The sequence below is a fragment of the Papio anubis genome, chromosome 6, assembly GCF_008728515.1.
Source record: "Papio anubis isolate 15944 chromosome 6, Panubis1.0, whole genome shotgun sequence".
In the NCBI taxonomy this organism is placed as follows: Eukaryota; Metazoa; Chordata; class Mammalia; order Primates; family Cercopithecidae; genus Papio; species Papio anubis.
Window position 1 is genome coordinate 58750771 of NC_044981.1, and position 244667 is coordinate 58995437.

General features: G+C 40.3%; 1 protein-coding gene, 1 long non-coding RNA gene and 4 pseudogenes across 6 annotated transcripts; 2 read left to right on the forward strand and 4 right to left on the reverse strand.

The window, feature by feature from the left end:
- Window positions 1–13108: 13108 nt before the first annotated feature.
- Window positions 13109–15001, reverse strand: LOC108585474 (annotated as a pseudogene).
- A 45361-nt stretch (window positions 15002–60362) lies between these two features.
- Window positions 60363–64123, forward strand: LOC101027013 (annotated as a pseudogene).
- A 6837-nt stretch (window positions 64124–70960) lies between these two features.
- LOC116275299 lies at window positions 70961–153569 on the reverse strand. Its single transcript, XR_004184311.1, has 3 exons — window positions 153490–153569; window positions 142939–142992; window positions 70961–71150 (listed from the first exon to the last, which is right to left on the reverse strand). It is a non-coding gene; the product is annotated as an uncharacterized LOC116275299 (long non-coding RNA).
- On the reverse strand, window positions 106417–108000 carry LOC100997665 (annotated as a pseudogene). The gene has a single exon (XR_004184310.1). The product of XR_004184310.1 is annotated as a ubiquitin-conjugating enzyme E2 E3 pseudogene (transcript).
- A 124-nt stretch (window positions 153570–153693) lies between the features above and the next one.
- On the forward strand, window positions 153694–204006 carry PTP4A1 (protein tyrosine phosphatase 4A1). Of its 4 annotated transcripts, XM_009205431.4 has the most exons (7): window positions 153694–153783; window positions 171090–171390; window positions 197025–197576; window positions 199087–199179; window positions 199561–199691; window positions 199926–200000; window positions 200698–204006. In XM_009205431.4, exons 3-7 carry the CDS (start codon window positions 197472–197474, stop codon window positions 200813–200815), a joined length of 522 nt encoding a protein of 173 aa, XP_009203695.1. In that variant the 5' UTR covers window positions 153694–153783; window positions 171090–171390; window positions 197025–197471; the 3' UTR covers window positions 200816–204006. The 4 variants fall into 4 exon arrangements, with proteins under 4 accessions (XP_009203695.1, XP_009203697.1, XP_003897829.1 ...); XM_009205433.4 differs by lacking the exons at window positions 153694–153783; window positions 171090–171390 and adding an exon at window positions 192098–192136; XM_003897780.4 differs by lacking the exons at window positions 153694–153783; window positions 171090–171390 and adding an exon at window positions 192306–193013.
- LOC100998017 lies at window positions 169513–170434 on the reverse strand (annotated as a pseudogene).
- Window positions 204007–244667: the final 40661 nt, after the last annotated feature.

Sequence of the window (244667 nt, forward strand, 5' to 3'; positions counted from 1 at the left end):
CATTCACTTTCTGAACACATTTTTTTTTCAGCCTTCATAGAGAAGTTATGGAAGGAGCATTTTTATTGCCATGTTGCAGGTTAGCCAACAGGATAAAATTGTGTTCATTGTGGCATCAAAATAAAAAAAATAGCTCTTTTCTTTCTTTCCTAAATTTTTGTGCTCTTTATCCTCACTCTAGATGCCATGAGTTGTATTTGCCTTTTATATGCATGTTTTTGCTTTGTATTTAATACAGGTTTGAATATTTCAGAAACTTTACGGAAATATGGAAACCCTACTTGGAATTCGATTTTAATTTGCAGAAGGAAAGTTCAGGAAAAAAAATTTTTTTTCAGTTAAGAGACAAGCAAATACCTATTAAAAGTGATGGGCCAGGCATGGTAGCTCATGGCTGTAATCCCAGCACTTTGAGATGCCAAGGCAGGTAGATCGCTTGAGCCCAGGAGTTTGAGATCAGCCTGGGCAACATGGCAAAACCCTATCTCTAAAAAACAAAATACAAAAAAATTAGCCAGGCGTAGTGGTGCACACCTGTAGTCTCAGCTACCCAGGAGACTGAGGTGGGAGGATCACCTGAGCCCAGGAGGTCGAGGCTGCAGTGAGTCATAATTGTGCCACTGCACTCCAGCCTGGGCGACAGAGTGAGATCCTGTCTCAAAGAAAGAAGAAAAAAATTCGAGAGAGAACAGCTTATGATGCAAAATAAAACATATGGATGTCAATTAATTTCAACTTTTCTGTAATCTGTATGCCAGTTTCATAAGGAAATAGTTCAAATCAGGGCACCCGAAGGAAGAAAGTAGTTGGTTGATGAAATTTCTTCCTCTGCTCAAAATTTAACCACCGCCCTTAAATTTCATCATGAAATACTTGACCTTGGTACTGAAAGAAAAGGGTAGTACTAAGAAAAACTTTTTCTTCTTCTGTATATCTTACCCTTCTTGAAAATAACTTCTTATGAAAAGTAACATCAAATAGGCTAGCATTTCCATCATAAAAATTATCTAGTAGAAAGCCTTCTCAGTACAACTGGTTAATACCATTTAAAGTTATTGTTTCTGAAAGACCATGAATATCACAACTTACCGCATCACCACAAGTTTGCAAATTAACCCATTCATCTGGAAAAACTAAGTTAGATCAAAATGGCCATGATAACTATAATTACAATAAGAAATTATAATAAAATGCAGGTGGCTGCTTGATACTGCCATTTCATCTTGTCCAACTCCAGACCCAGCAGGCAATGGACCTCAGAAATTGCCCTGAGTATGGCATTATTCCTAAAAGCATAGTACCCTCTAAGGAAACAGAAATGTTTCTCTGTCATTAGTTGAATGTCAGCAAACAGTCACTAAGGGATACTATTGTTTCTTTAATTCCAAAGAAAATGTTCCTTCCTGACAACATGACAACTCTTAGTTAAACACTGTATCGCATTTGCACACTCATGCTGAACCTACTAGCACACGTATTAAATTTCCTGATAACTTAAAAATAAAAGCAATCCCCCAAGTGCTATTCTTCTTCAATCATTAAGGCTTCTCATTTTTAAGAGAAAACAGAAAGCTTAAAATAGGACCCTTGAATATTGTATTTCCTCTGCAAAATATATTATACTTCATAAGCAAACATTTTAAAATAGAGAGAATGCCATCCAACTGAAGAGAACTTATGTTTTTATATAGACTTAAATATCTCTTTACCATAAATACTTAGTAGTAATAATATTTGTTTTAACAATAAAACCCTAGTTAACCAAAATTATTGGTGTATGTCTATAGTACATTGGATATGTCTTTATGCATCCTTTTAGACCTTCACCTCACCTGTCTTGCATTCTGGCTGCAGGTGAAGCAACCAGTCTGTGCACCTCCAACCACTTTAGTATAGGTTCCCCTTTACAGCACCTTGCCTCAGATCAGTCCCCAAGAGCCTCTCTTCTTCTGCCCAGGTGTTCTCTGTTGACCCCACTATGTGAGATGACACAGAAGCATGTTTTGCACCCATGCATGTGTTACCCAGGAAGGTAAAGCCAATCATTTGACCATTGAGAGGTAAAGGTTTCTCACTGTCTCAGAAAGACAGTCCTAAGACACATTTTATATGCCTGGGTGATTGAGAAGCTAGTTACCTGTAGAGATATACACTTAATAATACATTGTCATTTTGCATCTCTCTTCTGTTTGGCTCACCTTTGATCCCTGGACTCATACTTCACAATAAAGTGTTTTAAAACAAGACTTTGTCTCAAGCTGTGATTCCTGGCAAACCCAAGCTAAGATATAACTGTACAACATATACAAATATAATAAGAATTACGGTTGTCACATACTGTTAAGTTACAACAGTTCAAGAATGGGTAAAAGTCAATACTACTACCATTATTAGCCATGAAAAACACAAAAGAGATTATCTGGCTCAATGATCTTTCTAAGTTTATGTAAGACCCACATTCTAATTAATTAAATAGCTACAGGCATATGTATCTCAAATTCAAGAGACTGCTTAACCTTTCCTGCTTTTGTTCATATGAAGAAGGAAAACCTTAAGCACCTTTAAAAAGAGCAGATTTATTTATTTGTTTGTTTTTATAGAGACAGGGTATAGCTATGTTGCTCAGGCTGGTCTCAAACTCCTGAGCTCAAGCAATTCTCCTTCCTCAGCCTCCCAAACTACTGGAATTACAGGTTGTGAGCCACTATATCCAACCAAGAGTGGATTTTTTTTAAACTTTCCCAGTGACAGAAGGGAAGTCAACCAACTCATAGGTTCATACCCACACAAAATAGCACATAAACCTTGGTTAACCATTACACATACACATACACACACACTTGCATGAACATACACAGACCCAGGGGATCAATAGCATATTCACACAGGGATAAGAATATACCAGAACAGAATAGACTAAAACTTACAGATAAACCTTTTGAACAGGGCGTTTTTTAAATCCAGGTAATTACCTGATGATCATAGTGCAAATTACACCCTCATAAATAAAAATAAGACACAAAACAGATTATAGAAATTTTAAATCTTTACTGAACTAACTTTCTCAAATTGTGCTGGACACAGACAAGTCATATACTAGATTCAATACTGTTAATTATATATTATAATAGTTTCTAACATCCATGTATTACTTTATATTTTAATAACTTTTTCACTGAGTTGTCTTATTTAATCCTCCAAATCTGTGAAATAATTGACTTTATCATTCTCATTTTACAAATAAAGATCAGAGAGGGTAAATAACTCATAGAGGATACAGTATATTGCCTGCACTGCAAAGTCAGAATTTATAGAACTATTTATTGAGCCGCTCTTTCAAACTCATTTTATCTCTCGTTATCCATTAGTATTGTCTCCCATATAACAGCTTCTCTGCTAACCACTTCTCTAACTTGACATTCTAAAAGGATCTTAAATGTCTGGTTTCATTTCCCTAGATTTCACCACTACTTAGTGTATTTAAGATGGTCTCCTCTGCTTCTAAACATTTAGACCAACCCAAATCACCCATAAATCACAAACCTATGATGATTGTGCACACCAGTTGGCTGACTTCCTAGCAGTCCTCCCCAGTTTCTTCCATGCCTGAAGGGCCCTGATTTCATTTGATGCCTACCTCTCTTCCTGCTACAGAACCAAGGAGGGGTTACCCCATTTTCAGTTCCAAGAGTAAATCTTGATAGACCTATGCCAATAATTATGACCCCAGTTCTTTTTCTAAGGATTGGTGTAAGCATGATCACATGACCTAATTCTGCACAATGAGACACGAGGGGAGATGATATGGGAGAAACTTATGGAAAGGTTTTCCACTACCATTATGAGCAGAATTATGTTGAATTCATATGTTGAAGTTCTAACTCCCAGGACCTTAGAATATGAATGCCTTTGGAAATAATGCCTTTTTAATTAATTAATTTATTTATTTATTTAATTTATTTGTTTGTTTGTTTGTTTGTTTTATTTTCGAGATGTAGTTTCGCTCTTGTTGCCCAGGTTGGAGTGCAATGGCGCAATCTCGGCTCACTACAACCTCCGCCTCCCAGGTTCAAGTGATTCTCCTGCCTCAGCCTTCCAGGTAGCTGGGACTACAGGTATGCGCTACTACACTCAGCTAATTTTGTATTTTTAGTAGAGACAGGGTTTCACCATGTTGGTCAGGCTAGCTCGTCTCAAACTCTTTACCTCAGGTGATCCTGCCTCAGCCTCCCAAAGTGCTGGGATTACAGGCATGAGCCACTGAACCCAGCCAAGATAATGTCTATAAAGAGGTAACTAAAATTAAATGAGGTTATATGGGAAGTCCGTAATCTAATTTGACTGATGTCCTTTTCAGAGGAACTGTGGACACCTGAAAAGACACCAGGGATAAGTCAACAGAAGAAAGACCATGTGGGGACACAGAGAATGTGGCCATCTGCAAGTCAAGGAGGATGACCTTAGAAAAAAACAAACCTGTGATATCTTGGTGTTGAACTTTGAGCCTGCAGACTATGAGAAAATAAATTTCTGTTTTTTTGGAAACCCAGTCTGTGGCATTTTGTTATGGCAGCCCTAGAAATTTAATACAGTCATTTAAAAATGACATATAAATGAATTTTAAAATAATGACACAAGGAAGGAAGCACCCTTTCTGTTACTAGACATTTTGATTTCTGATTATGAAGATGGAACTGCTTTAGCCATCTTACACCTGTACAGAGAATCCATCTGAGAACTGGTTTCCATGTTGAGTATGGCAGATCTACAAAAATATATATAAAACAAAAATCTGTTTCTTAATGATGCTGCTGAACCACCGAATTAACTAAACTTGGATCACTCTGTCTTCAAGTGTCCTCTCATATGAAAATATGTTTCCCTGATTTCTTTAAGCCGTGGTTTTCTATAAATTATAGCCAAAATCATCCTATTGATACAATCAATTGGATAAAGTTTAGCTATTGACAAGCTAAGGCTGTTTCAGCAGTTACTCTAGACTTTACTCCTTTATTCCTCATCAGTTCTTAGTCTTCTTCCATTTCCAACTCTATACTCTTGACTCTTTGCCTCCAACCTGTCTCAGAGCTTTTAACTTATCTCTAACTTATCCATAGTTTTCTAAGCATTAGACTCTCAATTGTCCGCTATAAACTTGCTTAGTTTCTCTTAGGTAGGAATTACAATCTTGGATCTATCCACTTAAAATGAAGTCCAAGGTCAGTTCCAAAATGTAGGCAAATTCAGAAAGATAAGCTAATAACCTATCTTTTAGTTGACATGGTCAACCCAATACATAGATCTGTGTTATGCTGTTTATAAGTAATGGCAAATTCCTGAAGGACCGACACCCAATATTACATAGGCAAAAAGTCTGAGACCTCAAACCCAATTTCCTAACACCAAATACTTTACTAATTCCATTATTCATTATTCTAACCAATTAATAAATTTGATGTTAATATGTTGGGACCAGATAGTATTCACTTAACAGTTTTAAAAGATTATAAGGTGATAACCACTACACTACAGAAACCACATACAAAACTCACCATCTGTGCAAAGCAAATGCAGTTTGGGAGTCAGGAGTTCATGCTCTAATATTGCTTTATTGGTTTATTTCAAAGATAATGGCACCTTAATTATTATCAATGACCTGCATGCCGTTGCTTACTATTCCTTCTTAGATATGTTTTTCTGAGTTATTCAAATCGTATTGGTGTTTACCAATTTGACTCTTCTAGGAACTAATACCTACATTTCTATAAGACAGAAGAATTCTTCTACAAGACAGAATAATTATCAGATTGATTTTCAGAAAATAAATTTCTAGTAAGTTTTTGATAGCTTGAACTAAAAATAATAGATTCTAAAGAATTTTCTAAGTTAAAAAAGAAAACAGACAAGAAAATGTCTGGCAATGCTAATTTGGATTAAATTTGTTTAGAAAAAACACATTATACAATCTTTGAAATACAATCTATTATGGTTAAAGAAAAGCACTTGGATTATCTGGTTCTTAATTTGTATTTTAAACAAAAGTAAAAGCACACTTATTTTGCATACTTATTTAATTATGTCTATTCATTTTTCATCTTAGTCATGTGATTTTCAGAAGTGATTTCCACAGACATAAGTAGCTTTAATCTCCATACATTGAAATATCAGTGAGAAATAAACACTTCCCGTTTAATGGCTTTAACTAGAGAAACGCTTATGTTGATTAATGTCTATCAGGTTTTCCTTGATTTACTTGGAATGTGTTTTTTCTACAAATGAATAAAGCATTAATGACTCACAAAAAAAAGATTATAAGGTGAAAATGTAGAAATACATACAATTTCTCATTAACTTTATAAATTGCCAGATATTTAAGGATTTATAAAATATTAAAAGGATTTTGGAATTGTAGACTCTTACCTCCCTACTTGGAAGTTTGATAGAATCTTTATAAGCAAGAGACTCTGTGATAGACCCCTTTGTGGATACAGGTGGAATGAATACATAGAGCTTAACCTATAATCCAAAATTCAGCAGGAGAAGACAGGCCATCAGGTAAACATTTTACTTTCTGTAGCTTAGCTACAAATACATTGACCTTAATCCAGCCATTGAGAATATCGTTGACTTCCAGAGTTTGGGTTTTTTTTAATTTTATTATTATTATTATTGCTTATTTGTTTGTGTGTTTCTGGCTAATTCTCCTTATCTGATTCTCTGACCCTATTTTGGTAACCTGTCTTTCATATTTCCAATCTCATTTCCTGCTTTTTGCATCACTTTTCATCGGGTATTGATTTCTGTATTCCTAGCCATAACCAGCTAACCTAAATGTCATTCTTGACAATGCTTTGTATCTAATAATTCATTTTAATGGTCTTGGAACTGTACAATACTTTGATTATACACACAACATTGAAGTTCAACAAAAGAACCCATGTTCCTTTCCCTGACTCAATAAATATTTAGATAGGGTAATCTACTGGGAAAAGAGTAATGTGGTTTCTGTAAGGGGATATTATAGCCGTCTAGTAGCATTCTTTGAAGAGGTAAATTAATAGATAAATAAGGGGCAGGCGTGGTGGCTCACGCCTGTAATTCCAACACTTTGGGAAGCTGAGGCCAGTATGGATCACCTGAGGACAGAAGGTCAAGACCAGCCTGACCAATATGGTGAAACCCCATCTCTATTAAAAATACAAAAATTAGCCAGGCATGGTGGCATGCACCTGCAATCCCAGCTACTCGGGAAGCTGAGGCAGGAGAATTGTTTGAGCCCAGGAGGTGGAGGCTGCAGTGACCTGAGATCACACCACCGCACTCCAGCCCGGGCAACAGAACAAGACTCGGTCTCAAAAAAAATAAAAGAAAAAATAGATAAATAAGGACAACAAGCAAAGGTAAAGTGCCTAGACTTTAAATTCAGACCTTCAAACCAAAGATTATCTTAAAGGTGAATCACTCACTATCGGATTATACAATTAGCAGCCTTCTGTATCCATGGGTTCCTCTTCCATGGATTCAACCAATCATAGATCAAAAATATTCATGAAAAAAATGTATCGGTACTGAACACGTATCGATGCATTTTTTCTTGTAATATTCCTAAAACAACACAGTATAACAACTATTTACATAATTTACATATTACATATCTTTGCTGTATTAGATTATAATGATTTAAGAGATGATATAAAGTATACAGAAGGATGTGCATAGCTTACATGCAAATATTTTATCAGAGACTTGAGCCACTGTAGATTTTGGTATGCTCCAGAGGTCCTGAAACTAACACCCCCACAGATACTGAAGGACAACTATATTCACAGAAAATATTTTATCATGGATTAAAAATATATATTAGTGCCAAAAATTAGAGCCTGAATTTTAGAGGAATCTATGCAATGGGAGAGATGTCACAGAGATCAGTACTGAGATTAACTTTGATCAATAATTTTTTTTTGAGCCAGGGTCCCACTGCGTGGCATGATCATAGCTCATGATCATTGCAGCCTCAATCTCCCAGGCTCAAGCCATCCTCCCACCTCAGCCTCCTGGGTAGCTGGATCTACAGGCATACCACCACACCTCGCCTGGCTAATTTTTTATTATTTATTTATTTATTTATTCTGAGTCAGAGTCTTGCTCTGTCGCCCAGGGGAGTGCAGTGGCATGATCTTGGCTCACTGCAACCTCTGCCTTCCAGGTTCAAGTGATTCTCCTGCCTCAGACTCCCGAGTAGCTGGGAATACAGGTGCTCATCATCATGCCCAGCTAATTTTTTTGTGTTTTTTTTTTTGTAGAGACGGGTTCCACCATGTTGGGCAGGCTAGTCTGGAACTCCTGACCTCAAGTGATCTACCCACTTTGGCCTCCCAAAGTGCTAGGATTCACGCCTGTAGCCACCATGCCCAGCAATAATTTTTGAAACAGAAGATGACTATAGAGTATCATTTCATAATTTTAAAATAACAACAGTGGTGAATTATGAAGATAAGGAAAAAGTTTAGGAAATTTCACAAGGTAGGCAGTTGGATAGAGATGTAAGATACCAGCTTCTTGATGAGAAAAGTAAGGTCCTATTATGAGCTAAATTGTGTTTCCTGAAGATTCATATGCTAAAGTCCTAACCCCCAGTTCCTCAGAGTGTGACCATATTTAGAGACAGCATCTTTAAGGAGGTAATTAAGTTAAAATGAGGCCAGTTAGGGTGAGCCATTGTTCACAGTAGAAGCCATGCTTTCCTTAAGGTTAAACACAGTTCCTTCAAATTTGTCTCTTTAACTCTTGGTTGCCACTCTGTGCTGCGAAACTGCTACATGGTTGCATTTCTTTTCTTTTTTTTTTTTTTTTTCGAGACGGAGTCTCGCTCTGTCGCCCAGGCTGGAGTGCAGTGGCCGGATCTCAGCTCACTGCAAGCTCCGCCTCCCGGGTTCACGCCATTCTCCTGCCTCAGCCTCCCGAGCAGCTGGGACTACAGGCGCCCGCCACCTCGCCCGGCTAGTTTTTTTGTATTTTTTAGTAGAGACGGGGTTTCACCGGGTTAGCAAGGATGGTCTCGATCTCCTGACCTCGTGATCCGCCCGTCTCGGCCTCCCAAAGTGCTGGGATTACAGGCTTGAGCCACCGCGCCCGGCCGCATTTCAATATTAAGTATGTAAGCCAGTGAGTAAACCAAACCATGGTATTTTGTGAATCTACTAATGGAGAAGATCATATCAGTACTATTATTTCAGTACAGAAATTCAAAGGTAATGCATACAGAAATAGAGATCATAAAATACAGTCATTTTAAATTACTTTTACACTAAAAACTAATTTAGTCATTGTGCTCCAGACATTAAGTGCATTAATAAGTACATGCTTCAAAGTTTTTCTCCTTTTTCTATTCCTTCCCCATCCCCCACAAAAAAAAAGTGAGAGAAAATTTTCTAGATCTAATCTGGAAAAGACAAGACACCTTTTGTGAATGCTAGGTAGGGAGACTTAGAAAATGAAGAAAGAAAAGACCCTAATGGTCTCGGAAACTGTATAAAAAATAATTCTACAGCTGAAGTATTTGGGCACTTCCTTTTTTTTTTTTTTTTCTTTTTTTTTTTTTGAGACAGAGTCTCAGTCTGTCACCCAGGCTGCAGTGCAGTGGCGCAATCTTGGCTCAATGCAACCTCCGTCTCCCAGAGTCAAGCCATTCTTGTGGCTCAGCCTCCCAAGTAGCTGGGATTAAAGACATTCACCACCACTACTGGCTAATTTTTGTACTAGATGAGTTTTCACCATGTTGGTCAGGCTGGTCTTGAATTCCTAACCTCAGGTGATCTACCCACCTCGGCCTCCCAAAGTGCTGGAATTACAGGCGTGAGTCATTCTGCCGGCCGATTCCATAAATTTTGATCAACTATTATTTTCTTAGAATGCATGACCTATTGCCAAATTCACCACTTCATTGTCACATTTTTCTTTTTAATCAATAGGGAGAAGATTGTTACACAGGAATTGAATTTGTTTTACTGAAAATTGGAATTGAATTAGTTCAGATAATATCCTTAACTTTCTTATCTCTCTCCATTCACTTTCAATTATTCGAATTATAACAAGTTCCATTGGAAAAGATGCATACTTTTACCTTCTCTTTGAATTAAAGGTAATCTGAAATAAATTGATTGCTTCTGCTAAATAGACAAATATAATTACTAAGTATTATCAGGTTTCAAATAACACTAATAGAATATGTACACAGGTAATATTTAAAATCTCATTTTTAAAAAATATGATAATGGAGACAAATTTGCTATTAAATAATTTATTTGTAATGCATAAATGCCCTTAGCGGTCAATCCTATTTGGGTTTGAGAAAAACATGACATTTTCAAGTTATCTTAGTTGGTGTAGGTCTAAAGATACGGAAGGGAAGTAAGAACCAAGAGGTTGTGTCTTAGCAACTACTCAGCGGGCAGCTGAAACTGTAGCTCATTGAGAACACACAATGCAGAGGACTGATAGCAGCTCTTCCACTCAACAGCAACATGTGCAAAGATCCATTCAGCAGTAAACTTCTGCTGCTTTCTATGACAAGGATTCCCAACTTGTAAGTGGGTTGATTTCAGTCTCTGCTTGTAACTCTGTATCCTCCAAAACTATTCTCTCCACTTGTCTTCTCTCCAACTCAAGGTCTGTGTTAGCTTTTACTGTCTTGTGACTTCTGAAACCTCAATGTGTCTCTAGTTTCTGCTCACTTAAGTTTCCCTCCAAACTCTCAAGGGAGATCTGCTTTATGGTTAGTCAACATCCAATATTGACCATTCTTGCTGGGCAGAGTTTAGTAACACTTCATGGGCTGATAGCTAGGGTTTTAGCTATCTTTGTCTCAAAGGTTAATCCTTGAACTGAGTCAGCTGACCCAGGAAAGCAGGAGTCACATGATGTAAAGCATAATGGCCCTAGGAGCAGAGAAACACTCAGCTGTCGTTCATAGATGAGGTCTTTGGACAGGGAAGGACAATGGGCACGGGTGGACGCACAGAGCGACATGGTCTCCTCTCCAATGTAAGTCTTCTTTAGAGGAATCAATGATACGAAAGTTTATTTTTAAAAATTATAAAACAATAATGTTGGTTTCATCCTCCATCCCAAAATTCCAAGTAATTATATTCAAGTACTGTATAACAACATTTTGGTCAACAATGGACCACATATAAAACCGTGGTCCCATAAGATTTATAATAGAGGAGGGGCATGGACCAGAAATCTGAGAGAGGTCAAAGATACCCAGGCCAGGTGCCCCGCCACAGGTACTCCGGTCCTGATATGCAGTAGGAGGGGCACAGTGTTAGAAGCCCCTTCCTCAGTGCTGCCAACCAGACACCCAGCCCATGGCGAACGCTGGCCTTGGGGCTGCTCCTGGCCCTGGGCCTGCCTCTGCTGCGGGCCTGCTGAGGCCCAGCCTTGAGACAAACCTCCACAGCAGAGGCCCCTTCTGTAAATGAGAGCAGCACTATTATGCCCACCAGTTCTAGCTCCAGTGGGGCCCTGTCTCGGGGGCATTACTGCTATCATGTGGACTTCTCCATCCTGACCACCCTGCTCCTGGCTGTGGGGCTGGAACTACCAGTGCAGAAGCTTCGGAAGAAGCACAGATGGAGGCGGAAACCTACCTGCCCAGCAGCAAGGAACAGGTGGGTGCCCATGCACCACAGACCCTCAACTTCAAGTTGCTTCTGGAGGAGTAGCAGCTCATCTGAACACTGGTGTCAGAGGCCTTTGAACCAAAGTGACTCCATCTTGAATAGGGGCTGGGTAAAATTGATAAACGAGTTAAGAAGAAATTACTTAGGCAGATAATGAGGGTACGGAAGTCTTCGGGAAGGTTGTCCTTTTAATGAAAAGCAGCCCCAAATTACTTTTTCTTTCTAACGAAGAGCAGCCTGTAAAATCGAGCTGCAGACACAGATTGGCAGTTGTGCCAATCATGTTCAATATGGTGGCTCCATCTTCCCTTTTTTTTTTTTTTTTTTTTTTGAGATGGAGTCTCACTCTGTCATCCAGGCTGGAGTGCAGTGGCGCCATCTTGGCACACCACAACCTCTACCTCCTGGGTTCAAGCTATTTTGTCTGAGCCTCTCCTCCCCCACCTGTAGCTGAGATTACAGGTGTGCGCCACAAAGCCCGGCTGATTTTTTTTTTTGTATTTTTAGTAGAGACGGGGTTTCACTATGTTGGTCAGGCTGGTCTCGAACTCTTGGCCTCAAGTGATCTACCTGCCTCAGCCTCCCAAAGTGCTGAGATTACAGGCTTGAGCCACTGCACCTGGCCCATCTTCCCTTCTTCTGTACAGTAAGGAGCAGACAAGATGGCGCTGGTTAACTGGAAAGCCCATTTGCATAATAAGATTAGGATGGGGGCAACCAGCCTTACCACAAGCACTATGAAAACATCATACCTGATCGAACCAATCTGTGACCCTTATGTAAATCAAACACTGCCTCCTCAAACCTGACTATAAAGTCTGGCCTATCCATTGCTGGCAGGTCTTTCTTCTCAGAAGTTCCCTCTCTCTCAACAGACAGAGCTGTTTTATTTTCTTTTCTTCTGCCTATTAAACCTTTGCTCCTAAACTCCTCATGTGTGTCTGTGTCCTAAATTTTCCTGGCACCAGATAACAAACCCCGGGTATATACCGCAGACAATGTAGCCACTTCAAAATGAAGCTGAGATCTACTGGGCTGCATTCCCATGAGGTTAGGTATTCTAAGTCACAGGATGAGATAGGAGGTCCACAAAAGATGCAGGTCACAAAGACCTTGCAAAATAAAACAGGTTGCAACTGGGCACAGCGGCTCACACCTGTAATCCCAGCACTTTGGGAGGCTGAGGTGGGCAGATCACCTGAGGTCAGGAGTTTGAGAACAGCCTGGCCAATATGGTGAAACCCGTCTCTAGTGAAAATATAATAATTAGCTGAGCATGGTGGGTGCCTGTAATCCCAGCTACTCGGGAGGGTGAGGCAAGAGAATCACTTGAAACCAGGAGGCGGAGGTTGCAGTGAACCGAGATCACACCACTGCACTCCAGCCTGGGCAATGGAGCGAGACTCTGTCTCAACAATAATAATAATAATAATTAATAATAAAACAGGTTGCAGTAAAGAAGCTGGCCAAAACCCACCAAACCAAGATGGAGATGAAAGTGACCTCTGGTGGTCCTCACTGCTCATGATATGCTAGTTATAATGCATTTATAATGCATTGGCATGCTAAAAGACACTCCCACTAGCATCACTATGGCTTACAAATGCCATGGTAATGTCAGGAAGTTACTCTGTATGGTTTAAAAGGGGGAGAAACCCTCAGTTCCAGGGGAATTGCCCACCCCTTTCCTGGAAAACTCATGAATAATCCACCCCTCATTTAGCATATAATCAAGAAATAACCGTAAAGATAACCACCAGCCCTAGGGGCTGCCCTGCCTATGGCATAGCCATTCTTTATTCCTTTACTTTCTTAATGAACTTGCTTTCACTTTATTCAATGGATTCGCCTTGAATTCTTTTTTGCACGAGATCCAAGAACTCTCTCTTGGGGTCCGGATCAGGACTCCTTTCTGGTAACACTAGGGCCCACTGCAGCCACTGCCACTGCCCAGGACTGCCGGGTGCTGGCTTCCTGTATACAGCAGCTGCCACCACCTCTGACAGCTCAGAAGGACTTGCAGGAGGGGCTGGGGGCACCCGCCTGGCAGGCACTCGGCTGTGCCTGCAGCTGAGGGTGTCAGGGCTAGGGATCCACCTCCTCGCTTGTAGAACCATCTTCCTTCTGTGTGCACTGCAGGCCTGACAACTCCCTCTCCTTTCTTTCAGTTCTCCCATGCAGTTGAGGCCTAGGTCCCTCAGGACTCCAAGAAGAAAAGTGTGGGGCTGTGGGGCTGCCTGCCCATCTAGTTCCCCTCTCCTCCATTTGTCCCACTTCATGGCTGTGTGACCTTGGGGAAAGGTAGAGCCCTCTCTGGGCAATCAGATCCACCCAGTTCTTAAGAACAGCAGGGAAGAAGGTGTTTCAAAGACTGCTCCTGAGGGCAACGGAGGGTAGGGCTGCTAACTTTTTATACACTTATATAAAATGAATAGTGAAGTATAATAAAGTTTGTTTGTTTTTGAGCTGGTGGAGGCATTAGCCTAGATGGAAGACACAAATGCAGAGGAATTGTAAGGCTGTAAGGATCCTAGAGTATTGGGGGGCTTCCTGGAACTCCCTTCTAGGAGCCAGTTAAAGAGGCTGCCTTGTAGGGTGAAAGGTGGGTAGGTTGTGTTCCCCTTTAGAGAAAGGGCCTTAGAGAAATTCACCAGGAAAAACCAGCTTCTGACTCTTGTGGCTTTATTGAAGGACAGGAGTCTCCTCCCAACCCTTGATCCTTAACTGTCAAAGCACTTCAGATCAGCCACTCTAGGCTGGCTCCTGGCCTGGGGCTCTTGCTGGTTGCTTGTGGGTGACAGAATTCAGGCCTCCCAGTTCTTCCAGTGACTGGAGGTGAGTGTGCTCTACTAGCAGGACCTTGGGAGGCTGGGCTCTGGGGCTCTCTGGAGAACTAGAATCTGGGGAAGGATCAAGAGGCTGGGCTGTCTGGGCAATATCAAAGTTGGACTTTGTGGGGGCTGGAATTTGGGGGCTTTCTGGAGGGCTGGGCTGGGTGGGCACAGTGGAGAGCCTGGAACTGGGGCTCACCTGGGCTCTAGAATCTTTGGCTGCCTTGTAGGGAGGGGAGGGATAAAGGATTAAGGACTCTGTGAGAGGAGAGTGTTCGGGGTCCCCTCCACTACTTGGGTCTGCAGGAGCTATTGAGGACTGAGATGGAGAAATGACTTCTTGGTCAGCCTCTAGGACAGCTAGGACTTGAGATTCCTTGAGGAGGAGCTTGTAGCATCCACAGATGAGGTATTTTGCAGAGACGGCAGGTCTGCAGGCAGGGACAGGGGCTGAAGCTCCTCTGGCAGTTTCTCGTTGTCTAGTTACTATCTTGCTCTTCCTGGTATGTTGGGCTGGGCAGGGTGGAGAGATAGGCAAGTTGTTGACCTTTAGATGGCAGAGGGGTTGGCAAGTTGGATAGACCATTCGGGTAAGCCTTGGGGAGGAGGCAGGGCATCCACCAGGATGAATCAACTGTCTAGGTCCCCTCTGTGACAGCAGTTTAAACTCTGGCCTGGTCTCAGGCTGCCTGCACTCTTGGCTCCAACACTCCAACTGTCCAGAATCTCACTCAACAAATCCAGTTGTTCTCTAGACCTCAAGATGCTGCTGCCTATAGCTTCTTTTGCCCATAGATCCCCCTCATCCTCAGGACTCAGGAGGTGTTCTGGGTGATGATGGGCAGTCTTAGGTACTTGCCTGAGAGCCCCAGCCCTGGCCAGGCTGCTCTGGAGTTTGGGGACCCTTATCCCCATCAGTTGTGGCTCCTGCTTTCAATATTGGTGCTCCCCTTTAGATTTGCCCCTCCCTTGGCGGCTCAGAAGGTTCCTCTTCCAGCTGGAGTCTCCTGCTGGGGTGGAGGGGCTGGTTCTGCAAAGTGGGGGGAATGACAGGACCTCAGGAGCTGCAGAATCAGGGGGCTGAGGCTTGTTGGAAGAGGGCGAGTGTGAAGTGGGTGCCAAATATTAGGGTAAGTGATGAGGGAGGCAAGATGTCTGGATGGGGACTGTGGTGGGTGGAGGATTCAGTGATAATACCAAGTGTGTCTATGGCAGAAGGGGTGTTCTCACCTGTTAAAAGTGCTGAGTGACAGGCAGGTGCTGCGGCAGGTGATCTGAGTGGCTGGTGAGGGCTGGGCCCTCACCAAGCACCTCCTCTGGAGGCCAGAATCCCCATCTGAGGAAGGGAATGCCTGATCTGGGAGCCCCTCCCACACCCCCCAGACATTAGCCTTTGGCTGGTCTTACCTTATACATTAGCAGGCTCTGCATCCCCCTCAAGCTACTCTTGGCCTATGGAAGCACGAAGGGAGAATTACACCTGAGGCTGATTGGACCCTGGGCAATTCAGAGCTCAATCCTCTTATCTCAAAAGATAACTTCATCTTGCCATCTGTCCATCTCTGTGTCTCAAATATGTCCACAACCCTCCATGCACCATCTAAGAAATCAACACAAACTTTCACTCCTTTGGCTAATACAAAAGGAGTATTCCAGGAGGAAATAATCCCCACATAAAATGGAAAGTGGCAAAACAACATTGTACAAGTGTTCATGGCTCAAAGCCATAAAGTATAAAATCATGTGAACAATTTTGAGCTGCAAAAGTTGGCTCCAGGAAACTTGTGGGCTTGGGAGGAAAAAAAAACCCCACATAAGAGCAAAAGCTGGGATTATATGGTCCAAGGACAAAGGATGTTTGCCAGTGAATCTTGGTTGTCAATTTTAAAGAAGCAGGCTATGATTCTGACAAAAATGAGCATGATAAATGGAAAACAAAAGTGGGAAGACTTGTTAATAGAAAAAAAAAAGATTATGGGCTGGGTGTGGTGGCTCACACCTGTAATCCCAGCACTTTGGGAGGCCGAGGAGGCTGGATCACTTGAAGTCAGAAGTTTTTGAGACCAACCTGGCCAACATGGTGAAACCCCATCTCTACTAAAAATACACAAATTAGCTGGACATGGTGGCACACCTGTAATTATGCCTGTAATTACACCTGTAATCCCAGCTACTCGGAAGGCTGAGGCATGAGAATCACTTTAACCTGGGAGGTAGAGGTTGCAATGAGCCAAGATGGAGCCACTGCACTCCAGTCTGGGCAACAGAGTAAAACTGTGTCTCACAAAAAAAAAAAAAAAAGACGATGAAAAGAAAGCAAGAAAGAAAAGATTATAATGAAGCTGAAAACAGTTTATTGCCTAGTGATATCATAGCTGTCATAATGTTGCAAGGCAACACGTTACTCGCATGTTTGTAGGGACACTGGTGTGAACAAACCTACTGCATTGCCGGTCATCTAAAAGTATAGTATGTACAATTATGCACAGTACATAAAACTTGATGATAATAAATGTTACTTATTTATATATTTACTATACTATATTTTTAATTGTTATTTTAGAGTATACTATTTATTAAAGAAAAAAGTTAACTGTAAAACCGATTCAGGCAGGTCCTTCAGGATGTATAAGGCATTGTCATCACAGGAGATGACAGACAGCTCTATGTGTGTTATTGCCCTTGAAAATCTTGAAATGGGAAAAAATGTGGAGGAGGAAGCCAATGATATCAATGACCCTGACCCTGTATAGGTTTAGGGTAATGTGTGTACTTATGTCTTAGTTTTTAACAAAAATGCTTTAAAAGTAAAAAATACATGTAAAAATAGAAAAAAAAGCTTTTAGAATAAGGATATAAAGAAAGAAAATATTTTTGTTTGACTGTACAATGTGTTTTAAGCTAAGTGTTATTACAAAAGAGTAAAAAATTTGAAAAAATTATAAAGTTGATAAAGTAAAAAAGTTATAGTAAGCTCAGGTTAATTTATTATTGAAGGAAGAATAATTTTGAAAAATAAATTTAGTATAGCCTAAATGTGCAATGTGTATAAAATCTACAGTAGTGTACAGTAATATCTTAGACTTTCACATTCACTCACCACTCACTCACTGACTTACCCAGAAAAACTTGCCGTTTTGCAAGCTCCATTCATGGTACCATTTTTTTTAACATATATTTTTTTCTTTTAAGATAGGGTTTTGCTCCTGTTACCCAAGCTAAAGTGCAGTGGCAAGATCACTACTCATTGCAGCCTGAACCTCCTGGGCTCAAGCAATCCTCAGACTTCAGCCTCCCAAGTAGATGACATCACAAGTACATGCCATGACACATGGCTAGTTTTCAAAAACTTTTGTAGAGACAGGGTCTCCCTATCTTGTCAAGGCTGGTCTCAAGCTCCTAGGCTCCAGCGGTCCTTCTGCCTCAGACTCCCAAAGTGATGGGATTACAACCATGAGTCATCGCACATGGCCTCATTTTTAAAAAATATTTTACACCATATTTTTACTGTACCTCTTCTATGCTTGGATACACAGATACTTATCATTGTGTTACCACTGCCTACAGTATTCAGTACAGTAATGTGCTATACAGGTTTGTAACCTCGGAGCAATATGTTATACCTTATAGCCTAGGTGTGTAGTAAGCTATAGCATCTAGGTTTGTGTAAATACACTCTATGATTTTCATACAATGAAATCACCTAATGACACATTTCTCAGAATATAGCTGCATCATTTAGCAACACATGACAATATCAAATTTTTTTTTTTTTTTTTTTGAGATGGAGTTTCGCTCTTGTCGCCCAGGCTGGAGTACAGTGGCACGATCTTGGCTCACTGCAACCTCCACCTCCCAGGTTCAAGCTATTCTCCTGCCTCAGCCTCCCAAGTAGCTCGGATTACAGGTGCCTGCCACCACGCCCAGCTACTTGTTGTATTTTCAGTAGAGACGGGGTTTCACCATGTTGGGCAGGCTGATCTCGAACTCCTGACCTCAGGTGATCCACCCGCCTCAGCCTCCCAAAGTGCTGGAATTACAGGCATGAGCCACTGCGCCCGGCCATTATTTTCTATTTTTTAGTGATGGAATCTCTCTCTGTCACCCAGGCTGGAGTACAGTGGCACAATCATAGCTCACTGCAGCCTTAAATTCCTGAGCTCAAGGAATCCTCTCACCTCAGTCTCCTGTGTAGCAGGGACTACAGGTGCATGCCATCACACCCAGCTTTATTTATTTATTTATTTATTTATTTATTTATTTATTTATTTATTTTGTAGAGATACAGTCTGGCTATGTTGCCCAGACTGATTGGTCTTTAGCTCCTGGCCTCAAGTGATCTTCCCATTTCAGCCTCCCAATACACTAAATCATTTTTAGGGTTTTCTTGTTCTTAACATAGACTTAATTCTCTGTTAATGTGTTTCTACATAATTTTGATATAGACTTCAAATTTATTGCAAAAATAGTCCTCATTTTGTTTATCTTTTAATATTCAGTATCATGAAGATGGCCTGGCATATAAAGGGTAATAAATACATGTTAGTTGAATCAAGTCCATGAAACAAGTAAATAATGACAGAGACATTTGTATTGATGTCACTAAAGACAGCCTCAACTTCAAGCCTGGTAAATGAGAAAACTTGGTTGGCAGGGGCAGGACCCCTGGGCATCTGGTCTACTGGGCAGGTGCACTGTTAACAGAAGGGCAAGAACATTTTCTTATAAGCTGTAAACTTCTTCAGGAGTCTAGGAAAGTGGGAGGGACACAGGTAGGAATATAGCAGAGGTCCTACCAAAAGATGGATAAAGTGCACCTCCAGGACATTTAATGAGCAGGCCAGCTCGCTAGATAACCGTAGACATCCTCCTGGCTTAATGTAAGATGAAATACAGTCAAGGACTCCACATGAACATAGGCATGCTCTGTCTTCTAAATGTGGTTTCTGTAAATGTTGCAATGTAAATACATGCATATCTCTACTAATCTTTAAGGTAATGATACTGTGTTTGGGGGCATTTCATATGGAGATTGCATCAAACTGGCATCATTGTTACCCAATCATCCAAAAAATAAATATTATGTACAATAAAACATAAATTCCAGCCGGGAGTGGTGGCTCATGCCTGTAATCCCAGCACTTTGGGAGGCTGAGGCAGGTGGATCACCTGAGGTCAGGAGTTCGAGACCAGCCTGGACAACATGGTGAAATCTTGTTTCTACTAAAAATACAAAATTAGCTGGGCATGGTGATGGGCGCCTGTAATCCCAGCTACTTGAGAGGCTGATGCAGGAGAATCACTTGAATCCAAGAGGTGGAGGTTGCAACGAGCTGAAATGGTGCCATTGCACTCTAGCCTGGGCGACAAGAGCAAGACTGTGTTTAAAAAAAATAATAATTCAATATTAATAAATATTTGATAAGCCCATTATTATAATGTAATCGGACTTTTATACCAACCTGTCATAAGCAAATTCAATAAATTTTTCTATACCTATGTCCTTCTTATGCACAAGGATAAACTCAGAGTTCTCCAATTATTAAGACTTAGTTATAAAACCAGTTTAAGCACAGGATTTCAAACCAGCCTGGGTAACATAGAGAGACCTCATCTTTGCCAAAAATTAAAAAAAAAAAAATTGCTGGGCATGGTGGCACATGCCTGTGGTCCCAGCTACTTGGGAGGTTAAGGTAGGAGGATTACTTGAATCCAGGAAGTCAAGGCTGCAATGAGCCATGATCTTGCCACTGCACTCCAGCCCGGGCAACAGAACAAAAATGTGTCTCAAAAAAAAAAAAAAAAAAAAGCAATTAGTTACAAAACTAAGGTACAGGTTAATTCAAAAGTGAATAATTAATAAATACAAAAATAACAAGTTTATAACTATCACAACATGTCCATTAATCAAACTAAGAATGACAAGGGCAGAAAATTTTGAGGTTATGTAAAAAGCAAACTACTTTGGAAGAATGCAACTTGCAAAAGGCAAAATTTAAACCAATCTATTCATGAATTGCCTAGCTGTAAGCGGGAAGGATCAGTAGGAATACATGCCATGATCTATAATATCAGCCATGGGCATGTAGGTGAAAATTGTGCCACGTCTTTCACCTTTGGCCTAATATCTGGTTTAGCTCTAGAGAAGTCTGTGTTAAAATGTATGCAACTGGAGCATACAGTGATGATGACAGGGCAAAAGGCTGATTTAAGATTTTCTATTGGTCAGGGTTACATAAGTAAATAGATGGCACACCCAAAGGTTTAATCAAAGAAAGCTTAATGAAGGTAGTACTTACCAACATGTGAAAAGGGATTAAGGCAACTGACAAGGAGGAGTAAAACTCCCAGTGACGAGCAACTGTAAGCAGCCATTACTACTGCTAAGCATGAAGGCGTGAGCAGCAACTAGAACTCTTGCTGCTAGCTGTAGAGGAGCTCTTGTTTTCTTGAAGACGTAGGAGGTGAAAAAATACTATGAGAGTGACAAGGTGAAGGTGGATGTGGAAGTTTGATGAGAGTGTATTTTTTTTAGTCAATTTAAAGTGAGAAATTTAGCTAATGAACGAAATACATAGCTGTCAGGCAACTGAAAACCATTGAGCCTGTTGAACATAAATTCTTAGTGAATTCTGCACTCTTGTGTCTTTTCTCCAGTAGTTTTCAGATAGCCAGAAGCAAGCTTGGAGAAAATATGTGGATTCACCCCATGTTGCTTTCACCAAGAAGATATGATGGAAAGATAGAAAAATAATGTTTAATATTTTTACAAGAGAGTAATTTAAGAACTTGACCATGACATCCAAGATAGATAAGGAAGAGCCCTGACTGATAGAGGAAAGAGTAAGAATCAAGGGCCTGAAGATTCTTATCTCTTCTAAAAACTTTTACTATAAAAGTACTTGAACACATAAGCTGAAATAATAAGGGACTTTGGTCAGGAAGTGGACTATTTGAATTAGTGACTTTGGAGTAGATCCTGCCTGGTGATTTTCAGGCTCTGAATGTAATTTTGGAATAGATATATAATTGGAGCAGGCAGGTCATTGGAAATGAGAAGTTAATAATTGAGCAATCTGGAAATTAGCTGGGTGATGTGACGATAAATCTCATGTGTCAACTTGACTAGGCCATAGTACCTAGATATTTGGGCAAACGCCAACCTAAATGTAGCTATGAAGGGTTTTTTGTTTTTTTTAAAGATGAGATTAACATTTAAATAAGTAGACTTTTGATAAAGCAGATTACCCTCCATAATGTGGGTGGGGCTCATCCAGTCAACTGAAGGTCTTAGGAAAAAACTGAGGTACCCCAAAAAATAAGAAATTTTATTTCCAAACTGCCTTCAGAATCAAGCTGCAATATCAACTATTTCCTGGCTCCCCAGCCTGCCAACCTATCCTGTAGATTTTATGCTTGCCAGGCCCCACAGTGGTGAAGGCAATGAGATATACGTGTTTACATGTATCAGGTTACATGAGAGACTTGCTAGTCTCTCTCTTTCTCTCTCTCTCTCTCTCTCTCCATTGCTGGCTTTTAAGAAGCAAGCTGCCATGAGTCCTACAACCACAAGGAAATGAATTTTGCCAACAACCCATTAGAGCTTGGAGGAATATATTTCCCTAATAAGAATCCAGTCCTAGATGACACTTTAATTGCAGCCTGTGAGACCCTAAGCGAAGGACCTAGCTAAGCCATGCCCAGACTCCTAGGAGATGCTCAGAAACAGAGATAATAAATGTGTGCTTTAAGCCACTAAGTTTGTGGTAATTTATTACATAGCAATAGATAAATTATGTACAACTTAAAATGCAATCACGGACACTTTGATACAAATGTGTTAACTTAAATTTCCTCAAAAAATACGAATTACCAAAGTTTACTCAAAAAGAAATAGATAATATTAATATATGGAATCTACCAAAAAAAATCTAGAACTAATATGTGAGCTTAGTAAGATTTCTATTTGTGATAGAAATCTTAGTCTGTTCAGGTTTCTATTAAAAAATACTATCAAGTAGGTTATACACAACAGTTTATTACTCACAGTTCTGGAGGTTGATAAATTCAAGATCAGGATACCAGCAGATTCAGTGTCTGGTGAGGGACCACTTCCTTATAGATGGACATCTTCTCCCTGGAATTCCATATAACAAAAGGATCAAGCAAGCTCTCTGGGGTCCCTTTTATAAGTACACTAATACCATTCATGAGGGGATCACCAAAGGCCCCATCTCCTAATGTCATAACCTTAGGAGTTAGAATTTCAACTAACTTTTATGGGGGAGACATAAACATCCAGTCAATTGCAATGATCAATATACAAAAAAAATTTTTTTTAAAGTATTTCTATATACTAGCAGCAAATAATCAGGATTAAGTATTTTTAAATATATTTGTTTTTCTTTGAGATGGAGTCTCACTCTATTGCCCAGGCTAGAGTGCAATAGTGCAATCATGGCTCATTGCAGTCTCGAACTCCTGGGCTCAAGTGATCCTCCCGCCTCAGCCTCCCAAGTAACTAGGACTATAGGTGCATGCCCAGCTAATTTTTAAAATATTTTGTAGAGACAGGATCATGCTATGTTACCCAGGCTAATCTCAAATTTCTGCCCTCAAGTGGTATTCCTGCCTCAGTCTCCCAAAGCACTGAGATTATAGGTGTGAGCCACTGCGCCCAACCAAAAATATTTTTCGTAATATCATAAATATATGAAATATTTGGGGATATATCTCACCAAAGATGTTAAATATTTCTTTAGATTAATGTAATCTTTCTTTAGATACATTAATAACCACCAAATGTAATCTATTCAGTCTATTCAGGCTTTTTAAGATAGTTTTACATGTATCTAAACTTCTTGATCAAGTATTCACTTTACACAATTGTCAGAAACAACCAATTTATATTTTGCTAAGTTTTAATGATTTCTAACCATTATGGCAGTTCTTAAATACCAGATTTGGGGTCAGATGATCTTATTTTAAATTCCAGCTCTGATCGTTTATAGCTTTATAATCTAAGACAAAAATTCTGATCCCAGTTCCCACATTTATAAAATTGGGATAATAATACTTAATAGCTCAGATGGCCTTGTGTTTTTATACAAACTCTGAGACTTTCTTGCTACATGATTTGGGTCATGTTAAATATTTACGGTCTTTAGGTATTACCTCAGCCAGGTGTGGTGGCTCACACCTGTAAACCCAGCACTTTGGGAGGTTGAGGTGGGCAGATCACTTGAGGTCAGGAGTTCAAGATCAGCCTGGCCAAAATGGCGAAACCCCACCTCTACTAAAAATACAAAAATTAGCTGGGCGTGGTGGTGAGTGCCTGTAATCCTAGCTATTCAGGAGGCTGAGGCAGGGAGAACTGCTTGAACCCAGGAAGCGGAGGTTGCAGTGAGCCAAGATAGCGCTATGCACTCCAGCCTGGGCAACAGAACAAGACTCCATCTCAAAAAAAAAAAAAAAAAGTAAAATAAAATAATAAGGTATTACCTCATCTATAAAATAGTACCTGTCTCTTAATATGGCTATGAAGATACAATGACATAAAATATTTTAAGATGATTCAGAATAGTACCTGACAGTCAATACGTGTTAACTTTTATAATGTTCACAAAAACGGGTACAGGTTTGACACATATAAAGTATCATAATGTTGATGGCTAAGTCTTTTTTCCTATTATCTATAATTGGCCCATTCTAAACTCAGTAAAGTATACATATTTGTCAAAATGTTTTGACTTTTTGTAGACATTCATTTAATCAAAAGTGGGATTCTTTTTTTTTTTTTTTTTGAGACGGTGTCTCGCTCTGTCACCCAGGCTGGAGTGCAGTGGCCGGATCTCAGCTCACTGCAAGCTCCGCCTCCCGGGTTTACGCCATTCTCTGGCCTCAGCCTCCCGAGTAGCTGGGACTACAGGCGCCCGCCACCTCGCCCGGCTAGTTTTTTGTATTTCTTAATAGAGATGGGGTTTCACCGTGTTAGCCACCGTGTTAGTCTCGATCTCCTGACCTCGTGATCCGCCCGTCTCGGCCTCCCAAAGTGCTGGGATTACAGGCTTGAGCCACCGCGCCCGGCCGAATCAAAAGTGGGATTCTATAATATTATAAATATTATAAATATTATAAAATTGAGGAAAGTCTTTATGGAACGTTTATATTAACTTTTAATAAGACTCTGAAATGAGATACCTGAGATCATTAGTTTTTCAAACTTTGTTTAGCAGCAGAACCTTTTTTCAACTAAAATCTTATTCAGAAGATCAATATATAAATATAAATCAACTGTATAAAGCCAATAAAAGTTTTTCAGTTGAACCGTAAACCCACAAGGCTAATACAATTTGGGCATTTATTATGTGCTAGGTGCAATTCTAAAATTATACCAACCCCAGTATTGGCTCTGGGGCTTCTTTCTTGGAATCATAAAGTGCAATGAACACAGTTTAAAACCTGCTCCTTTGAAATTGTTAAGCTAGTCAAGGACAAGAACCTATGACATGTGTTTTAACCAAGTATTTAGTATGGTATTGGGCACTTAATAGGTGTTGAAAAAAAATTGCTGGACTTGGGTAGCACAGAAAAAACTAATGAAATCTTAATGACCCCACATGCTGTTAAATGGTTACTGCCTCATGCTCCAAACATACCACTTCCTCAGAGTAAAACCAGTTTTTCTCCAATTCCTAAGCAATGAGGTTTGGCATAAAGCTAGGCCAGAAATGTCAGTCCAGACTATTTCCTGGGGATTTTTAGAGACGCCTATTGAGTTAGTAGGAAATGTAAATTGTGCCTACAGTTATCTGGATTATTTTTCAGACACACAACTACAGTACATCTCATCTCTGAAGTAGCCTCGGGACTCCAGAATTACTCCAAGGGCCTCTTCTTAAAATTGACTAGAAATTTTGCCAGCTCTCTAAAGAATAATATTGACTGTCCCAAAGATCTCTTGGTCAAAGTCTATATTCATGACTTGGAATTTTCCCAAGCACCAGGAATTACACTGTGAGCTAACATTTATGCAGACATTCTCCCAGTTACTTTCAGTTTTCGGTTCTGTTAGTTATCAAGTAAAGGGGATAGCGGATAAGGAGAAAGTAGGCAAAGGCATCAGAGATAAGTTACACTAGGACGCAGCCTTGGCTTGTGTGTCTTCTTCTTTCTAAATGCCATTTCTCCTCCATTACTGAATTTTAAGATCTGTCCTTGAAGAGAGAGACTTTGATCTATAGTTATATTGCACTGTTCACACTAGTAATGGTAATAAAAATAAAATGAATTTGTATTGAGGCCTTATGAAGTGCTTAATATTGTGCTAAGGCCAGGCATAGTGACTTACACCTGTAATCCCAGTACTTTGGGAGGCCGAGGAGGGAGGATCCTTTGAGCCCAGGAGTTTGAGCTAACCAAGGCAACATGGTCAGACTCTGGGTCTACAAAAATGGTACCCCTGCACTCCAGTCTGGGTGACAGAGTGAGACTCTGTCTCAAAAAAGAAAAAAAAAAATTGTGCCAAAATACTTAAGCGCCATCAAATGTGCAAGTGTTCAATGAACATTTGGCAATTAAAAACTCTAAAATAAAATATCTTACGTAGAAATATTTCTGGGTAAGCAAACAAAACAAGTAGAAATAAAATGAGTTTTTATTTCTTCTTATACTAAAGGTAAAGAGAAAAACTTAAAATAATGAATTTTCAGGATTGTTTTTAGAGACTTGAAATGATGGCAGGTCGGGCGAAGTGGTTTACACCTGTAATCCCAGCACTTTGAGAGGCCGAGGTGGGCAGATCACTTGAGCTCAGGAGTTCAAGACCAGCCTGGTCAACATGGTGAAACCCTGCCTCTACTAAAAATACAAAAATTAGGCCGGGCGCGGTGGCTCAAGCCTGTAATCCCAGCACTTTGGGAGGCCGAGACGGGCGGATCACAAGGTCAGGAGATCGAGACCATCCTGGCTAACACGGTGAAACCCCGTCTCTACTACAAAATACAAAAAAACTAGCCGGGCGAAGTGGCTGGCGCCTGTAATCCCAGCTACTCGGGAGGCTGAGGCAGGAGAATGGCGTGAACCCGGGAGGTGGAGCTTGCAGTGAGCTGAGATCCGGCCACTGCACTCCAGCCTGGGCGGCAGAGCGAGACTCCGTCTCAAAAAAAAAAAAAATACAAAAATTAGCTGGGACATGGTGGCACAAGCCTGTAATCCCAGCTACTCAGGAGGTTGAGGCAGGAGGATCACTTGAACCCTATGCAAACCGAGATCGTGCCACTGCACTCCAGCCTGGGCAACAGAGCAAGACTCTGTCTCAAAAAAAAAAAAGAAGAAAGAAAGAAAAAAGGAAAAAAGAAAAGAAAAGGAATGAGGGCAAGTTAGAAAGGAGAAATTAATCATAAAATCATTTGCTAAAATAAGTCAATAAAATGAGAATAATATAGGGGGTATCATAATCCCTATAAGCCATTATACAAATCCTGAAAAAGTAAAAACAGTTTCTGAATTAAAATACCAGTGTTGAACACTCATATTAATAAAATATAAAGCAACACCATACATTACAGAGGTTATGCATTATCATGGAGATCTGTGTAATTAATAATAATCTATTATTATTTGACATCTAATTTTAGAGACACCATTGAAGCTTTACAAAATTAACTCTAAATGCAATTTCATTCCAACCAAGGAAACTGATAATCAAAAATAGTTATATTATTTTCCTAAATTTATAAAACTTTTCTTCTAAGAAATGGATACATAATATTATGAAATTAGTTTAAAAAGAAAGGTTGGTTGACATTTATTACATAAATGGTTGTTTCTCCTAATATCTAATTTTTACTCCTCTCTTACTTAACTAGATTTGTGACTGATGACATTGCTTTATGAATAGCATAAGCCCTGTTTTAACTAAGTGGATCATTGGGCTAGAAATAGAGATTCGTGTGCTGTATTTCTATCTCTGCGTAGTTCTGTGACCTTAGGCAAACTTCTCAGGAGGAATCTCAGATTATTCTAATTAAAACTAAAATGTCATTTTCCACCCACTATATGTATTGCATAAAGGTTGTGACATGATTATCCCTCTTTTTACAAATAATTTTTACTTCATATAAAGGCAAAATGCCATAAAATTATTTCTACATTAATGTCATATTTAATAATCTGAAATGATTTCACCTTAATAGGATAAGATAGTAAGTGCAAACAGAATAGAGTTCTGATTATCCTTTAAAGTTAGTAATTATTGTTAGAATATATACTAGCTTTCGTGTATATATATAATTCATTTATGTTCAACTAAATCACCATGGCTATCTTGAATACTAGAGGCAAGAGAATTCACTATTATATTCACCAATATATTCAGTATCGGTGGCTGTTATTAAAGGCTTGGAATTAATATAAGGGGGCCAGTTGAGAAGACTGGCCACTGGAATCACAAACACTGCACTTCCTCTCCCATGTCCTGCTTCGTAACTATGATCAAGTCACAATATCTCAGCCTCAGACATGAGGTTAATAATGCTGTCTTAATTTTGTTTTGTTTTGTTTTGTTTCAGGAGAGTTAAATGAGCTGGGTATAAACTATCTGGCACAGGGCCTGATGCACCTGAGGTGCTAATTTTAAAAAGTTAGTCTTTATTCATTCAAGAAATCCTATGAGATCCTTGATCTTTTTGTTGTCACATATATCTGTAAAATATCCCATTTCCTTGAGAACCTGTCGTTAAATAGGTATAAAGTTTCAGTTATGTCAGATGAAAACGCTCTAGGAGCCTGCTATACATCATAATGTATATCATGTTGTAGTCTCCAAAATTCTTAAGAGAGTAGATATGTATTCTTTAGGGAAAAAACCCAAAGGGACACAATGAAACTTCGGAAGGTGTTGAATATGTCTATTACCTTGATTATGGTGATGCTATTGCCAGTGTTTGCATATGCAAAAACTAATAAAATTGTACACATTAAATATGTGCAGCTTTTTGTATATCAATTATCCCTTAATAAAGCTTTTTTAAAAAAATAGAAAACGTGCTGGGTGCAATGGCGCATGCCTGTAATTCCAACACTTTCAGAGATAGTTCCCTTGAGCTCAGGAATTCTAGACCAGACTGGGCAACAGGGCCAAATCCCATTTCTACAAAATACACAAAAATTAGCCTTGTGTGGTGGTGTGGGCCTGTAGTCCCAGCTACTCAGGAGGCTGATATGGAAGGATTGTTTGAGACCAGGAGGCAGAGGTTGCAGTGAGCCAAGGTCATGCCACTACACTCCAGTTTGGGCTACAGAGCCAGACCCCCTTTAAAAAAAAGTTAAATTAAATTAAAAATGAAAACTTTAAAAATTTAAAAATGGAGGCTTTTTAAAATAAAGAATAAAATAAAATATTCCTATTAGTTCGTTTTCATACTGCTATAAAGAACTGCCCACGGGGCGCAGTGGGTCACGCCTGTAATTCCAACACTTTGGGAGGCTGAAGGTGGATCACCTGAGGTCAGGAGTTCGAGACCAGCCTGAGCAAAGTAGAGAAACCCCGTCTCTAATAAAAATACAAAAATTAGCCAGGCGTGCTGGTATGCACCTGTAATCCCAGCTACTCAGGAGCTGAGGTAGAAGAATCTCTTGAACCCTAGAGGTAGAAGCTGCAGTGAGCTGAGATTGTGACACTGAACTCCAGCCTGGGAAACAGAGGGAGACTCCATCTCAAAAAATAAAAAATAAAAATAACTGCCCAAGACTGGGTAATTTATAAATGAAAAAAGTTTAATTGACTCACAGTTCAGCATGGCTGGAGAGGCCTCAGGAAACTTACAATTACAGTGGAAGGCAAAGGAGAAGCAAGGCACCTTCTTCACAAGGCAGCAGGAAGGAGAAGTGCCAAGGGAAGGGGAAAGAGCCCCTGATAAAACCATCAAATCTTATAAGAACTCACTATCATGAGAATGGCATGGGCGAAAGCGCCCTCATGATCCAATTATTTCTACCTGGCCTCTCCCTTGACTCATGGGAATTATGGGGATTATGAGGACTGTAATTCAAGGTGAGGTTTGGGTAGGGACAGAAAGCCTAACCATATCAATCCCCATTTCTCGAGATACCTAGAGTGACTTCCACGGCCTAAAAGTCAAAGAGCTTCCTCAATCAATTACGCTTTGCCACTTCATGAAGTTCTAAATTGTTGATGCATTTTACTTTGCACATTTTCCTTCCACACTCCTATAGAGGTTGAGTAAGCAGTGTTATGTGAACTCTCTTTCTTTAGATTCACCTGGGCATTTATTATTCTTTCATCTAATACCATCAAATACATGGAAAATGTATGCATTGGGAGGAGGCCATTCATTTGATCTAATAGATTAAATAAAATAAAACATCCAAAATGAAGCAAAATGTCCTCATTCCCTATTTTCCTGACCATTGAGAAGAAAGCTCATAAGCTCATAAACCTAGATTATTTCATCTTTATCTCAGATTTCATCTTTCCCTTCCATTTCCAAGGGAGATGCTTCTCTCCTTTTTTTTTTTTGTTTTTTTTTTTTTGTTTTTTCAGAATATTTAGCTAAGGGTTGGCTCCATGGCTCATCTCTGAAAAAAAAAAAATTACTTAGAGGTAGCATGATTCATTGCTACTGTCTCAAATGCTTCTAAGACAAAGAATCTTCTGCCAACATGGGCATACATGTTTGAACTAAGCATTCCCTATAGAAGTGAGTAGTTAATGGTCCAAGGAAACATCAGATGGCATTGAGGGCCAAACTGAGAAATAATGAATATGTAGATATATTTTTGATATCCTGTATCGCGTCCTACCTCAAGTAACTCAGTCTTTCTTTGCACTCCTTACGCCCTTCAGGCTGCCACTAATAAATGAAATTTAAAATTCTTAGAGTAGCTGAATATGGGTTAAAATAAACTGAATCTGTTCATAGAGTGGTATACGTATTTTGCACACACAATTTATAAAATACGTAGTTTTTTTTTTTTTTTTTTTTTTGTTTTTTTTTGAGACGGAGTTTCGTTCTTGTTGCTGGGGCTGCAGTGCAATGGCACGGTCTCGGCTCACTGCAACCTCCACCTCAGCAATTCTCCTGCCTCAGCCTCCAAAATAGATGGGATTACAGGCACCCACTACCATGCCCAGCTAATTTTTGTATTTTTAGTAGTGACGGGGTTTCACCATGTTGGCCAGGCTGGTCTTGAATTCCTGACCTCAAGTGATCTGCCCGCCTCGGCCTCCCAAAGTGCTGGGATTGCAGGCATGAGCCACTGCACCTGGCCTAAGTAGATATTTAAAGGAAATATATATATATACACACACACACACACTTTAAAAGTGTATGTACATACATATGTATACACACACACTTTAATGAAAGTTGAATTTACAGAAAAGAAATAAAATACACAGTCCTCATCAAAAACAGATGTGAAACAACATGAAAATACCCTCTTCTTTAACCTGTTTTGTGATGCTGCACCTGGCACCCTGCAAACCACAGTTCTGCTTTGCCAGCTGACCCTTGAAGGCGCTGAAGGGAGACTACAGGCTGGAGGAAGAAGAGACGTACTTCTTGTCTGCTTCCCATTCCTATGAGAATCATTCCATTAATACTTCTTTCCCCCAGCTGCAGCAGTTCCTTTCCATGGCTGCAGCTGAATCTTGTGTGCAGTTTTTTTAACATTCGCAAAACCAGGCTTATCACACTCACACCCCTGCCCCGCAACACACCAGCACCAGTCAAGCAGTGTCCTCAACTCTGTAGTTTGAGTTTCAGCTTTTCAGGGCCCTTCCTCTAAGATTCTAAGTTTCTAAGTTTTACTAATTCTCCTATCTTCTCTTTATTCTCTCAGTCTTAAGGGTGATAGCTGCTTCCTATAGTTGCTACCTCCTTGATGATTAGAATTCACTTTTTACTCTTTCAGTTACCTGATTAACAACTTTATATTTTGTTACTAATTCTTCTGATTCTGTCTGTTTAAATAGCAGATGTGATTTCTGTCTCCTATCTGGACCCTAACTATTATATGGCTTAACACATATAAACTGGCATCACATAAACTGAGTACACCAAGATTGCTTTAAAATAAAACTATGTAAAAGTGTGGCAGGGAAAAGAGTAAAGTAAATGTGTAGCTGTTAGAGGTTGTCAGATGGAAGGAGGAGGAAAATGGTGGAAGAAAGGAAAGGAGGACTCATAGTACCGAGTGTGAAGACCTGCCCATGAATCGATACAGTGACCGTGTGACTGTAACTTGATGTTACATAGGTAAACCATAGAACTGAAGATTAATGATATATGCCAATAAAATTGAGAGAAGAATAAAGACGAGGGCAATGCAACCAAATTAAATTATTTTGTAACACAGCACAATAACGTTTAGAGGTTATACATTTCAAAATAATGAACAAGTGTATTACCATATTTAACTATATGGAGATAAACCCCCAAATACCTGGAAACACATGATTACAGTGTTCTTGTCTAAGAAACAATACTAGAAGTGTGCAGAAGTGAGATAAGGGTAATTGCCTTTCCCATAAATGTTTCCATTTAATTTTTAGTATTTTATTAATTTGATTGTTTAAATTTTAAAAATGCAAAGAAAAAGACGTTGACTTCTGGAATTATGTAGTAGACACTTTTTCATATTCCTCACACTAATGTCAACAAAAAACCCTAAACATTATATATAAAACAAACAGGAGAGGCACGGTGGCTCATGCCTGTAAACCCAGCACTTTGGGACGCCGAGGCGGGTGGATCACGAGGTCAAGAGATCGAGACCATCCTGGCTAACACAGGGAAACCCCGTCTCTACTAAAAATACAAAAATTAGCTGGACATGGTGGTGCACATCTGTAGTCCCAGCTACTTGGGAGGCTGAGGCAGGAGAATCTCCTGAAGCCGGGAGGCGGAGGTTGCAGTGAGCCGAGATTGCACCACTGCACTCCAGCCTGGCGACAGAGCGAGACTCCATCTCAAATAAAAAATAAAAATAAAAAATAATGAAACAAACATAAAACTCTGGGAGGTAGAAAGAAGGCGGACAGGCTAGGAACCTCAGGACTCAAGGGAAAATATAGTGATGACATCCCTGGATTTTCTTTTTGTCTCATGTATTCCAGATTTAGACCTGAAGAAGTCAGTAACTGGGAAACACCAATGTGTATAGACTAAAAAGCCCCACAAAAGTCAGCTACTTCTAGCCAAAAAACCGGGAAAGGTGCAGCCTAGCAGGGTAGAAAACTTATAGAAAATAGCTATTCTAAACAAACCCACAGAAAAAGTTGTGCCCCACCCCTACTGTGCCAGCAAAGAAAGCTAGACTTTCCTCTTCACAGCGTGAGGGGAACTTTAACTCCCAGCCTAGCAGTAATGAAGCAACCTTCCCTTTCCCCACTGCGGTGGTGCCAGAGGATGCCCAGCAGAGTGTCAGGGCTTTCACTATCACCCAGAGGCAATGAGGCCACACCTGCCATGGTGTCAGTAGAAGCCAAGTGAGGAGCGCTGACTTCTTCAGCTCTAAATCTAGGATACAAGAGACAAAAAGAAAATCCAGGGATCTTATAACCGTATTTTCCTTGAGTCCTGAGGTTCCTAGCCAGTCAGCCTTCTTATTTCTACCTTCCAGAGTTTTATGTTTGCTTTACATACAATGTTCAGGGTTTTTAGTCGTCATTAGTGTGAGGAATATGAAAAAGCCTCTACTATAATAAACCACTAAGGCGCCTGGTTGCAGTCAAAATCCTATGTGTGATTTTTTTTTAGGCACAACCATAGATAATTACAAAGGCTTTACCTAGCAGGCCTCAAAGAGGAAAGATGCTCTCCTCACACCAGATTTGATGCACAACCAATACACTGCAAACTGTGAAGGGAATTAGAGCCAAGGATTCAATTCTCCCTGACCAGCCATGCTTTTATGTATATCTGCATTCCAAGCCCAGGCTCCTTCATTTTGAGGTATCCTTACCGAAGAAGCTTGAAGACATTTTCCTGCACTCTGCCTTAAGTGCTTGATTCGGCCGGGCACGGTGGCTCATGCCTATAATCCCAGCACTTAGCAAGGCCGAAGTAGGCGGATGCCTGAGCTCAGAAGTTCGACAGCAGTCTGCTCAACATGGTGAAACCTGTCTCTACAAAAAATACAAAAATTGGCCGGCCCTGTTGGTGGGTGCCTATAATCTCAGCTACTCGGGAGGCTGAGGCAGGGGAATTGCTTGAACCCGGCGGGGCAGTGGTTGCAGTGAGCAGATATCGTGCCACTTCACTCCAGTCTGGGTGAAACAGCAAAATTCCCTCTCAAAAAAGGTACTTGGTACTTTTTCACTCCTACTCCTTTCCCTTCTGCATCCCCCCCGGCCCCCTGGGCCCATAAAACTACAGTAGCCTTTTGTTCCGCAGTGAGACACCACCACTTCTGTGCTTATCCACCTGGCCCTCAACTCATGTGCCGTTCTGAGAGGTAACAACGTGCTAGCAGCCCTCGCTCCCTCTCGTTGCCTCCTCGGCCTCCGCGTCTGCTCTAGCCGCGCTTGAGGAGCCCTTCAGCCTGCCACTCTGCTATGAGGGCCCTTCTCTGGGGCTGGCCGAGGCCGGAGTCGGCTCCCCCTGGTCGGGTTGGGGGGAGAGTGAAGAGAGAGGCGTGAGCGGGAGCCGGGGCTGCGCGTACCGGCGCGGGTTCCAGGTGAGAGGGCCTCCGCAAGCCCCCCACTCAGCGCGGCTGGCGCCGGCGCCTGCTGAGCTTGATCAGAGGCTAGGTCCTGTCCGTGGACTGTTCCCTCTTGGCGGGGTCGTTCGCCACGATGGCGGGTCTCAGTCTTGTTCTCATTTCCCCTCCTTTCCTCTTGGTTGTCTGGCACCAGCTCCTTCTGGGCTGCCCAGTGCCCAGGCTAGGTGCTGCAAAGTCCCACGGCCAGTGCCAGTGAGAGGTGAAGCCTGCTGTGCTTCTGGGACGGGTGGGGACTTGGAGAACTTCTGTGTCTACCTAAAAGTTTGTAAACGCACCAATCAGCACTCTGTCAAAACGGACCAATCAGCACTCTGTAAAATGGACCAATCAGCTCTCTGTAAAATGGACCAATCAGCAGGATGTGGGTGAGGCCAGATAAGGGAATAAAAGGAGACCCCGTGGAAGCCGCGGTAACCCGCTAGGGTCCTCTTCCACTCTGTGGAAGCTTGGTGTTTTTCACTCTCAGGATAAAACTTGCTCCTGTGTACTCTGGGTCCTCGCCGCCTTTGTGACCTGTAACACCGCGAAGGTCTGCAGCTTCATTCCTGAGGCCAGGGAGACCATGAACCCGCTGGAAGGAATGAACAACTCCAGACGTGCCACCTTTTAGAGATGTAAGACTCACGGAGAAGGTCTGCAGCTTCATTCCTGAAGTCAGCCAGACCATGAACCCACCAGAAGGAAGAAAATCCAGACGCACCATCTTTAAGAACTATAACACTCACCACAAGGGTCCACGGCTTCATTATTGAAGTCAGGAGACCAAGAACCCACCAATTCCGGACACAATTCCATGGAGCAAAACAGCCAGAGGAGGCAGCACTTTCTTTTTAACGTCTTGTCTATGCTAACACAGGAAGTGATTAAAGACTTGACTGTTACTTTCATTTTGGCTTGTTGCTTTAATTGACTACTCTAACATCTGTAAGTTCAGTACTCTCCAGCTCAGCTGGGCCTCTGATAGGTACTAATACTCCTTCCAGTGTGGGACGTATCATTAGAGGCCTAGTTAGGAGCCACAATTCACAGACTACCTGGCAGTAACAAGGTGGTATTCCCTTCCTTTGCTGCAGTGTTATCAGCAAAAGCCAATTGAAACATAGGTTTCAATAAATCCAGAGTCTCAAAACACAATATTCAAAATGTCCAGGTTTCCATTGAAAATCACTCATCATACCAAGAACCAGGGAGATCTCAAAAGGAATGTAAAAAAAAAGATATCATAGATAATGGAACTACCTAACACAGATTGTAAAGCAGTTTTCATAAAAATGTTTCAATGAGCAATTGTGAACATGCTTGAACAATTTTTTTTTTTTAATCTCAGCAAAGAAATCAAGTCTAGGTAAAGAAATGGAAGATAAAGAAAATGAAGAAAAATCAAATTAAAATTTTAGAATTAAAAAATACAATATATGAAACAAAACTCGGATGAACTCAATAGCAGAATTTGGTTTGGTGAGTCAGGTAAAAAAATGATTTAAAAGAAAACAACAGAATAAAAGGAACAAAGGAAAGAATAAGTAAACTAGAAGATAAAACAATAGAAATTATTCAATCTGGCCAGGCACAGTGGCTCATGCATGTAATCCCAGCATTTTGGGAGGCTGAAGCAGGTGGATCACTTCAAGTCAGGAGTTCGAGACCAGCCTGGCCAACATGGCAAAAACCCACCTCTACTAAGAATACAAAAATTAGCCAGGCGTGATGGCACACACCTGTAATACTAGCTACTCTGGAGTCTGAGGCACAAGAATTCCTTGAACCTAGGAGGTAGAGGTTTCAGTGAGCCAAGATCATCGTGCTACTGCACTCCAGCCTGGGTGACAGCGAGATTCTGTCTGGAAAAAAAAAAAAAAAAAATTCAGTTGGGGTCAGGCACGGTGGCTCATGCCTGTAATCCCAGCACTTTGGGAGACCAAGGCAGGCGATCACCATGTCAAGAAATCGAGGCCATCCTGGCCAACATGGTGAAACCCCATCTCTACTAAAAATACAAAAATCAGCTGGGTGTGGGGCACGTGCCTGTAGTCCCTGCTACTCAGGAGAATGAGACAAGAGAATCGCTTGTACCTGAGAGGTGGAGGTCGCCATGAGTCAAGATTGTGCCACTGCACCCCAGCCTGGCGACAAAGTGAGACTCCATCTCAAAAAAAAGAAAAAAAAAGAAAAAGTAATTTTTCAATATGAACAATAGAGAGAAAATAGGGAAGAAAATGAACAAGTCCTTAGGGACCTGTGAGACTATAACAAAAGTTCTAACATTCTTGTCATCACAGTTCTGGAGGGAAAGAAAAAAGAAGGCATGAATGAAAAAGTAGTTGAATAAATAAATAATAGCTGAAAACTTACCAACTTTGACAAAAAAGATATAAACATACAAATTCAAGAAGCTGAGTGAACCCCAAATGGCACAAACCCAAAGAAACCTACAGGAATATACATATAATAGTCAAACTTCTGCAAATTAAAGATCAAAAAAAATTTTTTTGTTTTCTTCTTTTTGATACAGGGTGTTGCCTGTATGTCGCCCAGGCTGGAGTGCAGTGGCGTGATCTCAGCTCACTGCAACGTCTACCTCCCAGGTTCAAGTGATCTTCCCACCTCAGCCTCTCTAGTAGTTGGGACTATAGGCATGTGCCACCACACCCGGCTAGTTTTTGTATTTTTAGTAGAGACAGGGTTTCACCATGTTAGCCGGGCTGGTCTCGAACTCCTGACCTCAGGTTATCTGCCCACCTCAACCTCCCAAAGTGCTGGGATTACAAGTGTAAGCCACTGTGCCCGGCCCCTCCAAAAATCTTAAAACAGTAAGAGATGTAACAAAACATACCATTCTAATGTTCAATGTTGATAGTGGGTGTATATATGCAGTATATATGAGAATGCATTATATGAAAACTCTGTGCTTTCTGCTCAATTTTGCTATGAACCTATAAATTATCTAAAAGATTAATTCTGTTAAAAAAATAAAAAGATACCCATTTACCTATAGGAGTAAACAATTTGAATGATGACATTAGTAGACTGAGATAAGTTATGTATATATAACATATTACCTTTCGCTCAAAGGTCTATACAAAGAGATACACATGAAAATACTATATATAAAGAAAACTAAAACTTAGAAATAAAAATAAGAAATAAATACTATAGATAATCAAAATAAAGTTCTAAAAATTGTTCAAGTAATCCCCAGGAAGACAGGGAAAAGAAAAATAGAGAAACAAAAACCAGAAAGTACAAATAAAAAATCAAAAAACAAAATGGCAGACTTCGCTCCTAATGTATCAATAGTTATATTAAAAGTAATTGGTGTAAATACCCCAATTAAAAGACAGAGATTGGCATAGTGGATTAAGAAAACATAAACCAACTATATCCTATGTATAACAGTTTGAAAGTAAAATGATAGAAAAAATAGCACGCTAGCATTAATCAAAAGAAGAGTGCTAAACTAATATCATTTAAAATGGGCTTCAATCAGGTACAGTGGCTCACACCTGTAATCCCAACACTTTGGGAGGTCAAGGTGGGAGAATTGTTTGAATTTAGGATTTGAAGACCAGCTTGAGCAACAGAATGAGATCATGTCTCTACAAAAAATAAAAAACGAGCCAGGAGCAGAGGTGCCCATCTGTAGTCCCAGCTACTCAGTAGGCTGAGGTGAAGGGATTGCTCCAGCCAGAAGGTCGAACAGCAGTGACCTGTGATTGTGTCACTGCACTCCAGCCTGGGTGACAGAGTCAGACCCTGTCTCAAAAAAATAATAATAATCTGGGCGAAGTGGCTCACGCCTGTAAAATCCAAGCACTGTAAGAGGCAGGCAGATTTCATGAGTCCAGGAGTTCGAGACGTGCCTATGCAACATGACAAAACTCTGTCTCTACCAAAAAAAAAAAAAAAAAAATAGCCGAGCATGTAGTCCTAGCTACACAGGAGGCTGAGGTAGGAGGATCACCTAAGCCCCAGAAGCAGCGGTTGCAGTCAACCAAGATCGCACTGCTGTACTCCATTCTGGGTGACAAAGCAAGACCCTGTATCAAAAAAAACCAAAAATATTATGTCATAATAAAAAAGTAATCCACCAAGAAGAAATAATCCCAAATGTGCATATATCAAACAACAAAGTGCAAAATACTTGAAGAAAAAAACGATAGAACTGACCAGGCATGATAGCTCACACCTGTAATCCCAGCACTTTGGGAGGCTGAGTCAGGCAGATCATTTGATGTCAGGAGTTCGAGACCATCCTGGCCAACATGGTGAAACCCATCTCTACTAAAAATACAAAAAAAAAAAAAAAAAAATTAGCTGGGCGTAGTGGTGCATGCCTGTAATCTCAACTACTCAGGAAGCTGGGGCAGGAGAATCATTTGAACCTGGGAGGCGGAGGTTGCAGTGAGCCAAGATCATGCCACTTACACTGTAGCCTGGGCAACAGAGCAAGACTCTGTGAAGGGAGGGAGGGAGGGAGGAAGAAAGGGAAGGAGGGAGGGAGGAAGGGGAAAGGAAAGAGGAAGGAAGGAAGGAAGGGGGGGGGGAGGGAGGGAGGGAGGGAGACTGAGTAAAATTCCAGCAATACTGACAAAGAAAATAAGAAAAAGACATATATTACCAATATCAGAAATAGGGAATTCACTATAGACATCAAAACTATAATAGGGAGCACTACAAACAACTGTATACATATAAATTTGAAATCTGGATAAAATGAATCAATTTCTCAAAAATAAAATAAACTACCAAAACTCATCCAATATGAAAAGGAACATTTGAGTCTCCCTATAACTATTAAGGAAATTGAATTCATAATTTTAAAACTCTCATAAAAAGAAATCTCCAGGCCTAGATATTTTCACTGGAGAATTCTACCAAATATTTCAAGAAGAATTTACACTGATTCTGCACAATATCTTCCAGAAAATCGAAGAGTAAGGAACCCTTCCCAGTTTATTTTATAATGCTAGTATTGTCCTGAAACCAAATCCAGACCTACATACACATACAAAACAATGAAATCTATAAACCAGTACTTGCAGAATACATATCCAAGAAAGGACTAATATATAGAATATAAAAAGAGCTCTCAACATTAACCAGTAAAGACCAGGCACCGTGGCTAACACTTGTAATTCCAGAACTTTCGGATGAGGATTTCTTGAGGCCATGAGTTGAAGACCACCCTAGGCAACATAGTGAAACCCCATCTCTACAAAAAAGTTTAAAAATTAGGCAGACATGGTGGTGCTTGCCTGTAGTCCTAGTTATTTAGGAGGTTGAGGCAGGAGGATCTCTTGAGTGCAGGAGTTCAAGGCTGCAGTGAGCTATGATGCACCACTGCACTCCAGCCTGGGCAAAAGAGTTAGACCCTATCTCCATAAAAAAAGAAAAAGAAAAAAAAATTCACCAGTAGAAAAATAATCCAATTCCAGAATGGACAAAAGACATAAGACATTCTATTGATGGCTATAAGCACATGAAAAGATGTTCAACATGATTAGCAATCAGGGAATTATGAATTAAAGCACAAGAGATATCACTACATAACTATCAGAATGGCTACAATGAAAAATAGTGACACTAAATGCTAGCAAGAATGTGGAGAAACTGTATCACTCACAGATGGCTATTGAGAATGTTAAATGGTACAGTCTCTGCAGAAGCAGTTAGACAGTTTCTTAAAAAGCTAAACATGCAACTACGATACAACCCAGCAACTGTATCCCTAGGCACTTATCCCAAAGACATAAAGACCAATGTTCATGGAAAAACCTGTACGTGAATGCTTATAGCAGCTTTAATTCATTATAGCTAAAATCTGGAAACAATTCAGCTACCTTTCACTGGGTGAATGGATTAAATAAATTTTGGTACATGCATGCCATGGAATACTACTCTAAAATAAAAAAAGAATGGACATTTATACATGCCACAACTTAAATGAATCTCCAGATGACACTACTTAGTGGAGAAAAAAGCTAATCCCAAAAGTTTACATACTGATTCCATTCATATAACATTCTTGAAATGATAAAACTGTAGAAATGGACAATAAATCAGTTGTCGAAGTTAGGGAATGGGGGAAGGGAGAAGGGAAGTAGGTATCGACATAAAAGGCAACATAAGAGATCCTGGTGGTGTCAGAAATATACTGGATCTTGGCTGATGCCTGTAAACCCAGTACTTTGTGAGGCTGGGGTGGGAGGATTCCTTCAGTCCAAGAATTCAAACTAGCTTGTGCAGCATAGTGAGACCTCACCTGCATAAAAAATAATAAAAACAATAAAAGGAAATATACTGTATCTTGACTATATTAAAGCCAATAACTCAGTTGTATGATATAGTTATATTATATATATACTCAATTATAGTTTTGCAAGGCATTACCATTGGAGGGAACTGGGTAAAGGGTACACAAGATCTGTCTCTGTATTATTCCTTACAACTGCATGTGAATCTAAAATTATTCAAAATTAAAAATGGAATTTTAAAACTTTTTATTATACTTTATGTTCTAGGGTACATGTGCACAACATGCAGGTTTGTTACATATGTATACATGTGCCATGTTGGTGTGCTGCATGTAATGTAAATTGTCATTTACATTAGGTATATCTCCTAATGTTATCCCTCCCCCTTCCCACCACCCCACAACAGGCCCCAGTGTGTGATGTTCCCCTTCGTGTGTCCAAGTGATCTCATTGTTCCACTCCCACCTATGAGTGAGAACATGAGGTGTTTGGTTTTCTGTTCTTGCGATAGTTTGCTGAGAATGATGGTTTCCAGCTGCATCCATGTCCCTACAAAGGACATGAACTCATCCTTTTTGTGGCTGCATAGTATTCCATGGTGTATATGTGCCACATTTTCTTAATACAGTCTATCATTGATGGGCACTTGGGTTGCTTCCAAGTCTTTGCTATTGTGAATATTGCCGCAATAAACATATGTGTGCATGTGTCTTTATAGCAGCGTGATTTATAATCCTTTGGGTATATACCCAGTAACGGGATGGCTGGATCAAATGGTATTTCTAGTTCTAGATCCTTGAGGAATCACCACACTGTCTTCCACAATGGTTGAACAAGTTTACAGTCCCACCAACAGTGTAAACGTGTTTCTATTTCTCCACATCCTCTCCAGCACCTGTTGTTTCCTGACTTTTTAATGATTGCCATTCTAACTTGTGTGAGATGGTATCTCATTGTGGTTTTGATTTGCATTTCTCTGATGGCCAGTGATGATGAGCATTTTTTCATGTGTCTATTGGTTGCATAAATGTCTTCTTTTGAGAAGTGTCTGTTCATAGCCTTTGCCCACTTTTTTATGGGGTTGTTTGTTTTTTTCTTGTAAACTTGTTTGAGTTCTTTGTAGGTTCTGGATATTAACCCTTTGTCAGATGAGTAGACTGCAAAAATTTTCTTCCATTCTGTAGGTTGCCTGTTCACTCTGATGGTAGTTTCTTTTGCTGTGCAGAAGCTCTTTTGTTTAATTGGATCCCATTTGTCAATTTTGGCTTTTGTTGCCATTGCTTTTGGTGTTTTAGACATGAAGTCCTCGCCCATGCCTATGTCCTGAATGGTATTGCCTGGTTTTCTTCTAGGGTTTGTATGGTTTTAGGTCTAACATTTAAGTCTCTAATCCATCTTGAATTCTTTTTGTATAAGGAGTAAGGAAGGGATCCAGTTTCAGCTTTCTACATATGGCTAGCCAGTTTTCCCAGCACCATTTATTAAATAGGGAATCCTTTCCCCATTTCTTGTTTTTGTCAGGTTTGTCAAAGATCAGATGGTTGTAGATATGTGGTATTATTTCTGAGGACTCTGTTCTGTTCCATTGGTCTATATCTCTATTTTGGTACCAGTACCATGCTGTTTTGGTTACTGTAGCCTTATAGTTCAGTTTGAAGTCAGGTAGCATGATGCCTCCAGCTTTGTTCTTTTGGCTTAGGATTGTCTTGGCAATGTGAGCTCTTTTTCTGGTTCCATATGAACTTTAAAGTAGTCTTCTCCAATTCTGTGAAGAAAGTCACTGGTAGCTTAATGGGGATGGCACTGAATCTATAAATTACCTTAGGCAGTATGGCTATTTTCACAATATTGATTCTTCCTATCCATGAGCATGGAATGTTCTTCCATTTGTTTGTGTCCTCTTTTATTTCATTTAGCAGTGGTTTGTAGTTCTCCTTGAAGAGGTCCTTCACATCCCTTGTAAGTTGGATTCCAAGGTATCTTATTCTCTTTGAAGCAATTGTGAATGGAAGTTCATTCCTGATTTGTCTCTCTGTTTGTCTGTTAATTGGTGTATAAGAATGACTGTGATTTTTGCGCATTGATTTTGTATCCTGAGACTTTGCTGAAGTTGCTTATTAGCTTGAGGAGATTTTGGGCTGAGATGATGGGGTTTTCTAAATAGACAATCATGTCATCTGCAAACAGGGACAATTTTACTTCTTCTTTTCCTAATTGAATACCCTTTATTTCTTTCTCTTGCCTGATTGCCCTGGCCAGAACTTCCAGCACTATGTTGAATAGAGGTGGTGAGAGGGCATTCCTGTCTTTAATGCCAGTTTTAAGGGGAATGCTTTCATTTTTGCCCATTCAGTATGATATTGGCTGTGGTTTGTCATAAATAGCTCTTATTATTTTGAGATATATTTACATCAATATCAAATTTATTGGGAGTTTTTAACATGAAGGGCTGTTGAATTTTGTCAAGGTCTTTTCGCATCCTACTGAGATAATCATGTGTTTTTGTCTTTGGTTCTGTTTATATGCTGGATTACGTTTATTGATTTAGTATGTTGAACCAGCCTTGCATTACTTGATCATGGTGGATAAGCTTTTTGATGTGCATGGATTTGGTTTGCCAATTATTTTGTGAGGATTTTTTGCATCGATGTTCATCAGGGATATTGATTCACAAATTCTCTTTTTTTGTGTGTCTCTGCCAGGCTTTGGTATCAGGATGATGTTGGCCTCATAAAATGAGTTGGGATTCCCTCTTTTCTGTTGGAATGGTTTCAGAAGGGAATGGTACCGGCTCCTCTTTGTACCCTCTGGTAGAATTTGGCTGTGAGGATCTATCTGGTCTGGACTTTTTTTGGTTGGTAGGCTATTAATTATTGCCTCAATTTCAGAACCTGTTATTAGTCTATTCAGGGATTCAACTTCTTCCTGGTTTAGTCTTGGGAGAGTGTATGTGTCCAGGAATTTATCCATTTCTTCTAGGTTTTCTAGTTTATTTGCGTAGAGGTGTCTATAGTATTCTCTGATAGTAGTTTGTATTTCTGTGGGGTCTGTGGTAATGCCCCCTTTATCATTTTTTATTGTATCTAGTTGATTCTTCTCTCTTTTCTTCTTTATTAGTCTTGCTAGCAGTCTATCAATTTTGTTGATGTTTTCAAAAAACCAGCTCCTGGATTCATTGATTTTTTGAAGGGTTTTTTGTGTCTCTATCTCCTTCAGTTCTGCTCTGATCTTAGTTATTTCTTGCCTTCTGCTAGCTTTTGAATGTGTTTGCTCTTGCTTCTCTAGTTCTTTTAATTGTGATGTTAGGGTGTCAATTTTAGATCTTTCCTGCTTTCTCTTGTGGGCATTTAGTGCTATAAATTTCCCTCTACACACCACTTTAAATGTGTCCCAGAGATTCTGGTATGTTGTATCTTTGTTCTCATTGGTTTCAAAGAACATCTTTATTTCTGCCTTCATTTCATTATGTACCTAGTAGTCATTCAGTAGCAGGTTGTTCAGTTTCCATGTAGTTGAGCGGTTTTGATTGAGTTTCTTAATCCTGAGTTCTAGTTTGATTGTACTGTGGTCTGAGAGACAGTTTGTTATAATTTCTATTCTTTTACATTTGCTGAGGAGTGCTTTACTTCCAACTATGTGGTCAATTTTGGAATAAGTGAGTGTGGTGCTGAGAAGAATATATATTCTGTTGATTTGGGGTGGAGAGTTCTGCAGATGTCTATGAGGTCTGCTTGGTGCAGAGTTGATTTCAATTCCTGGATATCCTTGTTAACTTTCTGTCTTGTTGATCTGTCTAATGTTGACAGTGGGGTGTTAAAGTCTCCCATTATTATTGTGTGGGAGTCTAAATCTCTTTGTAAGTCTCTAAGTACTTGCTTTATGAATCTGGGTGCTCCTGTATTGGGTGCATATATATTTAGGATAGTTAGCTCTTCTTTTTGAATTGATCCCTTTACCATTATGTAATGGCCTTCTTTGTCTCTTTTGATCTTTGTTGGTTTAAAGTCTGTTTTATCAGAGACTAGGATTGCAACCCCTGCCTTTTTTTGGTTTTCCATTTTCTTGGTAGATCTTCCTCCATCCCTTTATTTTGAGCCTATGTGTGTCTCTGCACGTGAGATGGGTCTCCTGAATACAGCAAACTGATGGGTCTTGACTCTTTATCCAATTTGCCAGTCTGTGTCTTTTAATTGGAGCATTTAGTTTACTCACATTTAAGGTTAATATTGTTATGTGTGAACTTGATCCTGTTATTATGTTAGCTGGTTATTTTGCTCGTTAGTTGATGCAGTTTCTTCCTAGCATTGATGGTCTTTACATTTTGGCATGTTTTTGCAATGGCTGGTACCAGTTTTTCCTTTCCATGTTTAGTGCTTCCTTCAGGAGCTCTTGTAGGGCAGGACTGGTGGTGACAAAATCTCTCAGCATTTGCTTGTCTGTAAAGGATTTTATTTCTCCACTTATGAAACTTAGTTTGGCTCGATATGAAATTCTGGGTTAAAAATTATTTTCTTTAAGAATGTTGAATATTGGCCCCCACTCTCTTCTGGCTTGTAGAGTTCCTGCTGAGAGATCTGCTGTTAGTCTGATGGATTTGCCTTTGTGGGTAACCTGACCTTGCTCTCTGGCTGCCCTTAACATTTTTTCCTTCATTTCAACTGTGGTGAATCTGATAGTTATGTATCTTGGAGTTGCTCTTCTCAAGGATTATCTTTGTGGCGTTCTCTGTTGGCCTGCCTTTCTAGGTTAGGGAAGTTCTCCTGGATAATATCCTGCAGTGTTTTCCAACTTGGTTCCATTCTCCCCATCACTTTCAGGTACACCAATCAGATGTAGATTTGGTCTTTTCACATAGATCCATATTTCTTGGAGGCTTTGTTCATTTATTTTTATTCTTTTTTCTCTAAACTTCTCTTCTTGCTTCATTTCATTCATTTGATCTTCAATCACTGATACCCATTCTTCCAGTTGATCGAGTCAGTTACTGAAGCTTGTGCATTTGTCATGTAGTTCTCGGTTCTCGTGTCATGGTTTTCAGCTCTATCAGGTCCTTTAAGAACTTCTCTACATTGGTTATTCTAGTTGTCCATTCATCAAATCTTTTTTCAAGGTTTTTAGCTTCTTTGCAATGGGTTCAAACTTTCTCCTTTAGCTCAGAGAAGTTTGGTCATCTGAAGCTTTCTTGTCTCAACTTGTCAAATTCATTCTCTGTCCAGCTTTGTTCCATTGCTGGCAAGGAGCTGCATTCCTTTGGAGGGGGAGAGGTGCTCTGATTTTTAGAATTTTCAGCTTTTCTGCACTGCTTTTTCCCCATCTTTGTCATACCTTTGGTCTTTGATGATAGTGATGTACAGATGGGGTTTTGGTGTAGATGTCCTTTCTGTTTGTTAGTTTTCCTTCTAACAGTCAGGACCCTCAGCTGCAGGTCTGTTGGAGTTTGCTTGAGGTTCCCTCCAGATGCTGTTTGCCTGGGTATCAGCAGTGGAGGCTGCAGAAGAGTGAATATTGCTGAGCAGCAATTGTTGCTGCCTGATCGTTCCTCTAGAATCTTTGTCTCAGAGGGGTACCCGGCCATGTGAGGTGTGAGGTGTCAGTCTGCCCCTAGTTGGGGGTGTCTCCTAGTTAGGCTACTCAGGGGTCAGTGACCCACTTGAGCAGGCAGTCTGTCCATTCTCAGATCTCCAACTCCGTGCTGGGAGAACCACTACTCTCTTCAATGCTGTCAGACAGGGACATTTAAATCTGCAGAGGTTTCTGTTGCCTTTTGTTTGGCTATGCCCTGTCCCCAGAGGTAGAGTCTACAGAGGCAAGCAGACCTCCTTGAGCTGCGGTGGGCTCCACCCAGTTCGAGCTTCCCAGCTGCTTTACCTACTCAAGCCTCAGCAATGGCAGGTGCCCCTCCCCCAGCTTTGCTGCTGCCTTGCAGTTAGATCTCAGACTGCTGTGCTAGCAGTGAGGGAGTCTCTACGGGCATGGGACCCTCCAAGCCAGGTGTGGGATATAATTTCCTGGTGTGCCGTTTGCTAAGACCCTTGGTAAAGTGCAGTATTAGGGTGGGAGTGACCCAATTTTCCAGGCGTTGTGTGTCACGGTTTCCCTTGGCTAGGAAAGGGAATTCCCTTCCCCCTTGTGCTACCCAGCTGAGGCAATGCCTCACCCCATTTTGGCTCTCACTCCACTGTCCTGCACCCAGTGTCCAACATGCCCCAGTGAGATGAACCCGGTACCTCAGTCAGACATGCAGAAATCACCCATCTTCTGTGTCACTCATGCTGGGAGCTGGAGACTGGAGCTGTTCCTATTTAGCCATCTTGGAACGGCCCCCTCAAAAACTTTTTTTTTTTTTAATGCAAGGAAAAGGACCACAAACTCAGTAAGTTGACATGATAAGGAAATACTTGAAAAGGTGGCACACATTTTTCCAAATTATGAAGAGTGGTTGTTTTACATTATATTTCATAAAAGATATTAACTTCCTAGCATCCAAGTTTTATGATCCTTAGAGATTTGCTTCTCCCTTTGGAATTCTGCAATTCTAATATAAATTAAATTTAAGCTGATCCAACTGGGAGTTGCTAAACTCCATAAATGCAATTATAGTCTAAAGAGATGCTATAAAAATTGATATTAGAACTATGCAACCCTCAACTGCTTCCCACCCTCTACCTACTTCACATAAACACACAAACGAAGTGCTTGCCATTTTTCCTTGTGCCTGAGTATAATAACCCAGGTAACTGTAGGCTGCAAAAAGTTATTTGTTTTGTTTTATTTATTTATTTATTTACTTATTTATTTTTGAGAGAGTCTTGCTCTGTTGCCCAGCCTAGAGTGCAATGGCACGATCCCAGCTCACTGCATCCTCCACCTCCCAGGTTCAACCAATTCTCATGTCTCAGCCTCCTGAGTAACTGGGACTACAGGCATGGTTCCAATATGCCTGGCTAATTTTTGTATTTCAGTAGAGACAGGATTTTGCCATGTTGGCCAGGATGGTCTTGAACTCTTAGCCTCAAGTTATCCTCCTGCCTTGGCCTCCCAAAGCACTGAGATTACAGGTGTGAGCCACCACACATGGCCCAGGTATTGATTTTAAATTTTCCTTTATTAGGTGTATGTCAAGAACAAACTATTATCTTGATATTCTGAATGACTATGGCATAAAACAGCTCATAAAATCAATGTGTCCTGTCTTTTCATCCTTCGTATCTTGGACACAACAAAGGTCCTTTTATATTCATATAGGGATTCAAGACAATAAAAGAAATAACTAACTAATGACTGACACCCAGAAATTTACAGACCTTTCCCTTTTTTCATTTTTTTTTTTTTTTTTAGACGGAGTTTCCACTCTTGTTGCCCAGGAGTGCAATGGCACAATCTCGGCTCACTGCAACCACCACCTCCCAGGTTCAGCGAGATTCTCCTGCCTCAGCCTCCCAAGCTGGGATTATAGCCATGTGCCACCACACCTGGCTAATTTTGTATTTTTAGTAGAGATGTGGTGACACCATGTTGGCCAGGCTGGTCTCGAACTCTTGACCCCATTTGATCCACCCACCTCAGCCTCCCAAAGTGCTGGGATTACAGGCATGAGCCACCATGCCTGGCCTCCCTTTTTATCATAGTTACTTCTTCCGCCCGACGTAATAAATATCATGGTCATTGTTATACTGCAAACTTGTATTTTTCCTTACTCGGGTGCTGGAAAACTAAAAATATAAGCAGAGGCAGATTATAGGGGGAAAAATAGGCTATTCCTGATCTGCCCTCACAATATAAAGTGTCTCAGTACAGATTCTCAATTTTTTAATGTGCTAATTTGAAATGTTTGGAAAACAAATACACAGCATAAAAATAGTTCACAGTAGTTTGCCAGTCAAATCAGTTCTCTTCAGTTTATACTCTAAGCCTTTTCCCAGCAATTCAGAGGTTTTTTGGTGACTAAATTATTATAAATCTGTTTTCTCCTTGTGGGTAGCTTAGTTAAAATAAGATTATGAACAGGGATACTCTTCTTGTGACCAGAGAACTATTATCATAATCGAATTATCAAAATGTTAAATATACTCTGGCTCCTTCAAAATTCTGCTCACATCTAAGAATCAATCTAAGATAATCAGTTTAAATAAAATGGTAGCCAACACTAGAAACCCATTTTCTTCAAGTTATTGATTTAAAAAAAAAAAATCTATTAACAGGCACCTAATTATATATCCCAGTATACAAAAAATAACACAATAAATACTAGCATAATTATTTTAATTCAATATATAATTGAAGGAAGCCACGGGACAAAACATAAATCACAGCATTTAAATTATGCTGTTTTTATCACAAAAGAAAATTGTCGTTAAAAATAAAACAGCTATATTTGTGATTTTCCTCATGCTGAGAGCAACATTCCAGTTGCTGTAGGTGTTTATTTTCTTCTAACCATACACTACTATTAATAACACCTCATAAAAATAAAACGTTTGCACAATAAAGCAGGTTCCCCAACCTACCTTCTTCCCTAATAAAATGCTGCTTGTGTTCCAGTTTGCATCCTCCTCCTTATTTAAGTAAAGCCACTTTTAGTTTTGTGACTGGAATATAAGGTATTTATTTTCAGAACTAGACAAATGAATGAATATGGGCATAATTATTTATTATTTATTTATTTATTTTTGAGATGGGGTCTCACTCTGTCACCCAGACTGGAGTGCAATGGCACAATCTCAGCTCACTGCAACCTCTGCCTCCTGGGTTCCAGTGATTCTACTGTCTTAGCCTCCTGAGTAGCTGGGACTACAGGCATGCACCACCATGCCCAGCTAATTTTGTATTTTTAGTAGAGACGGGGTTTCACCATGCTGGCCAGGCTGGTCTCGAACTCCTGACCTCAAGTGATCCACACGCCCTGGCCTCCCAACATATTGGGATTATAGGCATGAGCCACCACACCCGACCAGGTATAATTATCTTAAATGAGCAGGACATTCCAGCACAGCCTTCACAACAACTTCTAGATAGACAATCTTGTGACCCAGAACTAGCTTGCCAATTAGCTGCTCCCATTTCTTCATTCACATTCAAAGAAATGTCCTTAAACATTCACGGCTTATAGGGAAATCAGGATCCCTGATGTTTCGGCTCTCATAAGATGAAATTTTCTCTAAGAAACTATGATGGAGAAAATTGTTCATTAAGAAAATTATAGCAGCTGGGCATGGTGGTACACACCTATAGTCCCAGCTACTCAGGAGGCCGAGGTATTCCTGAGCTGCTCAGGAGTTTGAGGCCAGCCTGGGCAGCATAGCAAGATCCCAAAAAGAAAAAATTATAGAAAATTCGTGACCTTAACACCAACTCTTTGCTAGACATTACATGAGGCTTCAGCAGTTAAGCAGTCAGAGAAAAGCATCGTCCCATTAGCACAAAGTCTTCAATCTAACTGAAGACAACAAGCAGGTATGTCAAGTGAAAAAAGTGTGACAAAATTAGTAACAATAAGGTACTTGGATGTAAATCTCACTGTTTAAAATATTGGGACTGTATGAAACCAGATGCCATATTTTTACTTCCTTCATTGAGAGAATCCTTTACTCTCACTATTTGGGCTATTTTTTAATAAGAGATTTTATTGTATCTCCTCAGACCAAATATAAACAACATCTATGAAAGAACTATGCTATATTATATACGAATTGGACCAGCCGAAAGTATATAGACTCAAAAATTTCTTAAAAATCAAGAAATCTGGGCCAGGTGTGGTGGCTCACGCCTGTAATCCCAGAACTGTGGGAGGCTGAGGCAGGCGAATCACTTAAGGTCGGGAGTTCAAGATGAGCCTGGCCAACACAGTGAAACCCCATCTCTACTAAAAACACAAAAACTAGCTGAGTGTGGTGGTGGGCACCTGTAATCCCAGCTACTCAGGCAGCTGAGGCAGGAGAATCAATTGAACCCAGTAGGTAGAGGTAGTGGTTGCAGTGAGCTGAGATTGCGCCACTGCATTCCATCAACAGAGCAAGACTCCATCTCAAAAAAAAAAAAAAAAAAAGAACTCTGAAGACAGGGATTACAGGCACTGACTCAGCTGCTTAAGAAGGCCACTAGAGACCCAGGCTCCTCCTATCATTCTGCTCCAACACACTTGACATGTTGTCCTTTGCCTCCATGCCTATTGCTTCATGACTGCAATATAGTTGCTGTTCTGGTCATCACATCCTCATTCATAGACGGAAGGTAAGGAGGAAGAAAGGTAACTGTTCATCCATACCTGAGAGCTTTCAACAGGAAAGCCAAAATTTCCCAGAAATGCCTACAACAGACTTCTCCCTACATCTTATTGATCAGAATGATGTCAGATGGTGAGCTTCTTTGCCTTATGGCTTCTGGTCAGGTAAAATAAGAGACGTGAACAAAGATTGGAGGGTGTGTGTTGAGTGAAATCAGGGAATTTCTTCCTTGTTCCTTCCCATTGTCCCATTTCAGCAGAATTCTGGGACTGGTCATGTCCCCCATCACTACAGCTTCTTCTAGACACCCTTCTCCAAGGCTTCAGCCTCTCTAGACTCTGGTAACTTTCCATCTCTTGCTTTGTCAGGCCTTGGGGTGGAAACAGCTGGTGTCTGGGTGCTTTATTGATATCTTTAACCCTGCCACATCTCCATAAGTGGATTCATCATTAAAATATTTTATTTTATTTTATTTTATTTATTTTAGATGGAGTCTCGCTCTGTCTCTCAAGCTGGAGTGAAGTGGTACAATCTTGGCTCACTGCAACCTCTGTCTCCTAGGTTCAAGTGATTCTCCTGCCTCAGACTCCCGAGTGTCTGGGATTACAGGCACGCACCACCATGCCTGATCACTTGTTGTATTTTTAGTAGAGATGGGATTTCACCATGTGGCTAGGCTGGTCTCAAACTCCTGACCTCAAGTGATTTGCTTGCCACGGCCTCCGAAAGTGTTAGTATTACAGGCATGAACCACCTCATCCAGCCTAAAATCTTTTAAATTTATCATTGGAGTGAAATTGTGTTCCCTGCCAAGAGTCCAACCAATACATATAGAAGTTTAACTGCAAAGGAGGCAGAACATCAGACAACAGGCGAGCCATGTCAACAAACAAATTATGATCCACTCCCTGAGGTCAGGCACACTGCCATCCTGAAGAAATGTATGATTAGGTTAAAGAGATGGATATTTGGTGGGTGCTTTAATATTGTCTACCACATATGATTTATAATTAAGAGCCGTTTAAAAAGCAACCTGAATGGTCATGTATTATTCATTTTGTTATTGCCTTCAACTAACTCAGTGCCTGGAAAAATATGTCTACTAGTGAGTAAATAATACCTTACTCTTCTAAAAACTTTGTAGTCTACTAAGTGCTTTGATATACATTATCCCATTTGATCTTCACAGATAACCCTGTGAGCCCTGTGAGGCAACCCCAGCATTTCCATTCCCATTTTACAGATTCATAATCAGAAGTTGAGAGACAATAACCACCGTGCCTTGAGTCACCAAATGATTAAGTACTAGAACTAGAAAGTAAAGCCAGGTTTTCTGACTCCAAATTCAGGCCTTTCAGAGCCAAGCCTTGGCCAATGTACCTGCTGGGTTCAGTACACAAAGCCAAAACTTGAGTGTTGGTTGGGGCCAGGCAGAAGAGAAAGAGCATTGTATTTCACAGTATCTCTGATCCCCAGATGTTGACATCTATCAGCAGAGAGAATGGAGCACTTCTACGAGTTTCCCATTGAAGAAACAAATTCTGCTTCCAACTGCATCAGTTAAGAGCATGAGTTTTGAAGTCATATAAACATGAAGTGGAATTCTAGCTTTACCACTTACTAGTTGTATGACCTTGGCAAATTACTTAACCCCCATGAGCTTTTATTTTTCCATTCTGTAAAATATAGATATTAAATATCTTTCTTATGAAATTGCCAAAAGTTTTAAATTAGATAATTTATGTTAAGTGATTGGTTTTAACTAACTAAATGTAACATCTTACATTCATGATTATTTCGACTATAAATTATCTTGGATTCTGCAACAAGCTTTCAGAAGTTTTGAATTTCATTAAGAAACAGCATTGACCGGGCACAGTGGCTCACGCCTATAATCCCAACACTTTGGGGAACCGAGGCAGGCGAATCACTTGAGATCAGGATTACAAGACCAGCCTGCCCAATATGGTATAAACCCAACTCTGCTGGAAAAAAAAAAATTAGCTGGGCATGGTGGTGGGCACCTGTAGTCCCAGCTACTCGGGAGGCTGAGGCAGAAGAATCGCTTGAACCCAGGAGGCGGAGGTTGCAGTGAGCCAACATCATGCCACTGCACTCCAGCCTGGGTGACACAGCAAGACTCCATCTCAAAAAAAAAAAAAGAAAAGAGACAGCACTAATGTACTACAGAGAAAGCCAGCAAGTTTATCAAACAACTTCCAGATAGAAATAAACCTCAAAAGTTACCTGCAATTTCCAGTTTTCATGCCTTCTGTTCATTCACAAGATCCTGATAACTAACATTTATATAGGGCTGCTATGTGTCAGGTGTCAGAAATAAATTTTTCTCCACAGAGTTTTCTAGAAAAATTTACTGGGACTTAGGTTAAAGAACAGCCTTAAACCCAAAAGATTACTGAATAGATAATAAAAGATTTACCTCCCCAGAGGTACGTGTTTACACTTCTAGGAAAAGATGAGACCCAAAGACATAATGACATTCCAGGAGCTGTAAACCTAAAGACATTTGTCTTATCTTCCCTTGGAGACGGGTACTTATATTTTAAAAGATAAAAATCTATGCTCTTTACCCTTCTATTCCCAAAGAGAACTTCTTTATTGTAAGGAGCAAAAGTATCTCTCCCTTTCTCAAATAATGAAGGGACATCTCTTTCCTTTATAAATCCCAAGATTCATATTTCTAGGGCTTCTCTCCTACGGTAAACCCCAAACACGCCCATGTGTAAGCCTGTCCATCTGGCTTTTTTATCATCACAGTAGGGGGAAAGTTGGGGGAGTGGTAAATAACAAATAAAATTATTGCTCTAAATAATAATAATCAGTCTCTGTCCCAGAAACTTCCTGTCTACTTTCAGGATAATACAAATAGAGTAATTAAATACTTAGCAACAGACAATATCTTAAGGGCCTTAGATGAATTAACTCATTTATTTCTTATAACTATACTATGTTAGACACTTCTATTTTTCTTCTTTTAAGACAGGGACACTTGGCCGGGCGCGGTGGCTCAAGCCTGTAATCCCAGCACTTTGGGAGGCCGAGGCGGGTGGATCACGAGGTCAGGCGATCGAGACCATCCTGGCTAACATGGTGAAACCCCATCTCTACTAAAAATACAAAAAACTAGCCAGGCGTGGTGGCGGGCGCCTGTAGTCCCAGCTACTCAGAGGCTGAGGCGAGAGAATGGCGTGAACCCGGGAGGTGGAGCTTGCAGTGAGCCGAGATCGCGCCACTGCACTCCAGCCTGGGCCACACAGTGAGACTCCGTCTCAAAAAAAAAAAAAAAAAAAGACAGAGACACTGAAGCACAGAGATACCAAGTTGCCTAATGTCTCCCAACTAATAAATACCAGAGGCAGGATTTGAACCCAGGAACTCCAAAATCTATGCTCTAAATATGATTGCATGCTGCCTATAACCAGTAATCTTTCTCACTGAATATCTGTGATTCTCAGTGAATTAGTATTCAATGTGTCTCATAACTAGAAGTCTCTTATTCAATCACATCCCACTACTAGTTTTGCCAATTGAAATAATTGTATAAGGAACTTCTTCCTAGTTGTGGATATACACACAGACATTTAAGGCTTACTATAAACACTCTCTCTTCAAAATAATTCTACCAGTTCTGCTTAGAAGAGGTGCATAGAGACCATGAGTATTCATGTGTTGATGGCCATAGACAAACGGATAGACTAATTTGAGAATCCCCTTTTCCGCTACTTTAAGACAAACTTGTTTCTGATATTTAAACAGCTTTAAGTATTTTCAGTAAAAAAGTTGTATACTTTCCCATCCAGCTCTCCCTGTAGAGGAACCTCTGTGTATCCAGTCATGGGACTAGCAGGTACCAAATGGAACAACTGAGGAGAGTTTAATAAAACATTTTTTTACAAAGGAGTAGGCAGTGTTAAGAGAAACAAAGGCTGGTGCAGCTCCCTGGAACCAAGAACAACTAGGAGACATTACCATGCCTTGGTCTGAAAGGTCAGAGAGAGTTACTAGAATCCACTGAGAAAACTGTAGTTGTCACAGAGGGCTGCCCCCTCAGAAGCTGTGATCTGGCCCAGCACAGTGGCTCACGTCTGTATTCCCAGCACTCTGGGAGGCCGAGGAGGGCAGATCACCTGAGGTCAGGAGTCCGAGCCCAACCTGGCCAACATGGTGAAACTCCATCTCTACTAAAAATACAAAAAATTAGCTGGGCATGGTGGTGGGCACCTGTGATCCCAGCTACTCTGGAGGCTGAGGCAGGAGAATTGCTTGAACCTGGGAGGTGGAGGTTGCAGTGAGCTGAGATTGCGCCACTGCACTCTAGCCTAAGCAACAGAGCAAGACTCCTTCTCAGAAAAAAAGAAGTTGTGAACTTTGGGCCAGGCGCGGTAGCTCACGTCTGTAATCCCAGCACTTTGTGAGGCCAAAGCCATCAGACCACCTGAGGTCAGGAGTTCGAGACCAGCCTGGCCAACATGGTGAAACCACGTCTCTACTAAAAATTCAAAAAGAAAGAAAGAAAGAAGTTGTGACCTTTATCAGAGAGACAAAATTAATGAGTGGCAACTCAAAAAAAAGGAAGCTGGAGCAGTAAATACCCAAAACCCATTCCTCTCTCATTATCAGATCTTCACAGATGTCTTCCACTGGCCAAACCCAACTTGAAACCAGAGGGGAAGGGAGCCTTTGGGAAAGTTCATAAAAGTCAGCCTCTCAGGAAAACAAAGCAGAGTGAAGAAAGAGGAAAAGGTACATCATGAGAAAGAAACAGAAAATATCAAGCACCCTCTGGGTTAAAAGAGTTCCATAGGAGATTTCCCTGTTATCTGTTCTTTGCCAAAGAAACTTCTCTCCTTAAAAAAGCAGTTTTCACATTCATTAACTACATGTATTCAGGAGCAAGATGTACACAATTAAGGGTTTCTCTGCTATCAACAACAATAACAAAATTATCATGTGCCTCGAGCCATTTTATCAAGGACAGAAAGCCCTGACCCACCACGGAGATGCCATCTGAGTCAGAGGACATTGGCTGTGCAGGTGCAGATACAAGAAGATAAGTGTGGCATCAAAGGAACACAGCCTGAGGCCAACCAAGATTGAACAACAAAATGAGATTTGCAGAGAAACTGAACTCTGTTCAATCAACCTTGTTCAGCCAAAGAGAAGATTCCATTAAGGCTTGAGGATAGAGAAAATTCAAGTTTACTGAGCACCAATTCTGTCAAGTTTTGCATGTGTTAATCCACTTTAAGAAAACTATAAAACTTCCATATAAAAGCTAGTTGTTATTTTCCTATCCTTAACACATGTGATAAAAGATGTTTGATGAATACTAATGGTGATAAGTAAAGTTACAGAAAGAACTGAACGGACGCATCTCCCAGCTTCCACCTTTGCCCCTCACTCACCCACCCAAGGTCTGTTATCCATACAACTGCTGAAATAATTCTTTTAAAATCATATGCTTAAAAAGCTCTAATAATTCCTTTTATATTTTCAATAAAATCCAAACCTTACCAATCAACAAAGCCTCATCAGAATTTTCCAAATTGTGAATCATGGCTCATTCACGGGTCATGAAATTAATTTAGTGTGTCTCATTCAGTATCTTCTTAAAAATAAAATCAAATTGAATTGAATATTTAATATTGAATAAATAAAATAAAAACATTAGAATGCATAGCAAATAAAAATAGTAAATGTTTCACAAAAGTTTTCTTTCAGTTTTAAGAATATGTATGTGGTTATAGTATAAAAAAGTATTTCTTTGAGTCATCATCCAAATTTTAAAAAAGTAAAGAAAAACAACTATTCCCACTTCCTGACTTCATCACTAATCTCTGTCCTCTGGCTCACTCTGCTCCAGCCATCCTCCTCTTTTTTTGTGTTTTTTTAAATCCTTGACTGGAGCACTTTCCTCCAAAACCCACAAAGTTCACACCTTACTTTCTTCAAGTTCAAATGTCACATTCCCTGGAAGAACGTTGCTGACCACCTCATGTAAAGTAGCCCTACCACTATCTTCAGTCTCTTTTTCCTTATATCGCTTTTTCTTCAAAGCTTTTATTAGCAGATGAAATACTATGTACTTCTGTCTCTCTACTAAAGTGTAAACTTTATGAAAGCAGGGACTTTATTGTATTCACTACTGTAGCTCCAAGCCTAGGAAAATGCTTAGCACATAGTAGGGACTCAAAAAAATTGCTGGTATATCCATTGGATGGATTGGTGAGTGGATGATGGAGAATAATGGACGGATGGATAGATAAAGGAATAGGATGGTCCCTAGGAAATAATATACTTAGAGGATCCTGAAGCTAACAAAGGAACCAGTTTTGTGCTTGCCCCTCCCCTCCACCTGTTCTACAGCTTCCTACTTAACCCCATACACACACATATATACGTGCGTATCTCCCTCATGGCTCTGCCTACTGCTAAAATCAAGAAAGTGTTTTGGCCAGGTGAAGCTCCAGCCAGTGGTGGTGGGGAAAAGAGTATGGAGTGAGTATCTCTATATCTGCTTTGGCCTGCCTAGATTGAACACACGCAGAGTGTTCCTATAGGCCTTCAGTCTAGGCAGGCCAAAACAGATATGTAGATACTCACCCCTTACTCTCTGTAGAAGGATCGTCTACAGATTTGGGCAACTCACTTTAAAAGCTGTAGCCAGCAAAAGCCTTCACTGTGATCAGCAAGAACCCCCAACTATTTCAGATCCTTGGCTCTAACCTTCACCTCTTCACAGTTCTCAGACTCATTTCAGCCTGCCTTATCCACAAATCCAATCTTATTCCAAACTTCTTTTTTTTTTTTTTTTTTTTTTTTTCTTTTTTCTTGAGACAGAGTTTTGCTCTTGCTGCCCAGGCTGGAGTGCAATGGTGCAATGTCGGTTCACTGCAACCTCCACCTACTGGGTTCAAGCAATTCTCCCACCTCAGCCTCCTGAGTAGCTGGGATTACAGGCATGTGCTACCATGCCCAACTAACTTTGTATTTTTTGTAGAGACAGGGTTTCTCCATGTTGGTCAGGCTGGTCTCAAACTCCTGACCTCAGGTGATCTGCCCACTTTGGCCTCCCAAAGTGCTGGGATTAGAGGCATGAGCCACCGCGCCCAGCCCCAACTTTGTTTTTTACCTCAGTAGTCCCATTAAGTACATTGACTAAATGGATAATTTTTTGTTAAGTACATTGATTACACCTGTGGCAATTTTTTAATAATTCTTTTTGTTTTTGTTTTTTGAGATGGAGTCTTCCACTGTTGCCCAGGCTGGAGTGCAGCGGCATGATCTCGTCTCACTGCAACTTCTACCTCCCGGGTTCAAGTAATTCTCGTGCCTCAGCCTCCTGAGTAGCTGGGATTACAGGCACCGCCACCAAGTCCAGCTAATTTTTGTATTTTTATAGAGATGGGTTTTCACCATGTTGACCAGCCTGGTCTCAATCTCCTGACCTCAGGTGATCCACTTGCCTCGCCTCTTAAAGTGCTGGAATTATAGGCATGAGCCACCGCACCTGGCCAAAATGTTTCTTTTCCAAAACAATTATATAGCATTGGTTATTAACAACACATTACCTCAAAACCAACTGTTTTCAAAATAAATGAATGGGTTCACTTCATTTGCAAGTACAGTGGCTGTGGTGACCAGGAACCCTACACCCCCAGCTTTGCTACATGTTTACCCTCCTACATTGCCTTCATAGAACCCTGTCTGTCCTTGAGAGCGAGAAGGCAATTGCCACCATTCCCCAGACAGCAAGGCTCAGAATTAACACAAAGGCAGAGAGTGAATTGTCCCAGATTCAGAGCACACTCATTGGGTTTGGACACCCAAGATCTCCACAGAGCTCTGAAGAATAAAAAGATATTCTTAGAGGCTGGGCGGAGTGGCTCACGCCTGTAATCCCAACACTTATTGGGAGGCTGAGGCAGGTGGATTGCTTTAGCTCAGGAGTTTGAGACCAGCCTGGGCTAAATGGTGAAACCCCATCTCTACCAAAAGTACAGAAAAATAGCTGGGCATGGTGGTATGTGCCTGTAATCCCAGCTACTTGGGAGGCTGAGGCAGGAGAATCACTTGAACCCAGGAGGTGGAGGTTGCAGTGAGCCAACATCGCACCACTGCACTCCAACCTAGGCAACAGAGCAAGGCTCCATCAAGAAAGAAGAAAGAAAGAAAAGGAAGGGAAAGGAAGGGGAGGGGAGGGGAGGGGAGGGGATGGGAGGAGAGGTGATGGGAAGGGAAGGGAGGGGAGGGGAAGGGAAAGCAAAAAGGAAGGAAAAGAAGAAGGAAGGAAAAAGAAAAAGAAGGAAGGAAGGGAGGGAGGGAGGGAGGGAGGGAGGAAGGGCGGGAGGGAGGGAAGAAAGGAAAGGAAGAAAGGAAACAACAAAAAAGAAACTGCACCAAAATACCACTTTTTTTCCTCCAATCAAATTGTCAGAGATCTAAACATTTGCTATCTCATTCTTCATGACTGAGCCTGATATGTGTCTCCTGGCAGACTGGAGCTTCTTGCTCTGTATTGCTTTGTATTCCCCACGGTATACAATGCATAATAGGATCCTAATAAATAATTCTTTCTAGTTAAATTTTGTTTTGTTTTGCTTTTGATTTTTTGAGACAGAGTCTCACTCTCTCGCCCAGGATGGGCCACCGTGCCCAGCGTTAATAAATGTTTCTTGAGTTGACTTTAGTGAAGAAAAGGAACTCAAAGCCCTGTTAATTGTAGAAGCCATAGCAGGATTCTATAATGATTGCTGGAGTCAAAATGTATTTGTTCAAATTCCAGAAATCCTAAAAACATTTTTCCTCTCATAATAATTAGTACAGGCTGGACGCAGTGGCTCAAGCCTGTAATCCCAGCACTTTGGGAGGCTGAGGCGGGCGGATTTGAGGTCAGGAGTTCCAGACCAGCCTAGACAACATAGTGAAACCCCATTTCTACTAAAAATACAAAAATGAGCCAGGTGTGGTGGCAGGCACCTGTAATCCCAGCTACTCGGGAGGCTGAGGCAGGAGAATCCTTGAACTCCGGAGGCGGAGGTTGCAGTGAGCCGAGATCATGCCACTGCACTCCAGCCTGGGTGACAGAGTGAGACTCCATCTCGAAAAAACAAACAAAAAAAAAAGAATTAGTACAATAACCCACTCATCCCCCTCCAAATCTAGTCTCTCTCCCTACTCTAATGTCTGTCCACACTGTCATGAAAATTACTTTTTAAAATCTCACAGTTCATTAGGTCTACATTGTACTAAAGACTATTTGGCATTGCTTACATAGTATGAGTATATATGTGTATAATTCAAAAGAAACTACTTTAGGGCCAGTCACGGTGGCTCATGCTGGTAATCCCAGCACTTTGGGAGGCCAAGGTGGGTGGATCACTTGAGGTCAAGAGTTTGAGACCAGCCTGGCCTACATGGTGAAACCCTGTCTCTACGAAAAATACAAAAATTAGTTGGGCGTGGTAGTGCGAGCCCATAATCCCAGCTACCGAGAGGTGGAGGGTGCAGTGATCCCAGATCGTGCCACTGCACTCCGGCCTGGGTCACGCCACTGCACTGCAGCCTAGGCAACAGAGCATGATTCTGTCTCAGGAAAAAAAAAAAAAAAGAAAGAAAGAAAAAAAGGAAAGAAAAGAAACTTTTTTTATTTTTTAATTTCATGCCTGTAGAATAAAGTCTGAAGTATGGGACAGGAGGTCATTTTACATTCTTGTTCCAGTCTTTTCAGGCACATCTCCTGCCACTGCCTTTCAACCACTCTTGTCCTCCACCTCTTCTCAATTTGAATTCCCCCAATCTATTTTGTTTCCCAGACTAAATATGCATGTTCACATCTCTAATTCTTTGGAATTCCCTCTGGTAGAAAAGCTCTCCCTTTAAGTCCCACCCCACTGCACCATTTGTCAAAGCTCTACTCTTCTTTAAGATCCAATTCAAATATTTAATCTTCTCTCTATATACACATATTCCAATGTGGTCAGAATTTATCATCCATTCTTTTATGTTTCCATAGCCCTTTATTTATACTTCTCTTCTAGCTTTGAAATCTCTGCCTTTTTGTTCATTGTGCTTATTTTTCATTTATTCAACATTCATTAATTCAAAAAATATGTATTGAGTGTCTACTATATTCCAGGTGCTGGTATATGCTTTAAAAAGACAAACATAGGTTCCTCCACCACTAAAACAGTCTTCTAAGTCCTCATGGAGTTCAGATTCTATTTGTGAGTAAGTTCTGAGTTTTTTGGATGTCGGTATTGATAGGGACAGCAGACAGCCAAGGGTCCCTGGGGAAACCCTGCCTGCCTTCAAGCCTAAAACCAGACTGCTGGTTCCAGATGAAGCCCGTCCTTTCTCAACTGATTCTCTCTGCATAATGTCCACCTACGCCCTGGGAGGACAGGGTGGAGCCTCGCGAAGTTCAGGCCGTTTGCAGGTGGAGGAGCCCGGCCTCCTCAGTTCCTGCGTGGTGCCTTGGGATTCAGTCTGTGAGGCGGGAAACCTGCTATCAAGACTCTTTCTCACTTTGCGGAGAATTCCTCTTTCCTTTTTTTTCTTTTCACCCAATAAACCCTACAATGTGTCTGTGTGCCTAAATTTTCCCGGTCGTGTGTCGAGAACTCGGTTTTTCTGCAATAGTATCACCTTCCCCAGTACCAAACACAATTTCCTTCCTGTATACAGCAGGCACTCTACAGCTATGACTGCCTGTTTCTCCTTTCCCTAGATATCTGTTTCTCTACAATTAACAGGGTGTAGGCACGGAGGGCTCAGGCGTGGTGGGTTGCGTGGGGGCCCCGCTGAATGACCAGCGGCATTTCAGCTCCTTTCCCTTGCTGGTCGGAACCCCGGAGCCAGGTCAGCTCAGCCAGCTTCACCATGACCAAGGCAGGTAGCAAAGGCGGGAACCTCCGCCACCAGCTAGACGGCAACGAACTGGACCTTAATGAAGTCCCGGTCAAGGAACTGGCTGCCCTTCCAAAGACCACCACACTGGATCTGTCTTGTAATAAACTGACTATTCTACCGTCAGATTTCTGTGGCCTCACACACATGGCGAAGCTAGACCTCAGAAAGAACAATCCGCAGCAGCTGCCAGTGGACTCTGGTCATTTGGTCAACCTCCAGGGCCTCGCTCTCCTCAACAACAGGCTGCTCACCTTGCCTGTCAGCTTTGCTCAGCTCCAGAACCTGAAGTGGCTGGACCTGAAGGATAACCTCTGGATCCCGGCCTGGCCAAGGTGGCAGGCGACTGCTTGGGTGGGAGAAGCCATGGAAGCAGTGTGCAAACAAGGCGTCACACACAGCACAGAAAGGCCGTGCAGGCAGACCAGGAGTGGGAGAGGCAGCGGGGCCGGAAGTAGAAGGAGAGGCAGAGGAGAAGCTGAGGCCAAGCAGGCAGCTAAGGAAGCTCAGGAGAGGGAAACGCGGAAGCGGGAGAACGCGGAAGAGAAGGAGCGCGGGAGAAACGAGTATGATGCCCTCAAAGCAGCCAAGCGGGAACAGGAGATGAAACCTAAGAGGGAAACAAATCAGGCACCGAAATCTAAGTCTGACTCTTGCCTCCGCAAGCCACTCCCCGGGAAGCACACTCATTCCTGGGCTGTGCTGAGGCGGCGGCTGCTGCTGCTGCTGCTGCTGCTGCTGCTGCTTTGTGCGGCGGGAGGGCTGGTTGCTTGTCCGGTGACATAGCCGCAGCAGCAGCCCCTCTGCACCAGCGTGAACATCATCTACGACAATGCGGTCCAGGGTCTGCACCGCCATGAGATCCTCCAGTGGGTCCTCCAGACCAACTCTCAGCAGTGAGCTTGTCCCCAGCACCTGCTGCCTCCCAGCCTTGGAGCTTGGATTCCTGTGGAATTGGGCTCTGCTAGACATAAACTGTTTTTAGCATCAGACCTATCTGCCATAATCAAATGGCTGCAGATTGGTACTTGAGACCTCCTCTTTGTAGGACTTCTTCGTTCCTTAGTCAGGGTTTCCGGTTTCCGGGTGGAATGAGGAGAAATGGGAGGTGGCAGGGGACAGTTACCTGCATGCCTAAAGGAATAGGCTTGGGGTTCGGGAGAAAGAAAACATAGCCATTTCTAGTTGTTACACAACTGTGTAAACACTCGTTTCTACTAAATGGTCAGCTGTCACCAAAAAAAAAAAAAAAAAAAAAAAAAAAAAAGTGTAATGAGACCTTTATGAAATATGCCAATAGGGTATAGGAATTACCTATTTTGAAGGAATCTAAGTAATTTTTTTAAAAAAATACCACTGCCCTAACTAATAGCAGTTAACCAACTCATGATAGTAGTCACCCAGAGAATTTTTTATCATCTAGAAATAATGGCTTGTTTCATCATTGGATGATGATGCCTCCTGAGTCTTTATTATGCACCAGGCACTGTCTGAGATATTTTAGTATTCACTCATTTAATCTTCTCAACAACTCTAAGTAGTATGTTATCTCTTTAAAAAAAAAGAAAAGAAAAGAAAAGAAAAACAGATATGGAAACAGAAAGACAAGTTAAATTCCTTGCCCAAGATCACACAACTAGTATTTGAACTCAGGTAGGCTAGCTTCAAATTCCATGTTCTTCTCCACTACACATTAGTGATGTAGACAGTGAAAATCTTTCCCAATGTGTGATAGCCTAAAATCATTGATAGATGATTACAAATGCAAGAAGACTGTTAACACAAGTGGTTATAATTTCTGTTAGGCTCTTTACATGTAAGGAATAGAGATGTATTCAGTTTGCCCCAAGTAGTGTAACATGAGGAGGGATAGCAATACAAGTTAACGCATACATGGAACTCAGGGAAAGCAGGAATCACTTAGAATCTGCCTCACAGAGCCAGAAACTAGAAGGCCATTCAGATTTTTAAACTTCCCTAGGGACCTGAGAAGCAGGACTTCAAGAATTTTTCTTACTCTAACATTCCACTGTTAACATATCTGCTCCTGTCTGACCCCTTCTCTTACTGTTATCAATTAGTTTTCTTTTTATTCTTCTCAGTTAAATCCCTGAGAAGAATCTGGTTGAATCAGCACAGAAATATTTAGATGGAGCCTTTTTTCCCTGGCCTACTCCTGAAGGACTAGCATGCCATGGCTGACTGTGCTTGAGTCCAATTCCCTCTCTAGTCAATCAATGCAAGGCTGGAAGGAGGGAAACGACGAGGTCACTTTGTCCAAAACAGTTGAGCTGATGCAAGGTTTGGGCATGGGTAGCTTCCATGGGAAAGTGCCATGTGCGGGGCAGACACTCTTGCAGAAGAATCTCATAGCCAGGCATGGTGGCTCTTACCTGAGTCTCAGCACTTTGGGAGGCCGAGGTTGGTGGATCACCTGAGGTCAGGAGTTAGAGACCAGCCTGACCAACGTGGTGAAACCCCATCTCTACTAAAAATACAAAAATTAGCTGGGTGTGGTAGCAAGTGCCTGTAATCCCAGCTACTCAGGAGGCTGAGGCAAGAGAATCCCTTGAACCTGGGAGGCAGAGGTGGCAGTGAGCAGAGATCGCATCACTGCATTCTAGCCAGGGTGACAGATGGACACGCCATCTCAAAAATTAAAAAAAAAGAATCTCATGCCGGTCAGGCACGGTGGCTCACGCCTGTAATCTCAGCACTTTGGGAGGCCGAGGCAGGTGTATCACTTGAGGTCAGGAGCTTGCAACCAGCAAGGCCAACATGGCGAAACCCATCTACTAAAAATACAAAAACTAGCCAGCATTGTGGCAGGTGCTTGTAGTCCCAGCTATTTGGGAGGCTGAGGCACAAGAATCGCTTGAACCTGGAAGGCGGAGGTTGCAGTGAGCAGCGATGCTGCCACTGCACTCCAGCTTGGGTGACAGAACAAGACCCTATCTCAAAAAAAAAAAAAAAAAAGAAAAGAAAAGAAAAAAGAATCTCATGCCTTGTATAAGAATTAAGAATGTGTGGTCATTACCTTCAATATCAGCATAGATTTAGACTCTTAAGTTTATAATAAAATATTTAATATGTTTGGAAGCTTTATAAACTCTCATCTGAATTACTACAGTTGCCTGCCAACTGTGTTCTTCTTTTCATCCTAGATTCCTTATCATCTATTCTCCATTCACACCACAGCCATAGTGATCCTTCTGAAGAAGTATCTCAGACATCTCAATCCCCGCTCCCACCACCCCATGACCTCCCCAGCATCACACTCCAAGTAAAAGCATCTTGACAATGGCCTACAAAGTGTACATGATCAGCCGGTACATTACAGCTCATGCCTGTAATCCCAGCACTTTGGAAGGCCAAGGCAGGCAGATTACTCAAGGTCAGAAGTTCGAGGCCAGCCCAGCCAATACAGTGAAACCTCACCTCTACTAAAAATACAAAAATTAGCTGGACCATGGTAGCACATTGAGGCACAAGAATCGCTTGAACCTGGAAGGTGGAGGTTGCCGTGAGCAGAGATCGGCCACTGCACTCCAGCCTGGGTGACAGAGTGAGACTCTGTCTCAAAAAAAAAAAAAAAGGTGTACACGATGGCATGCCCTCTCACCTCACTGACTGGATTGCCTCCCCATTGTTCTGCCCAGGAAATGGGCCTTCTCATAGTTTCTCAAACATACCAGGGACATTCCCACCCCCACAGCTTAATCTATCTCCCTCTACCCTGCCATAATGCTTAAGAACTTCACACCCTATATCATTTGTTAATTTATTATGCTTATTTTCTACCTCCTTCTGCTAGAATATAAGTTTCATGAGGTCAAGGATTTTGTTTACTAATGTATCCTCTTCAGTAGAACAGCACCGAGCACATAGTATGCACCCAATACAATGTTTGTTGAGTGAATAAATTTGCCATCAGTTATGTAAGGCATTATCATTCTATTTCCTAACCTATGAGTTTTGAAAGATTTCTGACATGACCTTGAGCTTTTCAATTCATGCTGGCTGTTAAGTTGATGTGAGTTGGTGGTCTTATTTGACCCAAGAAAAATTCAGTATGGTTGAAAAAGTTAAGTACGGCCGGGAGCAGTGGCTCATGCCTGTAATCCCAGCACTTTGGGAGGCTGAGGCAGGCGGATCGCCTGAGGTTGGGAGTTCGAGACCAGCCTGCCCAACATGGAGAAATCCCGTCTCTACTAAAAATACAAAATTAGCCAGGGGTGGTAGCGGGAGTCTGTAATCCTAGCTACTCGGGAGGCTGAGGCAGGAGAATCACTTGAACCCAGGAGGCAGAGGTTGCAGTGAGCTGAGACCATGCCATTGCACTCTAGCCTCGGCAACAAGAATGAAACACCATCTCAAAAATATAAAAAATAAAAAAGGTTAAGTTCAACAGGAATGACTTTCGCATTGGATAGTAGTTAACAGCAAAACAAGTTTGTTTGTTCATGTTTGGAAATCTTGCTAAACTAATGCAGACTCTGCTGTCAATGTGCTTCATGATAGCAGCCTTTCTGTTTTTATAAACAGTTATGGAATGGAATATCTGCTAAATGTGAGGGCTGGCATGTCTCTACCTCAATAAAGTTCTGGCTTTTTTGACATCTATTGTGACCACTCAGGGCCCTTTTTAATTTATGTTTAGAGCTGCATGTTTAGGTTGGGTTGCCAGAACTCTGACTGCCAAATAAGCAGTGTTGCTATATTTAGAAATGAAATAGTAGTCTACAAAATAGAATATCGGGTATTGCTACCTTACTTGGCTCTATGTTACTGGGATTAACTTGGGATTTTTAAAAGTTAGTAATATGTATATGAAATAACTATTTTGAATCTCTTACTAAAGATGAAAATTTATGTCCAGCAAGATTTACTGTCCAGGTAAACACAATCTTTATAGTGTTCTTAAATCTATTTCCCTGTTAATCTGTACTAATGACCATAAGGAGTCAAAATAACTGTTAGCATCCTATTCATTTTTCAGAATATTCTTGACACAATCTTGGCATTTCTATTACTTTGGAAACTAAAAGTATAATAAATATTACAACAACTTTTATGTCAAAATCTTTCATTTATTTGTGCCTCTAACTTTTGGGCAGTCTTCATGAGACTCCCATTTGGGTTAGTTTGTAGATGCTAATTTCAGGTATGGAATGCTATGAAACATGTTATTAAAAATTAAATGATGGCACATTTCCATAACTCAAAGTAGGAAATGCAATCAGTTGTCCAACAAAATTTAGATGCCATCCTACAAGAAACTCAAAGAGCCTAGTGAATTATGTGTCAGCATATTCATCTGATTCTCAGAGTTCCATAAAAGACTGCTTCTTTCATTAAAATACTATTTTGTACAGCTGTGCCTCATAAAATAATAATATTTCATCTCAGAATGAGGTGCTTTTAAATCAAGAACAAAACAATCTCTCCTTCAAGTTACAAAGTACTTGGCAAACCTTCTGGATAAAAGACACCATGCTAATATAGAACATTACTATCTCACTACGTTATTTTAAAATGTCCTAAATAAATTTTTGTGATACAAGGAAAATATAAAACAAAAAAGGCTCACCATGTACAAAGAGGATGACTGGACATCTTATACTTTTATATCAGAGAATCAGCTATTCAGATTGGTCTGAAAAGCTAAAATTTAGCTTATACCTAAATCTCCCATGAGTTCATCCTTATTTACTGAATGTCATATGAAAGATAAAGTATTTTAAGCATGACTCATAGGGACAACTGTCTAGGGTATTTCAAACAAAATCTATGAAAAATTAATAAGCTATCAGGGAGGGTGTCTCAGGGGTCCTACTCTGCCCCTCCCTCTCTCTGGAAAGGGAGGGAGGGAGAGAAGGCAGGCAGGCCCAACCCCTAAGTATTATATACCCTTGATCATTAAAAAAAAGAAAAGTTAACAAATTTGGTCCAGTTACATACATATTAAATCCACATTTTTTATTTTTTTGTTGTTTTTGTTGTTTCTTTCTTATTCTTTTTGTTTTGTTTCTTTTTTTCTTCTTTTTTTCATTTTTGTTAAAATTCACATTTTTATCTTGACTTCTACCCCAAATACTGTCCACCTTCTGTACCCACAGATTTCACATTTGCAGATTCAACCAACCGTGAACCAAAAATACTCAGAAAAAAATAAATAACTTCGAGGTTAAAAGTGTGTTTAACAAGCTAAAATAGAAAACAAAAAATAACAATATAACAATAAAAAATGCAATTTTTTAAGTACAGTATAACAACTATTTGTATAGCAATTTACACTGTATTTGATATTATAAGTAATCTACAGATGAGTTAAAGTATATTGGAAGGATGTAAGTGGGTTATATGCAAATACTATGCCATTTTCTATCAGGAACTTGAGTTCTGGGGATTTTGGTATCTGCCAGAGGCAGGATTGTGGGGAGGTCCTGGAAACAATGCCCTGCAGACACAGAGAGACAACTGTACCCATAAAATGACAGTTATGAAATTTTAAATAAATAAAACCAGCAGGACAGCAAAGAGAGAAAGAGCCAACATAAGAGCAAAGGAGGAAAAGCATAAAAGAAAAGAAAAAGAGAGGCTGGGCGTGGTGGCTCACGCCTGTAATCCCACACTTTGGGAGGCCGAGGCAGGCAGATCACGAGGTCAAGAGATCAAGACCATCCTAGCCAACATGGTGAAACCCTGTCTCTACTAAACTACAAAAATTAGCCGGGCATGGTGGCAGGCACCTGTAGTCCCAGCTACTCAGGAGGCTGAGGCAGAAGAATCGCTTGAACCCAGGAGGTGGAGGTTGCAGTGAGCCGAGATCACGCCACTGCACTCCAGCCTGGTGACACAGCGAGACTCCATCTCAAAAAAAAAAAAAAAAAGAGAGAGAGAGAGAAAAAAAAAAAAAAGAAAGAATCTGGGATCATGGTGAATAGAAATTCAAAACGGGCCGGGCGCGGTGGCTCAAGCCTGTAATCCCAGCACTTTGGGAGGCCGAGATGGGCGGATCACGAGGTCAGGAGATCGAGACCATCCTGGCTAACACGGTGAAACCCCGTCTCTACTAAGAAATACAAAAAATAGCCGGGCGAGGTGGCAGCGCCTGTAGTCCCAGCTACTTGGGAGGCTGAGGCCGGAGAATGGCGTGAACCCGGGAGGCGGAGCTTGCAGTGAGCTGAGATCCGGCCACTGCACTCCAGCCTGGGCGACAGCGCGAGACTCCGTCTCAAAAAAAAAAAAAAAAAAAAAAAAAAAAAAAAAAAAAAAAAAAAAAAGAAATTCAAAACGACAATTGTTCAAAATTCCTAGAAAACAACCAGTCCAAACAGGATCAAGAAGATAAAAGAAAGGGTATCCCCCCAAAGAAAATAAAAATGAGTATGTGATGTGTGAGGCTATTCAGAAAAGATTTTTCAGTCGTAGGTACAGTTTGAGGATAAATTAGTGGTTGGAGCCTAAGAAACAACAGAAACAAAACACTAACACTGAACATTACTAACTAGAATATACAACTAGTTGAACAAGTAATGTAAGTCACTATGTGACTTAGCTGAAAATAATGAGCTGTCACATAATAACATAAACATAATTATTTATCGAATGAAAACATACCCTTTTTTTTTGTTGTTTCTTTTGAGACGGAGTCTTGCTCTGTCACCCAGGCTGGAGTGCAGTGGCTCGATCTCAGCTCACTGCAAGCTCCACTTCCTGGGTTCAAGCAATTCTCCTGCCTCAGTCTCCCGAGTAGCTGGGACTACAGGTGCCCACCACCATGCCCGGCTAATTTTTGTATTTTTAGTAGAGATGGGGTTTCACCATGTTGGCCAGGCTGGTCTCGATCTCCTGACCTCAAGTGATCCGCTCGCCTCTGCCTCCCGAAGTGCTGGGATTACAGGCATGAGCCACCGCGCCCGGCCGAAAACATACCCTTTTTAGGGAACATGTGAGACATGGAGAAGTATGTATCTGAATGTGTGTGTGAGAGAGAGAGTTTGAGAAAAAGAACAAAGTCCTCATCTTCCTTAATAGAAAACCAATTAATAATGTCTAAAGTTGAAATATGGCCAGGCATGGTGGCTCACGCCTGTAACCCCAGCACTTTGGGAGGCTGAGGAGGGTGGATCATATGAGGTCAGGAGTTCTAGACCAACCTGGTCAATATGGTGAAACCCCACCTCTACAAAAAAAAATGCAAAAAAAAAAAAACAATTAGCCAGGCATGATGGTGAGCACCTATAATCCCAGCTACTCAGGAGGCTGAGGCAGGAAAATTGCTTGAATCTGGGAGGCAAAGGTTGCAGTGAGCAGAGATAGCACCACTGCATTCCAGCCTGGGTGACAGAGTGAGACTCCATCTCAAAAATAAATAATAAATTAATTAATTGAATTAAAAAATAAGCTGGGTGTGGTGGCAGGCCCTCTAATCCCAGCTACTCAGGAGGCTGAGTCAGGAGAATCCCTTGAATCTGGAGGCAGAGGTTGCAGTGAGCCAAGATTGCACCACTGCACTTAAGCCTGAGCAACAAGAGCAAAACTAAATTCCACCTCAAAAAAAAAAAAAAAGAAAAGAAAAATAATTTTTAATAAAACGTTAGTAAACATGTTATCTACAAACACAAAGGTAAATAAAAAAGCTAAAACCAAAAACAAAACAGCTAAAAATTGAAAACAATTGTAATGGTTTTTTGTTTTGTTTTGTTTTGAGACTGAGTCTCACTCTGTGGTCCAGGCTGGAGTGCAGTGGGGCAGTCTTGGGTCATTGCAACCTCCACCTCCTGGGTTCAATTGATTCTCATGCCTCAGCCTCCTGAGTATCTGGGACTGCAGGTGCACACCACCACACCTGGCTAATTTTTTGTATTTTTAGTAGAGATAAGGTTTTGCCATGTGCCAGGCTTGTCTCGAACTCCTGAGCTCAGGCAAGCCCCCTGGCCTCGGCCACCCAAAGTGCTAGGATTACAGGTCTGAGCCACCGCACCCGGCTGTAATGGTTTTCAAGAAAGCAAAAATCAAAAGGGACAGGGCACTGTCTTTTTATGTCTAGTAATACTATTTTAAATGTTCTCATTGATTAAAATAAATTTAAAATTAAAAAACAGCTAAATGAAAAAAAGCATACACTGTTGGTGGGAATGTAAATTAGTTCAACCATTGTGGAAGACAGTGTGGTGATTCCTCAAAGACCTAAAAATAGAAATACCATTGGACCCAGCAATCCCATTACAGGATATACACTCAAAGGAACATAAATCATTCTACTATAAAGACACATACATGTGTATATTCATTGCAGCACTATTCACAATAGCAAAGAAGACATTAAATCAACCTAAACGCCCATCAAAGATAGACTGGATAGAGAAAATGTGGTACATTTACCTTTGTCAGTTTGTAATGAGAGGATTTCCTTTTACCCTTTGTAACTCAGAGAGCACCTGATGTATCATCTCAAACACGATAAACATCCTCCTGAAGGAAAAAAAAAAAAAAGAAAATGTGGTACATATCACCATGGAACACTATGCAGCCATATAAAAGGATGAGATCATGTCCTCTGCAGGGACGTGGGTGGAGCTAGAGGTCATTATCCTAAGCAAACTAACGCAGGAACAGGAAACCAAATACCGCATGTTCTCACTTATAAGTGGGAGCTAAATGATGAGAACACATGGAAACATAGAGGGGAACAACACAAATGGGGGCCTATTAGACGGTGGAGGGTGGGAGGAGGGAGAGGATCACAAAAAATAACTAATGGGTACAAGGCTTAATAACTGGGTGATGAAATAATCTGTACAACAAACCCCCATGACACAAGTTTACCTATGTAACAAACCTGCACATGTACCCCTGAACGTAAAATAAAAGTTAATTAAAAAAAAAAAGAAAAAAGTAACATGAAAAAAATGCATACATATATCTTATGCATCAATTGAGATGGTCATACGATTTTTCATCTGTCAATGTGGTATATTATTTTGATGCATTTTAAATTTTTTAACTAAATTGAAATTCCTAGAATAAACTCACTTGGACATGATCTATTACTTTTTACATATCGCTGAATTTAATTCTGTAATACCTGGGATTCCATTGATTAGAAGGAAAAATTACTGTTAAGAATTTTTGCATCTTTGTTTATGAGAGATATTAGAATTTTGTTTTCTTGTCTTTTTTTTTAAGGTCTTCATTAGAGTAATGCTGGTCCCATAAAGTGAGTTGGGACATAATCTCTCCTTTTCTATTTTCTGGAGGAGTTTGTGTAGAATTAGTATTTTTTTCGCCGGGCGCGGTGGCTCATGCCTGTAGTCCTAGCACTTTGGGAGGCCGAGGTGGATGGATCATGAGGTCAGGAGATCGAGACCATCCTGGCTAACACAGCGAAACCCTGTCTCTACTAAAAATACAAAAAATTAACTGGGCGTGGTGGCGGGCGCCTGTAATCCCAGCTACTCAGGAGGCTGAGGCAGGAGAATGGCGTGAACCCGGGAGGCGGAGCTTGCAGCGAGCCAAGATCGCGCCACTGCACTCCAGTCTGGGTGAAAGTGCAAGACTCCGTCTCAAAAAACAAATAAGTAAATAAAAAAGAATTAGTATTTTTTCTTTAAATCAAATGTTTGGTAGGTTTCACCAAACTGTCTGGGCCTGGAGTTTTCTTTGTTGGTTTTTTGTTTGTTTATTATTCTTTATTTTAGAGACAGGATCATCCTCTGTCACCTAGAGGGGAGTACAGAGGCGTAATCATAGCTTACTGCAACCTCAAGCTCCTGGGCTGAAGCAATACTCCTGCCTCAGCCTCTGGAGTTCCTGGGATTACAGGCATGAGCCACCACACCCAGCAACCTGGGGTTTCTTTGCAGAAAAATTTTTCACTGTGACTTTTATGGATTTTATTAGGTTATTCAGATTTTCTCTCTATTCTTGAGTAAACTCTGGTAGTTTGTGACTTCAAAGGAATTTGCAAAGCTCATCTGTTTTCAAATGTATTGAAAAAAATAATTCATAATATTTCTTTTTTTAAAATATTTGTAGGAAATGTAATGATGTCCTTAATTTTATTCCTAATATTGATATGTTATCTTTCTCTCTCTCTCTCTGTCTCTCTCTTTTCCATCAGTCTGGCTACAGGTTTATCAGTTGTATTGATCTTTGCAAAGAAGTAGTGCTGCATTCCATTTTTTTTTCTGCTTTCTATCTTATTGATTTTATCTCTTATTTTTATTACTTTCTTCTTTATGCCTACTTTAGCCTTAATTTGCGCTTTTTTTTTTCTAGTATGTTAAGATTGAAGCTTGAATCATTAATGTGAGATCTTTCTTCTTTTCAAATATATGCATTTAATGTTATAATTTTCCAGCCAAGTGCTGTTTGGGCCACACTCACAAATCCTAATAGGTTTTGTTTTCATTTGGTTTCATTCAAAATATTTTATAATTTTAACTATGGTATCTTGTTTGACTCATATTTTATTAAAAGCATAGTGTTTAGTTTTTTAATATTTGGAGATTTTTAATATCTTTCTATAATTAATTTCTATTTCTATTTTATTTTGGCCAGAGAACATACATTGTATTATTTTATCTCAATTCAGCTAAGTTTGATGAGATTTGTAGGCCTAGAATATGGTCTATCTTGGTGAATGTTATATTTGCACTTGAAAAGAATATGTATTCTGCTGCTGTTACATGGAGTTTTCTATAAATAAATAGATCATGTTGGTTGTCTTCTATATCCTTTCTAATTTTCCCTCTATGTTTTCTATTCGTTTCCAAAAAAAAAAAAAAAAACAAACAGAGTTGATATATATAACTACATTTGTAGATTCATATATTTCTCCTTTCAGTTCTGTAAGTGTTTTGCTTCAGGTATTTAGAAGCTCTGTTTTTAGGTGGATATGCATTTAGGATTGCTAGGTCTTCTTCAATTGACCCCTTTATTGTAATGTAATGTTCTTCGTTATCCCTGGTAATACTTTTTATCATAACGTCAACTCTGATTTTAATAGAACCACCCTGCTTTTTTTGTTTGTTAGCATGGTATATTGTTTTCTGTTCTTTTACTCTGAACAAACATATGTCATTATAATTAATCCTCAAAACAACTCAATAAACTAGGTACTGTTATTATCCCCAATTTACATGAAAGAAAACTGATACAGAGCATTCAATACTGCCCCTTGCTGCCTCTCCACTCAGCCTGTTTCCAAAGCTTTTAGTGTTCTCCTGATGCTACTTCTCAAATATGTTCAGATTTTAATATTTTTAGTGTCTTTTTTTTTTCATTTACCATCTAATGTAAATTAAATACTCAAAATATGTGTGTTTTTCCTATCACCATTATGGGACCACAGTAAGGTTATTAGCATTTTGCATGAGGGAAGTTTAAACACAGATTGAAACATTTTTGATTTCCTTGGATAGGTACTGGAGAAAAAATAAACTCTTAACCACATTTCTATGGACACCAATATTAAACCCCAGTTCTTTTTTGATTCCCAGTAGACTAATTTCAGCTGAAGTAAACTAGTAATCTAGTTATTGACAGATAAGAGGCTTGACACCAGCTCTATACTAGAAGTTTTTACATTTTCTTTCCTTTTTTTTTTTTTTTTTTTTGAAACAGTCTCACTCTGTCATCCGGGCTGGAGTGCAGTGGCGTGATCTCAGCTCACTGCAATCTCCGCCTCCCGGGTTCAAGCAATTCTCTGCCTCAGCTTCTCGAGTAGCTAGGATTACAGGTGCCATCACACCCGGCTAATTTTTGTATTTTCAGTAGAGATGGGGTTTCACCATCTTGGCCAAGCTGGTCTTGAACTCCTGACTTCATAATCCACCTGCCTCAGTCTCCCGAAGTGCTGAGATTACAGGCATGAGCCACCGCGGCTGTTCTTACATTTTCCTTTCTCTTTTTTTTTTGAGGGGGATGGAGTCTTGCTCTGTAACCCAGGCTGGAGTGTAATGGCATGATCTCCACTTGCTGCAAACTCCATGTCCTGTGTTCAAGCCATTCTCCTGCCTCAGCCTCGCAAGTACCTGGGATTACAAGTACCCGCCACCACCATGCCCAGCTAATTTTTCTATTTTTGGTAGAAAATAGAAAATAGAAAAATTTCTATTTTTGGTAGAAAATAGAAAAATAGAAAAATAGAAAATAGAAAATAATTTTTCTATTTTTGGTAGACAGGGTTTCACCACGTTGGCCAATCTGGTCTCGAACTCCTGACCTCAAGTGATCCGCCCGCCTCAGCCTCCCAAAGTCCTGGGATTACAGGTGTGAGCCACCACGCCCGGCCAAGTTTTTACATTTTCTATAAGGAAGTTAGCCACAACATTCCACAAATAGCACCGACTGGATCTCAGTTACAAGGAAAAAAAAAAATAGCTCAGAGCATTCTGAGCTACGTGAGACTTGCAAAATTTATCCAGTTCAGAAAAGACAGGAATATGGGACTTCACTCTCCCTATCCTCCCACACCAGCACCCATGCCCAAGGGCAATTTTTTAAAGGGATTTTGTTTCTGACCAAACTGCCTCATACAAAGAACAATGTATAGCCAATCAATAGCTTAAGCTATTTTAATGTAAATTCTTATAAAACAACTTAAAAATCACCCCTTCTTTTTTCATTTAAAAACTCATTTGTGGCTCAGGCTCCATGGCTCACACCTGTAAACGCAGCACTTTGAGAGGCCGAGGCAGGGGGATCACCTGGGGTCGGGAGTTCAAGACCAGCCTGACCAACATGGAGAAACCCCATCTCTACCATAAATAAAAAATTAGCTGGGCGTAGTGGCATGTGCCTGTGATCCCAGCTACTCAGGAGGCTGAGTGAGGAGAATCACTTGAACCTGGGAAGCAGAGTTTGCAGTGAGCTGAGATGGCGTCATTGCACTCCAGCCTGGGCAACAAGAGTGAAACTCTGTCTCAAAATAAAAATAAAAATAAAAATAAATAAAAACTCTTCTGTGGCCCAGAGGCATAGTGGCTCAGGATTATAATCCCAACACTTTGGGAGGCTGAGTCAGGAGGATCACTTGAGCCCAGGAGTTTAAGACCAGACTGGGCAACACAGCGAGACCCTGTCTCAAAAAGAAAAAAAAAAAAAAAATCTGTAGATTATTAAAAACAAGGGCCAGGCGCAGTGGCTCACGCCTGTAATCCCAGCACTTTGGGAGGCCAAGGCGGGCAGGTCACAAGATCAGGAGTTTGGGACCAGCCTGGCCAACATAGTGAAACCTCGTCTCTACTAAAAATACAAAAAATTAGCCAGGTGTGGTGGCGGGTGCCTGTAATCCCAGCTACTCGGGAGGCTGAGGCAGGAGAATCCCTTGAACCCAGGAGGCAGAGGTTGCAGTGAGCCAAGATCTCACCACTGTACTCCAGCCCTGGCAACAGTGTAAGACTCTATCTAAAAAAAAAAAAAAGGAAAAGTTAAAAAAATAAAACTCACTCGTAACTTCTGCTAATTGGAGCATATCTTCAGGGCAACTTGCCTCTGTACTCCCAGGTTGCAGACCTCAAACTTGGCAGAAATATAGATATACACACACACACACACACACACACACACACACATATATATATATATTTTTCGGTAGAGACGACTGTCTCTCTCTGTTGCCCAGACTGGTCTCAAACTCCTAGGCTCAAGCACCCCTCGGCCTCCCAAAGTACTGGGATTACGGACATAAGCCACCACACAAACGACCTTCTTGTACTAATTTTGCCTCAGTTTTTTCCTTCAGGTTGACAGTTATTAGCTCATGTCACAGAAGAGAGTAAACCTGTAAGTTGTGCTCCCTGGAATATACCACACTGTCCCTCATACTCAATAGAGCCTCCTCATTCTGCAGCAGCTCCTTAGAGCTTAGGCTATGGGTCTGTCACCAGACATTGCCTCTGTTCCTAACAGACTGAAAATTCTGGCACTGGCCAAAGAACAAGGGGTTTAGGAGCTATTTTATAGAATCCTTTCATCAAAGCAGAGAGGGAAGAAATTCTTGGCCACTCGATCAGGTTCCAACCACATTGTTGCTGAATGAGAAGATCTGAATGAGAAGCTTTGGGGAATTCTGTAGGCTTTACCCTGAGCAAAAGTTTCCAACAAAAGACTTCAGAGTTCCTGAACCTCTACCCATTTCATCATACTGCTTCTCCACCTTAACATGGAGAAAACGACCTTATTCTAAAGTCAAAATGCCTGACCTCATTAAGGAATGCTGCTCACCTGGAGCATTCCCCTCATTCTCACCCTCATCAGTTAGAGACCATTGATATTTTAAATGCCTAGCAAGTGGTTGCTTAATCCAAATATTGGTTTGACAGATTTTCTTTCATACTAAGTTATTTTGTCATCTTGTAGATGTATTTCTACTTTCTAAAAATATAGTCTGGGCCGGGCGTGGTGGCTCACACTCGTAATCCCAACACTTTGGGAGTCCAAAGAGGGCGGATCACTTGAGGTCAGGAGTTCGAGACCAGCCTGGCCAACATGGTGAAACCCCATCTCTAATAAAAATACAAAATGTAGCCAGTTGTGGTGGCACATGCCTGTAGTCCCAGCTACTCAGGAGGCTGAGGCATAAGAATCACTTGAACCCAGGAGGTGGAGGCTGCAGTGAGCCGAGATTGCACCACTGCACTCCAGCCTGGGCAACAGAACCAGACCCTGTCTCAAAAAATAATAAATTAAATTAAAATATAGTTTGGCAATCCAATAATCCAGGGTATTTTTCTGTCTGGAATTTAGGTTTTTAAATTCAAATCAGGCCGGGCATGGTGGCTCACGCCTGTAATCCCAGAACTTTGGGAGGCCGAGGCAGGCGGATTACTTGAGGTCAGGAGTTCAAGACAAGCCTGGCCAACGTGGTGAAACTCCATCTCTCCTAAAAATACAAAAAATTAGCCAGGCATGGTAGTGGGTGCCTGGAATGCCAGTGACTCAGGAGTCTGAGGCAGGAGAATCGCTTGAAGCCGGAAGGCAAAGGTTGCAGTGAGCCAAGATTGCACCATTGTACTCCAGCCTGGGCGACAAAGCAAGACTCCATTTCAAACTAATTAATTAATCAATTGAAATAAATTCAAATCAGATTTAACTAATACTTTCACATATTTACCATCTACAAGGCACTAGGTTGGAAACCTTTATTTAATGTCATAGTAGCACAAGGTCAAGCTATTATTTTCACAATTCTTTCCCCATTGATTATCATTTCTTTTTTTTAATTTTTATTTATTTATTTTTTTTGAGACAGAGTTTCCCTCTTGTTGCCCAGGCTGGAGTGCAATGGCACAATCTCAGCTCACTGCAACCTCCACCTCTGGGGTTCAAGTGATTCTCCTGCCTCAGCCTCCCGAGTAGCTGGGATTACAGGCATGCGCCCCCACGCCCGGCTAATTTTGTATTTTTAGTAGAGACAGGGTTTCTCCATGTTGGTCAGGCTGGTCTCGAATTCCCAACCTCAGGTGATCTACCCACCTCGGCCTCCCGAAGTGCTGGAATTGCAAGCGTAAGCCACCACACCCAGCTATCCTTTCATTTTATAAAGTGACCATATATATTAGCATTGGAAACAAACACTGTGCCTATAATTTTCTAGATTTTTTTCACTTCAGTTTCTAAAACTATGACATTGTTAGTGTATTTATATATACCTTCCTTCAGAACAAAGGGTAAACAGTAATTCTCCACTGTATGTTAAAAAAAGAACTGAGCTGAAAGCTTTAAGATCTCGGTCCTAGGACCTAGCTAAGGTTGGAGGACTATGAAAGTTACGCAAACATTCGTGGTCTTGGTTTCATTGCCTATGACATTAAAAGATTAGACTGGGTTCTCGCTAGGGACCCCTCTCATTCTAGGAGTCTAAAAAGCCTTCAGAGAGAGAATGTACTTTGGAAACAACTAACCAGGTATATGTTTTTTGAAGTGTTAATGATTGATAGATTGTGACACTGAAATCAGTAAAACACGAATCAAATATTTACACATACCTTCCATGCAGTGTATTTTCCATCATGGGAAGGTATTGGGCAATGGAAAATTTCTCAAATACTTTTACTGGAAGAGACTAATTAGGCTCAGTTTTTTGTTACCATTATGTAAAGCTTGTAATAATGCTATGTGAAACCCTCTGTTTATTCACAGATGAAAATACCACGGCGAGAATTATTTAGCAAGTTGCTCTCAGACTAAGATGCTTATGACTGGCTTTAGAGTGTTTTCCTTTACATAAGATTTTACCTGGAAGACCAAGTCTATTGCTGTATTATTAACAATTATCATTCAAAACATCAACAATGTTTCCATTAATTATAGGCATTGTTCCTTGAAGCTGGCCTAAAATGGAAGTCAGAAATCCGGGCTTATTCTCAACTCAGACAGTAACTTGTAAGACAGCAAAGTGTCAAACCATTTTGGTTCTCTCAAAAGATTTTTTTTATGCCATTTAACTGAATACCCTAATTCTGTCTATGAACTAGGAGAGACCATATTAATTGTTTTCCATGCATTAACACGAAAAGCTTTGGAAAATACGTCACATGCTTACATGTTTACTGAAGTATATTATAAATTAATTATTGTACTTTTTTGAATTTTAAATTTTCTATTTAAATTTTCAATCCATTCATTATAGGATCTCACTATGTTGACTAGGTTGGTCTTGGACTCCTGCCCTCAAGCAATCCTCCCACCTCAGCCTCCCAAAGTGCTAGAATTAAAGGTGTGAGCCACCACACTGCCCCCTGCCCCCCAAAATCTTTTCATTCTTTCAGGATGAAATCTATATGTATATTGCCCATGTTTTGAAGTAGACCTTCCTGTCACTTATTCGGTAATAATCTTTTTGAGACTTTACTGGAGGCCTCGGCGGGCAGATCACTGGAGGTCAGGAGTTCGAGAACAGCCTGGCCACCATGGTGAAACCCTGTCTCTGCTAAAAATACAAAAATTAGCCAGGTGTGGTTGTGGGTTCCTGTAATCCCAGCTACTCAGGAGGCTGAGGAAGGAGAATCACTTGAACCTGGGAGGCGGATTGTGCCATTACACTCCAGTCTGGGTGACAGGAGCAAAACTCCATCTCAAGAAAATAAAAATAAATTTAAAAAATAAGTTTTTCTGATCACCTAATAATGCTAAAGTTTAGGAATTTGATGACCAACTTCACGTGTTCCATGTCCATGCCCTTCATTGTGCAACAAACTTTGATCATATCTCCTTCTGGGCCTTTTCCACATCAAAGTCCTAGTCTTTCAAATCTACCTTAAATGGAAGATTTCCATTCCTTTTTTTTTTTTTTTTTTTTTGTGAGACAGAGACTTGCTCTGCCACCCATGCTGGAGTGCAGTGGCACAATCTCGACTCACGGCAACCTCCGCCTCCCAGGTTCAAGTGTTTCACCTGCCTCAGCCTTCCAAGTAGCTAGGATTATAGGTGAGCACTACCATGCCAGGCTAATTTTTTTTTCTTTTTTTTCTTTTTTTTTGTATTTTTAGTAGAGACTGAGTTTCACCATGCTAGCCAACCTGGTCTCGAACTCCTGACCTCGTGATTTACCTGCCTCAGCCTCCCAAAGTCCAGGCATGAGCCACCACGCCCGGCCCCATTCCCTAACTTTTATTACCCTTCTACTTCTGACCTTCATTCACTTATTTTTAGCTTTCTTGTCTTCCTTGAGTGTGACGCCTAAAAACACACCATAGTTTTCTGAGTGAAAGAAAACTGTGCTTTCTTTCATGAGTCTAATAACTTTCCTAACAGTAACCAATATTTCACTTGTCTTGTACTAAATTAATACATTGAAAAACGAAAATAAAATTTCTATCTTTGAATTTAAATTGATATCCTTTACTCCTTTACCTTGAAATCATACTTTCTATCATTCATAACTGGATGCTGACCACTGCATTTGCCCGTGCTGAATATTATTTGCCACTTCCTTGTTCATTTCTATTATTAGGAGGAATTTTCTTAGTTCCTTTCCTCCTACTATTACTTAAGTGAAAACTGTGTTTCCCAGAACAAACCAGCCCAAGGGGGAAAAAAATAATAATCAGAATGACAATCAGGCTTGCAGATTTTTCCTGTTCTGTCCCAGCATGCCCGGTGGAAAACTGAACCTCCCAAAAATTAGGAGTGTGTTCTTCTGAATATTCTTTTGGCTGTTCTCTTCTGTTCTCATTCACTAAGGTCATGACTCCTGTTGCCCTTGACACCCAAAGCAGCAGCCAACAAACAACATCTACTGAGGAAGTCTCCCACAGATCAAACTGTGTACAGAACCATGGCGTCAAAGTCCACACTGAATGTCTGGCATGAAGGGACCAAGTGTCCCTCAGGAGGGCTTCTATCTTCTGTAGCTACTGGGGCCACTGCCATGCCATCTTGTATCGCAAATGTCTCTGCTGCTGTTTTGTTGTTGTTGTTTGTTTTGTTTGTTTGTTTGTTTCCCCAAGATGGAGTCTCACTCTGTCGCCCGGACTGGAGTACAGTGGCACAATCTCATTTCACTGCAACTTCCGCTTCCCATGTTCAAGCCTCCCGAGTAACTGGGATTACAAGCATGCACCACCACACAGGGCTAATTTTTGTATTATTAGTAGAGATGGGGGTTTATACTGGCCATGCTGGTCTCGAACTCCTGATCTCAAACCAAGCCCTTGCTCATGAATATTGTGAACTTTTTCTTCCCACATGACAAGTTATTTCCTGTGAAGTTTCTTGTTTCCAGAATGTGTTCTACATATACATGATCTAATTTAATTCTGATGACCACCCCCAGAAGAGATATGCTGCAATTTTACAGATGAAAAAACAAAGGCATCAAGAAACTACATTAACTACTTTATGTTGGACAGTTGGCAAAGGACAGATCCCACATCAATCTGGTCTTCAGACCCCACAGCCCTGAAGTATAACTTCTCTACTTTCTATTAATTTGTATTCCAAATGTGTTGCTTCCTAAACATCATATACTGCATCAATGTCAGGAAACTAGAAGTTTGCTGACCCCATGCCACTGCTCTAAAAGACATGCCCAGACCTTTTTGAATTCTAGTATAAACACAGTTCTGACTCCAACTCTAATTCTTATCATCTAAGTATGAACATAGATTATGCACATACTAGTATTTTTTTCCTCCTGTATGCAATCAGCTAATAATTATTTTCTAGGGTAGAAAAGAATCTGGTACTACTAGAATTTTTCCTTCCTTTCTTCTGCAAGCTTCGGAGTTTTCTCTTCCAGGTCTTTTCCAAAAGTCATAAATAAGCCTTCTCTGATTCTCCAAGGCAGAGCCTAAACTCTCTTACTCTATAAACTTATCACCTTATAAAAACTTCTTTCAACCCATATATCACACTGCTTTAGCATATTACAAGCCTGTTCTGCCCAGTGGGCTGTGAAATACTTGAGAACAAGGATTGTATCTGATCCAGAGCATATACCTAGTGTCAGGAAATAATAAGAACTACTAGGAAAATCCATGACTAATACTCACTGTTTACAAACATATGGCCGGGTGTGATGGCTCACACCTGTAATCTCAGCACTTTGGGAGGCCGAGAAGGGTGGACCACTTGAGGTGAGGAGTTCAAGACCAGTCTGGGCAACATGGTGAAACCCCATCTCTACTAAAAATACAAAAATAATAATTATAATAATAAGTTGGGCATGGTGATGGATGCAATAGTCCCAGCTACTCAGGAGGCTGAGGCAGGAGAATCACTGGAAACTGGGAGACAGAGGTTGCAGTAAGCTGAGATCACACCACTACACAAAACAAATATATTCCTAGATTTTGGTTTTTGTTCTCTAAGCCTTATTATGTAAGAAGTTTATTTCAAACTTTTCACTCACATGTCTCTAACAACCAAGGAGTGTTTCCAGAGTGTCCCAAGGCCTACCTCTACGACGTTGGCAAATATCTTAACCTCTCTGTGTCTGTTTTCCCATCTTTCAGAGGGACATAATAATTGTGCCTACCTCACAGAGTTGTTGTGAGGATTAAATGAGTGAATATATGTTAAGCATCTAGGATAGTACCTGACATGTATAAAGAACTGTGTAAGTATATGCTGATATTATTATCTTTATTTATTATTATTATTTAAAAGAATGTTTTATATTTATGGCAGAATACAACTGAGGCTCCAGTAAAGTTTGCCACAGAAACCTTGTCGCTTCATTTTGTCTCATCTGTCACCCTTGTACATTACTGCATATATCTAGGAATGCTAAAATATTTGTATTTGAGAAGCAAATTCCTATAGATTCTTATAAATACATATGATGTTCAAGTTCCTCTTTACTACAATATAAAAGTAATACTTTATTTGTTTGCTTTTAATACTTTATGGTCTTGCAAGGCCTTGTACATTATGTGTGACCGCTGACTCTCTGTGAGAACTCTGGCATATTTATAAGGCATGGTACTATTTGGGAAACCCTGTTGCTGGGAAAAAGCAGGTCATGCTTGTAGGTACTCAACCAAACTCGGCTTTGATGTAGAGTCTTTAATTGTGTCAATAGCACAATTTGGGTAATGACATATGTGTTGAAAACCTGAACTTTAATAGTGCTTTGTAGTATAACAAAGCGTTTTGAATATATTGTCTAATTTAATACTTGAAAAAACCTGATACATCAATTTTGCAGATGAAAAAATTTTGTCTCAGAACTATTAGTAAAATACCAACAAACACTAAGCCAAAAATGGGTAGCACCAAATTTCCAATAAGAGTGTGCCCTTATCTTATCCTTTACAGATAAATGGTAATTTAAATTTCCTTCAAAATAATCTAGCCGGGGAAGGGAGCATAGATGAAAACAAATTGACAATGAACTGATCATTACTGAAGCTGGATGATGGATATTTGTGTTTCATTTTTCTATTCTGTCTACTTTAGTCCATTGTTGAAACTTTCCCTAATTTAAAAAAAAAAAAAAAAAAGTTTAAAGAAAAAATGTGAGACTATGAATCTTGGCTGTGTTCTTTATCATGTGTCATTGGGCAGGCCTGTGCCCAGTTTCCTCATCTATAAAATGGTAATAACAATCCCTCCCTTACAGGAAACTTGTGTGAATTAGATGACCTATTGCATGTAACTGCTGCATGTAGCAATTGCATGGAGTATTTTTCTGATTCCCAGTTGTTTGCTTTTTCTATTTCAGGCTAATATCCATTTTGAACAAAATATTACTAAACTCATTCATTCCTTCAACAAATAATGTGCAAGTCATGTTCTAAGCATTGACAGTACAGAGATAAACAAAATAAGTAAAGTACCTAGCCTTACTTAGCTTAAAATCTAGTATGGAAAAAAAAAGTGTATATATATAATGTGTTAAATATTAATGGAGAAAAATGTATCAGGATAGAAGGAATGAAGAGAAATTAAAAGAGGACATTTAATTTATATACGATGATCAGAGAAGTGGCCAATGTTATGCACACAATCATCACTAAAATTTAAATTACATAAACTTTAAATTTTATAAAAAGAAACATAATAAATATTTAAAACTTCCTGGCCAGGCGCAGTGGCTCATGCCTGTAATCCCAGCACTTTGGGAGGTCGAGGCGGGTGGATCACCTGAGATCAGGAGTTTGAGACCAGCCTGGCCAAAATGGTGAAACCCCGTCTCTACTCAAATAACAAAAAAAATTAGCTGGGCATGGTGGCGGGTGCCTCTAATCCTACCTACTCGAGAAGCTGAGGCAGGAGGATCGCTTGAACCTGGGAGACAGAGGTTGCAGTGAGCTGAAATCGCGCCATTGCACTATAGCCTGGGTAACAAGAGCAAGATTCTGTCTCAAAAAAAAAAAACCTCCTAACTTTTTTACTACATTTTACTATTACCCACCCCATGCCTTGTGGTTATTCAAGTCCTATCTATCTGTATGGTGGAAATACTATATAATGGTGTGCTACTACTGCACATCTATTTCCTTTTTGTCGTTATTTGTTTGTTTGTTTTGAGACGGAGTTTCGCTCTTGTTGCCCAAGCCGGAGTGCAATGGCTCGATCTCTGCTCACTGCAACCTCCGCCTCCCGGGTCCAAGCGATTCTCCTGCCTCAGCCTCCTGAGTAGCTAGGATTACAGGCACATACTACCACACCTGGCTAGTTTTTTGTATTTTTATTAGAAACGGGGTTTCACCATGTTAGCCAGACTGGTCTCGAACTCCTGCCATCAGATGATCTACCTGCCTCGGCCTCCCAAAGTGCTGGGATTACAGGCGTGAGTTACCGCACCTGACTTTTTTATTTTATTTTATTTTATTTTATTTTATTTTATTTATTTTATTTTATTTGACTTGGAGTCTTGCTCTGTCGCCCAGGCTAGAGTGCAGTGGTATGATCTCTGCTCATTGCAACTTCTACCTCCCGGGTTCAAGTGATTCTCCTGCCTCAGTCTCCGGAGTAGCTGGGATTATAGGCACCCACCACCACACCCAGCTCATTTTTGTATTTTTAGTAGAGAAGGAGTTTCGCCATGTTGGTCAGGCTAGTCTCAAACTCCTGACCTCATGTGATCCACCCACCTTGGCCTCCTAAAGTGCTGAGATTACAGGCGTGAGCCACCATGCTCGGCCTGCACGTCTATTTCCAACTCCACCTTCAGTGACAAATACTTAAAACTTCCTGGCCAGGCTCAGTGGCTCACGCCTGTAATCCCAGTACTTTGGGAGGCTGAGGCAAGTGGATCACCTGAGATCAGGTGATCAGATTAGGAGCTTGAAGGTGGCCATAGTGAGAGTATTTTCTACTGGGAAATTCAGTGAATACAAAATCAGGCCTTAGTCTATTATTTACTGATGGTCAATTTGAACTTAAAAAACTGATGAATAAAATGCCAACAATGCAGATTAAATTTAAGTTTGTGTTATAATGTATATACTAGCACATATATTTTTTTCAGAGAACCAGTTATTAAACTTTCATCAGCACACCATAGGATAAACCTCTCTCATAAAGTTATATTGATTAATAAACTGAAAAAGAGACTCAAAGGTGAGCGTGAGCTTTGCAGATATCCTGGAGAAGAGGAGATTCTGTTCCACCCCGAAGAAACGGCAAGCACTCTGGCCACTGTGGCTGGAAACAAGTGAAAAATGAGAAATGCTTTGGGTCACAAGCTAGATCATATTGTGCCTCTGAATCACTATCAGGATTGCCTTGTTTGTTTGTTTGTGACAGTGTCTCACTTTTTTGCCCAGGCTGGAGTGCTGTAGCACCATTATAGTTTACTGCCAACTCAAATTCCTGGGCTTAAGCAATTCTCCCCCCTCTGCCTTCCTTGCTAGGTTGCCCAGGCTAGTCTTGAACTCTTGGCCTCAAGAGATCCTTCTGCCTTGGCCTCCCAAAGCACTGGAATTACGGGCATTACCTACCATCCCCAGCCAAGACTGCCTCTTAATCATCTGAGAGAGATGGGGAAACCCCTAGCGAGTTTTTATTTTTATTTTTACTTTTATGTGTAGAGACGGGGTCTCACTTTGTCACCCAAGCTGGAATGCAGTGGTGCGATCATAACTCACTGTAACTTCCAACACCTGGGCTCAAGTCATCCTCTCGCCTCAGCCTCCCAAGTAGCTAGGACTACAGGTGTATGCCACCAAGCCTGGGGATTTTGAACAGAAAAGTAATCTGAACGACTTACATTTTAATGGATGCTCTGGCTACTGTGGAGAATAGGCTGCAGGGGAGAAACACAGAACCAGAAAAAACATTTAGTCAGCAATAATCCAAGAGCTGTGATGATAGTGGCTTCCACCTTTGTGGTAAGGAAAATGTTAAAAATTGTCAGTTTTTAAGTATATTTTGATGCAAGAGCCAGCAGGGTCTGTTGACGAACTGGAAATTGTAGATAAGAGAAAGTAAAGTATGACTCCAAAGTTTTGGTCCCAAGCAACTGGAAGGATAGAGTTGGTATCTACCAAGCTGGAAAAGCCCAAGATGGCATTTACCAAGACTATGGGAAGAGTAGAAGAGGAGAGAAGAAATTGGAGTTCAGATATGTAAAGTATGAGATGTCTATTAGACATCCAATGAGGATATTGAATTGACAGTTGGATATTGGTGTGAGGAGTTCAAAGGAAAGGTTTGGGTTTTATATATAAAACTTAAGAACTTGCCGGGCGCGGTGGCTCAAGCCTGTAATCCCAGCACTTTGGGAGGCCGAGGCGGGTGGATCACGAGGTCAGGAGATCGAGACTATCCTGGCTAACATGGTGAAACCCTGTCTCTACTAAAAATACAAAAAATTAGCCGGGCACGGTGGCGGGCGCCTGTAGTCCCAGCTACTTGGGAGGCTGAGGCGGGAGAATGGCGTGAACCCGGGAGACGGAGCTTGCAGTGAGCCGAGATCACGCCACTGCACTCCAGCCTGGGAGACACAGTAAGACTCCGTCTCAAAAAAAAAAAAAAAAAAAAAAAAAAACTTAAGAACTTAAGAAACTGATGAATAAAATAATATATAAATCAGCATATATAAAACCAGTGTTTAAAGCCATGAGACTGGCTGAGTCTCACTGAGGAGTAAGTTGACACAGAAAAAAATTCAGGTCCAAGGACTGAGCCCTGCAGCACTCCACCATTAAAGGGTCTAGGAAATGAAAGAGACCAGCAAAAAGGAGACTGAGAAGATGTGCCTATAAAAGAGAAGAATTTGTAAGTATCAGGAATTCATTTCAAATGTTCTTTATTTCTTTGTAAACTGTTTCCTCCCTACAAAGACTTTGAGGCAGTGAGCAATTAAAAAAAAAAAAAAAAAAGTTAATAAAAGTGAAACACACACACACACAAAAAAAACCCCGAGTCACAGAAGACTAAAAATATGAGAACTACAAGAATCAACATGGTTAGTGTAAACATGTTTGCCTCTGAGTTTCCTACAACTCAGAGCAAAAATAAAACACAATCAGTGTATTTGTTAGTGCTGCAATAACAAAATACCACAGTCTGAGTGGCTTAAAAAACAAATTTATTTTCTCACAGTTCTGGGGGCCAGAATTTCAAGATCAAGGTGTCAGCAGGTTTGGTTTCTCCTGAGGCCTGTCTCCTTGGCTTACCAAGGGGGCCCTTTCTCCCTGTGACTGCACATGGACATTCTCTGTGTGAACAAGCCTGGAGTCTCTTCCTCTTCTTATAAGGACAGCAGGATACCAATCCTATTGGATGAGGACTCTAACCTTATGGTCTCATTTAATCTTTTTGTTTGTTTTTAAGATAGAGTCTCGCTCTGTTGCCCAGGCTTCAGTGCAGTGGCGTGATCTCGGCTCACTGCAACCTCAGCCTCCCGGGTTCAAGTGATCCCCCTGCCTCAGATGCCTGAGTAGTGGAATTACAAGAACATGCCACCACGCCCGGCTAATTTTTGTATTTTTAGTAGAAACAGAGTTTCACCATGTTGGCCAAGCTGGTTTCCAACTCCTGACCTTGAATGATCCACCCACCTCAGCCTCCCAAAGTGCTGGGATTACAGGCGTGAGGCACCAGACCTGGTCTTAATTATCTCTTAATTATCTCCAAATATATTCACATTGAAGGTTAGGAATTCAATACATGATTTGTTTGAGAGGACAAAATTCAGTCTGTAACAAACAGTGATACTGTTATTTACTTATTTTTTAATTTTGATTTATTTATTTATTTATTTATTTGAGACAGAGTTTCACTCTTGGTCACCCAGGCTGGAGTGCAATGATGCAATCTTGGCTCACTGCAACCTCCCTCCCGGGTTCAAACGATTCTCCTGCCTCAGCCTCCTGAGTAGCTGGGATTACAGGCCCCTACCACCACACCCAGCTAATTTTTGTATTTTTAGTAGAGACAGGGCTTCACCATGTTGGCCAGGCTGGTCTCGAACTCCTGACTTCAAGTGATACGCCCTCCTTGGCTTCCCATAGGGCTGGGATTACAGGCATGAGTCATTGCACCCAGCCTATTTATTTATCTATTTAGAGACAGAATCTTGCTCTGTTGCCCAGGCTGGAATGCAGTGGCAAGCTGTCAGTTCACTGCAGCCTCTGCCTCCTGGGTGCAAGCGATTCTGTTGCCTCAGCCTCCCAAGTAGCTGAGATTACAGGTGTGTGCCACCACACCTGGCTAATTTTTGTATTTTTAGTAGAGACAGGGTTTCATTATGTTGGTCAGGCTGGTCTCAAACTCCTGACCTCAAGTGATCTGTCTGCCTCAGCCTCCCAAAGTGCTAGGATTATAGGCATGAGTCATCGCACCCGGCCATGTTTTTAGTTAGTTAGTTAGTTTTGGAGGTTTTTTTTGAGATCGAGTCTCACTCTATTGCCCAGGCTGGAGTGCAATGGCACAATCTCGGCTCACTGCAACCTGTGCCTCCCAGGTTCAAGCAATTCTCCTGCCTCAGCCTCCCTGGTAGCTGGGATTACAGGCTTGCGGCACCATGCCTGGCTATAGTTTGTATTTTTGGTAGAGGTGGGGTTTCACCATGTTGGCCAGGCTGGTCTCGAACTCCTGACCTCAAGTGATCCACCCGCCTCAGCCTCCCAAAGTGCTGGGATTGCAGAGGCGAGCCACTGCGCCCGTCCTTTATTTATTTTTTAATTCTAAAAAATATTATCAAGTAGGACCATATTTTATAAATGTTCTATTTACCCTCTTTACGTCACTGCTATTATAGGATGTTTGGTTTGCCCCAATATTACTTTGAATGAATTTATTACATGTACATATGAGTCCAGAAGGAATGTTTCTGAGCTGAGCCCAGGAGTCAGAAACTTGGTATGCCTCAATCTGCTATCTTCAGAAGTGCAAATGTTCTCTGTAAGAAATAAAGGCTGCTGTTTTTCTATTTTGATTGCTTCTTTATGCTTTGATGCTGAGGAGTAATCAGGCAGGAAATGTTCAGCATAATCCTTTCTAAAAGCCAAGTCAGATATTGGAAGGCAATGCTGTAAGCGTCACCATTAAAAATAAAAGTAAAGATCAAAGGCCTAGAAAAATGTCGGTGGACCAGGACCACCAATATTCAAGACATGGTGGGGTGGGGAGTTAAAAGATATTTTAAGAAGATTGCCTATTGAAAATATAACTTAATTATACTGATAAAAAATTTTATAAGATCAAGCAGAATTAGTGCTTTTGCTGAAATGTGTCATAGTGGAAAATTTTAAAGTTAATTTAGGGCTCTGATTATGCAGTATTTCCTTATATTTGATTTCCAAGCATAAAACAATGCTGAAAAAGAAGTTAAGTTGCATTTATTGTTTCTTTGTTTTTGTTTTTGTTTTTTTTGAAACAGAGTTTCACTCTTATTGCCCACGCTGGAGTACAATGGCACAATTTTGACTCTGCCTCCTGGGTTCAAGCGATTCTCCTGCCTCAGCCTCCCAAGGAGCTGAGATTATAGGCATGTGCCACCATGCCCAGCTAATTTTGTATTTTTAGTAGAGACGGGGTTTCTCCATGTTGGTCAGGCTGGTCTTGAACTCCCGACCTCAGGTAATCCACCCACCTTTGCCTCCCAAAGTGCTGGGATTACAGGCGTGAGTCACTGCACCCGGCCACATTTATTGTGTTAAATTATCAGTATTTGTAATTTCATCTAATAAAGCATTTGTGGTGAAAAAAAGGAAAGATGGAGGGAGTGAGGGAGAGAGGGAGGAGACAGAGAAAGAGAGAGAAGGAAGGAAGGGAGGAAGGAAAGAAGGAAGGAAGGGAGGGAGGAAGGAAGGAAGGAAGACTTATGGTCGGGCGCAGTGGCTCAAACCCATAATCCCAGCATTTTGGGAGGCCAAGGTGGGCAGATCACCTGAGGTCAAGAGTTCAAGGCCAACCTGGCCATCATGGCGAAATCCCGTCTCTACTAAAAAATACATATATATACACAAAAATTAGCCTAGCATGGTGGTGTGCATCTGTAGTCTGAGCTACTCAGTAGGCTGAGGCAGGAGAATTGCTTGAACCCAGGCGGCAGAGGTTGCAGTGAGCAGAGATCGCACCACTGCACTCCAGCCTAGGCAACAGAGCAAGACTCTGTCTCAATCCAAAAAAAAAAGAAAGAAAAGAAACTATGACTTATTTATATTACCTGGAAGATACATAAATATATATATATTTTTTATTTCAACCTGAAAAAATAAATGTGTAATGATTCTAAGGGCTTGTGACTCCTCATGGTTTACTAGGGCATTTTAATCCCCACCCATTTCCTTGCTCTGATAAGGAATACACCTTAAAACTGAAAAGGGGCTTGTTTGTTCTTGGTCGCGGAGCCGCTGGAGACGGAAATATAATATAGACTATGTCCGCTTTGAGGTCATTCTCAGTGGGGGCACAAGAAGAACACCAAAGAACATTCCTAAGGGATCTAGACAGAAATAAGTACAGTGAAGAGAAAATCCTATGAGAAGGGTACTCATCTGAAGTTATTGACTCTGAATCCCAAAACCTTAAATTTAAATGCAGCTGAGATTCAGCCTTTTCTTTTCTTTCTTTCTTTCTTTTTTTTTTTTTTTTATACGGAGTTTTGCTCTTGTCTGCCAGGCTGCAGTGTAATGGCACAATCTCAGCTCGCTGCAAACTCCACCTCCCAGGTTCAAGTGATTCTCCTACCTCATCCTCCCAAGCAGCTGGGACTACATGGGATTACAGGTATGCGTCACCATACCCGGCTAATGGTTTTTTTGGGGGTTTTTTTTGGATTTAGTAGAGGCAGGGTTTTGCCATGTTAGTCAGGCTGGTCTCGAACTCCTGACCTGAGGTGATCCACCCACCTTGGCCTCCCAAAGTGCTGAGATTACAGGCATGAGTCATTGTGCCTGGCCCAGATTCAACCTTTTCAATCCAGGTAGCAATGTACAATAATGGAAAGAGATCTCTACTTAGGAACTGTTGAAGATTATGCAATAGTTAGCTAAATTTCAGTAAACCAGGCTGGGAGTACTGGCTCATGCCTGTAATCCCAGCATTTTGGGAGGCCAAGGTGAGTGGATCACTTGAGGTCAGCAGTTCAAGACCAGCCTGGCCAACATGATGAAACCCTGTATCTCCTAAAAATACAAAAATTAGCTGGGCATGGTGGCAGGCGCCTGTAATCCCAGCTACTTGGGACGCTAGGCAGGAGAATGGATTGCACTGGGGAGGTAGAGTTTGCAGTGAGTTGAGATCACTGCCACTGCACTCCAGCCTGGGTGACAAGAATAAGACTCTGTCAAAAAAAAAAAAAAAAACTGTAAACCAATATAATGGAATGAGGATTTACATTCATTTTACTACCTGCTATAGACTGAATTATGGCCTCCCAAAATTCATATATTGAAGCCCTAACCCCCCATGCAATGAATGGTATTTGGAGTTGGGCATTTGGAAGGTAATTAAGGTGAGATGAGGTCATAAGGGTGGGGACCCTCAGGATGGGATTAGTGCCCTTACAATAAGACAAAAAGAGATCAAAATCACATTCTCTCTACCATGTGAGGACCCAGCAAGAAGGTGGCTGTCTACAAGCAGGAAGGGAGCCCTCACCAGAAATCTCACTTCTGTTTTATCCAGGATTATTTTCTTTTTCTCTAATCCTCACCCTAACTTTATTCTTGCCTCTGCAGCTACAGATTTAGCCATCTTTCTGATTTGCTTCCTTGTACTTTGTATCTTTAAATTCCTTTGTGTTTTTTGATAGTGCACACACTTGCTGATTCTTGTGTCTAATGAGAAGGCTTATTTTATTTCTCTGTCCAAAGCATCCCCATCCCAAACTCTGGTCCTTCGGCCTACATTTGGTTGAATCGGGACTGGCCCTGTCTTGGTTGAAAGTTTATTCAAAATTAGAAATGGGGGTAGAAGTGCATGAAGAAATACTATCAGGATTCCAAAGTTCCTTTAAAGGTGGAGAAATAACAAGATAAATAAATAAATGAAGATTCTGAGGATCTTCAAGACAAAGTGGACTGGATTTCAGTGATTCTTGAAGTGCTTCAACATTGGGTGCCTAGGTACAGCACTCAAATGCCACTCTCATGTGTGAACAGAATCTGCTATCTCTATGAGCTCCCCAGAGACAGTCAATCTCTGGAATAGCTGGGCTTTCTGATACTAGTGCAAGACTACATAGATATCTACAGCCACTGCTTTGGGACAATCCTCTTATTCCACCAAACACTGAAGGCAGAAAGACAGCTCCCTTCTTAAAAATTATGCCCAATTCAAGGCCACATTTTAAAAGTTTTGGCAATCTCTGCAAATTAGGATGAGGTGAAAAATCAGATCTCCCAGTTCAGCCACGCAGAAGTCCACCAACTAACTGAGCTCAAGGAAAGGAAGTGGTTTGACATACTGTCCTGGACTCAATTCAGGGAATATCCCAGGAGACAGCTTCATTAAAAAATCTTTCAGTAGGCGAGGCACAATGGCCCATGCCTGTAATCCCAGCACTTTGGGAGGCCGAGGCGGGCTGATTGCCTGAGCTCAAGGGTTCAAGACCAGCCTGGGCAACATGGTGAAACCCCGTCTCTATTAAAAATACAAAAAATTAGCCAGGCATGGTGGTGCATGCCTATAATCCCAGCTACTAGGATGCTGAGGCACTAGAATAGCCTGAACCCAGGAGGCAGAGGTTGCAGTGAGCTGAGATCATGCCACTGCACTCCAGCCTGGATAACAGAGCGACACTCTGTCTTAAAAAAACAAAAATCTAGCTCATGTTTAAAGTCAGTTCTTGACCAACGTCTCAGCCACACCAGGCCTGCTCTCCCACCTCTAGTCCACAACCTATACATAAATAATTGTCTGGAGGAAGTATATTTTAATAGATTCTATATCAATTTTTACTCCTTCATTGTTGTGAAACAGATGAATAACCCTTGGCAGATATACTTGAGAGAAGACTCTGCTCTCTTCCTGACTGGGGTCCAAGTAGTCCTAATCCCATTTATCCGCATCTGTATATTCCACGTTGGATTTGTCTCACACATGTCCTTCTTGAGATGTTACTTCTCTCTCTAGAAAATTGTCCTTGGTTATATCTGCTCAATGTTTGCTATTAATAACGATACACACATCATAATCATATGAAAAGCCCAAAACTATAACAACCCTTTAAAGATACATGCTCCATTGGCAGCCCTCAAGTCATTTATTGTCACAATGTACAGAGTTTAACTCACTCATTTATTTATAAATTGACTTGGTTGCCAATATTTGGAATCAGAAGATGTTTATCCCAAATCCTACTTTCCATGGGAAATCAGACAATGTAGGAGAACTTGACCCATATTATGACATTCACACATGACACACAGGTAGAACTGGGTGACAATGTCCTTTTAAGAAGCTGCCTACACTTTTCATTTCAACCCAGTAACTACCACTTTCTGTTTTTCTCTAACATGCAAACCAAGTATGGATTGCCATTTATCACTATATGTGGACAGCCGACTTTCTTAGAACACAGAAATATTTCTTTGCATTCATGTATGTGTAGAAAGTGGGAAAATGGGCCAGGCGCAGTGGTTCATGCCTGTAATCCCAGCACTTTGGGAGACCAAGGCGGGCAGATCATGAGGCCAGGAGATCGAGACCATCCTGGTTAACATGGTGAAACTCTGTCTCTAGTAAAAATACAAAAAAATTAGCCGGGCATGGTGGTGGATGCCTGTAGTCCCAGCTACTCGGGAGGCTGAGGCAGGAGAATGGCATGAACCTGGGAGGTGGAGCTTGCAGTGGGACAAGATCATGCCACTGCACTCCAGCCTGGGCAACAGAGAGAGATTCCATCTCAAAAAAAAAAAGAGAAAGAAAAGAAAATGGGAAATTGGGCCACACGCGGTGGCTCATGTCTGTAATCCCAGCACTTTGGGAGGCTGAGACATGAGGATCACCTGAGGTTAGGAGTTCGAAACCAACCTGGCCAACATGGTGAAACCCCATCTCTACTAAAAGTAAAAAATTAGCCGGGCATGGTGATGGGCGCCTGTAATCCCAGCTACTTGAGAAGTAGAGGCAGGAGAATCGCTTGAACCCGGGAGGCAGAGGTTGCAGTGATCAGAGATTGCACTCCAGCCTGGGTGACAGAATAAGACTCCATCTCAAAAAAAAAACAAAACAAAAAACAGGAAAGAAAATAAAAGAAAAGAAAAGGAGAAAATGAAAGGTTGACTTCCCTATGGATTTTGTGCAAAATGAGACAAAGAATATTTATTTGTGGAAACAATAATTATTCCTACAAGTTTAATATGCAAATGAACTGTCTCCATTGTAGACATTCAACTAAAAACATCATTATAAAACAAACCACTGTAAGAACAATGACCTCTATAAGGACAAAACAAGTGTAAGAACTGAGGTGTCAAAAAGAATTTGTTTTGGGATGCAGAAATGCTGCAATAAAATGCATTCACAAATTTACTATCTTCCTTCATATACCTCATCATACACCTCATAGTCCCCACACCCTAACACCCAATGCCAACCCCATTGGCATACTGCTGCAGTGGCTTTTGGGTTTGCAACTTCTGTATTAAATGAAAAGATCTGCCAAAAAAAAAAAGACACCCAATTGCCCTCTATTACTACCCGTAGAGACCCAACATACTTGACATCCAAAGATATCATACCAACCCAACATGGTATGTTTCTGGTTAATAGTTATTACAAATCATGGGAAAGTGATATGTGTGTACTTTGACATGATTAATAAAATTCAGTGACCTAATGGTGAATCAAAGAATGAGGCATTTATACAATCGAATATTTCAAACAGGTTGGTATAAATTTTGTCTCTTATCCTAGGCCAGTAAAGAGGTATTTGAAATAAGGCCTGAAATATGTTTCAAACTTCATATAGAGTATACCAGATAGGGGGCAGGGACTGACTGATACACCAAAAACACATTTCTAATATTTGGACTAATACTAGTTAACAACCCCAAGTACTAAGTTTAAAAAAGAAGCAGCAGCACATCAACAACAACTGTTGTTGCTAAAGTAAGAAAATGTTTTGGGCAGATCAGAATTTAGTCACACACCAGTTTTGATGCCAGCAGGTCATGCTCAGAACAGCCTGCCCTGGAACCTACTGGGACTGCTGAAATTCTGGCAGGCTAAAGGAGTGCTAAAATCAAAGGCAGCCTTCAGAGGAGAGGGAGAAAGCAGAGTGTCTAGTAGCAAAGTTCAAGCAGGCAGAGTACTGACCCCTTCCATCTAACATCATTCAGATCAAGAGCCGAGTGGAGATAAAGGACATTATTATGTAGGGCTTTTGTTTTATCTTGGTTTGGTGTTTTTTTGTTTTGTTTTGTTTTTTTACTGATAGATGTAATGAAGCCACAAGAGAGAGGCTTAAGGAGATTCTTCCCTAAGCAACAAAAGCATTAAAAGTTCACCTTGGTGGGATAGTGCTACCTCATAATTACATGACTTGTTTATTGCAAGTTTTCAGATTGTATTCTATCCTTGCAAATCTAACATCCTCAGCATACAAAGCTTGATGTGACAGAAGTTGTCAGAGCAGTTGAAAAAACCAGGACTGTTCCATTAACTCTTGTGGCATAACAAATTACCCAAAAATTTAATAGTTTAAAACAACCATTTCATTTTGCTTACAATGTGAGATGTTAGTAGTTCAGGAAGAGCTCAATTGAGCAATTCTCCTTAGAGTCCCCCCTACAGTTGCAGTCAGATATTGGCTGGAACTGCAATTATTTGAAGGCTCATCTGGACTAGATGCCAAAGATACCTGGCAGTTGGTGCTGGCTTTCAGCTGGGAGCTCAACTGGAGCTATTAACTCAAGCACCTACATGCTGTTTCTCCATGTGGCTGGGTCTTCTCACTGAGTAGCCGCTAGACTCCAATACATAGTATCTCAAGAGGGGAGAGTCTGAAGAGCACAGGAAGCAAACATTCCAAGAGACCAAGAGTGAAGGTGCAAGGAGACCCAGCCTTGGAAGTCACTCAGTGATACTGTCACTGAACTTTATTCATCAAGGAAATCACTATGACTAGCCCAGATTCAATGAAGAGAAATTAGACCCTATCGTCTAGGAAAAGAAGTCTTATAAAATTTGTCATCGTTTTTAATTCATCATAAACACTTTTTGGTCATTCTTCTGTTAATCTTCTATAACTGCTTCTTCTACCTGTCTTACGTTATTATTCCCATCTAAATTTGGAAATAAGCGTCCTTTACTCTGAAGCTATGGCTTTTAATTGAAACCCTTCCTAGTAGTCAAGCCTAGGCAGATGGAAAATAAGTTCTCTTTTTAAATTTGTTTCTAACGTTTGCCCTACTGTCTTTCTGACACCAAAACTGTTGGAAGCAGCATTTCTCATCTACAGTTTGTGATAGGAATGCTATTTTAGAGTTAAAATTTAATATACAGAATTTCAGTTAATCTTCCTTGAGGAAACAATACAAAACAAAGTTTCATAAGCTTAAAAATCAGAAAAGACAGACAATAGACTTAGCTTTGTTACATGCTGTTCTAGAACAGTTGGTTTTATGTCATCCATTCTTAATCATAAATTACCTTCATAAAATAAAACTCGTAATATCACATTTAATCATTCTTCTTTTGTTCTATGTAAAAGCATGTATCTGATCTCTTAAACTTTACAAAGTAAAAGGATGTTCTTAATATTTCCCAAAACGATGAAAGTGCTGTATCTTCTTTTCTCATGGCTAATAAAGCATTTAAAGTTCACATATCCAAATCAGATGGCTTATTGAAAGGAAATAGGGTTTAATATAGAAATGGAGAGTTTCTTTGAAATATGCCATAGGGGCCTCTGTCCTAGTCTATGAAGATTCAAAAATGTTTTTCATCACATACATCATGTAAGATCCAGTTTTGGTTTTAACCTTTTTTTTTTTTTTTTTTGAGACAGGGTTTAAACTCTGTCATCTAGGCTGTAGTGCAGTGCTGTGATTGTAGCTCATTGCAGTCTCAAACTCCTGTGCTCAAGAGGTCCTCAACACCTCCGCCTGGACTATAGGTGTGTATCACTAGCACGCCCAGCTAATTCTGGTTTGGTTGTTTGTTTGTTTGTTTTTGTAGAGACAGGGGTCTCACTCTGTTGGCCAGGCTAATCTCAAACTCCTGGCCTCAAGCAATCCTCCTTCCTTGGCCTTTCAAAGTGCTGGGATTACAGATTACAGGTATGAGTCATCATACCCAGGCTTCGTCCCTTTTTGTTTGCAGAGGAGGAGGGTAATGTTTTCTAGAATCCAATAGTGGCTGTTGCTTTGGTTTCATCAATAAAATTTTCCTTTCTCTATGACACTGTCATATTCCTCCTCCTCCCTCTACTCATCTTCTTTTTTTTTCTCCTCATCCTCCTCCTACTTCTCATATTCTTTTTCCTTCTTTAGTATTCTTTACTCTTGAACAGAACTTAAAGGAAAAAATAAAATAAAAGAGGAATAACTGAACATAAAGTCTTATATAGCTTATACTGTAAAGATTTATGGAATCAAATACATAGTTATACACTGAACCTACCTAAATTGGAAGAGTTCCAGTTTAGTTGACAGTCTAATTTAAGTTAAACCAAAAGGCTATTAGAGCAAAGAGGGAGGATTTTAAGAGGTTAGTAAATTATTAAGCCAAAAAATATTTCAAATATATAAATGGGTAGTAGGCAAATCCATAGTGACAGAAAGTACTTTAGTGGTTGCCAGGGACTGGGGGAAGCACAGTGGGGAGTGACTGCTAATGGATACATGGTTTCTTTTTGGGGGTGATGAAAATGTTCTGGTAACTAAGTGCAACTCTTCATGTATTGCTTTCCCTAATACTCCTGTGGGTCCTAGGATATTCTGAAAGAAAAATCTAAATTTCCATCATCCACCCTAAATAGGTTGAGTTACATCACCCAGGTGGGGTTGTGAGAGGTAAGCTGGAAAGAAGTATTCCGAGGAACAGAGAGCCAAAAATAATCCCAAGCTGAAAACGCTGCCTCACCACCCCCATGTACGGCTCATTCTAATCATATAGACGATCATCAGTTCATCCTACTCTAAAGATTCAAGAATTTAAACTTATCTCCTCAAAGAAAACTGCAAAAATCAAAGACAAGCTTGAGTAAACAATTAAGGTGTTTATTGGTTTATGAACTAGAAATTCAAAAGGTAGGGTGTGCTTTAGGGTTGGTTTGATGCAGGAGTTCAATGATTTTATCAAAGACTTAATTTTTCCTCTCTCAGCTTTTCCTTCTACAGTGTGAGCTTATTCCAAGGTTTACAACCTTCATGATGCCACAGTGGTTACAATGGTTCCAAGCTTACACAGACATATAAAAGCATACAGACAAGAGAGAACATGTCTTTCAGTTGTACTCTCAGAAGAGCCAAGAAACACTTTTCCCAAAAATTCCTTTATCCATAACTCACTGGCCTGTCTGGAGACAAGAGTCCGTTTCTGACAGAGAAATGCTAACCTAACTGGTTAGATTAGAGAACCCAGGCCTCAACCAATCACTGCATCAAGGGAGATGGGCTTACTGAGATTGGCTTTCGTCAATCACAGTCCATTTCTGGTGATCAACTGATTTCAAAGCGTATCAGCAGGGGAGACCCAGATGAAAATTTAAGTACTCTTAGACAGGGAAAAGGAAGTAATAGCTGCTGGAAAGACAAACAACATTCACTATAATTTTTCTGGCCAATCAATGAAAATATACCTAGTAAAGTAGATAAAGTGAAGTAGGAGGTACAGTAACAACTTTTTTTTTTTTCCTCCAGCAATGGAATGTTAGAGCTAAATGAAATCCTAAAATGTACCCAAGGCTGGGAGCAGTGGCTCACGCCTATAATCCCAGCACTTTCAGAGGCCGAGGCTGTCGGATCACGAGGTCAGGAGATGGAGACCATCCTGGCTAATATGGTGAAACCCTGTCTCTACTAAAAATACAAAAAAATTAGCTGAGCATGGTGGCGGATGCCTGTAGTCCCAGCTACTTGGGAGGCTGAAGCAGGAGAATGGCGTGAACCCAGGAAATGGAGGTTGCAGTGAGTCGAGACCGTGCCACTACAGTACAGCTTGGGTGACAGAGTGAGATTTCATCTCAAAAAAGAAAAAGAAAAAAATGTGCCCAATCTGAACTCCTCATTTTATAGATGAAGAATCTGGGACTCTGGTTCATTGATTTGGCCATGTTTACAAAGTCTAAATCACCTATTTGCTAATCACTTAGTCATTTATCAGCAATTATTTATCAAGCACTTACTATTTGCCAGGTACCTCTTTTTTTTTTTTTTTTTTTTTTTTGAGACGGAGTCTAGCGCTGTGTCACCCAGGCTGGAGTGCAGTGGTGCGATCTCGGCTCACTGCAAGCTCCGCCTCCCAGGTTCACGCCATTCTCCTGCCTCAGCCTCCGAGTAGCTGGGACTACAGGCGCCCGCCACCACGCCCGGCTAGTTTTTTGTATTTTTAGTAGAGACGGGGTTTCACCATGTTAGCCAGGATGGTCTCGATCTCCTGACCTCGTGATCCACCCGCCTCGGCCTCCCAAAGTGCTGGGATTACAGGCTTGAGCCACCGCGCCCGGCCTGCCAGGTACCTCTTTAGTCACTGGAGATACAGGAGGGAATAAAACAAAGCAAAACTGTGCCTTCATGTAGTTCACATTTTAATGGGGGCCTTTCCCCTAAAGTCATTGCTCCCACTCACTCTTTACAACAACTCTGTCTCCTCTCAGCGCTAGGCATCCACAACCTGTGCTCCTTCCTTTTGCTGCTACCCAGCTCTCAGATGCAGCTGATGCCATGGGTTTCAGAGACCTGAAAAGCCCCACTGGCCTCCAGGTGAACAATGATTACCTGACTGACCAGAGCTGCAACAAGGGGTATGTGCCATCACAAGCAGATGTGACAGTAATTGAAGCAGTCTCTAGTCCATTGTTTGGCAACTTGTGTCATGCTCTACATTGGTATAATTACATCAAGACTTACGAAAAGGAAAAAGCCAGCCTAGCAGGAATGAAGAAAGCTTTGGGCAAGTATGGTCCTGCTAATGTGGAAGGTACTAGAGGAAGTGGAGCTACAGATAGTGAAGATGACGATGACATTTATCTATTTGGATTTGATGAGGGGGAGGAAAGTAAAGAATCAAAGAGGCGGCTGGGCGCGGTGGCTCAAGCCTGTAATCCCAGCACTTTGGGAGGCCGAGACGGGCGGATCACGAGGTCAGGAGATCAAGACCATCCTGGCTAACACGGTGAAACCCCGTCTCTACTGAAAAATACAAAAAACTAGCCGGGCGAGGTGGCGGGCGCCTGTAGTCCCAGCTACTCGGGAGGCTGAGGCAGGAGAATGGCGTGAACCCAGGAGGCGGAGCTTGCAGTGAGCTGAGATGGGGCCACTGCACTCCAGCCTGGGTGACAGAGCGAGACTCCGTCTCAAAAAAAAAAAAAAAAAAAAGAATCAAAGAGGCAAAGGGAAGAATACCCTGCATAGTATGAATCAAAGAAAGCCAAAAAAAAAAAAACCTGCCCCTGTTGCCATCTTTCATCTCACTAGATGTGAAACCTTGTGTTAATGAGACAGATATGGCAAAATTAGAGGAGAGTCATTGAAAAGTCAAAAAACAATAGATTTTGGCATGGATGTGGTGAAAAGGAAACACACATTGCTGGTGGGAATGTAAATAAGTACAACCTCTATGGAAAACAGTACAGAGATTCTTTAAAGAACTAAAAGTAAATTTACCATTTGGTCCAGCAATTCCACCACTTGTTATCTACCCAAAGGAAAAGAAGTCATTATATGAAAAAAAAAATTATACACATATTTTTATAGCAACACAATTACAATTCACAAATGCAAAGATGTGGAACCAACCTAAGTGCCCACTGACTAATGAGTGGATAAAGAAAATGTGGGATATATGTATATACACCATGGAACACTACTCAACCATAAAAAGGAATGAATGTCTTTTGCAGCAACTTGGATGAAGCTGCTGGCCATTATTCTAAGTGAAGTAACTCAGGAGTGAAAAACCCAAAAACCATATGTTCTCACTTATAAGTGGAAGCTAAGCTATGAGTATGCAAAGGCATACAAAGTGATGTAATGGACTTTGAGACTCAGAAGGGGACGGCGCTAGGAATAAAACTACATATTAAGACAATATACGCTATTTGGGTGATGGGTGCACTAAAATCTCAAAATTCACAACTATATAATTCATGCATGCAACAAAAAACCACTTGTACCCCAAAAGCTTTTTGTTTTATTTTGTTTTGTTTTGTTTTGTTCTGCAACAGAGTCTCGCTCTGTTGCCCAGGCTGGAGTGCAGTGGTGCAATCTCGGCTCACTGCAACCTCCAGCTCCTGGGTTCAAGTGATTCTCCCACCTCAGCCTCCCGAGTAGCTGGGGCTACAGGCGCATGCCACCAGGCCCAGCTAATTTTTTGTATTTTTTTAGTAGAGACGGGGTTTCACCATGTTAGCCAGGATGGTCTGAATCTCCTGACCTCGTGATTCGCCTGCCTCAGCTTCCCAAAGTGCTGGGATTACAGGCATGAGCCACCGCGCCCAGCCCCAAAAGCTATTAAAATAAAATTTTTTTAAAAAATTAGAGAAGTGAGTCAGAAGAATTAAAGCAGACCGCTTAGTCTGGGGCTCCTCTCTACTAGTTCCAGTGGGATATGGAATTTTAAAACTTCAAATGTCATGTTGAAGATGATAAAGTTGGAATAGATATGCGGTAGGAGCAGATCACTGCTTTGAGAACTACATGCAATCCATGGATATGGCTGCGTTCAACAAGATCTCAAATCCATCCTCGATCATTGCACTTAAATAAAAGCTAGAAAGATTAATTAATTAGTTAACTTAGTAAAAATAAAACAACCTCAGGCAAAGGAAGTGAAAATTTTCATTATCTTCTATTTCTGATTATCTACGAAATCTTTGTCTTCTGGCATGTTTATTCTGAATAATGGTCATTTAGATATACTATAAGATATAGTCATTCAACATGACTCCATCCTTTAAATTCTCAGCCTTCTTTTCCCCTCACTTTGCCTTATTTATACTTGACATATTATTTCTTTATTTTTTTTTATTTAAGTGTATATTTTATCTTCCCCTCCCACACATATATATACACATGTTGGATGTAAGCTTCATGAGAACCTGAACTTTTAGTTCAAATTTCTATATTCCCAACACCTAGATCATAGGACAATTCCTGGAACATGGTAGGCAGCCAAAAAATATTTATTGAATAAGTAAATCAAGTCTTCCTTCCACCCGGATCCCTTCATTAGAGTAAAATACTCACTGAGTTTAATCTAATAATCTTGTTGCCTAAGGTTGAAGAACTTTAGGTACTATCCAAAAAGGTTTATGGGACAGGCACAGTAGCTCACGCCTATAATCCCAACACTCTGGGAGGCCAAGGGATGGATTGCTTCAGGCCAGGAGTTTGAGATCAGCCTGGGCGGCATAGCAAGATTACATTTCTACTAAAAATACAAAAATTAGCCAGGCATGGTGGTGCACGCCTGTGGTCCCAGCTTCACAGGAGAAGGCACAAGAATCGCTTGAACCCAGGAGGCAGAGGTTTCAGTGAGCCGAAATCACACACTGCACTCTAGCCTGGGTGACAGAGAGAGACACTGTCTCAAAAAATAATAATAATAATTAATAAATATTTTTGAAGAACAAAAACGAAAAGATTAATGGACTAGAGTAAAACAAGAATGGTAAGTTGTTATTACCTAAGGTATGACCCCAAAGATGCCCTACAACACTGACAGAAGGAACATAAGCAAAGTTAATCTATATGGAACCTGCCCTGAGAGCCCCCCCAAAGAAAACAAAACATGTCAGTTTTCCAGGGCTGTTTCAACCAGACTAGTTGCATAGACTAGGTGACTTAAACAACAGAAATTGATTTTCTCACACTTCTGAAGGTATGATTCTTAGTGTCTGATCTAAAATCCATTCACTCTATTCTTTCTTTTTTTTGGAGACAGAGTCTCACTGTGTCACCCAGGCTGCAGTGCAGTGGCATGTTCTTGGCTCACTGCAACCTCCACCTTCTGGGTTCAAGCGACTCTCCTGTCTCAGCCTTCTGAGTAGCTGGGACTACAGGCATGTGCCACCATGCCCTGCTAACTTTTGTATTTTTAGTAGAGATGGAGTTTTACCACGTTGGTCAGGCTGGTCTGAAACTCCTGGCCTCAAGTGATCTGCCTACCTTGGCTTCCCAATGTGCTGGGATTACAGGCATGAGCCACCATGCCCAACCTATTCTTTCAGCAAATATTCTTTGACCACTTACTGCATGTCAGGCACTGTTCTCAGTACTAAGACTATAGAGTTAAACAAGACAGCTATGCATCTGCATTGGGAATGCTTTCAGCAGCCACTAACAGAATAGGCAATTAAAAGTAGCTAAACCATAGGGACATTCAGTGTTTACCTAGCAGAAATTTAGAGAGCGTCAACCCCTAGATCAGCTTCTCTAAAATGTAACCATAAGTCCAGGTTCTGTCTTCTCTGTGTCTTTAGCATGCTGGCTTGTGTCTTTATTCTTTTCACCTCATTGTTCCATGGCTGTCATAGCTCTAAATACCTCATGGATTTCAAACTAGGGAGAAGTGGAAAAGGAAGCTTTTTTCTTTTTCTTTTCTTTTTTTTTTTTTTTTTTTTTGAGACAGTGTCTCACTTTGTCACTCAGGCTGGAATGTAGTGGCAGGATCTGGGCTCACTGAAACCTCTGCTGCCTGGGTTCAAGCAATTCTCCTGCCTCAGCCTCCCAAGTAGCTGGGATTACAGGCATGCACCACCAAGCCCGGCTAATTTTTCTGTGTGTTTTTAGTAGAGACAAGGTTTCACCATGTTGACCAGACTGGTCTTGAACTCCTTACCTCAAGTGATCCACCTGCCTTGGCCGCCCAAAATGCTGGGATTAAAGGCGTGAGCCACTGTGCCCGGCCAGAAGCTCTTTTCTTACTGTTTTCTGCATTAATCTTCTAGAACTGCCATGACAAAATGCCACAGACTGGGTGGCATGTCAGCAGGGTTGGTTTATTCTAACGGCTTTCCCATGGCTTATAGATGGCCATCTTCTCCCTGTGCCTTCACATAGTCTTCCTTCTGTATCTCTGTCCAAATTTTCTCTTCCTTTTTTTTTTTTTTTTTTTTTGTAAGATGGGGGCTCACTCTGTCATCTACTCTGAGAATCTTTAAAGAGATATCTCCAGTAGTCACATTCTGAGGTACTAGGGGTCAGCACTAATGAATTTGAGGGAGTACATTTCAGCCCATAACATACAATCAACTAGGTTTCCGAGTTAAAAAAATAAAACATACAAAATTAGCCAGTCATGCGGGCGAGCACCTGTAGTCCTAGCTACTCAGGAGGCTGAGGTGGGAGGATTGCTTGAGCCCAGGAGCTAGGGGTTACAGTGAGCTCTGATGGCACCACTGCACTCCAGCCTAGGCAACAGAGTAAGACTTTGTCTCAAAACAAAACAGAAAACTGATTCATGCACCACCGACCCATCCTAAAACAAATGAGCATCAAAAATCCGAGCAGACTCAATGGCTCATGCCTGTAATCCCAGCACTTTGGGAGGCCAAGGAGCGCAGATCACCTGAGGTCAGGAGTTCAAGACCAGCCTGGCTAACATAGCAAAACCCATCAAAACCCTGTCTCTACTAAAAATAAAAAAATAATTTAAAAATAGCCGAGTGTGGTGCCACACGCCTGTAGTCCCAGCTACTCAGGAGACTGAGGCAGGAGAGTCACTTGAACCTGGGAAGTGGAGGTTGCAGTGAGCCAAAATAGCGCCACGACACTCCAGCTTAAGCAACAGAGCCAGACTCCATCTCAAAAAAAAAAAAAAAAGAGACAAAAGAAATCCCAGAAGACTACCCAGATGTAAAGACCAATTGACAGCGTTTAAGTAAAGATGTAGCAGACAAAAAATCTAGAGAGCTTTACAAGAGTGCTTTGTCTTTTGCCAGTGGACAGGTTCAATCTAGTTTCAGACTGGCACTGCAGTCCCCCATTCTAGACCAAGGTACATATTAAAAGATGATTTACTACGCAAGAGAATATACCCAAAGTATTATACTGGCTCTGACGTGAATAACTTCTGGACCAGTTGTGTCAGTAATACCTACTATTATTGAGAGGAATCAAAGTAGCAAGGTCCTTAGTAAGGAAGCCCTAAATTTGTTTCAGTATGTTAGAACCAAGGTGCTAAGTTAATGTGTCAGAGGCGGACACCCTGTATTTTTCCCCAGTGAAAGCTGCAAGTTTTGAAAGAAAGATTTAGGTTTACTCTGTGCATTTTATCCACTTTGTCTTGTTACTTAAAGACACTACTCGTTTTTTGTAATTGTGTTTCCTTTTTTTAATTTTTAAGTTCAGGGGTACATGCAGGTTTGTTATATAGGTAAACTTGTGTCATGGGGGGTTGTACAGATTATTTCATCACCCAGGTATTAAGGCTAGTACCCATTAGTTATTTTTCCTGATCCTCTCCCTCCTCCCACCCTCCGCTCTCCAGTAGGCCCCAGTGTGTGTTGTTCCCCTCTATGTGTTCATGTCTTCTCATTATTTAGCTTCCATTTACAAGTGAGAACATGTGGTATTTGGTTTTCTGTTCCTGCATTAGTTTGCTAAGGATAATGGCCTCTGGCTCCATCCATGTCCCTGCAAAGGTCATGATCTCATTCTTTTATATGGCTGCATAGTGTTCCGTGGTGATATGTACCACATTTTCTTTCTTTCTTTTATTTTTTTTTTCCTTCAGGAGCATGTTTATTGTGTTTGAGATGATACATCAGGTGCTCTCTGAGCTACAAAGGGTAAAAGGAAATCCTCTCATTACAAACTGACAAAGGTAAAAGGTAAAACATTTTTCACGACAGCATGAACCACCTACTCAGAAATAGATCTGTGTTTAATACAAATGACATAATTCCTAGTCATCTACAGCTACTTTTATAACTTCATACAGATAATGAATTAGGCTAAAATGCACTATAATATATGGTAGACTTCAGGACCAGTAAGTATCCTTAGTAAATCACAAAATACATTTTGATATCCCAAAGAAGCAAGACTTGCAAGTAGGCGTTTCAAACATAACTAATCTACAGCTACGAAGTCCTACTCTTGATAGCATTTACCTTTTTGGGGAGTCTCCAAGGCTCCAAAGGATAAAAGCAGAGTAGAATCAGTATAACATATACACAGAAGTCTGTATTTTGAAGGCTATAAAGATTTGCAGCACAGTAAGAAGCCTTCAGCTCCTTCACACTGCATACAAACGATGTGAATTTTGTTGCGTATCTCTAGGTCCACTGTCTGGCTACCCTGTCGTGTTCTGCTCGGTGGTTAAATACTGAGTGGCTATGCTTCCAATCAGAGGATCCGCAGGGTTGCAGTCTGTCAAAAGGGAATAAACAGACAGCAAAACCTTTGAAATAGTCAAAGCGGGACTCCAGTTGTCTTTAGGATGTCCAGACAGATGACTCCCTGACTGTTGATGTTGCAGTGATAGATTCCGGTGCGGAAAGTAACCTTTGGTAGCTTAAATGGATAATCTGTTGAAAATGTGATATCCAGAAAAAACACACCACCTTCATAGACAGAACCCAGCGGACCAAGTATAGTTCATCTCCATTCATAAATGTTAGCTCCTTTAGGCCCAGCACTGCAGTTAGGAGGAGGATCAAGGGTTATTTCAGCTAGCTCTTCTGAATTCTTTTAGCACTAGTGGATAACTTAGCAGTGGTTTTGCTGGAGAGTTTGGTGTTTTTCTTCTGCTGGGAGGCAGAAGGTTTTCTTTCCTCTTGTTCTTCAGGCTCTAGAGAGGCTGGGTCTCGCTGGTCCGCATCTGAACTGCCACTGCTGGTGCTGGGGCTCTCATCATCGGACCTTTGCCTATCACTGGACATCTTGGTGAAGTTATCTGTTGGAAAACTCGGCCGCCCGCCCGACCCGCTCATGCGCCGCTACGGTGTGGAGGAGGGAGATAGATAAAAACCCTTCCTTAAGGAAATGGAGGCAGCCGTGCGGGGGAGGGGGCGGAAGGAGAAGGAGGGAAAAAAAGAAGCTGAGGAGGCTCTGGCCTGGGAGTGTGGAACTTTGAAAGTCCCACATTTTCTTTATCCAGTCTGTCTTTGATGGGCATTTAAATTGGTTTCATGTCTTTGCTATTGTGAATAGTGCTGCAATGAATATATGTGTACATGTGTCTTTGTAATACAGCGATTTATATTCCTTTGAGCATATAGTCATGGTCAAAACCATTTGATTGCTGGGTCAAATGGTGTTTCTGGTTCTAGATTCTTGAGGAATAGCCTCACTGTCTTCCACAATAGTTGAACTAATTTACACTCCCACCAGCAGTGTATAAGCATTCCTTTTTCTCCATGACCTCTCAGCATCTGTTATTTTCAGAATGTGAACAGATTAAAATTGTGTTTCTTTTTCTTTTTTTGAGATGGAGTCTCACTCTGTCACCCAGGCTGGAGTGCAATGGCACGATCTCGGCTCACTGCAACCTCTGGCTCCCGGGTTCAAGTGATTCTCCTGCCTCAGCCTCCCAGTAACTGGGACTACGGGCACGCAACACCACGCCCAGCTATTTTTTGTATTTTTAGTAGAGATGGGGTTTCACCATGTTGGCCCAGCTGCTCTCAAACTCCTGACCTCAGGTGATCCGCCTGTTTCAGCCTCCCAAAGTGCTGGGATTACAGGTGTGAGCCACCACACCCAGCCGAACATTGTTTATAGAAGTTGATCAGGATCTCCTAATCAAAATAGTAACTTTGGTGATGGATGAGTGAGGGGGAAATGCTCCTTAAGACAGCAGGAAGGCAATTATTCACAAAACTAATAAATTTGTACCGAAGACATTTATGAGTTTTAAAGTACTCATACACACATTAACCTAAATATCATTAATACTTTTACTAATATCTCTCACATGACTATGGACTCTCCTACAAAGTAGAAAACATAGGTAAGAATGGGATTTTGCCTTTCAGGTAAGGAACTCGTGATCAACATTTTTTTGGAGGTGAACATCCTACCTGTCAAGCAGCCAAACAGATCCTGAACAGCAGTCACACAACAGCTGCTAGGTCAGTTTGCCAAACTTCCACAGATTCAGTCAGTAGGGAGACAATGAGCCCAGATGGATTTGTTCAGTTTATTACATATATTATACATGGCACGGTCAACAGCACGAGCTTCATGTGCACGTTGATTCCCCCAGCCCCGAAGTCCCAGGGCAAAGATGCAGGGGTAGTCCCAGGGCAAAGATGCAGGGGTAGTCCCAGGCAGATGCTGCACACACAGTGGGTTTGTGTAACAGCTAACCCAGTCTTTCAAAGGAGCTGCAGTAATATCCACTCATCCACCACTGTAGCAAGAGACATTGCCTTTATTTTCTTCTTTTTTTTTTGAGACAGAGTCTCACTCCATTGCCGCGGCTGCAGTGCAGTGGCGTGATTATGGCTCACGGCAGCCTCGACCTCCCTAGGCTCCGGTGATCCTCCCACCTCAGTTATTGTATGTTTATTTTATTACTGTTATTGTTATTATTATTACTATTTGAGACAGAGCCTTGCTCTGTTACCCAGGCTGGAGTGCAGTAGTGCAATCTCAGCTCACTACAACTTCCACCTCCTGGGTTCCAGCGATTCTCCTGCTTCAGCCTCGTGAGTAGCTGGGACTACAGGCATGAGCCACCACACCCGGCTAATTTTTGTATTTTTAGTAGAGATGGGATTTCACCACGTTGGCCAGGCTGGTCTCAAACTCTTGACTTCAAGTGATCCACCTGTCTCGGCTTCCCAAAGTGCTGGGATTACAGGTGTGAGCCACTGTGCCTGGCCTGTTTTTGTATTTTTAATAGAGATGGGGTTTCACCACATTTCCCAGACTAGTCTCGAACTCTTGGGCTCAAGAGATCCACCCACCTTGGCCTCCTAAAGTGCTGGGATTATAGGCGTGAGCCACCACACCCAGCCTGTCTTTATTATCTTGATCAGGAAACAAATCTGCTTTCTGACACAGAAAGAGATATTATCTTTATCACCTGGACTATCTCCAAGGAGGGAGGGAAACTAGCTTTATTAACCTGGAGTGTAAGTCACTCTGCTCCCTGCCCTACAGCAAACTTTGCAAATATTCTCTAACAAAGTTGTCAATGCTTTTTGCTTGGAAGACATCCAAAAATGCCAAAATTATCTTTCAACACTACTCTTTAATATTTTTTGCTTGATAACTCAAAAGCTAACCTGAATGTTAAGAGAACTCAAACTTGTCTTCTTGCATGGGCTTCAGAAGACGGAAAACTGAACACAGACTTCAGAGTTTTTCAGTGGTGTAAATCCTCAAAATCCTGCATGGAGCCTCACAAGAAATAAAACAAGGCTGAGCATGGTGGCTCATGCCTGTAATCCCAACACTTTGGGAGGCCGAGGTGGGTAGATCACCTGAGGCCAGGAGTTTGAGACCAGCCTGGCAAACATGGTGAAACCCCATCTCTACTAAAAATACAAAATTTAGCCTGGCATGGTAGTGGGCACCTGTAATCCCAGCTACTGGCTGAGGCAGGAGAGTTGCTTGAACCCAAGAGGTGGAGGTTGCAGTCAGCTGAGATCACACCACTGCACTCCAACCTGGGAAACAGAGCAAGACTCCGTCTCAAAGAAAAAAAAAAAAAAGAAAAATCTACTAGCTTTGAAGGCATTGAATTTTATAAACTCTAAATACTTTCATAATCCTAAAATTGTGTGATCAGCTAACCAATAATGCACATCAGGGAAGCTTTTCCATATTAATAATATCCAACTGCTTTTCTGACAAGATAAACTCACAGTCACAAATATCCCAAGCAGAGACTAATTTCTCCTTAGTCTGGAAGCTTGATCTTGAGAAGATTCACCTTTTATCAAAAAATGATAATACCTACTACTGTGTTAAGTGCTCTAGATATATTATGTCATTTAGCTTAATCCTCATAACTACTTTATTAGTTAAGTACTATTCTTTTGCAAGTGAGAAAAGAGAAGTTCAGGCTGCTAGGTAATTTGCCCAGCATTTCACAGGTAGTAAGAGGCAGAGCTCAGGTTGATTGATCCCCATTCCTGGACTCCTCACAACTCTGCTCCATACCTTGATGAGGAGGAAGCCATTGTCATCACCTTTTCCTGCCTTCCTTTCAGCTTTTTTCATGAAGGGAAATTCATCTCTTCATTTTCTTTGACCAATAAGCCCCCTACAGCTTTCTTTTCCCAATAATTGTCTGGAAAAATATGAGAATATCTGGAATTAGAGGTGTGAGTTTTCATTTTATTACTCAAAAACAGTGTCTTCTGCAATTAAAAAAAGCAACTGATAGCCGGGTGTGGTGGCAGGTGCCTGTAATCCCAGCTACTTGGGAGGCTGAGGCACAAGAATAGCTTAAACTCAGGAGTCAGAGGTTGCAGTGAGCCGAGATCACGCCACTGCACTCCAGCCTGGGCAACAAAGCAAGACTCCGTCTCAGAGAAATATAAAATAAAGTTTACCAGAAAAAGAAAAAAAAAAAAAGCAAGTGAATTGGTAGAATAAATTCCAAGAGTATTAGTATTAAATCTTAAGAAAATTTTGAACATACCAAATAATGTTTATTTTAAATTGATCACAGAAGCTTTTCGGAAAGTCACTTGAAAATGAATTCTGTCCTCCAATTTTAAACTGGCAATCCATAACAAATAAATATAGCAGATACCAAAGTAGGTAAAATAATACTGAATTTTTGCTAAGGATCATGAAAAAAATTGATATACTACTGAGCAAAAATGCTTAATTTTGTATTCTTTTTAAAATATAACCATTTTAGATATGGGAAATGGGCCATAAAAATCATAGAACACTTTAACTAAGCTAAATGAGTATTTTTGCTGTACAAAATTCATGTAATTTATCCAAAAAATACATAATGCAAAAGAGGTAAGAGTAGTATTTATCATACAATTTAAATTTCTGCTGGAAGTAATCTAAATAGCCTGGAATAAGATTTCCTTTTAATTCAAAAGCTACTTAAGTCTGTATTTTATTTTATTTTATTTATTTATTTATTTATTTATTTATTTATTTATTTATTCTTTGGAGACAGGGTCTCACTCTGTTACCTAGGCTGGAGTGCAGTGGTGTGATCTCAGCTCACCACAACCTTCACCTCCCAGGCTCAAGCAATTCTCATGCCTCAACCTCCCAAGTAGCTGAGATTACAGGTGTGCACCACCACTACCCAGCTAATTTTTGTATTTTTAGTAGAGATGGGTTTTTATCTTGTTGGCCAGGCTGGTCTCAAACTCCTGACCTCAAATGATCTACCCACCTCAGCCTCCCAAAGTGCTTAGGATGGCAGCCGTGAGCTGCCACACCTGGCCTGGATTTTATTTATTTATTTATTTATTATTTTGAGATAGAGTCTCGCTCTGTCACCCAGGCTGGAGTGCAATGGCACAATCTTGGCCCACTGCAGCTTCCACCTCCTGGGTTCAAGTGATTCTCCTGGCTCTGCCTCCCAAGGAGTAACTGGGATTACAGACGCTTGCCTCCATGCCCAACTAATTTATGTATTTTTAGTAGACACAGGGTTTTACCATGTTAGCCAGACTGGTCTCAAACTCCCAACCTCAGGTGATTCACCTGCCTCAGCCCTCCAAAGTGCTGATTACAGGCGTGAGCTACTGCACCTGGCGCCTGTATTTTATTTTTAAAATATAGAAATAATTGAGAAAATGCTATCTATTTTAAATAAAATGGCATTTCATTGAATTTACTCTATTACATAGGAAAAGAAAATACTCAAACACATGTGCAAGAGATTCAATTATAAACTAAACTATTTGGTTTGAAGTCTTTACACTGGCGCCAGAAGAGTACACTGCCTTTGTCCTTCTTCCAGTTATATGACAATTTTGTATCTCTTCCTGACTGTTTTCAGGTCATATGTGTAAGGTTGAGAATAGATGGGTAACAGCAGAAACATTAAGAGGATTAGTTTCTAAATAACAATGTATGATACCTACCTCCATAAGTGAGTGGATCCTCTCTTGGACAGACTGCCAACAGATGACGCCAACCTTATGATGACCAATCAAGCAAAAAACGCAAGGAAAGAAATTTCTTCCCTCCAGTCATTGAGCCTAAACTTAACCTTACCCTAACCAGAATTAGGAATTTTGCTACATGACATGGAGTGCATTAGCCAGAGTTGTCCAAAGAAACAGATCCAAAAGGTATCTATTTTATTTTATTTTTATTTATTATTATTATTATTATTGAGACAGAGTCTCATTCTGTTTCCCAGGCTGGAGTGCAGTGGTGCAATTTCAGCTCACTGCAACCTCTGTCTCCCAGGCTCTAGCGATTCTCCTGCTGCCTCAGCCTCCCAAGTAGCTGGGATTACAGGCATGTGCCACCACACCTGGCTACCAAAAGGGTATCTATAGATGCACAGAAAGAGATTCACCAGGAGGGATTGGCTGACATGCTTACAGAGGCTGAGAAGTCTCATGATCTATCTGCAAGCTGGATGCACAGGAAAGCTGGTGCTTAAGTCCCATGCCAAGCCCAAAGCCCTGGGACCAACGGGAGCCAATGGTGTAAGTCCCAGCTCAAGTATGAAAAAGTGCGGATATCCAAGGGCAGGAAAAGACAGACACCCCACTCAAGAAGAGGCAATGAATTCATCCTTCCTCAACCCTTTTTTTTTTATTAGGGCTCCCAACAGGTTGATGCCTGCCCACAGTGGTGAGGGTGGATCTTTTTTACTCAGTCTACTGATCCCAATGTTAATCTCTTCTGAAACTACCCTCATGGACACATTCAGAAATAATATTTTACCAACTATCTGGCCCTTTCCCAGGGCAGAGTTAACCAGCACCTTTCTCTTCTCTATGGTGAACAAGCTGATGGGGTGGCCCTGACTGAAAGCTGAGAGGTCACCAGGACCCCAGATCTTCCAGAACTTTAACCTGGAGTGTAAGTCAGTCTGCTCCCTGCCCTAAAGCAATGTTTTTTGCTTGGAAGACATCAAAAATGCCAAAATTGGCATTTATCACTACTTCGGGGCTGGGCACTTAGGAGGTCAGCCATCCAGTTCTAGCAATTCCTACCTAACCTGGGAGACCCTAGGTCTTTTCCTCAAAACACACCAAAACCAAATTCTAAAGGAGATCCAAAGGTGATCAGTAAAATCCTTCAAAATCCTCCCAAACCCTCCATGGAAAAACAAACTAGAGAACTGTTTCTCTTTTTCAATCCAATTTAGGCCAGTTATAATGAAATATGAATAGGCAGAAGACATAGAAGAAGATTAAAGAGTCGTTTAAAATGTAATAAATAATCAATAACTTCCTGGGTATGGTACAGGGATGTCTTTCTAATTGCAATAGATGGGTTTCTGGTAAATTGCTTATAAACTGAATTTCTGCAAGTGCCATGTGCTAGTGTGGACTCACAGTATACATGCATATATGTGGCCGGGCGTGGTGGCTCACGCCTGTAATTCCCAGCACTCTGAGAGGCCAAGGCGGGTGGATCGCCTGAGGTCAGAAGTTCAAGACCAGCCTGGCCATGGTGAAACCCCGTCTCTACTAAAAATACAAAAAATTAGCCAGGCGTGGTGATGCGGGCCTGTAATCCCAGCTACTCAGGAGGCTGAGGCAGGAGAATCACTTGAACCCGGGAGGTGGAGGTTGCAGTGAGCCAAGATCACACCATTGAGCTCCAGCCTGGGCAACAAGAGCGACCATCTCAAAAAAAAAAAAAAAATCACGTATGTTTTACTGTCATTCTAGTTCTACTTCAAATTTGTATCCAATGATATGAGCATCATTTTCACAATTTTTTCCTTCTTCTTCATTCTACTTTACGTTCTTTCTCCTAACCAAGTATGTTCAAACTTCCTAAAACATCTATTTTGTAAATGCAGGTATGTGCATAACTTCCTTAAATCAAGACACACCTATCTATGCACTGAGTAGAAAGAGGCTAGTAAGTTCAAAGTGATCTCAATAAATGTGTTGCCAGCCATCCTGTCCTTCCTGCAGCTGTTATATGAGCTTATACTACCTTTAATTTATTAGTCTAGGACAAGTTAATTGCATAGTTTCCACAAAATAGGACATGTTTTTCATAGTAACTATATGCTAATTCCTTTGAAAACATCGGTAATTATACAGTGACTTTGCAACACTTGTGCGCCTAACTGTTGTTACATGTTTAAAGCTATGAGTGAGTTAAACATCAAGGCAGAGTTCTGACTGGGTTCATGCATAAAAGGACACTTTTCTATCTTAACTCGGTTTCCTAAGACCTTACCTCTTTATTAAGGCTAGTGGATGTGCACACAGCCCTGCTGAGGTAGAAGGGATTGCAGCAGCAGCCTTGACATTTAAGGCAACCACACAAAGACAGCAAACCTTTTCCAGGCACAGAACAGCATGTACTCAAGGAAGACAATATCAATCGTTGCCCAGTAAATACACATCTATATAAAGTTCAGTAAACACACAGGTGTAGGTGTAATGGCTTAACTTTTACGTCTAAATCCAACTTTAAAATCACACTTCAGGCTGAATACTTTTGAGAAATGATTGCATTTTTAAAGATATTCGAAGTTATATGGCTTACAGGATTCTGTCTCATAAAGCTGAGAAAGAAATGTCTTTTTTGCCTGGAGTGCTGATTTAGCTCTGAACTTCACATTTTACAGACTATTCTGCTTTGGGTTATGTTTATAGACGTGAACACCATTGGTACTCTTTATTAACATTTCTCCAATGTCTTATTGCCCCCTCTTTCCTCTCCCCAAACCTCTTCCTCAACCCTTCCAGGTCTGAGAAGACAAAACTATTTTGTCATCACAATATTTTTTCCTGAATGTCTGCTTTGGTTAATTGCTTCAATAGGAAGGACTCTATCTGTTAGGAGAATGAGGTCACAAAGACCCCGTGTAGTTTTAAAACAAAATGAAAAGTGCTTTCATTGTAAAACTACAAGGAAGTAAAGGAAATGCAAACACGTAAAAAGCAATGAATTTGCAGAGCACAGATTTCTTAACAAAATTTAATGAAATGTAATCAGTCGTCTGACTCAGCTTATAGGTAACAAAAATCCATTTTCTTTCCCTTTTCCCAAACTCTTCAGGTCAGATGGAAGAAATATTCCTTAGATTTCAACTCCAACAGTTTGAGGTTGACATCTCAGCAGGACTGTCCAGATGTTCAGTTTAAAAATTTGGTTTCTAGAATTTCATTCAGGTGTGGAAACTTTTAGGCTATCCTAGGAAACACTGAGTTATTGTGTCCACGGGATCTTGGGTCTCTCTTGTTGACCAGAGCAAAACCTGTGTGGAGAGGAGATATTCCTCCCTTGACCTTCCCAGTACCATGACTATCGGCTCCTCAGCCATCTCTTCCTGGCCTGTTTATGTAAAGCCAAATCATGAGCCTATTTGTCTGACACTTCTAAGCCTCACGAATGATCACTCTCTGATTCAGGTATCAGTTCTTTGATGATTCATCCTCAAGCATCCCCTGGGAATGACTTCTGAAGCTTTATAAATTGTGACTTTATAAAACCAAAATTGCTTTTCAAAAGTCGATTTAATTTTCAACAATCAAGGAGGTGAATCATTGTATCTCAGGTGCCCTTGGAACAGAAAGAAAGAAGAAATCATTTATCTTTCTTTCTTTTTTTCTTTTTTTTTTTTTGAGACGGAGTCTTTGTCACCCAGGCTGGAGTGCAGTGGCTGAGTCTTGGCTCACTGTAACCTCTGCCTCCCAGGTTCAAGTGATTCTCCTGCCTCAGCCTCCCAAGGAGCTGGAATTACAGGCATGTGCCACCGTGTCCAGCTAAGTTTTGTATTTTTAGTAGAGACGAGGTTTCACCATGTTGGCCAAGCTGGTCTCGAATTCCTGACCTCAGGTGATCCGCCCGTCTCAGCCTCCTACAGTGCTGGGATTACAGGCATGAACCACCACTCCTGGCCAGAAGAAGTAATTTCTATGGCTCTTTGGATCCCCATATTTACCACAAAGCAGCAGCCTATAGCAGCTTATCATTATAAGTATTATGTGTTCACTCTTAATATAAGATATATAAGCAGAATATACACATATTACATATAACATGTAATATGTATATACACACATATGCAATAGAGGAGTAAGAGTGTCAAAGAAATAAAGAGAAATAATGAAACGTGAAGAATATGTGTCTCTGTAACTTTGTGGCTCAAATTTCTGATTTTAATTACAGATTCGTATTTCAAGGTCTTTGAGAATTGGCATTGTACCAATTACTGAAAGGCACATTATCTAATTTCTAAAGAAGAATAGCATTTGAAAATTTTTAAAGCACTCCGTTCTACTTCTTTTCATTCTTTTAGACACAAGGACTTGCTCTGTTGCCCAGGCTGGATTCGAACTCCTGGGCTCTCACACAATCCTCCCCCAGGAACCACTGAACTCAGCTGTTCTGTTTTTAAAGAAATGGTGTGCCATAGGCAAAACTTTAACTTGCTATATCTCTATTGTCTTTTTACATTCTATACATTCTAAGTTTTATTATTTCATTTAGAGTGTGATGACAAATACTTGACATTCCACTAAATTATATAATATCAGTAGAACAATGTTCCGAAACAAGATACTTGCTGGAAAGACATTGGCTACTGTTTTCAGTGTTAATTCCTATAAGTTTTAATCTCTTGCTTTAGTAAATATCAAAATACCATGCATTTTATGCCTTTGAGGATATGGTAGAAAGTTTCCACTGTCTCTTAACCTATATAATAACACATTTACTTCACTGTCCACTATTGACACAGCACTGTACTAGATACTCCATAAATTATAGGTTTTTCATATACCAGAAGTTCTATAAAACACAATTATTTTTATAATTTATGTTTATTGAGCATTTGCAAATGCCAGATTTTGCATAAGGGTTCGCATGAATTATATCATTCAATCCTACATTAACCCCAAAAATGTATTATTTTATCCTCATTTTCTAGATGAGGAAATGAGGCTGAGAGAAGCTGAGCAAGCTTCCCTCTCACAGTTAACAAGTAGCAGAGAAAAGATCCTTCTGCCCCCAGAGCCTATGCACTAACACTGTACTGTAGATCTAGTCCCTCCTCTCAAAGATACTTAAATCTTTTTTCCTTTTTTTTTTTTTTTTTTGAGATGGAGTCTCACTCTGTAGCCCAGGCTAGAGTGCAGTGGTGCGATCTTGGCGCTCCGCCTCCCTGGTTCAAGCAATTCTCCTGCCTCAGCCTCCCTAGTAGATGGGATTACAGGCATGCACCACCATGCCCAGCTAATTTTTCTATTTTTAGTGGAGACGGGTCTTACCATATTGACCACGCTGGTCCTGAACTCCTGGCCTCCAGCAATCTGCCCGCCTTGGCCTACCAAAGTGCTGGGATTATAGGCGTGAGCCACCACAGCCTGTCTCAAAGATACTTAAATCTAATGAGGGGATTAGTATAAGGATCAAGAGAAAATTTAATAAATACTGCATAAGCCTGGAAAAAAATGCATACTAATTCTTATAGCAATAAAGGATGACATGCATGTTTGTAAATGGAACACTCACATGTAATGTCTTAGACTCCTCTTGTATTAATTAATTTATTTATTTTAAGATAGAGCCTCACTCTGTCACTCAGGCTGGAGTGCAGTGGTGTGATCTTGGTCTACTGGAATCTCCACCTCCCAGGTTCAAGTGATTCTCCTGCCCCAGCCTCCCAAGTAGCTGAGATGACAGGCACCTGCCACCATGCCCGGCTAATTTTGTATTTTTAGTAGACACGGGATTTCACATGTTTACCAGGCTGGTCTCGAACTCCTTACCTCAAGTAATCTGCCCACGTCACCTCCCGAAGTGCTGGGATTACAGGCGTGAGTCACAGTGCCTGGCCATCTTGTATTAATTTATAAGACTATTTAACACATATTGTTGTGTAGCATTTTCCATGTATATTAGTCCCTTCCTCAGCTAGATTTTGACCTTACTGATGGCAGAGACTATATTTTGTATTTTGAGAACTTGCCATAGCTGCTAGTACAATGACACATACATAATAAGTGCCTTATAAATATTTGTGGAGTGCGTGAATGATGGAATTATAGGCAATTAAGACAAGGTTGCAGATAGCTGTGTGGCATCGCTATACACAAGGGAGTGGCAATAGCTTAAGTGAGATAACAAAGATCTGGATAAGATAAAAAAGAAATAGATTCAGGAAATGGGTTATAAAATAGGCAACAGTTATAAAGTGTTTATTATCTGAAGTAACTTTAGAGGTATTAAACCATTTACTTCTTTATTTTATTTTATTTTATTTTGAGACAGTACAGTGGTGCAATTATAGCTTACTATAACCTTGAACTTCTGAGCTCAGCCATCCTCCCATCTCAGCCTCCCAAAGTGCTGGGATTACAAGCATGAGTCACCATGCCCAGCCTACTCTTTACAACAACAATCCTATGAGGTAGGTGCTACTATCATCCCTACTTTATAGATGAAATGCAAATAGATAATTTAACATCACTCAGCCAGGAATTGATTGTGTCAAGAGCTCATGCTCTTGCCTGTATAGGATCCAAAGATAGTCTGATCATCCACATGGATGTTGTTGTTGTTGTTGTTGTTGTTGTTGTTGTTTTGAGACGGAGTCTCGCTTTGTTGCCCAGGCTGGAGTGCAGTGGCCGGATCTCAGCTCAATGCAAGCTCCGCCTCCCGGGTTCATGCCATTCTCCTGCCTCAGCCTCCCGAGTAGCTGGGACTACAGGTGCCCGCCACCTCGCCCGGCTAGTTTTTTGTATTTTTTTTAGTAGAGACGGGGTTTCACCGTGTTAGCCAGGATGGTCTTGATCTCCTGACCTTGTGATCCGCCCGTCTCAGCCTCCCAAAGTGCTGGGATTACAGGCTTGAGCCACCGCACCCAGCCACATGGATGTTAAGAGTGAAGAGAACAAAGATTCGAAGGTTACAACAAAAATCCTTGATTGAAATCTTAGTTTTTATTTTTATTTTTTAGTGATAGGGTCTCACTCCATTGTCCTCACTAACCTCAAACTCCTGGGCTCAAACAATCCTCCTGCCTCAGCCTCCCAAGTAGCTGGGACTACAGGCGCACATCACCACATCTGGCTAATTTTTTTAAAAACTTTTTTGTAGAGATGGGGTATCATTATGTTGCACAGGCTGGTCTCAAACTCCTGGCCTCAAGCGAGGCCTCAGCCTCCCAAAGTGGTGGGATTACAGGCATGATTAAAATATTAGAAAGGGCTGGGTGTAGTAGCTCACTCCTGTAATCCCAGCACTTTGGGAGGCCAAGGCGGGCAGATCACCTGAGGCCAGGAGTTCGAGATCAGCCTGGCCAACATGGTGAAACCCCATCTCTACTAAAAATACAAAAATTAGCCAGGCTTGGTGGCAGGTGCCTGTAATCCCAGCTACTCAGGAGACTGAGGCAGGATAATCACTTGAACCCACGAGGTGGAGGTTGCAGTGAGCCGAGATCACGCCACTGCACTCCAGCCTAGGTGACAGAGCGAGACTCCGTCTCACACAAAATAAAAGAAAATAATATTAGAAAGTTATAAAATTGCCCAACACTAAGAGAAAGTTGGAATAAGAAAGGCACAGAGGAAAAATAAGTAGTTGTGCTATTTTTTTCCACATTCAGCTTGAGTGGCCACAGGAGTCATTTTAGGAAAGGAGGACTACAGAAAACTGACCTGGGGAGAGTTAAATGACAACAACAATCCTTTTGTAGCCCTTTATATTTTATGGGAATTATGATTAGTGAGATAGTTGACATAAATTCTATGTTCAATGGCTGACCTAGCATGGGTAATTCTCTTCCCACATATGAAGTTATCTGAGAAATTATTTCCTTGTTCTTCACAGTTCTATAGATTTGTCATGTTTCTTTTTTTCTTTTTTTTTTTTTTAAGACAGAGTTTCGCTATTGTTGCCAAGGCTGGAGTGCAATGGCATAACCTCAGCTCACTGCAACCTCTGCCTCCCGGGTTCAAGCGATTCTCCTGCCTCAGCCTCCCGAGTAACTGGGATTACAGGCATGCATCACTATACCCAGCTGATTTTGTATTTTTAGTAGAGAGAGGGTTTCTCCATGCTGGCCAGGCTGGTCTCGAACTCCCGACCTCAGGTGATCCACCTGTCTCAGCCTCCCAAAGTGCTGGGATTACAGATGTGAGTCACCATGCCCCATCTTGTCATGCTTCTTATTTGAAGAGGAAAACACAGACTGAAAGTTTTAATGACTTGCCAAAAGTTTCTTACCTGATCAGATGTTCAAACAGGTCGAAGCCTGTATTTCTGGCTCCTTCCTGTGAGGCAGATTTCAGTTTAAAAAAACCTGGTCAGAGCAGCCTTGCCTGCCCCAACCCATTATTCTCTATCTCATCTCTATTGTCATTTGTCATTTGTAGCAGAGCACTAATGCCAGGAGCTTATCTCTACATTCCATTTTCTATTGGCTCCCATTGGAACATAAGTTTTATGAAAGCAGCATCTGGGATCAGTCTTGTTCTCCGATCTTCACCTACACAATGTCTGGCAAGTAGTAGGCAGTCAGTCAAGGTTCGCTATAGTCATGGCAGTCAGTCAAGGTTCACTGTAGTCATAACAGAAACTCAAAACCCAAAGCTTGTCATTTTATCAAAGATGGTGGACACAATGCTTGAACAAGGACAGGACGGTGAAACAATGTTTTCATGTGGTTTCTCCCTGTTACATTGTTCTGTCTGTGAGACAACTGCTCATTTACAGGAGTTCATGTGGGTAGGGAATGAAAGAGAACAGGAATTAATTGAGGAACTTTATGGGAAATTCTTCCCAACGATGAAAAGTGGTATTGGGTTGATTAACACAGAGAAGACTACAGGGTAACTAAAGAGATGTAGAAAGCAAACCCGATGGTGATAGTATACCAAAAGGCCATTTGGTACTTACCTGAGCTTACATGGAATTTATTAATGTATTATTAGCGCCCACCTAAAGCACCTGCTTTTTAAAACTCTACATTAAATTATCATGTTGATGGTTCCCAAAAACCTACATTCTTTAGGAATTTAGAAAAATGTGTAAAAGTCAAGTGAATCTGCCTTGTGTATACATTGTTTATGTGATTATTTTTACCAATTCCAAAGTAAATCAGTTCTGGTTTGCTTGCTTGGTTAGTGACCTGTTTAAGTCTTGTATAGTATCTACAATATACAGAATTTTTCATTAAACACTTAAACCTAATAATGTTTACATTAACGTGTGGACATACATGGCCTCCTATTGGAAGAGAATCTTGGAAATTTTCATAAAAGCTGAACAGAGTGCAAGAAAAAGTATAGTTCAGTCAGTGGGTTCTGTGCCAGCTCTCCTAGTTCTACTACTGAGCAGCTGTGTTACCTCAAATAAGCCATACTGTGCTCAACTCTGTAAAATGAAAAGAGTAATCCCTAATTCATAGATTGTTATATATTAGATTCCTGAAAAGTTGTCCAGTTGCTATGGGTGGGGCTTTAAGAGTTTTTCAATCCCTTTTATTTCCTGACAGTAGGTTCTTTGGATAATAGAGAAGAAAACCTCTCTTTTTGTAGCATTTGAATAAGAGATAGTTCTTTCCTGCTTCAAGTGCATAAAAATCTTCATAACTGCAGCAGTAATTTCCAGTTCAGCACAATCTCTAAGTATGGGTTTTTCTCTGTACATCACCTATGGAACATCTGATAATGTCTTTTATGTTGTTAAAAGCCTTCTGCTGTAGGACACCTTTAGGCTCTATGCAACCTGACCAATCCAACCCCTCTTGAGCCTGAAAGGTGAACAGAGTAGAATGCAAGGCTGTATTTGGAATCAGCAGCAAGGTGGGATTTGGTTCGGTCTATATGTCCAATTTACATTAAGTCTAGGAGTAGAAACCAAATATCAGAGATTCATGCAACCGTATGCCCAAATTCCCCAGCCTTCTGAGCTCCTTATTTAGCAATCCAGGTAATGATAACTCAAGTTTCCATAATTCCATACTTTTCTGTGGGTACTTCAAGTTCTTAGACATCTCTCTCTGAAAGAGGCATATTCCTCAAGCACACACTGCTGTTATCATCCCCTCAGGTAGCCATCCTGCTCCAATCCCCGCAGCTCCCTTTAATAAGCTTCTCCTGGCCAGTATTGTCTGCCCAAATTTTTCTCATAAGTGGTAACAGAGGCCCCTCCCTTAATTCATAAAGCAGAGCTGAAGCCAAGCTACAGCATTTAACAGAACTTACTGAAAACTTGAGGTTATGAAGGAGAAGCGGACAGCTGGGGTGAGAATCCTTGCTTCTCTGCTTCATGTCTGAGTAACCTCTGACAGGTTATTTTGTTTTTATTTATTATTATTATTATTATTATTATTATTATTATTATTATTTTGAGACTGAGTTTCACTCTTGTTGCCCAGGCTGGAGTGCAATGGCCCGATCTCAGCTGACCGCAACCTCCGCCTCCTGGGTTCAAGTGATTCTCCTGCCTCAGCCTCCCAAGTAGCTGGGATTACAGGCATGCACCATCAGGCCCGGCTATTTTGTATTTTTAGTAGAGACGGGGTTGCTCCATGTTGATCAGGCTGGTCTCAAACTCCCTACTTCAGGTGATCCGCCCACCTCGGCCTCCCAAAATGCTGGGATTATAGGCGTGAGTCATCACACCTGGCAACTAGTTATTTTTTTGTTTTTTCTTTTTTGAGACAGTCTCACTTTGTCACCCAGGCTGGAGTGCAGTGATGCAATCTCGACTTGCTGCAACCTCTACTTCCTGGGCTCGATTCTCCTGCCTCAACCTACTGAGTAACTGGGATTAGAGGTGCGTGCCACCATGCCTGGTTAATTTTTGTATTTTTAGTAGAGACGGGATTTTGCCATGTTGGCCAGGCTGGTCTCGAACTCCTGACCCCAAGTGATCTGGCCTGCCTCAGCCTCCCAAAGTGTTAGGATTACAGGCGTGAGCCACTGCACATGGCTAACAGGTTATTTCGTCTGAGAGAGCTTTGCTTTTTTAAAAAAGGAAAAAATGAGAGGGAGACAGGGCCTAGTGGCTCATGCCTATAATCCCAGCACTTTGGGAGGCCGAAGCAGGTGAGTCACCTGAGATCAGGAGTTCAAGACTACCCTGGCCAAAATGGTGAAACCCCGTCTCTATTAAAAATACAAAAAATTAGCCAGATGTAGTGGTGCACACCTGTAGTCCCAGCTACTGGGGAGGCTGAGGCAGAAGAACTGCTTGAACCCAGGAGGCGGAGGTTGCAGTGAGCCGAGACTGTACCACTGTATTCCAGCCTGGGCGACAAGAACAAAACTTCGTCTCAAAAAAAAAAAAAAAAAAAGAAAAGAAAAATTAGAGGAGAAGGCATTGTCACTACCCCTTGCCTTTTCTTGCCCTCACTATAGAAGTGATGCATAGAGCTACAGCATTTATTTTGAGACTATAAAGCAACAAATAAATATGCTATGTATGGCTGAATACAGAAATAAAAACAAACTGCATCCTTGATGAACTTACAGAGTCATTAAACAACAGCCCTGAAACCAGCTGCTGTCTAATGTGAAAAAAGTGCTTGTTGTTTAAGTAACTGTTGGATTTTTCCATTATTTGCAGCTAAAAACACTCCTAACAAATATAACAAAGTAGTGACATGACCATATTTTTCAAGAAAATGCTTCTTAAGGGAGATCCTGCTGTTCTTGGATCTTTTAAGAAGATCCTAGGACTATATGTAGAATTAGATCACTAAAAGAACATTACTGTAAATGTTCTTTCTTTTATAGAGAATGGGTCCCATTCTGTTGCCCAGGCTAGAGTATGGTGGCATGATCACAGGTCACTGCATCCTCAACCTCCCAGTTCAAGCAATCCTCCCACCTCAGCCTCCCAAGTGGCTGAGACTATAGGCACACACCACCACATCCAGCTAATTTTTTTTTAAATTTTGTATAGAAGACAGGGCCTTGCTGTGTTGCCCGGCTAGTCTTGAACTCCTGGGCTCAAGTGATTTTCCCACTTTGGCCTCCCAAAGTGTTGGGATTACAGGCATGAGTCCCTGTGCCTAGCCTACTGTAAGTTTTCTATGATGAGCACAGTTTGGGTTGCAAACTCATGATCACACAGACATCAGATTCAGACGGAGCCTTAACCACCTCAAGATAAGAGGAAATACTTTGGAAATACTTCAGAACCTTTTCTCCTTAGACTGTGTTAACTATCTATTAGAGAAGTGTTGGCTCTTCTGAGAAAAAGCAGAGGGTGAAGTCTAGGATAATCGCCACATCATACTCCATTCAGTTTTTTCCTTATGCCAACTGCTTACCTGCTAGGTCAATAATTCTCAAAGTGCTTCTGTAATAAAGGTTATGATACCTGATATACCATGACTCATTCTATTTTACATAATTTCTGTGAGAATGAACAGGGAAAAAACGGCAGGGAAAAAAATGAGCCTTCATTTTCACCACCAAAAAAATGCACTAAAAAGAAAGGTAATATCATATATGAAGTCTGTTGATAGAGGATTATACCTGATGATCATTCAGGATAATGATACAGATGGAAAGTGACAAGAAATGAGGCCTTCACTTTTTCTTTAATATGATTTATCAAGATAGTCTTCCCATACAAAAGTCATCAATGTTGCTGAACCTTCTAAAAGAGAAAAACTAGTAAATCCTGAAATTTGGATCCTATTAAATGTCATCTGACTAAGCGCTCTATAGAATTCTCACTTCTGGGAGGATTCGAGTCAAATCAAGTTTCGTAACTTTGAAATTTCATTCCTCTGCATGCAATAATACAGACTTAGCCAGAAAAGTTCTGTGAGATCTGAATACTGAGGAGCAAGTAGTAATTAGAAAATAATTCCAACTAGAAGAAGATCTATGCTCTACTCTCGTCGGTAAGAATCCATGAATTAATTAATCAATCAATGTTAGATTTTTTAAAAATACCTGCCACTTTATTTATATTTTTGCCATAAGAAAATTCTCAAAAATATATTTTCTAATATTTTTGCTCAGTGTTATCTTCTTTTTTCCAGTCTCCATTTTTCTTCTCTATAAAATTGTTGTATTCATCATGAGTACATTTTTTTCTGCAGGCTTTAAAAAAATGTTTAAATAATCAACTATAACATTACTAATAGCTATGGTCTCATACTGTTTATCTTGTAGCTATAAAGTGCAGTTTTCCTTAAACTGCCTAATTTGTAAGGCATAACTTATGAATGAGTCAGAGTTCTATAGATACAGACAACAGAAAGAGGCCCTAGTTCATTTATGGAAAGGAAACTTAATGAAATATATCAGACTTCATCGCCTGGAAGTAAGACTAGAGAACCAGACTTTGAAATGTGCTGATTCAAGGTATTCGCAGTGGTCAAGGATCTGGGGATGACTAGAATGGCCTCACGTTGGCAAAATCCAGGACTCACCCCTGGAATAGGTTAATCCTCTCTTTAATCCTCTACCCAAGATTTTAATTCCAGAGAGTAGGTGTCTGATTGGCCTGGTTTCAACCATATACTCAAGCTTTGGCTAAGAAAGTATAAGGCTGCTGAGTAAAAGTCCACCAAGCTGAATCCAAAATGGTAACGAGGCCAGGCACAGTGGCTCATGCCTGTAATCCCAGCACTCTGGGAGGCCGAGGCCAGTGGATTGCTTGAGCTCAGGAGTTTGAGACCAGCCTGTGCAACATGGTGAAACCCCGCCTCTACTAAAAATACAAAATATTAGCTGAGGACAGTGACACCTGCTTCTAGTCTCAGCTACTCAGGAGGTTAAGGTGGGAGAATCACCAGAGCCTGAGGGGTCAAGGCTGCAGTGAGCCGAGATCGCCCCACTGCACTCCAGCCTGGGCAACCAGAGTGAGACCCTGTCTCAAAAAAAAAAACAAAACAACAAAAAACAATAACAAATATATATAAATATATATGCAAATAGTAACAACAGTAATAAAAAATTATAATTCCCTTTAAAAGAAATGTGGTGTTATTAGGAAAGAGAAATGAATGCTGAACAGTCACACATTAAAGTTGCTCAATGTACCATCCTTAACCATTTTTTTAATAAATACCTCACCTATTTTCAACCCATGGTTTAATAAAAATTTTTTTTTTTTTTTTTTTTTTTGAAATGGGGTTTCGCTCTTGTCACTCAGGCTGGAGTACAGTGGCGATCTCGGCTCACTGCAGCCTCTTCCTCCCAAGTTCAAGCGATTCTTGTGCCTCAGCCTCCCGAGTAGCTGGGATTACAGGCATGCACCACCATGCCCGTCTAATTTTTTGAATTTTTAGTAGAGACAGGATTTCGCCATGTTGCTGAGGCTGGTCTCAAATTCCTGGCCTCAAGTGATCCACCCACCTCGGTGTCCCAAAGTGCTGGAATTATAGATGTGAGTCACCACACTCAGCCGAAAGTAATTTTTTGTGACCGTTCTGAAAACCCAAGAAGCTCATTATCAACGTTTGATAATTGCAGTCACTGAAATACAGAAAGGACTAAGTGGATTTTATTCAAGCTAAGAGTTCAGAGTAGTGAAAAGCTCTGAATGGTTCTTTTAGAATTTTCTCCCCATTTCTGAGTGGCAACACCATCAGCTGGCCTGATGAAGAAGTGGTTTGTCACACATGCTTTTGAATCATAGTGAAAGGCATGGATGGTGTCACCTAAAATTATTAGATCAGCTATGCTTCATTTCTCATCTACACTGGGAACTGGTGAGGTTATCACCATAACCATGGCATTCCTTTTCTTCTTTATTGTCCTATGCTGGCCAGAAAGCCCACCTCATCCTACATTTTTACCTTCCCTCTGCTTCCTCATTCCTGTTAGTAACTTGCTGGTTTTTTGTTTTGTTTTGTTTTGTTTTTAACATTATTGATATCTCCTCATCCACCCCCATTTTCTATCAAGCATTATAAAGTGAGGCTGAGGAATGATATGCTTTTCCTCATCTCTTTAGTTAAGAAATTCTAAAGTAAGGCGGGCATGGTGTCTTATGCCTGTAATCCCAGCACTTTCGGAGGCCGAGGTGGGTCGATCACCTTAAGGTCAGGAGTTCAAGACCAGCCTAGTCAACACGGTGAGACCCTGTCTCTACTAACAATACAAAAATTAGCCAGGTGTGGTGGCACATACCTGTAGTACCAGCTACTCGGGAGGCTGAGGCAGGAAAATCGCTTGAACCCAGGAGGTGGAGGTTGCAGTGAGCCGAGAGCACAACAGAGAAAGACTCTGTCTCAAAAAAAAAAGAAAAAAAAAAAAAAAGAAAAGAAAAAAAAGAAATTCTTCCATTCTTTGTTTTGTTCGTTTTGTTTTTTGTTTCGCTCTGTCACCCATGCCAGAGTGCAATGGCACAGTGTTGGCTCACTGCAACTTCCGCCTCCCGGGTTCAAGCAATTCTTCTGCCTCAGCCTCCCAAGTAGCTAGGACTACAGGTGTACACCACTATTCCCGGCTAATTTTTGTATTTTTAGTAGAGACGGGGTTTCACCATATTGGCCAGGCTGGTATCAAACTCCTGACTTAGTGATCCGTCCACCTCGGCCTCCCAAACTGCTGGGATTACAGGTGTGAGCCACCGCGTGCGGACGCCATTTTTTATTTGTAATGGACACAGGGTATCTTGAAAGTCCTTAAAATGAGATGTGCCAAATGCTAAACTGAGGGAGGCAGTTTCCAGTTGTTTAACTTTAGACTCATCAAAGAGTAGAGTGGAAGAAATACTTTGAAAGTTACTTACATTCTTTGCTTAGGTTTTTGACTGACATAGTGGATAGTATCGAGAAAAAGTCAAATTCAACCTTTTGGGTAGTTTTAAAGAAAATAAAAATTTTGATTACATACTGATTTTTCTCAAGGAAAGGAAATGAGATAGCTTCTTCTTGTTTTCTTTTGTTATTGTTGTTTTTGAGATAAAGTCTTGCACTGTCACCCAGGCTGGAGTGTAATGGTGGGATCTCGGCTCCCTGCAACCTCCACCTCCCAGGTTCAAGTGATTCTCCTGCATCATCCTCCCAAGTAGCTGGGATTACAGGTAGCCACCACCACGCCCACCTAATTTTTTGTGTTTTTAGTAGACACAGGGTTTCACTATGTTGGCCAAGCTGGTCTTGAACTCCTGACCTCGTGATCCACCCTCCTCAGTCTCCAAAAGAGCTGGGATTACAGGCATGAGCCACCGCGCCCAGCTCTTCCTGTTTTGTTGATAACACAGTTTTTTATTCAGTCTGTTCACAAATCGGTTTCTATCTCTGATTGCTAACCCTGTTATTTTATAAATGGTTAACCTAGTAGATTTTAAGAGACAGGGCATACTTGAAAGTTATCAAAAATAAATTGAACAAGCTTCACTTCATTTTCTTTCCAAAACAAGAAAAATGGTCATAAAAACAGCTTGAGCTACCATTGAACATATATCTTTGCTCTGGTGGAGCATGTGTAATTTGGTCAGGGAGTCTGATTTGCCCACAAATATCTCACAGAACATCTCACAGAAGTTGATTTCCCTCAAAACAGCCTGAGACAAAAGTTCACATGACACTATCTTACTAGTATCCCTGCAATCCCAGGGAAGCAGGAGTTAGGGAGTAGAAGAGTAAGGAAGGGAAGATGGGGGACCCAATACCAGGATGCCTTACCCCTGACAAACCAGCCAAGACATTCCCACCTTCCCCACGGTCCCCATATATCTATACAAAGTACATTTCTCTCTCCATACCAAGTGAATGATCATTCGCCCTACTCATAGTGTGTCCAGAATTGGTGGGTTCTTGGTCTCACTGACTTCAAGAATGAAGCCACAGACGCTTGCAGTGCGAATTACACTTCTTAGAGATGGTGTGTCTGGATTTGTTCCTTCTGATGTTCGGATGTGTTTGGAGTTTCCCCCTTCTGGTGGGTTCGTGGTCTCACTGGCTTTAGGAGTGAAGCTGCAGACCTTCACAGTGAGTGTTACAGCTCCTAAAGTGGTGCATCTGGAGTTGTTCGTTCCTCCCATCCTGCCATCCTGAGTAGTTCATTCCTCCCAGTGGGTTTATGGTCTCTCTGGCCTCAGGAGTGAAGCTACAGACCTCCATGGTGAGTATTACAGCTCATAAAGGCAGTACAGACCCAAAGAATGAACAGCAGCAAGATTAATCGCAAAGAGACAAGGAACAAAACTTCCACAGTGTGAAGGAAACTCCAGTGGGTTGCCACCAGGCAGCCTGCTTTTATTCCCTTATCTGACCCCACCCACATCCTGCTGATTGGTCCATTTTACAGATCGCTGGTTGGTCCATTTTACAGAGAGCTGATTGGTTCATTTTACAGAGAGCAGATTGGTCCATTTTGACAGAGTGCCGGTTGGTGCATTTACAATCCCTGAGCTAGACACAGAGCACTGATTGGTGTATTTACAATCCTCTAGCTTGACATAAAAGTTCTCCAAGTCTCCACTAGATTAGCTAAACACAGAGCACTGATTGGTGAGTTTACAAACCCTGAGCTAGACACAGGGTGCTGATTGGTGTATTTACAATCCTCTAGCTAGACATACAAGTTCTCCAAGTCCCCACTAGATTAACTAGACACAGAGTACTGATTGGTGAGTTTACCAACTTTGAGCTAGACACAGAGTGCTGATTGGTGCATCTACAATCCTTTAGCTAGACATAAAAGTTCTCCAAGTCCCCCCCAGATTAGCTAGATACAGAGTGCTGATTGTTGCATATGCAATCCTCCCGCTAGATATAAAAGTTCTCCAAGTCCCCATCTGACTCAGGAGCCCAGCTGGTGTCACCTAGTGGATCCCACGCCAGGGCCACAGGTGGAACTGCCCACCAGTCCTGAGCTGCGCGCCTGCACTCCTCAGCCCTTGGGCAGTCCATGGGACCCGGCGCCACGGAGCAGGGGGCAGGGCGCATAGCTCAGGTCACGTGGGAGCCCATGGTGGGGTGGGGGCTGGAGGTCCCAAACCCTGCCCTGCAGGGGAGGTGACTGAGGCGGGGTGAGAATTCAAGGGCAGGGCAGGCAGGGCAGCGGTGCTGGGGACCCGGCACTCCCTCCACAGCTGCTGGCCCAGAGAGGGGCTCTCACAGTGCAGTGGCGGGCTGAAGGGCTCCTCAAGTGCTGCCAGAGTGGATGCTGAGGCCGAGGAGGTGCCCAGAGGGAGGGCTGCTAGCATGTTGTCACCTCTCAATCCCCCCTCTAAACAGGACACCCCAACTGCTGTTGGGAATTTGGTCAATGACCGCTCTAACTACTTCCTGCTGGATAGGGGCGATGAAGTGCCCTGCAGTTGTAGTGTCCTCCAGAAGGGAGCTCTCTAGGCCAAGGAAAGTGCCAGCAGGTCAGTCCAGGGGTCCTCGGTAGAAGTTGTTAGTTGAGCTCATTTGGGGTTCCACTTGTAAGACCATCTGTAGCTTGATGGCCTTGATTCTAGAAGAAACAAATTTGACAAGAAGGTTAAAGATACAGGGCCCAAAGGTGAGTAGCAGCAAGATGGCTGCCACAGGAACTAGAAAGGGGAGAAGTCATGTTGCCCAACTCCAGAGGTTTGTATAAGCGTTTAAAAGGCATTGTCTGATTTCAGAAGCCTTTTCCTGTAAATGCCAGGCGGCATCTCCTACTATCCCTGACTGGTTAGCATAAAAACACCACTCTTCCCCTAAGAAGGCACAGAGTCCTCCTTTCTCAACAGTGAGGACGTCTAGGCCTCGGCAGTTTTGGAGAGTCACTGCTGCTAAAGAGTCTATTTGGGATTGTAGAGTAAGGATAGATTTCATTATTTCTTGCAAACTGTCTGAGAATTCCTTTGAGAGTGTGTGGTAGTAGGATAATGAAGTAGCTAAACTGGCTATTCCGGTTCCTGTAGCAGTAGCCATTCCTAACCCTATAAGTAGGGGTATTAGTTGTATGGCTCTGCACTGACAGACTTGAGCTTTGAGGGGTACTGATACAGTCTGATTTCCTGGGACACTGTTAAAGACTAAGGTGCAGGTGCCGGTCCAGTTAGTGGGGAGGCAGATACAGGTTGACGTTCCACATAAGAAGAATACACCTTGGCTGGGTAGACAGAACTTTACCCTGACTTTTAAAGGAATAGGGTACACTGTTTTTTCTTTACTACTTCCATCTCTTTTTCTCTTTGACTTCTTCTTTGCTTTGTCTCTCTGTTGCTTCCTCTCTCTCTCTCTCTCTCTGACTTTCTGTCTCTTTCTCTCTTTCCTTCTTCTGTCATTAAACCACCCCAAGGGGAGAACACTATGCCCCCGTGGAAGTCCCCATTCTATTTCAGTCAGGGAATACTGGGGCTTAATCTCTTGGAGGGAGTTGTTCCATACCAAGGGTCCTTCCGTAAGTATTGCTAATGGAGGGTTCCGCCTGGCAGCAATTTTGGCCTCAGCATCTGCCCGACAGTTTCCTTCTGCCTTTTCTCCTTCACCTTTCTGATGACTTTGGCAGTGTAAGACTGCCATCTCCTTGGGTTTTTGCACCGCATGCAATAACTCCATAATTTCCTTGTGGTATTTAATAGGGGTCTCCCCAGAGGCTAGGAACTCCCTTTCTTTCCATATTGCAGCACAGGCATGTAGGATTAGATAAGCGTACTTGCTATCTGTATACACATTTATTCTTTTTCCCTTTCCCAGTTCTAAAGCTCGGGTAAGTGCTGCTAGTTCTAACTGGGTACTGGTTCCTGGGGGAAGAGGCTTACTTTCAAGTATGGTTACATCACTAACTATGGCATAACCTGCCCTTCGTATCCCATTCTCCACAAATGAACTTCCATCGGTATATAGGTTAAGGTCAAGATTAGCTAGGGGGACTTCTAAGAGATCATCGCAGGCGGCATAAGTCTGGACTAATAACACTGCCTGCCTGGAGAGAAGATTTCTTTTCACAACTGTCCCTCTGTCCTTGAGTGGAGCTATAATGTGGTGGAAATTTACTTTCCACTATCGCTAATGTACTGTGAGAATTCATGGGTAACCTGGCCAAGTTATTTCTTATTCCATCACTTAGTAAGAGGGGGTCACTTACTCCCCTCCCTTCATGAGGCCCACATGTGAGTTAAGGGAGGGTTATTGGTGCAACAGAGACAGATGACCTGAAAGTTTGAGATACATATGCATATAATTCATTCATGCCTTTTGAATATGGTCAAGTTGGATGTAAATGTTTCATTTCTATCATAAATACATCCATTCATCCAAACTTACCACTTACTGTATCTGGTAATATCCTAGTGAGTAGATCTAGTTGCATAGTCACCTGGTGTTCCATGATCAGGAACACAGTTTCTATTAGAATCTAGTAAAATATCCAAAGCCAGTTTTCATATGAGCTCATTCTTGTCATCAGCAGTTCCTGGACCTCGTAAGTGGTATTGGCTCTGTTCATTTCAAAGCCTGATTCTTCATCCTTTCTGCCAAACAATGAGTACCCAAATTCTCCCAGTAAATTCCCTTTATTTAGGTTAAACAGAGCTTGTTTTTGTTTCTTACAGCCAAAGAACCCTGATTCATAAAAATAGTATACTGTTCAGACAGGTTAATGGTAGTTCTGTCATTAATGCAAACTGAATTATGCATTTTTGTATAACATGTTATCTTCATGACATTATTGATCTACTAGAGCAAAAACATAAGAAACTGTTGAGTTTTCCATCATGCCCAAGAGACAAAAAAAGTAACTTGGGTCTCTCAGCTCCATAGTTAAGCAAAGTAAAATACCACCACACTATTTATACCTAGTTGGATCCTAATTTTCCTTCTTTGGTTATTTCACAACCAATCCATAGTAACTAATCAATGGTACACATTTAACTAGTTCAAGAGTGAAATCACATATCTTACTCCAGAAATTATGTCAACTTCATATAAAAGAAAAATCAACTTTTTGGATGCTTTTCTAAGAATTACATTTTTGTACCTACTTAGGAGGTTAGTTTAGGACATTAAAGCTGAAAAAATATCAATACCGTTCTTAGGCTCATTTTCCTCAAAAACAGCTTCCTAAAAACTGGCTATGGAGATAGCCAGATGGCTGGAGGACAAAGTAGCAGTAAGACTTTTGATTGCCTTTCCTTTTAAACATTTAAAATTTTGCATTATGTAAATAGATACCTAGTCAAAAAATAAAATTTTTTAAAACCACCAAAAAATAAAGTAATCTAAAAAGTTGTACTTGTATGAATGTATATATATATATAGTAGAATAATAAGCATACATTAAAGATTGTACTCTTAGGAAACACTAAATGATAATATATAGGGATGCACACAGTGTAGCAAAACTATAAAGAAAAATAAATGATTAAAAATCATTAGGGCAATTCACTTCAGTAGGGAGGGAGATGGTTATGTTATAAGAGTATTTCTGGCCGGGCACAGTGGCTCACACCTGTAATCCCAGCACTTTGGGAGGCCAAGGCAGGTGGATCACTTGAGGTTAGGAGTTCGAGACCAGCCTGACCAACATGGCGAAACCCTGTCTCTACTAACAATACAAAAAAAGTAGGCAGGCGTGGTGGCACATGCCTGTAATCCCAGCTACTCAGGAGGCTGAGGCAGAAGAATTGCTTGAACTCGGGAGGTGGAGGTTGTAGTGAGCTGAGATCGGGCCATTGCACTCCAGCCTGGGTAACAAGAGCGAAACTCTGTCTCAAAAAAAAAAAAAAAAAAAGAGTATTTCTGGGGTGACTGAGTGAGGTCATAGTTATAGATGTTCACCTTATAATAATTATTTGTATAGTTTATGTATTCGTACTATATCTAACAATATAAAATTTTATAATAAAGGAAACAAATTTTTCTTTTTTTTGAGGCAGAGTCTCGCTGTATTGCCCAGGCTGGAGTACAGTGGCAAGATCTCAGCTCACTGCAACCTCCACCTCCTAGGTTCAAGCAATTCTTGAGGTTCAGCCTTCTGAGTAGCTGGAATTACAGGCACACACCACCACGTCCAGCTAATTTTTGTAGTTTTAGTAGAGACAGGGTTTCACCATGTTGGCTAGGCTGGTCTCAAACTCCTGACCTCAGGTGATCCGCATGCCTTGACCTCTCAAAGTGCTGAGATTACAGGCCTGAGCCACCAAGCCTGACCAAAAATACTATTTTTTAAGGATTTTTTTAATAAGATGGGGAAATGCTCACAATACCAAATTCAGTGAAATCAAGGATACAAAGCTGTCTATGCAGTATAATCCCAATTAGGTGTGTGCATGTTGTATATTTGTAGAAATCGATATTAAAATAAATATATCAAATATTAATTATACCTTTTAGTTTTTGTATTATTTTATATAGCTGCCGTGGTTTCTTAAATGTATGATATAATAATGTGTAAGGTGAAAATTTCATTATAAAGGATGAAGTGATAAACCTAGCTTACAGAGTAAATATTAACCCTTAACCAGTTTCAGTTCCTATAAACACAGGCGTTTAATATGCTATCACAGTACAATTTTAGAGCTAGGGGAAATCATAAGAGATCGTCTTCACACATGCCTCTGTTATACAAATGCAGAAACTAAACAGTAGATAGGCTAGCTGACTTGGCCAAGGCCCCGGGTTACTCACAGACCTGGGATGGGGCCAGGTTTAGCCCAGTGTTTTGCCCTTCCTCCCACACTGATAGTGCCTTGTATGGAGGTAGAACAGAAAGCCCTGCTCTTTAGAGAAAGTTTCACTCACTTTTCAAAATAGGAGTACGTGATCATTATAATTAAGGACTATCACAAATGAACTGTAAATTTGTAAATGTAACCATCTAATAAAGCTTGGGTTAAAATTAATGTTGTTGTAAGTTTATTTTTGAATTTTTAAAAGAGAGAAAGAAACAACAACAAATCCTTGAGGTTCCAGAAGAGCTGCCTGTATTCATTCATTTAACATACTAAAGGCAGCTTGTGACTGCCATAAAGTATGTCGCTGCCACCTTCACTACTAAAAAAGTGCTCCAGTATATGAGGCAACTGCTCTAAATCATGCTTGTTTGGACAGGCTCTTTCTTAGTTCCACCTCATCTGCACTTTAGCCCCACTCTGTGCCATGTAGACCCAAGCGATTTCACAAACACCACATGATCCCAAAGGTGCTTTCCCAGGGAGAAGGAAAAAAAATCGTAAAAGTTAAGTTAACCCTCGTAAGTTCTAGTTACCACTTAATCTTTCTATGATTTGACTACTTTTTTTTTTTTTTTAGTTTTTTAAACACTTCAAGTCATAACTCTTCAATATTCAATATTTAGATTTTCCCCTTATTCTGCTTCCCCAGAGAAAATCTCCTCCCACTTTCATTCAGTACCTACTATGTGCCAGGTACCATCTTCATTGTCAGGAATATAGAAATAAGCAAAACATGTTCTCTTCCTTCAAGAAGCTGCACTTTTTGAGACAGAGTCTCACTCTGTCACCCAGGCTGGAGTGCAGTGACACAATCTTGGCTCACTGTAACCTCTGCCTCCTGGGTTCAAGTGATTCTCCTGCCTCAGCCTCCTGAGTAGCTGGGACTATAGGTGCATGTCACCATGCCTGGCTAATTTTTGTATTTTTAGTAGAGACAAGGTTTCTCTATGTTGACCAGGGCTGGTCCTGAACTCAACCTCAGGTGATCATCCCACCTCGGCCTCCCAAAGTGCTGGGATTACAGGCATGAGCCACCACACCAGGTCAAGATGCAAATTATTTAGAGGAACAGCTAGACAGATAAGCTAATGATGGCAATAAAATGTGCTCAGTAGAATAAGGAAATCAGTGGTGCTGTGCTCATGGCACCTATTAATCTAAGAGAAACAATCAGGGACAATTAACACAAGTGCCTGGTTCTACATTCCCACCCCTTCCTACAACATGCTATATCTATAGGATGAGCCCAAAGGAAGCCCTAGAAATCCTGATCACTACTCCAGGTCAAGTTTATGCAAGCAAATAGCATTTTTTTTTTTTTTTTTGATATGGAATTTTACTCTTGTAGCCCAGGCTGAAGTGCAGTGGTGCAATCTCAGCTCACTGAAACCTCCATCTCCTGGGTTCAAGCGATTCTTCTGCCTCAGCCTCCTGAGTAGCTGGGATTACACCCAGTTAATTTTCGTACTTTTAGTAGAGACGGAGTTTCACCATGTTGGTCAGGGTGGTCTTGAACTCCTGATCTCAGGTGATCCACCCGCCTTGGCCCTCAACATGCTGGGATTACAGGCGTGAGCCACCGCACCCAGCCTCAAGTGAATTCTTAAAAAGTAGCTTTGAGAATTTGAAATCATTATCTGGGCATGTTTTAAATTTTGCCAGTTTGTAGTTTACCTAGATGTTTCAGATTATAGACCCCCAAATCTAAAGTATTAAAATTTTTTCTGAAACAGAGCTTATTATTCTACGGTTTTGAATTATCCGTCAGAATCAAAATTGGAAAATATTTTTACTATGTAATTTTTCTAATGCTTCTTACTGAGATAATGACTCTCCAAATCTGAAGATGATGAAAAATACACATTGGGATTTGTTACTACTTATGTGTACACACTTGAAAGACAGTTTAAGTCCACATACTATTTATGATGTTCTTGGCTGCAAGTAATTAAAAAAATAATAATTCCCTAGCAAGCAGATGCAGATTGAAAAAATTAAAAGTGATGAAACTGTAAGGATACCTATTTTATTATATGGCAAGAAGTCTGGAGGTAGTTCTGCTCCTGGATTGGCTCAGTCATCATTAAGGACTCAAGTTCTTTCCCTGCTCCATGCTCTTTTTTTTCTTTTTCTTTTTCTTTTTTCTTTTATTTTTGAGACAAAATCTTACTCTGTTGCCCAGGCTGGAGTGCTGTAGTGTGATCTTGGCTCACTGCAACCTCCGCCTCCCGGGTTCATGCGATCTCCTGCCTCAGCCTCCTGAGTAACTGGGATTACAGGCATGCACCAGAGCTCCCAGCTAATTTTTGTATTTTTATAGGGTTTCGCCATGTTGACCAGGCTGGTCTGGAACTCCTGACCTTAAGTGATCCATCTGCCTTGGCCTCCCAAAGTGCTGGGATTACAGGCATAAGCCATGGCGCCAGCCTCATGCTCTCATTCTTTGCATGGTGGCTTAGTCCTCAAGCCTTATCCTTCATTGCTGCAAAGTGGCTGCTGCATATCTTGACATCACGTGAAGACCTAGAATCATTATCTTCCATGTAGCACTTTCTATTTGATGGGGAATATTCTTCCTAAGTCCCCACAGAATTAGCCCCATTGGCCACAGTTGCCTCTCATTCCCAGGCATAAGTCATTCGTTGTGCAAAGGGTATGAGACTATCATGATTAGCCTAGACCAATTAAGATAGGCTTTTCTGAGACTGCAAAGGGGTCTATCTTCCCTCAGATAACATGTGGAAGGATAAACAAATCTGAGATTTTGTTAGTGTGAAAAAAGCAGTGTAAAGTAAATAGTTTCAAGGAAATTATATTCAAACTAAAAATTCAATGTAAAATAAATAGAACAACTTTACTACCCACAAGTTCCGGTATGATGCTTAGAATCTGATCTAAAATCCACTCACTCTATTCTTTCAGCAAACATTATTTGACCACTTACTACACGTTGGGCACAGTTCTCAGTACTAAAACAGAGAACAAGACAGATATGTATTTGTATTGGGAACGCTTTCGGCAGCAACTGACAGAATAGGAAATTAAAAGTAGCCAAACCATACGGACATTTGGCGTTTACCTAGAGAAATTTAGAGGGAGGCAATCCCTAGTCCAGCTCCTCTGAAATATAACCAAGGGTTCAAGTTCTTTCTCCTCTGTATCCTTAGCATGCTGACTTTTGTCTTTATTCTTTTCACCTCATTGTTCCATAGCTGCCATAGCTCTAAATACCTCATCTACTTTCAAACCAGAAAGAAATGGAAAAGGACACTTTTTTCTTATTCTCATCCCTTTTGCAAAGATTTAAAAACCCCCAGAAGCCTCCTATGCAGATTACCATGAAGTCTCATTGGCAGGATTGTGTGCCACACTGGTCTCCTCAAAAGCAAAGGAATCTGGGAAAGTAATTATCCAACAAAGTGTTATGGAGCTGCACACACTGCTGCCCCAGATAAAATGGGGATTTTTTTTTTCAATAAGGGGAGATACGTGGATAATGGTTACCCAATTACAATGTTTTCCATTGTCCCCTCTTCCTGGAATTAATTCTCTGGCCACTTCATAGGAAGGTAATAATAAATTAGGAGTACTTTTCATACTCTAGTTTTAAAATTATGTATGAGGCAGTTGTAGTGGTTCTTTTTTTTTTTTTTGAGACGGAGTCTCATCAGCTTGTCGCCCAGGTTGGAGTGCAGTGGGCCGATCCTCGCTCACTGCAAGCCCGGCCTCCGGTTCACACCTCCTGCCTCAGCCTCCTGAGTAGCTGGACTACATGCCACTGCTAATTTTTTTTGTATTTTTAGTAGAGACGGGTTTCACTGTGGTCTCGGGATCTGCTGACCTTTGTGATCCACCACTGGCCTCCCAAAGTGCTGGGATTACATGAGCCATCACACCAAGCAGAGTGGTTCTTAATGTTGCTTTTGCACATTCAACTAGAAAAGCAATTTGCTGAGTGTGGTGGACACACTGGGATCCCAGCATTGGGGAGTGTCGAGGCAGGTGATCACCTGAGGTCAGGGACTATGACCAGCCTGATTAAGATAGGAACTATCTTCTACTAAAATACAAAATTGTTGGGTGGTGGTAGTGCCTGTAATCCCAGCTGCCCTCGGAGGTGATGGTGAGAATTGCTCAAACCCGGGAAGTGGAGGTTTCAGTGATCCGAGATCCCACCATTGCACTCCAGCCTGGGCGACAGAGCGAGACTTTGTCTCAAAAAAAAAGACCACTGAAAAATGGACATTTTGCCTTTATTCCAATGGGGCTTTAGAATTTTTCATAAGGAATATGTATTAAGATATTACTTGTATAAATACAAATGAATAATATAAAATAATTAGTGAATAAAATAATTAGTGAAAAATCTGTTAAAGACTAATCATCTGTGTTCTTCTCCCCACATCATTTGGTCCCTGGTCCTGTTCTTGCTCAATGTTTGCAAAGAACCAAAAGAACCAAAGGCACACTACAAATAAGTAGAAATCTCTGCTGTGCTCTGACCTTTGATCTGTTCTGTGATCACTGTTCCCTTTCCCTTTGACTTTTTCTTTTTTTTTTTTTTTTTTTTTTTTTTTTTTGAGACACAGTCTCACTTGGTCACCCAGGCTGGAGTGCAGTGGCACAATCTCTTCTCACTGCAACCTCTGCCTCCCGGGTTCAAGAGATCCTCCTGCCTCAGATCCCTGAGTAGCTGGGATTACAGGCATGCACCACCATGCCCAGTTAGTTTTTGTATTTTTAGTAGAGATGGGGTTTCACCATGTTGGTCAGGCCGGTCTCGAACTCCCAGCCTCAAGTGATCAGCCCACCTCGGCCTCCCAAAGTGCTGGAATTACAGTCGTGAGCCACCGCACCTGCCCCCCTTTGATGTTTTATCATACATTTTTTCACTTGAAAGTGACTTTTCTGTAAGTTGTCACAGCAATGAAAATGTCTATTGACTTCTAAGCAAACTCTCAAATCATTAAACCTTGTCATTAACCACTCTATGTCCCCAGTGTTGTTGTGGTTTGTTAAGTGAAGAACTTCTGTTGAACAACTGCCTTCTGTTTGTTTGTTTGGAGGCAGGGTCTTGCTCAGTCGCCTAGAGTACAGTGGTGCAATCACAGCTCACTGCAGCCTCAATCTCCTGGGCTCTAGTGAACCTCCCACTTCAGCCTTCCTAGTAGTTGGGACCCCAGGCAAGAGTCACCACACCAAGTTAATTTTTTTTTTCAATTTTAAGTAGTGATAGGGTCTCAACATGTTGTCCAGGCTTGTCTCAAACTCCTGAATGAAAGGATTCCTCCTGCCTTGACCTCCCAGAGTGCTAGGATTACCGGCATGAGCCACTGTGCCCAGCCTTGCTTGTTTGTTTTTTGAGACAGGGTATTACTCTGTCACCAAGGCTGGAGTAGAGTAGCATGATCATAGCTTACTGCAACCTTGAACTCCTGGCCTCAAACCATCCTCCTGCCTCAGTCTCCCAAGTAGCTGGGACTACAGGCAAGCATCACCATGCCTGGCTTGAGCAACTGATATATATATCATTTATCTTAATCACCTTTCTAAAAAGTTTTTTTTTTTTTTTTTGGAGACAGAGTTTCGCTCTGTCCCCCAGGCTAGTGTGCAATGGCGAGATCTCAGCTCACTGCAACCTCCGCCTCCCAGGCTCAAGCAATTCTCCTGCCTCAGCTTCCCAAGTAGCTGGGATTACAGGCACCTGCCACCATGTCCGACTAATTTTGTATTGTTAGTAGAGATAGAGTTTCACCATGTTGATCTCAATCTGACCTCAGGTGATCTGCCCGCCTCAGCCTCCCAAAGTGCGGAGATTACAGGTGTGAGCCACCCCGCCCGGCCTCCAAAAAGTATTGATAAATTTACAGAAGTTATTTAAAATGTTGAAAATTGTGAGCAACATAGCAATCTTGAGTTGACATGTATAAAGCATGGTATTTACTTTTTTATTGATTTATTCATTCATATTCTCATTTTCTCCCTTGGTGCTAGAAAGCAAAGAGCTGGTCAGGCATGAGAATGATTAAAAACCCTTGTGAGCTAGGAAGAGAGAACAATCTAAACAAAAATGAACCTAAGGAAAAGAATTACAAATTAAGCTTTGTGAAATATAAGGAAGGAAGGAAAGGGAAAGGAAGGGAGGCCTAGTTCGTGTTATATGATTTAGATTTCTACACAAGTAAGATATTGAAGAATCACAGGTTAATCATCTAAATGTAATACTGTCCAAATAACTTAGAAGTAACATAGTCTGATTTGTTCCAAGATGTGCTATCATTTACCTTGAAAATTTTTGGTAGAAAAATAATCATGATATACTGTGATTTTTCCTACAGTAAATCATTCCTTTTTATTTATTCTTATTGGCTCTATTGAAAACTTTGTCCCTTTATTACCTTGTTGAAAATCTACACCATCAATAAAACAGCAAAGCATATTTTAATGAAGTTAAAACCTGTTGCAACCCTAAACAAGTAGAAGATTGAAAATAAGACTTTAATCTGTACACCAGGCAATTTTCTAAACTTGTCACTAAATTCTGTGAATCCACCTATCCAAAAGGTCAGCAAAAGTAAAGGCTTCATTGCACAAGTTGATACCAGTACTGTGCCCTTTGCCAAGAATGCTTGGTAAAATAAAGGATTTCATTGTTTCAATAGATTGACCTAGCAACTTAGTCCAGAAATGTTTTCTTTAGACTAATTTAGCAGAAGAGATGAATAAAGTCAAACAACTGTTTTACGGTAGAAGCACTTCAAAGTAGTGCTTGAGAACTCTGATGTTTGAATGACCTAGCTTTGAATCTTGACTCTACCAGCTGTGAGCTCTTAGTAAGTCCATTTACTTCTTATGATTCAATTTTTCCATTTGTAAGTTGGGCATGAGAGCACTCAGACTTGGCATACTGCTGGCTGTCTCTTAATACTCATTCTCTTCCAAAGCTACAGAATCTTAATTCTTAGCAGGACACACAGGTGAGTGGGAAAAAAGTCTCTTTTACAACTAGGTGTGGCCATCTGAGTTTTGGTATATATGTGGCAATGGCATGTGCTACTTCTGGGAAGTGCCCTTAAAGAAATGGGTAGGATTTCCCCTTCCTTCTTCCTACAGCTAGAATATGGACATGGTGGCAGAAACTCCAACAGTCTCCTCTGTGGATGAGGTAACCTTGGAATTGGAAGCTATACGTGCCAGAGGTATTAGACAGAAAGAGATTGAGTCTCTGCCACCATATCATATCAACCCGGAACTGACTCTTCTGAATTTCTTGAACAGGAAAGAAAAATAAACCATTGACTGAAGCCGTTGTTTTGGGATATTTATTTCTCTCTCTGTCAAACCTAATTCTAATTAATAATACTACCACAAAGAAAGGTTTTAATAATTAAATGAGACCATGTGCTAGCTACATAGTAAGTGTGCAATACATTATGCTTATTATTACTATTACATTATTATTAAACAAAGATTATATTATGATCTAAATATTCAGAAAAATAAAATATATCTGGAAAGTCTTACCTTTCAGACCAGTGGCATTAAAGAACTTTAAAGGTACCTACCAAAGAATAGAGTCTCTCCTGAGAAGCAATTTTTGATGTATTAGAACAAATCACCTGCAATAAAGAAAAGAGGTCAAACAGACCTGGAATAGCTCCTAATCCCCATAGTAATCACATATTTTCTTACACCAAGTGTTGCCTAATGTTCTTAGTCTGAAGGACTCTGAATTTTAAAAAGAAATTTAAAATGGAAAACAAAGGTATGCACACATGATGTCCTGTAAAGTGAAACCATTTAAATGGCGAAAGATCTCCTGATGATAACTTCAATTAACAACAATAGCACTATGATCAAAAGAAACAATTTTGTAAAGGGAAATACACTCTAAAAACTCAAAACAAGGACCATCACTATCTACCAACACACACACACACACACGCACACACACAATCACATACACACACATATATATATGACTTTTATATCAGAAATTGTCAAGAATGATCTATAATTCCACAATATGTATCACAGACCTTGATGGAGAATTAAAAATTAAGGAGCAGCCTTCCTCTACCTCCAAACACAGATTATGTCCAAAATCATGTCAGAAAAAGTTATCTACTAGTGCAACCCAATAGTTTTTAAAAGAATCCATTGACACTTATAAAATCTCAGTACGGCCAAGCACGGTAGCTCACGTCTGTAATCCCAACACTTTGAGAGGCCGAGGCAGGTGGATAGCCTGAGGTCAGGAGTTCGAGACCAGCCTGGCCAGCATAGTGAAACCCCATCTCTACTAAAAATACAAAAATTATCCGGGTGTGGTGGCAGGTGCCTGTAATCCCAGCTACTTGGGAAGCTGAGGCAGGAGAATTGCTTGAACCCGAGAGGCGAAGGTTGCAGTGAGCCAAGATCGTACCATATTGCACTCCAGCCTGAGCAACAGAGCAAGACTCCGTCTCAAAAAAAAAAAAAAAAAAAAAATCTCAGGAGGTTTCTAGAGTATCCCTTTACTCTGGAAAATATTTTGTCATCTTTTCCATAACTTTATTGCTGCCAGAGCACATCTTAGATTGCTATTTTGCTTTCCCTGATAAGCATAACATCAATTCTCTTGTTTGTATTTACTTTTCTTGTTACTTGTACCTAAACTAACAGCTCAGGTATCTTGAGGTCCTGACAGGAAAGGCAAGAATAAGTTTTATAATTAGTTAACTAAAAAATTAGTATTTTGGACATCCCCAGGACAAAGAAAGGACTAGCAATGAGGTAAAGGATAACAACCATAGTCCACCTAACCAGAATTCCTTTTCTGAGGTTGAAACTGAAAAAGAGGGTGGGGACAATGTAGGTATCAGTCAGTATTTTACAGAAAAAGAAATGTAATGCTCAGAGATGTTAAATAGGTTGTCCAAGGTCACACAGCTTACGACCAGTCCAACCGGGATTTAACTCTGGGTCTCTTTACAGCTAAGGTTGTTTCCAGCAAGCCATTCAGCCTTCATAGTGTACTAACAACAGAGAGGACAAAAGCAGGATTTTGCCTGTAACACTTGCAATAACAATGCAATAATCATAAATGCACCTAGGAAGTTGCCGGAAAGATAGAAAATGACGCAGTATTGAAAAATGCACATTAGGAGATTTATATTCAAAGAAAAGGTACTCTTGAAGACTGTTTTGGAAGTCAGTATCTTTCAGATTTTAGAAAAAAAGCAGGATACGTATGCCATATATTATACTTTCAGCAGGATCTGGGCAGCACCCTCTTAACCATATTAATATTTCTATAGTAAAGCATGTGCATATTCACACTAGGTGAGATAAATAAAGACTATAGGCCGGGCACAGTGACGCACACCTGTGATCCCAACACTTTGGGAGCCCAAGGCAGGCAGATCACCTGAGGTCAGGAGTTCAAGACCAGCCTGGCCAACATGGTGAAACTCCATCTCTACTAAAATACAAAAATTAGCTGGGCATGATGGCGGGTGCCTGTAATCCCAGCTACTCGGAAGACTGTGGCGGGAGAATCACTGGAACCTGGGAGGCGGAGGTTGCGGTGAGCCGAGATCGCACCATCGCACTCCAGCCTGGGTAACGAGTGAAACTCTATTTCAAAAAAAAAAAAAGACTACAAAAGGTGCATATCAGTTCAGTACAGTTTCAGTGCTAAACAAGTTCAGGTCAAGTCAGGTCAGGTTTTGAATTTTGAAAACACTTCCTCTTTTCATAGCTTTTTGGATTTCATAATTGCAGGTAAGGGATGTGAAACTGCACTGCATCCTGTCTTACCAGGTGAGGGAAATACTAATGATAAACTGACTGATTGATTTACCAGAACTGACTTTCCACTAACAAGAGTAAAGACACCACATATGCCAAGTTTGTCCCATATACTTGGCACAAGCTTATTTCCTGCTTTGTGACTCAATTACAGCCCATTATGTGACTCAATTGAATTAAAAAGTAGGACATGAAAATGAAATACAGGTCAGTCTACTAAAATCCAGGAAAGGTATTAAGCAATTCATGCATGACAGTTCTAACTCAATGTTAAAACTATAGTTAACTTCCTACTATCACACTTGACTTGCAAATAAACCAATGAGAAAATTAGAAAGCAATATAGATTTTTAGCTCCTGAAATTCAATCATCAATTTAAGAATAAAAATCATTCTGTTCAGATTGAAGACATTTGCTCCCATAATTTATTTTGACAAATGGACTTGAAATAGACATTCAACAAAGTAAAATTCAGTAGACAATAATTTCTACCCTGTAACTGTGTAAACCTGTAGACTGATTTAATGTATCATCTACCTATAATCTTTCGAGGAGCCTCAATGTCTGAATCCAACATATTTTAAAACTACACATAAATTTGCAAGAACATAATTATCAAACAAAAACTAACCACTGGATCTCTTGCATATTATACACTGCTATTACATTGATGTTTTTCTCTCCTCTGTATGTATTCTTTTTTATCTTCAGTCTTCCTTGATTCTACAATTGGGAATATTTTCCCATTAGACATTTATGTGATTCTTATCTTTAAATGTTGTGATACATTGTCCTTGGCCTTCAGGAGATTTATCAGTTAACATTGCTAAGCAATAGGAAAAATAGTAAAACACTAAAAATGAAAATAGGGTGGGGCGGTGACCCAGGCCTGTAATCCTAGCACTTTGGGAGGCTTAGGCAGGTGGATCACTTGAAGCCAGGAGTTCAAGACCAGACTGGCCAATGTGGCAAAACCCCATCTCTATCAAAAATACAAAAGTTATCCAGGCATGATGGCATGTGCCTGTAATCCCAGCTACTCGGGAGGCTGAGGTAGGAGAATCACTTGAACCAGGGAGGCAGACAGAGGTTGCAGTGAGCCAAGATTGCGCCAGTTCACTCCAGCCTGGATGACAGAGTGGGACTGTCTTAAATAAATAAATAAATAAATAAATAAATAAAATGAAATTGAAAATAGATATCTGAAAAAAAGATTTTGGCACAATTGTTCACCTTATAAACCTGTGGTTTATGTTTATTATTTCAGTGTCGATATGATCAGTGTCAGAGTTACTATTCTTTTTAATTTTTTGCCTTGTAAGCAGGTGGTAAAGAGATCATTTAATTAGACCATGTGCTATAGGGAGTGTACTACATGAACAATCAGTTTATATACACATTGAATACTACGCAGCCATAAAAAAAAAAAATGAGCTCATGTCTTTTGCAGGGACATGGATGAAGCTAGAAACCATCATCCTCAGCAAACTAACACAGAAATAGGAAACCAAACACCGCACGGTCTCCCTCATAAGGGGAAGTTGAACAAAGAGAGCACATGGACACAGGGAGGTGAACATCATATATTGGGGACTGTCATAGGGTGGGGGAAAAGGGGAGTGAGAGCATTAGGACAAACAGCTAAGGCATGCGGGGCTTAAAACCTAGATGAGGGGTTGATAGGTGCAACAAACCACCATGGCACATGTATACCTATGTAACAAACCTGAGCACTCAGCACATGTATCCCAGAACTTAAAGTAGAATAAAAGAAAAAAATCAAAATAAAACTGAGCAAGAAAAGAAAAAAACAGCAAATAATTTTCAATGTTATACAGAAAATAATGTCTGGTTTGTCATATTCTAGCATAAAGTGAGCAACATCATTGTTTACAAATCAGACAGATTTCAATTCAGTGTTTTTTCCCCCAATCTAATTATTTCAGAAGCTCAGGTAGGCTAGAAAGAGGCAGTATCCTTCTATGTAGGAATACACCAAAGGAGCTAATTACGTAAAAACAGAAAATACATAAACAACACATGTAAAGAGGGTAAATGACAGATGGCTAAATGCCATAACTAAGTTTCATTATCAGTATTACCATTAACCACCAAAATTATGCATTTCCTAAAGGAGCATAGTTTGGAAACAAATAGCAAATATTTTAGAAACTGTCCCCTTGACCTGTATAAATTGCAAAATAAACAGATACGTTACCCTTTGTCTGCCTTCCCTACAGTAACTCATTAACAGATAGACTTAAGCTCCTACACTTTCTGACCCTCCTAGGCCTGTGTTGCCTTCTCCAGTATCCTTATACAAAATGAACTGAAATAATCATCAATCTGAAAAGCTAGTCTTAATCAAACGGGTAATTCTAACTTACCTACTTGTATATTTTATGGAACACCTAGGGACAGACTGTTAGAACAATGGGAATTTTATAAAAATGTATTAATCTAATTCTCTTATTTTGCAAATGGAATAATTCATAGAGTCCTGATCTGTTCAAGGACACACACTCATTTAGTGGCAGAGCCCAGACTAGAACCCAAGTAATCTGTCTCCCTCTCCAGTGCTTTTTCCCACAGGCTTTGCCAGAAAATGTTTCATGTCTTGGATTATATTGGTAGAAACTTTTGTGGATACATAGGTGAAGCCTTGTCTTCCAGATTGGGCTCTTGAATTTCCCTATCCAAACTCTATATTTATGTTTTCTGATTTTATGGAATGTCATATTCCTTTTTCTCCAAAGCATTTTATGGGCTATAATATATGGCAAATTTTAACTATTGTTTCTGTTACTTATTTGAACTTAGATAAATTATTTGCATTGTTATAAAGATAAGAAGTCCAGAAACCATATTCATGATGTAAATGAGATCTCCATGTATCTGCTAAAAACATTCTAGTGAAACAGAAGATAAACAATAAATAAGTAGTCCCTGCAGCAGATGATCTCATCAGGGGAACCTAGTTACAATTCTGGTGAAACAGACCAAATGCCAGAGCTCTTTATCACTCTCACCAAGACTGTGTCCATGACAAGCTTTAGATAAGCAAAGAGAGCAATAAGAAGCACTTTCCTTTTGAGGTAGAAAAGGGGTCTATGAGTTGAATATTCCCCCAAATCACATTATTTGTATTAGTCAAAAGAACATGATAGCGTAGCAGCCAGAAAACATATATTTGCTCATAGCTTTTATCATTTTTTTCCAGCTGGACCTGGGGACTTCTATTGTTCATATGTTTACTCACAGCTGATATTCTTTCAACAATAGGAGAGATACCATATTACTGTTTTCCACCATGGGAGATTCAGTGCAATGGGTTCCTTTTTATTCCCATACAAAGTGATTCAGACTTTGAGGTCGTGAAATGATCCCCTTTATAAGACTGAATCACTTTTTTTTTTTTTTTTTTTGAGACAGAGTCTCACTCTGTCAACCAAGCTGGAGTGCAGTGGCACAATCTCAGCTAACTGCAAACTCTGCCTCCCAGGTTCAAGCGATTCTCCTGCCTCAGCCTCTGGAGTAGCTGGGACTACAGGCATGTGCCACCATGCCCATCTAATTTTTGTATTTTTAGCAGACATGGGGTTTCACCATTTTTGGCCAGGCTGGTCTCAAACTCCTGACCTCAAGTGACCCGCCCTCCTCGGCCTCTCAAAATGTTGAAATTACAGGCATGAGCCATCGCACCCGGCCTAATCACTCTTTTATTTTTTTTTTAATCACTCTTAAGAGTCATCAAAAACAACTATAAAGTAAGTGTCTAGGATATTTATTTCACTATTATGTACTTTCTCAGGCACCATACACAATGTGATGTCTATAAATGAAGGTAGGCAGGTCAGGAGTTCGAGACTAGCCTGGCCAACATGGCAAAACCCTATCTCTACTGAAAAACACCAAAATTAGCCAGGCTTGATGGCGCATGCCTGTAGTCCCAGCTACTCGGGAAGCTGAGGCACAAAAATCGCTTGAAGCCGGGAGGCAGAGGTTGCAGTGAGTCATGATCGTGCTACTGCACTCCAGCTTGGGCAACAGAGTGAGACTCTGCCTCGAAAATAAATAAATAAATAATAAATAAATAAATAAATAAGTAAAAGAAATTCTGCAAGGTAGTAAGTTATAGCAGAAAAATGAAACCAGTTCCATGTCAATCTACAATAAGTTCACTCAGAACTAAGACATTTTATTTGCCGAGAGCAACCTTATCCATGCATGCGGCCCAGGACACTTTGAATATGGCCCAACACAAATTCATAAACTCTCTTAAAATTATAAGACTTTTTTTGCGATTTTTTAAAGCTCATCAGCTATTGTTAGCATTAGTGTGTTTCATGTGTGGCCCAGATAATTCTTTCACTGGGGCCCAGAGAAGCCAAAAGATTGGACACCCCTGGCCTGTAGTATTCTGTGTCTGAATTTTTAACAGATTGCCTATTCCCAGCATAATAATGTTTTATTGTCATTCTCAAGTTTCTAAGATATGACTATACAAACAGTAGAAATAAATTAAATATTTAAAAGGTAGAATTGTATCAACAGGCTTTTTTTTTTTTTTTTTGGAGATACTATCGCTCTATCACCCAGGCTGGAATGCAATGGTACCATCTTGGCTCACTGCAACCTCTGCCTCCCAGGTTCAAGTTATTCTCCCCATGCCTCAGCCTTCTAAGTAGCTGGGACTATAGCCCTGCACTATCATACCCAGTTAATTTTTGTGTTTTGAGTAGAGATGGAGTTTTGCCATCTTGGCCAGGTCTCAAACTCCTGGCCTCAAATAATCTGCCTACCTTGGCCTCCCAAATTGCTGGGATTACAGACATGAGCCCCCATGCCCAGCACTCAATAGGCTTTTAATCTAGCTTCTAAAGTGTAAAGAGTCCTGGAGGATATATTAATGACACATATTTGTAGGAAAAAAATCATTTCATATTGAAGACCAGTACCTTCTCAAAACTGCCACAGCAGATAGATGGATTTCTTCTAAGAGGACATCAATTTGGGCCTTTATTATACCCTGAGTTTAATAAGTGAGAACTTCACAGCATTATATGTAAAAGCATTTTGAAAAATAAGTATAATTTTAATTCCTATATGAATTTATTGCTCAATATGTTTCAAGAAAAAAAGATGAAGCAACTCACAGTTTTTAAAAATGTAAAAATAAAATTATCCAAACGGAAGCCTTGGATGAGATTCTACTGAACGACTCTGAGCTTCCTTGCAGCCAAAGCAAAAGAGAAATGCAAAGTGTTATTTCTTTTCTTTTCTTTTGACTGACAAGAAAAAACATACAAGTTCATGTGAAAAACCTACCTTTTCACATGAACTTGTATATATTATCTCATTTTAATCATTTTCTTTTTATATGTTTTAGAATTATAAACATTATACGTGAATGCGAGATGTTGCATACCACAATGGACAAATCTTTAAATTGCAGTTTTTGAAGATACCTCAGAGGCACTCTTAATATAAACATTTTTTTAATGAAAAAACTTAAGAAAGTAAAATTAATTATTGAGCTTAACTCCTAAATTAGTGGAGTTGAGCACATCACCAACCCTTGTTCTAACTTGATTCAGGGATTTAGCTTAGACAGACTAGAGCAGCATTTCTGAAAGGGTGTTTAGAAGATGTCCTGCATCAAATCATTCAAGGCTGTTTTTCAAAGGTGAGGATTTCTAAGTCCCTCTCTAAAACTACTAAATCAGAACGCCGGTATAGATTTCAAAATTCTCAATTGTAAATAAGTTATTCTGGTGAATTGTGTGTCTGTAGTGCTAGTTATTAGTACTCTTTCAGGATCAAACCCACTCTTCCATATTTGGCCTTGTGATGCTGAAGCCGGTTTTGGGTAACCACCAGTGTCATTTTGCCACCTGGCTTCCGGTTAGGTTCTGCCAATGGGGGAGCTAGAGAACGCACTCCTTCCGGTTTGCTTGCTATTCCTGTCAGTATCATCTGGCTGTGGTTCTTCACCCCAGCAGTTCTAGCTTTTTCTAGTAGCAGTTGGTTCTAGTTTCCACTATTTCCCCATCTCCCAGAACCCAGTTCATGGCACTCTCTCAGAGTATCTTCTGAAATCTGGGTTCCAGCTCCACTGGATTCTCCTCTGCGTTCTGAAGCACCAGTGCCATCCAGGCAACTTCCTCACCTCAGACGTCTGGATTCCAGGCTCCACCTTCTCCAAGCTTGTAGTTTCCAACAACCCCAACCTTTCACCTTTCCCCACAGGCCTACTGGTAGCAGCTGCTTTCTGCAATTACTTTATCTGAGTATTTGTTCCTTTTTCCCCTGTCAGTCCTCCAATATCTATATAACTAAATTTACCTGTATCAATTCTCTCTTAAAATAATTGGTGTGGTTTCTTTTTTCCACTAAACCCTGACTGATACAAATGTTAATGTTTGAGTTCTAGTGAGTAGGGACATTAAGGAGACAACATATCTCTAAGACAGACTCTTCCAATTATCAATTGTTTAAATCCCTCTTTTGGTACCAATATACAAAAGGGTGGTGCCAGGAGTTTCAACCACTGTATTTTAATGCCTTAAGAAATTTCCAAGCCAGGCACAGTGGCTCATGCCTGTAATCCCAACACTTTACGAGGCCAAGGTGGGCAGATCACCTGAGGTCAGGAGTTCAAGACCAGCCTGGCCAACATGGTGAAATCCTGTCTCCACTAAAAATACAAAAATTAGCTGGGCACGGTGGTTGGTGCCTGTAGTCTCAGCTATTCGGGAGACTGAGTCAGGGGAATCACTTGAACCGGGGAGGCGGAGGTTGCAGTGAGCCAAGATCTCACCACTGCACTTCAGCCTGGGTGACAGAGCAAGACTTCATCTCAAAAAAATAAAATAAAATAAAATAAATTTCCAGAAGCTTCGGGTTCTAGAATAGCTGATAACAAAGTTGAAATTCTATTATCAAAAATGAAGAATTCTTACATAATCTTTCCCAGAATCAGAGCCAATTCAGTTCAACAGAGAAGAAGACCATGTATGATATATCCGCAAGCAGAACAAAAATAATTTTTTAAGAAAGATTTTTAGGCCAGGCGCGGTGGCTCATGCCTGTAATCCCAGCACTTTGGGAGACCAAGGCAGGTGGATCACAAGGTCAGGAGATCGAGACCATCCTGGCCACCATGGTGAAACCCTGTCTCTACTAAAAATCTAAAAATTAGCTGGACAAGGGAGCATGCACCTGTAGTCCCAGATACTTGGGAGGCTGAGGCAGGAGAATTTATTGAACCCAGGAGGCAGAGGCTCCAGTGAGTCGAGATCACACCACTGCACTCCAGCCTGGCGACAGAGCGAGACTCCATCTCAAAAAAAATAAAAATAAAAATAAAAAAAGATTTTTTCTTCTTAAGGGCTTCCATAGGTTGCATTACTTGCACTATCTGCAGGACAAAAGACCAAATGTTGTATTTATATGTAAGGGCATCCATGATGTTATGCACTTCTTCAAAATGATTTCAAGTTTATCTTTCTTTATTAGGGCACTGCTTCCAGGTGAGCTTATTGTTCCCTGCTGCACCTTACATATGTATTTCTACCTTCCTGTCTTGACTCAGGCAGTTTCTTTTGTCTGAGAGTCCTTATTGAATATACAAATACCCGAGCAGTCCTCATAATGGATACTCAACACATGTTGGAACTGGCTTGGATTGCGTTTCTTCTACGGTGAGTCTTCCTCAGAATTAGTCTGCTTTGAAGTGCGATAGCAGTTACTTTATGTGCACATTTTATTTACACAGAGCACATGTTCTCTTCTGAATTGCTTGTGTCTATGTTCAATCTTTCCTCCTAGATTTATAAACTCTTTAAAGACACACCATATATCTTACAGATTCTCGTATCACCACAGTAACCCACAGACCTTGCACAGAATATTGACCAGTAAGTGCTGAGTGAATAGTGACCTAACAAATAGTCATCTACTGTTTGATAGGTCTTTCCTTTCTCCTCTCCTTATACTGTAGATATCTCAAAAACTTTTGAAAATGTAAAGGGCATAAATAATATCTAATGTGCTTTATACTGTGTCCACAGTATTATAAAATAATATTTTCACTTTTCTAGATCTGCATGACACTTCCCATACATTAACTGTTTAAGTTTCGGTGACAACTCTTCCATTTTCACCAAGAAAACTGAGGCTCTGAGAACTTAAGTAACCATGTCCAAGGTCACATAACAAGACAGTGATGTTTCTGGAATTCGAAAAGGGCTCTTTCACGTACATTGCATGGTCTCTTGGGAAGTCAGAGCTTAGACAGTGACGATAGCAGTGATGAGCTCACCTGACAGATTGCTCTTTCTCCTCTGCAGAGACTTGCTTCAACACCAGGAAGAACATGAAAGGCTGACTCATAATTCCCAGAAGCAGCGCCAGTTCATGTGCTGGGATTCTGACCACACGTCTAACGATCAGGTCAGGGAGTCAGATTTCTGCTGGATTTAGAAAAGCATCTATGTGTTTATGAAAGAAACCCAATGGATTTTTAATAGTACTGCAGCTCTTGGAGGCTCTACATCCACCCTTTCTCCCCAGCCAAGAGCATGGCTGTGGGAGAAGGAAGGCAGGCAGCAGACAGGTAAGTGTGACTTCCTCACTTCCCCTACCTTCTCATCTTAAAGCCATGGAGTGGTTGCTGGGTAACCCACTCCTACATATATTGGTTCATAAAGCCTAGTGAGTCACTGAAATTCTTACTGATGCACAAAATTTCAAACACACTAGTAACACAGAGGGCCATGGTGCAGATGACTTGAGCACACATAATGTATTTTCTGCTCCCATTGAGCTGTGTGAAAATAGCATTGGCTTGGCATGGTGGTGTGAACCTGTAGTCCCAGCTACTCCAGAGGCTGAGGTGGGAGAATTGCTTGAACCCAGCAATTAGAGATCAACCTGGGAGACACAGTGACTCTCTGCCTTTTTTTTTTTTTTTTTTTTTTTTAAGGCCAAGTACAGTGGTTCGTGCCTATAATCCTAATATTTTGGGAGGCCATGGTGGACAGATTGCTTGAGCCCAGGTGTTCAAGACCAGCCTGGGCAAATGGTGGAACCTCCTCTCTACAAAAAAATACAACAACAATAACAACAACGAATTAGCCAGGCATGAAAAGCTAGCCAGTCATGGTGGCATGCATGGTGGCGTGCGCCTGTCGTCCCAGCTACTCAGGAGGCTGAAGTGGGAGGATCACCTGAGCCCAGGGAAGGTCAAGGCTGCAGCGAGCCGAGATTGCGCCACTGTGCTCCAGCCTGGGCATCAGAGTGAGACTCTGTCTTAAAGAAAAGAAAGGTTTAATATCACCTTTGGTGGCACCCTCCACAGAGTATTTATACTATAGAATGTGTTTTATAAAAATATTTGTTTGGGAAGCCGAGGCCGGTGGATTACCTGAGGTCAGGAGTTCGAGATCAGCCTGATTAACACGATGAAACCCCATCTCTACTCAAAATACAAAAATTAGCTGGGCGTGGTGGCACACGCCTGTAATCCCAGCTACTTGGGAGGCTGAGGCAGGAGAATCACTTGAACCTGGGAGGCAGAGGTTGCAGTGAGCTGAGATTGCGCCACTGCACTCCAGCCTGGGCAACAAGAGCAAAACTCCGTCTCAAAAATATATATATATGTGTGTGTGTGGATATATACATATATATGCTAATAACTTTACAGAACTTTCATATAATTTAGACAGGTGTCTAGGTTCTCCAGAGTCTCAAAAAAAACAGTATCTCCTCTTTCTCTACATAACATTTGATAAATAAGATGATCTTATTGCAAGACAAATATTAGAACAAAGATCAAACTGCTTAATTTCCTACATCAATTCAAGCAGATATCTCTCAAACTTTTAGGCAAAATAATTGACCAGATTATTTTGCTTCTCTCACTCCTGCTCCTCCTCCTTCACCCCTCTCTTGCCTCTCTTGCCTCTTTTTCTAACAACCTAGCCTTCCCTTTCTACCTCTCTCCCTTTTAATTCTCACCCTTTCTTTCCTTTTATAGAGGAGGGGCTTAACCTTTAAGAAATTGCTTTGTTTGCTGTACTCTCTCAAAAGCTTGGTTTGAGCAGCCAACCCTGTTTGCATAAAATAAAAGTTAGAAAACTAAAAGTTTTGTGAACCAAGGGTGGAGGAAAATGTTATGCATTTTATCACACAGTTCATCATCCTATCAGCCAAGAATGAGGTTCCATTTTTCTGAGTAATCCCTCATCTACCCACATCCTATATTGGCAAAATATCTGCGTAAGAGGAATTGGCAGGAGCTATCAGAGAACTAAAAATTATCGATTAAGTGTAAAAATATGTCTGCAGTTACCAGTAAGTTAGTATTTTCACTATTAAAGAAATAGGATATTTTACCATTACAATTGGTTACGTAATTTGGCTTTTCACCATTATTTAGGTACTTTTATAGAGTTATGAGTAATATTTCATTTTTTGACAAAAAGAAAATAGAATCATGAAGATTAACTATTTATCAAGATAAGGCAAGGATAATAACAGTATAGATTTCTCAAAATGAGCAGATAGAAAAATCAATCCAAACAAACTGAGAGAAGGAAGTCAAATTGGAACCATCCAAAATGATATAACCATGAAACGCGATCATTAAAACAGCCATGAGGTTAATTTACTTAACACTTTTTTTCATCCACTGGAGTCAGCAGATTATTCCAAGGTGAAGAAAAAGCATAGATGTAACCTTGTAAGAGGAGAGCTGTGGGACACAGCTACAGACAAAGCCAGCCTGAGAAAAAGGCACAAAGGCTGCATATTAAATTTATATGGTGGTACTGGAAGGCAGCCAGGAAAGGTTTGCCCTGTCTTTTATTCCCAAATCTGTAGTTAGGACGGTACCATAAGATGCTCTAGGTAAACATGAAGACTCAGATGCCCAGATGTAAATGGCTGCCTCATACAGTCACAGAGGCTACTGACTGCACAACTCCAGTGGACACCGTTCACATAGACTACAATGTGAAAAAGCCCCCTGAATTTGTGAACATGGAGGCCCTTCTGTGCTAAACTACAGGGAATAACAGAAAAAAAAGGAGATGATAAAATTGTATATAAAGTACGATAAATATTTTTTCAAATAAAACATATACATACAAAAATGATCAGAAGGAAGTACATCAAAATAAAATTTATAGAGGTATACATGAATTCATTTTTTCTTATTCCTAGTCTTCTATATTTTCACATTGAATAAATTAGCAGTTTTAAAATAAATTAGCAACATTTAATAAAGTAGTACCTTAAAACATCCAGATTGATACTTACTTATAGCTTCAATGTTATAAACTATCAGAGATGTAATGATTAGAATGGTTTCTATATCAACGGAAAGTCTTTTAGAAAAATGAGCACTATTTTTCTACATTTGTTTGCATTTTAACCTAGCTTTATAATTTCAACTATTCAACTAAATATAAGAATGAGCTTTGCTTGTGAAAATTCTGATATTATAAACACTAGAGAACTTCTATATTGTGCGTCCAAAGATAGATCAGGTTTCAAGCACTGTTCCCTCAGGCTCCAAAGTCCTCTCAGTTCTGCCTGCCTCTTGGGTTGGCGTCCATCAAGATAACTGCCAGCAATGAGGGCTACCTGCTTCCTGGTTCACAGCCAATGGGCAGAGACAGTCCACCTCTAAACTAATCACAGACAAAGAAGAGGATTGGTTTAATTAGTAGGGAATAAATGGAATCAAGGGCAAATACTGATCTGTGAGGCCTGGAATGTATTCGGTCTGGGGGTTCTCTTTAACTAAAACAATAAAAAAATTATTCCAAAAATGAACATTTATTTGGAAAGAAAAAACATAACAAATTATAATTTTTTAATGCAAAATGCCTACATAGACATCACAAAATCCAGAAGAGATAATGTAATATTTGTAATGTTTGTATTAAGTTCCTGACCCATATCTATCATGCTTTTTTTTTTTTGTGGAGTACAGTGGTGCCATCTTAGCTCACTGCAGTCTCAACCTCCTGGACTCAAGCAATCTTCCTCTCTCATCCTCCTGAGTAGCTGGGACTATAGGCCTGAGCCACCATGCCTGATCAACTTTTCTTACTTTTTTGTAGGGATGGGGTTTTACCACATTGCCCAGGCTGGTCTTAACTACTGGACTCAAGTGACCCGCCTGTCTTGGCCTCCCAAAGTGCTGTGATTAAAGGCATGAACCACCATGTCCAGTCTCCTATGACACTTTTATCTGCATGATTTTGGCCACATACTCTTTTTTTGTTTTGTTTTGTTTTGTTTTGTTTGAGATGGAGTCTCGCTCTGTCACCCAGGCTCACTGCAACCTCTGTCTCCCGGGTTCAAGCAATTCTTTGCCTCAGCCTCCTGAGTAGCTGGGATTACAGGCACCTGCCACCATGCCTGGCTGATTTTTGTATTTTTAGTAGAGACGGGTTTCACCATCTTGGCCAGACTGGTCTTGAACTCTTGACCATGTTATCCACCCGCCTCGGCCTCCCAAAGTGCTGGGATTACAGGCGTGAGCCACCACGCCTGGCCAGCCACATACTCTTTGATTGCCTCTTCTTATGACAACTTCGTAATAGTTAATAAAGAAAAAAATAGAAATACAGTTCAATCTTTCCTCTCACATACGTAATTGAAATTGTTATTGAAATTTTGAAAACTTTCTTTTAGTGTCACAATTTATTATGAGTGAAGTCATACGAATTTTCAGGAATACTGTCAAATTTTGGTAAACCTCTATTAAGTTGTTTTTTGATCTTTGACTATAAGATTTTCCACAGTTTAGCTTCTGAATTCATTCATACTTCTCAAATCTTGAATCTCCTCCATGCCCACATACTACCAGTACCAGGCACCACAGGACCTGTTCATGGCTGCATACGTCCTATGTATGGGCCAGACCAGCACATTGGATGGTAGGGCTATTTCTAGAAACTATTTCTATACCAAGGCAGCTAGCTGTACTTGGAGGTAGGTGCAAGCCAGGTAAATAAATGCCACTAAATCCACACAAAAAAATCTCCCCATTCACCATCCCCTTAATTAAATCTCAAAAATGTCCTATGCCACTGTACACCTTTCAGCTGAAGAGCAAGTGTGATGGAGGGGAGGAAGTTGGAGAGTGAAACAAAAATCAATCCTATTATAACTATGAGAGTTAAAATATTTTATTGTTACAAAATTTTACAAAAACACATGAGCATGTTCAATCAGTATCTAGGCCCCAAAATATAGAATTCTATTTGGGAATAAGCTATCAAAAAATATTGTCTGGAAAAAGGAATAGTGCACAATATATTTTTTGTGACACTGATCAAATTATATCTGCTTTTTAGCTAATCCATTGATAATTAACGTATTGCACTAAGGTATTACATACCCGATGTGAGCCTTCATCCTATTTCATGGGAAGGAGAGGGTAGTCACAGAAATATTATCACCAGACACTGCCTTTGAAGAGCTACTGACCTGACAGAGGCATCAAAATCTATAAGCATTCATTTTCTCCTTTAAGGGACTTGATAGATTAAAAGCAAACAATAAGGCTGGGCTAGATGGCTCATGCCTATGATCCCAGCACTTTGGGAGGCTGAGGCAAGCGGATCCCTTGAGGTCACGAGTTCAAGACCAGCCTGGCCAACATGGTTAAACCTAGTATCTACTAAAAATACAAAAATTAGCCGGATGTGGTGGCACATACCTGTTTTCTTAGCTACTTGAGAGGATGAGGCATAAGAATCACTTGAATCCAGGAGGCAGAGGTTACAGTGAGCTAAGATTATGGCATTGCACTTCAGCCTGGGCCACAGAGCAAGACTGTGTCTCAAAAAAGAAAAGAATAAGATGAATATATCTTGTCATTAATAATATCTTAATTTTGTATTACAAACAATAATTACATGAAAAAATAAAGGCTAGAGTAGAGCTCTTTAAAAAATAGTTTGGTTGGAGATTCACAGTGAGTTTGCTCAATAAATAATGCTTACCAAGCTATAGTATGCATTGTTTTATCTTGAATACAAAGCTATTTAACTTTTGCATCAGTTTTATGGTTAAGGGACTAGAGCACATGATTAAATTTACAGATAATAGCGAATTAGAATAAATGGTTATTACTCTGGAAGACAGGATTAGAATTCTAAATGACTTTATAAAGCTGGAGAAGGAAGCTTGTAAACTAATGAGCAACAGCATTGAGAAATGTATGGGGAAATATACTTGGGATTTTTTTTAAAAAGCTACACAAACAAAATATAGCAAGTTGCTGAAAAAACTTTTTTAAAATTAATTAATTAATGTTTGAGGTAGGGTCTCACTCTGTTGCCCAAGTTGGAGTGCAGTGGTGTGATCTCGGCTCATTGCAACCTCTGCCTCCTGGGTTCAAGTGATTCTCATGCCTCAGCCTCCTGAGTAGCTGGAATAACAGGTGCACACCACCGTGCCTGGCTAATCGCTGTATTTTTAGGAGAGAAGGGGTTTCACCATTTTGGCAGGCTAGTCTAGAACTTCTGGCCTCAAGTGATCTGCCCACCTTGACCTATGAAAGTACTGGGATTACAGGCATGAGCCACAGTGCCCAGCCGACCAAACTTTTTTAAATGTGGAAACTGTCATTCATCACACATTGAACACACATCAACAATGTATGGCAATTATGTTTTGTAAAAAAGTTTTACTTTGGACATGGTTTAACAGTGTAATTGGAAGGAAACAGAAAGCAAATGTTTTTCTGCTACATCTGGTGCCATGCAATCTCTCTGGCATCCAGGTTCACTCTAAGTTAGGAGCAATGGTTCTCTAAGGACATTTGAATACAGAACTTGTACACCTGATACATTTCTCCACTGAGTGAAAGTAATGACACAGAAGCCATCACCACACACACACACACACACACACACACACACACACACCTCTAAAACTGGGGTCTAAGTCAATGCAGTACTTACAAAACATTAATGCTGGGCGCAGTGGCTCAAGTCTACAATCGCAGCTACTCAGGAGGCTGAGGCTAGAGGATTGCTTGAGCCCAAGAGTTAGCCCAGGCAACGCAGCAAGACACCATCTCTATAAAAATAATAATAAAAATTGTCACCAGGCATGGTGGCTCATGCCTGTAATCCCAGCACTTTGGGAAGCCAAGGCAGGTGGATCACCTGAGGTCAGGAGTTCGAGACCAGCCTGGCCAACATGGTGAAACCCGGTCTTTACTAAAAATACAAAAGGTAGCTGGGCGTGGTGGCACATATCTGTAGTCCCAGCTACTCTGGAGGCTGAGGCAGGAGAATTGCTTGAGCCCAGGAGGCGGAGGTTGCAGTGAGCCAAGATCGCACCATTGCACTCCAGCCTGGGCAACAAGAGTGAAACTCCATCACAAAATAATAGTAATAATTGTTAGAATATTTACATATAAAACATTGCAACAAGTACAGTATTTTAGGCAATAAAATACATAGGGTGTGGTCCCTGTGGAGGAAGAAAGATTTAGAAGGATTAAAAACACGGTAATAGGGCAGGCACAGTGTCTCACACCTGTAATCCCAGCATTTTGGGAGGCCAAGGAGGGCAAATCACTTGAGGCCAGGAGTTTGAGACTAGCCTGGCCAACATGGTGAAACCCCATTTCTACTAAAATTACAAAAAATTAGCCAGGCATGGTGGCATGCTTGTAATCCCAGCTACTCAATTTAGGAACCTGAGGCATGAGAATCACTTGAACAGGGAGGCAGAGGTTGCAGTGACCCGAGATTTCACCACTGCACTCTAGTCTGGGCAACAGAGCGAGACTCTGTCTTAAGGGGAAAAAAAAGCAATAATATGCATTTCTCTCCTTAATTAAATGGTGAATAAACTTCATTTATTCTAGAACTAAAATTAGTGGCATTTGCCAGTTGTACATATGTGTCATATGATTCTTTCAGGGATAATATGAGGTATTGAATGTTAATAAATGTAGAAATATTTATAAAAATCAATGTAATACTTAGAGCAATATCACAAACACATTTATAGTAGCTTTGATAAGTTAGTCAGAAGGATTGTGGCCCACCCATATCAAAGGATCACAAAGCTGACAGCCTTCCAGAAGATTATGGCTAGTTAAAAATCAATAGCTATATTTAGGCTGGCCACGGTGGCTCATGACTATAAGTCCAGCACTTTTTTATTTTTTGAGACAGAGTCTCGCTCTTGTCAACCAGACTGTGATTCTCCTGCCTCAACCTCTTGAGTAGCGGGGATTACAGGTGTGCGCCACCATGCCCAGCCTGTAATCCCAGCACTTTGGGAGGCCGAGCCCAGTGCATCACCTGAGGCCAACAGTTGCAGACCAGCCCAGCCAACAAGATGAAACTGTGTCTCTACCAAAAATACAAAAATTAGCTGGGCATGGTGGCAGTTGCCTGTAGTCCCAGCTACTCAGAGGCTGAGGCAGGAGAATCGCTCAAACCCAGGAGGCGGAGGTTGCAGTGAGCCGAAATCCTGCCACTGCATTCCAGCCTGGGCAACAAGAGCTAGATTCTTGGGGGGAAAAAAAAAAAAGGAAAAGGATAAAGAAGAATCAATAGCTATGTTTAATTTTGGCACAGATCATTTTATCACTCTGCATTACTGGTATTTGAAAACCAATCACAAAAGTTTAAGGATATCCCATTAATTTCCCTGAGAGAGTGAATTATATAACAAGATTAGATTAAAACTGTGGTATTCAAAAACATCTGAACTCAGGAATTTCATGGGAAACAAATCACCATTTATATTTTATCCATATAATTTTAACCTGTTTTAAAATTGGTGTATGATTTACAATATTTTTCCTCTGTAACATTTGTGTCAGTTGTGATAACTGTGTTTTGTCCTCAAGGATAATAAATACTCTAAAGAATTTCTTTATAGTATTTCCTAATTTATAGAAAATAAGTATCACTACAAGAAAAAGCAGTCTCAATTTTTATTGATTAGGAAAGGTTTTATTACATTATTTATGTAAATAATGATAAATACAACATTTAAAGTATAACATATTTGATAGTCTTAGCAGCATAGAGTCTTTTTGTAACATAAAGTTCCCCCTAAAGCATTCCAATTTAAAATTTTCCTCAAAGCAAAAAGCTCTATGACTTAATTCTGAGGATTGGCACTTCAACTGGGTAACATGTCAAATGAGTTAGAGAAAGTGGGAAAAGACAGAATAGGAGTAGTAATTGGGAATTAAGGTTAAATATTTTTAAAATTAAAATTAAATATTTATTAAATAAAAATTAAATTAAATATGTTTAAAACTAAAATGAAAGGGGCTTCCATGGATTCATGATGATAAAGTGAATGAATTAAGGAGAATAATGTTCTTAATCATTCTTAAGTTTACAAGTATTTTTAAGAGGGCGGGGAGAGTAGAAGTATTTCCTGGTCAAAGCAAAATCCATCTAACCACCATGGTTTTCAAATTTTCACTAGAGCAGTGGTTCTCAAAATGTGGTTCCTGGACCAACAGCATCAACGTCCCCTGGGAATTGTTAGACTGCAAATCATCAGGCCCTATTCTAGACCTAGTGAACCAGAAATTGTGCAGTGGAGCCAGGAATCCTGATTTACCAAGCTCTACAGGTGATTCTAAAGCAGGATAAAGATGAAAAACCATGTTAGTAACACCTGGGAGATTTCAACACTACCAATGCCCAGGCCCAGGCTCAGACCAATTAAATCAGAATTTCTGGAAACATGGTTTTGGCATCAATAGGGTTTTCAAGGCTCCCAGTAGAGAACCATTGCCTTAGAGAGTACCTTTTCACCACAGGGAAAAAAGCCAACTGGCTGAGTGCTGAAACTAACCCTCACTCAATGGATTAGTTGAATTCTGCATTTGTTTGTTTTACTTCCTTTTACAATGAAAGTTTTTCCTCAAAGAAGTGTGAAACCACAAGCTGAGTACAATCAGTCAAGGTTGATTAATTCCATTTACACCATTAACACCCTTGTCAGCAGATCAGAACCCTGAGGAAATAGGGACCCTACAGTTTACTTTGTGTTTCCATGGCAAGGGGGAAGGAGGGTGACTATCCTAACCTGTAGGGCACAGTGAGGACACCTCAACCGCCAAGAATCTGGAGAAAGGGCCATGGCCCTAGTGAGAGAGAAGTTGGGGAGAATCCTACCAATGGAATACAGGCAGGCCCAGACAGCAGTTTAAAAGAACAAAAAAGTGGATGTGGTGCCACAGACAAATTTCACTTGCATCAGTCAGAGTTTACCTGAGGCCAGTCTTGTATAGCCAAATGGAGATTAGTAAGAAAGAAAGATAAACTATCTCTGAAATTATTTTGCAAAATAGTGGGAAAATTTTTTAAATTTGCTGACATTAAACGTACATGCAAATTTTTAGAGGTTTATCTTAGCAAGATTGGGCCTAATCACCACCATGAATAGTTCTTTGGAATCTGAGCCTGAGTGTTTACCAGTAGGGAAATGACAGGTTGTTCAAAAGGAAATGTTTCCCAAGTTCTGGTTGGGAGCTGGCATCAGAGAGATAGGAAAATCTAGAACTGTTCTCAGTTTCTCTAGCAACAAGATTTCAAAAAATTGTACTGAAAGTTCAGTGAACATCGTTACAGCGATTTCCATTCTTCATAAAAAGAATAAACTTGCAAAAACTGAGACTGAATGATTTAGCAATTGAATTACAAAAGATCAATGTTGGATATTCTGTGTTTTAAAACATCATAAAAATTAGATTAGTTTAATTTGCATTGAAGACACTTAGTGATAAAGTTACATGTTCAGTATTTGAAGCTGTGGCTTTGCATAAACAATAAATAATTAATAGGATTTTGAAACTTGGTCCAGGCCGGGCGTGGTGGCTCACGCCTGTAATCCCAGTGCTTTGGGAGGCCGAGGTGGGCGGATCACGAGGTCAGGAAATCGAGACCATCCTGGCTAACACAGTGAAACCCCGTCTCTACTAAAAATGCAAAAAGATTAGCCGGGCGCGGGGGCTGGCGCCTGTAGTCCCAGCTACTCGGGAGGCTGAGGCAGGGGAATGGCCTGAATCCGGGAGGCGGAGCTTGCAGTGAGTCGAGATCACGCCACTGCACTCCAGCCTGGGCGACAGAGCCAGACTCCGTCTCAAAAAAAAGAAAGAAAGAAAGAAAGAAAGAAACTTGGTCCAAGCATATAAAATACTGCAAATACCAAGAAATAGCATGCAAAAAGAAAAAAAAGTTGAGACTGCAAAAGAGATTTTCTTATTTTTTAAGATAGCATGAAAATATGCTTTAGTTTTCCCCTATAATAGTTCAAAACTTTTAGCTCTCCCAGAATCACATGGAAGGCTTGTTAAAACACAGAGTGCTGGGCCCCACCTCCAGAGTTCTAATTCTAGAGGTCTGAAGTCCAAGCCAATTCTGCATTTCTAACAAGTTCTCTGGTGTTGCTGATGATACTAGGTATGGGAACCGCATTTTGAGAAGTAATAATTTTTATTTGTTTATTTATTTTTATTTAATTTTTTTGAGACAGAGTCTCACTCTGTTGCCCAGGCTGCAGTGCAGTGGTGCAATCTCAGCTCACTGTAACCTCCTCCTCTTTGGTTGAAGCAATTCTCCTGCCTCAGCCTCCTACGTAGCTGGGATTACAGGTGTGTGCCACCACACCTGCCTAATTTGTGTTTTTTCAGTAGAGTCGAGGTTTCACCATGTTGGCCATGCTGATCTTGAACTCCTGACCTAAGGTGGTCCACCCACCTTGGCCTCCCAAAGTGCTGGGATTACAGTCATGAGCCACTGTGCCTGGCCTGAAAAGTACTGATTTAGAATAATGAATAAATTATAACCTGTAGAATTTGTTTAAAATTATATAACATGTAATATTAACAAAGATATAAAGAGTTATTCGATAAGTATACTTGACCTACCACCTAACCTGAAGGATTAAACATTACAATGCAGTTAAAATCCCCTATATCTCCCTCCAGGATTCCATCCCACTTCCAACCTCAATCATAGGAGTAATCACTATCCTTCATGATTAATCATTATTCTTTATGGTTTACAAATCAACAAGGAACAGGAAATCTAAAAGAAAATAGGCAAAGGATGGCCAGGTGTGGTGGCTCACGCCTGTAATCCCAGCACTTTGGGAGGGTGAGTGGGGCGGATCACAAGGTCAGGAGATCGAGACCTTCCTGGCCAACATGGTGAAACCTCGTCTCTACTAAAATACAAAAAATATTAGCCAGGCTTGGTGGCGTTGCCTATAGTCCCAGCTACTTGGGAGGCTGAGGTAGGGGAATTGCTTGAACCCAGGAGGCGGAGGTTGCAGTGAGCTGATATCATGCCACTGCACTCCAGCCTGGCAACAGAGGGAGACTCTGTCTCAAAAAAAAAAAAAATAGGCAAAGGATATGAATAGGCAGTCTTCAGAAAAAAACTCAAAAGCTCAGCAAATGTATGACAATATGTTTAAACAATCAGAGGTATATATATTTAAAAAATAATAATACTATGACATAACCCTTTAGATCCATTGATGGACAAACATTGGGAAGTTGGATAATGCCAAGTGTTGGAGGGTTTGGGGGTGGGGTAATAGGAATGGTGGACACTGATACAGCCTTCCAGAAGACAATCTGGAGATTCTTGGTCAAATCAATATAACTATACACCATGCCCCTGCACTTTAGCTCCTGGGTATCCATCCCTAAGAACTTTTAAACATCCAAAGGGAGACATGTTTGAGGATGATGATGGAATCTGGTGTACATGATTGAGGAGTGGATAAACAAAATGTGGTAGATGCACTTACTCCTTGAACAGCCTACCATCCAGCCATTAGCAAAAGCAGGAGCCCACATGTGTATAGAATCATAAATAGATCTTAAAATCCAGTCCTGGGTTTAAAACAAAGGGGAGGCCAGGCACGATAGGTCACTCCTGTAATCCCAGCACTTTGGGAGGCCGACGCAGGCAGATTGCTTGAGGTCAGGAGTTTGAGACCAGCCTGACCAACATGGTGAAACCCCATCTCTACTGAAAATAAAAAAATTAGCCGGGCGTGGTGGTGCGTGCCTGTAATCCCAGCTACTCAAGAGGCTGAGGCAGGAGAATTGCTTGAACCCAGGAGGCAGAGGCTGCAATAAGCCAAGATTGCTCCATTCACTGCACACCAGCCTGAGCGACATATAGAGACCCTGTCTCACAAATGAAAAAAGAAAAGAAAAGAAAAAAGACACAAAATGAGATTTCTATCACAATACCATTTATGTAAGTTAAAATGCAGGCACACAAAACAGGATGCACATCAAACACATCAGAATGGTTATGAGGATGGCGGGGAGACGTAGAAATAGCAAATAGGACCCCGTCTCTACTAGAACCAACTTGGTGAAACCCCGTCTCTACTAAAAATACAAGAAAATTAGCCGGTCTTGGTGGTGGGCACCTAAAATCCCAATTACTCGGGAGGCTGAGATAGGAGAATTGCTAGATCCCTGGGGGCAAGATCACGCCACTGCACTCCAGCCTGGGTGACAGAGCGAGACTCTGTCAAAAAAAAAGAAAGGAAGGAAGGAAGGAAGGAAGGAAGGAAGGAAGGAAGGAAGGAAGGAAAAAGAAAAGAAAGAAATTTCCAGTCTTATCTTGTACTTTTCCTGACCCAGCCCTGGAACCAGTCATTTCTCAATAAGGCCCATTTCCTTTTAGGGGAAAATAGTATTTAGGAACTAAAATCTGAATATTATTAGACATGCTCAAAATTCAATCTAACACTCCAAGATTCATTCTAGCTTTCCCATGTTCCATATTTGTATCTACTTTTCTCTAGCAGTGAGAAACCTGGTTCTAAGAAGAAAGAAAAAAAAAGAAAGGAAAGAAAAATAAAAAGAAACCTGGTTCTGTTATTCAAAATATATTTACTCATTTTCTTAAAACATGAATATCCAGAAAGTAGTTTCAGAGTTTTAAAAATATTAAAAATAGAACTATTATGTGATCCTGCAATCCCACTTCTGGGTATATATCCAAAGGATATGAAATCAGTATGTTGAAGAGACATCTTCCCTCCCTTGATCATTGCAGCATCATTCACAATAGCCAACAAATAAAGAAAATGTAGATTTTAAAACGTGGATAAAGAAAGTCATATACATAACGTGTATATACAGTATATATACACACACACAGAGGAATACAATTTAACCTTAAAAAAAGAAGGAAATACTGTCCTTGCTATGACATGAATGAACCTGGAGGACATTTTGCTAAGTGAATAAACCAGGCACAGAAAGACTCTTGATCTCTTATGTGAAATCTAAAAAAGTCAAAATCATAGAAGCAGAGAATAGAATGGTAGTTGCCTGGGGCTGAGGGTTGGGGGAAAATCAGGAGATGTTGGTTAAAAAGTACAACATTTGGCCGGGCGCGGTGGCTCACGCATGTAATCCCAGAACTTTGGGAGGCCAAGGCAGGTGGATCACTTGAGGTCAGGAGTTCAAGACCAACCTGATCAACATAGTGAAATCCCATCTCTACTAAATACATAAAAATTAGCCGAGCATGGTGGTACATGCCTGTAATCCCAGCTACTTGGGACGCTGAGGCAGAAGAATTGCTTAAACCGGGGAGGCGGAGGTTGCAGTGAGTTGAGATCGTACCATTGTACTCCAGCCTAGGCAACAAAAGCGAAACTCGGCCTCAAAAAAAGTAAAAAAATATATAGAGTACAACCTTTCAGTTAGGATGAATAAGTTCTGGAGATCTGTTACCCAGTATAGTGACTATAGTTAATAATAATGTGTTACACACATGAAAATTTTGAATAGATTAGATCTTAAATTTACTCATCTCAAAAAAATTATGTAAGGTGATGAATACGTTAAATAGCTTTATTTCACAATGTGTATGTGTGTGTGTGTATATATATATAAACAACACACAGTAAACCATAAATATATTTAATTTTTGTCAATTACGCTTTACACCTTAAAAAAGTTGAGAAAACACTCTTTTTTAAAAAGTTGTGGATTAAAGTAGTGATAGATGGTTTTCACTTATTTCCCATCAAAAGTTTATTTGAGCATTCTCCTTTCACAGGCACCATTTTGGCTCTGCCCTACTCAGATATAATAAGATTAATCACACTTAAGAGAATGCCTTTCAGGAGTTCAGAAGTTTAAGGCTAGTAGGGCGGATTTTTTTTTTTTTTTTTTTTTTGAGATGGAGTCTTGTTGTGTCACCAAGACTGGAGTGCAATGGTGCGATCTCAGCTCACTGCAACCTGCGCCTCCCAGGTTCCAGTGATTCTCCTGTCTCAGCCTCCCACGTAGCTGGGACTATAGGCGTGTGCCAACATGCTGGCTAATTTTTGTATTTTTAGTAGAGATAGGATTTCACCATGTTGGCCAGGCTGGTCTCAAACTCCTGACCTCGAGTGATCCACCTGCTTTGGCCTCCCAAAGTGCTGAGATTACAGGCATCTGCCACCTTGCCCAGCCAGGGGAGGATTTTTTAATGCTACACAGACCCCAAATTTATTTCTCTGCCTTTGTTCTTGCTCTCTCCAACATTTATTTAAAAATCACAAATGTGATTTAAGGTATTCTTGCTTAAAAGCCTTTAAAGTTCCCCATTATCTCATCATTTCATATTCCCTAGTATGGAATATAAATTCTTTCACAATCAGGAACTTGTTTCATTCCCTCTAGGCTCTCCCCGTTTCTTTCCTGCCCACATCCCCCATATTCCAAAACCCACTATTCTGCCACAACTCAGCTCTGATGTCGTAACCTCTTCATGAAAGCCTTTTTTGAATCCTAGGTCTCAGTTAGATGACCCTCTCTGATTTCCCTTAGCACTTCTTATTTTCCCTACTATAGCACTTTCTCCATTACTATGATTTGTCTGTTATAATCTGAAGTCAGGCTTTGAATCCAGATTCAAATTATTTGCTGTGTGACATAACATTTCTGTACCTCAGTTTCCTCATCTGCAATGTAAAGAAAATCACAAGATCTACCTCATAGGTTTGTTGTGAGGATAAAATGAATTGATATGTAGAACAGGCTTAGAATGGCACCAGGCAAGCACTCTAAAGTGTTCGCTACTCACAACAGTATTTATATATCCTTATGCCACATTCCTACATAGGTGCTCTCAGTTTTTTTGTTTGTCTCCATCGTAGCAGCCTGTGAGCTGTGTAGAGCCTGTGACCATGTCCTGTTTTTCCTTCTATTCCTCTCTCCAAGCACAGCCCAGAGTACCAGGGTACATGGTAGAAGTTCAGAAAAGGTTTATTAAGTTAATGTAAACACAACCCTGATTTAATTTTTGAAGGAAAATTTGTATTATTTTAATTATTTTTATGTACAGAAAACTTAACAGTGTACATTTAACCCAGCTTAGTGGCAAGTTCTTTAGCCTTTGCCTTTTCAAGCTTGCTGATGCAAGCCACAGACTTGGGACCCAGGACATTGCCTCCCCAGTGACGGCGGACCTCATTGTATCTGTCATTGTAATCCGTCCTGATAGCTTCCAGTAGCTTAGCCAAAGCATCTTTGTCTTCGAGTTAACCTGTGTGAAGGCAACAGTGGAGCAGGTCTTCCTGTGGACTAGACGGCCCAGTCTTGCCTTCCCCTTGATAATGCAGTAAGGGACCCCCATTTTACCACACAGGCCAGGCAAGAAGACAACCAGCTCAATGGGATCCACGTCGTGTGCAATCACCACCAGCTGAGCTTTCTTGTTCTCTTCCAAGGTGGTGACGGTGTTAACTCCAGCTCGAAGGACAGGTAGTCTCTTAGTGGGGATGTCCCCTTTTCCAGCAGTTTTCTTTTTGGCCAGGGTCAACACCCTCTGTTTCTTCTCTTGCTTTTTCTCTGATCTGTACTTGTGGGCCAGTTGAAGTAGCTGAGTAGCTGTTTGGCGGTCCAGGGCCTGAGTGAACTGGTTAATTGCAGGAGGCACTTTCAGCCCCTTATAGAGGATGGCTCTCCGCTGCCGCAACCTGATAGAGCAGGGCCATTTCATAAAGCCGGTGAGGTCTCTTTTGGGCTGAATGTCCTATCCAATGTCAAAATTCTTAGGCTGTTTCTCAAACAGGGGATTCACCACTTTCTTAACCTCCTGCTTCTTCATGATAGCAGGGCTGGAGCCACCTTCTTCCCCTTGGCCTTCTTTCCTTTTGGCAGGAGGAGAGACCCTGATTTATTTTTAAAGATGATAAAATGTTGACAAGATTTGAAGTTTTTTAAAAAAAAAAAAAAAAAAAAGAAAGAAAGAGAAAAAACCTTTATGTAGTATATATACACAATGGAATACTATTTATCCACAGAAAAATGGAATCCTGTCATTGGCAGTAACATGGATAGAACTGGAGGACATTATGTTAAGTGAAATAAGTCAGGAACAGAAAGTTAAACACAGAATGTTCTCACTTATATGTAGAAACTAAAAAAAAAAGTTGATCTTATAGAAGTAAAAAGTAGAACAGGGTATACTAGAGGCTTGGAAGGGTAGAGGGAAGAGGAAAACAGGGAGAGATTTGTTAAAGAATACAAAATTACAACTACATAGGAATAAATTATAGTGTTCTGTAGCATTGTAAGATGCCTGTAGTTAACAATAATATTCAGTTTCAAATTGCCAGAAGAAGGATATTGAATGTACACAACATAAAGAAGTGATAAATGCTTGAGATGATGGATACGCTACTCTGATCTAATTAATCACTATATGTTATATGTATCACATCACTATGTACTCCATAATATGTGCAATTATTATGTGTCAATTTGAAAAGTTTAAACAAATGAAAATATCGAAAGAAAAACTTTAAAACTGAGATATGTGAGCCATACTAGATAACCCTCAGTGACTGGTTTTTTAATCTACATAATAGATTCAAAACAAAATGCTTCATGAGCCCCTCCCTGGATTACAATTAACGGCGGTGTGAAAAAAAAGATGATGTGATTAATCAGAGATAATGTAATCAACCAGGGAAGAAAAGGTGTGGCCCCCCTCTCCTTCTGGAGTATAAAAGGAGTTGCAAGAGGCTTGGGTCACCATTTGGTGAGCTGAGGGTGAAGCTACAAAGGTTGAAGCGTTCTTCAGACGACTCTACCTGAGGGTGAAACTACAAAGGTTGAAGCGTTCTTCAGACGACTCTGCCTGAAGAAAGAACAGTGCTACATAGAGGGGTGAGTAGACCACGCGAGCTTTCATGATAAAGGGCCTGTAAGAGCTCCTCGAGTCTTGGTTGGAGTGCATATGTGAATAGGAGGTTTGTTTTTAAACATTTCCATAGTGATACTGGGTTTTGGTTTGTTTGTTTGTTTGTTTTTGAATTGAGACAGGTTCTCCCTCTGTTGCCCAGGCTGGAGTGCAGTGGCATGATCTCAGCTCACTGTAGGCTTCACCTCCTGGGTTCAAGCAATTCTCCCTGCCCCAGCCTCTGAGTAGCTGGGATTACAGGCACCTGCCACCATGCCCATCTAATTTTTGTGTTTTTAGTAAAGAGAGGGATTTCACCATGTTGGCCGGGCCAGTCTCAAACTCCTGACCTCAGGTGATCTGCCTGCCTCGGCCTCCCAAAGTGTTTGAATTGTATGCGTAAGTCACTGTGCCCAGTCCCATACTTTTTTTTAAATAACCTTTATTTTTGCTTTGAGAATCTAATCGTACATGCTTGACCATAATTACCTGGACCTTTTGGAAACTGTTGATAGATTTTTTTATTTATGAAAGTATTACAAGCCACTATGGGTAATTTGTTGTTGTTGTTTGGAGATGAAGTCTCCCTCTGTTGCCCAGGCTGGAGTACAGTGGCTCAATCTCTGCTCGCTGCAACCTCTGCTTTCCAGGTTCAAGTGATTCTCCTACCTCAGGTTCCCAAGTAGCTGGGACTACAGGCGTGCGCCACCACGCCTGGCTAGTTTTGTATTTTTAGTGGAGACAAAGTTTCACCATGTTGGCCAGGCTGGTCTCGAATTCCTGACCTCAGGTGATCCCCCTGTCTGGGCCTCTTAAAGTGCTGGGATTACAGGCATGAGCCACTGCACCCAGCCGCTGTGGGTAATTTGGACAACAACAACAAAATATAGAAAATAGAAAATAAAACATCCACAATTCATACTGATTTCACAAATAGTCACTATATGCATTTTCACGTATTTCTTTCCATGCTTTTTTCCCATGTACAAATATTTTGTCTCAAAACTAGGATTCTATCATATTAAGTTCATTATTTTTAACATTGTTTTATGATCATAACCTTTTTCAAATGAATATTCTTGGGAACTATGATGTAGGTAGTTGCACAAGAATCTTCATACAGATGTACCAGAACTGTATTTAACTTGTCACCAAAGTTGCAAAGCAGTAGAGAGAATGTATATCTGTGTATGTCGATTGTATTAAAACCGTTTTTTCCTCCAAAGTATACTATTCAACTTTGAACTACAAATTTTGCGTCATCAAATAAGTCCTCAGTAATTGTGTGATACAGCTTAGTCTAATGTAATCTGTTGATGTCAAAGGTTTGCTTTTAATACAAGGCTGAAATTTTGTACCTGAAACCATGCTTCAGGGCCATAAAGTAACAGGATGCTGTTGGCAACTCGGGTTCAGGTAGAATCTCCTATGGTCACTGAATGATTTTCACACACAATTTTGGTCTCCATGACTGTATGTTTCAGTAGTGAAAGCCAAAGGTCAATGTGCTTCCTCCTTATAAATAACCAGTTACATGGGTGGCCTAAAAATAAAGTTCTTCTTGGCCAAGACAGGTTAATGAAAGCCAGTTTGGTATCCTGTCATGCAGTATAGCTATTTTAGTGTCTCAGTGTTACTAAATTTGTCAGCTTTCCCTGGACATTAGCACATATTTAGATCTTGATGTTCTAACTAATGAATGACAGCTAAGGAATGTTGTACATTCCTGGTAAAGAATTTATTGTATTATCACTGATTAGGTTGGGGGAGTTGGAATTTAGTATCTGTGTATAGGAGCAGGAAAGGTAAATTATGATTTAAAATTCACCGGATTGTAGGAGAGGAGAAAGGAAGAGGAAATTGTGTCATGAACATAACCAAACTAAACAAAACCATTGCCCAGCCTGGGATTATAATTGTAATGGAGTACAATTAATGTAGTTGACTCAGGTTATTCAAAAGGTTATGGCTACAGTTGTTTAAAACAGAAAATATGAAAGAAAAATAGCAGGGCATCAAAGTTAGTGATATCAGTTGGCCTTATTTTAAGAGGCTTATAACCACATCTGAAAATTTCCAATTACCAATCTAGAAATTTCCATAGACATTGACTATATCTGGGGAGGGGAGGAGTAATTCAGTGCTTTAATTTAAATTTTAAAAAATTCGGAAGACTGAAAGCACAAATATTCAAAGTAACAGATGGTAGCCTCCTCTCAGAGGCAATAAAAAGACTTTACAATCCTCACCAGAAGTGTATTTAGTTATAATTTAGTTTTGCAGTTTTTTTTTAAGTATATTCCATTACAGTAGAAATTTTCTCTATTCTTGTCAAGCTTCTGGTCTCTCTTAAACCTCAAAGTATATGAAAAGCATTCTATTCATGTTCTTTTATCATAATACTGGGAGTATCTTGTCCAAAACTTGACCAGAAATTCTTATACACTTTCTTCTAGACTGAAGTCCCAAATGCTTAGAAGACTGTTTCAAGGGCTTTATCTCCACTGCCACATTACAACCTTCCAGGCCGAATTAGGTATCTCTCCTCAGTCTTCCCATAGCACACAATAAGGAACATCTATTATATAATTTAGGCCGGGTGCGGTGGCTCACGCCTGTAATCCCAGCACTTTGGGAGGCCAAGGTGGGCAGATTACTTGAGGTCAGGAGTTCAAGACCAGCCTGGCCAACATGGTGAAACCCCATCTCTACTAAAAATACAAAAATTAGACAGACGCGGTGGCCTGTAGTCCCAGCTACTGGGGAGGCTGAGGCATGAGAGTAGCTTGAACCAGGGAGGTAGAGTTTGCTGTGAGCTGACATCACACCTAGCCTGGGTGACAGAGTAAAACTCTGTCTCAAAAAAAGGAACAATTTATCAAGCTGTATTGTCACTGTTTACACATGGGTCACTTTTGGGGACAATCTTACTCTTATTTATGTTTGTATATCCACCTCTTAGGCAATGCTGGTGTATAGTAGATTTTCACAGAAATTATATCAGAATCATACAAGGAGACAATTGTGTTTTTAGCGTCAATGCTGGAAGTTCTGAATCACATAGTATGGTTTCTGTTAACATGTGGTTGATATCAGAACACAGCCAAGCAAAGCAGCAATTATTCCATGTATTCCTAGAAGATTCATACCTCCTTTTCTTTTCATCTTTCCACTCCCAAAACAATTGCTGTTCATTTCTGGTAATGTAAGAATAGTGCTAATTGACCCTTTCTTCTTCAAAGAAGATCTAGTTGGCTCAGAAAAGAAAATGGATTCTGTAGATCTTTAGAGGCTGCCCTGAGTAGAGGTACACGACTTTCCAGGGCAAACATTTCCATCATTAGAAGATTGAAACAGGTTTTTAGAATGAAACAAGGACCTTTGGAGAGTTCACTGGGAATTAGAGTATTTAACCATTCAATATTCTTGTCACAGTCATTAGATTAGATCTAGACTAATAGGAAGGAAAATCCTTGAAATTCCTGATGCCCAAAAAGTATCTCCCTTTCTCCAGTGTCTTCAGTCATCCATTTCTATAAATGACATGAGGCCTGGGTTACCGGAAGTATTACTACTGCCAGTGTAGCTGCCGCTGCTATCATAGTTCTTGGCACCACAAAAAATCTCTGTGCCTATTGCAGTAGTTATGGAGGATTTTGTCTCCCTGAATGACATATCAACTTTGTATTACCAAAGGCATACATCCACTTGGTCTAGCAATGATGAGCTACCTGACAGCAACAGTACCTGGGAGCTTTTAGGATTCACAGACCCCACCTTGTGAATCGAAATCATCTCAAGTGCCTCTAAAGGGCTTGGAGGCCACAGCCTCAGAGAAATTTGTATATTAATTAATAGACCCATGGATCTCAATTTTATGAAAGGAACAATGAGTCTGGGAGTTCAGTTTTCAGTTTTTCGTTTTGTTTTCTTTTTGTTTTCAGATATGGTCTTGCTCTGTCACCCAGGTTGGAGTGCAGTGGCAGGATCTCAGCTCACTGCAACCTCCGCCTCCCTAGCTCAAGTGATCCTCCCACCTCAGCCTCCCAAGTAACTGGGATTACAGGCATGTACCACCACACCCAGATAATGTTTGTATTTTTTGTATAGAGCTGGGGTTTCACCATGTTGGGTGGTGACTAGCCTGGTCTCAAACTCCTGACCTCAAGTGATCCACCTGCCTCTACCTCCCAAAGTGCCAGTAACACAGGCATCATCCATAATGCCTGGCCCAGTTTTAAGTTTTGAGTGGCTCATTTACTCGGTGAATTCTAATCTCTTTTTAAGTAAAACGAGATAGCTCCTCCCAATGCAGTGTTAGAGTCGGGAAGAGGTGCAATCAGATAATAAAAGGAGAATCATTTGAGGAGTTAAATTGCATGGAAATGCAAGGTTCATTTCTGTTATGAGGACCTCCCATTGGCTCTGAGATAAATGCCACTTTCTGTGAGCACTTGGATAGGGTGAGTCACTTATCCTTCAGAGCTTTTTTTCCTGAGGTATAATTGGAGGATCTTCCAGGCCTTTCCAGCTCTACCTTTGCATGGGTCTAAAATTCTTTCATCTTATGTTTAGAAAAACTTTGTTCCCCAGCACCTTACTGCATTTGCTGCCTTTCATCACTCTAACATCTTTTTAAATCTCAGCTCCCCCAAAAAGGCATGTAGATGTAAACACTTCACAATTTCCTTTTACAATGACCATTGCAGGTAGAAAGGCTGGGTTATGTAGTTACAGTGCTTTGCAAAGATAAAAACCATTTTAAAATAAAAGATAACTATGTAGAAGCCAAGAATTTTTAAAAACTAAGAACCTTAAGGGTCACTTCTAATGGTTTTCATAGTATCACAAATTGTGTGCATGGTTGCAGAATAAAAGCCTAATTAGGGTGTGACTATCACAGGATATTTGCCATACTGAGTTAAGCCCTATAAGTACAGTAGCCATCTACCAGTCTTTCTCTTTCCAAAAAGGATGCAATTGAAGGAAAACTATTGTAAATATAGATGCTTCTTGACAACTTACAATTGGGTTATGTCCTAATAAACCCATCTTAAGTCAAAGAATATTTTAAGTTGAAAATGCATTTAATATCTCAGTACAGCCATGGCAAAAGTGAGACAATCATAAAAGTTGAACCATCATAAGTAGAGGGCCCTCTGTATTGTAAAATCTGTTCTTAAATAAGCTCTTTATCAATACCACTGATTGGTCAGTAATTTCAATTTATGTATAGATTACTCACTAGTCAAAAGAACTTATGCAATTCACTTCTCAATTAAACTTTTTTTTTTTTTTTTTTTGAGACAGAGTCTCACTCTGTCACCCAGACTGGAGTGCAATGGTGTGATCCCAGTTCACTGCAACTTCTGCCTCCCCGGTTCAAGCAATTCTCCTGCCTCAGCCTCCCAAGTAGCTGGGATTATAGGTGTGTACCAGAACACCCAGCTCATTTTTGCATTTTTAGTAGAGACAGGGTTTCGCTATGTTGGCCAGGCTGGCAAACTCCTGGCCTCAAGTGATCTTCCTGCCTCAGCCTCCCAAAGTGCTGGGATTACAGGAGTGAGTCACCGTACCTGGCCTCAGTTAAACTTTAATATTATTCACCCTTTCTTTGGTATAACACAATAAAGATAATAGAAATATTTTCCCTAAATTTCCAAAAAGTTACTCCAGTTTTCAAGTTCACGTTTTGCAAATCTAAAAATCTAATCACCCTAATACAAGAAAACAATTTATTTTCTTAATTTAAAAATTTTTTTTACTGTGATTTATTTATTTTGAGACAGGCTCTTGCCTTGGTGCCCAGACTGGAGTGCAGTGCCACAATCACAGCTCAAGGCTTCCTCCTGCCTCAGCCTCCAGAGTAGCTAGTCAAATATATATATATATATATGTATTTTGTAGAGATGAGGTCTCACTATGTTGCCCAGGCTGGTCTCAAGCTCCCAGGCTCAAGCGATCCTGCCATCTTGGCCTCCCAAAGTGCTGGGATTACAGGCATTGAGCCACTATGCTCTGCCTAATAAAACAACTTAAAGATATTACAGCAAACTTGCCTTAGGTGTGCCTTGTTAGATATTTTCTCAGGGCATGGTTTCTGTATGCCTCATAATGCATAATGGGAGGATGATACCACAGGGGAAGTTAAGTCTAAAATTCTCTGAACAAAGGCTTTGCCAAAGAGATCAGCATGTCACTATCGCTTTGGGTGAATCTGTACTACATCAATAATTTATTCCTGAGTCACTGATACTGCTTGTCACTTCTTGTTATTCATTTCAAAGAATAAAAAGTATGATTATTCTAAACAGTAATGTAAAAGTGAGTTGTTAATCGGCTTTCACAAGAAATGCTCAAATATAACAAGCAGAAATTAGTAAACGATCTGTAGCACTTAGGTGATACTATCGAAGATAAACCCATCTGTTATCATCATCACTTCTTGATTTCATCCTCTAATCTCATTGTCTGCTGCCAGATCCTATTTCTCAGGGTTTCTGTTTTCTACCAAACACTAGCAGAGTCATCCAAACATCCTGAAATCAAGCATGAAATAATAATAGCATAAAATATGCTAGTTTCTTATTGAATACTTATTATGTGCCAAGCACTGTGTTAAGCACAGGGAAATTAACAGAACACAGCCTCTGCCTTGGATCTTCAAAAGGTATGAGGGAGATAGATGATGTTTAAAGAATGATTATCATCATGGGATGAATGCTGCAGCAGAGGTATTTGCAAGGTACAATGGAAGTACAGGGAATGGAATATCTGTGTTGATGAGGAAATCAGGAAAATTTAATTGAAAAATTAATATTAGGTGTGGGCATGGCAGCTCATGCCTGTAACCCCAGAACTTTGGGAGGCCAATGCAGGTGGATCACCTGAGGTCAGGAGTTTGAGACCAGCCTGGCCAACATGGTGAAACCCTGTCTCTACTAAAAATACAAAAATTAGTGATCCACCACCTTGTGATCCATCCGCCTCGGCCTCCCAAAGTGCTGGGATTACAGGCGTGAGCCACCGCGCCCGACTACATATGCATTTTTCAAATGCAGGGTGGATTAGATGGGACAAGACAAGTCATTGAATTAAGTTATTGCAGTACAACTCAGAAAATATTGTGGAAGGAAGTAAAAGGAAGAAGGAGGGAGGGATGGAGGAGAGAAGGAAGCAGGGAAGGAAAGCAGCAGCAAATGAACAAATAATGCTTTTGACAGTAAAAAATTAGAAGGAGGGGGACAGTTTCTGAGCCACTGCTCTCCAGTCTCAATAGAATGTGGTAGCCAGTCAGACAGAAAAGAAGAAAAGGGAGGAGTCTAGTAAGACTGCCATGTCTGTGGCTTGAGCACCTGAGGGACAAAGTTTCCAGTCATTGTCTCATGATAACAGTAAGATGAACAGGTCTCATGGGGGAAAAGAGATTATTGACTCAGTCTAAGCCATGTTGAATATGAGGTGCCTCAGTTCATCCCATGGAAATATATATATACCCAGAGCTCAGAAGAGAAGACTTTACTGGAAGCACATCTTAGAGTCATCATTGAATGTTTGGAAGTTGAGATCAAAGAAGTCCTCTAAGTAAGTCTGAAACTGTAAAGTGTATGAGAATGGCAGAGAGAGAATAGGAAATATTCTTTAAAATACCAACACCTATAGGGCAGCGAGGCAGAGGAAGACAAGCCATCCCAGAGGTCTCCATAAATGTAGGCAAAACAAGAGAGTTTCAAGAAAGAAATAAAGATATGGAATGAGTTTCCTCATCTGTCAGGTAGGATTGTCGTAAGACTTACATAATGCTCCTAAAGTGTCTATTACAGTGCCTGCACATAGTAAGCACTGAATAAATGTTGAAGGGTGAATAGCTTTAAACAGGACACATCAAAGGCCATAAGGATGGCTTGACTGTATGGAGGCATGAAGGATAGATCATTTTGCTCACTCTGCTCCCCTTATCAGTCAAAAGAACACTGGAGAGATGAATCACTGATGTTCACCATGTCCATTAGTGGGAAATTAACAAGTTTAACTTCACCAAAATCAGTTCACATTTACAAATAACATGCCAATGAAGAAAAATATATCTTATAAATACTCCCTTGTAACAAAGATTATTAAAGCTATTCTAAAAAAAAAAAACTGTTCTACATTAATTAAAAGGATCATAATATAATGATACTTGTAAACAGCAGGGACTTCAGTGGAGTTATTAGGGGAAGTGATAGTGTATAAAGCTATTTGACAGTTTCATTTCCATCCTTACTTGTAAAAACAGAAAATTTGCTTTTCACAAGGAACACTAAATAAAAGAAAAATGGCTTAAATAGCAGCAAAAAAAAAAAAAAAAAAAAAACATTTGGTTTAAAAAATGAATTTCACGGCCAGGCGCAGTGGCTCACACCTGTAATCCCAGCACTTTGGGAGGCCGAGGCGGGCGGATCATGAAATCAGGAGATGGAGACCATCCTGGCCGACATGGTGAAACCCTGTCTCTACTAAAAACACAAAAGTTAGCCAGGCATGGTGGTGTATGCCTGTAGTCCCAGCTACTCAGGAGGCTGAGGTAGAAGAATCACTGGAACCCAGGAAGCAGAGGTTGCAGTAAGCCAAGATCACGCCACTGCACTCCAGCCTGGGTGACAGAATGAGACTCCATCTCAAAAAAGAAAAAAAAAAAATGAATTTCACAGCCAGACATGGTGGCTCATGCGTGTAATACTAGCACTTTGGGAGTCTGAGGCAGGTTTGCCCAGGCTGGTTTCGAACTCCTGCGCTCAAGCAATCCTCCTGCCTCAGCCTCCCAAAGTACTGGAATTACAGGGGTGATCCACCGTACCTGGCCAGAATGGTGTTTTTTCTTGACAACAGCAACCCAGGATGGACATACCAAGAATATATAATATTGTGGAAGATTAGGGAGTGGCCTCATTCATGAAAGACTAAGGAAGGTACCTCATGGTAATGTATTTCATAACATATCTAACCAATTTCCATAGTTTTCATCATTTACAATAGTGCCTCCCAATAAAAACGAATTACTTGAAAAGTGAAAAATACCAGCCTGGCAAACATGGGGTAACCCTGTCTTTACTAAAAATACAAAAATTAGCGGGGTGTGGTGGTAAGCACCGGTAATCCCAGCTACTTGGGAGGCTGAGAATCAGCCTTGAGGCAGGAGAATCACTTGAACCCAGGCAGCAGAGGTTGCGGTGAACTGAGATCACGCCATTGCACTCCAGCCTGGATGACAAGAGCAAGACTCTGTCTCAAAAAAAAAAAAAAAAGAAAAAGAAAAAAAGAAAAGAGAAGTGAAAAGTAAAAAACAAAACACAAAGCCTTTTTTTTTTTTTTCTCTTGAGACAGTCTCATTCTGTTGCCCAGGCTGGAAGGCAGTGCACACGATCTAGGCTCACTGCAACCTCCACCTCCCAAGTTGAAGTGATTCTCCTGCCTCAGCCACCCTAGCTGGTATTACAGGCATGTGCCACCATGGCCCACTAATTTGTGTATATTTTTTTAAGATATGTTTTTGCCATGTTGACCAGCCTGGTCTCTAACTCCTGACCTCAGGTCTCGGCCTCCCAAAGTGCTGGGATTACAGGTGTGAGCCACTGCACCTGGCCACAAAGTCTAATTTTTGAAATTAAGTTCAATAGAAATAAAGTTACCCTGTCAAATTGCTGTAAAAGTTTTTAAATGCTTGCTCTCAATTTCTATGCTTATCTCCTCTCAGATCAGTTTGTAGATTGGCACCAGTTCACAGACTACAGTGGGAGTAGCATTAGTCTAGGGAACAACTTCTGTTGAAATAGCCATCAGAATGAAAAGGAAGGGCAAATTTTCAGTGAAGTATTGTGTAATCATATTTTATGATTCACTTTTACTAAACTCATGGAAGGATGACATATAAGCCCAAATGCCAGTGCATTTGTAATGGAATAATTCCTTTACAGGATCAGAACATGTAGGAAGCCAAATTAATAATTGACAGCTTGTTTGTTTAGCAAAGAACCAGAGAATAAGAAAGTAAATAACCTTAAGGGATATTTCAAGGCCATGAGTGCAGCCTAACAGAGTAATGGAAGCAGGGACTCTTACAGTTAAGCCACTGGAATTTGAATTCCAGCTGCATCACATAATACTTGTATGACCCTAAGCTTTCTGAGGCTGCATGTCCTGATTTTGATAATGGGGATAATATCAATCTGGAGAGATTTATGAAAGGATTAATATAGTACTTAATACATAGTAAGCACTCAATAAATGTCAGTCAGTTATTAATACTATCCTAAAATAAGGTATATTTCTACAACAACCAGTATGTTTAGTACAGATTCAATGCCTCTTCCCTAGACAGTGCCTGATAAACACTGACAACCTTCAAATCTTTAGACCTTTCTCCTCTGTGTAGCCAGTCATCATCTTCCTTCTGTTCTCACAATCTTCCTCTGGGCAGATAAAATAAAATTGATTTTGTTTCGCTTACAATCACATTCCAGGGCAGCCTCCCTTAGGTTATACCCAAGTCACCTTGGGTTTTAGATGTTTCCAAACATTTAGAGGCAATTTCTTGGTTTATAGCCACAAACATGATATATAAACAACTTTAAGTCCCCAGGGAGCTTCTCACTGGTTGGGCATTATATTCTCACATTTGATGGCTAATAAATACACATTGAAAGTAAATTATAATCAGATTAACTATCCAAGAACACGGAATCACAATGAAAGTGGTTATAATGTTTTTGACAATTGCCGTCAGGTTAGGATAAGCTGGTGGTTCTATCTCTGCTGCAGAAAGTACAATAAGGCTACAGACCTATCAGTGCAACCTCTTTGAGCATTTATCTGAAATGATTTTTCCCCAACTGTAAGAGCAACATTTTTGGAAAAAAAATTACAAAATATAGGAAGTTACAAATAAAAAATTGTTTATCATCACATCACCCAGTGACACCCATAAAGTATTTAAATGTCAGTTATTACCTGTTAACATTTTAGTTTATTTCTTTCTCTTTTTTCATAGTGTTGTTTCTCTTTATTTAACATTACAATTATTTCTTTATGTTAAAGACATTAAGTTTTTCTTTTTTTTTTTTTTTTTTTTTGGAGACGGAGTTTTGCTCTTGTTTCCCAGGCTGGAGTGCAATGGTGTGGTCTCGGCTCACCACAACCTCTGCCTCCCAGGTTCAAGTGATTCTCGTGCCTCAGCCTCCCGAGTAGCTGGGATTATAGGCGCCATCCACCACACCCAGCTAATTTTGTATTTTTAGTAGAGACAGAGACAGTGTTTCTCCGTGTTGGTCAGGCTGGTCTCCAACTCCTGACCTCAAGTGATCCAACTGTCTTGGCCTCCCAAAGTGCTGGGATTACAGGCGTGAGCCACCAAGATAGTTTTAATATCTGAAAAGTATTTCATTATATAGATACTTCAAGTGATATCACCCACTATGAGTTGATTTTTTAACTAATTTCTATCTCAGAGTCTGAGTATTCTAACAAATTCAACAAAACAGTGCAAATATGTGTTTAGCACATAGCTTGGAAAACAATAAGAGCACAATAAATTTTAGCTATACTTGCTGTTATAGTAATCTATCAAGAGTTTAATTGTTCTCTTAAAACCTAAATACACAATTTTTAGGAGTCCCGCTGCTGTATTCTCAAAACCCTCAGAAATAGTGTCTTTCTCTAAGTATTATTTGAGTGCCTTTATTTATTTTAAGTTTCTGGTTTATTCCTTACAAACATATTGCTAATGAAAATGTGAAATTACGGAACTTTTCATCAGTGTGCCTATACATTCAGCACCACAACATAAAATAGGCTCAAAATCATGGCCTTATATCTCTGGCCTTTGACAACAATTTGGAGGCAGTGAGGCATTTTGTGATGTAAATCTTCTCCATTGTATTTCCATATTTCTAATCTCTCCACTTTCTCTGACTCCACTGTCCTGATCATAGTCAACACCAACATTGCCTTCCATTTGACAAGGGAGGAAATCTCAAGTGTTTCACCCTGTTAAAATAATTCTACTCTAGGGCCTTCTCCAATCCATTCTCCACAGAACAGAAAAACAATTTTCTTAAAACACATTTCCTGATATGTGGTGTGATTCACTGTCACTGAAATAAATCCAGATTCTTTCCATGGCCTGCAAGGTCCTGCATGATCCAGTCCCTGCTAGATGTCTGGGCTTATTTCCTTTGCTTGTATTGCTGCAGTCCCTCAGGTCTTCCAACTCCTTGAGTACCACCAAACTCCCACCTGAAATTTTGTGTTGTCATTTCCTCCACCAAAAATATCTCTCTTCCTCCCCCTCTTTTTGTGATTCATTCTCATCATTTAGATCTGGATCTCCTGGGAGACACCACCCCTGACTTCACTGTCTAAAGTAAGTCACCCCAGCCATTCTGTTGACCTCCTTCACAGCACAGATTATAAATATATTCTATGCTTATTTACTTGTTATTTTCTCTCTTTCCTCATCTGTATATAAATTTCACTGGGGCAGAAAACATGTTTATGTTTTTCATAAGATAGCAGAGTGCCTGGCATATGCTAGGCATTTAACACATATGTGCTGGGGAAGGAGGGAAGGTTGACAGCCACAGCTGTGGATGTAGGTGAAAACCCCAAGGAAAGTGGAAAGTGAGTCGAGGAGGCCCTAGGACAAAACTCTAGTGAACACCATTGTTAATGGGATTAAGAGACTAAGAACCCTGCAAAGAAAACTTAGAAAAACTGGGAATGGGATGCCCTAATAGAATTTTATGTGGGAAAGCAATATGATAGAATCCAAATAAATAGTGGTTGAGTATTTATTATGTGCATTAATACGTCTGAGGATTAAAGAAATACATTATAGGACAACTATACTTAATGATGGTTCACGCTTGTAATCCCAGCACTTTGGGAGGCCAAGGCAGGCAGATCACTTGAGGTCAAGAGTTCGAGACCAGCCTGGCTGACATGGAGAAATCCCATCTCTACCAAAAATACAAAAATGAGCCGAGTGTGGTGGCAGATGCCTGTAATCCTAATTGCTTGGGAGACTGAGGCAGGAGAATCACTTGAACCCGGGAGATGCAGGTTGCAGTTAGCCAAGATCGCGCCGTTGCACACTCCAGCCTGGTAAGAGAGCGAGACTCTGTCTCAAAAAAAAAAAAAAAAAAAAAAAAAAAAAATTTCAAAAGGCTTCTATACTCATTTTCTCTTTTGTTCAGTATCTTCCAACCATGAATGGAGCTATAGAAATACACGAAGATAGCAATGTTTGTTGAACATCCCTAGTTAAAAAGCAACTGTGTCAGGATAGGAAAAAAGCATGACTATTGTAGCTTTTGTTAAATAAATATTATTATGCTTGCAGGAAATTGTTCAACAACATTTCTCCTTATGTAAGGCCTGCCCCAGTAATGCTGCTTAGGTCAGTGTCTGTCTGGATTATCTGCAGCCTAAATGCCAACTCTGTAAATTAAACCTGTCAAGTGACAGCTTTGCCATAGCATGCATATCCAACCTTTAAAATTTATTTATACTCCATTCCCTTTCTCTAGCCAGATTAAATTCTCCTTTCCTAAGCTATTTTTGCCTCAGTTCAGACTGTGGCATAATTCAACATGTTCTAAACAATCACATGGAGACTGTGGCCTTCCTGATTTTCAATTCCCAAATGATTTTTATTCAGGCTATAGAACAGCAACAGAAATTTCACCAAATTTACTAAAATAAGAAGAGTCTTCTCAAACCAGATTCCTCCAGGTACCAGTAGGCAAATCAGTCATGAGTTATTTATAGATTCATAATAAATCCTTTATTCAGTGCCCCAAGGAAATGGTGACTTTCAGCATGGAAATGAAAAGTATTCTCTTACTAATCAATCTGTCCATCATTTCTTTTTTGTTTTTCCTTGAGAGAGAGGGTCTTTGGTCTGTTGCCCCAGATGGAGTGCAGTGACATGATCATAGCTCACTGCAGCCCCAAACTCCTGGGTTCAAGCAATCCTCCCACTTCAACCTTCCAGTGAGCTACATCTACAGGAATGCACCATCATGCCCAGATAATTTTTTTTTCTTTTGTAGAGACAGGGTCTGACTGTGTTGACTACATCTTAATACGCATACTAAGTCCTTAACATGCATACTAAGCTCCTATAGAAGTAAATACTATATTAAGCGGCAGAATTACTAATGTGAATACACATTCTCATTTGATTTGGAGACTACCCAGGCAACTTTCAGGTTTATATTTAGATTGATTACAATTAGACATGAAAAATAAGGGACAGAGAATGGGCCTAATAGAGATTGATTGAAGAGAATTGTTTCTTAAAATAGACTTAAAAAAAAAAAAGTTGTTCAAAATTGCCTTAATCAATTTTACAGAAAAAATATTACCTCAAATGGTTTGATTTGATGACTTGATAAGATGTTACTTCTGATGCAGCAGGATTCATTTATTAAGATAAACATTTACATCTGTAGTACCCTCCTAGGTGGGTGACTGTTTCTATATATCTGACTCTGAACAAAACACAGTAGCCTACAGGCAGCTATTGACCTTTGGACTTTGTCTTTAGGCCAGATTCCTTAAAAGGCTTGTTGTGACAAGTTTATTTGCTCATTGGAAATTTCTGTGTCTAAAATTCCCACTGAAATTAGGATGTAGCACTGTTACAGAGTTTTGATTATTCATCAAAACTTATTCAAAAGACTTTTGATAAAACTTTAAAACTTTAAATCAATGTCTTAAGGAAGAATATTAAGTCACTTTTTAACATAGAGCATGTTTTAGTTTTGAATAATATTTAAGCAGTGCAAATTATATGTTCATAGAGATTCAAGCATAGGCATACCTTGGAGATATTGCAAGTTCAGCTCCAGACCACCACAATAAAACAAATATTACAATAAAGGAAGCCACATGCATTTTTTTGTTTCCCATTTACACTACTTTGTTGTCTGTTAAGTGTGCATAGCACTATGTCTAAAAAATGTACATACCTGTTTTGTCCCACTGAACCCATAGCTGGAGTTGCCTTAAAAGCAGCGGCAGGAGAATTCCTGCAAGAGAGTACCCCAAACCATTTGGAGACAGGGCTGGTTTGAGGTTTCAAAGAAAGAAGCTCCAAATGCCAGAGTGATCAGTCCAAAACATTTATTAAAGAAACTTGCAGGGTGTTGCAATGTATCATTGTGATGGACAGCAAGAGAAAAGGGTTGTTTTACCCACATAAGTCTGTAGTTAGGGGGTGAGAAGATGGAGTTTACATGAAAATTTAAGGAATTTGGCTCAGGGTCGGGGTCAGTTTCTTTCCAGTAAACCTAGATACTATTATCAGTGCCTGGGAATGTTCAAGCTGGTTTGGGTTCAAGCCAGCTGAGGAAAACCTATGGCTACGGCTGGTGGGTCACTGTGATTTTAGTCAGGACACAGAAAGGAAGTGGGGGAAACGGGTACCCTACAATACCTTAATTTAAAAATACTTTTGTTAAAAAATGCTAACAATCATCTGAGCCTTCAGCAAGTCACAATCTTTGCTGTTGGAGAATCCTGCCTCAATGATGATGGCAGCTGACTGATCAGGGAGGTAGTTGCTGAAGGTTAAGGTGGCTGTGGCAATTTCTTAAAATAAGACACTGGAGTTTGCTGCATTGATGACTCTTCACAAAAAATTTATCTGTAGCAGGCAGTGCTGTTTGACAGTATTTTACACACAAGAGAACACCTTTCAAAGTTGTAGTCAGTCCTCTTAAAACTCGCCCACTGCTTTATCAGCTAAGTTTATGTGATATTATAAATTCTTTATCATTTCAACAATGCTCACGGCATCTTCACCAGTGGTAGATTCTATCTCAAGAAACCACTCTCTTTTCTCCTTCATAAGAAGCAACTCCTCATTCATTCAAGTTTGATCATAAGATTGCAGCAATTTAGTCACCTCTTCAGACTCTGTTTCTAACTCAAATTATCTTGCTATTTCCACCATATCTGTAGTGATTTCCTCCACTGAAGTCTTGAACCCCCTCAAGGTCATCCATGAGAGTTGGAGTTAACTTCTTTCAAACTCCTGTTCATGCTGATATTTTTACCTCCTCTCATGAATGTTCTTAATGGCATCTAGAATCCTTTCCAGAATGTTTTTGGTTTACTTTGCTTAGATCCATCAGTGGAATCACCATCTATGGCAACTTATAACCTTATGAAATGTACTTAAATATTAAAACCTGAAAGTCAAAATTAATCCTTGATCTATGGGTTGCAAAATGGATGCTGTGTTAGCAGGCATGAAAACAACATTAATCTCCTCGTACATCTCAATCAGAGCCCTTCAATGACCATGTGCATTGTCAACAAGCAATAGTATTTTTAAATAAATCATGTTTTATCAGTAGGTCTTAACAGTGGACTTAAAATATTTAGTGAGCCACGCTAAACAGATGTGCTGTCAACCAGATTTTGTTCTTCCATTTATAGAGCACAGCAGAGTAGATTTAGCATAATTTTTAAGGGTCCTAGGATTTTCAGAATGGTAAATGAGCATCTGCTTCAAGTTAAAGTTACTAGCCACATCAGCCCCTAACAAGAGAATTGCCTGTCCTCCAAAGCTTTGAAGCCAAGCATTGACTTCTATAGCTATGAAAGTCCTGGATAGCATCTTCTTCCAATGTAAGACTGTTTTGTCTACATTGAAGATCTGTTAATTAGTGTAGCCACCTTCATCAATGTTCTTGGCTAAATCTTCTCAATAACTTGCTGCAGCTTTTCCATCAGCACTTACCGCTTCACCTTTCATTTTTATGTTAGGGAGAGGGCTTCTAGTTTTAAACCTCATGAACCCACCTCTGCTATCTTCAAACTTTTCTTCTACAACTTCCTAACCTCTCTCAGCCTTCATAAAAATGAGGAGAGTTAAGGCGTTGCTCTGGATTAGGCTTTGACTTAAGAGAATGCTGAACTCTAAAACTTTCTCCTTATCAACAATGAGACTGTTTCACTTTCTTATCATTCCTGTGTTCACTGGAGTAGCACTTTTAATTTCCTTCAAGAGCTTTTCCTTGGCATTCACAACTTGACTGTTTTGGGTATGAGGCCTAGTTTTCAGCCTATCTCTGCTTTCAACTTGCCTTACTCAGCTTAATCATTTTTAGCTTTGATTTAAAGTGAGAGATGAAGGACTCTTCCTTTCACTTGAACACTTAGAGGCCTTTGTAGGGTTATTAATTGGCCTAATTTCAGTATTGCCATGTCTCTCTGAGGGACTGGCCAATCAGCGGAGCAGTCAGAATATATACATTTATCAAATAAGTTTGCTATCTTAAATGGGTACAGTTTGTGGTGGCCCAAAACAATTCCAATAGTAACATCAAAGATCACTGTTCACAAGTTGACATAACAGATGTAATAATAATTTAAAAGTTTGAAATATTGGGAGAATTACCAAGATGTAACACAGAGACATGAAATGAGTACATGTTATTGGAAAAATGGCTCTGATGGACTTGACAAAAAGCTGTCACAAACCATCATTTTGTTAAAAAAAAAAACAGTATTTGCAAAGCACAATAAATGAAGGCATGCCTGTATACTACATATTTATTTTAATAATCATATAAGAAAATTAATTGGATATAAAATAGACTGCTCTAAAACAGCAAGAGGGAAATAAACTTTAACAATGCTGACAGTAGCCATGGCATACTTGAATTTTTAGGACTCTTGTTAAATATGGGTATGGGAACTTACCCTCCGCACCAGTATCCAGACACTTACTAGATTATGGCCCATTGGGGTATTTGCCTCTACTAAGTATATTTGCTAGACTGTCATTATATCTTGCAATCTAGTGTCTTTTTCTAGGTTGGTATTGTCCCATTTAATCTATCATTGCAATGATATTACTCTTGCTATATTAAATGTTTTTATCAGACTTCCTTGTAGCCCCAACCAATCTGAGAAGACTGAAAATCAAGGAATCCTTCACTCCTTTTGTAAACTTGGTATAAATGGAATCAATGTTTACTAGATCTGCTGTTCTGGCAAAGATTTCTCTGTTCTTCTTCATCAAGATTTGCCAGTCTTCCTCTGCACTCTTGCCTTCTGCAGTCTTTCATCTTCCATAAAAACATTCCTTGTAATATTCTTTTTTTGAAATGAAGTCTCACTCTGTCTCCCAGGCTGGAGTGCAGTGCCACGATCTCAGCTCAATGCAGTCTCTGCCTCCCGGCCCTCCAGTGAGTCTCCTTCCTCAGCCTCCCAAGTAACTGGGATTAGAGGTACCTGCCACCATGCCCAGCTAATTTTTTGTATTTTTAGTAGAGATGGGATTTCACCATATTGACCAGGTTGGTCTTGAACTCCTAACCTCAAGTGATCCACCCACCTTATTCTCCCAAAGTACTGGGATTACAGGCATGAGCCTGTATGCCACTACGCTCAACTTCCTTATAATATTCTTCTAGTCTTATTTCCCAACTGTTGGCTCTTATGTTTTGAATTGTCAGTAGAAAGTCCTGCCTATCGTGATGAGGTCAAGGACACATGTTTTGCTGAGAGAAGTAACTTCCAGCCGAGAATCTTGTTTAGCAGGAGGGAAAATCCTCTATATTAGAGCTTCTCCTGGAGCTCAGAGTAAGCACTGACTTTTAGAGGTGTTTTCTCACTTTTTGATGTCTGAAAGCACTATTTTCAAGTTTGTTAGAGACCCACTTTAAAAAAGTACAGGTGCTAATGCTCTGAGTGCAAGTCTGTAAGGGTTAGTGAGTCCTCAAATCACAGGAGTCTCCTGACCAATGTTGGGATGTTCTACTGTTCTCCAAGAATCTGCAGCTTAAAAGTATTAAACTCAATACAGCAGACACCCTCAGCATAGCAGTGAACCACAATGGCAGCTGACAAAGAAGCAGGAACATTTAATGGACTGGTCAGTAAGACCACACTTACGTCTTGTTTAAAATGTGTCCTTTCCTTTGGGAGGCTGAGGCAGGCAGATCTCTTGAGGTCAGGAGTTCAAAACCAACCTAGTCAACATGGGGTTTTCTAAAAGTACAAACAAATTAGCCAGGTGTGGTGGCAGGTGGCTGTAATCCCAGCTACTTGGGAGGCTGAGGCAGGAGAATCGCTGGAACCCAGGAGGCTGAGGTTGCAGTGAGCCAAGATCGTGACACTGCACTCCAACCTGGGCAACAGAGCAAGACTCCATCTCAAATAAATACATAAAATAAAATAAAGTGCATCATTTCTCTCAACAGCAAAAGCCTTATTTTTTCATCCTTTAAATATATTACTTCCATCATAGAATAAGATGGTACCTTGTCTGAGAGGCTAAGACCCCCAGGCCACTTGAGAATTTGAGAGCTTTTAGAACTTGATGAGCATAGCTGACTGGATACCTCATGTCAGCACTGCTTGTGGTAATTACAGGATCTGTGGATCACAAGGCTCACAACTTGTATCACAAGTTCTACAAGAAAATTGGCTAACACAGATTTGGCTCTGTTAATCATTTGCTGAGTTTATATCTTGTCCCACCAAACGTATTTTTTGAAACGCCATTACATGAAAAAGTTTCACTATTCCAATTATGTGTGTTTGCCAACTTTTGGAGTAAGAGTGGCTGATTGAATATGTGCTTTTTAACTACACTATTATATACATTGGCCAAGCTTTTTATATTAACCCTACCCATGAAGTATCACCAATATTTTCTCCCAGTGTGAAATTAACATTTCTCAAAAGCCTTTTGCCATATAAAAGTTTTAAGTTCTTATATATGATGAAATCTGTCCCTTTTTGACTTTGAATTCCCCAGCCTGCTTAGCTTTGTTCCTACCACCCAAGATTTTTTTTAAGCTTTCTATATTTTTTTAGAATTTAAGATTTTAGAGTCTTTACTTTTTTAAATCATTTATTTGTAAAGGGACATATTTCTCAAGTGTGCTAGTTTCCCTTGATTTTAATGGATTAAAATGTGTCCTAGGTGAGTCATTTTCTTCAAAATGACGATTAGTTTTTTTTCCTTTGAAAGTTTGGCCCAGGATTTTGTTTTTGTTTTTTGAAAGTTTTTATTTTACTTACAGTGTTAAGAAAGTTGAGTAACTAAACAACCAGAGTCTCTAAATAAATCCTAGGATGCTGCAGCGCACTGAGAGAGGACAAAATTTGATCCCTAAAGACCTCTCCAATCTCACACTCAGTGAAAATAACAAACAAAAGGCTTCAGTGTTAGTGGAAAACTGAGTTCTTCAAAAGCAGGTAAAGATCCTGTTTACTCCTTCCCCAGAGCTGAGGAGAAAGAGTTTTCAGATTATAAGTAACAGAGTTGCCCTTGTATGGCACAGAACTGCGATAAGACTTTACTTCTTAGGGGCTTAAATAATGAAGTCAGTAAAAGAGGACTGAAAACGAACATAAAAAAACGAACATAAAGAAGAGCTTTAGCTTTGACGCAAAGAATTACATCAGTGTTTGACAAAGCCGAAGATTCTTAATTTCTCAAAACACTTTCTTTAAGCACTTCCTAACCTTTCATTATCTGAGACAACATATCAAGTGAGCAGCAGTACAAAGGATGCATGTGATTTCGAAATGCCACAATTGAGCCAACTGCAGTTGCACGCGTACGTAGTATAGAGGCATGATCAGAAAAAGAATATAGGGAGCACAGGGCTTCGTCTGCATCAAAAGATACTCTCCCCATCTTCTATAGCATTAAGTTTTGCGAAGGTAAGTTTCTCCCCGCTTGAAAGCGCCCCCAGGGACAAGAATTCATCTTGACCAAGCCTAAGGCCGTGGCATGCAAGGTGTTGAGTCACCGGGTACAGCGGTCGTGCGACATAAATATTATTTGATGACGAATGTACTCGGGGCCCAGGTGCCAAGGTAAACCACTGGCAAAGATGACCGTGGTTAAGGCAGTAGAAAATAGGGTCGACACTGAGACGCGGTTCCAGCCCTAGAGGGATTGCATTTTACGATTCAGGCAAACTTCGAGTCTCCTCATGTGACATGTGTGCACTCCTGGATGGTTTTAATTATGAGAAACGTGGTTTGCAGCAGGAGTCCTTCCAGTCGATAGATCGGAATCTCTCTCGCTCCCACCCATTCTTAACCTCAGGCTTCCTGCATCCCGGAGTCCTCCCGGCAGCCCCTTCCCTCCCCCGCCCGGGGGATGCTCCGGTTCGGCGCTTAGCCATTCATCAACCGGTTCACACCGGCGGCGGCCGCCGCGGAGTGACGTCCGCGGGGGGCGGGTCTCCGCCCCCGCCTGTGGTCTCCCGGCCCGTGGTTGCAGGCCGCGATTGGTGGCTGGAGAGTTGCACGTCGCACCGGTTATAAAGGGGAGGGCTTGTGACGCAAGGGCGCCTCGGCGCGTGTATTGGCTCCTTCGGCTGCGGGCCGGCTCGGCTACGCGCTCTGCTCCGAGCCGCTCACTGCATGGTAGAGTCTGGTGCCCCCGCCGCCGCCTGCATCGCCGCCACCGCCGCTCCGCCACGACCACCGCCGCCTCCTGCCCTGCAGCCGCCACCACCGCCTGTGTCGCCGCCGCCTCGGGACCGGCTGTATGATTAGGCCACAATCTTCAATGAGTAAACATATTCCTGTGAGTAGCCGTCGCATCGTCGCCTCTCGGGTTGGGAGTCCACGACCGGCCCCCCTATCCCTGCTGTCGCCTTTGTTCGGAGCCCGGCGTCTCCTCCAGGTTGCCCTGGGTTGCAGTTCCGGTGGGTCCCGGGTGGGAGCTGGCTGGTTACGGCCCTGTGGCCGGCTGATTGCGGCCGGCTGTGCGGAGGCAGACGCCGGGCCCCTCGGGGCTGCAGGGTGGCGGTTGACCGCCGGAGGCACAGGCTTTTGAGTCCCTCCCGAGCCCGGGGCGACGGGGGCGGCGCGGTCCGGCTTGCGCGGCGGCCGGGGGTAATTTCGGCTTCCGCAGCGGGTCGGATGGGTGGCACAAAAGCCGCTTTGTGACCGCCGCCTCCGCCCTTGGCCCTTTGGTCTGGCGCGACCCGTCCGGGCATGGCAGGCTCCGCGGCGTCCCGGGGCCTCTTTGTTCGGCCGGAGGAGAGTGGCTGTACTGGGAGCGGGAGACGTGGCCCGGGGTGGGGCGAGGGTTGCGCGTGTCACTGCGGAGCCGGATACGGGGAGGGCGCGGCGGTGGCGGGTTCGCCTCCAGATCCGGGCGGGCGTGGGGTAGGCGGGACAGCCTGGCACGGGTGGTAACGATCTGGTCCCAGAGCTTCTCGGAGCTCCGGGGTGGGCGCGGGACAGCCACTGGGTGCAGCTACACTCCTGTGCTCGACGGCCGGGACCCGAGCCTCAGACAAAATGGCCTCGGCGCCCGCGCCTGACTGAAGGCGCGGCGCGAACCCGTGATTGCGGCGCAGAGAGGGGGCGCAGCGGGCGTGCTCGGGCGCACACAGCCGCGTGCGCGGGGCGGCGGCCCTCGGGGGCATTCCGCGAGTTGCACCCCTGCCCGGGCCAGAGAGGGGTTCTGCTAGGTGAGAACTTCGGCCCTCCGCCCCGCCCTCCTCCCAGGCTCCACCTGGTAATTCGAGCTGTTCCGGATTTATCGCCCCACCTCGGGCTCGTGATAATGGGAACAAGTCTAGTCTTGTCCTTTCTCTGGGCCAGTCGTGGAGAAATGGCCAGGGTCGGAGCGTCTTGGAAACTGACAGGGCTACTGTTAGTTACACTGACTCGAAGGACTTCCCGTCCGGGCACCAGCATACGTTTCCCCTGCCAATTTTGGAAGGGCCCTGGATGGCGCCTTTTAATCGGGGACTGTTTAGAACTGTTCCTGAACTCTGTGGTGTAATATGTTGTTGCCTCCTGTTGGTTTGTGGCAGCAGTAGCCAACCACAGCCAGAATTCTGAGGGTTTTTTATCTTCTGGCCGCGGAGCCCTCTACCAGTCCACGAGTATTAAGTGATTTGCACTACGATTGGAACCGTTGACCTGCTCGACATCCAGATCCTGAGGCGGTGCTTCCTGTTAGTCAGTTGAAAACTAGATCATTCCCAAGAGTGAGCGGCATTTTACGCATGCTTTCTTAGGTGCCCTAAGACCTAAGTAGATGTGGAACAGACTATTCAAGGAATTATTTGGCAAAAGAGTTATACACATTAATTGGCTTGACTCTGCAGTATAATAGTGACTTAAGCTTCTGCACAGAGATTGCTCTTTCCTCCTCTCCCCTCTTGTATACGATTGTGATTATAATGCAACTGATATGTGGGAGGGAAAAAATCCCCATCATGGATAGTTTTTCCTGTGGGTAGGATATTGGGAATGGAGGAGTGTCTTGGGCGGAACAGAAAGCTATGGGTCGTCACCACTGCTTTAACAGACGAGTCCCCCCAGCCACTAGGTGGCTCCACTCAGTAAAAATAACCAGTTCAGGAAAGGAATTCTTAATATAGTGCTTTCTCTGCTTCCTGATCAAAGTGCTTACTTACATGAAGGGATATGGCCCGACTAGGTTGTAGCCAACTGGAGTTTTAGCTGTTAAATAGGGAAATAGTGGTGTGAAATACTGTCTCAAATCAGCTTTTAATTGAAAAGTAATACCTGGAAATTAGAATACTGTGTTAAGTCATTATAAATCTTTTAAAGATCATTGTATGTCATTGGGAAACTGTCAGAATACACTTTATTCTACAGAGATAGTATTTAGAACTTGGGGTGAAAGTATAATGAAATTACTTTCAGATTGCTACAGTCTCTATTCACTGTAACTGTGATGTTTAAATTAAGTGTAATTTAAACACTTAATTTTTTAACCCAGCTGACCAAGTAGGGGGAGTAACCTCTGAGGGCTTGTTTGAATAAACTTGTGATAATGAAAGTTACCTTTCTTATGGGACCTTATGATAAATGACCGTTAATGCTATTTCTGTGTTTTACCAGAAAAGTAGGCTGGGTTTTTGACTTGATGTTTTCTGCAATAATCATAAGAATTATTCTTAAAATTTAGCAAAGTTCTAGAAACTATAACTAGCATGGGACTATTTAAAGGTGTAAAATGGAAATGGGAGCAGATCGTTTGAATTTTAAGACTTCAAATGCTTACATTTAAGCGTAGAAACTAATGGAACCTTTTGTTAAAACTTTTTTGGTGATGAGAGTATACATGAAGTGCTTTAGGAAGTGGCTATGAATTACTGCTCTTGTTAACCTGTTATTAATACTTTCCTTAGAGCCCTCTTTACTCCCAAGTACACGGGTACTTTATAAACTATTTGGAAGAAGACTAATTATTAACATCAGTGTCTTCCATGTACATATTTTAAAAGTATCCTGTGACTGTGGGTTTAATGTTTGATATTGGCATAAAATGATTTAGTTCTTAAGGGGGAACTTAGAGAAAATATAAATGCATTCATATTTGTTTATATTTATTGGTTACAATAGTTACTTTACTTTGAGACCTACCACTTCCACCTTCAACATCCCTTTGTCCCCCTTCTCTGAGTTGGATTTCAGTTTTGAGTTGTATATGTGACATTTTGGTTTTAAAATACAAAAGAACACTATTGGCCGGGCGCGGTGGCTCAAGCCTGTAATCCCAGCACTTTGGGAGGCCGAGACAGGCGGATCATGAGGTCAGGAGATCAAGACCATCCTGGCTAACACAGTGAAACCCCGTCTCTACTAAGAAATGCAAAAAACTAGCCGGGCGAGGTGGCGGGCGCCTGTAGTCCCAGCTACTCGGGAGACTGAGGCAGGAGAATGGCGTGAACCCGGGAGGCGGAGCTTGCAGTGAGCTGAGATCCGGCCACTGCACTCCAGCTTGGGCGACAGAGTGAGACTCCGTCTCAAAAAAAAAAAAAAAGAACACTATTAAAATTATGAATATTTTCTTTATAGTTATAAATGAGAGTTCCTTCCTTTTTAAATTCATAAGCATACATTCTTATATTTCATATAACAAGTTGATTTTTAGAGACTCATTTTCCTCGTCTTCAGTTTAATGGGAATGATAACAGATTGTTAAGGATAAAATGAGATTCTAAATATAGACACACTTAAATCAGTCTAAGAAAAGGATATAAAAGCATAAAGTTGGAAAGGAACTTAAGATGTTTCAGTTTGTGAGTTAAGTAAATTATGCAAGACTAATAACTTCAGAGTTATCTGGAGTTTGTATTAATGTGTAAAAATGTTTTCGTTAGTTGGAAAAAACATAAAGTTATGTATGTAATTAGAAAGTAAAGAAAACAACTATCAAAAGGAATAATTAATAGAATCATAATTATATGTTATATATAGATATAGAGAAAGAATATAACTATATAGATAGAATATATATGAATATGTATATATGAGAGTATGTATATGAATTTCACAAAAATGTAACAATGGGCTTTTTTTTTCTTTTCTGAGGAATCTTAGTAATAGATCATGGATTTCAGTTTAATCTATCTGACTGCTTGTTTTATGCTGATTGATTTAATCTGTACTCACCCCTTGAATTTTGCGATTCAAGTAAAAGTTGATGAAGTGGCTCAGGCCCTGCTTTAGATAGTTGTGTACTTAAATAGTGTAAAACCCTAATATATTTCTTTTGAATTGGAAAATAACTTATTCTGTCTTTCTGTCTTTTTGTTTTAAACAGCAATTCTGTGGTGTTCTTGGTCACACATTTATGGAGTTTCTGAAGGGCAGTGGAGATTACTGCCAGGCACAGCACGACCTCTATGCAGACAAGTGAACTGTAGAAACTGATTACTACTCCACCAAGAAGCCCCCATAAGAGTGGTTATCCTGGACACAGAAGTGTTGAATTGAAATCCACAGAGCATTTTACAAGAGTTCTGACCTGGATGGGGTAAACCTCAGTGCACTTCTTTTCTGTTGGCCTCAGTATTACTGGATTGAAGAATTGCTGCTTCTTGTTAGGAGGTTCATTTCATTTATCATTACTTACAACTTCATACTCAAGCACTGAGAATTTCAAGTGGAGTATATTGAAGTAGACTTCAGTTTCTTTGCATCATTTCTGTATTCGATTTTTTTTTTAATTATTTCATAACCCTATTGAGTGTTTTTTAACTAAATTAACATGGCTCGAATGAACCGCCCAGCTCCTGTGGAAGTCACATACAAGAACATGAGATTTCTTATTACACACAATCCAACCAATGCGACCTTAAACAAATTTATAGAGGTAAGATTTGATATGTTTTAGTAGCTTAAATTGATTGCAATATAATAGTGGAGCTTATAGCTAACAAAATAAATAGTACTTTGGAAAATATGAGATGGTATACCTACAATTCCAGTTCCCAGAAATAAATGTCAATGTCTTCTATAGGTTAGAGGTATATTTATACATTTTGAGAAGGGCATGTGCTTGAGTTAATAATTCTTGCACCTGAGTTTGCTTAAATTGATATGTGGACAGTAAAACAGTATAACTCTTACTTATCTTGCAAGAAATTTGCATGGGAAAGATTGCCATTTATGGATTTTTTATATATCTGCTTAACTTAATGACTAATGCCATAAACCAAAGTTGGTTGGTCTTGGACCCCATTTGATGCTTAGAATCCCTCAACTACAAATTCTGTTCCTTCCTAATGGTAGCTATGTAGCCAAAACTCTACCTGCCTCTTTACTAGGAGAAAGGAATTGAATGCTGAATAATATATCAGGATGTGCACACGTTTTACTTTATAAATACCTACAGTTGTTAAGAAACAGCAAATAGGCCTCTCAGAACATATGGAAATACTTTTTTGGAAAGACGGAGTTTCGTTCTGTCACTCAGGCTGCAGTGCAGTGGCGTGATCTTGGCTCACTGCAACCTCTGCCTCCCGGGTTTAAGCAATTCTCCTGCCTCAGCCTCCTGAATAGCTGGGGGGGTGGGGGGACTACAGGCGTGCGCCACTTTGCCCAGCTAAGTTTTGTATTTTTAGACGGAGTTTCACCATGTTGGCCAGGCTGGTCTCAAACTCCTGACCTCAGGTGATCCACCCACCTCATCCTCTCAAAGTGCTGGGATTATAGGTGTGAGCCCCCACGCCTGGCTGGGAAATACTTTAATGGTACTTTAATTTTTATTACCATATATTTTGTTTATGTATATATATATATAATTTTTGTTACTATATATATACGTGTGTGTGTGTGTAATGTCAGGAGAGTTATAATTAGTAATAATGCATTTTTAAGCCTGTAGTTTTAAATGGTATGTGGGCTTTTTTACTGTATTTAAGACTTCATTCTATGTATTTCAAATGAGTAAAGTTTAAGGAGTGAGTATAATTGAGTCAAGTCAGATTACTCAATTAGTTATAAATAATGCCTTTAGTTATATTTACCTTTGTCTGCATTGCTGCTAGCCCCTTTTAGTTAATGTTTTATCCCAATCTGGTATTACCATAACTATAAACAACTTCAATGTATGAAGGGGGTACACCATTTAAAAAAAAGAAAGAAAACTTCTCCAGTTTATTAAAAATATGTATGGTATTTACAACTTTTCTTTTTACATTCTAGCATTGTCATTTAAAACAAAATTTGCTTTTGTGTTAAACATAAATAGATTATCTCATTATTTAAATGATTTTCTGTTAACCAGCATACTTACTGATCAGAGATGATCAGAATATAAAATGTTGAGTAATGGTGATGTGGTTAAACATTAAGATTATTTTAATGTATGTTTTATCCAGGAACTTAAGAAGTATGGAGTTACCACAATAGTAAGAGTGTGTGAAGCAACTTACGACACTACTCTTGTGGAGAAAGAAGGTATCCATGTTCTTGTAAGTATTTAACAGTTCCTATGTTTTTATAGTGCTATGCTACAAAAGTTTATTCAAATAGTAAATTCAAATATCTATATAAGTCATAAATAGACCTCAAAAAGCTATTTAAAAAATTATATTGTTGTGCAGAATCGTAGTTTCTAAATAAAGGTGAAAAGCTAAGCAAGGATTTGAAGTTGTGAAACATTTTTGTAAAGATTGAGCATTTAGTCACATTTGGTAGACAACAAGGTTTAGTAAGATGTGATTAAACATTAAAATGAGAATGCTTTTGAAAACATTTGCATGTTAGAAATTTAGAATTATTACTACAGTGTTTATATTAATGATCTATTTTAGATATTTAATTTTTAATATTTAAATATTCTTTTGACTTAGGATTGGCCTTTTGATGATGGCGCACCACCATCCAACCAGATTGTTGATGACTGGTTAAGTCTTGTAAAAATTAAGTTTCGTGAAGAACCTGGTTGTTGTATTGCTGTTCATTGCGTTGCAGGCCTTGGGAGGTAAATGAATTTATCAATTTGATTCTAGGTAAAAGTCTGGGTTGATAATGAAAATACAGAAACTTGAAACATCCTTATAATTTTTTAAATATAAAGTCAACGTTTGTCATAGGTATTACTTGAACAGGAAGGGTGGTGGATAATGATACTTCTGAGTTGGGGAGTGTTTGGAGAAATAAATTTATGAAGATTTGAATTTGAAAAAAGTATTTATCAAAATTCTCGCCTTACCAGAGCTCCAGTACTTGTTGCCCTAGCATTAATTGAAGGTGGAATGAAATACGAAGATGCAGTACAATTCATAAGACAGTAAGTAATGGATTCTCTTTTCATTTCCTTATTGAATGTCAGTGAGTAATAGCCCATCAAATCATGATTTTTTTTGAGATAGTATTAAAACCAGGAAATCAAGATACTACATTCTTTTTTGCATTTCATGCAGATGCTCATATTATTAAGATTCTAATCCAACAAGAGTTTTTGAATTATTGTTTTGCTTTAAATACTTGATTGAATATGTTGGTTGTTATTTTGTATTTTTATTGAGGTATAATTAAGATATAATTAAAGAGACAATAAAATGCACAGGTCTCTAAAGGAGACCAGTTGACAATAACAGTCAAATTAACCATCCAATACAACACAGAATATTTTGAGTGCTCTAGAATATGCTTTTGTGGCTTTTGTAGTCATCTTCACTGCTACCAGAGGCAACTTCTGACTTCACTATAAATTAGTTTTGTCTTTTCTTGGACTTACATATAAATGGATTTGTGAGTCGACTATTATAACTAATACTCAAAAGAAGATATATGGAAAATTAACTTTTTATGATTTTTTCCATTTGCACTGATGTGCCTGTTCATATTCATTTCTGCATCAGGTCACAGCCTAATTAATCAAAAGATAAATTGCCACAAGAAAGGTGATGGTTGTCCATAAGACACTAAATATTACTGTAGGGGGCTTTTGCCTTCTTTCATTTTTTTTTTTTTCTCCCTCCCAGAAAGCGGCGTGGAGCTTTTAACAGCAAGCAACTTTTGTATTTGGAGAAGTATCGTCCTAAAATGCGGCTGCGTTTCAAAGATTCCAACGGTCATAGAAACAACTGTTGCATTCAATAAAATTGGGGTGCCTAATGCTATTGGAAGTGGAACTTGAGATAGGGTCTAATTTGTTATACATATTAGCCAACATGTTGGCTTAGTAAGTCTAATGAAGCTTCCATAGGAGTATTGAAAGGCAGTTTTACCAGGCCACAAGCTAGACAGATTTGGCAACCTCTGTATTTGGGTTACAGTCAACCTATTTGGATACTTGGCAAAAGATTCTTGCTGTCAGCGTATAAAATGTGCTTGTCATTTGTATCAATTGACCTTTCCCAAAATCATGGAGTATTGAGTTATGACTTGTTTAAATCTATTCCCATGCCAGAATCTTATCAATACATAAGAAATTTAGGAAGATTAGGTGCCAAAATACCCAGCACAATACTTGTATATTTTTAGTACCATACAGAACTAAAATCCCAGGAACTATGAACACTCTAGACCTTATGTGGTTTATTCCTTCACTCATTTCAAACATTGAAAGTAGGGCCTACATGGTTATTTGCCTGCTCACTTTATGTTTACATCTCCCACATTCATACCGGTATACATCAGGTTTGCTTAACCATTGATTTTTTTTTTTTTTTTTTTTTTACCAAGTCTTACAGTGATTATTTAATATGTTTCTATAAATCTCACTTTGTGCTGTTATTAAAAAAACCTCCATTTTGAAAATCTACATTGTACAGAAGCACATGTCTTTAATGTCTTCAGACAAAAAAGCCTTACATTAATTTAATGTTTGCACTCTGAGGTGCAACTTAACAGGGAGGGCCTGAGAAAAGAATGGGAGGGGGCTATTAATTATTTTTAGCAAAATGTTGCCTTTGTCTTGTGCAGAACATGTAGAATATGCTCTTTAATTTAGTAAAATATTTTTTTAAAAGGCAGAGATGCTTTGTTATTGTAATCATAAACTTCCTGAAATTCTTGTAATTTTTTTTTCCATACTTATCAGAAGCGTGTTTACCAACTTATTTTTGTTTGAAAGTGTGATTTTTTTTTTTCCTTCCCAACCTCTCTTGCAAAAAAAGAAATGGGTTTCTGCTAATGAATTGAGCAGACATCTAATATTTTATATGCCTTTTGAGCTGTGTAACTTAATATTTGGATACTTGATAATTTGTTTTATTATGTAATTGGTAAAATGGTGATGTGTATTAATGTTAGTTCAACCATATATTTATACTGTCTGGGGATGTGTGGTTATAGTTCTGTGGGAGAAATAATTTTGTCAGTGTTCACCAGCTTGTAAAAACTTAGTGCGAGAGCTGAAACATCTAAATAAATAATGACATGCATTTATCACCATTGAGATTGTTTTGCTTAAAATTAACTTATTTTGTAGAAAACAAATGAATTGCACTTCACTTAATGTGTGTCCTCATCTTTTTACAAATAAATGAAGGATTATAAATGATGTCAGCATTTTAGTAAGCTGTTAGACAAAATTTGTTAGGGTCGTTCATGAAAACTGTTTTAATACTAAAAGCACTTTCCATTATATACTTTTTAAAGGTCTAGATAATTTTGAACCAATTTATTATTGTGTACTGAGGAGAAATAATGTATAGTAGAGGAGGACAGCCTTGGTTTCTAAAGCTCAGTTCTACTAGTTGCATGGTTTTGTGCAACTTCTGAGCCTCAGTTTTCTCCTTTGCAAATTAATAATTACATACCTTTATAGATTTTGAAATTAATTTAAATGTTAGTATTTGGCTTACTGTTAAGTTTCCTTTAATGATCCAAAATAATCCCTTTGATAGTTCATGTTAATCTAAATCTAGATGTCTTTGTCTAATTTTTTTTGAATAGCAGTTATAAATGTAAAGGACTCCAAGTTTAAGTAAAAAGTGATACTCTACCTTGTGTTTCAAAGAATTTAGTTCCACCTCTTCATACCAGTTTAACACTTAATATATTCCATTGAATTTTAGACAGGCAAAAGGAAGAACAGGGGCCTCTGGAGGCCCTTGGTTATTTAAATCTTGGATTATTTATGATAATAATCACAAATTTTTGACTGTTTAACCTGAGCTTTTTTTTTTTTTTTTAAAGGAAATACAGCCTAGTCTTGATGAGAAAATAATTTTATATCATCAATTACTAAATGTTAAACTATTACCACACAGCCCATAAAACAGCATTTGCGTTTATTGAGAGAGAGGATGTGCCATCATGATTAATGAAAAATATCTTTTGAGTTTGAAAAGAAATTAATTTGCAGTGTTTGGATTGTATATATGGTGCTAAAAATAAATTAATTTACTTTATAAACCTTATCTGTACATTATACGATGTGATGAAATTTGCTTTTTATCCAAATATTTTGTATCTTGTAAATATGGCTAATTATAGGAATGCCTATAATACATCTTAGATTCCTGATATCTAATACGAGTTCAAAGAGTTATGAGTTGAAGTCTTGAATGCAAGAAACTATCTGATGGTGTTCTAAAATTTGGTTAGTTGGGTTTGGATGGGATGGTGTAAATAGAGACTAGTTGCCTAGGCTTATCTATAAAAACCATAATGTTGCTGATGTAAGTAATGCAGTTACTGAATCATAAGAAAATGCCATCTCTTTTTAGTTGAAGGAAAACTCTGGAAGTAGGTGCCATTGGTCATTCTGCAGTGCACTGCAACCATTGTTTCCCCTAGTGCCCTCTTTTCCCTAGGGCATTGCTCTCCTATTCCCACACCTTAACACAGCTCTATACCTAGAAGCAGCCAGCCCAGGCATGCAGTCACATTTAATCACATCCCCTTTCTAGAGTGCTTCAAAATGATGTAGTCCCTCAACTTGGCTAGAGAATCTCAATCTCTAGTTAAATGTCATATTCATCTGGTAAATATTTACTGTTTGCCAGGCATTTAAGAGTATGGCAAAGAACATGAAAGATGGTGTCACTAGATTTTGGTCACCAATGAGTACCCCACCCCTTGCCATGATTAAGAGAGAATGCTTTCTATTGGAGTTTCAAGAAATATAATTTGAGAATACTTTAAAGGGAAGTGGAAGTATAAGTGAATATTTTTCTTTTACATGTAAACAATGAAGTTAATTCAAAGTAAGTTTTAAAATACATGAAGTAGTGTCTGCCGTACATGTTTATATTCTACATTCTTGCTTCCTTAAATTAATGTTTGTGTGTGTATATGTGCCTCACACCTGAATTGAAAATTAAAGACTGGTTTAAAAGTGACAGTTAATGTTTCTCCATTACATTTGGGGTAACCAGCCTAAGTGGAATCTTGGAAGGAGAATAAGGGAAAAGTTGTATTTGCCTTCAATGAATTAAACCAGTGATATGTGTTAACGTATGAATGAAAGGATTGATGGTGATTTTATAATTATATATATTGCCACAGTAACCAGTTAATATACTTAAATTGATAGCTACCATTTATTAATGATTTTATTTTCAGGTAATTCTTATAATTCGATTCCCTTCCAACAGTGTCCCAATTTTATAGTAAGGGATTTGGGCCTCCAGCTAGGGGACTAGCTAATAAGTGGTAGAAGTCAGGGATTCAAACCTGTGTTTGAGCCTGTCCACTACACCACACAGTTATGTAAATAAATATGCATGAGTTTTTTTGTTTTGAGATGGAGTTTCATTCTTGTTGCCCAGGCTGGAGATAATGGCCTGATCTCAGCTCACTGCAACCTCCACCTCCCGGGTTCAAGTGATTCTCCTGCTTCAGCCTCCCAAGTAGCTGGGATTACAGGCATGCGCCACCACACTTGACCAATTTAGTATTTTTAGGAGAAACCTAACTGTGACAGAAGGCAAAAGGGGATTTAGAGCGTCTCACATGGCGATTAAAAGCTTGACTAAGAAATCATACATGTCCCTTAACTCAGAAATACAATTCTATCATGTGCTGAAAGGCCAGAACTACACAGAATTAATCACCTCTACCTCAGGGTTTAAAAGAGTACATGCACAGCAACATTTTACATAACTGAAATGCTGAACATAAGGGGTTAAAGTTTCCAGGCAGCCAAAATGGATGTCATGAAATTCAGGCACTAAAGTTGAGAAGCACGTGGGTAGCAATTAAGATACATTTGTAAGCCTGATACGAGACAAATTTGGAATCATAAAAACTAAACAATATAAAAAGTACAGCCACTTGGAACAAGTCAATACTACGACTAACAGCTTTAAGCTTATACACCTCAATTGACCTTAAGGAAATCGATATTTCATACACAGCACAGAACAATTAGATGCTTACAATGATTGACAATAGTCATCAAGAGTATAAACCATTAAGTTTGGTTGTGTGTGTGTGTGTTTAGGTTAGTACTGCATTCACTTTTTTTTTTTTTTTTGAGACAGGGTCTCGTCACCCAGGCTGGAGTGCAGCGGTACAATCTTGGCTCTCTGCATCTTCAACCACCTGGGTTCAAGCGATACTCCTACCTTAGCCTCCTGAGTAGCTGGGACTACAGGCATGCACCACCACACCTGGCTAATTTTTGTATTTTTAGTAGAAAAGGGGTTACTCCATGTTGCCCAGGCTGGTCTCAAACTCCAAAGCTCAAGTGATCTGCCTGCTTTGGCCTCCCAAAGTGCTAGAATTACAGGAGTGAGCCACTGTGCTCGGCCAAGTTTTGTTTTTTTGTTTTTTTTTTTAAAGTAGAGATGGGGTTTCAACGTGTTAGCCAGAGTGGTCTCGATCTCCTGACCTCGTGATCCACCCGCCTTGGCCTCCCAAAATGCTGGGATTACAGGTGTGAGCCACTGTGCCCGGCCCATTTTGTGGTTTTTAAGGCAAGGAATTTTATAATCAAATATTTTCAAGGGATATTCTTAGATATATTAGAGAAATGGTCTCATGAATAAGTTTGGCAAACACTGGGCTAACTTAGACATTATCTACTGCAGTACTAGAGCTTTTAATATGCAGGTGTGAATTTTTAATCTTTCCAAGAGAACAATGTTGTATTTATCCATTATATCTATCAGTGTCCCAGAAGAAGACAGATTGTTCACTCACAGTGGATAATTAAGCATTTAACAGAGAAACAAGAAAAAAAGAATTTCAGGCCAATATCCCTGACGAACATTGATGTAAAAATCCTCAATAAAATACTGGCAAACTGAATCCAGCAGCACATCAAAAAGTTTATCCTCAAAAAAAAAAAGTTTATCCTCCACGATCTAGTTGGCTTTATCCCTGGGATGCAAGGCGGGTTTAACATATGCAAATCAATAAATATATTATAATGCATCACATAAAGAGAACAAAAGACAAAAGCGACACAATTATCTCAATAGATGCAGTAAAGGCCTTCGATAAAATTCAATATCCCATCATGTTAAAAACTGTCATCGATGGAACATACCTCAAAATAGTAAGAACCATTAACCATTTATACCAACTCCTAGTCAATATCATACTGAATGGGCAAAAGCCAGAACCATTCCCTTTGAAAACCGGCACAAGACAAGTGTGGCCTCTCTCACTACTCCTATTCAATACAGTATTGGAAGTTCTGGCCAGGGAAACGAGGCAAGAGAAAGAAAGAAAGGGTATTCAGATAGGAAGAGAGCAAGTCAAACTGTCTCTTTGCAGGTGACATGATCCTGTATCTAGAAAACACCGTCTCAGCCCAAAAGTTTCTTAAGCTGATAAGCAACTTCAGCAAAGTCTCAGGATACAAAACCAATGTGCAAAAATCACAAGCATTCCTATACACTAATAATAGACAAGCTGAGAGCCAAAGCATGAGTGAACTCCCATTCACAACTGCTCCAAAGAGAATAAAATAACTAGGAAAACAATTAACAAGGGATGTGAAGGACTTCTTCAAGGAGAACTACAAACCACTGTTCAAGGAAATCCGAGAGGACACAAGTAAATGGGAAAACATTCCATCCTCATGGATAGGAAGAATCAATATCGTGAAAATGGGTGTACTGCTCCAAGTAATTTATAGATCCAATGCTATTCCCATTAAACTGCCACTGATATTCTTCACAGAAATAGAAAAAACTACTTTAAAATTCATATGGAGCCAAAAAAGAGAGCTTCTAAAGTCAAGACAACCCTAAGCAAAAAGAAGAAAGCTGGAGGCATCACACTACCTGACTTCAAACTATACTACAAGGCTACCAAAACAGCATGGTACTGGTACAAAAACAGACACACGGACCAATGCAACAGAATAGAGATCTCAGAAATAAGACCGCACATCTACAACCGTCTGATCTTTGACAAACCTGGCAAAAGCAATGGGAAAAGGATTCCCTGTTTAATAAAAGGCGTTGGGAAAACTGGCTAGCCATATGCAGAAAATTGAAACTAGACCCCTTCCTTATACCTTATACAAAAATTATATTGTATAATCAATATAATTAATCCAGGTGGATTAAAAACTTAAGTGTAAAACCCCAAACTATAAAAATCCTAAAAGAAAATTTAGGCAATACCATTCAGGACATAGGCACAGGCAAAGATTTCATAATGAAAATGTCAAAAGCGATTGTAACAAAAGCAAACATTGACAAATGGGATCTAATTAAAGAGTTTCTGCACAGCAAAAGAAACTATCATCAGAGTGAACAAACAACCTACAGAAGGGGAGGAGATTTTTGCAGTCTATCCATCTGACAAAGGTCTAATATCCAGAATCTACAAGGAACTTAAATACATTTACAAGAAAAAAACACAACTCCATCAAAAAGTGGGCAAGGGGCATGAACAGACACTCTCAAAAGATGACATTTATGCAGCCAACAAATACGAAAAAATGCTCAGCATCACGGATCATTAGAGAAATGCAAATCAAAACCACAAAAAGATACCATCTCACACCAGTCAGAATGACAATTATTAAAAAGTCAAGAAACAAAAGCTGCTGGCAAGGCTGTGGAGAAATAGGAACACTTTTACACTGTTGGTGGGAATGTAAATTAGTTCATTGTGGAAGACAGTGTGGCAATTCCTCAAAGACCTAGAACCAAAGCAATCTCATTACTGGGTATATACCCAAAGGAACATAAATCATTCTGTTACAAAGATACATGCATGCATATGTTCATTGCGGCACTATTCACAATAGCAAAGACATGGCATCAACCCATATCCCCATCAATGATAGACTGGATAAAGAAAATGTGGTGCATATACACCATGGGATACTATGCGGCCATAAAAGGAATAGGCTCATGTCCTTTGCAGGGACATGGATGAAGCTAGAAGCCATTATTCTCAGCAAACTAACACAAGAACAGAAAACCAAACACTGCATCTTCTCACTTACTAAGTGGGTGGGAACTAAACAATGAGAGCACATGGACACAGGGAGGGGAACAGCACACCCTGGGCCTGATGGGGGGTGGGGGAAAGGAGAGTATCAGAATAAATAGCTAATGCATGCGGGGCTTAATACCTAGTTGATGGGTTGATAGGTGCAGCAAACCACCATGGCACATGTTTACCTGTGTAACAAACATGCACCTTCTGCACGTATATCCCAGAACTTAAAATTAAATTTATAAAAAGGAAAAAAAGCATTTATTTATTTATTTATCTATTGAGATGGAGTCTCGCTCTGTCACCAGGCTGGGGTGCAGAGGCATTGTCTCAGCTCACTGCAACCTCTGCCTTCCGGGTTCAAGTGATTCTCCTGCCTCAGCCTCCCAAGTAGCTGGGATTATAGGCATGCACTACCACACCCAGCAAATTTTGTATTTTCAGTAGAGACGGGGTTTCACCATTTTGGTCAGGCTGGCTCGAACTCCTGACCTCAGGTGATTCACCCGCCTCGGCCTATAATCCCAAAGTGCTGGGATTATAGGCGTGAGCCACCGCGCCCGGCAAAAGACGCATTTAATAAAGGGAAGCCAACAGGAATGTTGTGATACTGTTGCCACCTCCCAGCCTAAAGAGGCAAGGGAGGGGGACCAGTTACTGGGACTGAAGGGAAGAGCTAAATGGCTAGGACTTCCTCAAAGAAGCTGTGACCTTAGTTGGAAGATACAGCCAACTAACAGCAATCCAGGTGGAGGCCAATAAAAGACCTAGAAATATTCAGCCACATTTCCGCATCCCCTTTGATGTCCTACTGGTCTCTCTTTTCCCCTCTCTCCCCAGGCAGAGGGCAAAGGAACCTGCAGTCTATATAGATCAGCCTTTTGGGAACAGAGCAGAATAGAGAATAGGGTGTGGGAAACAGAAAACATCCTGTACCACTGCAGATGCCTTTTTTTTTCCACAGATGACTGCTTGGGATTAGTGTTCTGCAGAACACACTGGGAAAAGTTGACATTAATCATTTTTTTAAGATAACCAAACTGACACACACATATATAAACACGTTTTTTTTTTTTTTTTTTTTTTTTTTTTGAGACGGAGTCTCGCGCTGTGTCACCCAGGCTGGAGTGCAGTGGCGCGATCTCGGCTCACTGCAAGCTCCGCCTCCCAGGTTCACGCCATTCTCCTGCCTCAGCCTCCGAGTAGCTGGGACTACAGGCGCCCGCCACCACGCCCGGCTAGTTTTTTGTATTTTTAGTAGAGACGGGGTTTCACCATGTTAGCCAGGATGGTCTCGATCTCCTGACCTCGTGATCCACCCGCCTCGGCCTCCCAAAGTGCTGGGATTACAGGCTTGAGCCACCGCGCCCGGCCAAACACGTTTTGTTTTTTTAGAGGTGGCAATATACACATTTTTTGGAAGTGATAATATAATGGAGGTATCTACAGTAATATGAAATAGCTCATTCATTTAATTTCAATTTAAGTATTTTATTTTATTTTATTTTTATTTTATTTTATTTTATTTATTTTATTGAGATGGAGTCTTGCTCTGTCACCCAGGCTGAAGTGCAGTGGCATGATCATGGCTCACTGCAACCTCCGCCTCCTGGATTCAAGCAGCTCTCCTGCCTCAGCCTCCTGAGTAGCTGGGACTACAGGCATGGGCCACCATGCCCAGATAATTTTTGTTGTTTTTTTTTTTTAAGTAGAAAAAAGGTTTCACCATGTTGGCCAGGCTGGTCTTGAACTCCTGATCTTAGGTGATCCTCCCGCCTTGGCCTTCCAAACTGCTGGGATTACTTTTAAAGAGTTTCTGCACAGCAAAAGAAACTATCATCAGAGTGAACAAACAACTTACAGAATAGGAGGAAATTTTTGCAGTCTATCCATCTGACAAAAGTCTAATATCCAGAATCTACAAGGAACTTAAACACATTTACAAAAAAAAACCACAACCCCCTCAAAAAGTGGGCAAGGGACATGAACAGACACTCTCAAAAGATGACATTTATGCAGCCACCATGCATGGCCATTACTTCTCAATCATGAAAAAAATAAATACAGATTTTATAGTAAAATGATAAAAAGAATTGCACTTGGGACCTTCCTTAGTTACAGGCATGAGCCGCCGCACCCGGCCATCAAGTGTTGATTTTTGGGGGAGTGACAATATAATGTCCATTTCACTTCTGACTTGCAGAATATGATCACAGATTCGTTATTTTCTGCAAAAATATTTCAGGACTTTAATTTTTCCAAAGGCCAGCCTTAGCCAGTTACTATTTAGATAATTTTGTCTTGAAGCATTTAATACAGCATCCATATAAATTTTCATTTTTTTCAATTTTTAATTGACTTAACTCTGCCAGATCCTTATCTGACAATAACTTTTGTTGTCATTTGAGCAGCTCTCAAACATCACTTTCATTGACTTTGTCAGCCTACACAACAGAGAGAGGCTCTCTAAAAGAAAAGGTACTTATTTGGGAATAGGGTATTGCAGTGGGATTATTGATGTCAGAGTAAACTATGGGCATACTCCGGGAGGTAAAAGAATACAAAGGTTTTTAAGAAAAGAATGAGGATGACATAATTGTTTTCAAATAATTATCCTTGGCTGCAAAGATCAATAGCAAGGGTGACGCCAGTCCAGGGTTGGATAGGCAGTTACTGGGCAGATGTCCTTGCAAAAGAATTTGTTGTGTAAGGTTGCAATGGCCTTTGTGCAAGGTTGCTTTTTGTAGAGTCTTTGTGATAGTCTTTGTTATCAAGCATACAAGCATGAGAACCCTCTCTTCATGGCCTTTCCTGGCTCTAGAGTTTTGTTGTTGTTGTTGTTTTAACATTAATGATTGCATTTTGATTCTGCCAACTTTCACAACTTCATAATATTCAGCAACTTAAATTCCAGTTTCATTTGTTTACATTGTGTTATTGGCTACATTCATTGGCAAGAAGAACAATAAATAGGTTTGGATGTACTAGACACTACTAGTGTGAAAATAAAGACCTATTTTACAAGTGGACGTCCACTAGAACTTCATTAACATAGGAACACAAAACAATGAATATACAGCTAAAAGCCCCTAGATTGAAGGAATAAGCAACCGAATTCAACTGGATCAAATGGGATTTGGGTAGGTGTGATTCATTAAAATTCTTTTATTCAGTTACCTATTTGTTAGAGACCTGCCAACACTAGAGGCCAACAAATAATGTTGATAAGATGATGCCACAGAACTCCACCAGTAACTTCCATTTCTTGTCAATGAAGAATCCAGCCTGAGAGAACTAACTCAACAGCAGGTTTCTTTAATTATCGTAATAATGCAAAATATGTAACATGATAAAACCTGCAACCAGGCTTGTGCCCAGTTTCAGCATACTGTATCTAAATATCTGTTTCCTTTGCAAGGAAACTTTCAGAAAAGTCTCTACCGCGGTATTTCCCCTAACTTGAATGCAATCATAAGAAAATCAGACAGTTGGCCGGGCACAGTGGCTCATGCCTGTAATCCCAGCACTTTGGGAGGCTGAGGCAGGTGGATCACCTGAGGTCAGAAGTTTGAGACCAGCCTGGCCAACAGGTGAAACTAAAAATACAAAAATTGACCAGTGTGGTGGCACACGCCTGTAGTCCCAGCTACTCAGGAGGCTGAGGCGGAAGAGTCACTTGAAGCTGGGAGGCAGAGACTGCAGTGAGCCAAGATCACGCCACTGTACTCCAGCCTGGGTGAGACAGAGCGAGACTCCATCTCAAAAAAAAAAAAAAAAAAAAAAATCAGACAGTTACCAGGCGCGGTAACTTATGCCTGTAGTCCCAGCACTTTGAGAGGCTGAAGCAGGCGGATCACGAGGTCAGAAGATCAAGGCCATCCTGGCTAACACAGTGAAACCCCGCCTCTACTAAAAATACAAAAAATAATTAACGAGGCATGGTGGCTCGTGCCTGTAGTCTCAGCTACTCGGGAGGCTGAGGCAGGAAATTGATTGAGCCTGAGAGGCGGAAGATTCAGTGAGCCGAGATAACGCCACTGCCCTTCAGAGCGAGACTCCGTCTCAAAAAAATAAATAAATAAATAAAAGAAAAAAGAAAAAACAAAATCAGACAGAATGCTAAGAAAACAGCTCTGTAAATGTTTGTTCTTTTCTATTTTTACTAGTTAGTATTTTGTATCTATGACTTAATTTTTATCATGTAGGCTAGGATTTTAAATTTTCAGTCTTGAGGGAGGTATTCAGTTTTTCAACTTGCTAGAATCCAGAAATCATGCATTAATTCCATAGACACTCATTGCATGAACATTACATCCTATTATCAGGCAATGAAGACAAAGTGGTGAGGACAAACCAGGTTCTTGCCTTCGTGGAATTTAGACTAGCAGTTCGAAATTTAAACATGAACTACTGGCTATAGTATAATAAAAACAAGTAATCTAAACCAAAACAACTCCTTAAAGGTTCTGGATTGCAAAAGAAACATATTAAAATGCCCCTGCTGCAAAAGTATATTCAAATAATTTTCATGGGTAGCTAGCTATCAGCTGGATGCTATTAAGACACAGATTTAAAGAAAGCAAATATTGGCCAGGGATAGTGGCTCATGCCTGTAATCCCACCACTTTGCGGGGAGGGGGGCGGGGGACGGGGTGGATCAGCTGAGGATCGAGAGTTTGAGACCAGCCTGGCCAATATGGTGAAACCCTGTCTCTACTAAAAATACGAAAATTAGCCAGGCATGATGGTGGGCGCCTGTAGTTCCAGGTACTTGGGAGGTCGAGGCAGGAGAATCGCTTGAACCTGGAAGGCAGAGGTTGCAGTGAGGGAAGGCCCCACCATTGCACTCTAGCCTGGGCAACAAGAGTGAAACTCTATCTCAAAAAAAAAAAAAAAAAAAAGAAAAAAGAAAAAAAGGAAAGAAAAAGCAAATATTTAGACATTAATTAAACAATACTTGTTATGCCAGCTAAATATGCTATGTATAAAAGTAAATACAGTCAGGTTTGATAGTGTTCATTGGTGCATCTCAATATTCAAACCCATCACAGAAATGCAGCTCGAAAAGTAAAAAACTTAACAGGATAAACTTCCAAGTATAAATATTGGCATTAAGTTGCTTGCCTGGCTGCACATATAAATCAGGTTGTTCCTTGTAGAAGAAGATCTAAAATTTACCAGCAATTTCTGTTTGAAAAATGAAACCAAAGACTAGAAATACTACTATGGTCCACCAGTCAGGCTTGGGTTTATGGTCAGGGGAAGGATGAACACTTGACCTAAGTCCATAAAACATTGGGTCAATGTGGTGGCTAGTTCCTAAGATGGCCCCTAATGGTCCTCATTGTATTTATACCCATCAGTGGTCCCTTTTCCAGGTTGTATCAGAGTTAGTCTGTGTGACCATCAGAATATGCCAGAAGCGATGGTGTGTGTTTTCTGAGATTAGATTATAAAAGACTGAAGCTTCTATCTTAGGCTCTCATTTTGGTGGAAGCTAGCTGCTACATCTTGCTGTTAACTAAGCAGTCTATGGAAAGGCCCATGTGGAAAGAAAATGAGATCTCTAGCTTCAGCCAGTGAGGAATGAGCTCAGCCAAACACCGAGTAAACTTGGAAGCAGACCCTCTAGACTTCAGATAGCTGCAGTGACCTTCAGCCAGAAACATGCAACTAAGCTGCTTCTGGATTCCTGACCCACAGAAACTTTTTTTTTTTTTTTTGAAGCGGGGACTCGCTCTATGGCCCAGGCGCTAGAGTATGATCTCAGCTCACTGCACCCTCCGCCTCCTGAGTTCAAACAGTCAATTTCAGGCACGCGCCACCATGACCGGCTAATAATTTTTGTGCTTTTAGTAAAGACAGGGTTTCACCATGTTGGCCAGATTGGTCTCAAACTCCTGACCTCAAGTGATCTGCCTGCCTCGGCCTCCCAAAGTGTTGGGATTACAGGCGTGAGCCATGGCTCCAGGTCTGGATTCCTGATGCACAGAAACTTTGAGATAAATGTTTGTTGTTTTAAGTTGTAAAATGTAGGAGTAATTTGTTATGCAGCAATAGATACCTAATACAACACCCTTTACCATACTAGATTATTTGAAGCAAACCCCAGAAGCAATATCACTTCATCTGAATATATTTCATTGTGGATTTCTAAAAAATAATTTATTTTTTCTAAACATACCATCATATTATCACACTTAGAAATGAACAATAACTGCTTAATATAATCAAGTATCCAATGTATCTAATCACTGCTCAAGTTTATCTCATTTTTTTTTTAATTTGTTCAATTTAGGATTCAAATAAGTTCCATACACTGCAACTGGTTGGTATATTTCTTTTAATTTATAGGTTCTTTCTCAATTTTTTTTTTTTTTTGCAGTTTAGTTGTTGAAAAAATTGGGTTATTTGTCCTATAGATAGTCCATATTCTAGATTTTGCTGACTGCATTCACAGGGTGCATTGTTTTATGTATACATTTTTAAAAACTTTTTTCTCAAATGGATTCTGATAGTTCAATGGTGCTATTGAACAGGGTCCTCTCTCTTGTATTTTCTGTAAATTGGTAGTGACAGAGGCTTGTTCAGATTAAAGGTTTTTTGTCTGCTTGATAATATTGCATTGTAGGTGGTACTTTTATTAGGAGGCACATAGTGTTAGATAGCTTCTTTTTGAGAATTTTTTTTTTTTTTTTTCCAAGACGGAGTTTTGCTCTTGTTGCCTAGGCTGGAGTGCAATGGTACAATCTTGGCTCACTGCAACCTCCACTTCCCGGGTTCAAGGGATTTTCCTGTCTCAGCCTCCCAAGTAGCTGGGATTACAGGCGCCCACCACCACGCCCAGCTAATTTTGTATTTTTAGTAGAGACGGGGTTTCATTATATTGGTCAGGCTGGTCTCGAACTCCTGACCTCAGGTGATCCACCGCCTTGGCCTCCCAAAGTGCAGGGATTACACGTGTGAGTCACCACACCTGGCTTCCCCTCATTATCTGTATGCATACAAGAAAGTCAGAATAAATGTATGATAAATGCTCTTTATCAGATTTCAAAATAATGAGTTGGTTTCCTCCTGTGCTCTGAAGAAGACCAATAGGGTTTTTTAAAGCATCATTATGAATTTATAGCTCTAAACATATTTGTTGCACTTTATTGCAATAGATTAATCCATTATTCATATTAGTGGTCAAATTGTCCTGTCTTTGAACAGTGGCAGCTTCTTCAAGTTGGCACCATGTGTTTTTTATATGATCCCAGTAGAATTGATCATTTATTTGCTTTTTGTTATGACATGATGTTTTAGCCTCATCACATACATTTTCTGATCCATATCTAGAATCAGTCATTCCTCCCAGCATCAATTCCGTTGATTTGGAAATGGTATTTATAACACAGTCTGTGAGCTAGGTGTTATTTTTACTGGGTTGGTCATTATCTCCAGGTCTTTTCAGTGGCCAAAGGTAAAACAAAATACTTTTTTAAAAGAAGCATAGCCACACACACAAAAAAAATGAAATTATATCCTTTGTAGCAATATGGGTGGAGCTGGAGGTCATTATCATAAATGAACTAACTCAGAAACAGAAAACCGAACACTACATGTTCTCACACATAGGTGGGAGTTAAACAATGGGTACACATGGACATAAAGATGGAAATTATAGACACTGAGGACTCCAGAATAGGGGAAGGTGGGAAGGGAGCAAGGGCTGAAAAATTACCTTTTGGGTACAATGTTCACTATTTGGGTAAAGGGTAAACTAGAAGCCCAATATCCACCAATATATCCAGGTAACAAGCATGCACACATATCCTCTGAATCTAAAATATAATTTTTTTTTTTTTTTTTTTTTGAGATAGAGTTTTGCTCTTGTTGCCCAGGCTGGAGCGCAATGGCGTGATCTCTGCTCAGTGCAACCTCCGCCTCCCAGGTTCAAGCAATTCTCTGCCTCAGCCTACCGAGTAACTGGGATTACAGGCATGCGCCACCATGCCCGGCTAATTTTGTATTTTTATTAGAGACGGGGTTTCTCCATGTTGGTCATACTGGTCTCTAACTCCCGACCTCAGGTGATCCAGCCGCCTCCGCCTCCCAAAGTTTTGGGATTACAGGCTTGAGCCACCTTGTCTGGCCAATAAAATACAATTTTTAAAAAAGAAAACTACATTTTGTATGACTTTATTTATATGAAATGTCCAGAACAGACAAATCTATGGACACAAAAAGTAGATGGTGTTTGCCTAGGAATGGTGAAAGTGAAGAGACATGGAAGAGGCTAAAGGATGCAGAATTTCTTTTCAGGGTGATGAAAATGTTCTAATATTGATTGTGGTGGTGGTTACACAACTTTGTGAATATTGTGAGAGACATTGAGTTGTACACTGTAAATGGACGAACCATATAGCATGTGAATTATATCTCAGTAAAGTTGTTTTTAAAAATTCCAATGGCAGAATCAAGATAATTTGTTTAATTACCTATTTTGGATGTACATACTCTACATGATCTGAATATTTCTATGCTTTTATAATATATTTTAAATGAAAGGAGAATGAAGGAAATGCCTAAATTTTCAAATAGTTTGAAAATTAACGTAACACATTTGCATTTTAGAGAACAGCATAATGATCTTTCTATACAAGTTAATCTGAAATTCATGAAATAGACACAAATTCTGCATCCATTCACAAAAGTGAAGATAAGAAATAAGACAATTTTCAGGAATATTCCTTTAAACATTCTCCTCTGATTTAACTTGACTTGCCTTACCATGGCAATAGAGAAATCACTAAAAAATGCTGTTTAACAGGAAAAAAGTCTCTCAATTTCTGTGAGGAATGATGTATGATTCTGATCTCTCCTAAGGGTAAATATTATAATATTATATCAAAAAATTATGTAATTATAAGCAAAAGTGGCAGAAAGAAAGTCAGAGTTTAAGAAGTAAGTGCATTATACTGACCAGGCACGGTGGCTCACTCCTGTAATCCCAGCACTTTGGGAGGCTGATGTAGGCAGATGGCTTGAGACCAGGAGGTCAAGACCAGCCTGGGCAACATGGCAAAACCCCTCTCCACAAAAAATACAAAACAGGTGGGCGTGGTGGTCTGTGCCTGTAGTCCCAGCTATTATGGAGGCTAAAGTGGGAGAAGAGCTTGAGCCTGGGAGGCAGAGGTTGTAGTGATCCGCGATTGCACCACTGCACTCCAGCCTGGGCGATAGAGGGAGATCAGTCTCAAAAAATAAACGGAAAAAAATAAGTGCATTATAAAGATAATTAAATTGTAGTATAAAATTAACTATACTGAGGCTGGGTGCTGTGACTCATGCCTGTAATCCCAACAATTTGGGAGGCAGATCACTTGAGGTCAGGAGTTCGAGACCAGCCTGGCCAACATGATAAAACCCCATCTCTACTAAAAATACAAAAATTAGCTGAGCATGGTGATGTGCACGGGTAATCCCAGCTACTTGGAGAGCTGAGCTTTGAGAATCGCTTGAACACAGAACGGGGAGGTTGCAGTGAGTCAAGATCCTTGCCACTGCACTCCAGCCTGGGTGACAAAGTGAGACCCTCTCTCAGACACACACACACAAAAATTAATTACAATGAAAATACAAAAAAAAAAGAATGTTACAATATCATACTGATACTTCCAACTCAAATTCAGAACTAGGGATTTAAAAAAATTTTTTTAATTGTTTTTAATCGACAAATAATTATATATATTTGGGGGGTACAATGTGATGTTTTGATATATCTATGTATTGTAAAATGATTAAATTAAGCTAATTAAATCCATCATCTCACATACTTATCATTTTTTGTGGTATATCTAAAATTTGCCCCATTAGCAATGTTGAAATATACATTTTTAACTATAGTCACCATACTGTGCAATGTATCTCAGAAACATGTTTTCTAACTGAAACTTTGTACCCTTTGATCATCTCTCCATGTTCCCACCCCATAATTAATTATATTAATCATGCAATTAATTACATAATTCATTAAATAAGGCTAATTCATTAGGTGCCCTACAAAGGAATAGTTACTTCTTGAGCTCTGTGCCACGTGGTTTGGTAGCTCATTCAGAAAGGCTTTACTTCCGGTAACTAAGCAATAGAGAATAGCTGTTGTGTTATTATTCCTAGATTTAGTCATATAACTTGTTTAGACTCTGGTAGCTCTTAGTGATGTTAGATGATGAAAATCAAGTGGGAAATTTAGTCATTATTTCCATCTATTCCATAGATCATCCTTGAATGAGATAATTTGGATGAATAAATCTTGATGGCCAATCCCTCAGGCATTTCTACCTTCTTCCTTATACAGAACCGTGATTTGCTCAGGCATTGTGAAATATTAAGAGAATTAATCATGTTTGATTCAAGCAGTGGTTCTTAACCCTGGCTGCACATTATAATCTCTGTGAAAGCATTTTACAAATATTGAGCTACAGCACCACCCGAAAACAATTCGATCAGAATCGTTGCAAGTTGGGTGCAGGTGAAAATATGTTTTAAAATTTTCCCCGATGTGCAGCCAAGGAGCAGGACCACGAGCCTGAGCCAATAATGGCAATTTAGCTCCTTTATCAGTGACTAGGGGAAGGTGCCTGATCTGACCTAGGAGACTTAGAGGGGAATTCTGTTAGAGGCTTCTGGTAAAAAAATAGTCCATCCTGAAACAAGAGAAGATTGTAAGGGAAAGACTTGTAAGTACCCGTGCGTTTGCTTGCTGCTTGGAGCAACATCAGGTGAGTAGGGAACGCTCGGTGTGGTGGCCATTTTGCAACTATCAGGGAAGACAGCTGAAGCAATAAAGACAGCCGAGCACGAAGATCGAAGGGTTCCAAGAGCCACTGTAATTATAATGAGAATAACTGATTTACTATAGGAATTAGGACTTACACGAATATGAAAAGAGTTGCAAAAGTGAAGGTCTGGAAGGGAGAGTCAGAGAATCAGAGAAATAGGCTGAAGAGTCCACTGAAGCACTGATGTTGAGTAACAAACTTCTGCTGGTCGAGAAATCCAGGAAATCAAGCGTGACCAGTTGCCAAAGTGGGACTGCAAAGAGCGTATTCATGGAGGGTGTCTTGAAATTGCCATCTCTGGGGAAAGGTTTGTCTTTGTGTAGCTATCGCCTACACGCTGGGTCAGGGGCTGCTATTGATCAGCCGAACCAGCAGGTGGCAAGAGAGGTAAGACACAGAATGGAGAATGGAAGGACAAGCTGGGACTCGCAGCATCTGTCTCTACCTGTCGCCAGTTTTCATAGCAATGACCTTTTGAGCACAGTCGCTTCAGTTTCATTCACTTTCCAAATCTCATACATATTCCTCTTTTGTTCAGTTCTAGTCTAGAACCATTTAGGAAAGAGGATTCTGGGAAATGTAGTTTCCATCCTTAGCCAATAAAAGGGATAAACAAGGAAGTTATAATCCTTATGGAAAGTCTAATTTGGTGGTTAAAAATCATTAATAAAGTCAAGTTTAGGATAATACCAGCTGACTACTTCTCAGAACCTTGCCGTCCCCATTATTTGTAAATGCAAATCAATTTCCTTACATTTGTAGGCTCATGCTTCTTTTTAAGTTCTGGAACTTCTCTCTTATAGAGATAAATTGTTAATAAGCACACACTATCAACAAAGAGTAAAGGTTAGTGACAAAAATTCAAAGGCTAAGAAGAATTTAAAAAATTAAAATTTGAAGAAGCAGATTGATGTTAAAAATAAAGATTGATGAGAATTAAAACATTTGATAGACAGGAAAAACAGACCAGGGGAACAATTAAAAACAAGAAACTTCTACTTTTAAGTGTGTTGAGATTAAAAAGTAGAGAGAAGCAAACCAAAAAATGGGGAGAGAGAAAAAAAAGCAGGGAGAGACGGTACAAGGGAGAAAGACCGTAATATATTTGAGTTCCTGGTTCCAGACACCTTTGATGCTAACTGTACTGCTGATCTTAATAGGGTTTTTTTGTTTTGTTTTTTTGTTTTTTGAGACAGAGTCTCACTCTTGCCCAGGCTGCAGTGCAATGGCGAGATCTCAGCTCACTGCCACCTCTGCCTGCTGGGCTCAAGCAATTATCCTGCCTCAGCCTCCTGAGTAGCTGGGATTACAGGTGCCTGCCCCAATGCTCAGCTAATTTTTGTATTTTTAGTGGAGACAGGGTTTCACTATGTTGGTCAGGCTAGTCTTGAACTCCCGACCTCTGGTGATCCGCCCTCCTCGGCCTCCCAAAGTGCTGGGATTACAGGCATAAGCCACTGTGCTCTGCCAGGGTTTGTTTAAATGAGCCAACAAATCCCCATTTTTTGCCCAAACTAGTTCCCTAAACTGGGGTTTTTTGATTTACAAACAAGAGTAATAATAGATTTTATTAGACAAATACTCCTGGAAATTTACCCAGTTATTTATTGCAGTAATTATAGTTAAATGAATGTTTTAAATTTTTTTAACGTTTGATTTGGTTATTTTCCAATTTATTTTTAATCCTTCCTCCTTGGAAATCCTGCTTTCTACTCTTCCTTTAAAGGTAGTAATTCCCAGATTTGAAGAATGATAATACTACTATATAGAAGTTATTCCTAGGACTTTATGATATGCAATACCTCAAAACTAAACACACTTGTTCTTCAACTATACAGGGGATAAAAAATTCAGAGACCTAGCCTGGTGTTTTGAAGACAGCACATTATCATTTATACCAAGAAGAAAACATCATGACTCAAAAAGTGAAGCTAGTAAAGCTTTTAGGCAAAGCTCTAAGGGGAAGATTATTCTGTACTGCCTTACAAAGTAAGTATATTTCCTGTTTGTGAGAAGAACAATGAAGAGAATACAAGGGTTTGCAATGTTGGTTCACTTTATGAAAACCCAACATTTAAAAAAATTGTGTTATTATTATTATTATTATTTTGAGACGGAGTCTCGCTCTGTCGCCCAGGCTGGAGTGCAGTGGTACCATCTCGGCTCACTGCAACCTCCGCCTCCCGGGTTCAAGAGATTCTCCTGCCTCAGCCTCCAGAGTAGCTGGGACTACAGGCACCTGCCACCACGCCCCACTAATTTTTGTATTTTTAGTAGGGATGGGGTTTCACCACGTTGCCCAGGATGATCTCCATCTCTTGACCTCGTGAGCTGCCTGCCTCGGCCACCCAAAGTGCTGGGATTACAGGCATGAGCCACCACACCTGGACTTTTTATTTTTATTATTATTTTTTTTAACACGGAGCCTCACTCTGTCTCCCAGGCTGGAGCGCAGTGGCGTGACCTCGGCTTACCAAAACCTCCACCTCCCAGGTTGAATTGATTTTCCTGCCTCAGCCTCCTGAGTAGCTGGGATTACAGGCACCCGCTACCATACCTGGCTAATTTTTTTTTTGTAATTTTAGTAGAAGCAGAATTTCACCATGTTGGCTAGGTGAAAACTCAGGTTAAGTATGCTCAGTTGCTGCAGAATAGTCATCTGTTTAACTAAGGTTAATTGTTCCCTCTTGAGGTGCAAAACACTACCAGACACCAGACCCAAGGGACTGTGTATGTGCAAAGAAGAAAATGGAACCTTCCAATTGGTACTAATAAAATTTCAGAATCTGGAGACTAGCAACTGATGCTAAACTCTTTTTTGTTTGTTTTTCATTGGAGAGTGAGAGTGAAAGAGGAGAAGTCAGAGAAGGAGAAGCACTTTTTTTTTTTTTTTTTTTTTGAGACAAGATCTACCTCTGTCACCCAGACTGGAGTGCAGTGGTGAGATTATAGCTCACTGCAGTCTCCATCTCCTGGGGTCAAACAATCCTCCTGGCTCAGCCTCCTGGGTAGCTGGGACTACAGGCACACGCCACCACACCCGGCCAATTTCTTATTTTTTGTAGAGATGGGGTCTCACTATGTTGCCCAGGCTGGTCTCAAACTCCTGGGCTCAAGTGTTCCTCCCGCCTCAGCCTCCCAGAATGCTGGGATTACAGGTGTGAGTCACCTCGCATGACCTGTTTTATAGTTTTTTAAAAAATTGATACATAATAATTGTACATATATATTGGGTCCATGTGATATTTTGATACATGCATATAATGCATAATGATCAAATCAGGGTAATCAGGATATCTATCACCTCAAACATTTATCATTTCTTTATGTTGAGAACATTTCAAATCTTCTCGTGTAGCTATTTTGAAATGCACAATAAATTATTATTAACTATACTCACTCTTCTATCCTCTTTTCTACATGTTTCACTTATTTATTGTGGTATTAAGAAAACACTATAAAACTTAATGGCTTAAAACAACAATCATTTCCTTATCTCTCATGGTTTCTGTGGGTCAGAAATTCAGGAAAGTCTTGGTTAGATGGTTCTGCCTTGGGTTTCTAATGCAATTGTAGTGAGACACTGACTGTACCAATGAAGGGCTGAAGCAATTGGGGGCAGGTCAAGCATCTCTCTCCAAGTGGTCTCAGGGTCTCTTTATGTGGGCTACTTTTTAGGCTTCCTCAAAGCATGGCGGCCTCAGAATATTTAGGCTGCTTATATGTGGGTGGCATCCCTGAGTGTGATCATTAGAGATCAAGGCGAACGTGTAGCATATTTATTACCCACCCTTAGATGTCACATGGCATCTCTCTGCCATATGCTTTTGGTCAAGGCAGTCACAAAAACTTGCCCAGGTTGGAGAAGAGAAGTCATAACCTACACCCCATCTCTCAATGGGAAAAGAGAAAATATATGGTAAGAAGAGAGGTGAGATAAAAGATACTATTGTGGTCACCTTTGGAAAATATAATCTGCCACACTGCACCTACCCTTTAACATGTATTTTGTTTTTAGTGCTTCTGAATTGTCCTTAGCACTGTTTAAACCGAATTTCATCTTCATTGTTATAAATATCCACTGGTAAGTAATAAGACAAATGAAAGACACAGTGTGTTTTGTCTAAGGCTCCACATCCAACCAACAATAGCCATGCCCATGTCTATAAACTCCCACCAATCCCCTCTCTATTCCTATTTGAAAATAACTGGAAGTAATGAGTTTTATTTTGATAGAGGTCCCTGCAAACCATAGCAGTCACTTTATTGCCTATTTATCTAATATACCCATTTTATGGCCCATGTACTATAGGCAAACCGCTATATATCAATAGAATATTATAGTTAAATATGCATCAAAATATTGATGCATATACTAGATTTTATTATAATTTCCACTTTTTCCAGTGGCTTTGGAATCTTCCTACACTTTCAGAAATATAAGCACTTCTAGACTGGGAATATGAGTGACTTGTTTCCTTTAGTCTTTTTTTTGTGTTTTGTGCTCTTCAAATTTTGCTATAATAAAGCATTTATTACTTTTCTTTTATTGTTGTTTTCTGAGATGGAGTCTCACTCTATCACCTAGGCTGGGGTGCAGTGGCACGATCTCGGTTCACTGCAACCTCCACCTCTCAGGTTCAAGTGATTCTCATGCTTCAGCCTCCCAAGTAGCTGGGATTACAGGTGTGTGCAACCACGCCCAGTTAATTTTTATATTTTTAGTAGAGACGGGGTTTCGCCATGTTGGCCAGGCTGATCTCGAACTCTTGACCTTAGATGATCCACCCACCTCTGCCTCCCAAACTGCTGGGATTACAGGCCTGAGCCACTGCGCCTGACCATTACTTTTCAATCATGAAAAAAATAAAGTGAAATAATAAAAATAATAATAAAATAGGAAATAATAAAAAGAACTGCCCTTGGGACCTTCTTTACTTTTCTTTTTATCTTTTTCATTATGAAACGCTATACACGTAGCAAAAAAGTATGAAAATAAAAAGGGCTGGGTGCGGTGGCTCACACCTGTAATCCCAGCAATTTGGAGGCTGAGGCGGGTGAATCATGAGGTCAGGAGTTCAAGACCAGCCTGGCCAACATGGTGGAACCCCATCTCTACTAAAAATACAAAGATTAGCTGGGTGTGGTGGCATGTGCCTGTAGTCTCAGCTACTCAGGAGGCTGAGGCAGGAGAATGGCTTGAACTTGGGAGGCAGAGGTTGCAGTGAGCTGAGATCGCACCACTGCCTCCAGCCTGGGTGACAGAGCAAGACTGTCTCAAAAAATAAATAAATAAATAAATAAATAAAGACATCTACTAATGAACTACAAGATTAAATAAAAGTCAACATTTGACGATATCAGATTCTTCTCCTTTGCTTTATCTTTGTCTTTTAAAATAAATTACAGATACAATTAAAGTTAAAATATGATTAAAATGGCGGGGCACAGTGGCTCATGCTTGTAATCCCAGCACTTTGGGAGGCTGAGGCAGGCGGATCTCAAGGTCAGGAGTTTGAGACCAGCCTGACAGTGGTGAAACACCGTCTCTACTAAAAATACAAAAATTAGCTGGGCATGGTGGCGTGTGCCTGTAATGGTCACAGGTGCCTGTAATCCCAGCTACTTGGGAGGCTGAGGCAGAAGAATCGCTTGAACTCAGGAGGTGGAGGTTGCCGTGAGCCGAGATCGTGCCACTGCACTCCAGCCTGGACAACAGAGTGAGACTCTGTCTCAAAAATAAATAAATAAATAAATACATAAATAAATAAATGATTAATAAATCATGCCCATCTTTCTTTCCTTCCTATGTCTATCATAGAAGACTGAATACTGCATAAACACTGTAGTTTACATGAGTGGTGCACACAACACAATTATACATGACCAACCCAGAATTCCTATATTGAATTAGTGATTTTCATTATAATTCTCATTTTTGTACTGATTATAAGTGTTCCCCATATGCCGATCTTTAAATATTTACATAGATAGTATATTATAGTTACTTCCCAATTTGCTTTTTTTTTTTAAGACAGAGTCTCGCTCTGTTGCTCAGGCTGGAGTGCAGTGGTGCCATCTCGGCTCACTGCAACCTGTGCCTCCCGGGTTCAAGCTATTCTCCTGACTCAGCCTCCCGAGTAGCTGGGATTATGGGCGTGCACCATAAGACCCGGCTAATTTTTGTATTTTTCGTCGAGTCAGAGTTTCGCCATGTTGCTCAGGCTGGTTTTGAACTTCTGGCCTCAAGTGATCCACCCATCTCGGCCTCCCAAAGTGCTGGCATTACAGGCGTGAGCCACCATGCCTGGCCGCAATTTGCTTTTTAATGTTATCCATGTTAATAAGTGTGTGTCTAAATTGTTAGTAAGTACTGGTCTGTAGTATTCAATTTTATAAACAAATCGCAATTTATCCTTTCCTCTATGAAGGTAGTTAATTTCCCCCCCATTTTCCTCTATTACCATTAGTACTGCAATGAACATTCTTTTTTTTGTTTTGTTTTGTTTTGAGACGGAGTCTCACTCTGTCGCCCAGGCTGGAGTGCAATGGCACGATCTCGGCTCATTGCAACCTTTGCCTCTCGGGTTCAAGCGATTCTCCTGCCTCAGTCACCAGAGTAGCTGGGACTACAGGAGCCCGCCACTACACCCGGCCAGTTTTTGTATTTTTAGTAGAGACAGAGTTTCACCATATTGGCCAGGCTAGTCTCAAACTCCTGACCTTGTGATCCGCCTGCCTCAGCTTTCCAAAGTGCTGGGATTGCAGGCGTGAGCCACCGCGCCCAGCCAATGAGCATTCTTATACATGTCTCCCTCTTCATATAACTATTAGATTCTCTAGGGAATGTAGATAAAAACAGAATTGCTGGCTACAGGTGTAGATCTTGTATATTCCCAAATGCATCTGTGTAGTGAGCTCAGATACAACATCAAACAGACTCCCCCACCGCAAAATAATGCAGCAAATACAATAACAGTCTATTTCTCATTCACCTAAAAACCTAGAGCAGCGTGTGCTGAGACATAGTGACTTGAATAAACACCAGATAACGTGTAGAATGGGTTGAGGGAAGGGGGACTCTGCTCTACACAGCTATTCAGGTAACCAGGCTGTTAGGGATGCTGCCATTTTTAACATGTGACTTTTAAGTTTCCCTTGGCATGGCCATTCCCATCAGCCGGAAGGGGCAATGTACATGGAGAAACACATCATTTTAATCCCATTCCACTGGTAACATTCTGTTAGGTAACCACACCCAACTGCAAGGGAACCTAGGAAAGATAGTCTGCGTGCCCTGGAAAAAGAAGAAAATGAATTCGATAAAGAATAAGCAGTCTCTGTCTCATTGTCCAAAGTATTGGGAGTCATTTGTATTTCCAGGAGTGTACAAGAATTTCTATTCCTCTGCACTTTTACCAATACATAATATGAATTTTCAATTTTTCTCAAGCCAGTAGGTATAAAACAGCCTAGCACTGTGCCTTTCATTTGTATTCCTCAGATTCATAGCAAGGTTGAACATCTTTACATATTTTTCTTTGTCATCCATTTTTTCCTCTTCTGTTTAAATCAATTGCTTTATTTTTCCCTTCTGCTTTGCCTTGTTTATCTAGTGGCAGTTCTTCGTAAATTCTATTATAATTATTTTGCTATATGGATTGCAAAATTCTTCCAATTTGTGCATGTCTTTTTACTTTGTTTATGATGTCTTTTGTCATAGAGAATTTCAAATACTATATGCAAAAATGTCATTATATGCAAATTTATCAGGTTTCCTTTATGAGTTGTGGTCTTTGTGCCTTATTAAAAAAATCTGTCCTGGCCCAAGTGTAATGAAGACATTTTCCTGTGTTTTCTTAAGTTTTATAGTTTTGTTTTTCACGTTTAGTGTCTATTTTAACTTAATTTTTTGGTGGGTGGCAAAATTTTCCTTCTTACCCTATATGGAGAATCATTGGTTTCAGCATCATTTATTGAATAGTTTACCATTTCCCAGCTGATTTATAAATAGATAAAAATTCTGCCATAAATAAAAAAATCCATATGTGCATGGGTCTGTTTCTAGACTTGTATTTCTTTTTAATGGTATATTTGGTTATCTATTTAATTGTAAAAAGAACATGTTTTAATTATTATAGATTTATTACAAGCTTGATATCTGGTAAAGATAATCCTTCCTCTTCTTCAAAATTGTCCTGGCTCTTCTTGGCCTTTTCCATTTGAGTTTTGCACGGGTTTTTCAAATTTAATGAAAATCCTTTGGATGTATGATAGGAATTGCACTAACATCATAGATTAATTTGCAAGAGTTGCCATCTTCATGATGAGATCTCGGAATTCATTCAAACATCTTTTTAATGATTCCAGAGTATCTTTTTACTGTGACATGGGGTTACAGTTTTAAGCTATGTATGTATTTGTCAATGCCCATATAACTGTACAACACAAAATAAGGACCATTAACTATGGACTTTAGTTACTAATAATATATTGTTATTGGTTTATTAATTATAACAAACCCATTAATGCAAGATTCTAACTATAGGGGAAACTGTAAGCTGAAGAGTAAGGAGGTATATGGGAACTCTCTTACTATCAGCTTAATTTTCTGCAAACCTAAAACTGCTACAAAAAATAAATTAATTAACTTTAAAAAACTCTTAAGCTATGGTGTCTAATTCCTACTAGTTGTGAGACTTAGGGCCATGTTTTGTGTGTGTGTGTGTGTGTGTGTGTGTTTTGTAATTTTCTTTTATTTATTTTCCTTATCTGTATCATATACTTATCTGTACCATAATACTTATGATGGTACTTACCTCAAAAGGTTATGTGAGGATTATATGATATATGAAAAATGTTTAACATGGTGGTTGGCATATTGGCAAACTTCAATGGTAGCTACAGTAATAACTCAGGCTCCATCACTTCTCTCTCTTTTGAGACAAGGTCTTGCTCTGTCACCTAGGCTTCAGTGCAGTGGTGCAATCATAGTGCACTAATCTCTAACTCCTGGCCTCAAATGATCCTCCTGCCTCAGCCTCCCAAGTAGCTGGGACTACAGGCATGTGTTACCACACATGGCTAATTATTAAATTTTTTGTAGAGACAGGGGTCTTGTTATGTTGTCCAGGCTTATCTTTAATACCTGGTCTCAACAATGCTCCCACCTTAGCCTCCCAAAGCACTGGCATTACACGTGGGAGCCGCCATGTTCCGCCCAGAACCTCTTTCTTCTGATAGACTAACATTCCAGCTTTAGATTTCCCCTCTGATTTAGTCCTTAGCTGCTTAATCCAGTCATTCATTGTAAAAATATTTATTCTCTCTCAGATATTGTGCCAGGCACTTTAGATACAAAAACATGTAAGTTTTCTTGACTCAAATAGTTTATAGTCTGTTGGAAGAGACAGAGAGTTAGAAAATAATAGTGTGATGCTATGGTGCCATGAAAAGAAATGCCTGACCTTCATTCCATGTTTGGCTGCAAGGATGGTTGCAACAAGTATTCAGCATTTTCAAGGATTTTCCCAACCTATAAGTTGAGCTAGACTTGGGACACAACCTTCCTTGGTTTGACCAAAGAGCCACTGACGAAACCTAGGTTCTGAAAGAACAATGAGATCCGAAAGGTTTGAGGCCCCAGTAACTCTACCTAGACTCATCACCATTAGTAGTTGGTGTTCTGGGTTCACTGGCCACTTTGCTATCAAGTAAAATGTACCATTAGTATTAATAGCGGCATGTATTATACCACTCTTGAAAGTAACAAACCCTTCCATGACTCTTAGAAGCCAAGCCTTGCCTATCACACTGCTTCTGTTTCCCTAATCAGGTCACTTATTTCACATAAACGTGTTGCCACCAACACCCAGCAACATTGTGCAGAACACCAACTGCTCCACCTTTCAGAGTCACCTGGATCCTTTGTGCCAGTTTCTGTAGAATCTCCACAACTTCCTTACTCAGCCCCTGCTGTGTCCTGAATTCTTCATGAGCTGGGAGCTCAGAAAACTTCTTCCAAAAGACAACGACTCTTAAACAAAGCCAAAGTATGACCCAATGCCAAGAATTTATAAAGTCTTCTAAAAGATCTCTGATTCTCATGATCCTCTGGAAAGTTTTGCTTTGTGGTTTTCATTCCTTTTGAGTATTATGGCATACAATAACTTCTAGCTTATGAAGGAAAGTTAGCTTCCATTCTGACCATATATGAGAAGGAATTAAATTGGTTAGTGGTTCAGTGGTCAGTTGTCCATAATCACGTTCTTTGTATTTTTACAGGTTGAACTAAGCTTTTTTCTAAATTTTTTTAAAATGTATTTATTCTTTTTTGTAAAAAAATTATTTATTTTATTTTTTGAGACATAGTCTTGCTGTGTCACCCAGGCTGGAGTGCAGTGGCGTGTTATCGGCTCACTGCAACCTTTGCCTCCCAGGTTCAAGCGATTCTCCTGCATCAGCCTACCAAGTATCTGGGATTACAGGCCCCTGCCACAATGCCCAGCTAATTTTTGTATTTTTAGTAGAGATGGGGTCTCGCCATTTTGGCCAGGCTAGTCTTGAGCTCCTGACCTCAGGTGATCTGCCCACTTCAGCCTCCCAAAGGCCTGGGATTACAGGCATGAGCCACTGTGCCCGGCCTACTGGATGTAATTTTGAAGCTAATACCCACAAAGTTATCCCAATGATACTGAAAAGAACCTGAATAATAAGCATAAATTAAACAGTAGCTATTTATTGTTTTAAAGCTAATAGCCATAAAGGGCTCAAACAACTCTATAATCCAATTAAAAAATGGGCAAAAGGTTTGAATAGACATTTTGTCAATAGAAGACATATGACAAGATGCTCAACATCATTGATCATCAGAGAAGTGCAAATCGAAACTACAATGAGATGTCATTTCACCCTAATAACTAATCTCACCCCCAGTTTTTGCCTGTCTTTTGGATACAAGCTAAGAAAAAAGGGAACTCTCATACTGTTGATGGGAATGTAAATTAGTGCAACCACTATGGAGAACAATTTGGAGCTTCCTCAAAAAACTAAAAATAGACGGACTGTACAGCAATCCCACTGCTGCGTATATACTCCAAAGAAGGAGAATAAGTATATTGAAGAGATATCTGCACTCTCATGTTTATTGCAGCACTGTTCACAATAGCTAAGATTTGGAAGCAATGTAAGTGTTCATCAACAGATAAATGAATAAAGAAAATGTCATACTTATATATAATGGAGTACTATTTAGCCATAAAAAAATAACGAGATTCAGTCATTTGCAATAACATGGATGGAACTGGGGGTCATTATGTTAAGTTACTTAAGCTAGGCACAGAAAGACAAACATTGCATGTTCTCACTTGTTTGTGGGATCTAAAAATCAAAACAATTGAACCCTTGGAGAGAGACAGTAGAAGGATGGCTACCAGAAGCTGAGAAGGGTAGTGGGAGAGTGAGAAGGAGGTGGGGACAGTTAATGAGTACAAAAAATAGTTAGAAAGAATGACTAAGGCCTAGTATTTGATAGCACAACAGAGTGACTATAGTCGATAATAATTTAATTGTACATTTAAAAATAACTAAAAGAGTATAATTGAATAGTTTATCACACAAAGGATAAATGCTTGAGGGGATGGATATCCCATTTTCCATGATGTGATTATTACACATTGCATGCCTATATCAAAACATCTAATATATCCCATAAATATATACACCTACTATGTACCCAAAAACATTAAAAATAAAAAATTATAAAACTGGAGAAAATAAGTTAATAGTCATAATGTACTAAGTTTTCCTTACCTTATATGTTAACTTTTATACAGCAATATGAGTTATAAAAAACCAAAACTGAAGTTGTAATAGAAACATACTTCAACTTTTTCTTTTCTTTTCTTTTTCTTTTTTCTCTTTCCTCTTTTCTGTTTGTTTGTTTGTTTGTTTGTTTGTTTGTTTGAGACAGAGTCTCCCTCTGTTGCCCAGGCTGGAGTGCAGTGGCACAATTTCAGCTCACCGCAACCTCTGCCTCCTGGGTTCAAGCAATACTCATGCCTCAGCCTCCCGAGTAGACTGGTGCGTGCCACCATGCCTTGGCTAATTTTTATACTTTTAGTAGAAATGGGGTTTTGCCATGTTGGCCAGGCTGGTCTCAAACTCCTGAACTCAAGTGATCCTCTCGCCTCAGCCTCCCAAAGTGCTGGGATTACAGATGTGAGCCACCGCGCCTGGCCTATTTTCACTTTTGACTTGATTCATCCTAATCATATAAAACATCAGCATTTTTATGAAGAGAAAAAGCAAACCCTAGCCGGGCACGGTTGCTCACGCCTGTAATCCCAGCACTTTGGGAGGCTGAGGCTGGTGGGTCACAGGGTGAGGAGTTCGAGACCAGCCTGACCAACATGGTGAAACCCCATCTCTACTAAAAATACAAAACGCCGGGTGTGGTGGCACACGCCTGTACGCAGCTACTTAGGAGGCTGAGGGAGGAGAATAGCTTGAACCCTGGAGGCAGAGGTTGCAGTGAGCCGAGATTGTGCTACTGCACTCCAGCCTGGGTGACAAGGCTAGACTCCATCTCAAAAATAAATAAATAAAGCAAACCCCAGCCCTAGAAATGATGGTTTTTGTTCCAAGATAGTACTCAAAGTACTTTGATTGTTGAGATCTTAGCAGCACGTAGCACAACAGTTCATTTACACATTAATCATTTTAAACCTGACATTTGGTTTCTTGTAATGTTATGGCTACTCAGCAGTAGCTAATTACTCTAGAGCACATTATGAGTTCTGAATGCTTTTTTTTTTTCCTTGGTAAAGAATGTTCAATCATACCTCCTGCCTCTTCTTGTTCACCAGATTTTAGTATTACCCACAATGCTTCTTTAAAGTAGCCTTTGGTTTCTTAGGAAGTTAACATAGAAAGCAATCAATTACAACTATGTGCATATACAATAGAAATAAATCTGATCCTAAGTAAAGCTAATATTTGCCAATGTTTCCACTGATAAGGAAGCCAGGTCATAGAATCTGAATATAGAACAAATTTTCTCTTTATTGAGTGCCTTCAACAGAAGCCAAAGTAAAGCATTTTCTGAGGTTCAAATATTATATACATATGCATATATATAAAAATACACACATAAGCATATATAAAATGTAATATAAATATGTATTAATATATGTGATTGTATATATAAAATATGTATATATGAATTTAGTATAAAAGTGAATATATTTTTAGGGAAACACATGTTATACTCACATTGTAACCAAGACGGTGGTTCAGATATTTGTATGTTTGTCTTTGGAAACAAATAAAAACCCAACACATGAACACAATTTTGCTGACTTAACATTTTTTGCAAATGTTGTTTAAAGGTTTCTACTTTCCTGGTACACTATTTTCAAATGCAATTTTAAAAAGCTGTTATGAATGCTTACTTATTTTGGACTCATAAAAAGTTATCTGCCCAAAATATTAGTGTTAAGCGCATGAAGCATAAAATGATTTCAGCTTAGTAAATCTTTTGCCCTATTGTATATGTAGTTCATTACTTTTTAAAACTGTGAATTTTCTCTGTGCTATCACTAAATTCAATTCTAGAATAAAAAATGTAAGGAGAACTAGGTAAAGAATCACCTTTGTTGGATTGAGCAGCTATTTGCTGCTATATTCTGTTTGAGTATTTATTAGTCATCTTACATTAATTTATAAAAATTTAGTCTTACAAGCTTCTACTTAAAATTCAATAGACCTACAGTGAATGAAAACAATGACATAATGAATAATGAAATGAAGCCTTATTTTAATGAAGGGATTCTTCCTTAGTATTTTTTGGCATTTGGGGGACATTTCGTTACATTTATTGAAAAAGAAAGAAGAAAAGGGGAAAAGAAAGAAAAGCAGTCTATATAACACAAAGCAACACTACTAGAAAAATGAATAAGACATGAATCTAATGCTGTTGGAACTCATTGTCTAGTGAGAGATATAGTTACCCCTTCACAATAAAAAGTGATGAGTGTGTTTTTCACTGCTATGGGAACCATAGACCTAGAGCCCAACCTCCAGAGAAAGTTCAGGAGAGCACACTTCTGATGTCAGTATTTTGGAAATTCTGGGCGAGCAGATGCAGATCATTTTAACATATCTCATCTGTGTTTGAATTTCTAAGACATAATACTAATGATCATTTGGGTTCCACTCAGCATTTTCCAATTAAATGCACATTTTCCAAAATATTTTCATGTCCACTATAACTAGTACTAGATCTGATTGAATTCAATGTTTAAATGTGTTAAAGATGAGTCTTCTTTTTTTATTACTATAAATATACTTTAGTTATTTTTGTTTGCAACTGAAACTCTGGGAATTCAAAATTAACATCCTTTCCAATGAGCTTCTTATAGGTATTAGAAAGTTTCAACCTTGTATTCCGCATTGTCCTGCTGTGCTTTGTCCAATGAACCTTTATGAGCCAGCTGCCATCCAGTTTCTCTCCCCTCCCTGTCCTTACCATCCCACCTTTTTCTCTTCACTCTCTGGCTCAGGCTCTCTCTGAATCTGATTAACAAGGAGCCCAAGCTAGAGAGGGACAAGGGTGTGTGTGTGTGTGTGTGTGTGTGTGTGTGTGTTGGTGGGCGTGGAGGGATAAGGGAGGGGCATTGGGGGAGCATTGCAGCCTCTCAGTCCCTGCCTACAGTGGAGAAGTTGAAAAATCAGGCACCTGGTTCAGTCTCAAAGTCAAAATCACCAAACCACATAAACCTTCTAATACTGAACATTGAATCTAGTGTGCAATTTTGCTAAAGGATATTGTATTTTTTTTGTGTATGATGTTCTCCTTGTATTATTCTGGCTTCGGGTAGGCTGAGTGCCCAGCAGAGGTATTGGTAACTGTCGTATTCCAGAAAGAATTGGTAAAGGTAGGTCTCTTAACAAAAATATATGACTACTTTTACATACGATTAGTTCAGTAGCAACATCACATGATGTAAACTTCGGCAAGTTACTTAACCCTCTGTGACTCAGTTTTTGTTGTTTTTGTTTTTGTTTTTGTTTTTGAGACTTGTTGCCCAGGCTAGAGTGCAACGGTGTGATCTCGGCTCACTGCAACCTCCGCCTCCCGGGTTCAAGTGATTCTCCTGCCTCAGCCTCCCAAGTAGCTGGGATTACAGGCATGGGCCACCACGCCCGGCTAATTTTGTATTTTTAGTAGAAACGGGGTTTCTCCATGTTAGCCAGCCTGGCATCACACTCCCGACCTCAGGTGGTCTGCCTGCCTCAGCTTCCCAAGTGCTGGGATTACAGGTGTGAGCCAACACGCCCGGTGACTCAGTTTTACTGTCTCTCAAGTGGACAAAAGTCTTTGAATACTTAGAGGGATTATTGTGAGGATTAAATGACTTAATGCATGTAAAATGCTTAGAACTGTGCCAGGCACATAATAAATACTGTGTAAGTAATTACAGTCACTGATCTTGCTTTTCTTTTAATGGCTACATTGATAAATTCACATATTCTTTTTTTTTTTTTTTTTTTTGAGACGGAGTCTCGCTGTGCTCCCAGGCTGGAGTGCAGTGGCCTGATCTCGGCTCACTGCAAGCTCCGCCTCCCGGGTTCACGCCATTCTCCCGCCTCAGCCTCCCAAGTAGCTGAGACTACAGGCGCCCGCCACCACGCCCGGCTAGTTTTTTGTATTTTCAGTAGAGACGGGGTTTCACCATGTTAGCCAGGATGGTCTCGATCTCCTGACCTCGTGATCCACCCGCCTCGGCCTCCCAAAGTGCTGGGATTACAGGCTTGAGCCACCACGCCCGGCCAAATTCACATATTCTTAAACATTAGTATCTCATTCAGTTTAACTAGAATATATTGACTCCCTGTTTTGTAAACTACTCTTGCATTTTCCTTCATCTCTCCTCCTGACCTTGCACCTCCCAATTTATAAGAAGTAAGTAATTAATGTAATTAAATTAATTCATTTAATTCAGTCATTTATTCGGTTCTGTGACAAAAATTAACATTTCTCTGTTTTGTGTAGAATGATTTTGAAACTTGAAACCCTCTCAAAAGATAGCATTTACATTTTTATGACAACGTTAATATTGTTTACTACAGAGTAAAGTAGAATAAGGTTATACTTTGTTGTAAGTCCAACATCATTACCCCATACCAATCAAAAAATAATGTTCCAAACGTCAAGATAAAATATTTTCTCTTCTTACATTCAATTGCCTATTCAATCATTCCGTATTTTAGTTTGCTTTATATTTAACTCATTAGTTTTTTGGATTTACAACAGTATTAGTTTATACAAGTTCCTACTTTATGTGATTTTTTGTTTGGGCAGCTTTTCAGTAACATTTCTATTACAAGTATTCATGAAGCGTCCCAGGAGAAAGTTGGGAAGCTTAAAAAAGCCACATGCAAAGGACGGGTGACAGAAGGGCAAAGGGGGCGAAGCAATCACTTCGTAAACCACCACTTCTTATAAAACCTTTATTGCTTAGTGGTACTTCTGATTGCTTTTCTTTTGTCTTGCTGACAAAAGAAACATAACCCGTTACTCTATGTGAAGATTATCCAGCCTGTAGAAATTACTATCTGTTGCAGGACTGTTCCAGGATCCCTCTAATTTCCTGCTTCCATCTGGACAAACTTTGTCTTAATTTTCCCCCGGCTTAGCTTCATTGTTTCTGTACTTTCCTCTTTTTCACGTTTATTCTTTGTTCTGCTAAACTATATATTCAAATACTATCCTCAAAAAAGATGATTGGGAGATCATCTTTCTGAATTCTTGCATGTCTAAAAATGTATTTCTTTGTACTCACAATTGTCTGATAATTTGGGCATAAAATACAAGTCCAAAATCACTTATTTGAGAAGTTTATAAGCACTTTTCTTCATTGTCTTCTCATATCCAGTATTGCTATTTAGAAGTTGACAGTTAGATATTCCTTACTCTGTAAGTGAACTTGGATTTTCTTTCTGGAAGCTTTTAGAATTTTATCTTTTTCCTTGGTAATCTGAAATATAATGAAGATGTGTGAACATATTTTATTTTAGTTTTCATATAGCCTACTTGACTCTTTATAGGTATTTTTAGTTTAAAAACTTATTTGTTTTCAGTCCTAAGAATTTTCTTCCTTTAATAATTCCCTCTCCTCTATTTCTTCAATTCTTTTTTCTGAAGTACAAATTAGATCAAGTGTTGGAGTTTCTAGATTGAGCCTCTATACATCACCTTTTCTTTCATGCTTCCCATCTTTGTTTTTGCTCTTCATTCTGGAGACTTCCTTGCAGTACTTCTATTAATTTTTTTTTTTTTTTTAAGATGGTGTCTCACTCTGTTGCCCAGGCTGGAATGCCGTGGAATGATCTCAGCTCACTGCAACCTCTGCCTCCTAGGTTCAAGTGATTCTCCTGTCTCAGCCACCACGCCCGACTAATTTTTGTATTTTTAGTAGAGACAGGTTTTCACCATGTCGGCCAGGCTGCTCCCAAACTCCTGACCTCAAGTGATCCTCCTGCCTCAGCCTCCCAAAGTGCTAGGATTGCAGGCGTGAGCCACCATGCACAGCTCTATTGATTTTTTTTTTTTTTTAACATTTGTTTTTGGTTTCCAAAAGCTTTTTTGTGTTTCCTGATGGTTCATTTTTCATAGTTTTTAGCATAGTTTTTTTTTCTAGCAGAGTATCTAGCATGGTAATGTGGGTACAATATGACTTCTAACTTTTCAGAGGATACTAATAAGAATTTGTTTTATCAATGTTATAAGTTATCTTCTCTTTCTCAAATTGGCTCTGTTTCTGCCCATTTTTGGTTTGTTCATCCTGGTCTTTTACATTAAAATTGATAATTTTCTTCCTATTTCTGGGGATATATATATATATATGTCCATTTATACTTACAAAATAAAAGATAGGCTAGTCAGTATCAATGCTGGCATAAGTTTCTCCAGCTGTGTGTTTTTTCTCCAGCAAGACTCTTCCCTAGCTAGCAGCAATATGTGTGTAGATGAGTGAGGTGTATTTCTTGGCCAACTTTATTTATTTGGTCTTTTAGGTAGAAAGCAAGAGGACAGGCTGGGCATGGTGGCTCACTCCTATAATTCCAGACTTTGGGAGGCCAAGGTGGGCAGATCATGAGGTCAGGAGTTTGATACTAGCCTGGCCAACATGATGAAACCTCATCTCTACTAAAGAAACAAAGTTAGCCAAGCGTGGTGGCAGGCGCTTGTAATCCCAGCTACTCGGGAGGCTGAGGCAGGAGAATCGCTTGAACCTGGGAGGTGGAGGTTTCAGTGAGTCGAGATCATGCACCTGGGCAACAGGGCGAGATTCAGTCTCCAAAAAAAAAAAAAAAAAAAAAGAAAAAGAAAGAGAGAGGACAGTGTGGAGAAGCAACAACAAGTCAGAATGGGAATGCTGAGACTTTGTTCTAGGATACAATTTTTTGTTGTTTTTGAGACAGAGTGTCATTCTGTTGCCCAGGCTGGAGTGTACTGGCATGATCTCAGCTCACTGCAACCTCCGCCTCCGGGGTTCAAGCAATTCTCCTGGCTCAGCCTCCCAAGTAGCTGGGATTACAGGCAACTGCCACCACGCCTGGCTCATTTTTGTATTTTTCATAGAGACAGAGTGTCTCCATGTTGGCAGACTGATCTCAAACTCCTGACCTCAAGTGATCCGCCCACCTCAGCCTCCCAAAGTGCTGGGATTACAGGCGTGAGCCACCTCGCCTGGCCAGAAGCTCATGTTTCATGTTATTTTGTCAATAAACTACCATCCATATTCCATCTTCCAAAAATTCATTGAAAACTCTGGTTAACTAATCAGCCACTTCCCATTTTATTTAGTGCTATGGGGTTATTTCCTTCATATTTCTTTACTATCATTTCAACGATATTGATGAATAGAGGAGCATTAAGTAAGTATACTCAAGTTATTAGCTTTCTTTATTCATTTCACAAATATTTATTAAGTTCATATGAGGTCAATATTAACATGAGATTGGCTTGTTGGGTTTGTAGAGTTTCTCACTCTAGGAGACCATTTTTCTTCAGTAAGACACGAAGGACCCTGAAGCCTACCCCACAACCACAGCTCCACTGACAGAAAACTAAACGGAGCTGATTGACTGTATGCCAAGCCAGCAGCTAGACTCCCTCTCCCTTCCACTCTTAGGCTTTTTAAACTTTCTCTTACCTTGCTTGCCCTTCCTTTCCAGTCTGGCTTCCTATTTATTCTTAAGATTATCGAATAAATGACAAGACATTAGGGAATCATTAGGTCACATTTGAAGGAAAAAAAGAACCTAGAGAGTTTTCTAACAAGAAAGCTATTTTTGGCCAACAACATTTTCCCATTTTGAGTATAGGAGTCGAATATGGAGTCTTTATGGAGTACAAGGAAGATAAATCAACCAGGTCTGGAACAAAGGTTTGGCGGGGAGCTCCAAAGAATCATCTCTGCAATAAACGGGAGCTATTCTTTCATACTGTGGATGACCTGGAAATGGAAGAGCCTATGTAGAATCACAGTCCAGTTGAATCTAGTGGAATATCCAGAGAAACTCAAGACTTGAATTTGGTTTTCTGTTGTCCAGGACTTATAACAGCCCCAGACACAAGTGCTAAGTCTTTCTGGAGGAGAGTATCTTCAAAACATTTCAATTTCAATCACAATGCCCAGCAAACAGATAATCAAGCCTCTCACCCCCAAATTAGTCTCGGTGAGCAAAAGGCAGGCCCTCAGAGACTTTAGATGTAGGAATTACCAAATGCAGACTCTAAGAACACTATGCTGACCATTTAAAAAAAAAAAGTCAAGACTGAAGATATCTGCAGAGAATAGAAGATTATGAAATACCTGAGGGGCTGGGTACGGTGGCTCACGCCTGTAATCCCAGCACTTTGGGAGGCCAAGGTGGGCGGATCAAGAGGTCAGGAAATCGACACCATCCTGGCTAACACAGTGAAACCCCGTCTCTACTAAAAAATAGACCAAAAAAAAAAAAAAAATTAGCTGGGCGTGGTGGCGGGCGCCTGTAGTCCTAGCTACAGGGAGGCTGAGGCAGGAGAATGGCGTGAACCTGGGAGGCAGAGCTTGCAGTGAGCCGAGATCGCGCCACTGCACTCCAGTCTGGGCGACAGAGCGAGACTCCGTCTCAAAAAAAAAAAGAAAAAAGAAACGATGCCTGAGGGTAAGTGTGAAGGATGGATTAGTCTTTCAATCTTGAGAACGTAACAGGAGAGGAGGTGTACCCCTCATGGGCTTGGAAAATGATATTGTAATTAATAAAAAGAACTGACAGAATTTGAACATTTACTGTATACCAACTGTTTAGTCTGCTAAGCCTGCCATAACAAAATATCACAGATTGGGTGGCTTAATGTAAGACTTACGAAAACAAACTGTTTTTCCTATTTTCACACACTCAACACAGCATGGAAAACTGATACCATACGTAGGAGGATTTTCCCTCACACACAAATGACTTCCTCCGTGGACACCAATTAGGCATCCTATAATCCAATTAATTCAATTCTAACACTATCTACTGGAGTTTCAGTTAGACCCCACAGAATTTTTTTTTTTTTTTAGACAATCTTGCTCTGTCACTCAGGCTGGAGGGCAGAGGTCGACCTCGGCTCACTGGAACCTCTGCCTCCCAGGTTCAAGCGATTCTCATGCCTCATGCCTCAGCCTCGTGAGTAACTGGAACCACAGGCATGCGCCACCATGCCCAGCTAATTTTTTTAGACCCCAAAGATTAAGAGCTCAGTCCCACAAGACTGGCTTCACTTGAGGCATCAGTTACAAGTCCCAAGTTGTGACTTGTACTTCTGACCAACCAGCTATAAACTGGGATTCCCATGACCAACTCCTCTGGTTCAATAATTTGCTAGGACACTCAAAGGACTCAGGGAAACACTTTATGTTTACTCATTATAAGAATATCACAAAGAATACAGGTGAACATCCACATAGAAGAGATGCACAGGGAGGGAGAGGTATGGGGGAGCTTTCATATCCTCTCCAGGCACACCATCTTCCAAGCACCTCCACATGTTCAGCAACCTAGAAGCTGTCTGAATCCCATCTTTTAGGTTTTTATAGAGGCTTCATTACATAGGTATGACTGAATACAACACTGGCTATTGGTGATCAACTCAACCTTCAGTCCCTCTCTCCTCCCCAGAAGTTGGGAATTACACTGAAAATTTCAATCTTCTAGTCATACGATTGCTTCCCTTGGCAATAAGCTCCCATCCTGAGGCTACTCAGGAGCCCACCAAAAGTCACTTCATTAGAACAAAAGATCCTCCTATAACCCAGGAAATACCAAGAAATTTAGGAGGTCTGTGTCAGGAATCAGGATCAAAGACCAAATGCCAGAAGTAAAGACTCTCCTAGCACTCCTATCTACAAGGGTTTTAGCAGCTTTAAGTCAGGAACTGGGGCATATATATATATGTATATACACACGCACATACATACATATATATTTCCAGTGTAACTGTATTTGGAATTAGGGCTTTTTGGAACTGTTTTTTTTATGTTCTCATGCAAACTATTCAAGCAAGATGGAATATCTGCTGTTACATATATAAAAGGCTGCTGGAACAAAATAAAGACTTTTTACCATACTTGGCAGATTACAATACTAGCCTGGCAGGACTTACTAACAACGAATGATTACCTGCAGAAGATGTTAATTGGCTGCTTAAGAAGAAACCAAATTGATGTGTCCTGAGAGGGCAAGCATTTCTCACATGGAACCCAGCATTAAGATCCTCCTGTTATTTAAATTCAAGGGAGATTTTGGAAATCATAAGCACGTAACGAAAACTGAGAAGGAGATTAAAATATTGGAAGTGATTTTTTTTTCTTAAAATCAAATTGGTATTCCTCTGCCACATTTTTAGATCCGAAGCTTAAAACATTAAACATGTTTGTATAAATTACATATGTATGTGTGTGTATATATAATACGATTATTTCACACTTAAGCAACAAAAAGTTATTGTCTCATAGTTCTGGAGGCTAGAAGTCTGAGATCAAGGTTTTGGCATGGTTGGTTCCTTACAAGGCCTCTCTCCTTGACTTGCAGATGGTTGTCTGCAATACCAGTTGTATGAGGCCGTCCTTATGACCTCATTTAACCTTTAGCTCCTAAAAGGCCCTATCCTAAATACAGTTACATTGGGAGTTAGGGCTTCAACATACAAATTTTAGGGGCACAAAATTCAGCCCATAATACCAAGTGATGTTCTAAGAGCTTTATAGTAATTATTTAATCTTCACAACAATCCTAGGAAATAGGTGCTCTTGTCGTTTCCATTTGTTTAGAGGAAAAAACCAACCCACCAAGAGGCTAAGCAATGTGCCTTATGTTATACAGTATGTCATTGTAATAACTGGTAAAGCCAGTATTGGATAGGAGGAATATGTGCTCTTAACCACTACAATATACTGAGAAGTAGAAGGTTTTGGGAGCTTGTGTTCAAAAGGGGGCAATTGTCCTGGACTCAAACGAATCTAATGTTTCAGAACTTCTTTTGGCTTAGAGGGTGGTGGTGCACATAAAGCACCTCAGATGTGAAGGAAGACCCTAGCCCAGCATCACTTTCCCTAGAAGGGCTTACTCAGGCACGAGCCCTACATCCTACCTCATGGTGCCCAGCAGTGGCAACACATTACTTCCCCTATTACCTGGCGAGTTAGAGACCAGTTCCTAGCAAAGTTTTGAAACATGGCTCCCTAATATCCAAGAGGTCACCTAAGTAAGATGCCCTTTACTTTCTGTGGTCTAAGATGCTACTTATCAGCCTCTCTGATTATTGGAGTAGCCAGATCATTGTCTCGTCTACTCCATTTTTATCTATTAGCTTCCAGGCCAGCTGCTGTTCTGCACTAATCTCCCCTCTTGCTTTTGTCAGAGATTCATTCATTCATTCATTCAATACATATTATTGAACCACTACTATATACTTGACACTGTTTGAGGAGCTAGAGATATATCAGTGAATAAAATAGTCAAAGATCCCCGCCTTCAAAGAACTTGCATTCTGGTGTCTTTTACTAAGAATTCTCCCATTGCTATTTGATTGGGCCAAAGGTGAGACTAGTGCATAGTGATTGGGATCAGGAGACCAAGTGAAAAATCCAGTTGTAAATATTTGATATACATTATGTATACAAATATTTAGAAAAAATATTTGGAAGGGTACACATTACATGGAGTAAAATTGGTAGTGAGGGCGGGAATGAGGGGATGTTTTCTTTTATAACTTCTTGAAGGTTTGTTTTTAAATCAATAAACATGTTACTTTTTTTTGAGACACGGTCTCCCTCTGTTGCTAGGCTGGAGCATAGTGGTGTGATCATAGCTCACTGCAGCATCAATTCCTGGGCTCAAATGATCCTCCCACCTTGTTTTTTCAAAATACTGGGATTACAGGCATGAGCCACTGCACCTAGCAAACAGTCTCTCTTATATTGGGACAAGAAGGAAAAAGAAAAGAGTGGATACAGATTATGTTTAGATACAGACTGAAGCAAGTCAGATCAAATGAAGAAAAAGCTTTGATCAAAGTTCTGAGGAAAAAGCATAGAGTGAGGAGGCAAGGCAGAAAGACCTGAGTTCAAATCTTAACTTCATGACTCCTGGCTAAAACCTGTGCCCAGTTACTTAAACTTTCATATCTCCAAATGAGGTTAACAATCTTGTAGGATTGTTGAGGCACTTAAATGTAATAATGTGTGTACAGTGTTCAGCATCATTCTTAACAAACATGGCTTGTTTTCTCTGTTAGCCCTTTCCCTGGCCTCCTGGACAGAAGTTTGTAAGAGTGTAATTCAACAGCAGTTATTTAACAGCTCAGCATAGTCAGTCTTGCTGTTGCTTTGGCTCTGACCTTGGCACCCAAAAGCCCCAGTGCATGAGTCCACATCATAAATTTCCACGTTACTGGTACAATATCCTATAAATCATTATCCTCTCTGGGACCAGGTTCCTATTCATGCACCTGCCCTTCCAGGGCTAAGTTTCTTACTTGGAACCTCATTCACTCCTGTGGCTAGATTCCTATCATTTCCCTATGATCACACTTTCAAATATCTGCTGCTGAAATTCTAAAATTCTGCCCATAGAGCTATGACTCAATTAGACAAAAGAATTTGTGGCCATACTCCCAAGTTCAGAGGCCAAGCCTTCATCTCTTGCATACTGAACTTGCAAGCACTTCAGAATATAACTGAGATTACTGATGCTCCTGGCATCAGATTTTGGTGGCCACTCCAACCACACTGATTTAATGCATATTTTGTAGTGAGAAGAGGTATTGTTAACTGTTTGCTTTATTGTAGATCCAACTCATTTTCCAGTGAGTCTCCTTGAGACAGTGTAAATCCCACAAAGGATACCGTCCTTTCCTTTGTAGTCCAGCCTTTGCCTTGGTTATGAGCTCAAATCTTCAATACCACTTTGGTTTTGACTTTTCTTCGGATAGCTGAATATCTTTTTCAGCATTATTCTAGACATCCCTGAACTTGAGCAGTGATTCTGTGAGTACATAGGTTACTATCCTAAACAATAAGTCTAACAAGTTAGTAATATACAGTAAACATGTCATTTGAATGTATTGATATCTGAATATACACTTTAAAATATAGGTAAGTATCCTAAAAACAAAGTCCTCAAGGGCTTTAAATTTGGACACTTTATCAATTACTTAAAGTACAAATATATATTTATATAATTATAAGAGTAAGTGATGTGGTGATTAATGATGATTATAAAAGCTGTTAATTTAATGCACCAAGACAATTTCTAAGGACTTTCAAATATTAAACACAAAAGGTTATAGAGTTATGATTCATATCAATGTTAAAATAAAATGTTAGCTAGAAAACTTTAAGAAGAATAGTGTATCAATTTCGAGTCAAGAAATATTTACAAAAATTTCAAAAATAGTATCAGACAGAATAATAGAGATTAGATTTTATCATCATCATAGTTCTAATCTTTGCAGAACTTTTCTTTTTTTTTTTTTTTTTTGAGACGGAGTCTCGCTCTGTCGCCCCGCTGGGGGTGCATTGGCGGGAGCTCAGCTCCCGCCAAGCCCCCCCCCTGGGTTTACGCCATTCTCCTGCCTCAGCCTCCCGAGTAGCTGGGACTACAGGCGCCCGCCACCTCGCCCGGCTAAGTTTTTTTTTTTGTATTTTTTAGTAGAGACGGGGTTTCACCGTGTCAGCCAGGATGGTCTCGATCTCCTGACCTTGTGATCTGCCCGTCTCGGCCTCCCAAAGTGCTGGGATTACAGGCTTGAGCCACCGCGCCTGGCCAGAACTTTTCAAAATTAGAATTCATAGCATCAAAATAATCTTTAAGAATTGTATTTTAAATTGTGTTGTTTAACTTCATTTGTATTATGAGATTTTTGAAGAAAAAAATTCCTTTTGAGAATTTTTCACTTCTGTTAGGAAGAATTAAAAGTAGAATATTAATTTGATCAACTCAGATTTTGGAATTGTTTTTTCATGTTCTCATACAAACTATTCAAGCAAGATGGAATATCTGCTGTTACATATATAAAAGGCTGCTGGAACAAAATAAAGACTTTTTACCATACTTGGCAGATTACAATACTAGCCTGGCAGGACTTACTAACAATGAATGATTACCTGCAGAAGATGTTAACTGGCTACTTAAGAAGAAACCAAATTGATGTGTCCTGAGAGGGCAAGCATTTC

Coding starts and splice junctions, on each gene's coding strand:
- PTP4A1 (XM_009205431.4), top strand. CDS start 197,472: ATGGCTCGAATGAACCGCCCAGCTCCTGTGGAAGTCACATACAAGAAC. Junction 199,180..199,560: donor AAGAAGGTATCCATGTTCTT/GTAAGTATTTAA, acceptor CTTTTGACTTAG/GATTGGCCTTTTGATGATGG. Junction 199,692..199,925: donor TGCGTTGCAGGCCTTGGGAG/GTAAATGAATTT, acceptor TCGCCTTACCAG/AGCTCCAGTACTTGTTGCCC.